The sequence below is a fragment of the Triplophysa dalaica genome, chromosome 6 (genome assembly GCF_015846415.1).
Source record: "Triplophysa dalaica isolate WHDGS20190420 chromosome 6, ASM1584641v1, whole genome shotgun sequence".
Taxonomy (NCBI): Eukaryota; Metazoa; Chordata; class Actinopteri; order Cypriniformes; family Nemacheilidae; genus Triplophysa; species Triplophysa dalaica.
In genome coordinates this window covers 13,672,262-13,905,505 of record NC_079547.1, presented here as the reverse complement: position 1 = coordinate 13,905,505, position 233,244 = coordinate 13,672,262, and the positions used below count along the sequence as shown (strand labels likewise).

The 233,244-nt window shown below is 38.0% G+C and overlaps 17 protein-coding genes across 29 annotated transcripts; 4 read left to right on the top strand and 13 right to left on the bottom strand.

Moving 5' to 3' along the window:
* Positions 1 to 3,785: 3,785 nt before the first annotated feature.
* On the bottom strand, positions 3,786 to 19,790 carry espl1 (extra spindle pole bodies like 1, separase). The gene is made up of 32 exons (XM_056751530.1): positions 19,640 to 19,790; positions 18,918 to 19,017; positions 17,929 to 18,234; positions 17,109 to 17,837; positions 16,887 to 16,976; positions 16,685 to 16,796; positions 16,172 to 16,299; positions 15,503 to 15,696; positions 15,188 to 15,430; positions 14,857 to 15,001; positions 14,559 to 14,724; positions 14,311 to 14,447; positions 14,089 to 14,223; positions 13,893 to 14,009; positions 13,459 to 13,627; positions 13,190 to 13,318; positions 12,339 to 12,495; positions 12,096 to 12,205; positions 10,800 to 12,010; positions 9,747 to 10,155; positions 9,531 to 9,671; positions 8,579 to 8,792; positions 8,263 to 8,456; positions 7,995 to 8,122; positions 6,330 to 6,452; positions 6,079 to 6,222; positions 5,448 to 5,612; positions 5,190 to 5,294; positions 4,967 to 5,082; positions 4,793 to 4,876; positions 4,539 to 4,703; positions 3,786 to 4,367 (listed from the first exon to the last, which is right to left on the bottom strand). Exons 2-32 carry the CDS (start codon positions 18,996 to 18,998, stop codon positions 4,166 to 4,168), a joined length of 6,549 nt encoding a protein of 2,182 aa, XP_056607508.1. The 5' UTR covers positions 18,999 to 19,017; positions 19,640 to 19,790; the 3' UTR covers positions 3,786 to 4,165.
* A 195-nt stretch (positions 19,791 to 19,985) lies between these two features.
* Positions 19,986 to 32,637, bottom strand: itgb7 (integrin, beta 7). Its single transcript, XM_056749978.1, has 16 exons — positions 31,906 to 32,637; positions 28,227 to 28,290; positions 28,056 to 28,135; positions 27,425 to 27,620; positions 26,876 to 27,046; positions 25,092 to 25,333; positions 23,655 to 23,810; positions 23,438 to 23,533; positions 23,261 to 23,350; positions 22,533 to 22,673; positions 22,256 to 22,446; positions 21,804 to 22,030; positions 21,218 to 21,425; positions 20,851 to 21,035; positions 20,534 to 20,694; positions 19,986 to 20,342 (listed from the first exon to the last, which is right to left on the bottom strand). The coding sequence occupies exons 1-16, from the start codon at positions 31,912 to 31,914 to the stop codon at positions 20,274 to 20,276; spliced, it is 2,286 nt and encodes a 761-aa protein (XP_056605956.1). The 5' UTR covers positions 31,915 to 32,637; the 3' UTR covers positions 19,986 to 20,273.
* Positions 32,638 to 32,784: 147 nt separating this feature from the next.
* Positions 32,785 to 77,327, bottom strand: pfkmb (phosphofructokinase, muscle b). Its single transcript, XM_056749977.1, has 24 exons — positions 77,199 to 77,327; positions 71,225 to 71,276; positions 54,207 to 54,305; positions 48,714 to 48,787; positions 48,523 to 48,600; positions 38,535 to 38,724; positions 38,092 to 38,257; positions 37,937 to 37,981; positions 37,491 to 37,599; positions 37,047 to 37,142; positions 36,875 to 36,967; positions 36,075 to 36,200; positions 35,899 to 35,963; positions 35,747 to 35,810; positions 35,522 to 35,668; positions 35,349 to 35,419; positions 35,110 to 35,197; positions 34,865 to 35,017; positions 34,405 to 34,569; positions 34,242 to 34,303; positions 33,959 to 34,070; positions 33,745 to 33,844; positions 33,480 to 33,585; positions 32,785 to 33,152 (listed from the first exon to the last, which is right to left on the bottom strand). The coding sequence occupies exons 2-24, from the start codon at positions 71,274 to 71,276 to the stop codon at positions 33,017 to 33,019; spliced, it is 2,397 nt and encodes a 798-aa protein (XP_056605955.1). The 5' UTR covers positions 77,199 to 77,327; the 3' UTR covers positions 32,785 to 33,016.
* c1ql4b (complement component 1, q subcomponent-like 4b) lies at positions 77,321 to 88,544 on the top strand. 2 transcript variants are annotated; one of them, XM_056749979.1, is made up of 3 exons: positions 77,321 to 77,455; positions 77,883 to 79,433; positions 87,458 to 88,544. In XM_056749979.1, the coding sequence occupies exons 2-3, from the start codon at positions 78,900 to 78,902 to the stop codon at positions 87,719 to 87,721; spliced, it is 798 nt and encodes a 265-aa protein (XP_056605957.1). In that variant the 5' UTR covers positions 77,321 to 77,455; positions 77,883 to 78,899; the 3' UTR covers positions 87,722 to 88,544. The 2 variants fall into 2 exon arrangements, with proteins under 2 accessions (XP_056605957.1, XP_056605958.1); XM_056749980.1 differs by having other exon boundaries at positions 87,382 to 87,667.
* A 2,015-nt stretch (positions 88,545 to 90,559) lies between these two features.
* On the top strand, positions 90,560 to 107,803 carry smarcc2 (SWI/SNF related, matrix associated, actin dependent regulator of chromatin, subfamily c, member 2). Its single transcript, XM_056750863.1, has 26 exons — positions 90,560 to 90,685; positions 92,282 to 92,401; positions 92,520 to 92,605; positions 93,711 to 93,792; positions 93,941 to 94,033; positions 94,835 to 94,904; positions 95,057 to 95,126; positions 95,260 to 95,335; positions 95,542 to 95,786; positions 96,169 to 96,293; positions 96,384 to 96,440; positions 96,876 to 96,913; positions 97,169 to 97,299; positions 97,812 to 97,883; positions 97,971 to 98,084; positions 98,193 to 98,346; positions 98,481 to 98,597; positions 98,714 to 98,776; positions 99,533 to 99,791; positions 103,202 to 103,363; positions 103,440 to 103,504; positions 103,621 to 103,741; positions 103,866 to 104,029; positions 104,111 to 104,245; positions 105,075 to 105,381; positions 105,719 to 107,803. Exons 1-26 carry the CDS (start codon positions 90,575 to 90,577, stop codon positions 105,781 to 105,783), a joined length of 3,102 nt encoding a protein of 1,033 aa, XP_056606841.1. The 5' UTR covers positions 90,560 to 90,574; the 3' UTR covers positions 105,784 to 107,803.
* A 1,003-nt stretch (positions 107,804 to 108,806) lies between these two features.
* On the bottom strand, positions 108,807 to 112,907 carry myl6 (myosin, light chain 6, alkali, smooth muscle and non-muscle). 2 transcript variants are annotated; one of them, XM_056750919.1, is made up of 7 exons: positions 112,777 to 112,907; positions 112,521 to 112,548; positions 111,331 to 111,474; positions 110,772 to 110,945; positions 110,402 to 110,479; positions 110,269 to 110,304; positions 108,807 to 109,241 (listed from the first exon to the last, which is right to left on the bottom strand). In XM_056750919.1, exons 1-6 carry the CDS (start codon positions 112,777 to 112,779, stop codon positions 110,276 to 110,278), a joined length of 456 nt encoding a protein of 151 aa, XP_056606897.1. In that variant the 5' UTR covers positions 112,780 to 112,907; the 3' UTR covers positions 108,807 to 109,241; positions 110,269 to 110,275. The 2 variants fall into 2 exon arrangements, with proteins under 2 accessions (XP_056606897.1, XP_056606896.1); XM_056750918.1 differs by lacking the exon at positions 110,269 to 110,304.
* Positions 112,908 to 113,373: 466 nt separating this feature from the next.
* tsfm (Ts translation elongation factor, mitochondrial) lies at positions 113,374 to 115,726 on the bottom strand. Its single transcript, XM_056750780.1, has 6 exons — positions 115,569 to 115,726; positions 115,176 to 115,325; positions 114,961 to 115,089; positions 114,753 to 114,869; positions 114,586 to 114,667; positions 113,374 to 114,282 (listed from the first exon to the last, which is right to left on the bottom strand). The coding sequence occupies exons 1-6, from the start codon at positions 115,614 to 115,616 to the stop codon at positions 113,891 to 113,893; spliced, it is 918 nt and encodes a 305-aa protein (XP_056606758.1). The 5' UTR covers positions 115,617 to 115,726; the 3' UTR covers positions 113,374 to 113,890.
* Positions 115,727 to 119,455: 3,729 nt separating this feature from the next.
* Positions 119,456 to 123,597, top strand: endou (endonuclease, polyU-specific). Its single transcript, XM_056751571.1, has 7 exons — positions 119,456 to 119,913; positions 121,883 to 122,039; positions 122,117 to 122,322; positions 122,456 to 122,569; positions 122,673 to 122,779; positions 122,922 to 123,064; positions 123,346 to 123,597. Exons 1-7 carry the CDS (start codon positions 119,853 to 119,855, stop codon positions 123,458 to 123,460), a joined length of 903 nt encoding a protein of 300 aa, XP_056607549.1. The 5' UTR covers positions 119,456 to 119,852; the 3' UTR covers positions 123,461 to 123,597.
* Positions 123,598 to 123,708: 111 nt separating this feature from the next.
* Positions 123,709 to 126,812, bottom strand: sumf1 (sulfatase modifying factor 1). Its single transcript, XM_056751570.1, has 9 exons — positions 126,475 to 126,812; positions 126,232 to 126,405; positions 126,080 to 126,154; positions 125,313 to 125,395; positions 124,873 to 124,995; positions 124,678 to 124,792; positions 124,291 to 124,404; positions 124,119 to 124,178; positions 123,709 to 124,020 (listed from the first exon to the last, which is right to left on the bottom strand). The coding sequence occupies exons 1-9, from the start codon at positions 126,793 to 126,795 to the stop codon at positions 123,919 to 123,921; spliced, it is 1,167 nt and encodes a 388-aa protein (XP_056607548.1). The 5' UTR covers positions 126,796 to 126,812; the 3' UTR covers positions 123,709 to 123,918.
* A 1,867-nt stretch (positions 126,813 to 128,679) lies between these two features.
* itpr1a (inositol 1,4,5-trisphosphate receptor, type 1a) lies at positions 128,680 to 168,426 on the top strand. 5 transcript variants are annotated; one of them, XM_056750965.1, is made up of 61 exons: positions 128,680 to 128,923; positions 130,018 to 130,126; positions 130,743 to 130,813; positions 133,455 to 133,570; positions 134,079 to 134,165; positions 134,302 to 134,460; positions 134,895 to 134,993; positions 136,274 to 136,357; positions 136,633 to 136,779; positions 136,914 to 137,009; positions 137,162 to 137,206; positions 137,569 to 137,729; positions 138,007 to 138,106; positions 138,184 to 138,344; positions 139,778 to 139,919; positions 140,012 to 140,170; positions 140,339 to 140,511; positions 141,341 to 141,460; positions 141,659 to 141,853; positions 142,108 to 142,359; positions 142,444 to 142,585; positions 143,362 to 143,509; positions 143,592 to 143,782; positions 143,919 to 144,045; positions 144,123 to 144,177; positions 144,256 to 144,421; positions 145,888 to 146,055; positions 146,142 to 146,219; positions 146,321 to 146,458; positions 147,721 to 147,846; positions 147,968 to 148,168; positions 148,280 to 148,395; positions 148,864 to 148,999; positions 149,150 to 149,275; positions 149,351 to 149,479; positions 149,577 to 149,697; positions 150,336 to 150,520; positions 150,694 to 150,842; positions 151,132 to 151,243; positions 152,434 to 152,469; positions 153,305 to 153,352; positions 153,832 to 153,958; positions 154,029 to 154,201; positions 154,381 to 154,564; positions 155,079 to 155,332; positions 155,590 to 155,790; positions 155,944 to 156,054; positions 156,439 to 156,534; positions 156,740 to 156,868; positions 156,975 to 157,070; positions 157,362 to 157,554; positions 158,712 to 158,834; positions 160,428 to 160,603; positions 160,704 to 160,868; positions 160,989 to 161,178; positions 161,285 to 161,356; positions 161,490 to 161,602; positions 166,056 to 166,221; positions 166,315 to 166,475; positions 167,326 to 167,487; positions 167,679 to 168,426. In XM_056750965.1, exons 2-61 carry the CDS (start codon positions 130,035 to 130,037, stop codon positions 167,763 to 167,765), a joined length of 8,136 nt encoding a protein of 2,711 aa, XP_056606943.1. In that variant the 5' UTR covers positions 128,680 to 128,923; positions 130,018 to 130,034; the 3' UTR covers positions 167,766 to 168,426. The 5 variants fall into 5 exon arrangements, with proteins under 5 accessions (XP_056606943.1, XP_056606945.1, XP_056606944.1 ...); XM_056750967.1 differs by lacking the exon at positions 137,162 to 137,206 and having other exon boundaries at positions 128,681 to 128,923; XM_056750966.1 differs by lacking the exon at positions 152,434 to 152,469 and having other exon boundaries at positions 128,681 to 128,923.
* An 83-nt stretch (positions 168,427 to 168,509) lies between these two features.
* pfkfb4b (6-phosphofructo-2-kinase/fructose-2,6-biphosphatase 4b) lies at positions 168,510 to 180,612 on the bottom strand. 5 transcript variants are annotated; one of them, XM_056750972.1, is made up of 15 exons: positions 180,595 to 180,612; positions 180,391 to 180,450; positions 172,621 to 172,737; positions 172,433 to 172,529; positions 172,288 to 172,354; positions 171,858 to 171,932; positions 171,676 to 171,732; positions 171,443 to 171,564; positions 171,071 to 171,278; positions 170,711 to 170,857; positions 170,515 to 170,619; positions 170,282 to 170,411; positions 170,138 to 170,200; positions 169,770 to 169,834; positions 168,510 to 169,677 (listed from the first exon to the last, which is right to left on the bottom strand). In XM_056750972.1, exons 2-15 carry the CDS (start codon positions 180,440 to 180,442, stop codon positions 169,618 to 169,620), a joined length of 1,365 nt encoding a protein of 454 aa, XP_056606950.1. In that variant the 5' UTR covers positions 180,443 to 180,450; positions 180,595 to 180,612; the 3' UTR covers positions 168,510 to 169,617. The 5 variants fall into 5 exon arrangements, with proteins under 5 accessions (XP_056606950.1, XP_056606949.1, XP_056606951.1 ...); XM_056750971.1 differs by lacking the exon at positions 180,595 to 180,612 and having other exon boundaries at positions 180,391 to 180,524; XM_056750973.1 differs by lacking the exons at positions 180,391 to 180,450; positions 180,595 to 180,612 and adding an exon at positions 175,982 to 176,145.
* Positions 180,613 to 182,718: 2,106 nt separating this feature from the next.
* Positions 182,719 to 186,451, bottom strand: si:dkey-197j19.6 (uncharacterized). Of its 3 annotated transcripts, XM_056751086.1 has the most exons (8): positions 186,321 to 186,451; positions 185,457 to 185,597; positions 185,117 to 185,203; positions 184,660 to 184,747; positions 184,234 to 184,333; positions 183,610 to 183,964; positions 183,451 to 183,505; positions 182,719 to 183,077 (listed from the first exon to the last, which is right to left on the bottom strand). In XM_056751086.1, the coding sequence occupies exons 1-8, from the start codon at positions 186,396 to 186,398 to the stop codon at positions 183,040 to 183,042; spliced, it is 942 nt and encodes a 313-aa protein (XP_056607064.1). In that variant the 5' UTR covers positions 186,399 to 186,451; the 3' UTR covers positions 182,719 to 183,039. The 3 variants fall into 3 exon arrangements, with proteins under 3 accessions (XP_056607064.1, XP_056607062.1, XP_056607063.1); XM_056751084.1 differs by lacking the exon at positions 183,451 to 183,505; XM_056751085.1 differs by lacking the exon at positions 183,451 to 183,505 and having other exon boundaries at positions 184,234 to 184,330.
* A 7,292-nt stretch (positions 186,452 to 193,743) lies between these two features.
* Positions 193,744 to 199,466, bottom strand: LOC130424243 (CAD protein-like). Its single transcript, XM_056749733.1, has 10 exons — positions 199,154 to 199,466; positions 198,484 to 198,561; positions 198,031 to 198,197; positions 197,735 to 197,899; positions 197,488 to 197,619; positions 197,151 to 197,352; positions 196,851 to 197,041; positions 194,833 to 194,973; positions 194,638 to 194,727; positions 193,744 to 194,267 (listed from the first exon to the last, which is right to left on the bottom strand). Exons 1-10 carry the CDS (start codon positions 199,218 to 199,220, stop codon positions 193,989 to 193,991), a joined length of 1,512 nt encoding a protein of 503 aa, XP_056605711.1. The 5' UTR covers positions 199,221 to 199,466; the 3' UTR covers positions 193,744 to 193,988.
* An 832-nt stretch (positions 199,467 to 200,298) lies between these two features.
* On the bottom strand, positions 200,299 to 203,767 carry si:dkey-197j19.5 (EF-hand calcium-binding domain-containing protein 12). The gene is made up of 7 exons (XM_056751388.1): positions 202,884 to 203,767; positions 202,490 to 202,636; positions 201,985 to 202,138; positions 201,780 to 201,856; positions 201,404 to 201,605; positions 201,090 to 201,255; positions 200,299 to 200,961 (listed from the first exon to the last, which is right to left on the bottom strand). The coding sequence occupies exons 1-7, from the start codon at positions 203,325 to 203,327 to the stop codon at positions 200,742 to 200,744; spliced, it is 1,410 nt and encodes a 469-aa protein (XP_056607366.1). The 5' UTR covers positions 203,328 to 203,767; the 3' UTR covers positions 200,299 to 200,741.
* A 151-nt stretch (positions 203,768 to 203,918) lies between these two features.
* uroc1 (urocanate hydratase 1) lies at positions 203,919 to 209,487 on the bottom strand. Its single transcript, XM_056751387.1, has 20 exons — positions 209,416 to 209,487; positions 209,195 to 209,327; positions 208,385 to 208,515; positions 208,155 to 208,248; positions 207,764 to 207,823; positions 207,539 to 207,667; positions 207,395 to 207,456; positions 207,204 to 207,270; positions 206,978 to 207,121; positions 206,444 to 206,532; positions 206,303 to 206,365; positions 206,047 to 206,226; positions 205,846 to 205,943; positions 205,499 to 205,571; positions 205,240 to 205,429; positions 204,762 to 204,860; positions 204,572 to 204,671; positions 204,392 to 204,473; positions 204,169 to 204,268; positions 203,919 to 204,103 (listed from the first exon to the last, which is right to left on the bottom strand). Exons 2-20 carry the CDS (start codon positions 209,318 to 209,320, stop codon positions 203,957 to 203,959), a joined length of 2,034 nt encoding a protein of 677 aa, XP_056607365.1. The 5' UTR covers positions 209,321 to 209,327; positions 209,416 to 209,487; the 3' UTR covers positions 203,919 to 203,956.
* Positions 209,488 to 211,731: 2,244 nt separating this feature from the next.
* sec61a1a (SEC61 translocon subunit alpha 1a) lies at positions 211,732 to 219,054 on the bottom strand. Its single transcript, XM_056750828.1, has 12 exons — positions 218,897 to 219,054; positions 218,051 to 218,118; positions 217,889 to 217,954; positions 217,677 to 217,755; positions 217,366 to 217,497; positions 217,152 to 217,261; positions 216,858 to 217,011; positions 216,608 to 216,768; positions 213,572 to 213,769; positions 213,258 to 213,449; positions 213,036 to 213,112; positions 211,732 to 212,956 (listed from the first exon to the last, which is right to left on the bottom strand). Exons 1-12 carry the CDS (start codon positions 218,901 to 218,903, stop codon positions 212,770 to 212,772), a joined length of 1,431 nt encoding a protein of 476 aa, XP_056606806.1. The 5' UTR covers positions 218,904 to 219,054; the 3' UTR covers positions 211,732 to 212,769.
* Positions 219,055 to 227,560: 8,506 nt separating this feature from the next.
* Positions 227,561 to 232,578, bottom strand: ip6k2b (inositol hexakisphosphate kinase 2b). Its single transcript, XM_056751186.1, has 5 exons — positions 232,097 to 232,578; positions 230,237 to 230,453; positions 229,963 to 230,111; positions 229,404 to 229,579; positions 227,561 to 228,996 (listed from the first exon to the last, which is right to left on the bottom strand). Exons 1-5 carry the CDS (start codon positions 232,317 to 232,319, stop codon positions 228,472 to 228,474), a joined length of 1,290 nt encoding a protein of 429 aa, XP_056607164.1. The 5' UTR covers positions 232,320 to 232,578; the 3' UTR covers positions 227,561 to 228,471.
* Between the last annotated feature and the right edge of the window lie 666 nt (positions 232,579 to 233,244).

Here is a 233,244-nt window from a genome sequence, read left to right as displayed (position 1 = left end):
CTATCATGTCATGTTTATTCTTATTCTTGCAGCGGAGTCATGACTAAGTCTAGGGTTTTGTGTGAGAAGGACATGGCATGGCTTAGATATTGGCTTTCATGCTCCTTCTCGTGTCTCGTCTATGGCCCCGCCCCTCTCGTCTCCTCGTAAGCTTCCCTTGAGTGTTTTATTACCCACACCTGCCTATTGTTAATTATCCTTTGTTCGTCTCCCTATTTATTGCCCTTGTATTCTCTGTCCTGTGCTCGTTTGTTCTTATACATACTTGTAACTTTGCTTGTCTGAACTGCTGTACCCAGGATTTATCCTTACGTTGTGTGCCAGCGTTTCTGCCCCAGAACTCTGTTCCTGAGAGTTTTTGTTACAGTTTGTTACCCTATGTGAGTTTTTTTTGTTCCTGTTTGGCTGTCTTTGTTTATCCCCTGTATTTTACCCCATTGTGGGTTTTTGTTTTGTGTTTTATAAAGACATTTTGTTACCCCGTACCGCTGCCTGCATTTGGGTTCTCCTCCATCTCATTACGTTCCGTGACAGAACAAACAAGCCAATAATGAACCCAGCAGGCAGTAACTCGTCCCAGACTTGGTGGCAGTCAAGCTACAATGAGGTCCAGAAAGGCAACGGCCCTTTTCCTCCCCAGGGTAATCGGACCCTGGATGAATATGCACGGGGATCGGTGGCTAGGCGGGGCTGTCTCCCAGAGGTCCTACTGAACTCTTATTTCCTCGCTGGCCTCGTCAGTCCTCCTCTGCCTGAGGAACGGGAGAGGATGATCCGGGGGTCTTTCCAGGATCTGGTAGAGGATCTCGCTTGCAGCAACCCGCAGGACTCCTCCCATTCCCACCTGGATTCTATCCCGGAGGACCGGGTTCTGACCACTGGGATGGTGAGGCTCTCTAGTCTCCCTATCGCTTCTCTACAGCCGTCCACATGCCCTGTGGTCCGTTCAAGGAAGCATAGGAGGGGGCCGCCGCCGTCAAGCCCGGCTGCCCAGCCGGTCCCGTCCGGCACTCCCGGGCCGGTCCCGTCCGGCACTCCCGGGCCTCTCCAGCCTCTCCAGCCGGTCCCGTCCGGCACTCCCGGGCCGGTCCCGTCCGGCACTCCCGGGCCTCTCCAGCCGGTCCCGTCCGGCACTCCCGGGCCTCTCCAGCCGGTCCCGTCCGGCACTCCCGGGCCTCTCCAGCCGGTCCCGTCTGGCACTCCCGGGCCTCTCCAGCCGGTCCCGTCCGGCACTCCCGGGCCTCTCCAGCCATGGTCCGTTCCGGCAGTCCAGCAGGGGACTAGGACAGTTCCTCCAAGGACTTCCCCTGTCAAGCCCTCTGGGGCTCCGCGCTCTGGCGTGCCCCCACGGGCTAGGACTTCCCCACCCAGCCCCTACCCTTTTGGACTGCCCCCTAGGTACTCTTGTTTGTCCCCACCCCCCCTCCCTTGTTTGTTATTTTTATTGTCTCACCCCAACCCGTTTGTTATTATTTCTTGTATGCCCCTAATCATGTTTTCAATGTTCTGTTGGTTTTTGTCTGTTACCCAGTCTGTCTTGTCTTGTTAGTTACCCCTTGGTGAACACCTGGAGGTGTTCATTTGAGGGGGGGCTTATGTCATGATTCCGCTATCATGTCATGTTTATTCTTATTCTTGCAGCGGAGTCATGACTAAGTCTAGGGTTTTGTGTGAGAAGGACATGGCATGGCTTAGATTTTGGCTTTCATGCTCCTTCTCGTGTCTCGTCTATGGCCCCGCCCCTCTCGTCTCCTCGTTAGCTTCCCTTGAGTGTTTTATTACCCACACCTGCCTATTGTTAATTATCCTTTGTTCGTCTCCCTATTTATTGCCCTTGTATTCTGTCATGTGCTCGTTTGTTCTTATACATACTTGTAACTTTGCTTGTCTGAACTGCTGTACCCAGGATTTATCCTTACGTTGTGTCCCAGCGTTTCTGCCCCAGCACTCTGTTCCTGAGAGTTTTTGTTACCCTACGTGAGTTTTTTTTTTTTTTATTTTTTTTTATTTTTTTTTTTTTTTTTTTTTTTTTTTTGTTCCTGTTTGGCTGTCTTTGTTTATCCCCTGTATTTTACCCCATTGTGGGTTTTTGTTGTGTTTTATAAAGATATTTTGTTACCCCGTACCGCTGCCTGCATTTGGGTTCTCCTCTATCACCACACGTTTCGTGACAAGATGTCTGCGTTTAATGTGAAAGGTCTTTGAGTGTAAAAACTGTTCCGTTGCTTTATGGTTTATTGAATACTGAAATAAAAAAATATTTTAAAAGGGGGAGAGAACGGCTTCCAATCAATTGGATATGCGGGTCCCAACATACACAGTGCCAAATACAGCTTCCCCCAGTTTGGGACCTTGTAAATATTGCAGTCTTTTAAGGAGACAACGTGTTAGAGTAAAATAAAAGCAATGATAAAAAACTAACTGAGCAACAGTCTCAATCTCATTTTCACTCACGACTAACATAGATTAGATATGTTAATAGACTCACAATTTATTTAATTTACCGTAAACCCAGTCTTACCTGCAGCGGCATGGAAGTCGCTCTGTTTCTCAGCGTTCTTCTCATGGGCCTGTACAGTGACTTGACGTTACCTCGCTTTTCATCGCCACTGATGTTAGATGCTGACACAGGTGAGGACTCCTGATCAGACTGGGTCAAATGACTTCTGGACTTGTAGCGTTTGCTCCCTTCATAAGGAGGTGTTTCACTCCGACAAAGGTATCGTGAGGCTGAAATAATAGCATTAGTTGAAAAACAAATAACTAAATTTGACCATGTTTGCAGTATAGTCAAATCATGAGGGGCAAATACAGGACACGTTACTGTGAGCATTTTTGTTATTAATAAAACTCGTATTAACAACTATGATGTTTGCCTTGTTGCCCAATTATTTTGTACTGAGGGGTCATCAAAAACAAATATTGCTCAAATAAACGATTCGGACATCGCCTTAAGCCTATGCTATGGAAGATTACTTGAATGGAAAAAAACACTTGCTGGTATGGTAACGTTAACAGCGCAAAAACATATGTCTCAACAAGAAAACTAACATTAGATTTGTTTTTGTGAGATTATATTAGAAATAAACCAATAAAGATAAACAATATAGAGATGCACATAACGTTACCCCAAAGTGACACATTTCTGTACAGAAAAAGGATTTAACACATATCTGGCTTAAACTTCAAAGAGGCTTTGAAGACTGTGAGAACAACCTTATTACCACCATATTACAAGACAATCATTTTGATCAACATTTTAGTGCATTTCCATTACTTCGAGAGAAAAATGTAAAATTGCAAAGAAATGTTAAAGGTGAAAAACAACAATGGTTATATAAAATACTATATAAAACTTTTTTTTTAATATTCAGATGTAATAAAAATATTGTTTTATCTCAGGGTGTACCTCTAGTAAATAATTTATGTCAAAGGGGTTCAGCTGACAAAAAAGTTTGAAAAACCCTGCCCTATGTTCTAAATACAGTATATATATATATATATATATATATATATATATATATATATATATATACACACAATATACTTTCTTTTGCCAATTGTGTACTATTTATAACTCAAATATATACATTTGTTCATAAATGATTTATTAGTACATCTACTACTTTCAATTGCGTTTAGATTAATATTCTGTTGCTGGAAATAGTTTTTAATGAGACCAGAATGCACACACCCTCTTTAGATCCTTACATTGTGAACTACATTAAGTCTTTATCATCACTGCCACACCATATGAAATCAAAATAATTGGAATAGTCAGGGAATCTGTCATGAAAGCATTTTATTTTAAAGCAGCATTCTATATAATTTAAAAACACAGGAAATAAAAATGTAATGTGATAAAAATACAAGCGTACTTGTACAAATGTCAATTAAACAATTTTGTAAAACAGTTATGAGAAAACCAAATCATAAGGCCATGAGAAAAACATAAATATGACAAAACTATCACCGTGACAAATTATGAGAACATTTAACAAAGTAAAACACTTTGATTGAACTCCTTGACAATTTGTTTGGTCCTATATTTCCCTCAATGAAATGTATTTTATACAACAGAGCTCAACTTTAAATAATAAGCGACCAAATATCATTCATTAAAATAAACTATACTTGTGCATAAAATTTGTAATTAAAACCAGAGTTAGTGAATGTACACAGGCAATCCATATGCAATCGGCGCGGCACCGATTATATGTTTGAGGTGTGTGGCGTTACGCGACTGGGCTAAATGCTGAAGAAGTGAGGATCCAGGGCCAGCAGACAGCCAGGACTGAAGAAGAGCTGACGTGAAGCGATCCAAATCACGATCCGTTACATCCCACAGGTTACCAAGTACTAATGGGCTAGAGTAGTCAAAAATCGAAGAAATATTGATTGATAACGCAATATATTTAAGGGAATGGTTCCACCCAAAATTTGGGTGGATTATTCCTTTAATAAAGAAAATTTATTTTGACAACTGACTCCACAATAGACTCTAAATAAATATTTTAGGACATTAATGTGTACATTACCATCCAGCAGTCAGGTAGCTGAGAATGATCCCTGTTCCCTCCTGGTTGCCAAGTATACTGAGAGCAGCACTGCTGCAGCCAAACAGCAGAGCCGCTGCCCGCACAGGCCCTTTCAAAACCCTCTGAGCATCCAGAAATCTAGCTCCTGCTCCATGACCTATGTATCTGCACAAATAAGGCACAAATACATATTGTCAAGCAAATTTTTCCTTATTTTGTATAAAGTTGATGATGTCTTTAACAGTATTACTCACATATAGAGATCTTTGGTGGCGACAGCCTCTTGTAGTTTATCTGGATCAGGAGCAATTCCACAAACACCTTGCCACCCCCGTTCACTAGCCAATCACAGACAGGACAGATGCCAAACTGTACGCTGGATCAGTAACGCAATTGTGACTGCCAGTTTGCATGCATTTGAAACTTACCCAGTAAACCAGTCTTTAAAGCGCGTCTCAGTGTCAGGCAGGTTCCCATCTGGGTTTAGCACATAATAAACTTGCTTAGGATTCACACCAGAAGACAAGGCACAGCTTGAATCCATCTGGTAAAAGATAACAAATCATTTGAAGGATTCGAGGGGAAAGTGGATTTGTTTATGCATATGTGATAAATATTCTGTGCGTGCTTGTATAGGTAACAGATTGATACCTCTTTAAGATGACTGTGACCAAGTACCGCATGTAAAGATGGCATGCGAGTGACACAGCGAGATTTCAGACAAGTGATGTTCTCCCATGGCAATTTTTGCATGTACTGAAGAAAACAATATTTTGATCGATGAAACCAACAAACAAGCCATAAACTCCTCTCAACATGAATAGCAACTTGCATGTAACACTGCGTAAATGCATTTCAAATGTAATACTAATCCAGTAAATATTACACAGAAGTGACTTGACAACCCACCTTGTCCAAGATAAGAACTGTATGTCCCTGTGGCTCCTCCCTCCCCCTCAGTTCAGCCACAACCCCCTGCAGAAGCCTCAGGAAGTCCTTGTCCTGCAGACCCGACCCGTCCACAAGAGACTGTAGGTCAGGCAGGGAGAGGAGTGGGGATGCTGAGAGAACCACCTTAAGAGAGATGATGAGAGTCATGAAGCACATGATATAAGACCACATATAAACCCTAAACAGATATCAGTGCTCTACAGATGGTTTGAAGAAACCACTTAAAGGGATAGTTCACCCAAAAATGAAAATTCTGTCATGAATTACTCACTCTCTAGTTGTTCCAAACTTGTATACATTTCTTTTTTTGGTTTAACACAGAGAAAGATATTTGGACGAATGTTGACCCAGAACGGTTTTCTGACCTACATTCTTCAAAATATTTTCCTACTATGGTAGTCATTGGGGTCCAAGAACCGTTTGGTTACAAGCATTCTTCAAATATATTTCTCTGTGTTCATCAGAACAAAGAAATGTATGTAGATTTGGATCAACTTAAAGGTAAGTAAATGATGACAGAAATTTATTTTTGGGTGAACTGTCCCTTTAAATTCACTGTGTCCATTTCTACAGAATTGTCACCACATACCTTGAGTATCTCCTGTGTGATCTTTGTTCCTTTCAGTGCCTGTTGGAAACGTTTAATCTGAATTTCAAGCTCAGGATCAGAGTTAAAAGGGAGGAGTAAAGTTCGCCACACCCCTAAAGCTTCTTCCATTTCCTCTAGCAATTTCTGATGAGGGAAAATTATCACATCTCAATATACATATCAATCCCATCAAATACCAACTTCAAAACATCCAACATTATTCTTGTTCATTCCAATAAATATAGACTTACCTCCACACGAGCATCCAAAGCCTTCCGTCCCTCCCACCACTGGGATTTTTCTGCCACCCCGCTCACTTCCTTTTGCCCTTTCAACACTCCATCCATCTCCATCAACAGCACGGCAACCGAACGCTAAAGAATGTATTTAAACATTTTAACGTAGTGCATTTAAAACTTTATTCAATGTTAATATTGTGATGCAGGATTGTCATACGTCCAAACAGTAAAGGCCATTGCAAATTATGTCTGAAATTTCCACACGTTAAAAAAAAAAAAATACGATCACATTTACACACTGCCTGATCTTTCGAATCTGTTTCAAGCATTTTGACTATTCAGAGACACTGGCGCCAATCAGGCCCTGTTCTTTTCAGGTGCAGAAGGGTGGGCTAGCAGGTATCCTGGGTGGGCATATACCCCAACCGGAAAAAGATGAAGAAACCATTTAAACCTTTTTTTATTTTTTTCTGATAAGATAAGAATGTGTTTTGGTAAAATTTTCGTTTTTGTTTATTTCTGTGAACGTCTGACAACATTTCCCCTCAAATTTCATAAAAAAATGTTATTTTTTTGTGGATTTATTTGCCGAAAAAGAACTGGAGAAAACTGAAATATTGCAAAAAAATAAACAACTTCCTATTTAGTTTTAAACAACACAAATCTACTGTTTGTAGGTCTACGTGTATTAGAAAAAGTAAAAAAGATCATTTATGAAATAACCCTGCTTTTTTAAATGAATTTATTATCATGCTCTGTCTTTCATATTGCTGTTCGGTGACAACACAATGTAATATATGACTTCAATACATGCAGGATTGAAATTATTTATGATGTTATAAATATGTAAAACAGACATTCATTACAGAAGACTGCAAGATTAAAACAAAAATAATTATTGGTGATTATAGCCCTTTAAATAAATTGTGTTTGTTTGATTTTTTTGATGTTTTACGCATTGATAAAGTGGTTATGTAAATAAATAGAAGCCTTTATAGAAAGCGGGCTAAGAACATTCCCCATCAGTGAAAAATCACTGACTTCTGTTTAATTTTTGCAAAAACCTCTGATTTCACTGCACAGTGAACTTTACATCATATCTTCTGTTGTTTATGAGGTCCGCGAGCGCGAAGTGCACCTAAACTGCACAATGTTTTGCTACAACCTTGAGGTGTTTGAGATGGTAGGAGATAGATTTATTGGAAAAGCTGGATCTTTCGTTCATTCCCGATGGTCGATAAGTAAAAATTTAGCCTAAATATTGCAAGCAAATAATAGCTGTTTGTCAATATTACCGCTTGCGTGACCCGTAATAATAAATTATTCGGATTTTACTGCATAATTCATTTTACATGCGGTTTATAATAAACTCAAAACCAGCATGCAGTGTGCCTAAAAATTATTTTGCTTTCACCAGCATCTCTGTTACAAACTAAAGCCACTCTGTGAGTGAAGAGTGACGTTGCTTTCAACCAATAGAAAATACTGCAATTTTTGGTGTTGTTTTTTTACTCTCATTGGGTGGGCAAGACAGATGTTTAGGTGGGCTCAGCCCAACCCTGCCCATGCCTGGAGCCGGCCCTGTCGCCAATACAAAAATCTGCATAAGATATTTTCGGACTGTATGTGCAAAGACCTTAAGCATAACAGAACACATGCTTGTGGTAACATGTATACCTCTCTGTCTGTAGTAGGGATTCTAACTGTTATTGGTGCGGAGTCTCGCTGCAGTCTGGTCAGAAGAATAGTGGTGCCAATCTCATCAGGATACACCCCCACAAGCGAGAGCATGCACACAGTTATTCCTATGACAACAATAACAAGTCTGTGTCATCTCTGTGGTATTCATAAATGCTTAGATGTAACCGATTCCAAAATGACATCTTTCGATAGAAGACTTTGTGGGGAAAAAATGTAAAGTTATATAAGCAGCTGAGTGTGTTACCTGCTGGCAGGTCTTTCAGTTGCTCTGTAAACTGTTGGCAGTGTGTTTGTGGAAACTCTGTTGGGTGTGATGAGCTGAAAGAAAAGATCTTCTCCAGTGTAGAGAGTTTCTGAGTCTGAGTCACTCCTGATGATTCCTCCAGTTTTAGAGCACTCAGACCTTCTGTTACATCATTACTTGATTTCTTAAGCTTCCTACAGAGAAAGTGAATAAACAAGGCATGTTATACAAAACTTGGTTGAGATATTTTCATTGAGAGGACAAAATTAGCTTAATTGTAACCATTCTTCACTCAGTGCAGGGGCCACTGACATACCTGAACTGGCTAACCACGTGACGGGTCATATGGTGCCGAGTGGACACCCCCAGCGACTGTGCATGTAGCATTGCTGTGGTGACAGGATCAGTCTGACCAAGTGATTGAGCGAGCAGTGAGCAGATGTGAGGATAAAGAGAAGGAGGGGGGAAGTGATGAAAGAGGAGCCATGAGAAGCGCAGGTACGACTGGATGGCCTCCACTGATAGGTCAGCTAAATACACACAAATGTACAAACGGATGTATATTTTATTAAGATGTTGATTAAAACATTGAACATACACGAGTCCAACCTCGAATTTGCACCCCAGTGATATCTGCAAAAGTAGATTTATAAGTTATGTGTTGCAGTATTGTATTGACAATAACTGTGATATTAAAGTGAAATTCTGTCATTTATTCACACTCTTGTCATTTTAAAACCGTATGACTTTCTTACACAGAACACAAAAGAAGATATTTTGAAGAATGTTGTTAACTCGCCCCCATTCACTTGCATTGGTTTTGGGCCCATACAATAGAAGTGAAGGGCTGTGCTGTTCGGTTACCAACATGCTTGAAAATATCTTCTTTTGTGTTCTGCAAAAGAAAGAAAGTCAAAGGTTTGAAATAACAAGAGTAAATGAGTGAATAAATGAGGACAGAATTTTCATTTTTAGGTGAATTATCACTTTAATAACTGTGATTATTGATTGCATATCTGAATTTTTTTTATTTTTTTAAAGCTTTGTACATATTTAACAATCGTGTTATTTTGCCACGATAATCATGTAGTAAAACTCTGACATTGTAACAGCCCTTATACAAGTATTTTTCGCTTATAAATCTAAAACATTTTAGTTCATTTCAGCTATCAGCAAGATTTAAGTACTCTCAGCTCTATTTAATACGTTTTACCATGTTTACCAAAATTCCTATTGTTCTTTAGATTTCTTGATGGACTGTGTGTTACCTAAGGCAGTATGTGCATGTGATAGGGGTGTGTGAGCTCCAGGGCCATTCTGTCCAGCCCTCCTGAGCTCACTGAAACCCTCCTGTCCTACATCGGTGGGCAGATCTCTCCTCAAGACCTCACAATCGGCATCTGGGCTGCCTAGAATCACATACACAAACAATTAGTCCAATCAGAATCCGAGCCATGCATTCACATCAATATTGGTTCACACACCTGTGTCTTTCATCTCTGTGTCAGAGTCTCTGAGCTCCTCCAGGCTGATATTCAAAAGAACCTCATCTTCATGCTCTTTAATCATCCTCATCCTTTCTGGCTCGTCTGTGACCTCTGAACTCTGACTCTTTTTCGCTCTGCCCCTGCGTGGACGTGTCTGTTGGGCTACAGTCGCATCTTCTTCAGAAGATAGGCAGCCAGAAGAGGGAAGGGCTGTGCTCTTCTTAGTCCCCCGTGTTCTTCGGGGAGTCTCTGGTTCTACAGGAACTTTGGTGTCACTGGGGTTGGAGTTTGCTGATGATTTAAGGGTACGAGTGGTTTTAGAGTTGGACGCGTTTCGCTTTTTCTCAGTCTTTTCCACTACGGCGGTAGGTGCAGTTTCAGTGTCACTCTCATCACTGAACTCAACCTGAGACAGAAAACAGCCAATTCCATTTATAAGCTCTTGAGGATGCATGACTCAAATTTGAACATCTCTGTTAAGCCTGAAGCCTTGAATTTAACTCCTATTTACATTTTATTAAAGAAATGCAACGGGTTTATTGTGTATTTAGTAAGGTCTTCATGCTGTGTGGTAGAAACTGTAAAAAGTTACCTTAAAGGGAGGGTTCACACAAAAATGAAGATTCTGATATCATTTACTCACCCTCATGTTATAGAAACCTATATATATATGACTGTTTTTAGTTTAACACAAAAGATGATATCAAGAAGAATGTTTATAACCAAACATTTCTAGGGCACCATTGACCGCCACAGCTAGGTAATGGTGCCCCATAACTGTAGTTTCCCAGATTCTCAAAATATTTTTGTGTACAACATATCAAAGAAATCGATACAGGTTTGAAACAAATTTAGGGTCAGTAAATCAAGACCGAATTTTCATTTTTAGGTGAACTATCCCTATCCCTACAAGCACCACTAGTAATAAGCACTTATTGTATAGTGAGAACAATTGCTTCCATTGTTTACTTCATTTGTAAGTCGCTTTGGATAAAAGTGTCTCCTAAATGACTAAATGTAAATGTATCAGTAGAAACTGAGGTATCAAACCTTAAAGCGTGAGCGTTTGGTCCGTTTAGGTGCTGCGGGTACAAGCAATGGTTTCACTTCTACAGGAGAAGAATCTTTGTAAACTTCGAATGATCCCTTTGGGGCGACTTTAGACTTTGTATTCCCGCGATTGCCTGCAGGAGTAAGTGAGGGTGTGAAGTTGACCGAAATCTCAGGCACCTCATTAGTAAAGTCAAATGCTCTCAGATCACCAACACCAGTGGTGGTGGACACAGACTTGGGTCGAGACGTCCTTGTCGGTTTGGGCGTTTTGAAAACCATGGAGGCTTTTGAGATGGTAATTTTGGGCACAGAGTCTTTAGGTTTCTTAGAAGCTAAAGAGGATTCTTTCGTTTTCCTGCTCTCTTGCTCCATTTTTTTGTCACTTTGGCTCTTAACGTTTCCCTCTGAGAGAGGTTTGTCAGAAGCTGGGCTTTTGGCTTTATGCCTTGATTCAGTTTTTTGGGGTTTTAATTGAGTTTTGGTCTTTGTTGGTTTCCAACCCCAGACAGAAGAGAAAAGTTCTTCTGGTGTGCACTGTTTCTTTATGGCTAATGCTAAACAACACGCCACAGCTTTAGCTCCCAGTAGAGCAGCCCTGATGGGCCCAAGTTCTGGTGTCATTGCTCCTTTCGGCTTCACTGCCTTCAATCCCGCTTCAATTTCCTCCCACAAGGCTGCAGACTTTCCTTTCTCTCCCGTTCTGAGTAGCTGAAGCACGGAGGCCAAATGCATCCTACCAAGTTCGGCCTGGAGCACTGACAGACATCGTTTAGTTGATATGTTAGGTGACACAAGATCCGCCAGACTGCTCTGGAGTTTAGTCATGACACTAAGGCAACGTTTCCTGGCACATTGGCGTAATCGGCAGGATAGCTCTTGGTCAGACTGGAGGTCCGCTTGTATCAGGGCCCAATGGATACTGACTCGAACCACACTGAGCTCAGTGCAGCAGGGACTGAAGCAAGTCTCAGCATGGGTCAGGCAGGAAAGCCATCGCTGGCGTTTGGGTTTTAGAGGAGGAGATGCTCCTTGACTTCCTAATCTAGACATGGTTTCGACAGGCTCCTTGAGAAGGGCACGAGAGCTGAGGAGTCCACTCAGATCCTCATCTTCCTCAAGAATGTCACCAGAAGAAGCAGGGGCAACTGGCCGACCTTTGCGTGGTTTTATTTTCACCTCGATCTTCGGTTGTTGGGCTTGACCAAAATCTACATGAAGACGAGGTAATGTTAATAGCAGTAGCAAATATATAAGTAGTAAAAAATGTTGTCTGAATGGTTCTGACTACATTACCTGTGCACAAATCCAACAAGTTTCTGACTTGCTCCAGATCTAAACCACTTGCTTCAGTAGCTCCTTTCATCAACTCCAGCTCTGCTTTCAATACCAACAGCTCGGCACAGCTATGTGATTTAAAACATCCCAGTTCACACAAACATCAGTCTAGTATATAATGTGCATATTGTGTGTATGGAGAGTGGACAAAAGTATCAGAAATGTCTGTAAATGTATACACCCTGCAGGGTTTATACTTACTGGCTGAGGGTCTGCAATTTGGTGGCCAGTTTGAGAGCCTCTAGACACTGAGCTTTAGCTTCATGAACGGCCCCACTGCTGCTCCTCACAGCCACCATCCTTTCAGAACAAACCAGAACCTCGCTCAACAACAGCCACTTAAACACAACGCTGTCTCCTACAGAGAAAAATCACACACATTCCGTCCACATTAATGTTTCGGACAATACATGGACTATAAAATATATAAATCAGGGGTTTTCAAACTTTTTGTTAGCTGAATGATATGCTCTATGATAGCACAGATGCATGTGGGATACATGTATTTGATGTCTGCATTTACATCTGGAATACGAGATGTTTCCTTACAAATGCCATAAAGACATCTAGAATGTTTCTGTAAGATGGTTATTATTTTAGATGCATCCATGCCCTTTCTAAGACGTTCAATTTTCAATTAAAAATCGCTTAATTTCATTTCAACTATTTAATTGTACATTTATCTTGAAAAACTCTTTTATATATATTAAAGTGGGGGTAACATGCTATTTCATGCATTATGACTTGCACACTGTTAAACATGCTGGCTTCTAAAGCTTAACATGGTTAACTTGTCAAAAAGTTGAACGTATGACGTAGTATTTCTGTGCTCGATTCACTCCACCAGGGTTTTGGAAAAAAAAATCTAACATGAATTCACGTTTGGTAACAAGGGTTCTTAGTCCATTATTGGATGATTTTTTTGACATTTTTGTTGTAAATCCCTCAGGGAACTTTTTTTGCCATATTTTGCAAGCAAAATCTCAAAATTGGCTTTTATTCTTCTTTTCAAACTGATGCGAAATGATTATCTGTTGTTAACAAATTTGTACCTTGATCTACAAAGCGAGTGTCCGTGTTTGGTCCAGGAGCTCCGTAAAACCCGTTGCCCAGCAACATCATCACTAAGCTGCACAACAGCTTGAGTCCTTCATACTGGGCTGTATCTGGAGTTTTTAAACCTAAAACAAAAACATTATCACACATAGATGTGTATATGTGAAATGTAACGCTTTTGTCTTTTTGCGACTAAGTAAGGTGGTTATATCTTTGCTTCAATGAAAAGATCTTCATTTAACACATGTATTGAGCGTAAACTGACCATGTTGAATGATGCTCTGGCGCAGCTGTGAGTCTAAAGTCTCGGAGTCCAGACTCAAGTATTCACTGGCGGTCTGCAGAGCCCGTGCTCTAAGTAGGTACCAGCTCTTAGAATGATGCCGAGCGGATTCCTTTATCACCTCCATCAGGCAACAAACCCCAGATTCAACCTGAGAGCAAGAGAAAGACAGAGGGATGATCTCTGTACTGTAACTGCTTTTTACAGCTGACCACTAAATTGAAACTAGACAGCACAAATTATTGTTTTAAATAGTTTCTCATTTGCAGTAAAGGGACAGACCCATGGTCTGTGAATGAGTACACAAATGCACTTATACAAATACACCTATTCTCTTTAACTGGCCTATCGACAAGCATTTTGCAATTTAAATGAAATAAATATGAGACTTCATCTACAAATTATCTCTGTGTTACCTGTCCTAAAGTATAGCAGATCTGTGCTCTCTGTAGCATTGCAGTCATGGATATAACAGACATTCCCTCTGAGCTTGGGTCAGAGGTCAGACTCTGTTCTGCTTTCCCCAACTCCACCTAAAACATCCACACATTAGATATTAATAAATCTTCTCAACATTGCTTTAATAAATTTCACGGCATAATATAAGGTCACCTGGGCGAGCTGAGGGGAACCTAAATACAACAGGATCCTGGCAGAGAGGCAACGGGCATTTGCACTGTTCTGAGAATCTCCGAGGATAAGAAATAGAGCAGCAGCGAGCTGATATCCCTCCAGAGCTTGCAGGTGCTAAAATAAGAAATGTTTAAATCTAAAAGACCAAGAGCTTTTGGAGAGCATTGATTTTGAGATGACATTGAGTGTGCGTGGACCTACTTTTCCCATGAGTGTGTTGAGGGCAGACATCAGTGTGATCGAGGACGCTGTAAGTTTAGGATCTCTAACAGCAGGTAAGGACCCCTTGAGTAGACTCCGCCACAGAGACAAACTTTTATCCAGAGGTTCGCTCAGCTCTTAACGCATAGACACAAATCAATAGCATGTCACAACTGTTTTTTAATACTAGATAAAGTAGAGAGTTCCCCGTGTCCAGGAAAGTGGTCCCAAATCAAAAAGTGACTTACTGCTATGGGCCAGTAGATTAAAGCGTAGTCCATCATAGACTAGCTGGCTCTCTTGGGATTTCTGTTTGTCCTCATACTCCAGATCATTAGTAGGAACGGGATCCACACACACTTCCATTTTACTCTCTGCCTGCACTGCACGCAGTCGCTTTTCCATGTCCACAGCCTGGAATAATTCAAGAAAATGTATGTGTTTTGGGGTACTAAACTCAAAGAGTAAACCTTTTAGATGTTTGAGATATACAATAAACCTGTGAAGCGCATTTAAACTGGTTGTGTACATTAACAAGGCACTCACCTCCTGCAGATTGGACTCAAGGGTGCAGATGTAGAGCCATAGGGAGGCATGTGCCTTCTCATCCTTCAGCCTATCAGCATTCTCTGCTGTCTCTGGCTCAGCCTCCAACAATCGCAAAGCCTCATGGGTAAAGTCAATTGCTGAGCTGATTGCCATAAACGAAAAAATCCAAGTCAGGCATCCTCATTCAAATAATACAAACGCATAAAAGCACAAAAACTAATGAATCAAATGAGTGTTAAAGGGATAGTTCACCCAAAAAAAAAAATCTGTAATCAGTGATGACAGAATTTTCATTTTTGGGTGAACTATCACTCAAATGTTAACCTACCACTCAGTCTGTTGGCTAAAGTCTTGGTAGCACACAACCTGTGACATTTCGCACAGGTAGGAAGCCCGTCTCAGTTTGTACGAGGTGTCTTCGTGACATATATCCAAGAGGTCGCAGAGCGTGTTGTAGCGCTCCTGAGCTGTGTCTCCTGTCTGCTCTTTATACAAACGTAACTCCTCCTCTAACAAACAAATCACCACCTCCTCATCCATCGACACTTCCGCCAATCCATCCCTCAAAGTTCTGCCAAGAAGACGGTTTTGTTCAGCATGAGTCTTTCGATCTACAACTTACTTTTTGCTAAGTGCGAGTTACCTTAGGCGTGTGTCATCCTCTCCTGCCCGGGCTGCATCACACTTAGTTTTGACCCATAGTGACACAGGTTCAGCGAGATGATCCAAAACTCGCTTTCCTAAAACTTGAATCCAGCGCGCGATCCAGTCTAAAGCCCGCTCCGGTTGACCCCCGCGCCGGCTGCACTGGACAGTCAGCATGAAGCAGCGATTGACCTGAACACATACACAAACACCCACAACATATCTAAAGTGTACAAGCTTATTGTGCCATTTATACATTCTCTTTGAATTTGACAGTACTGTATAAAAGTCAAAATATTCAACACTTGTACAACAGATAAGTAAAGTCAGAAATTAATTTTGTTGTTAAAAATCGTTCACCCAAATATAAAACTTCTGTCATCATTTATTAACAATGTTCAAAACATGTAATGATTTTCTATTGTGGCATACAAAATATTTTTCCGAAATCTCTGAAATAAAATATAATTCAATGGGGTCCAATGTTGTTTGGTAACCAACATTCTTCAAAATATCACCTTGTGTGTTAAGCAGAGGAATGAAAGCCATGTAGGTATGGAACGACATGAGGGTGAGAAAATTATGCAAGAATTTTCTTTTTAAGGGTAAATTATCCCTTTAAATTGATTATCTATAGTCTAATGTAACAAATTATTTGAATTCTTACCCTGTCCACAGGAAGAGAGGGTGGGCAGTCTTTACACAGCTCCTGACACACAATTACAGCCAAACCAAACGCTCCGTCATACAGCTTCGTGTTAAACAGCTCGTACACAACATTATTCACCGCGCACACTACAGGGGATGACACAAAAGCAAAAAAGAATTAATAATAAAGTCTTCATTAAAACACGCAAATCTAGTGTAAATCAAGGAAATAGAACAGACACCACACGGTGTTATCACATAAAACTTGTGGTAGGCATGATGCAAACAAGATCTTTTACGGTAGTGGAAAAATCATGAAATAGTCAGATAAAACAAATAAAAATAAATCAATTCTTCTATCAAGTAATAGCATTTATTAGTCTGTAATATATACTGTCGTACATTTACACTTTTTTCACAAAATTCACCTGATGTATGATAAGACTAACTATCTTGGTTTACGTAAATATGAAATCTAATCATATTTTAGAGCTATCCGTTACATCTGGTACATAACTGTGGGCAGCCATACCTCCTTTAAGTAAGAAGTTGTCATTGTTAAGTGTCCGCAATTCAGTCAGCATGCGTCCTGCTGTCGCCTGGCAGTACAAAAGCACTCTGTCCAGAGAATCCCCCGCAGACACCTGATGACACACACAGAATATGTACAAACCTTGAGCCGATGCATTTAAACATCATACACCTGGATGTCTCATTACAGTTCAGTGCATTACCTGAGATGCGTGAAGACTATCGTACGTGCTAATAAAGCCCTGGTAGAAACTGAAACAAAGAGAGTACTGCACCTTCTGTGAAAAAGAGCACTGGAACACAAAACATAAAAGTTATATATTTTAGAATGGTACTCCATCATGGGTTAAATTTCCAGGTAACAATTAGTATGCCATTAATGTAACACATATCAGTAGGTGTCAATTATGATGATATGGTTTAACCTTTTGCTGTCTGAGCAGAAGTTCCTGATATTCCTCCAGGAAAGAGAAAGAAGTCAGCAGAGTGGCTATGTTCATCCCTTTACTTTGGCCAGCCTCCACTGCCCAAATAACAAGCTGGCAAGCCTCAAACAGCGCATGACACTCAGAGCCAGACATCACACTAGGCAGCCCCCTTAAGATGCGTGCACATTCAGTGAAAGCTTTACCGCACTCTTTTCCTGAACCAAAACAAGACTGCAGCTGCACTGCCCGATCTGCAAGACTCAAGGCCGATCGCAGAACACCGTGACCTTTGACCCCCTCCACAGCACCTCGAATCAACCCACTAGCTTCTTCTGAAAAATTAATTGACTTACAAAGAAGCTTAGTGACCTTAAACAAGATCTCACACTTCACCGGAAGCATTGGTAACATTTGTGCAAAGACTTGTTCAGAGCACAAGTTTATTGTGGGGACGAGGGAAAGGTTTTGTAATTCTGTGATCAAAAATGTCACATTTTCGTGAGTCAAACTCTTTGATGACTCAAATTCCGCTACCACTTCCTCCACAAAGAGTGGCACTTTAGATGTTGAGTTGGACTCCTGTTCTAAGAGCCTGAACATCAAAGCTTGCAGCTGATATTGGAGTCTGTCCCTTGGAGAGAGGGCAGAGCCACTAGCGTTGTTAGACTGGAGATTGTTCCACAATACTGCGAAGCAGTTCCGCACCAGAACCTGGAAGTCATCGGTCTGTCAACAAAAAATATGCAAAGATATATTAGTAGCCTTCTGAAAAATTTCTATATTCGAAATGTGTCAATAATATAATGGCAAACTGTACCTCTGCAGACAAACGCTTCAGTCTTCTGTACATGAGTCGACCCAGTCGACTAGCAGGCCCATGAGCTCTCAGGGAGGCGACTTTCTGTAGGATGTGGAATACTATTTTTTCCAGATAACATGGGTTGTTCTGCATTCCAGACTCTTCTACCAATTCATACCCTTGGATAGCCAGTTCAACCAAGTCCACTAGTCTCTCCTGATGTGTAGAGTCCAGCGGGCCACTGCCCAGCTGCTGGTTACACGCCCGGATGATACGATCACACATTGTGCGTCCATATGGACCGAGGCCATCATCAACATGTTTCTAAACCCAAAAGAAAAAGCACAACAAGTATAAACTCCAGCAGTGTGCTTCATATTTAAAAACACAGATGTCTAGCCTACTTGAAGGGAAAGGTTTGCAAATTATTTACGAACTGAAATGCAGATTTTGTTAAAAATCTGTGTTTTGAGTTGTCTGGTTACAATCTAAATGAATATTGACTGCCTTTTCTAGCTTTCAAAAAAACAATGACCAACAGTTTTATAAAATGTGTCATAAAGGCATTTAAACAGGTTTCTTGAAAAATATATACACGTATATATAGTCCATAAATGTATAATTTGTAGATGAAGTTTTGACATGTGCCATATCTTATGCAGCGTTTATCTTGAAGTGTACCAGTTATTATGGCAACAACCATAACCATTTCTTTCACTCCCATCAAAGTGCATGCAGAACAATTGCACAGGTAAAAAGTCTACTAAATAATTACTTATATTTTCTTTTTTGTTCAAACCTGTTCATATGGATTCAGGATAATAGATTTTTTAATGCTTTTGTGTAACCAGAAAACTAAAAACACAATTTTTCAAAAAAAATCAGCACTCTGGTTCCGAAGTAAGTAAATAATGACAAATATATTTTTTGGTAGAACTTACTTTTTAAAACATGTGACTGTTTTCACTTTCACCTACATATTTACACATAAATAAAAAGTGATATACCTTCAGGCTTTCGTGAAGAACTATGATGTCCTTTCCAGAAGACAGCTGTTGGACGTACTCCTCTGTTCTCAAACACTTCATGTTGTTTTCACTGTGTTTGCTGACAAACAAAAGCTTGGGATGATTTCATATACTAAATGCTTTACTGGCATAGAAAAAGCTTTCATTTCAGATCATTCATAACAAATAAAGCCAAGCCTAGATGGGCCGAAATGTATAGCAGAAGCATTTTTTTCAAGACAGTATAAGCATACGTTTATAAGATTTGAAATGATAAAAAAACTAATTGTTTAAAAATAAAAACGTGCATTTTTACCATTCCTGCCTGTCAAACTTTTTTTATAGTTAATCTGATGAACTAACGTCAAACCTGGAATTATTATATACAGTCTAGGACCCATCTGAATTTGAAGTAAAGTAACGGAAAACTTTCATTAAAAATCCCCTGGTTTGATTTAAAAAATTGCATTAATGTATTGTCAATGGTCTAAGTTAGCCAGCACCATTTATTTGGAGATGTCACTTGTTTTATTTTTCCACGTTTAAGCCCAACTATATTCTGGAACCTCTGTGCACGAACGGTCGGTGTTATTTTGTATTTCAAAAATATTTCATGATCATTTGAACATACAGTACAATTACAAACTAGCATGCTAGCTGGCTAACTGAGCCCACTGTTAATCCAGAATCCACGTAAACAAATTTATTAGCGTGCCACTTACCATGCTCAGCAGAGGGTTAAAATGAAGGAATACTCTATTTGAATTGTATGTCTTGTCGCGCGAAGTTTAAATAAATGTCAACGTTAAGAAAGTTAAAATCTCCACTTTTTCGTCGGCGTAGTTTTGTTGACAGCAAGAGAACACGGTATGAAGTCGCGCACTTGTTTAAAATACCGCAAAGCCTATCGGGAAACTTCGTTGACGTAACGGCACGTCTCGGAAAGGAATTATGGTTACCGTAGTTTAAAGGGATGATTTGCTGAGAGATACATCAGTAGGCTACTTGATGCCTTTAGAAATAAAAAAATGACAAACAAATGAATAAAAAATAAAAGACAAATTACAATTGGTTTTCACTTGTTTAATATCTTATCAAATACAGAAAAATACGAAAATAAGCTTTTATTTCTATGATTACACAACAGATTGTTTTCTTAATAGGGTTATAATGAATATAAAATGTGCTATGTTATTGTTATTTTAATAGACATTGACTTCATTTCATTATGGAATATGCACATTGTAAGATAGAAATGAACATTAAAAGCTATGGAAAAATGACAATAATGAACTCCCAGAGATCCTCCGTTGCTTCAAGTTAAATAATTTTCTCAAAAGTTTATGTGACTTGATGTCACTCATCCTCCGAATGCAAAGGGTTGAGTACTGTTGTTGTGGCACCTTTGAAAAGAGGATTCATGACCTGAATAGAACAGAAACAGCTGACTGTTAAATGGAATCTGTCAATTATTGAATTACACATCATAACATATAAAGATCCATATGTATATCTTAATTAGCATAATAGGAACAGTATAATTTACTGAAGTAAACTGCACTTCAAAAATGTATGTTTAATGTGCTCCCATTTGTGTTCTTGTACAAGTTTGTCACCTCTTTCCATTCAGTCTGTTTCTGTGAATTGACAAAGTTTCGATATTCTCTAATGTCGTACAGCTCCAGTAGGGCACGGTATATAATGATTATTACAATGCCAATTATAATGATGCTCGTCACACTGCTCCAAATTATTATTGAGGTCTTATCAACGTGACCTAGACACAAACAAAAATAAATATTAATAATTCATCAGTCAAGTAGGATCTCAAAACTGACACACCATCTACAACCCACTTTAATTCTTTAAAGCTTTGACAAGGCACACAACAAATTAAAATCAAATTACATTACAAACAACTGTTGAGACATACTGGGGAGGTTCGCATAATGAAGAATAATTTTGCCACCGGGGCCGAGCTTCACTTCGTAGGAAATTGTGTCCTCATAGGGGCACTCCAGCTCATGAGAACCTTCAAGACGAGATATTTCACCATTCAAACACCTCTCAGCACACCCAGTGGTGTTACCATCAACCACGTGACATGCTACACATTCCCTACGGATGAATTAAGCATGGGTTAAAACATTGAGAGGCAAATAAAAGTATATAATGCAGATGTTTATGATCTTTAGTAATAGGTTTAAAACACAAACATGGAGATGCTAAAAACACTCAAATGAACACACAAAAAAATAATCAGGTCAAAAGAAGCGACACATTAAACTTATTATACTCACTTCAATAGTGAGCAGCGATTGATGAATTCAGAGCAATGATCTCCCATGAAACCACTGTTACATTTACAACCATTGCAAACGCATGTGCCTTGGCCATTGCATAACCCATTGGAATGATTACAGTTGTCTTGGTCAGGAGGGCACTCACATGCAGTGCCTGTATAGTTTTCTTTACAATCACACACCCCGCACTTACATACTCCTTTACCTATGAAAAACATGAAAAACATTGAACAGTGAGTTTCAAAGCAGTAACAATACAACTAAAAGAAACATATTTTATTTATTTGGTAAATGCTCTTAAGATGCAGTTAAAGAAACAGTTCACCCAAAAATGAAAACCCTCAAGTTGTTCCAAATCTATATAATTTCAGTGTTCTGGTGAGTAAATGATGAAAAACTTTTTAGTTTTTGGGTGAACTGTCCCTTTAATGCAAAAACGAAAACTATATTAGGTCAATTCTAAAGCAAAAATGTGGGGACAAATATGGTTATGTTCTGTTTTTAAAGTGTAAAAAGTTTGTCAGTCAGTTGGTGCCTGCAGAAGTGTGGTTTCACCTTTTTGCTGCAACTTATCAGCACTTACCATTACATTTCTTGCCTTGATAATGTTCACAATTTCTGTCTTCACAGCTGCAAAACTCTCCATTATAGCCACTGCTGCATACACACTTGCCACACTCGCAGTTGCCGTGCCCACTGCATATAAGTGAGCTGTTGTTAAGGGAACAGGATGCCAGCATGCTGTTGTTGGAGTGCATATTCTTCTGCTGCTCACACTCGCAGTACTGACCCAAAAAACCTTCGGGACATCTAACACACAAAATTGAAAAATGATACAATACAATGACCATTTAAACTATTTTTGTCAAAAGAAAAAGATTTTAGGTTTATTTTATTTATGTTAGCAAAATCAATTTGCCTCCTTATGGAATCATGGTAAATTAAAACCAGCACTTCCTCCTATTTACAATAAAATAAATAAAAGTATATTTTAGCAGTTTGTAGTTCCCTCCTAAGACCACCGGAGGGTTTTACCTGCACACGCCACACGTGAGATCTCCTTTACCACTGCAATGTTCAGAAAACTTTTCCTGAAGACCACAATTACAGTCACAGTTAGTTTCCACCGTGACCTTCACCTCCTCGCTGATCCCTTGGAGTTTGATTCGAAATGTTTTTGGCTCCTTTAGGCACTTGGACACTTCCAGTCGCACTTGGAACACAACCTTTAAAGGCAGAAAAGCGCATAAAAATGTCCTCTTCTAATCAGACGGTTTTCGTTAGTGTTAATACCACTGATGGTGTATCTCACATTTTCATGCTTGATGCCTTGACATTCTCCTCTCTCCTTCCATTCAGTCACTTCCTGACTCCCAATACAGTTAGACCTGAAGCGCACACTCAGCTCTTCTGGCGCTCCTTCTTCCTCCAACACCAGAGTGGATGACAAGTTCTGACCCACAAATAAAACACAGGCATTTATATACATGTCAGGATAGTGACAACTTCAATATCTGTGAGAGAAAGTTTGTAATAACGGTTTCTGTTTATATTTGTTTAACATTGCAATTAATAAAAAAGTAAATGAACTAATATGGGGCATGTGTTTAACATATATATTTCAACTCTTCACACAAATTCTTGTGCTGATAAGATCATTTTTTATACATTAATGGCATTAAATTATGAAAACTGCGAAATCAATATTTTGTATAAACATTTTTTCTGTCAGAGATGATTGGACTTTACTGTATGTTTTTCAATAAATATTTTGTAAATTGTCACAGCTTCACTGAAATTAACTATAATTTACTATCCATTAGAGTTGCGACATAATTTTAAATGGATAATATGAGACTATCAGAATCAGTTTGTCTTTTCGGATTTTTGTTATGTCGGCTTCATAATCCACACATATGGTTTCAGTTCAGTTCGATTATGATCTAACCATTCAGACTAGCTTCTAAGCAGGAATGCAAAAAATGTTTGCGTGACTTGAAAAACACATATTGTAAGAGGATTAAACAACTGGATACTCACTCCATAGGCTTCAGATATGAGATCAACAACGTTGCTGGAGTCATTTTTTAATACACCAACCACGGACTGAGGAATCATTGAACTCAGCGCCTGTTAATGTTTGTGTGTATAAAAGAAAGGTTGTTATTATTACTATAACTATTATTTATTACAATGATACAACTATTATGCTTTAACCTTATATGCTGGATAGATGTCCTCGGTTACAGCAAATATTATCTGAATATTGTTATCCTGCAGAACTCTTGACAGATGACCCACTGATGGGTAATCCTGTTATAAAATCACGTGTTTTATTCATGTACGTAGGTGACAATGTAAAGTTACTTGAAATGTCATGCTATAACAGTATGTATAAAGCATGTTCTATATAAAATGAGCTTTGCATACTCACATAAAGTTTTCCATCATAGTAACCGTTTTCATTAAGGTGACACTTTCCGTTATGTGGCTGAAATACACCACCCAGTCGTCCATCCCCTGCCATGTGAAAAGTGTCATCGGAAGTGTAAACCAGAATTTGTGTCACATTCCCCCACTTGATCTGATCCTGTGTGGAGAAATGGAAAATAAGCCCTATTTATTTTGCTAAACGTGTCACTCCCACGGACCATTTACAGATTGTCTACTGCATGTTGCACAAAAACGTCAAGAGTTTCTGGGATACTTGATGAAGTAAATTAGAAATCCTTAAGACCTTTTAAGTCAACATTTTGTTGATTTCAGATGTACATGGCCCTTAACAGCCTGGTAAAAATTTTGTTTGTGTCTCTGCAATTACTTTTGGAAGTTTTTTATGACAGCATCTTTAATGTCAACGAGATGATCTGCTAAATTCTGATATATTTGCAGGTTGTGAATTGACATTGTTTTAGAACCTTTCTTTGAGGTATAGCTTAGCCCAAAATAAAAATCATGATCACATGATTTACTTATCATCATGTTGACTCAAACCCAAAGATTTAAAGTAGAATATTAGCGACAGACTGTTTAAGTCACCTTTCACATGAAAAATTGAATGGTGTGAATGCTTAATGGCTGTCAACGCCTTACATTATTTTTTCCTTACATACATTTTGGAATAACATGTTGAGTAAAAAAATATTTATTTTGGATAAACTTTTCCTTTATTTAAAAAGGGGGAACTCTTTAAATGCAATTTAATTACATGATAGACTCTATGGAGGGGGCACGGTGGCTTAGTGGTTAGCACGTTCGCCTCACACCTCCAAGGTTGGGGGTTCGATTCCCGCTTCCGACTTGTGTGTGTGTGGAGTTTGCATGTTCTCCCCGTGCCTCGGGGGTTTCCTCCGGGTACTCCGGTTTCCTCCCCTGGTCCAAAGACATGCATGGTAGGTTGATTGGCATCTCTGGAAAAATTGTCCGTAGGGTGTGAGTGCGTGAGTGAATGAGTGAGTGTGTGTGCCCTGCGATGGGTTGGCACTCCATCCAGGGTGTATCCTGCCTTGATGCCCGAAGACTCCTGAGATAGGCGCAGGCTCCCCGTGACCCGAGGTAGTTCGGATAAGCGGTAGAAAATGGATGGATGGATGGATGGATAGACTCTATGCGTGATTGCTTCAACGTTTTGATTCAGCCAACTGAGTTACATCTGGCGCATGAGTGTATAGTGCAGATGTAACCAACTGAGTTACATCTGGCGCATGAGTGTATAGTGCAGTACTGTCAGTTTGCTGAAAGTTTTTTTAGGAAACATATCCTTATCCCTTAGTGAAAAATGACCTCAGCACAATGACACTGTAGTGGCTTAGCTGGCTGTGATTTTAGCAGACATACATCATCACCTTGTGTGCATTAAGTCTATTCTTACCTTACAGACCACAGCTTGCATTATAGCATCCAAGCCTGCTTCAGGGGAGTCCAGGTTGCCAGAAATTTTCTGATGCTGAACCTTCTCTTCAAACTCCTTGGCATTGCTGGTCAATGGCAGGAAGTTCTGAAAACTAAATGCTTTTTGGCACTTATCAATGCGATTGGGGCAGGGGTTGTCAAGCCTAGTTTTTACCATACTGACATATGGCAACATTACCTTATCCACAAATGACCCAAACCCTGAGAAATGACCATGAGGAGAAAACGAGGTTATAAGGAATGAACATTTTATTACACAAACCACGTATGTTAAATACATAGTTGTTACAGGTTTTATATTTTTATAAAATGTGACTCTGGGCAACAAAACCAGTTCCCTTTCTGTCGGTCTCTTGACGTTGTGTCGAACCGACAGATGGAGTTCGCCCTTGATCACCTCGACTAGCTTTGAAAGGTCATTGAAACTGGTGAATGAAATTTGCATTCTGGACTCCGCCCCCGGATATCTGGGTATAAAAGGGAAATGGCTTGCTGCATTCATTCACCTTTTGATCTTCGGAGTATTCACACATGATCGACTGATGGATTCTTACGATGTGATGCAGCAGACTGTCCCTTCCTGCGGTGACTTCCCCTGGGCATCTCGGCAGTTCCAGAAGCGTAATGTCCCGCTGTTTCATGGGCAGCCGTTGTGGATAAGTTCTGCCGGCACTGGCGGTTGACGATTCAGACGTTGCCTCACGGGCGGCTGTGTTGCCACGGGACTCAGCCACCACCTCGTCTACTTCCCGTTCCTTGACAGCAATGGCTACAGCCCTGCCCTCCGCTACGACGAGCAGCGAGGGTGATATGAGGATTACTGTGTGCGTTAAATCCGTCAGCCACTGGCTCGCGGACCGTTCGCACCTTGTTTCGTCTGACCGCTCCCCGTCTTGTTCCTCAACCACTTATTGGAAACTTTGCGTGATGATGATGAGTTGTCCCTTGCAGCATCATGGGATGACTTACCGGCATCTGACTCCGACGATTCCTTGTAGCTCCCTCCTCCGGGGGATCAAGCTCAGGAAGAAGCGGATGTCAGAATGTCAGCTATGCTTTCCCCAGGTGGAACGGGCTGTCTCGGTGCACCTCAGATGGCTGCCACCTGGGGGGCTCGACCTAGACTCCCGTCCAAAGCGTGTAGTGTTTTCGGCATTTCTGGTGTCGACCATGCGGGTGTCCCTACTAGAACTCCTCCCGATGGTAGGAAGTGGTCTCTGTAGTGCTTTTCTCCATTTGAGGAAGTGCACTTGCCCAGTGGCCTTAAGGCACCTGGCGGCTTTTCGCTGTTACAGAAACTAAGGCCGCTGCCCGTGAGGACCAAAGGTAGAGCCTCCCCACCTTTTCAAAAAGCTCTGGGACCCAGCTCCAGTCTTTTTATTTCTTTTGTTTATGTGTGGTTTGTTAGGATAGGACACTATCTGGTCGAGATACAACTTTTAAACTGTGAAATTTGTGTTTGCAAAAAATCTAAATATAAAGAAAATCACATTTGAAGTTAATCCTTTATTATTACAAATGTTCCCGGGCTACTTAAGACTGGTTTTGTGGTCCAGGGTCACATATATGAAACGCTGCGTTTCTTTAGAAATACAAAAAAATCACATTTTAGAATAGATTTCTTTATCTTTCAAAAACAACAATGCTAAGACAAATACTGGTTAATAAGTTATGTGTCACTCTGTGGCAAATGATTAGTTAACACAAATATATATATTTTAAGATTTGCTTGATTTGCCTTACCGATCCGTACGGTTTCTGTTTTGTCTTTCAGCATCTTGAGGATCTTCTGACCCAAGGTTTTAATTTGTTCTAGATCATCTTTCATTGAGTAGCTCAGATCCATCAGGTAATACAGGTCTATAGGATAACCCTGTGCTCTTTTAAACTCAATCGGGAACACATGTGGGATACCTGCACATTTAAAAGCAAACTGAAGTATCTCATCAAGAAATCATCTATAACACCAGCAGGGCTGAAATGTTATCTTATTAATGCCACAACGTGTGTTAAAGTGATATTTCACCCAAAAATAAAAATGTCATTATTTTGAAGAAAGTTGTATACGGGCACCCATTCACTTGAATAGTTTTTTTTGTACATACACTAGAAGTGAACGGGGGCCCCTGCTGTGTGGTTACCAACTTTCTTCAAAATATCTTCTCATGTGTTCTGCGCAAGAAAGTACGTCATAAAGGTTTGAAATGACAAGAGGGTGAGTAAATGATGACAGAATTTTCATTTGTGTGTATGAACTATCACTTTCACTGTATGTGTAAATCTTAAACTCACCAACTCTGAGTTTAATGTTGATATTCTGAGGTTTGAGCTGAACCACATTTTCAGGGTCATTGCTGAGGTCAGTGGCCTTTTTAAGGATAAAATCATTTTTGGGATTGATCACATGTTCGTTGTCACACTTCTGGTCCTTTAGAGAGTCAGGGGAATTACAGCGACGTTCATTGGCCTCTCCTGGTTTCAAGAAGTTCTGCAGCACAAGAACATTTCAATTTCATCATAAGTCTAGCAACAGCTTGTAATTCACGTGCATAGCTGACAATTTTAATAATATTAAATTGCAAATGCCTGTAAGAAAATGATGGGAAGTCAATGGAGAAGAGAAGCAGACAACCAAATATCAAGCTCTGTATTTGCATACTAGTATAAATTCAAAAAAGATAACTTCTCCTTACTTTGTGCATGGCTAAAGAAGCAGCAAAACAGTTTGCATAGTACAACATGATCAACCACAGCAGGAAAGGGCCACCACAAGTGCTCATAGTGAAGAGTTGTTTTTAAATGCTTTGTTACTCAACGATCTCTACACTGCATTTGCATTGTTTCTATTTAACCGCATTACACCTACCTCTTAAAGATATTTAAAATAAACATTTGTTTTCTTTGTTTACATTCTTTAACCTACCGCCTTTGTGCACCACGCACATCCAGGTCTTCTTATGCATTCAGAACATGAAGGCTGGGGTTGACACTGCGGTTCCTGGCCTAAACAATCAGATTCAGTCAATTTATAAAACTCAAAGAGAAAAGAATATGACTTATTTCATTCATGCAGAAAAGCACAGATATGCATTACCTAGTATATAGGTCTGTCCCACACAGTGAAGAAAAACTGTTACTATCACAACAGCCCTCATAACCTAAAGAGAGAAAGAGAGAGTACAAGCTCTATAAGGCCCTTCAGATCTTGGTTTAACTGGTTGATGAGAAAACACATTAACACTTTGTATGGACTAAAAACAAGTTTAGTTCTTTGGTCATTTCTTGGGGTTGTCATCACTAACAAGATGCAACTTCAGTAAGCAATTCTCAAAAGGGCAAGATAACCACTTGACAAGAATCTTTTACACTCAACACTTTAGAGCAAAAGTATGTTTTGCATTTGGGTCATTGATGTGACGCACAATTTTTGGTGTCCATGTGATTAAATTACATTTGAAAGGGTAAATGACTTGCATACACTCTCTTTTCTAAGGACCAAGACTGAAATTATGGTTTAAATTCATTTTGAGAGAATAATTGGAGAATGATTGCAGAAATGTCTTTGTGGTGTAACCGTAAAAAATTAATACCTAAAAAATGGTTCTGCCCCTTCTTGTCTTGCTTTTCATGATCTTGTGGCAGAATCATGATAGAACCTCTAGTTTTATGTGGAGAGAGACAATTTTGGCCCTTATGGGTCACCATACTCTCTCTACGGTCTCGTCTTTGTTCCTGCCCTCTTGTTTCCTATTAGTGCTCGTTATGATTTCATGCCCCACAGCTGTTCCCTTCTGATTTGTCCCATTACTAAATGTCCCTGTGTCTCCTGTCATGTGCTGGTTCATTATCAATTGTATGGTGAGTTTCTGTGCCTGGTCAAGTCTTGTCTAGATTAGTTGTTTGCAGTTCATGTCTATTGTTAACTTTAGTCTTGTTTAAGTCTAGTTAGTCTTAGTCCTATCTTGTCATATTATTATTCCCCTGTTTTGTTATGTTACCCCTTCAAGGGTTTTTGGTTTTTGTCCTTTTTTTATTATTAAATGTCATGTTTAAACCCCTTACTGCTGTCTGCACTTAGGTCCTCTGTCCTTGTCTCACCGAATCGCGATAGTGTGGCCAGGTATTCTTAGGTGTGCATGTCAAATGGTGTGACACATGAATAATAATTCATTAAGGAGTATTAACTTTTAAAATTTCATTTGAAATATTCCCGTCAATGCCGTATGTGTTTGTGTCCTTTTTATGCCTGTGAATTAATTCTAATAGAGTGACCGATTACACCATTTGACTTCTATCACAAATCTTATGGGCCAATTTAGTCAAATATCACTAGTTTATGAATCTTATCCACAACTTCAAGAGAAGTAATGATAAACAAGATAATTTGCTCAATGTTAAAGTATTTAGCTTTAATGCATATTTCTATTGCATTCATTTTAAAGTTTAAGCTATATATAATATTATAATGTTATATATACATACATGATTTAATAATGTAGGAGAATGAAGTGGGTGTATACATTTTAACATAAATTCGGTGATAATCGAAACGATCACAATTCTGATATTTTATCATTAATACAATACAACACTACACACACGCCCGGTCCTCTCATGGATGTGCGTCAGAGACTGATGCAGAAGTATGGAAATTGTTGAATAAAGTTATTGTTTGTGTTGCGCACAAACTATTGTTCTCACTTCTTAAATGAAGATTGGACCACTGTAGTCACATGGACTATTTTAATGATGTCTTTACACTTTTATGTGCTTTGAGTGTATGTTGAATTGCTGTGTGTTGAGTCCGAAATCTCTCTGATCTCATCAAATCCATATCTGAACAAAGGTTTTACGGTTGTGAATCTACTTATGGATTAGTAATTCATGACAGAATTTGTATTCTAACCCTGAACTAACCATTTAACTACAGTTACACTACAAGACATCATGATTTCTTTTTATCAGATGTTCTTTCAGCATTAAGAAAAATCTGAACTTGTTGACCATCATGCTTGACTTTCAGTGGTAATGTATTCAACAAACAATGGCCTTTGGCTGTAGAAGTAACATGGTCAAGTGGTGTAAGTAGTTAGTAAAAATTGGCCGAAGCATTTTTCTTAAAACAATAACTATATACAGGAAAATAAATGTGTAATAAAAGAGAAGCATTAAGTTTAGTGTATTGGATGGTTTTAGCCATTTTTAAATAATTTGTCGAAATTTTAGAAAGCACAAAGTGTTTTCAGCATACTGCAGGTCCCAATAAATGTTGCAAAAGCCCATTCAAATCTATATATTGAGATAACCTAAATAAAATCTATTTTCGTGTGATATTTCAAAATATATAATTTACATTGCATCTAGGTGGATAAAATATTGAATATTTCTCATTATTTGGCAGTAACGCCATATGACATTTTCAGGTACCTTCAGTCTTAAATGTTTTTTATAAAAAATGGTGCAAAAGTTATTTCTAATGACACAAAATCAACATAAATAACCTAAGTACATTTGAAAATATCCGATGCATGCTTTTAGAAACTAAAAACGATTTTTGATCTTGTCAACCCTGTTTTGTCATGGCCCATTTACATTTATGCATTTGGAAGATGCGTAAATTTTTTGTTTAAAATATCTTATTTAGCCTATTTTTTTGTTAATGTGATGTGTAACAAGATAAATGGTGTAAATTTGGATTCTTTGGGAACTTTATAGGTTTTCCATTGTTTTTCTTTTGTTTCTGCTGTTGTTAATTACGAAACGAAGAAGATTTCTACATAATGTCTGTTGTGCACAGTTATCATCACAAGTATGACAAACCGCATCATAGCCTACCACCTGACAGACACATGAATAAAGAACAGATCCTTTTAAACACACACACAGTTCCCATGCGTGAGAAAATAAAGCAGACACCCAACACTGCGTCATACTTCAACTTCACATAGCCTACGGATGTTTGCAATGAGGAAATAAACCCACAGTGGCAGACAGTCACACAAACCACAGCGTTTCACTGTTCCTGCTTATAAATGTCGCTGAGCATCACTCAGAAATACTGAGAGAATAAATCCAGTTTAAACTGAAAATATACGCGCTACGCTGGTGTTCATGGGTAAAATAATACCACGTTACATCTGCAGATTATGTTTAAGTTTTAGCTCTTAAAAATAACACAGATTTAACAGAGCAACTTAACTTTTTCCACTATGACTTGACCCAATTGCAGTAACGGAAACATTCAGAGAAGAAACATACAATGAGTTTTTATTGCACCTGCTAGTGTTTCACTGTAACGCAAGAAGTGTAACAAACTAACCGTAGAATTAAATAAAACGTTGAAATAAATAAAATGTTTATATTTTTTATATATCATTAAGTATAAACTAGCTTACTCTACAGCTAAAATGATAAAGAATGTAATAAGAGGCAGAACAAAAAAATGTTTATTACGTTGTGGATGTTTTAAAACACAGTTAAAACACACTTTTTGGTAAAACCAAACCAAAAAAGGCAACATGAGGAGACCCCATACATAGCATGGCATACATCAAACAAGAATAATAGCCCAGTTAGAGGTGAGAAATATAAATTAGGCTACCTTTTGAAGAACAGTTATTTGAACAATCTCAACACCACTACCACACACCTACATTATTTATGATAGCAACTATAAAACTTTGCAATCTTGTGATTCATATTCATGAAATTGTAAACAACTTATTATTAATTGTTAACACAGTAAAAACTATCTAATTAATTGAATATCTTACCAGTAACATAAGAAAATCGCGTGGATCGTGAAGATATGCGTTCAAAAAGTCAAAAGACTAGGGCGTCATCATTGTCGTTTTGGTCAAGGGTTGTGTCTCTAAATCTATTGCGCATACTTACTAGACAGCAGACATTGTGAACAATACAAACACGGGCAGCATTTAAATCATCACAGGTTACAGCGGGATGTGGTATATGATTTCGAAAATAGCACTGCGCGTCTGTTTCTACGCATGCTATGTGAGCAGCACACGTCTATGATGTCTATGTAGACAGCTCACTAGGTTATGAGACAGTCTATTATATCGCTGACGTTGTCACAGGCAAGTGTGATTACCTATATTTATCTCTTCCTCATCTAGAGTTTGTGTCCGTGTTTTGCATAATTTTTCTGTCCAAATATTGAAATGATAAGAATTAACATTTCACTATTTTGCTTAATTAAAGCTATGACATGTTAGAATAGATCGTGGTTATATGCATAAAATAGACATACTAGTGTATGCATACTGTAGCCTAACCAAACATGACACTATTATTATTCTAAACATAAATGCATGTGCTCAAAACGTTTAGGGTCATTTATGTTAAACATTAGTGTCATTTGTGATATATTTGAGTCTCTGTGTTCTTGGTAATCTGAAATCTTTGTTTTTAATAATTCTTTTAATTTGTATTTTTTATGTTTATAAAAGCAACCCTGTTTTAGAAAATTTCACCACTGTGCGAATCTGCTGAAAGGTGCTTGTTACTTGTGTTTCAAGAAATGACCAAGTAGAGAAATAATGAGTGGTTGCAAACCCGTGAAGTAAGAGAGAAGCATTCCATTCATGTTCATGTCACACTTTTTTCCAGAATTAAGCTCCTAGAATTGAATGTGCAGGTTCTGGTAAATCTGGCCATTTTATTTGTTTATTGAAACAGCAATAGGCTTTCAATTTAGACCAGACGAGGAGGAGTCTAGTGGTGAAACAGTAAAAATCCAGTTGAGAACGACAAACATTACCAAACACAAAAACAAGTGCCGTCAACTGAATGCTCTACAACTCTACGATAACAAGTGTCATAAATCTCCCAATTTCACTGTAATTTTGTGTGTTTGTGTAGAGGCTAGACTGCTCCGGTCTTATTGATAATATGCTCCAGTGTTGCTGTCTCTGATGTGTCCAGAGTGATATTGTATTTAGCCAGAATCTTGAGAATGGGCCTAAGCTTTAGCCACCATTGAGTTTTTGATAAACGATGCCTAGAAAAGAAAGAGAGGTAGAGATGATGCGGAGAAGCACACGATGATGCAAGGATAGAATTCAACCAGTGAATCTTGTAAGATAACATGGTCAAAAAAATATGAAAATGCATGATCACTCTTTTATTAATAAATAAATAAATCATATGTTACATTAGAATTGTAACATGGGTCCTTGAAGATTAAGCAAAATGTTTATGTCCAGACAAGGAACTAATAAGTATTCACATATCAGTAGTGTTTTTCATTGGTCATGTCTTACGTTGCCCGGGCCCAAGCCACATGTAATAATAATCAAACTGTAAAAAACTCAAAGGGATAACTTACTCAAAGTCAGTGTCTTGTTTAAGTCCAGAGAGAGGCTGGAATACCAAAGATCTCTTCTTCATTCCCAGAACGCATGCAGAGTCCGGTGTATTAGCAAAGATGCGACCTGCTCATACAAGAGTCAAAAAGATTTGTGGACAGACAGTGGAAGAAACGTTAATTTCACATTTAGAGTCAGATTTATGAAGATCCCCCCCCCAAAAAAATCCCAAGTCAATTAAGTAAAGTCACGTGGATCATTAACTAGAAAGTCGTTTTTATTCACCATGTCTGTAGCACTCCTTAAGTTTATCTGTCAACCACAACACTGATTTAGCGCCCATCTTTGTGCCAAAGTTCCTGTCGAATGGCGTTGGAGTTCCACCCTGATAAAGAAAAGACAGTGCATGATTTCATTTTTTATATTATCTATATCATTTTGATAGTCTACTGTAAATATCTATGAAACACAAAACAATGTCAATATTATACACACAGACCTGCTGCATGTGACCAAGCACATTCTTACGACAGTCGAAAACTCCTTTGCCTTCCTCCGAGTACAAATTGAAAATGAAATCTGTGGTGTAATTTGCATTACATTTCTCATTCCTGGGGGAACATAGTTTGATTTTATTATTTGACTGCTGCTATGAAAATCAAATAAGACCACAGTCATTCATCTACATTACTGCAGATGTTGACTGTATGTGTGAGGTGAAATTGTGAAGTTTACAGTTAAATGTCACAGAGAAACCAGATAAAGAGTGACAGGAAGTCTACCTGAGGATGAGGCCTCTTTTCACTGTTGTCTTCATCTTTTGCAAAAGGTGTTCCACGTTTGTCTGTATCCCAAAAAGAAATTCGTCAATTATAAATTACCTTTACCTAGCTGTTAACATATGTAGCTTTTCAGCCAGTCAGCCATGCACAAATCATGTCCCACCTCCAGGTCGCGGATGCCAAATGGCTCTTCGTATATATAGGTAGCATCTGCCCCTGCAGCCAGTCCTGCCATAGTTGCCAGATATCCACAATATCCCCCCATAGTTTCAATGATGAAGACCCTGCGCTTTGTTCCAGCAGCAGATTGCTTTATCCTATCACATGTCTTGAAAACACACAATAAAACAATTGTCCGATTATATGTGTGGTTTTCCTAATATATTTATTTACCAATCGAATTGTGAAAAAATTGCTGTAATTTTACAGGTTTTCAAATATTTCTAAAATGCTGCAAATTCTAGAGCACAATTTTATTGTAAAATTACATGAAAACATGTAACCCTAACCCTTTTTCTGGTACCCCAGCTGCCAGAATATTACCGTTTTTGTACAGTATGTTTTTACAGTGGTATATCATATTCACTATTTGTCAACATATGGTTCAGGTGCATGTCTCTTACTGTTGTAATTGTATTGAGGGCCGTATCAGTTCCGATACTGAAGTCGGATCCAGGAACATTATTAGACACAGTAGCTGGAATAACAACCAGAGGAATACACAACTCCTCATATTTTTCTCTGGCAGTCACTAATTCTAAGCCTCCAACAAAGGCCTAAGCAAGAAAGAAAGGTATCATGTTAGGAAATGAAAAGACTTTAAAGTCTTCGACTCTTGGTCGTGGTCCTGTATCTTTTATTTTCTCACCTCAAACCCTCCAATGATAACCAAGGCATGAATGTTAAACTTGGCTATATTCAGACTGATATCTTCAATCATACTAGCTGGCAGTTTCCTTTAATGAGAGAGGGAGTGAGCAAAAAAGGAAAACCACCAGCAGCACCAAACACATTTCCCAATTAAAATGTATTTTAAATGTATTACAGTAAAGCATCATTAATGATGTTGTACATCAATTAATATGAATTAAATGAGCTCTGTTGTACCTCTTGGTTCCTAAATTAGAACCACCTTTGCCTGTCCATCCTCCTACAAAGGACCATGTCATTGGTTCAATCTGGGAAGGGTGGGAAAACAGATACAGTATAAAGCACATAAATTGGACTTTTCTTCACGTGTACTCATGGATTTCTCATGCAGAGTGTGTGATATACATTACATTGCCCTGCCCAAGTCCCTCGAATCCATCATATACAGCCAACATGGTATGTCCTTGCAGGATTCCAATCCTGACTGCTGAACGAACTGCGGCGTTCATTCCTGCACACGGAGCTCCCACATTCAGTATAGCAATGTTAATATTACTCTAAAAAAAGAGATAACATGTAAATCCAACTGATCAAATTCTTACTCTAGGTTGTTGTAATGTGATGTTGTTACAAACCTTCACGTCGGGGGCTGTCACATGGGCCAAGAGTTTATATGTGTTCCAGTTATTCTCAAAACTCCTGTAGGAGTGCAATATTAAAAGTCTCAGTTTTCATCAACTATAATAAAGGCGAAGGGGATCAAGAAAGATGAGAATGAAGAACTCACTTTCCCCTGAGCTTAATAGCTTCATCAAACTTGCCTTCCGCCATAGCAGTTGTCACGTCTTTAGTCTAAAAACCGGAAAGGATGGCAATATTGTTTTTTTTTCTCAAATTGCTTGAGATTGTCAAACTACAGTATGGAGTATTAAGGGTTAGAGGAATGTGTCTATGCCACTTTACCACTTGCACACACTCCATGAGGGGCAGTCGAACAGCCTGGTTTCCAGACAGACTGACCACACAAGCAGGTGTTTCAGGTGTTGCCTCTAACAATGCCATCACAGCCTCCACCCCCGTCCTACTGCCCTGAGAACAAGTGAGAGAACAGTGTTACCTTTTGACAAATATTTTAAATTATGACACATAATTTTTTATTATGCTTTGGAAAAGGTTATAATAGTTATGGGTGGTCACCCCCTTAATGATAGGGGTCATATGAAAAGCTGTTGGAAAGTACCAGGGTCATAGCCAGTGTTGGGTAAGTTACTCTGAAAAAGTAATTAATTACTAGTTACTCATTACATATTCAATAGTGTAATTAGATTACTGTCCAAATTACTCTGTCCATAAAGTATTTAGTTACTCATTACTAATTACTCTCTATATGCTACATCGACCTTGATTAGTTAAGTGATTCAAGCATAGACATGAAACGGCTTATTTAATTCATTCAAATAATATTATTACCTGACCAAAGTATTACAAATGTGAGAATTATACATTAAAGCACAGATTTTGAAGTCAATTACGATATTGCACACGCATGTATTTAACAAAGTATTTAGTTTAATTACATCAAAAGTAACTGTATTTAAATTACAGAAAACGTATGAGTAATCCCTTACTTTACTTTTTCAAGGGAAAAGTAATTAAATTACAGTAACTAATTACTTATTAACTAGTTACACCCAACACTGGTCATAGCTAAATTTTATTGTTGCCCACCCAATAACATCGAGGATGTAAATTGAAGCATTTACCAGGATTCTGTCAAAGGCTGAAGGTGTTCCTCCTCTCTGCACGTGACCCAGAACAGTGGCTCGTGTGTCGAAGCCAAGCTTCTTAGTGACCAGCTACACATACACAAACAAGTATGTGTCAGGAACCAGCTAGAAGATTATAAACTGCGTACATATTTCGTGCTGCTCTTACGTTTTTGATCATATCGCAAGTGATGGGTTTGCCATGGAGATCTAAAGCTCCTTCTGCCACAATGATGATGTTCAAACGATTGCCAATGCTTCTTTGCTAGACAGTAAATCATAAAACGCGTAATGTAAGACTAAAAACTATGAACTTTGACGTTGAGAATGATTATGAGTAAATTCGAAATAGATCTGTTCAGTCATGATGTCAGTTTGTAACAAACCAGAAGGCTACTTGCCCTGGGGCTTTCTTAATAACAAGATCATTTTTCAAAATGTTTTGTTTTGCAACATTATTAGACACAGTCCTACCTCAAAAGCCCTACAGCACCTCTTTTTTTGTCAAGCAGGTAAACTCACATTAAACTTCCTAAAATATCTTTCCAGGGTTTGAGAGTGCAAACTGAACAGCTCTACAGAGTCAGTTAGATAGAATGTGTATAGATGGTACATAGGTAAGTCTTCTGCAGAGATGGTCTTCCCAGCCCTCATCAGGAGGCATCTCAGGAATAAAGACCCAGTCGGCACCGCATGACAGGGCAGTAACCAAAGCCAAATACCTACACATTCAAATCAAAACATACACACACATCTGCTAAACTGCACCATTTGTATTGTAATAACATTTGTATCGTAATCATTTTTTTAAAACATAATATAGAAATATATAATAAACATCTGCACTACCATTAACATGAACAAAGATAAATGCTGAAAACAAAATTGTTCATGTGAGCTAATAAATTTACAAATTTTCACAACTATAGCCTGTAAGGTGTTTAAAACTTTAATGGAAACCGAATAAAAATCTTGTTTTTTGCAGAACATACACAAACTGTGAAAATGTACCCTAAAAACAGCATGAGTATTAATGCATAGATGTATACTACTACATACCCACAATGCCTGCCCATCACTTCCAGAATGAAGGCTCTTTGATGACTGCAGAGATGGAATAAGAATACCCAAACCAAATCAATGTCTTTTCAGGCTAAAAAACAGACCTGTATGAAGAATTAAATACCTTGACCATATTTGTGTGCAGTGTGTACCTCTGAGCTGTGGTTGTGATGGCATCTACAACTTCCATGATCCTGTGTAGGGCTGAATCTGTGCCAATTGTCATGTCTGTGCCACAGAAATCATTGTCTATAGATCCAACCATCCCAACGATGTTCAGATGAGATGAACGCTTGGCCTCCTCTGCTGTGATCTTACCTGTAAGCACAAACAGACATTTGCTTCTCCATGTTATTCAGTAACACAGGTTACATAGTGTAGAATTCTTAAGAGTATCTTAGAATACCAAGGGTTGGGAAATTTCAGTACATGGTATGTACAGTATCATAGTACAGTGGCACTACAGTTTTTTTTTAAAGGAATAAAGACAAACGGATTTACAAATGACCTATTGTTACGGAATATAATAAGCTAACTGATTCACAGAAAGTGATTCTGGGTAATGTAGTTTGTGTGTTGGTTGGTGTAGTCTTACCTGCTTTCAGCAGGTTTTGGAGCTGCTCACTCCACTCATTGCGGAATTCATTGGCACCTGTCAGGCTGCCGTCTCCACCAATTACACACAAATTAGTGATGCCCAACTTAACAAGGTTGCACACTGCTTTAGCTCTGCCTTCCTTAGTGCGAAAGTCTTGACAGCGAGCACTGCCAATCACTGTGCCGCCCTGTGGACACGAGAAAGAAGAAAATCATTACAACTTCTAACTAAAGTATTACCATAAGTAAACTAGGAGGACAATGGCTCCACATAGTCTGCATAATGTTGACAAAAGAACAGTGCTTGAAGTGGGCCATGCGCCAGTAGACAGTACAGGCACTTCTCTATTTTAAACTTTAGTGTGTCTTCTCTTTTTTCAGCGTACCTGCACTTCTTACATCTTGCGGGCACTTTGCCACTCAAAACGTCATTATTTGGGTGATTAATAGTGATGACATTATGCTATAGGGATATGCAACGTTCCAGACAACTGGGATTTTGGATATTTACACCTTAAACCCAGATATAAACATCTTGAACGATACTCGAAGTCGGACATGGGATCTCCGAATTCTCAGATCAATCAAACCTGGCCAAAGTAGTGTTGCATACTTTGTATCTTCGAAGAGTATTTCGTTTGACCACATTTAGAAAAGATAGATACAGCTTTACGATTGTTTCCGATAACATACGGCGCGTGCGGGGGGGGGGTGGGGGAGGGCTTAGGCTGAACCAAAGCACATACGCACCCATTGTCAACAAAACACAGACATCAGTTTCGCTCACCGCATTCGGTTCATGTCCGGCATCTTTTAGTTTTGGGAAGTTCCATATATCAGTTTCAAACGATCTCCAAATCCAGCGTTATATCAAACAGTTTATATAACATTCATCACCCAATTGCAGTGAACAAACAAAAACCTGAACTTTGCGAACGTATGCTCTCTCTCTCTCTCCTCCTTACAAGTGAAAATGACGTCTGCACATGCTCCTTCCACTGCTCTCATTGCTGCCGTGTGGCCATGCCGCTTGCTTTTCTGGGAGAATTGTCCAATAAGGGACTAAGAAAAGTTGTTACAATACAGTTTTATATGTTCGAAAAAAAACTTTCTGAAATCTGTACGATCAATGGGGGAGTGTATCGAGCACAGAAATACTACGTAATATGCCCAACTCGTTTTTTGACAAGTTGACCATGTTAAGCATGAGAAGACAGCATGTTTAACATTGTAAAGAAGTCAGAATGCATGAAACACAGTTGCAGGGCCCAAGATGCTTCCAATGAGATTAGCGTGGACAGAGATACTCCTATTATAGGGAGATGGAAGGGTCTGTAATACTTCCAGTTGGTGAATGCATAATGGCTTACAACTCGTTTTAACAGCCCTTAAAAGCCTCCGGTCTCCTTACCTGCTTTTAGCTGGAGCCATGGCATTAGCATTAGCCACCACACTTTTTTGGCTTAAGATTGCAGCCTTCGCATCTAGTGTCTTTTGCAAAGAGCTACCCAATTTTAACAGATTGACCAATCAAACAGGGTTTACGGAATTCCAGCCAATCAAATTACAAGAGGCTATGGTGGAATTTCATGATATGTCTTTGATTTTTATCATTATTTCCAATGTATTGCTCTTCGTTTTAATGGTGGAATTTAATCATATGTCTTTATGTTTTGTATTGCTCTTCGTTTCAAACACATTTGAATGAGAATAAGTAAAGCACCCTCGACAGCTGTGTCTTTGATGTCTGGTTGTGTTTATGAAATCTAGGGACATTTTCAGGCCTCAACCCTACAGTATGACCAAATCTGGGCATGTTCCGCCCTGTTACTATGACTACAATCTACATTGAGCAAGGCCACAGTTTTGCCACAGATAAAGACAAGATAGCGAGGTGAAGAAGGGGAAATGATCAGAACATAATTTTGGTGGGCGAGGATTTATATAAAAATTTCTCGAAGATGCGAGATGTGAGAAGGCATAACAAACCCAACGGTTTTACAATAAAAATAATAAATTGTAAGACTTCAGAGTTCACTTCTTATCTTTTGAGAATTCTGCTGTTTTAATTGAAAACTAGACATGCCTAAAAACATTACCAGTGTTGGGAGTAATGCGTTACAAAAGTAGTGTACAGTATTACAATAACGTATAACTTTTTGCTGTAGCAGTAGTGTAAGGCATTAATAATACATTTCCGGTAGTATTTTACTCTGTACATGTTCAGTAACGCTTGCATTACAACAAACTTTTCACCCGCAAGACATTAAAGGGCCGTTATCCCAGAAATATGTTTATCTACCAGAAATTGAGTCGCCAGCATGTGTGCAGAAATACTCTGTAATTATACAAATCCATCTATTCTTATTTTTGTATTCTCCTTTAAACCACAACAGTGACACAAAACAGTCTGTTGGTGATCCCCTATTAATCTGATGTCACATTGTTTACACCCGCCCATGACCGCTCACAGACTTCGACTTATAAGTGCGTAGTTCCACCATCCGCCAGAGACACGCTGTCAGCCATTTTCATCATGCAAGAGCAGATCTAGCCACTAGCGACACAAAAGTCTAAGAAACAACAAACGATCGCTGCATTAGGTGTGTGGGCGTCCAGCACTGCGCACTGCGGGCAGATTGTCATTCAGAAATTGCGGTCACGGGTGGCTGTCTTCCTACGGGAACCAGCCACCATTTCGTCTGCTACCCGGGCTGTGACATCTGTGGCTACGGCCCCGATGACCACCCACGTTAGCAGCGTTGGTGATATGGGGAACTCTGCGAACGTAAACCCGCCAGCTAAGTGCTCACGGGCCGATCGCACCCCGATTCGCTTTTCTGAACGTTCCCCAACCGGCGGTGGCATACCGTCCGGATTCTCACGCACACACATCGGGAACGGTGTGTGAGTAGATGAGATGTCGCTCGCAGCATCGGAGGGAGACTGACATCCGGCTCCGACGAATCCGAGCTCCACCCCCAGCGGTCGAGTTAGGAGGAAGCAGAAATGTCATTCATGCTAACCCGGGTTCCGGAGGTGCATGAGGAGCTGTGTAAAACTTGGAGCGCTCCACTCACGGACCGCTCCAGTGAAAACCAGCTCCACCTCCCTTACTCCCCTCGATGGTGGGGCAGCCAAGGCTGCCTCCTCTCTTCGCCAGAAGGCGTTGAGAGAGCCCCACGAGGGTAAGGCCGACCTGGGTATAATGCAGGATTTCCGTGCCGCCACTGACAGCGCTCTACGGGCGACTAAGGAGGCTGCACGGGCCCTGGTCAGACGATGTCCACGGTAGATGCACTCATCTCGCAGGGTGGGTTGTTGGTATACATCGGCGAGGACTGTGCTCAGCAGTTTTCGACGGTGAAGCAGACAGTGGCAATTAACCACATTTTTCTCACCGCGACCTGGCCGCCAAAAGGCCTCCGAGATCCTGCGTGACGTCTGCTTCCCTGCAACCCAGGACCCCTTCGACATCGATTCCGGTTCCTGTGCCCCCACAGGCGGCACCCCGGTAGCAGATGTCGAGGGGGAAACCTCCACCCCGTCAGCAAACTTCTCACGAGAAGGGACACTGACGGGAAGACTCCTAGGAGAACAACATCGGGCCCGAACCTTCACAGCCACGGTTCTGATCGGTCGGTACGGGACGATTCCTGCCTCGTCACCAAAGCCGGGCCCTTTTCAGGGCCTGGCGCCCACTTACTCACAGAGTTTTTCCGTTCTCCCCGGGTGTACTTGCAGCCGATCGCACACTCCACTGGACTGTGCTCGGCGAACCGACCTCACACCCTGGCGAGGTGTGAGGTCGTATACATACGACAGCCGTCATCACTCTCAACCGACAGTGTGTGCCGTTGTCCCGCCAGGCAGGTAAAAAGGCGGAGCCAACCTTCCCTCCGGGGACCCCCCGTGACAGATGGTTAGCTCCGCCAGCCGACGAACCACCCCCGTGGGAATGAGGAAGCAGACCGTCCCCTTGGTCACCCTGTCACAGTCCCTGGGAGCTCGAGAGCTGCCCACACTGTCTCGCTGACCAATGCGGGCGGTCCGTCTTGGTTACTCGATCCAGTTCGCCAGAGACTCTCCCAAGTTTCAAGGCATCATCTCTCCCTCTGTCTGAGGCAGGGACGCCTCAGTACTTTGGGAAGAGGTCACCAAGCTTCTGGCGAAACAGGCATTGAGTTCGTCCCTAAAACCAAGATGTTCAGTGGGTCACGACCCGCACTTCATCATTCCCAAGAAAGACGGCGGGTTGCGCCCCACCGGTCTGCGTACCCTGAACAAGCACCTTCACAAGCTGCCACTCAGAGGTTCACGCAGAGGCGCATCCTGACATCTATCAGGTGTCAGGATTGGTTCGTGGCAATCGACCTGAAGGACGCTTACTCTAATGTCTCGATCCTCTCGACACTGCCCAGTTCCACGGTTCGCGTTCGAGGGGCGGGCATATCAGGACAGAGTCCTCCCTTTCGGTCTGTTCCTGCGGGTACTAAACTATCTCGACGACTGGCTTATCTTGGCACATTCGCGAGATCTGTTGTGTACACAGAGGGACTTGGTGCTCCGGCATCTAGATCGAATGGGATTTCAGGTCAACCGAGAAAAGAGCAAACTCTCCCCAGTGCCGAGCACCCTCTTTCTCGGTATGGAACCAAACTCTGTCACCATGACGGCGCAGCTTTCCGCAGCACGCGCCTAGTCAGTGTTGAAACTGGAGGCTCCTGGGACACATGGCATCCTCCGCAGGGGTAATACCCCTCGGGTTAATGCACATGAGACCGCTTCAACACTGGCTACAGAGTCGAGTTCCGAGGACAGCGTGGCACACCGACAGCAGGCGCATGGTGATGACACCCTGCTGTCGACGCACCCTAACCCCTGGTCTTCCATGACCTTCCTCCGGGCGGGGGTTCCCCTCGGGCAGGTTACGAGGCACGTCGTGGTGACGACGGACGCCTTGCTGCAGGGGTGGGGTGCAGTGTGCAACGGGCACGCAGAAGCGGGGCGCTGGACGAGCCCCCGTCTGCGCTGGATTGCCTAGAGTTGTGGGCTGTGCTGCTTGCACTGAGAAGGCTCCGGCCTCTAGTGCAGAGCCAGCACGTGTTGGTCCTCCGGGACAGCACGACAGCCGTGGTGTACATCGCCAGGGTGGCGTACGCTCACGGCAGCTAACACAACTTGCCTGACACCTCCTCCTGTGGAGTTAGCAGGTGATCCGCTCCCTGCGGGCCACACACATCCCAGGCAAACTGAACCAGACAGCCGACGCGCTCTCTCGTCAGTATACGCCTTGCGGAGAGTGGCGACTCCACCCCCAGTCCAGCCCATTTGGGTGGTGTTCGGACAGGCACAGATAGATCTTTGCCTCCCGCGACACCACCCATTGTCTGCTTTGGTACTCCCTGACCGAGGTCCCCCACGACACGGATGCCCTGGCGCACAGCTGACCACGGGACGGGCGGAAGCACACCTTCCCCCCCCCCAGAAGCCTCCTTGCACAGACACTGTGCAAGGTCAGGGAAGAGGAGCACCAAGTGTTATTGGTTACACCGCACTGGTTTAACCACACTTGGCTTCAGAGTTGATGCTCTGGACAGCAACTCCCCCTGAACCATTCCCCTGAGAGAGGACCTGCTCTCTCAGGGGAAGGACACGTTCTGGCATCCCAGATCAGACCTCTGGAACACCCAGGTCTGGTCTCTAGATGGGACGAGAAGATCCTGAGATGGCTACTCCCCCTATACGGCTGAGACCATCACCCAGGCTAGGGCCCCATCTACTTGGCGGTTAGCCCCTCGGAGGTTCCGATCTTCCTCACCTGGGTAAGACGGCCCTCCTGTAGGCGCTCGCTTCCGTCAAGAGGGTAGGGGACCTCCAAGCATTCTCTGTGTCCCCGGATTGCCTTAAATTCGGCCCTGGCTAACTCTCACGTTATCTTGAGACCCAGGCCCGGATGCGTGCCCAAAGTTCCCACTTTTCGCTTCGGGGACTAAGTGGTGAACTTGCAGGCGCTCCCCATCGGGGAGGAAGACCCAACCCCATCCGTGTTGTGTCCTGGACCGCACGCAGAGCTTTAGCTCTGACCAGCTCCTTGTTTGTGATGGAGGACAGCAGAAGGGGAAGGCTGTCTCCAAGCAGAGGCTGGCGCACTGGGTCGTGGATGCCGTTACGACGACATTCCGATCTCAGAATCTCCCATGCCCTTTGGCAGTGAGGGCTCACTCAACACGGAGTTTAGCCCCTCCTAGGCACTGGCAGAAGCGCCTCTCTAGCAGACATCTGTAGAGCTGTGGGTCTGGCTATGCCCAAACACCCTCGCAAGGGTTAACAACCTTCGCGTAAACCCGGTGTCAGCTCACGTCCTGCGTGGCGACATGTAGGACTGGCATCCGGGGGGGCGTATGCCTGCGAAAGCACCTTCCCACCCTCCAAGAGGTTGGGTCAGTGTGCTATCTACCCTTTTCTTCTTACCCAAACACATGGCTAAGAAAATTGGCACCTCACCAACCTTCCTTCTTACCCAGACACTGGTTAAGAACAGGCACTCCATCCATCACTAAGCAAGCACCTCCTGGGGGTTGGCTGGGCAGAGCAGCCTTCCTCCTTAGGCCGGGATACCTTTTGACCTATCACAGATAGTTCTAACCGGACCTGTGCTATCGGACGCAGTAACACCCCCACCGTGGGCTGTTCCGTCTGTTATACCCTCATGACTATGGTTCCCACACCTGGTAACCCATGAACTTCCCCAGGTGGACCTCCACCTCGCGGTTAACTATCCAGTCCGCACGTTCCATGCGTTCTCCTCCTAGGACGAGACCATATCATATCTCCACCATATTCCTCCCCACGGGTAGGAGGTGGCCTCTGCAGCGCTTCTCTGATTAAGAGTTGCCCTTTCCCGGTGTAAACAGAGTCGGACGGCCTCTCGCCTGTAGAGAGCTAAGGCCCCGTCCGTGATAGGTTACCGGTCAGGGCTGTACCCATCTTTCTCCAGAAAGCTCTGGAACCCCCCGACCATCACACTGGAAGGTTACAAGTTTCACGAAAGCTTCGAGCTGACACGCCCAGGCTTGTTACCGTCGCTTCGTTGAGATTGTGACGCGATACAGTGTTTGAGGCGTTTTCCATAGATAACCCCATCTGTCGTTCTCGACACAACGTCGAGAGACCGACAGAAAGGGCACGTCTTGGTTAAGTATGTAACCTCAGTTCCCTGATGGAGGGAACGAGACGTTGTGTCCCTTATGCCACAAACACGTATCGTATTCTGCTGCAGTCGTGAGAGGCTCTCAGGCTCTTCAGAACAAGAGGTAAATGAGGGGAACTGAGGTTACATACGTAACCAAGACGTTTTTAAATCAACTTTCTTAAATAACATGTTTAGGATGTTAGCGGCTGTTGTTTAAAATTCACGGCTCTACCTGAGACATGGTCCCAAGACAGGTGTTATGTCGTAACGCAAAGGGTAAAACGCATGGCACGTACAGTTCAGAAGACTTCTGACCAACATAAATTGTAAAGCTTATTCATCAAAACAGTGACAGTTTAGCTTATCCGCGTATCTCTATCGGGCAGTATGTTGTAGAGGAAATGCTGCCCTTAAACACGGTTGACTCGCTCTCGTTTCGTTGGTTTTACACTTGTTTTGTAAAACCACTCCTTGCTGCTCAAATGCTGTGAACAACAGGTTCAATGTTCATAAAACATGTTAAAAAGAAATTAATAGTTACATTTATGAATAATGCAGATTATAAATAGTATGTTTTGCCATTATTAAAGTATTAACAGTGAAATCAAGAAAATCAGTCTTTATATTATTTTTAATAAAAACATGTTTTTTTCAGGAAATAGTCTAAGTTCAATTTAAAATGTCAGGAGATACATTGACATTACTGTTAAAAATACACTTCCAATTAAGTGAGTGTTGGCAAAACCCATTGTCATTTTTATGTTGAGGCAGCGGGGGTGTTGGCGGCAGCTGCTGAGTGTAATTGATAAAGTAACGCGTAATCTAATTTAGTTACTTTTAAAATTCAGTAATCTGTACAGTAACTAAGTTACTTTTTAGAGGTATAATCAGTTATCAGTAATCAGATTACTAACATAACACAACAAGCACAGAAGACATGGTACTGTCATGACCTTGTCTACAGAACTACAAAACTCCTGACAAGAAGGACACGATCATGACGGGACGCCCCCTGGCGGCCCAAGGCAAAACCTAAGCGGGACAAGACAGACAGACACAGACAAACAACACTACAAAGGAGGGGGATAGTAGAGGAAACAATAAAGGGGTTGGGATTGGCAAACAAAAATAGCATTAATTGGAGTGGTTATGGGAGGCTAAAACTTGGATAAACTAGGCATGGGTGGAATTGGAAGGTGCGAGGGCTCCCTTTCTGGAGTTGTGAGGTGTAGGAGGGGCAGGACAGGAATGGTCTGACAAGGCTGGGATAGACTGGGGAAAGTGTCCTTGGGTGGCCACTGGTACAGGGCCGAATGCTGGCTAGTCCGGCGCATTCTTTAAGAAAGCCAGTGCATAGGAGAATGCCAGCTGGGCTGCCGGTGGGGCGAATGCCAGCTGGATCGGACTGGATGCAGGCGTGAGCAGCTCTGCAGGAGATGTAGGCTGGACTGGCACTGCAGGAAATGCCTCCTGGACAGGTGCTGGAGCTGATGCCAGCAGCAGAGGCAGTGATCCCCTCCTCTGCTTCTTCCTCCTGGAGTGGACCTCTGGGCGCGTGGCAGGCTGAGGAGTCACTGTGGGGGGTGTGGCTTGCTCTGAACTGGAGGAGTCAGACGCGGAGTCCCATGACTCCCTTCTCCCATGCCTTCCATGGAGGCTGGAGGAGGGCCAGGACCAGCAGAGCTTGAGGCGGGTGGGACCGAGTCCAAAAGGGTCATGGTGGACAGGACGCAGCTCCTGAAAGGACCCGCAGATCTTCCCCTCCTGTTCCTCCAGAGATGGAGGATTGACGAGGCCTGCAATGAAGTAAGCATTCAAGAGTGTCTCTGGTAGAAAGCCCCACCATACTCGGCCAGGGCCCTATCGCCCTAAGGAGGGAAAGGACCGTATCCCTTCTGGACCATGGCGGAAGTCAACTGCCACCAATGCTGGTTGTCAGCCAACTCCCGCCTCACCGTGGATGAGATGCTGCCTGCTGGGTTCGTGGTTGACCGGTTCGTTCTGTCAATTAAAGTAATCCAGATGCAGACAACCGAAGTAAACAGGTCTGCAGGTCCGCCTCTGCACCACGGCCTAATACTTGTTCCCCTACACAGGATTGGATCTCAGATTTGTGACAGATTTGATTGGATGTTTATAACAGGCCTTGCATTTGAAATGGAACTGGCAGCAGACCGAAAGTTGAAGGGGAGGAGTTAACTGATGCACCACCCAAGCCGTATAACATACGTCATTTAAGATGGATAGTTGGGGGGAAGTGCATTTTCAGATTTTAAAATTACTTACATTGATAAGCCATTTACAATAAACGCTGCAATATTTTGTGACGACATAGACATTGTAATTTTGATTTCACTGGGACTTTAAGTATGTTGACTTTTTACATTTGCAGATTTTTTAACATAAACAAACTGCTTTGTTACACTTGCTCTGTGTTAAAATACAAATAAGAATAATAGGTGTTCTTTAAACACAGCAATGCATTGTATTTTTGCTTGTACATGTTTGTGTAAACATGTGAGTAAGTACGTAAGTGAGTTATATTACCCTGTATGTCTCTGGTTGAACTCTGGCATTTTGTGCTAGACCATGGAGGCGACACTATGCAACATGATCAGTGGAGCCATACACGCAGCCTGTTGTACACATCCCCTCTTTGTTCACCACTTAGTATTGTTGTTATCATGTGTGTGCAAAATAGTAAAGAAGTCAATGAGAAAGTTTGTTAAACTGTGTTAAAAGTGAAGAGTGATAAGGCATGAGGTGTAGACGAGATTATTATCTTCAGTACCAACTGTAGCATCATTGACACGCTCTCCCAGGTTGCCAATCGGATGTTGTCTCCCCCATCAACCAGACCCTGATAACCCTAGACACAAGATGGGAAAAAAGTGCAAAACGTATTCATATTTAGCCCACAACAAGCAGTATTCTATTACCTACAGGCTAGTTTTGTTGTGTTTGTTTGGAGAGCATACAAACCTCATGCACAAAATAGACTTTAGCACCGGTGTAGATCCCAACTCTGACCGTAGCTCGGACAGCAGCATTCATACCTGACAGATCGCAAACAATGTGTCAAAATTATACAAATGTTATTATTTCATTTAATAGTCACAGTACAAAAATGTATACACCATATCTATGTTTCTATGTGTGATCTTTAGATTTGATGATTTATACTCCACTTATTTATGTATCGGAATGAATCACTTACATCTTTTGATCTAAGAAGTAACCTGTCGTGTTTACAACGGTTTCTATAAAAATTCATCACGATCGACTAAACGCTTTATTCTTAAAATTATGCAGGCCATAAACGGCATAAACTCATAATCATTTTGTTGCTGTTAACTTTCGACACGTTTGTGAATTTACACCGGTTTGTTACCGCAGGGACATTTCCACGCCTCTAAACATTAACGCAGCTCAAGACGAAACATGATTGATTGCTTTACCAATCAATCATATGGCGGGCCTTGCCAAAGAAAGCGGCGATAAGTTCCAGACCTTCAGTATGAAGTGGTATGAAGGTCTGGCTACGCGAGACTAGCTAACCGCTAATTAACTAGAAAGTGTGTGGGAAGAAACTGATTTTGGTCTTAATACAAACTGTTATCTTGTCTTCTCTCTCTCTCTCTCTCTCTCTCTCTATCTCTCCCCCTCTCACACACGCATACACACACACACACCTACACGCACACACTTTGTCCCACTGAAAAGGGCAATCTAAGTGGCTTGAGTTTCATTTAAGACTGAACCAGAGAAGAGAACAGGCAAGCCTCATTGCCCAGCTCTATAAAGCAGCCACATTTCGCCAAAGGTCACCGGCTAAATATATAACCCCCCAGACAGAGAGAATGAGCGAGAGAGAGTGTGAGAGGGAATGATAGTTATGTTTTTTCTAGGACTAGTTGACATTACACAGTTATTTGACTTGTTCTCCATCTGGTACTAGATAAGGTTAAAGGCGCGATCTCTTTCCAACAGCTAAAGGTTGGCTAAAAGGTCAGTGTAAAAGCTCTATGACCTCATATGACCTCACTGATATACGACTCCTTCAGCTTATTCAACATGACTGCTTTAGCAAATGAGTTGGCCAGAGTTCAATAACCTAATCAAGGATTCTACAGCCCATCCAACATGACCACTTAAAATCATCATCTATCATGGATGTTGTTCCAAAATCCAAAACAATCTCACTGGAATTTGTAACTATTTTACAAGGTAGCTAATTCGCATGAATTCTTAACATTTGCTTTCGTGTCAGGGACGTTAGGTTTAGGGGTGGTGTTAGGCCAGGGGAGGGGCTTCAGTATTGCTTACAGATTAGTCACCATGTAAAATAGTCACAAAATCCGAAGAGATGAGGTTGCAGAGTCTAGCATGCACATTTAACTTTATAGCTTGCACGAATAAAAATAAAATCCAACATCTTTTGATTGATGTGAACAGAACACACACAAAAAAAACAGTTTGAAAGAGAAAACTGCATTTCTCCCTCTTTTCTACTAGACATTCTTAATCAAAACATTGAAATTTCTCTACTCCACAAGCTCATAACCCCCTTTTAAAAGTAGGGTTTATATTGTACAGTGGAAAGTTATTTATACTGGCAAAATTGATGTTGTTTACACATTTTAATATTATGGAAACAGACTTCTTCGCATGTTTAATTTCAACATGCAAACATTTTTGTTTGCAAATCATTGAAAGCACTGCACATGCACAGCCATAAAAGAATGTGTGATATTTGTATCATTTATATGTTGAATGTGAAAAGACATGGACATTTTGCCTAACATTTGCTTTTACGTCTCTTAGAAAAAATAAATAAAAACATGTTTGGACATACAGTAAGGGTGCGTTAAGAAAGATTTTTTGTTTTGGGCAAACTACTCCTTTAATGTTGTGTGTAAAACATACTACATACCACAAGACCGATAGCGGATGATGCCTAAACATTGCACACAAAAACTGAGCGGTAAGAGCTAAAAATAGTTTACGAGTTGATAGATAAGGATATATTATGTTAGAAATGTAATTACAATCAATCATTTAAAGGTGTCATGAATTAATAAATCAATTTTAAACTGAGCTTTTCTTATACAAAAGTCCATCGTAGTCAAACGAACATCCTGAGTGTCAGAAAAGAAGTGGTCCTTGTAACTGAAATGACACCAGACCCAGCGAACACCAGGCGTGTGTTCAGCCCCGAAAAATGTTGCAAAACGTTTTTTAAACGGAAACGGTGATGCGGTTGAACACCCTGTTGTGATGACGTAAGAGTTGAACTATGGCAGCTGAGATGGCCATTCTTTGTGTTTTTTTGAAGAATTTTCGGAGCTTGATGAAATCAGTATAAATACGTGTTGTAAACTGCAAAATACATCTCTTTTTATATCTTCAATTGTTGCATATATCGAGATGCAGCAGACACATTTGAATGACTTTACTTGGACCCATTGTGCAAGCTGTCTCTTTAATACCGCGTGGGTTTTATACATGTTGCTGCTAATTGGGCTGACATTCTTGACACACCCACCAAACGAGAGAAGACGTATCTCAAACCCCGTTGCACACCATTGATAACCATTTCCAAAAAACATGTCGTTCAACCCGGAAACCGTAGCAGAACGTTGCGCACCGGTTTGAGCTTGAACATGCCCACATGCCCCAGCTCCAACCCTGCTTCAGCACATCTGTCTGTAATTATCAAGCAACCCTGAACATCTTGATTAGATGGTTGGAGCTGAAATCTCCAGGACAGTAGCTTACCAGGAGAAGGGTTGGAGATCCCTGGTCTATAGCAACTGTTCAGCTCTAATTTTTTGAAATATCTGATTGGGTTTCTATGGCAATGACATGGAGCGTTGAACTTCATGCGTCGCTGTGCAGACCGATCGGTGTAGGCACACTGCTCTGGGTGTCGTTCTCGCAGTATGGTTATGTGATATGCTGATTAATCTGAGCAGCGCTATATAGAGTCGAACATGGCTAATTTTTGTTACAATATGATGGTGTAACCGCTGCACTGTATTACCATGTCTAATGAGCCTGCTGTTGAAGTGTTTGAAGCTGATATGTGTTGCTTTTCTGAGTCCTCGCGTTTCCTCCAGCACACAGACAACAACATAGCAGCCTTATATCTGCAAAAACGCCTGACGTGTCTAGGTTTCAACATTGGTTTTATATGTTTAATTTTCATGTGATCGGCTAGGGAGAATAATTAGTCCCGTCACGTGACCCCGTCCAGGAGGACGAACGTGTGCGGCAGGCAGGGCGCGTATCAAACGGCGGTTTTAAGCACTTGAAAGTCACTGCGGGAAAGGGACACAATACGAAATCTCGTCCGAGATATGGAGAAATATTGAGTTCCTGTATCACTCCGTTCGCCAAGTTTCATCCAAACGGCTATATCATGAGATAAAATTGTCCATCTCTCAACAAAGTCTCTAAATAAAGTGCTCTGCCCTTATATGTGAGTAGGGAACATATGCGAGTGGAACGCATGCGAAGCAGTTTCACAATTTAAAATGTTGTAAATAACGTTCAGTTTCTTGGACAGTTCGATCGATCCGCTTAAATAAGACGCCATGAATACATCGAAAGAAGCCCAATGGATTTATTTCATGTTGCCTATGTCTGTATTTTGAACTTTTAAAGGCCTGAACCATGTGGACTTGAAAAACATGGACCACAACTCCAGGTAAAAATCTTTAATGTTCTACCTAAGAAATAATGTCACATACATCTTGGATGGATTGAGTAATTGATCAGCCAGCTCCTCCTCTACGGATATGACTGTTAATGCTAATCCAATGCAATTTAGGCAACAAAAGTTTTTGGATGCAGTATTTGGGGCTCGTATGTATTCATTTCTGCATTGTGTTGGAAGCGCATAAATGGTTCAAACTAGAAAACTGAGCTCATGATTGACAGAAAGACAACACATAGAATGGTTATTTTGTCTGAGTTGTATCCAGTTATATGCTTTATCAGTAAGGTAAAGATGTGTTTTGTTAAAAGTAGCTATTTTCTATATAAATCTCTCAATTTGATTATTAATAATTATTCTTAATTCATGAAATAACACAGCCTACAAAGTCACGAGTAACTAGTACTCGGAGTGGTTTTTGAGAAGAGTAATTTTTACTTTTACTCCATTACTTTTCTAACACCAGTACTTTTACTAATTGAGTACAATTTCAGCAATGTAACAGTACTTGTTCTTGTAGTATACATTTCCAGTACTCTTTTCGCCACTGCGTTTCAACGTGGCATTTCATGTGGCGCGAGAACGTAACGTAAGACAAAAGCTACTTAAATCCGAACAAATCCGATAAATCCGATCTGAGTGGTCAGAGACTGAAACGGATTTTCATTATATAATACATTAATAATGTTTGAACTTAGATCAAAAAGCCCCTGCTCTTAGGTCTTAATGAATGGTCAGTTGCAGATTTTGAGATTTTCTGGTCTTTTAAAATATATAAACAATTTGCATTTGCTTATTTGTTTCTGTGACGATCAGTGGTAGAGGTGCTCCGATTGATCTCTGATCATAATCGGCCGATAATCACTTTGGGAAGTATGATTGGCGGTCTCTATAAAGGCAGATCCAGAAAAACTGATCAGATGACGCAAAATTGGCGAGACATTTTTTTTAAGCGCTATGAAAATGGCTACGCGGTGTGATGAAGTGTCATTTTGTAATTACCTGGTTTCTGTTTGAATACATATACATGTATTATAAAACACTTTAAGTTGTACTACATACATCACACTTTATTTTATATTATTACTAAAGTGACATTATATTTTGTTTGTTTACATACTTGCACTAATTTTGCACATACGTGCAAATTGAAATGTGTGACACAAGGTTTAAACCAGCGACCTTTCGCACCCTAGACTTGCAATTTATCAGGCGGCCTTTCAATTTGCATGCTAGTCAAAGCATTGTTCAAGGGTAGTAAAAAATATATAAAAGAGTAATATCTCACGGACACTAGGTGGCACTGTCTTCTGAAACTTCAAGGGTACGTTTGGGACTACAAGCTTGTCCCAAACTTGTCCCGTAGCTTGTCAAACAGACACACTGTTGTACAGCAATGTACAGCTACATCACATGGCACACTGATGTCTTTTGGAACTGTTATCCAATCATAGCAGTGGGCGTTTACTTCCAAGTGTTCAATGCGTGTTTCTTGAGCTGGCCTCAAAACCAGGGTAGAAAATAGCCTATTGCTTATTGATTTTGATGTTTTTTAATGTAAAATCCATGTGAACGTCATAAGTAGACATCAGACAACAGTATGAAATAATAAAAAAGGTCAGTTCATTACACCTATAACAAAATTTACATTAAATTTGGCAGACGCTAACTGAGCAGACAGCTGAAAGGCCCATAAACACTCACTAACATACAACAATATTATACACTAACATAGAAATAAATACACACTTCCTCACCCTGTGCATCTCCTCCAGAGGTGAGGACAGCGATGGCCCTCCCGACCCCCATTTTTGTGGGGTCCACAGATTTTGCCTGCTGCATATTGACAAGATGGCCTGTGGACAACAAAGAAACAATGACTGTCTTTCTGTCCTAGTCTCTGTAGCTTTCTATCATACCAGCTCTACCACAGACTGTTTGGGTGAGTGAAAGGTCTGTGTGTGGTAGGTGCATAGAAGTCCTTCACCGTGGTATATAGTGTCATGCACACCCACACAAAGTGTGTCCACCCCCTTCATGACTAAATATAAAGAAAACTGGAGTGACACCACATGCTTGGGATTAGGAGACACGCACGCACACACACACACGCACACACTGTCCTTACTGTTATTTTAATCACAAATCGAGGTCTATGTAATCCCTGGGCTAAAACAACCAAACAATATTATGGAGAAACATAAAACACATATACAGACATACAAAGCAAAGAATACATGTATCAGTATACTGCAGCATGCATGACCTTCATGCTATCTATTCCCATAGGACATACCTTCGTAAATGTGTTGCAAAAAATAGGCACACGCACAGTCGCACACAGACTTACAGCCATTGTGCATGCAGGTGGAACTGCAGAGGTCACTGAATCTCCCATCAAAATACAGTTAAGAAGTAGGGTTTACATCTATAACACAAAGACATTCAAATGTTTCGTTTATGTTTTGTTCAAATGTTTAGTTTACCTCGAAATAACCATCTTAGGTTATTTAAAGCAAGCTCATAACAAAAATCATTTATTACAGTTTTTCTCGATTGCTAACACACAATTCATGAAAAATGTACATTTTTCGGACAAGTATAAACACATTCTCAGAACTACACACCAACTTGTACAAACCCCACACAAAAACGGCCTCATTTTGCAAAGGTTTAACTATGTGCTCATTCAGAAAACACAACACACAATATAATGAACTGAAGTGTCAAGATGTAAACTCAAAAGCACACATTTATCCAGCAGTACACATTCAGTGGTATAACTGATGACACACCAATCAGAATCTCAGGATAATATCAATGGGAGCACAGGTAAGTGTGCATACTAGAATCATCTACTGGGCTTTATACTACTTACTTTAAACATACAGTATAATTACAGTACAAACTTTATATCAGAGAGATTTCACTATTCTGCATCCAGTAAATTGTAGCACATTACATACTTTTACGAAATTGGGCCAAAGGTACAGAGGATGCAGCCGTTTTAACATTGCTTCCTATTGACAAATCGCTTCACTGTATTGTTTCCTTTATCTTCTCTATAAGTCACATTGGATAAAAGCATCTGGTTAATGCCTGAATGTAAATGTTATTTGTGCAGTTGTATACTGTATTGTGTTGCATGATCAGTTTACATTGCTCTTTTGTTTTTGAACTTTTCTTGTCTTGTAAGATCATCTTCATCTACTTTACATTAGTGTAACGTTAATTTTTTCCTAAAGCTCTTCCTTGCACTTTGCTCTATGCGCACTCTTATATGTTGTATATTCTAATAAACACTAAGCTGTCAAATCATGAGCTCATGAGCAGACCGGGGGAACCGGAACCGGTGTGTGGTCTGCCGCTCTTGGAGAAAATGTCCCTCATAGACATCTACTGTACTGTATGGTGTGTGTTTGCGGTTTTATAAAATAGTAATATTTTATGAAGTCATAATGCTGGTTTAAAACACAACAGACATCAGTTACATGCTATAATGGTAAAACTGTTACATTTCGCGTGAATCTATAAGAATGTTGACCATAAGCACTGTAACCTATGTCACTTTAACTGCGGTAAGCTGCACATCATAAGTAGACTGGGCGCCAAAATGACCGCAGCACTGCTGCTTCCACGTGCAGTGTCAATGTTCTAACAATAAGTTTCCTTTTCTATGATAACTGTTAGAGAAAAAGCAGACGCTGATAACACGCTGCTTACTCGTGCAATGAACAACAGACTTTTCTCTGTTCTCCATTGCTCATGTGACATACCTGTGAACATGATGTACAAGGAAATAGCCAATCAGAGAGCTTGTAACATCTCTCTCGCCATAGCTAATTTGCATTGTTTAACCTCGTTTTACCAATGCAATGTCCCAAAGTGTCAGGGAAATGCTAAATAAAGAGGCTCTAAGGAAAAGCTAAATGACTAAGCTAATCAAATTGCAAAGCCAGCGGGGAAATGGAAATGCAAATGGTAAAAGTAAAAATAGTATTTTAAATGACTGATTAAAACTCGTATTCCTATTTTAATTTGTAAATCAAATAATTTATTCCTCTTTTTAAATCGCATTTTCAAATAGATTTTGAAATTCCATTATTTATAAAGGAATTCATTAATGCACTTTAAAATGATGTAATTATTTCGTGTTTATGTTGTTTTTTGAATCCCTTTTTATTTTGAAGTATTTATTGATGGATTAATATATAATTTATAAATTATTTTACAATCACGCTTTTTACTGCCCATTAAAATAATAAATGACTTTATCATTTCACCTATTTATATTTGAGTAAAAAATATGTTAAAAACTAATGGATTAATGCCTATTTTTATTGTATAATTAGTAATTAAACAATGAAGTGCTTTTTTACTTTACACTAGACTCTTCTGGTCCTCCATAATCAGCCTCAGCCGGGCAAAGCTGCATTTAACAGCGTGATAGCCACAGTGACAGTGGTGTAAGTCTATAGAAAGAAAAGGCAGATCAGTGTTATCAGTGATTTTTGTGAGTGATAATGGCGTTTGTCTTCTCCTTTACTCACCAAGGCTGCGATGTCTGATCTCTTCCATAGAGCCTTAACATTCAACATACTGTGTAGACTTGAAATGGGTTAGATACGTTTTGTTTTATCAGCGGATTTGCGCATATGATCAGTTCTGTGATATCGTGTCTCTTAACCGGATCACACTCACGTGCAACTTCTCGCATGTCACTAACGCTAAATTAAGACTTTAATATAAATGTTTACACTGTCTGGATCATCCCCTATCTGCCATATAGCGCATTATGCATCACTCACCGTATAGGACATAATAAACGGGGCTGATATGAGGCGCCACTTCCGCGGCTTTGCTAGTAAGGGGGCAGGACTCTTCGGATTCTAAAGCAGTTATGATTGGACAAGAACTTTGACGAGAGAACTTTGGCGTGATGTCATGGAATTTATAGATTTTTTAAAGCGCATGTGCCAGACAGTCAGTTTTTAACGGTTATATCTCCCAAATGCTAATTTTGTAAGAGCTTAATACCATATCAGTTTATTGACGTCCTTAAGGCTCACTCATTTTAAATAAAAGGAAAAAAATAATCGTTTTGATATCACTGGGTCTTTAAATATACTGTAGTTTAGTCGCATTTAAAGAAACCGAATGGGACATTGACAACTAGCGGTTGAACTTGGTATCGCAGTCTAAATTCAAAATATTGGGTAGACGAGTTTTGCCAAGAAACGATTCTTCTGTTTCCTTTTGCTTGTTATCGGAAGTCATCTACAAGGCAGGCACTATATTATTTGCGAATGTGTACCGGTAGTTGATGGGTTGATGACTACAGCCTCGAACACATTATAAGTTATCTTTAATAAAACGAGTGGAGCTAAATCCACTGCAACATTACACTTCACGACTCATTCTAGATAACTGTATATAAATCTAGTTAAAATGTTGGAACTTGCTTATTCTCTAACAAAACAAATACTGTGTAGATATTGTTGTGATGTTGTCAGATGGAAAACCACGGTATTTTTGTATTTCTTCAAGGTACTCCAGACAAAAAATGAAAAATGAAACCTGCCCAAAAATACAATGGCACGTAGCCTAATTGTAAACGTTGCTTTAGAAAAAAAGAAAGAAAAAATACTCACATTAGCTTAATATATTTACATAATTTAACAACAACTTCAAACATCACTTTGATCACATGTTTGGGATGTATAATGTTCTGAAGGCCACTTCTTCAGAATAATGCTTGTTCATTGTGACATCAGGAAATTAAAATGCCGTGTCATCTGCTGTGTGTCTGCTTGACACAACTTGTTTTACGCATACACATCCCTTAATTTAAAATTAAGACTACACACACACATACTAAACACCTGAGATCACTACCACAATCATTACGAATCATGAACTCTACTAAGGAGCACATGTAAAAAAAACACACACACACACGCACATCTCATACCGTAGACATGATTAGCATCAAACTGAATCTTCCTGTGTGTGTACTGCCAGATTAACACAGCCAGTCCAGTATGAGGAATCCAGTGGAACAGCAGAACGATAGTTGGAGAAAACAAAAACATAACTCTAACAAACATTAACAAACCTGACACACACATACAAGCACATCCCAAAAGCATAGGTACACCTGTCACACAGTTTTCCAACAGTGCCTCCATTCCTCCCAATAAAATGAGGTGGTGTGGTGACCATGAAGAAGTCTTATGAGTATTATTAGAACTGACCTCACGCTCCTCACGTTTTCTGTCTCTCTTCCCTCACCTTGTCTTTCTTTCATTACATTGCCCTTATTTCTACTGCATTGTTTAGCAAATCTCTCCAACTACATCAGCATCTCTTGGACATCAGCGTCTTTACTGGTCTGTTTTCTTAAATAAATATTTAAGTGTTTAGTGCTGGCTCAGTACTCAGAAGTCAGCTTGAAAAGCAGTCTAATACTGTAATCGGATTACACGCGACATAGTTCACTTGCAGATTTTATTGGATCAACAGGTTGGTACAGGTAAATGCTATAAAGATGCCAAGGGGTTACTTGGTAAAATTTTGATTGGAAAAACTATTTAATAATAATGATTAGTATTAGTGTGAACTGTCAATAATTCCTTTTGTCAAATCATTTCAAGTTTAGCAGAACAAAGAAATGTATACAGGTCTGTAATCTTAGGGTGAGTAAATGATGACAGAATTTCCCTTTTTTGTTGAACCATCCCTTTAATCTTAATGTTGGGATTGTGACACACAAGAGGTTGGGAAACACTGTCACACTTATGCAAATGTATTTGTCCTAATATATGTAACCGTATACACAACTCTTTATTATGTATCTTGATTTATTATCTATTGTTGTCTTCATCCAGCATTCTCATGGGGCGCAGTTCCATTTCTTACCATCGGATGGAAACAGATATTCACATGCAATATCTTCAAAATCTCTAAAAGTGGTACATTGAGGGTACAAAATATACTGTAAAAGATTCCAAACCAAAATGTTTATGCTTATTTAATTTGCTAAATGAGTCATTTATTTGCCTGATATTTGTAAAGGGTGTTTGCTGCCGACATTTTTCTTAGACTGTTCTCTCTCAAATGTGGATACCTCTTTGTAATTCTGTCATTTCTTCACGGTCACGGTCCTGTCATTGGTGTAGATGTTTTTTTCTAGTCTTTGTGACATGATTGTGACAGTATTGTGACAGCCTGTGTCAGCGTGATGTCTGGATTCTGATTCTTACTGCTTGTATTGAGTTTCAGGATCTGGATCTTATGTTGGTGTCATATGTGTCTTCTTGTTGTGTTTTATGTTGGAGAACATGTTGTTAGTTTCTAGTGATTAGAGTTATTAGTTTCAGTGTGTTGTGCTTGGAAAATTGCCACCGCAACAGACAAAAATACATGTACAGTCATCGGTATTGTTTGTCAATGTGCAATGTGCTCTCTTGTCATCAGTTTCCATTTTAACCCATCTCCCTTTAACCCATCACCCTCATACATTCTATCCTATTTCATTCCAAAAGACTTGCCTAGCAGGGTCAAGTCAAGTGTTTAACAGATGGTTTTTGTGTGGCGTTTGTTTTACACCCTTGTGGGTTTTCACTTTACAGTTTATTCTGGTATTTTCTGAGCTTTTCTGTTTTAGCACTATTTTATATTCAACTTTTTTAAAATAAAGTTCTTTTTTTCTGGTTTCTAAATCTGCCATACTGTGGCATACTTAAAGCTCATTTCATTTTTTCATCATCTGTGCTCACTATACTGCTTCATCCCCTTCGTTAAATTTCTCTTTACCCTTTTCATCATCTCTCTTTTCTCCCATTTATCTTCTCGATAAACATTTCTGTTTGTCCTCCCCTTCACCCGCCTTCATTTTAGGGACTTGCCCTCTAACTTAACCTTTTTTTCTTGGTTTTTCTCTCATTCCCTCTTCCTGTTTTTAATTGTATGCTAAATTAAATGCTAAACCTACACACCCTTGACATTTAAAACACACACTTGAGACTGCACACACACTCTGTGTTGCATATCAAATAAATCCATATTTGTGTGCCCGTGTAGAAAAAAGAATGGAGGATATTTGTGTGTTTTTTTCAACTGAAACATTATGTTTATGAGTTATGTTTAACATTTGCAATATCAGCTAGTTCATGGTTTTGCAAAGGCAAGCTTTAATATTATCAGGGGTTTTCGGTCCAGGGCCCAAATATTACATTTTGTGTTTACCTAAGACCTTCCAAAATACTACAGTTACAAAACCTCTTTTAAATGAAAATGTCACTTTTGATGTTTTACACAAACATCTCAAATAAAAAATGTTAAAAGCTAAACAAAGATAATTAACTGATAAAATCAATAATGGCATTAACAATAACATGGTAACCATTGTTTTAATACTTTACTATTTATAATTTTTTACTATTTATTTGACTAAATGTGCTTTAAGCATTGTTTCCATATTTCCTTTCACAGACACATATCGAATCCATAGATATAAGCAAATATGTTATTTTTCCCATGTGGATATGTCCTGAGTTGAATAACACACACACATTGTTGATCTATTTATCTGTTTCACAGTTTGACACCTAACAACTGTGTGGTAACAAGCCAAATCTATTCAATTACAGCAACAATTCTCTGCACTGCTCCATTTTTCTCCTTTCCATCTTTTCATTCTTTTTATCTTGCCACTAACAAGCGTGCGTTTTGCCTATACACAAGAAAATGTCTGGAGTTTCATTGTGATGTTGGTGGCTGTTAAATTTTGTAAACTTCTTTTTGTGTTGGTTTGTACTTTTTGTTGCTTGTTTAAACTCAGATGACCGAATATACTAGCTGGTAACTCTACAATGTTTAATCTATACATGTATATACAGTGCAAGGTTAAAGACTAACAGAATACGTTTAAAAATGATGGCTTACTACTCTAGAAAGAGAAGAGAGATCATTTTGTTTTCAAATCATTTTGTTAACAAACATTAATGTTCGCTGCAAATGATGATGCTTTAAATGTTTTTCTTAGCATTAGAAAATACAATATCCAACTTGAAGAGGCATCCGTAGGTATAAACAATAAGATAAATGTTCAGCTATAAAGAGTATTTGGTAATGTTGTCCTGATGTCCTATGTTTTAACCTCTAATGTATCTCTAATCAAGTGTACATTGACTGCAACTGCAAGAATATTTAAAAAAACACTGCCTTTCTTTTTTTATATTTTTATAACATACAAATACTGTATTTATAATATACAAATAAGGCCTCATTAAAGAGTTCATATTTTGTAATTTTTAAGTTCCTACTTTGGTTTACGGAGTGTCCAACAAAAAGTTTACGTACCTACAAGGTGTAAAAATATTTCATTTTCTAATAATATTAATTATATTACCTTACTTCTTGACTTGTTCGGCGATTCATCTGTCTAGTCGCCTCCTTTAAGTCAGCCTACTCTGTATGGTCAGATGGTTTTGTCTGCTGTGATTGATCTACAGCGTAAAGCGTCGATGTGTCACAAATGGAACGTAGGTGTGCATTAAATAGAGTGACGCAAATCTGACCAGCAACTGAAATTAGAACAATAGACGACTCATTAACCTGATTCAGAGTCGACTCCTTTTTTCCAAGCCAATAACTTTGTTACTCGTTTACTTTCAGCTTTACAACTTTGCAGACTTCTTTCATTCACACATAGCAACATTACACACTGCATGGAATGTAATTTAGTTACTTTTTAAGTTATGTAACTTAGTGATAAGTCTATTGAGTAAGTCTACTGTATGTGTTTTTAGTGGCTCTTCTTATGGTATATAAAATTATTCTAACTTTTTTTGTTCTGTTAAACACAAAATTTGATACTTTGAAGAATTTAGGAAAACAAACAGTTCTAGGGCACCTTTGACAACCATTACATTTTGTTCTACTATGGTGGTCAATGATGTCCTAGAAATTTCAGTTGCTAGCATTTTTCTAAATATCTTTCTTTGTGTTTAACAGAACAAAGAAATGTATACAAGTTTGGAAAAACTTGAGGTTGAGTAAGTCATGACAGAATTTTCACTTTTTGGGTGAACTATCCCTTTTAGAGTTAATTATAATGTTACATTTACATTTACAAGAAGTCATTTAGCAGACGCTTTTATCCAAAACGACTTACAGGTGGGGTAAGCAATGGAAGCAATTGGGACAGCATAAGGACAACAAAAGCATAAGTGCAATCAAAAAAGAAGACTGGTCTCATACAACCTTACACAGTATACAGAGCTAAGTTAGATTTTTTATTGATTTATTTTTTATAAAGAGTAGAGAAGAAAAAGAAGTCCGAACTGAAGTCAGGTGTTGATGGAAGAAATGTGTTTTCAGACGTTTCTTAAAGATGGCTACAGAATCTGCAGATCTTGTAGCAGTTACTTTACATTATCACCATCAATCTTTTTAAGCAAGCAGAACTGGCACGGCTGGTCCGAAACTACTGTCAGTGGTTTTTCAGCTTTGCAAGTGCTAAAAAAGCATGATACCTCTAAGAATACATGTTAAAAGATCCTTGTGTGATTTTTTTTGCAGCATCCAGTGAGGTTGTGAATTGCAACCAACAGCTCCCCCTCCCTGTCGAAGTTCTACAGAGGCTGAGAGATGACTAAGATGTTGTCTCGTTTTCGCTTCTTTCCCGAATGAGATAACGTATTTAGAAATGCGTTCTGTAGAGCATTCTGTCTGTTAAGAGCTACTGTAGAAACAACATGGCAACATGTCAACAATTCATGCAAGGGGACCCTCGGTGTATGTAGATAGAAATAGCTCATTCTAAGGTAATAAAAACATAACGCTTCATTATGCAAGGTCTTTATACACATCTTAAGACATTATTATATACAGTACATTATATTCGTTTCTGATTATAGATCCTCCCAAAAATTACACACTGGACCTTTAACTTAAAATACACAGAAAGGTGCAAGAAAACTTTTCTACATATCCCAAACATTTCCAAAAAACGCATAGTGTCCTGGGCTCATTGTCATATTGGTCACAAGAGTGTATTTACCAAATTGTTTTAAATCTTAATGGAAAGCAAACGTTTTAATATGATTTTGTTCACATATACAAGCAGTTTGTGTGTACAAAAGTGTGTGTTACGTCGTTTATTCTGGTATTTGCTGTTGTCATTGATAAAATATGAAAAAAGATTATGTGCAAGAGAGTTATGGAAGGCGATTAACTTTTGAATTATCTGTTCGTCAGTTCAGTAACTGAACCATAAATTCTAACCATCCCTTTGAGTCTTATCGGCTCGCTCCCTCTACCTCTCTTTATTTGTTCTCCCTCCCCTGTAGACTATTTGTTTTCTTTTTACACTCAATTTATGTCTTAGACTTAAAGAGAAAGACAGTGTAGTTTAGTAGTTGCTTTGGGTTTTTGAATGGTATGACAATGGCGTTTACATTTACATTTATGGATTTGGCAAACGCTTTTATCCAAAGCGATGTACATAGCAATATCCTATACATTTATACTTAGGCATATGCAATCCCCTGGGATTGAACCCACAACTCATACCACTGAGCTACAGGAAAGCATTTACAAGGAATAGTGTGAAAACAAGTTTAATTTAATTTATTTGTTTTTTAATGATTGCAAGCAAATTCATATTTTTATTCACCTGTGCATTTTCTCTCCATGTATACTCCATTCATACACTTACAAGTTTGTTCTCAACATCAGGCTAGATCAATAGCACGTTTTTATTATTTTCTATATTTACATTCTGTGTTGGTATTTTCATCAACTTGGTATAACAGTATTAACTGCCAGTAGTCCTTAGCATTCCATCCATCCAAATGTGAGTTTAGATCCTTCTGAAGACCCCTTGTGTCTTCTAAATCAATAAAAGAAGTGCTGAAGTGTGAATATCTCTGTTTGTGTGCAAAAGGAAAAGAGAAAAAGGAAAAATATAAATATATTTAAATAATACATGAAACCCTGTGTGCGTGTGTGGCCCTGGGTCTGCTGGTTTAGCAAAGCTATGAATGATTAAGTATTTGTTATTAAAGTATGACTCGTGATTAACCCTGAGTCTTTATGATGTCACTGTGATGAGGGGGTCTGTAACCAACCATGTTTAAAATAACAATATTCTCTATAGGCGTTTATGCTAAAAGACATATAGAAAAGTTTTTTTAATTAAGTAATTATAGCCTATCATCATTTTTAGCATTTGTTGCTACAGTATACGAGTTACATGTTTACAGTACATGACGTAAATGCAGTATAATGACATTTTTTAAGTCAGCACATGATATATCCTGTGCTTATTTAGTCAATCTTTGATTTAAATGGACTGTATCACATAATATTAATGATTCTGTATTTAGCCTACATAACTTAACATGACAGCCTTTCATTTATAGGGGTAATGTGTACGGCATTGGGAATAGGTGTATTAGTGTCAATGTAAACAATGCGAATATGTGAGTGTTTGTGTGTGTGTGTGTAATTGCCGTGACGGGACAAGATGTTGGAAGTTCATTAGTGCGTGGCAGCCGAGCGCTTGAACGCACCACAGCAGGTCCACGGAGAGGGATCACACAGAGACAGACAAAGAGAAGAATAAAAAAAAAGCATCAAACAATACAAAAAATAACAGAGAAGTTGCACAATGTCTGATCTGTGTAATGAAATATTTTGCACTTTCTGTTTTTACTTTTGCTTCAGTGTGTTTACAATATTGTCTCCACGCTGTCAAAATTTTGCTTGATGGAATAGAGTATGCATTTTCATTTATTAAGTTGCAGCTTATTCATTTTTTAGGATGTGTGTAAGAGAATTCTGAGTTTGACGATGTAAGTTCATTACAGAAAGAACAGAGCATGTCTTTCTGTCCCCCCACACACAGTGTTGGATAGGACCCCCTTACAATTTAGGTGGCTGACTTTTCTGACAAATCCATTTTAGATGATGGAGCAGGGGCATGCACTGTAGGAATGGGCTGTAAACCGCTTTATATTTAATTTATTATTTTTCTGCAGATGAAGGAAAGTCATATGGGTTAGTGAATAATTAACTATCCCTTTAAAGGAGAAGTTCACTTTAGAATAAATTTTTTATAATTATTCACATGCCCTCATGTCATCCAAGACGTCCATGTCTTTATTTCTTCAGTAGAAACTAATCCAAGGTTGTTGAGGAAAACAAATTCAGATCTTCCTCCATATAATGGATTTAATGGGGGGGGCAACCTGATTTAAAGTCCAAATTTCAGTTTCATTGCAGCTTTAAATGGCAGAAGCGCACACACACCACATATGACACACAGACAAATGCACATTTGTGATGTTATATGGATTGACATGTTCTGATGGAATTCTTAAGGAACAAAGTTAATTTTTTGACAAGTTTCTGTCTTGTCCCCTCTATCTGTCTGATTCTATTCCTTTTCTTTTCACCCCTCATATTCCCTTTTTCTCCTCTTCGGACTCTATCTCTCTTTTTATGTTTTTTTTTTTCATTGGTGTTTTTGAAATGGCTGACAGAGGGCCAGAGAGAGAGGAAGGGGGTTGGGTTAGAGGTGGAAAGAGAAACAGAGAGAAAAAAGGAGAGAAATAGAGTGACAGTCAGTGACGGTGGGTACAAACCGTGACCTTAAGAGCAGAAGCAAGGGAGCATGACAGAGAAAGAGAGAGAGACTTTATAACTCTTTCTCTAAAGCACTCCTCAAAACAAACATTTTTCCTTGTGTTGGCAGCAAAGGCCACTTCCTACATGAAATCAGCAACATTGGAAGAGTTCAACCAGCTGCTGCCAAATTAACTGATGAAGATAAAGAGGATCCACCATCTTGTATTGACTTTGCAATTCTTGTTACTTGTCAATTAAAATGGCAAATGCAGATCAGCATTATTGATTGGGTATTTGTGTTAACTGTTAAATGCAGGGTTAGATTAACCCAGCATTGGGTTAACAGGGACAAACCCCGCAGCTGGGTTAGATTAACCCACAGTGGTTTAAATTGACCCAACAATGGGTCAAAACTTCCCAGAATTTGGGGTTGAAGCAACCCATCTTTGGTTATTTTACCCAATGGGTGTGTCTGTCTCTTTTGACTCAACACTGACCTGGAAATAACCCAGCATTATTTAGAATGGATTTTTTAGTTTACCAAACCGTAAAAGTTAGCATCTATAGTACTTTTAAAGCAAAAAGTAGTTATTATTATAATTTACAATCTAAAAAAGCTATGTTTAGCTCAACTGGTAGAAAATTGCACTAGCAACACAAAGGGTGTGGGTTCAAACCCAGGGAATATGTATAGACTGAAATGCATTGTAAATCAGTTTAAAAGAAGTGCCTGGAAACACTTAATGTATGATCTGTGTCGCATTGTGGCATCGCAGAAACAGACAAATTATGCCATTCTTTTGCCCAACTATCCTACAGCCATTAGTTATCAGCGGATCTACCAAATGAAATCTGCTCAAATTGGTCTCCTGAAAAACATGTGTAGTCCATTTTTGTTATTTATTGTCGGAATGCTTTATCTTCATTTTAATATTATATATTGCTTCATCATTTGAAATTCAAATTTAAAAAAAATTCTGGCAAACATGTCTCAAAAATGTGCAGGGACCTGATGTATAAATGAGCCATTCACATGGGCATAGACATGTGCGTACGCTGTTTTCCACGCATGTATCTAAAAATTTTAATATGTAAATATGTGCGCACCGTATCGATGCTTTTGACTGTGCATACCGACTCTTTTTCCAGGAGTGAAAAAAGTGATGAAGTAAACAAGGATTTTAAACTCTTAAACTGCTTTCATTTTGATATACACATTAACATTAAATATTCCATTCTTAAAGTAAACACTTAAATTACATCAAGACATAACGCAAAAGTTAGACAAAAATTATATAAATTAAGACATATTTATGATGAATGTGCTTGATCACTTTCATTGAAATGCTATGTTTTAATGACAGAACTGCATGTTAAATATTTTGCTAAATAATTATCAATGATGCGTACTTCTTTCAATATTATGGTGGCTAATACGGTGCGGTCGAAGGGTCCATTGTCCAGTTTGACAAGGTCTAATGATAATAGTTCTTTGTACAACCGCAGCTATGGTTGATGTTGTGTGAAGGCATTTCCTCAACATTATGAAAAATAACACTGTATTTGAAGGATACAATTTACTGAAAACGGTATGTGTTGCAAGCTTCCTTTTTAAAATACGCAGAGTCAGACAATTTTAGGTTAAATCGCAATATATCGGTCTTCACTAAAATATATATTCACTAAAAAATATTTGGGCAGTGGAAAAGAATGAGATCACTATTCTAAAATCTTTATCTGAGAACTATAAAACAGTTTTATGGATATTTTTATATATTTATTCTAAATCATAACAATGATACATGATAATTTTTAACAATGTAACGTGTGGCACAAATGGCATTTATAGGCATATAGTCTCATGGATTGGATAATGCATGTATATTATATGCTGATGAGGTTGTCTATAGTAAAACTAAGCATTGTAAACTCAATATATGGTTTTCAGGGAAGGGATGGGGTGGAAATGTACGTGAACACAATTTTCTGTGACTGGGATTTACAAAGGGATTTTTGCGCAGGTTCTGGCGTCCGCATGGGTTTCTAAATCTGAAAACTTTTGTGCGTAAATACACTTTTAGGATGAGATCTACAGGGAACTTTATACAAGAGGCCCCTTGTGTTTAAAGTAAGTGCCACTTGGTTTAATATTTTGAAATGTAATGGAAAAGCTTTCATACATTTTTAAGGGTTGAATAAATGTCCAAATACATTGTATACAATTTTGGGCTACTGTACAGCATAATACAAATGTTAGCAGTGTTAGCATTAACGTCAAAATAATTTACTGACTCACTCAAGAAGGCTGTAGAGCACTATTTAGAGAACTATTGTTTTTGTTATTGAAAAAAACATACATCTGTGTGAAAAATGAGGAGGTGGCTTTTATTTAATTTCAGATCTGCATCTATGGAATCAAATGTTGGTGATTTATTTATGAAAATTTGACACATGTTGAGTGTTGATTTCCGATTTATTCAACCTTGTTCTCATTATTTATGTTAATGTCTGCTTGGTGGAACTACTTATAATCAATGTCTTAATAAACTGTTCTCAAGGTATAGGCTGTCACACACACACATGCACATTCACAATAATGAAATGCAAGTGATGTTTTTTTCTTGTCATGTGGACAAGGGCAGGACCACGTGTTGAAATGTCCACTGTATTATTTTCAGGCGGTGATTTCCGTTAATACCATCAGGCTCTGTAAGATCTCCTGTCAAGCGCATCCCATTTCCATGCACACAAGCAGTATGACAGATCCTTCGGTTAAATAGAACGATCCTGAACACATTCGCATTCAAAGGGGTAAAGCTCTTTCTCTCTCTCGCCATCTTTCTCTTTTTACCCAGATCCTTCTTTTAGTCTGCAGAGACCTTCTATGCAACGGAGCGTTTTACCTCTCTTTCATTTCTCTGCAACGCTCCCAACCAGGACCACAGTTTACAATGAGAGGAAAGAGTGTACAGAATTATTGGATAACTTGGAAAGTTTTTTCAGACAAATCTATTTTGGAATATTCTGAACACTAACAAGACAGACAACAACCTTTAATTACACTGGGCGGGAGGTGACAGAAGGAAGGTGGGAGTAGGAAGAAGAGATAAAGCATGAGCAAGAGGCTTGGAGTTACCTGTCTTGGTAATCTCTAAATGACCTTAAATTGGGTGTATTAATTAGACACGTTTTAACACATTAGACACCCACATTGCACACTAACAACTTGTTTTTTAGAATTCAGAAATTATGGCTAAGCTACGTTGTGAAATGTCGTACCTGATCTCAGGGGAATTCGTAACTATTTTACGAGGTGGCTTATTTGTATGAATTCATACGTTCTGAATCGTACAAAAACATACAATTACTATGGCAAAAAACAATACTGACCATTGTACAAAATTTTATGAATGTGATTGTATGAATTCATACGAATTAGTCAAAATTAGCCACATTGAATAATAGTTATGTTTTTTTCCGTGAGATTGTATTGTGTCAGTAAATGATATGCCGAAAATGTTCGTTTATCAGGACAATACGTAACCTAACAACAGTAAAATTATTTTTGAAAGTGAAAAGAATATTTTATCGTATAATTTATGAAAAATACATATACTATAATTCTCATAATACCTGTAAACACAATAGGAAAAATATGTTTTTGTTTATTCATTTAGTTTTTTATTCATGTGTGTTTAGAGCATTACTTTAGTGTATTGCGTTGGTCGTTTTTTGTCTTTATATGTGTATCTCTATGTATTGTTATATATTGATCGATCACTAGAATAATTGGACTGGAATTTATATTTGGACAAATAAAATATTTTTTTATATACAATCGAGAAAAAAACGGTATTATTATAAAGCCTTTGAACATAACTAATATATTGTTATAAAAGGCTTGTGCATGGGTTGCAGTGTGTTTGAGGGTGAAGGAAGTTAACATCATAGAATCAATGTTTTGTTCTTCTCTCTCCTGCTGGACGTTCCCTCATTTTCTCTCCCCTCCTGCTGTCTTTCTATCCCTTGTCATGCTTTAGAGATTCCACTTTTATCTTTTTTATTTATATACAGTAGTGTTTTTCCTTCTGAAAAAGTTGTGCATGGTAAAAACATTTATTTATGAGTGTATATAGGACATACACATACAACATACACCCTGTAAAAAAGAAATGTTGGGTCAATTTAAAAAATAAGTTACCTGGCTCCCTTAAATTTTGATTTAATTCAACTTAAAAATATTAGTTAACACAAAGAGTTTGCATGAAATTCATAAGTTAACTAATATTTTTAAGTTAAACCGGAGAAGAGGTCAGTGAAACGGACATGATGCAGGAGATGGTGGTGGGGAAGAGAGCAAGATAGTCATAGGTTAGAGAAAGAAAGACTGAAAGGATAAGGAGGGAGAGAGAGGTGGAGAGCCGATGACAAATTGAGATGAATAGATGTAGTCCGGTGCAACAGTGGGAAGCTGTGGCTTATTAATAGAGAGAATTAGAAAAGCAGGCTGAGTCAATCTGCAGCATGTCACCATGTATCAGCAAGCAATCAGAGACACACAAACAGTCTTTCGCTCACACACACACAACAAATTCAGCCTCTCTTTGCCCTTTTCCCTCGTTCTCATTCAAACACCTATACATACACTGTATGTGCGTGTAGACATGCATGTAAGATAGTGTCTATCTGGTGTGACACTCAGAACGACTATGTAGAATTTAGTTTACAAAAGTGAGTTTGTATGTTGGTCTCAAAAATGTATGCCATATTGTTGAGTCAGCAAACCATTTTAGATAAAAACAGAATGTCATACAATAAAGGTTAGCGCGTTCAGAAAATCATGGGTTATTTCATTATAGGCAAAAATGACAGAAAGTTAAATCGCTTTTTGTAGTGAAGCGTTTTGGTTAAAATTACTTTAAAGAAATATTCATAGAGCAGTAGAATGACGCTACTGTAGACCTGGTCTATCTTATCCATATTAAAACATAAACATCATCTTCAGTGATTTATCTAAAGAGAGCTATAGACGGTTTCATCAGACGCACCCGCCTGGACCGAAGTTAACTTCCGGTCTTTTTGTTAATCGGTTAAGGTAGTGGCTAATATCATCAATGTATAGTTTAATAATGCTCCTTACCTAACTCCTGTGACATTCGATCTTTCTTCCCGTACCCCAGCTTCACCTTCATCTGTAAATAAAATCAGGGGGTTTGCTTAGAGGTTCTTTATCTCTATAATAACATTTGTGTAATATTATTATTATAGTTATGAATAAAATAACACTTTTTTAATGGCCACAGTACCTAAAAAACTAAAACATAGTTATCTTTTTAAAAGAACTATCTGCTTAATAAGTGAAGACTTATGTTATGATAATTTGACCGCAGACACAAGCAGTTGCCTCTGAAACATGTTGACAGGGTGAATGCTCTCACATGGGAGCTGCTCTATTGATCTATTGACCTTCCCCAATAAGTATTAAAGAGGAAAGAACATAGACAGGCATTCACAAAAATACAATCAGAAGCACACTTAAATAGGTCTGACAATAGAACCCTAGGCCTAGCCAAATCAATTATTAAAGTAAAAAGAGTATAAAAACTACAGAGAAAAAGTATATCCCTCTATGGTACACAAAGTGACACCACTCAGCAGAGGCCTCTTATTCTCCAAGGTTTTAGGGTGGCCTTCTATTTCTGTTCTCTCTGTACTTGAGGAAGACCATTATTCCAAATATAAGTGAATTGCATTTATCTCTAAAGACTCAAATGTGGGTTTATAAAGAAGCTACTAGAATTTTCCATTTACTGTCCCTCAGGTTTAATCAGCATTTTTTAACTATTTAGTTTTGACACAGTCAGTTACGCAGTATTCTTGCTTTCATGAACCAGAGAACCATGCTCCACTGTAACTTACTTTTCGTACTGAAAAACCTGTTAAGGAGTTGGTAGACACCGCAAATATATTTATGATCATTATATTATGTTTATGTCCTAATATGCCACAATTGAGCGTACTTTTGTGTACCAATGACTAAAGGTATTCCCTTTATACATATAACTATTCAAATATTTGCATCCACACAAGCGGACGATAGCAATAACATTAATTATAGTCACAAACTTTGTGACAGTGTTACAGTCACAAAAATGTATGTAGATGCCCTGCTGATGCTTTATGTTTTCTCTCTCTAAAGGTTTTATATTCTGCTGTAAAACCGTGTTTCCCTACCTATGCCGACCTATATGGATAATTCATCCAAAAATGACAATTCTTTATATGATTATGTCACGGCAATAGCTGGAGGCAAAACAAAAACTGATGGTGGCCAATACAAACATTAAAGTCAGCTACATAAAATATAAAAATATTTTCTTATTGTGTTGTTGAGTGCCAGAATCAATGTAATACTGGCTCCAATTGAAATTTTAACATACCTGCTGCCATTGACAGAGAAAAAAACAACAACGACAGCTGTAGTTAAAACCAATAAAACGAGCTGACTGGACAAAAAACAATCATCCAAAAATGTTTGAGGATGCAGGGCACACTTCATATGACTAAATCATAAGTCAATTGTATCATATGATTTTGTTCGTGTCTAAAACACGTTTTACCCACCTAATCAGAAACTGGGAAAGTTATTTTTCACGTCACGCTAACTTTTAAGCTCATATGCTATGTTAGCTAACTTTGTAAACTAGCAGTTAACTAGCAACCAGAGACTTTTCCTTCAGTTGCCATAAGTGCATTAATAGAATGGGAGAGGGAACAATGAAAACGCTCATGCTATGTGTCGGGTGTGTGTTCAAGTAGTTGTATTTGCTAAGGTTTGCCACTGTTACAGTAGTACATTCAGGTCCCTTTTTTAGCATCGGTACAGTGCTTTAAAGTTTTGTAGCACAGGCCAAACAGTTGTAGCACAAGTATATGTCTGTTATCATCTTTTTAATAAAACTAGTGCAGGACATCACATAAATAGACAGGTAACTAAAAAAAGGACATTAACGTTTTAATAAATGGATAAATTAGGGCCATGTAATTTTTAGTTTTCCCAAATTCGTCAATTTTTTTCCTTTTTCTGAGTACTCTATTTTCAATGGTTTACTGTACACTAGTAAAGACATGTGTCCGTAAAAATACTGTAGTATACGATAGTATTAACTACAATAAACGGGGTTAAAATTCTTGTGTACTATGGTATTTTTGAACATTACTAAAATTAAAGAAATATACTATAATGCTTCCTGCAGTTTATAAATTTACTATCATCTGGTTCAAATTAAGCTGACTTTTATTTTGGCAGGTCGTAACTAGGAGGCTTGAGTTTCAGTGTGTTCGACAGTAGCTTCACTCATACAGTGAAATGCTCATAAAATAAACTTAGAACCACTCTGTGGACGAAGTGCATGTGTTCATGTCATCATAGAGTAAGATACAGACAAATCCACGAGTGTCAGTCTTGTAACATGTTAAAGTGTGCAACTCATTCCACGCAGAGCAAGCAGGGGACATATTTAAATATAATTTGTCTTTTGTGATTCCTTAAATGTTTTCCCACATCGCGCAAATCAATGAAAAAAAAAATAGTGCCATAAGTAAACCTCACACCCGAACAAGCACAATGAAAACTTCACACAAACAGCGGTTCTGTGTTATCTATATAGAATGTAGATGTCCAACAATGTCTCACAGGAATTTTTGACATTCTGTGATTTTTTTCATGTCAATCAGTACAACCTTTTCGTGTAACCAAGCAAGACTTTCAATCTAACATATTTTAATACGCAATATCTTTCATATGTAGAAATATATATATATATATCAACGCAATCTGATGGAAATTATTTTACAAGGTGGTTCATTCATGTGGATATCATTTGTAGGTTTTGTCATTACATTTACATTTATCCATTTGGCATTAATTAATTTGTTATGAATTGACTTTTCCCCTGTGAAACAAATTAGCCTTAGCGGCTGTGATTTTAGGGTTTGGGGTGAGGTGGTCCTGAAATATGAATGACTTCTTTTGACACCAGGTTATAAATACTGTATATAAATGTACATACACATGCAGTCTGTGTATTGAAAGTCATACCGAGTGACACAAAAAAAGTTGTGCTGACTGTCACTGTAAAACCAGATTACAGTAATGCACTTTTAGGTGGTTGCCCTGCAGGCCTATTAAAAAAACTCCAACTGGTTCAAAACGCGGCAGCTCGAGTTCTTACAAGTACAAAATACAAAATAAAGTTGAGTTGACACGAAAAAAGGGGGAATTTCATTTTCATGAACAAAAATGCGATTCCAAATTTCATGTTTATGCTACAAACTGCCTTTGAGACAGACTGGGTTGAGATGTCAGGCCACTTAACTGAAGGTAATCCTGTCAGTTAGTTCATTCATTGAGTGACTGTGTACAAGTCGGCCAATCGGGTTCCTTATGTTTAGGTTAACTGTGACGATCCTGTCCTTCCTGTTCTAAGATTTCGTGCCTTGTGGACAGGGTTGTGACAGTACCATGTCTCGTGTGTGTGTTTTTTTTTGTGTGGAGACACGTGGCGGTATGCTTTAACATTTCGAGTCCGGGGGTCCCGAGTCCGGTGATCCCGAGTCCGGTGGTCCCGAGTCCGGTACCCAGTCGGGTGCAGCCGGCATCCCAGCCGGCGAAGCAACCGGCACCCACCCCGGCCCAGCAACCGGAAACCAGTTGGGTCCAGCAACCGCCGATCCAGCCGGCACCCCTACCGGTCTTTCAGCCGGCGTCAAGCCTTGTCCCTAGCCATGCCATCCCCAGCCATGTTCAGCCGGCAATCCAGCCGTATGTTTTGTTTTCTGTGGAGACACGTGGCGGTATGCTTTAACATTTCGCCGCTTGTCTTCCTGTTTTCCGTATAGCTCCGCCCCCTTGTTCTCCCGTTAGTGTTTTACATTCATCACCTGTCTCATCATCTGCCCGTATCATGTTAAGCCCTTGCACCTGCCCTTCCCAATCCTTTTGTAATCTCACCTCGTTAGTTTCCTCCTTTTTAATGTATCTGATTCCCTTGCTGTTCGGCGGTTCATTGTGTGTGCCGTTTCTTGTCTTGCCCTGCGTTACCCTTCCTGACGTTCTTGTGGATTACATGTTTCTGTGGACTTTCCCTTGTTCCCTTGCTTTGGATTTATCATTTGGATTACCATTTTTGCCTGGTGTGTTTTTGTTCCACTTGCGGGAAGCATTTCAGTTTGAAGCCTTATATTATTTATAGTGCTTTTCTCCCATCGAGGGTGTTTGTTTTTGTCTTTTGTAATAAAGTATTTTGTTTGACCATTCACCAGCCTGCACTGGGGTTCTGTCCACTGTTCCTGACATTAACTTTTTCAAATAGAATCGCGTTCCCTGACAGTGAGTGACCCTACTTACTAAAATTAAATCTGATTTTATCAAGTCATTATCAAAAAACAAACATAAATTCCCAGCTTGCGTTAGTTAAGCGATCAGGGGGATCTTTCTGCCTACAGCTAAGCTCTGACCAAAAAAACGTGTCACAGTGTTTACTCACAAAGGCCTCTATAAATTACTTTGTTAATGCTGAACACAAAGGAAGATGTTTTTTACAAGAATGTCAGTAACCATACAGATCTCACCCCCCATTGATTCCCATAGTATTTATTTTCCCTAATATGGCAGAAAAAGGGGGATGATTGGTTTTCTGTTTGGTTGCTAATATTCTTCCTAAATCTTCCTTTGTGTTCAGCAGAACAAAGAAATACAGGTTTGGAACAATCTTAGGGTGATTAAATGATGATAGAATTTTCATTTTTTTGTGAACAATCCCAATGCACAAGCTGCTCTTTTACCAAAGCTATTTCGTTGTCAACGTGTATACCCCACATCTTCAACAGTACAGATTAATGCTATAATAATCAGCAATCAATAGAAATAAGTGGTCATTTAACTTACATATACATTTAGTCATTTAGCAGTAGCTTTTATCCAAAGCGACTTACAGGTTACAACTTCACAACGATAAAGACATAGCAAAAATGGTGGTTGATGTACTAGCTGTGGGAACAACCCCTTCAAATACAGTGAATCTTTCGAGATAACAGCGTGAGCGATCAAACTAAAAAGTGTAAGTGCTTTAGTAAAATAGAAACTAATAGCGCAGGGAGATAGTAATAAAGATGATGGTGGAATGATAGGGAACGTGTAAGGTAAGAGCTAAAGTGTGTGGGGGAGGTTGTCAGTACCGATGTGTCTATCACTGCTAATGAGCTCTGAAGGCTAAAGAAACACAGACACTGACAACAGACTTGAAAACACAGCTAAACTGTCTTTCGCCCAACACACTGCATGTCTCCTCTCATCCTTTTTCTTAGCCTTTTCTCTTTTTACACTGTCATAGAAGAATGCAAAATAAAAGGCTAATAATTAACACATCCCAACATCTTTCAATGAGGAACTGTCTGTAAAGCAGCCTTACTTAACAGCCATACAGCTATCGGATAGTGTATTTTCACCAAGTTGCACACACATTGATTGCCTTGGGAGAAAGAAAATCAATTAGTAAATGCCTATGGGACATCTCCTTAACTAATCTCGACTATTTAATACTTGCTTACGTTTGTGCTAATAAAACCAATTATGTTGAATCTATAGGGCTATAGGGTGAAGCCATAATGCGGTAGATCTGTAATTAACATTTTTATACTTCATTGCTGCTTGTAATGACACCATAACAGTACAACCTGACTTTTTATAAGTACTAATTGGGTAGACAGCAAGCCTATTAGGATGCACATCTTCAGCAAGTCGCCTCCTCGGGAAATCGATTTCTTGATCTGCGGAGACTTGTGCGAGTGAGCGCGTGCGCGCGTAATCGTATACAGGGCGGGAGGAGCGCGAGACACACATCCCACCGGTGGAAGCGTCTTTTCCTCACAGAAATCGAACAAGTGAGAAACTGTTGCTTCTCGGCGATATCTTAACAAAGGGACGATTGTGTTGCCATATTTGAATTTCAAATTGAGGCTTTCCATCTCGTTTCGTAATTTAAATGAAAAGAGAGAAAGTGCTGATAATGCATTTGTAAGTAACACCTTGAAGAGTTTAATGATAACGTTACCTGGAGAATTGAACGATTAAAGTCGACGGCTCTGAAGAAAACTCTCTTGAAGGAGCGGGGAAGGTCGCAGCTGGAAAAGGAGAAGACGGACACACAGGAGAGCTAAAGCTGACAACACTGAGCAAAGTGACCGTTAAAATAAGAAGCCCGAGGTGCGAAAATTCGCTGACATATTCTGAGCTGTTCGCGCGCACGAGGGGAGCTGCGCTGTAGCGCGGAATCTGGCGTCAATCTTCTTTTCTCTTGGAATACATCAGGTAGGCTGAATTGTTTTTCTTTCACTTAACCGTGGATGTTTCCAGCAGAATATTTTGATGTTTTTTTTAAATGGTTTCATCCAAGTTAGAGAAAATATATCATGGTTTAGAAAAAGTTTTCCACAACTTATATAATAGTCAAATGCATATGTCGTTTTAATATTTAAATGAAAAAAGATTTCTGATTATACTAGATTTTGTAAGTATTCATGTAAGGTGTCCATGGAGCATGGTTAAATAATTAGATGAAATTGAATGAAATATGTTCCTTGAGATTGTGTAGGAAAACAATGATACATTTATTCTTAAAATGCTCACCATTAGGTAATAATAAACACTTTTCAATAAGCATCTATGTATCTAATAAACCTTGAAAATAATGTTAAAGGTTTTACAGTTAATCTTATTTGTATTTTCTTCTTTTTAGGAGAGAAACAGTGAGAGACGTGTCAACATGTCAAAGCAGAAGTTTAATAAAGACTAGCAAGCCTTGCTGTGAACCTGTTCGAAAAAGAAATCTCATCACACATTTACCATCGGACAAACAGGACATTTTTATCTGGAAAGCGTAATCCTGGTTACTTGGAGGTTTAAGAGATTTAAGAGTGTCATGAAAATACAAAATAATATATAACGTGGAACAATAGTGAATTTCCTTCTCAGTTTAAATCAGGAAAACCAAGCATAGCCACAGCTTCTATGAGAGGAGGGGTAGAGTTTGTTTAAGTGCTGCAGTGAATATGGACTCATCTGGGAATTCTACAGAAACACAACAGTTCATGAACTTCCCGTGGAAAAATAACACAGAGCCACACAGCTGTCAGTCCGCAAATCTATAAAGAGGAATTACCGCCGCCCGGCAACTCCCAAGACGCAAATACACTTCCACATCATCTGATAGAATCTCCATCCGAGGACCAAAATTTGGGGACACCAAATCCCCCATGTTGCTCATATCAGACAAGCTATATATATTTGTATGAGCATATAAACCCTCCGGATCACCAAGAATTGCAGATTTTATGGAGCGATAACACGGTCCAGTGTGTCACTCAGAAGTGAGGGTTATTCAGCTGTCTATACGGATTTTGCAGACGGAGGAACAAGCAGAAGTTGAAACATTAAATGGAAATGAGCACAATCGACATTTAAGCCCAAACAGACTGGAATAATTGTTCCACTTAGGATATTTGATTAGTTTTTTTGGAGGTGGATTTTTTTATATAGAAAAAAACTCATTCTGGGTGACTTATATCACAGATACAAGCACGTTTCATCATATTTTATTCTCCTTTTAACCTTAATCTCCTTTTAGTCCATTATCTTCCCAGAGTTCATTCTGGCCGGGCCTGTTTCTTCTAAAGGAGGGGAGGACTTCCTCTCTATTGCTGCCTCACGTCTCAATCGCAGGAAGCGGGTTATTGGGGCGGCAGTGGGTGTGGCAATGGTGTTAGTGCTACTGATCACTATACCACTATTGGTGCATAGCACCAAACTGGGTGGGTCAGGGGGCGGAGGCTCACAATATGAAATGCTTGGCAGCTGTAAAATGGTCTGTGACTCTCTGACACCAACCAATGAATTAACACCTGTTTCCCCTCCTCCTCATGATATACCAGGACGCAGAGGGGGCGGTAAGTCAGGATTTCGTGGTAGTCAAGGGCCACCAGGCCCACGTGGGCCCCCTGGAGAACCAGGAAAACCAGGCCCTCCTGGACCTCCAGGTCCTGGCCCTGGGGGATACATCCCATCATTCTACAGCCCCAAAATAGCCTTCTATGCAGGTCTGCGCAAGCAGCACGAGGGAAGTGAGACACTGAAGTTTGATGACGTGGTCACAAATGTTGGGAATTACTATGAACCGTCCACAGGAAAGTTTACCTGCCCTCTTCCTGGAATCTACTTCTTCACTTATCATGTGCTCATGAAAGGTGGAGATGGAACTAGCATGTGGGCCGACCTCAAGAAAAATGGACAGGTAGGATAATTGTGAGTTGGTTGGGTGTGTTATTGGAAAATCAGTCTTTTGAATCAGTTTCACAGATGAAAGACTCATTTACTGGTTCTGAATGACATCAGGGTGAATAAATCTTTGATTTTTGGGTAAACTATCCCTTCAACTAGAGTAAGCTAGGAGTTAATGAATTGCATTAAAAAGATATCTGATTTGATTAAAATGTTGCATAATATTTATATTTACTCAGGCAGGATTAAGAAAAGCATTTAACTTTTAAAAAGGGTCCTGTTAGGGAGCTCCTCAATAATTCAGCACTCATTTTCTCAACAAATCACTTGAGGACTTGCAGAAGCAACAGCAAAAAAAACGTTCAAAATATATAAAACTAATAAAATATGGTCATATACATAGACCAAGTAACAGTGTGTGTGTAGTTAACACTGGGGTATGAAGAAGAAAATCCGATCTATCCAAAAGGGCTTAAATGCATGTTAATTTATTAGAATAAACTTTTAGTTTAAGAGTCGGAAATAGGAGTAGGCTTAAATCTTCCAATTAACAGTTACACGTGTAACACAACAAAAACAAGCACAGACACACTTTTTTTTTCTTTGTCTCGCTTTCTCTCGAGTGGAACGAAATGCAACAGCTGGTTGCAGATCTCCCAGGACTTGTGAATGTAGAATAAATGAAAAGTAACGAGAGAAAAAACCTCTCCATCTGGTGAAACATGACATGGATTTGGGATTCAGGCGCTCTCAACTCAACCGCTCAGATTTGAGTTTTAGTAGTGGAACAGAAAGCAGGGATTATTCAAAGAGATATAAAAAATACCACCGGTAGTATGTTTTTAAATATACACTTTATCTCCATCTTTCTTACACACACACAGTTCCCTAGAGCTTTAGAGGTCTGACAGGAAATTATGAAAGGCCTTTAATCAGTCTGCAGTAACCTGTCAGCTTGCCTTCAATACTCTACCATTAATACAACCCTGTGTGTTCATTATATGGTGGATACACAGCTTTGTGATCTAAAGAGTGTTGTCCTATAAGGGAGAAATGTGTAAATGTAAAATTTGTGACTCAATACTAATTTGCGGATGCTAAAAATGAATTTGAATGTTAAAGTAAGTTTATCCTATGTGGACTATAATACATAATTTTGAATTGTGCCTATATAGTAATAAGTACATTATTTGGTATCACTCTGTCAATATGACCCGCTAAACCAAAATACGCTTGAATGATGAAATTCATGATCATATCTGTTAGAAATGGTACCTTGAAGTGATAGTTCATCTAAAACTTTAAATTCTGTCATTATTTACTCACCCTTTTGTCATATCAAACCTGTATTACTTTCATTATTCCGCAGAACACAAAAGAAGATATTATGAAAAACGTTTGAAATGAAAATTATTTGGTGAACTGTTGACAAACACACATTTTCTGTTTTACAACCTTAAGAGACAGTTCACCTCCCCCAAAATGTAAAAAATATTTCTGTCATTGTTTACTCACTGTCATATTGGTTAAATCTGTATAAATATCTTTGTTCTGCTGAAAACAAAGGAAGATATTTGTAAGAATGTCAGTAACCAAAGGACCTTATTACACATTTACTATGAGGTAAAAAAATACTATGGGAGTCAATGGGGGATGTGATCTGTTTGCTTACTGACATTCTTACAGGTATATTTCTCTGTGTTCAACAGAACAAAGATATTTATACAGAGTTGGAACAACTTAAGGATGAGTAATTCATGACATAATTTTCCTTTTTGAGTGGAGTATCCTTTTGAGGTGAATTTGGTTAAACACAAATGTCATAAAGTGTGCAGTGCAGTTCTGAACTGTATAAATGGTAAAAAAAATATTTTATAAATGATGATAAACAAATAAAACATTAGTCAGTCTATCCAAAAAGGAGTTAAAATTTTCTGCTGCTACTCATAAACAAAATGTTTTAGTGCTGATTATCCAAAAGCTCATGTGCTGTGGGCCAGAACTAGTCTGCTCGGATATTCAGCACAGCCTACATTAAGTGAAGGACGAGATACAGAGAGTAAGAAGATGAGGAGTGTAAGCTTAGCCAGTGTATGGCATGCTGTATTGCATATATTGTCATTCCAGTGATCTTCCATCTTGCTAAATCATTCATGTCTTTAAGATGAGATTCCCTCTTTTTCACCTGTGCCACACACACACATACACACACCGTGCCAAACTCTCCCAAATGTCTATCTCAACCCTCATTAATTATCTCTCCCCTTAGCTAAATTATTTAACCCATCTCAAGGTCTTCTCAGAGCATTCTCACAAACATACACTCAACAACATCAACCTCCGTTCAACATTTCAGGCAAAGGTATGAGATTTGATTTTGCGTACATTTGGGTCCTGTCGCTTTTCATGACATTAGAAAGACAACCATTCTTTGTAAATCCTGCTCTTGTCACTGATGTTTTACGTGAAAAATAATTTAGATTTTTAAGACAAAAGTGAGAATGGTGAGGGGAAAGATCTGAACATATGAGCCCACCCAGATGGGGAGTATATGGAATGGGAGGCAGTAAAATGGTGTAGGATGATAGAGAGATGAACGGAGGATAGGAAGATGGATGGCTAATCAGAGGAGAGCCGACAGAGAGGTCGGGAGAGAGTGTTACTGCGAGGCCAGACACAGACAGCATCAGATCAGTGTAAGTAAGATAGATGAGCAAAAAAGGAGAGAAAGTATGAGCGTATGTGTAAGTCAAAGAGAAAGAACCATTGACCTTATCGCAGGTCATAGATTTTCACAAGCTGAAACACACACAATATTATTATTTACCTTATGCATTCGGTAGACAACTAAAACAAATACAAGGTTTACATTTTAATAATTTATGTATTCCTTGGTGATTGAACCCATGACTTTGGTGTTGCTAGCATTAAGCTCTACTGGTTGAGCAGCTGGAACATTATCATTGGGGTGAACCTTGACAAAATGAAAAATTTAAGTTACCTGGTTGCCTTTTTGAGTTAATTCAACTTAAAAATATAATAACATAAACACAAGAGTTAGCATCAAATTCATTGAGTTCACTAATATTTTTAAGTTAATTTTTTTTAAAGTTCAATCTACAAAAAGCGACAAATAATTTTTTACAGTGTATTTGTGGATTTAAATAGACTTTAGCCATATTCGGATAGTAATTGTTTCTCACTGGGACGTAAGATCCCCTGTAAATGGTGATTTTATTGCCGTCTGAATCCGTAATGTCTGTGTTTTTCTCCCACCTCCCACGTAAAAATCCCCGGCCAAATTACGTACTGTTTTTTGACAAACACCAAGGTCGCACTGTAATTTAATTGCCATCTTTATAGCAGGTGTTAAATCCAAAATACGTTTTGTTAGTCCGTTCTGACCACTTAAAAGCACGGTATACTGTTGCTCTTTAGGAGGTTCAGGGATTCTAGTGTCTGATCCATTAAAATGTTATAAATGGCAGCATAAACAGCACAACATGACTCACAAAGCATCATATCACACACGCACCTGAAGCGCTTCTGCAAATGGAGAGAAACAGTTCACAGATGGCCGAATGTGCATCCTTTTGACTTTCTTTATTGTACAAAGCACAATGTTTTTTGGTTATCGTGGATCTACACATAAATATAAACCCTTTACAGCTTCGAATTATATCATAGATGTCTGTATGAACAGATGATAGGGAGTTTTATAAGCTATGGCTGTTAAAGTTATTGCGTAGATGCATCACGGGTGCACAAACAACATAAACACACACACACAAGTTCAAATAAATTCTAGGTAACTTGACTGATCAGGATCGCTGCTTCACTATAGAGTGGAAGATTACCAGAAAGAAGACAAGCAAAAAACATTAAAACATTCGATATTGACATTTCAAAATATCGATTTTATTCCATTATCATTATATACGTGTGAATTGTCATGTGACTGAGCACGTTAGAAGTGCATTTTCCGGGTTTGCAGGATTACAAACCTTAACCTGCACTGTAAATTTATATCTGTCTGAACACATGAGTTTTATCACAGATAAGACGTCCTCATGAGAAACAATTACCGTCCGAATAGGGCTTTTGTTTACGCAATATCTGCAAACTGTGTTGTGTAACTAGTGGGAAATGTTTTTTTTTTTATATATATATTAATTTGTGAAATGTCACTTATTAGTGCAGCTACAAGACGTTTTCTCATGGCAGGAATTATGCATGTGTCTAAATAAGAAATAAAAAGAGCATCATACATGGTCCAGGCAGAACCTCAACAGCCCACAAATTAATGTCACTCAAGCAGAATACCCAGCCAATTTGTTTTTCATTAAGAATTGAATAAATTAATTAAATCATTGATTCTTGGCTTGTAAACACGTGTCTTCCCATCCCAGTGACTACTGCTTTACTCTCTGTCCATCTTAAACTCACCAGCCCTCTTGAAAAAGCTCTCCCTCTCTGTGCTCCGTCATCTTGTCAGAGCAACACAACACTAATTATAGTGTGATACAGAGAACTTGTTAGTACATCCTGTCAACTATACCACAGCTAATGAGTTTACATCCTACAATTAATTCATTAATTTAGTTAATCATGAAATCTTACGGTACCCCGATAGGCTTTCGCATCTGCTGCAAAGGCTTTTTAACCCTGGATTCCAGAGTTGCACTTTCTCTGCCTTGGGTTTTCTTCAGTTGTCTCTGTAGCTTTAATTTCCTGCGCTTTTACTGCCCTTTGAATAGCCAAAAGGTCGATCTAATACAAACTCTGAAATTAACGTCAGGGTGGGTTTGTGAACGGCCTTATTCTGGTGAGGCAAACAAAATGCACAATATGAACCTGTTGCACAGAAGGCCTTTAGGTTCTCAAGTATAGCTCTTTTTTTAAACAAGGACACACACCGAGAAACACACTGGCCTTCAGCCTTAAGGTAGCACAAGAGAAAATGGAGACAAGAAGGCTTTATGAACTGCTGCATGTAAACTCAAATGATTACTTATTTGTGACCATTTTTTTGTGTAAATTGTTTAGGTGTTTACACTTTGTGTAGTTATGTGTTTCCCAATGAAGTGCAACTCTCCCCAGGTACATAAAATGACACCCCTGCAGCCTCACTTGGCATTTTGTAACACATATGTGTCATTTTTTGTTTTACTGAGCTTCAAATATGCATTACAACCCTATCAATATCTATTGGTTCTGCCATAAAACTGAAAAATTTCCGTTTAGTATTCTTTTCTGTCCCTTTTTACATATGGGGATGTACATATAAAGCAGTGTCTCTCCGTATTGTTCTGACTGTAGTCAAGCAAATCATATTGTTCAAACAGATATGTTGCATAATAACAGGGAGAAAAGAGATAAAACAAAGAGATAAAGAAAGTATTTCCTACCCACTTTTGATGATGTCAGAAAAAACAAGTCCTTTCAAATTCTTTATTAGTTTGTTTCTCATGTTTCTTATGCTGTTATTTAACATGGCTGATTTTATAAAATAAAAAGCCATTTTGATCAGATAAGTGCATGCAGGTGAATTTGAAAACAGTCATGAGAAGGAGCCCTGCAGTCATATAACCAATTAGCTCAAATGTGGCTCAGAGATAGTATATTTATATGAATACAAATCATAGAAGATTATTCATGAATTCATAAATCACAAAGTTAACCTTTAACGAAGAAGAATATTTTCTGTGGACAAGCTAAATATATTATGTGTATGATAGAGGATAATTGATAAAGATCATTGATAAAACTATGCTCCTCAACGAGAAGACTGAAATTCCTAAATGTTAAATTATTAGTATGATGATGATCATGATTCACATGTTTCCCAGGGCATACACAGAGACATTTAATACACCCACACACACACACACACACGCACACAGGTTTGTATTGACATTCAATAGACTTCCACTGATCTTATATCAGGTTTATGATATATTATATCCCCTAACCTACCCTAACACCCCTAACACCTAAACCTTATAATATACAAACATGTGCAAGACATTAGATTTAAAGAAAAGTTAGCTGTAATGATAATTCAATGTATTACTGAGGAGATTTGGCCCTCACAAATATACCTAAACCACCACACAGAATGCATGCAGAATTGATCTATCTATAGATATCTATCAGAAACACAAGCAGTGGCACTAACTAACCCAACATACAACATCATAACTGTGCAAGTATCAGACATAAATATTGCACATATTTAAGTCCACAGTTTTAAGACAAATTATTTACTTTAAATACACAGGAATGTTTTTTTGTTGCTTTTCTTGTGGTTTACTACATTTTGACAAATTGACAGACAAATAAGAGCCAAACAAAGCAACAATTTAAAATAAATAAATGCCCTCTTTTATAGGGGAAAGAAATGTAAATAATTGTACTCCTGTGCCAGTTTATTTTATTCGCTTTCATAAAATTCCAGTAAAATAAATTACAGTGGCAGTTCACACCCAGTATTTATGTGCCTGTATTATAATTTCATTTTCCAGTGATTTTGTTTACTTGTATTATGTCTTGCATTTGTTTAAAAATCATTTTTCATGTTTTTCTGTCAGTATTATTTTATCGGAATGTGTGCTGTTTAATCTGATAACGGCTCGTTCAAATCACCGAGGGAAACATACTGCACATTCAATAAAATACAACATCCATGTCCTCGTTTAGAGATTTGTGAGGATGTAGCCTAAATCTCTCTATTCCCCACACACACAGTTAATACTCGGTGACTCCATTTGACCGCTGGTCGTTTCGAGGCTTCGTTTATTGTGATACAGTGGAGTTATTGAGGAGTGGGCCCCATTAGGAGCACCAGCCGAGCCGCTGCGCTGGGCAATTACTGAGCAAGCGAGGACCCGACGCAGCCCTAGACCTCCCGCGGGAGCTGCCACCTCACGCCGTTAATCAATCTGATTTAGACTGGACAGGGACACGCGCCAACACGAGACGCGCGGTGGAGACACGCGCGTGACCTGCATTTTATTTCGATTCCGGGAGAAGTAGATGGATAGACGGTGCAAGGGATAAGGGAACAGATAGGGGGGAGAGGTGGTGGGAAAAGAAAGATGAGGGGAAGACAGAGATAATTAATGAGGAGATGTGAGAAGAATTAAGAACAGCACAACAAAGCAACAAAACGTCGATCACTTGGAGACGCGACTTACATTCATGGTTGCATATTTAGAAAATGACTTAAAGATGTTCTATGGATAAACAATAGGTAGCAAGCTGATATTGATAATAGCAGCTGGATTAAAAAGAGGTTTATTATTAAATAGGACGTTATTGCATTCATTATTAGCCTACTTAATTACTAAAAGCATTAATTATTCATTTTTAGTTTTTATTACTTATTACAAGATTGTGCATTAATTATCAGCACATGACAAATTAGGCTGTGGTCAAAGCTTCACAGTTGTAAGGGTTTTAACCTAAATCTACATCTACCAAACGTTTTGCTCAATACTGTATGTGTGCTTAGTGTTTATCTTCGGGTGTTATCATACAATTGTGTACACAAAAGTGATGTTAATAATTTGGTAGTATTTCTGCTTGGCTATATAGAAACTCTCAATGGAGATAGATGAGTCACAAAGTGTGTGTGTGTTTTTATATGTATGCATATAAGCAACGCACGTATAGCCTACATAGGTCAATGATGCTCACTCTCTTGATCCTTATCTGTCTCGGTCTTTCCTTCTTTTGTCTGTCCTATGTCTCCCACATGGGATTAAGCGAGAAGAAATGAAAACAAGAGCGAGGAACTGTTATTTTATCCTTGTGTACATCTGAGAAAGTAAATGGGGTATTTTTTTAATTAGCATATTTATTGTTTTGAAGGAGGCAACTACAGTAGTTGTGATGTTAGAATAGAACAACATTCAACATCATTATAACTAGTATTTTTTCTCTACTTTCTCCTCTCATAGGTAAGGGCAAGTGCAATCGCTCAGGATGCAGATCAGAACTATGACTACGCCTCTAACAGTGTGATTCTGCATTTAGACGTGGGAGATGAGGTCTGTGTGCAGCTGGATGGTGGAAAGGTGCACGGAGGAAACGCCAACAAATATAGCACATTCAGTGGCTTTCTTATCTACCCCGACTAACATACCAACACATACACGTCTTGCTAAAAAAACACAAGCACTTTCACATATTTGCAAACAATTACAGACGCTGTTTACCTGCCATGAGAGTAGTGATCTATCAACACAATTAACATTAGACTATTATACTATACGTGTTTATAGGAAACAGTGGATATAACAAGAAAATAACAAGAAGAAAAACTGTAGCTTTGATACTGAAAGTTTATTTTTTATTATAGTATTAAACATCAATGTGAAACAGTGTTTTTAGTCCATTTACATAATTTGATAATAAGTTGGTCACTTTAGAGAAAATATGTGATTTTTTTCTCCATCAGAAATTTATTTGATTGTGGAAAGTTTTGTGACGTCCACTGGACATTCAGACATTTCGAGTTAGAACAAGTATTTACATTTTGTGTAGTTCATTGGAGTGATCATTCTCCTAAGACCAAGAATGTGTATTATGGAAATCATTAGGGTACATTTTGATTTTCATATTGACTTCAATGAAATTGTACAAATTGTATGCATTGGACTCATTACTTAATATTGCATGGAATCAAGATTTATTTACTACTTTACAACTCAATATTAAGCAAGTGTTTCAATTCTGGTGTTTGAAAGGCCCAACATTGCTGCACAAAATGTTTATGATGTTGATATTGTTAACTAAAAAAACCTGAAACATGTTAGGCCTCCTTAGTAATAAAAAACTTTTGAAGATCACCCAGTTATCGTGTCACGTTGTACTAGATTGTAACATTCTCCCTATAGAAAATGTGTAGGTTTGTTTGCAATTTGCATAACAGAGACTTAATGAACAAAAGTGGAATGCATTTCATGGCATGGAAACGATATGTTTGTAACTTCTGTGTCTTAAGCTCGTAAAATATGTTTATAAGGATGAAATTACAATATGTCACTAAATTTGTTGTGGGATATGGCTAAATGTTTTACAATGAATTGATTGTATGATGGAAAGTTTCTGTGTATGTGTGTGTGTGTGTGTGTGTGTATCCATGTAATTGCAATGTGATTCATGTGTTCCCTAACAATATAAAATGTTACATTTTTGATTGATTACTGTTGTAAATCTTTGCAGTTGTGTAATTAATCATTATTATAGACTTTTGTTCTCGCATGTAAAAGAGTACATACTGTAAATAATAATAAAAAACACTGAAGTGTCTGTCTTTCTGAGAAAAGTTTAATGCCTTAAGTTTTATTAAAGAAATTGGTGTTAGAGTATAGAGTCATGTGGCTTGAAGGTAAAAAGACCAGGCAAACTTACTAAAATTCAATACATACACCCACATTTCAAAACTGATTTATATTGCTAAGAACAGAACTTGTAGCCTAAGGGTATAAAGAGATTGGTACCAAATTGAGATAACTCTGTTTTTAAAGATTTTCAAAAATCATGTTTTTTATTGTGCATTCCAATTAATATCAATCAAACTGCCGTTGGTTTCTTTTGATTTAAGCTATAATAACAAAAAATACAGTTTACTAACACAATAAAACACAATAAAAACATGATATGAGTTATCTCATTTTGGAACCCAGCTCTTCAAACACAGTTAACAAGATTTACATTAGCAACAAACAAAACATGTTAACAAAAGCACACTCTCTTTTCTCACACAAAATAAAGCACTAATTAGTCAGGAAACAATGGGCTGTGCTGATTATTCATTGTTCCTCACACATAGCCTACACACACAAACACGTATATTTCCTTGGTAATGAGGGAGATAGATGACAAGGCATCCTTTGAAGGACAATAGTAAAAAGGTCAAAGAGATGTTGGCTGGACAAGAACACAAACAGTCTCTGAAATTATGAAAACTCTGACAGAAACAAGTTGGAAAGTAAAAATGTTGACAGTGTCAATCTGCACTGACAACAACACATTTTTCAACTTGAATTTTGTGCGTGTGTGTGGTGCTGGTAACCCACAGCAAACATTCAGTACATAAATTAATATTTATTTAACATTTTAATAATGCAGAAAGGTTTATTTGTAAGTGTTTTGTTAAGGGGATAGAATACACAGTTTGTAAAATGTGTGTGCGTTTGTGTGCGTGCGTGCGTGCGTTCTTTTGTGTGTGTGTGTGTGTGTGTGTGCCTTATGTTTTATACATTTGACCTAAATGTAATTTTCCTTAAAGCCAATTGAACAAATGTATTTTTAATCAGCTATCATATTGAGCCATGAGGGTTCATGCCAATGCTTCAATGTTAATTGTGTTTTGTAATGGACCACGTGGTCTCATTGACAGACTAGGTACTACAAGCAGACGATTGCGTGCTCGTGCAAGATACTTCCAAACATGCACACAAAAGCGCCATCTTTTGGATACCAACAGGTATTGCAATTTGATGAACTTGGCTTTTAAAAGTTCGAAACCGTACGTGAAATCGTACCCGCCATCAAAACACCACGAATTGTACACTTTTACATATTTACTTCTCATCAACAGTCGTGACAAAATTGCTTACAGTTTGCAGAAGAGTGGCAGTGAGAAGACGATGCTGATCTTAACTTGTCCTAAAGAGCCACTTTGTTCTACGTGTAAGGACTAGTTTCAGCCTGATCCATTACGAAAACTGATCATGATTTATATAGTAACCTTTTTTATTTGTACTTACAGCCCCAGTAACCAAAATTCTATGGTCTAGCGAAAATAAACTGATAAACTTGTGGTAAAACAATACAAATACAAATGAAATCCATCCGTCAAAAACACGTTTACTACACTTTTACTACACTCCAATCGTGATTCAGGGATTCGGTCATGATATTATAGTTGGACAAAGGTTATATACAGAAAAGTTACTGCTCCTCTTTGACCGCCATTTTGGCTCTAGTTTTCCCAAACATAATACAAGCACAAGCTGACACATAGATCCAGAATGAAGAGGTTTCACATCACAGCCAACCAACTACTTCAATTCTTTCGATTTTCAAGCAACGCCAAATGAACACCAGGGGGCGATGAGTGGTCAAACTTTCGCGCAGACAAAGATGGCGGTACGGAAGAAAGACGGCGGCCCGAATGTAAAATATTTCGAAGCGTCTGATACCGTCTCGCAGTTCGACAATGTCCGGGTTTGGCTGGGCAAGAATTATAAAAAGGTACCATTCGTTTATTTGTAACCAGCATAAAGGCTCCTTTGGGTATTTGTGCAGAAAGGGCATGGGGCTTGAGGCGGGTTGGCAGAAAGGAGAGGTGAGGGCAGGAAAAGAGATGGAGAGAAATCCAGCTGTTTAAAAATCAGTCTGACGCGTCTCGAACAATAGAAGATGCTTGATGTGCGTCTTGAGAAAGCTCTTAAGAAACATCCAAGAATTGGAATTTTCTTCAATATCTGATACCGTTATGACGTCGTATTATAGCGTTTTACCGTTTGGTAGCTTTTTATGAATGGCCTTGGTGATCTGTTCTCTTTTATCAAGGGAAAGGCCACCTCACATAACGAGGCTGCGGCATTGGCAGCGCAAGTGCTCAAATCCAGATGTGCAGACCGATACGTCTCGCGCGCGTTGTATGTACACTAGCAATATGTTACTGAAGATGATCATTTCTCGAAGGATTTAGCAACATTTTAACATTCGAAATGCCTTCAGTAAATAATTTCACTGTTACGAGTGAAAGTCTAATTTCCCGCTAACACAACAGTGTACTACAGAAGTATAAATACATTTTTCATGGTATTTTATATTGATGATAAAATATAAATGTCATCCCCTGCCTGTGAAAAATCTCTTATTATGAAGCTCAAATAAAATCTACTTTTTAAGGGCTGTAAATGATCCGCAATTATGTGTAAATGCGTTGTTTTTTGTGTGTGTGTTTATTTACTCAAAATTGTAAGCGTTTATTAGCATTAGTTGATGTCTTTAAATGAGTTTGAGAATTAAAGTGTAGACACGAAAATGAACATGGTATAACTATAACGACTGTTTGTTTGTTTGATCTCTATTCTGGAAAAAGAAACACATTTTAAAGGTTTCCATTGCTAATATACTACAATAAGTAGATACAGCTGTTTATAATTAAAACCATTACAAAAATTCTTTAAACCTTATTCCAGTATTTGTGTCAAAACATCCTACCCATAGAACGCATTACACAACCAGAGACATACAAATTCCTGTTTTAGATAATTGTATCACTTAAAACTATTTTTTAAGCATTAAAATATCGTATGTAAAAGTTTTTCCAGTGATAATATTTTTTATGGAGAACATACTCTGCATTGGTTTAAAATGATGAAGGTTTGTCTTAAATCATAATAAAAACAACATATTTTTCTCAGGATATTAGATCTTAAATATTGCCCAAATAATAACGTTTCATTTAATAATGGTAAGATTTAAAACTCTTTGTATAGCAGCCAGTGATAATTTCCTTCAAAATATAATTGTCTTTTATATGAGTCAAAAGATGCAAATTGTGATAAAAGTAGCTGCTCTATGTTTATACTGTATGTATGTATGATCGACAATTTCTTGAAGAAAACCGACAGACAACTTGATAGAAAAGAAAGCATTTAGATTGTATTCGACAAGAGTCTGCATTTCTGTTTACTGGCCAAGCCAACTGGGTTAACATTTAATGTAGATCATAATAAGAAGGCTAAGTCTGCTTGACTACTCCTGCCTATATATACTTTATGTATGTCCCATTTAAGATGTCTTCATTACAATTTGATTTCGTTTTGTTTGCAGTATATTCAAGCAGAGCCTCCCACCAATAAATCTCTGTCGAGCCTGGTGGTTCAGCTACTTCAGTTTCAGGAGGAAGTGTTTGGCCGGCACGTCAGCAACCCACCCCTCACTAAACTACCGGTACTTACAAATAAAAACATTCTTTGATGAGTATGGAAAAATGTTATCCAAACAAAATACATAAATTGTCATCTTACCAAAGCACCATTGTACAAAAAGTATAATCTCTTAATCTTAGATGAAATGTTTTCTGGATTTCAAATCTGGAGGCTCTCTGTGTAATATTCTGGCTGCTGCCTACAAATTCAAGAGTGATCAAGGATGGTAATCTCTTCTTCCCTTTCTTTGTTTCTTTCACTACACATGTCTTCTCAAAGTATTCAGCCCCTCAGAATTGTCTGTTTTTCATTTATTCACCATCAGATTGTTCCTAACATGTATAAATTTCCTTGATCTGCTGAACACAGGAATATATTTGAAATAATGTCAGGAACCAAGCAGATCTCATCCCCCATTAACTGCCATAGTAGGGAAAATAAATACTATGGGAGTTAATGGGGGATGAGATCTGCTTGGTTACTGACATTCTTCCAAATATCTTCCTTGATGATGTTCATCAGAAAAAAGAACTTCACACAAGTCTGGAAAAATAGGAGGGTGTGTAAATGACCAAATTTTCTTTTTTGGATGAGCTATCCATTCAGCTTCTCTGACCATTTGCCTCTTTAAACTGTTTATAATTCATTGAATGCTTGATCGTAACAATGGCATGTTTTCCCTGTATATTTTTAGACACACCTTTTACCGATACACAGCATGTAATATTCTAAGCAGAAACTATATATTGCAACATAATGGGCTTTTTATTAATTTGTAACTAATATTACATCATGAATTATATTAATTAGATATAATGAGAGAATAAAACCGAATAGAAAACATTGAAAACAATCATTTGAATGAAAGAAAGGTCAGTCCTTCAGACAGGACAGAATTTTTTATATGTGGACAGAACAGTTTTACGAACATCTAAAATGAATACAGTATGTTCTCCCATGAGTGTTCCTAATGTGCCTTTATTAACTTCTGCCCCCAAAGATAACATGTAAATGTCAGATGGTATGGAGGAAGAGCTTGTGAATTTATTAGAGTTCTTTGACACTTGACACGCTGAGATGTCGTGAGTCGCCTTCATTGTGGTGTGAATAGGTCCATATGCTCATTTTACATGACTTTTTTCTTTCACTGTATCTGAACTTTCAGTCTGTGTATGAAACCTCCATTGTTAAAGTTCTTTAACATTTAAACACAAATTGTTATTTCTGCTAAATAATCATTATGGACTCTCTAATATATAACATTTTTACTTTTCGTGTGACATGTTTCACACGTCCTAACTGTAGTTGTGTTACACTCTGGTCTCTCTCAGGAGGAGATTTGACTTTCAGAACCCTTCAAGGATGGATCGCAATGTTGAAATGTTCATGACCATTGAAAAATCTCTGGTACAGGTGTGTACCAAATGCACAATTACAGACACAGCCACCCAGATGAATACTTTTAATAAGTCATTTACCCTCACCTTTGAATTTGTGAGTTTACTGTATTTATGAGTTATGAAACATTGAATGATGCCAGATGTGCTCTTTCCCTGTGTAGAATAACTGTTTGTCCCGCCCTGTGATTTACCTGAGTTCAGAGATAGAGGCCAAGCTACTGGGAAAACTAAAGGACATTATTAAACGACATCAGGTATTTCCACAACATGAAAACAAACTGATGCTTTAAATAATAACAGCGATTGGTTCTTGGTGCAAATTGCATTTGATCTTGGTTGCACAACATATGTGAGCCTGGACAGCAAAACCAGCCTTAAGTAGTGCAGGAACATTTTTAGTAATCGCCATAAATACAAGGAATGGTTAAAAATTACAGGTTTTTCTTTTATGCCCAATATCATTAGGATATTAAGGAATGATTATGTTTCATGGAGATATTTTATAAATTTCCTACAGTAAATGTATAAAACTTTATTTTTGTGAGTGGATGGCCTGCTACAGTGCTTCTGATTAAGAACTTCAAAGGCAATTTTCTCAATTATTTGCTCCCTCAGATTCCAGCTTTCTAAATATTTGTTGTTCGGCTATATATATTGTTCTATCCTTACAAACCATATATCAATGTAAAGCTGTTTTCTTCACCTTTAGATGATATAAAAAACGTACCCTTAAGACTGGTTTTGTCGGCCAGGGTCACATATGTCAAATATTTACTAAATTAAATTTAAGCTGATGTAATTGATGCAATTGAAGGAAACATAGAAACATGTAGGAAACATAGCTGACCAAATTAAAAGAATGTTGGAATAATCACAACTTTACACTTGGAGTTGAATTCGCCATAGATATTTTTTGACAAAATCATTGCAGGGCATCGCAAAAAAAATATTCAGTATATCGCCTCCCCCCTACATAAAATACTATTTAGTCTCTTAGTGAAAAAGGCTTTTAAGATATTAACTAGTATGATAAGATTTGTGCATTGTGTGTGTAGGGGTCTGTGACTGAGGATAAACTGTCCAGTTCTCATGTAGTGGTGCCTATTCCTGCTAGTCTGGAGGATGGTATGTTCTGTTGTTGAGTATTGATTGCACTGAACAAGAGTATTGACACATTCACACTATTGTTAAGTAAATATACAATAGTTTCTTTCTCAAATAGAAAATGGGATTTAGTAGTTTAGTCATGTTGTTATTGGTTTGTGATTATTTTTCAGAGGAGTGGGTCCGTCCTGTTATGAAAAGAGACAAACAGATGCTGCTGCACTGGGGTTACTGGCCAGACAGGTGAGCGCACACACACATACACACACACACACACAAAAACCTTTGTGCATTTTTACATTTTCAAAAATTACCAAATAATAACTATTCATTCTGGGGACTGCTGGCCACTTAATGTACTGCGTTTATGATGCAGTTATGACACATGGATCTCAGCCAATGAGGTGGAAGCTGCAGTGGAGGATCCGCCCACAGCTGAAAAACCCAGGAAGGTTAGGAACCCCCCTCCCTCACCTCTCTCCATCTGTCTCTTGTTCTTTACCTCTCTTTTGCTTTGTCTCTTTTGTTTGTCACGCACATGCTCCCTCATTCTTTATCATGTTTATGGACGACATCACCGCTCTACATGGTTTTGTTACATAGTTAACAGAAATTCGTAGTTCATGTCCTGATTGTAAGTACCTGCATGTGTTTGTAGGTTCATGCGAAGTGGATTCTCGACTTGGATCAGTTTAACGAGTGGATGAACGAGGAAGACTATGAGGTGGGAGAGGGGGGGCCGAGGAGAAAGAGGATTTCAGCGAAAACCCTCACGGACGAAGTGAGCGCACCAGATGAAAGGAGGGACAAAAAACCCAGCAGTGCCAAAAAGAGGAAACGCTCCCCCTCTCCATCACCAACACCTCCACCACAGGAGAGCAAGAAGAAAAACACTAAAAAAGGGTATTTCTATTACTGTCATTAATATTGAAATCAGGATTTTTGGTATTTTCAGAAAATGGTGTCATTTGTGGAGGAACATTTTTTGTAAAAGAAAACCCAATAATAATGATAAAATAACAATAAAAAAATTAAATATAAAATAACATGAAATAAAAGTTCATGTTTTATTTGAATTTATTTTGCATTGCGTATTAAACAGACTTTTAAACAATGGGAAAATGTTAAGTATTATGATCATTCTTTCAGTAGTAAATGATAGGAACTCTCATGCTGCACAAATAGCTAAAATTGATCCTCATATTTAATAAGTAACCTGGTAACAGATGCTGTTCATGCTGAAATTCTCTGTTTTTTACTGACCTTGTTTGTTTTTGTGTTCCAGGCCCACTACTCCCTACACTAAATCCAAACGAGGGCAAAGAGAGGAAGAACAGGAAGATCTGACAAAAGATCTAGATGAACCTTCACCTGTACCTGCAGTGGAGGAAGCCACACTACCTAAAACAGGTGCGTTCACGCACACCTGACATTTCTTTATTGAACAATGTAGCCTAGATTGTGTGTAATTGTGATATTTGTATGTGCATGTGTGTGTAGTGACTAAGAAGGACTCGGATTCAACTCCAGTGAAAGGAGGAACTATGACAGACTTGGGTATGTATCCGTGGGTTAGTTTGTGTCTCACACTCCTGACACTCAGACTAAATTTAGAGGTAAAGTTGGTTTATTCTGTGCTGCCTACCATCGGCACCAAGTGGAGTTGCAAAAGTAATGTTTTTGCTAAATCAGTTCTAGATTATAGGTAGCCCCTCCCCCAAAATTACAGCATTGGTTGAGCCAGAAATTCAACCTTTGCAATGTGATGAAACCAAGTTTTCGCTTAAGTCAACTAGTGTGTGCATGCAGTATGAGTTATGTCATTTTTGTCATCAGCAGGCCTGAGCAGGGTACTTAAGCTATGTTTGCATGCATAACCAATGGGACACTTACACTTTGTTTGCAACACTTTTTATCTCTGAATTGTGAACCCAAAAATGTGGATTAGCTCAAGCTAATTTCATTTTTCTTTTCTTTTGCATTCCTACCCAGATGAGCAAGAGGATGAATCAATGGAAACAGTAGGAAAGGTATGGGTGCTATTTAAAAAAAAAAGTTCACCTTTGTGTATCTTTTTGTTTAGGGGTCTGAAAGTTTAAAATCAATAGTAAGTAGTAAAGATGCTGCTTATTTGCTGATCTAGTTTTATAAACAATATTATAAAAGGATTAGTTTCCCTTAAAAAAAATCTTCTTCAGAGTGAGTAAATTATGTCATTTTGAGTGAACTATTGCCTGAACAACAATTTGAGTGAGAGGTTGCACAATCTGTGTTTGTGTTATTAGGAGGAAGAAGAGGGTTCCCCCAGTGTGAAAGGAGAACCGGTGAAGGGTTCGGACCTCCATGAGGATAATGTCACTGAACAGACCCATCACATTATTATTCCCAGCTATGCTGCTTGGTTTGATTATAACAGGTAGTGTAACTACACACTGCTCTCTTTGTGTCCTATTATAGATTAGATATATGTGACCACTATGGCATATTTTGGGGTATTGTTTAAAGATTGAATGTCATTAACTTGACAAACTTTGTCAAATCTTACATAAAAAGATTTTTTATATAAAAACTCTTTAGTTGAAGACTATAGACTAGTTAAAGCCCACGCTAGGATTCATAGCTAATGCAAAAGGGATAGATCACTCAAACATTTTTTTTTTCATTATTTACTTTCGTGTTATTTCAAACCTGTATGGCTGTCTTTTATTTCTGCTGAACACAAGACAAGTTATTTTGATGTTGGTAACCAAACAACATAGCTTCCATTGATTTCCTCTGCATTGACATAAACCGCTGAGATATAATGTATAGTAGAAAGAGTCATATACAGGTATTGAATGTTATGACGGAAAATTTATGATAATAGATTTGTTTTTTGGGTGAAGGGTCCCTTTAAATGTCATATTTCTAAGAATATCTCTTTTACAGTGTTCATGCTATAGAGCGCAGAGCACTGCCTGAGTTTTTTAATGGGAAGAACAAGTCCAAGACTCCTGAAATGTAAGTACACCATCTCTGTTGGTAAACATACACAAACTTCATCCTTCACTCACCCGGTCTATCTCTTCACTCTTTGCTGCGTTACAGTTATCTGGCTTACCGTAACTTCATGATTGACACGTATCGACTGAACCCGCAGGAGTATTTGACATCCACAGCTTGCCGTAGGAACCTGGCTGGAGATGTCTGTGCCATTATGAGGTCTGGAGAGAGAATTACTGACATGTTATTTTGTGGATACCGTATTTACAGTATGTTTTTGTTGCGTTTTGATGCACTCTGACTGTGACAACATGTTTCTGTGAACAGGGTTCATGCATTTTTGGAACAGTGGGGATTGATTAACTATCAGGTGGATTCAGAGAGCCGACCGACTCCTATGGGACCTCCACCCACCTCACACTTTCATGTGCTTGCAGACACTCCATCGAGTCTGGTACCACTACAACCTAAAACGTCTCAGGTAGGCAACTTACCAAGTTTAATGCACACTTACCACAGTGAAACACACTGATGCCAGTGCAATTCAAAAGAAAAACACTTTATTATGGACTTGACCGTTGGTCTAAACTATCATTTTTTCTTTGCTTCCTCTAGACTTCGACCTCACAGCAGATGCTCTCATTTCCAGACAAAGTGAAGGACAAACCGGCCGACCTGCAGAACTTTGGACTCAGAACAGATATGTACAGCAAGAAGTCCGGCCCGACTAAAGTAAGAGCCACCTGTCTGCAAGATTAATTAACCAAGAATATGAAGTTTATGGATGGTTTTAGGAGAGTTGAGCTGTTTGATAGAGAGATTGAGGATCTTTCTATATCACTCCACAGAATAAAAATGCTGCCAGTGCCACTCGGGAGTGGACGGACCAGGAAACACTACTACTCCTGGAGGTACGGTATATACGTACAGCTGAACAGTATTATACATGCTTCTACTTCACTTTTTTTTTATTTAATGGGCATTTTCAGCATTATGGATGTGACATTTTCAGTCAAACTTGAAATATAAATTCTCAGAGAATGTATTCATAATCAGTTTATTGAATCATCTGTTGATATTTCACTAAACCCGTGATGGGAAGAGTCCAGATATCAGAAAAGTTTTACCATTTTAAAAAGAGACAACATACTTTGTTGGATTTCAGTGAATTAAAATTTACGAATAGAGAAGGGATGGATAAGGGGAAATTATGATGGAAAATTACAAAGCTTTGAGACTTCACACAGGTATTTAAAACCCCAAATATTAAAATCTGACCTATCAGCATGGTGATACCTTTGGTAAAATCTTGTTTTTTTTTTAGCTTAAGTTTGACATTTGCATGGAATTTCCCTAATACAAAATATTTGATTAGCTGTTATATGATCAGTATCATATTGCTAATGCATAAAGTGACAAGTGGGATTTAAACTTTTTCTTTTTTTGCTTTAATACCATCATTGCATAAACTTGCAAAACCTGATGATCCTTGTTACCTCAGAATAATTTGACATATTTTTAAAGAATATATTAGGAAGAAAATGTGACATTTAATGTGTTTTTCTTTCCACCTCATAACATTTTGATGTTTAAATTGTATTTCTAGATTTCAACCAGATTTTCAGTGTCCTGCTCTTCAACACTCACACAATTGTTTTCCTCTTTAGGGTCTCGAGATGTACAAGGACGACTGGAATAAAGTATCAGAGCATGTAGGCAGCCGAACGCAGGATGAGTGCATCCTCCACTTTTTACGTCTACCCATTGAAGACCCCTACCTGGAGGATAGCTCCTCCTCCGTGGGCCCGCTTGCCCATCAACCAATCCCCTTCAGTCAAGCCGGTAACCCTGTCATGAGCACTGTGGCGTTCCTGGCCTCTGTGGTTGACCCTCGTGTGGCATCCGCCGCAGCTAAATCTGCACTTGGTAAGAAATTACACTATTCATGTCTGTGCCGATAGCCCTCTGGCTAGTGCTCCGTACCGTGCCAGTGCACCGATCCGAGTTCGATTCCTGTCTCAAGCATCATTTCCCAGTCCCTCTCAGGTCTTTATATTCAAACCTTTTCCTGTCTGCTCTCCCACTCCAATGGTATTAAAGTCAAAAAAATAATATTCATAATTTACATAAAAATATCATTTTTGTCATCTATTTAACCCATATGACTTTCGACTTAAAGAGGTCATATGGCGCGAATACATGTTATTTGTGTCTTTGGTGAGTTATACTGTAAGTTGCATGTATTAGACATGTAAAATTTCAAAATTCGAAGTGTCTGTCACGAGTGCTGACAGAACCCAAGGGCTGGCAATAACTAAAAACCCACAATGGGGAAAAACACAACTAACAAAACAAGAGTCAAAACAAAAACTTCCACTAGGGGAATAAAACAAGGTTCCAGGTAAATAATAAATTAAACACACGAAGGTAACACAGGAACAAGGTAATCCAAATAGTTTAAAAAGGTTAGCACATTGAATGGGTATGGGAAGGAATGAACCAACATGTGGCAAGGGAAACACTAAATAGGGGAACATAAACGATGGGAGATTGGACGGGGACGGAGACGGGCAGGTCACGAGGAAAACACTAATTGGGGAACTGGGGAGACAGGTGAGAGGGATGAAACACTAATGGGAAGTAGATGGAGAAACAAGGGGGCGGGGCTAGATGGTGTGACACCGGAGAGAGAGCATCGCATTACAAAACCAAAACAATGCCATGCCCTTTCTCCACATTAAACACATGGGTATGTGGACCATGACTATTTCGGTAAAAAGCGAATGCTCACCCAGACCTGCCTGAAACACCACTTTTAACCACACCCCCACAAATCTTGACAAAGACCGCCAAAATGTCCGCAAGTAAGGTTGGCGTACCTGTCAGCACAATTGCTTTGGAGCCTGAGGTTCCAAATATGGTAAGAGGCGTTACATTTCTGTCACACACTTGCAGTATTCAACCAATCATTATACACTGGTTAACTGTCCAATCATAGCACACCTCGCTTTTCAGAGCGATGAGATTTGTAAAGAAGTCTGCGTGTTTCAGAGAGGCGGGAAAAGAGAAGATACAAACATGCATGGTATGTGGAAAATACAGCGTTTTTTAACCTTAAATCTAAAACAAACGATCGTATGATCGTACATGATGTTCACAGTAAATTTTCTGTAAAGAATATATGGACAAACATGTCAATAGGTCAAATGAAAGAACAGAGTCTCAGCTTTCAAACAAAAGAAACCGTATTCTTCTATCTTCATATGTTCGTTTTTTTTCACTCCGTAGATGTGGGTAGGTTTCTTTAAAAATGCATCATTTTGATTAAACAGCTGAGATAATTAAAGATTTTTGTCAAAGATTCCACCCAGATTCCACTCATTAAAAACCGCTAAAACATATACGTTCTAGGTTCTGGGATTCTGTTCTTTTTCCCAGTGGTGTGTAATAGCGCCACCTGCTGTAAAACAGGACAAACACTGATTGCCATAATAAATCGTCTTTGGCAGGGAACCGTTTTTTTTTAAATGACGAGATAACTCGTCGGTGAAAGAGTTAACAATAAAATTGATCTATTATATAATGACCGATCATCCTCTTTAAGTTGAAAGAAAAAGTATGTGAACCCTTTGGGCTTACTTGGATTTCTTCATAAATTGGTCATAAAATGTGTTCTGATCTTCATCTAAGTCACAACAATAGAGAAACACAGTCTGCTTAAACTAATACCGCACAAACATTATACGTTTTCATGTTTTTATTGAACACAACATGTAAACATTCATAGTGCAGGGTGGAAAAAGTATGTGAACCTTTGGGTTTAATAACTGGTTGAACCTCCTTTGGCAGCAATAACCTCAACCAAACGTTTCCTATAGTTGCAGATCAGACCTGCACAACGGTCAGGAGGAATTTTGGACCATACCTCTTCACAAAAGTGTTTCAGTTCAGCAATATTCTTGGGATGTCTGGTGTGAATCACTCTCTTGAGGTCATGCCACAGCATCTCAATCGGGTTGAGGTCAGGACTCTGACTGGGCCACTCCAGAAGGCGTATTTTCTTCTGTTGAAGCCATTCTGTTGTTGATTTACTTCTATGCTTTGGGTCGTTGTCCTGTTGCATCGTCCATCCTCTGTTAAGCTTCAGTTGGCGGACAGATGGTCTTAAGTTTTCCTGCAAAATGTCTTGATAAACTTTGGAATTCATTTTTCCATCGATGACAGTAATCCGTCCAGGGCCTGAGGCAGCAAAGCAGCCCCAAACCATGATGCCCCCTCCACCATATTTCACAGTTGGGATGAGGTTTTGATGTTGGTGTGCTGTGCCTTTTGTTCTCCACACATAGCGTTGTGCGTTCTTTCCAAACAACTCAATTTAGGTTTCATCTGTCCACAGAATGTTTTGCCAGTAGTGCTGTGGAACATCCATGTGCTCCTTTGCAAGCTTCAAACGTGCTTCAATGTTTTTTGGACAGCAGTGGCTTCCTCCGTGGTCTCCTCCCATGAAGTCCATTCTTGTTTAATCTTTTCCTTATTGTAGATTTGTCAACAAAAATGTTAGCATGTGCCAGAGATTTCTGTAAGTGTTTAGCTGACACTCTAGGATTCTTCTTCACCTCATTGAGCATTCTGCGCTGTGCTCTTGCAGTCATCTTTACAGGACGACCACGCCTAGGGAGTGTAGCAACAGTGCTGAACTTTCTCCATTTGTAGACAATCTGTCTTACCGTGGACACATGGACATCAAGGCTTTTAGATATACTTTTGTAGCCCTTTCCAGCTTTATGTAAGTCAACAATTCTTGATCGTAGGTCTTCTGAGAGCTCTTTTGTGCGAGGCATGGTTCACATCAGACAACGCTTCTTCAGAACAGCAAACTCAAAACTGGTGTGTGTTTTTTATTGGACAGGCCAGCTTTAATCAACACATCCAATCTCATCACATTGATTGGACCCAAGGTTGGCTGACTCCTGGCTCCAATTAGCTCTTGGAGAAGTCATTAGCCTAGGGTTTCACATACTTTTTCCACCCTGCACTATGAATGTTTACATGTTGTGTTCAATAAAAACATGAAAACGTATAATGTTTGTGCGGTATTAGTTTAAACAGACTGTGTTTCTCTATTGTAGTGACTTAGATGAAGATCAGAACACATTTTATGACCAATTTATGAAGAAATCCAAGTAAGCCCAAAGGGTTCACATACTTTTTCTTTTAACTGTATATACTATATACTAGTTAGTAAGCGTGTATCAACAAAATGTTCCCATCTCTCTTCATTTCTGTAGCAGTTGTGTCTGCAGATACTGTGAACATGATGTTCTTCTCTTTTTCAGAGGAGTTCTCTCGCATGAAAGAGGAGGTGCCGGCTGCGTTGGTAGAGGCTCATGTGCGTCGGGTGGAGGATGCGGCTCGAAACAGCGGCAGATCAGACCCTCTCTTCGGCCTGGAGGGTAGTGGCATCGCTGGCACGGGTCTTGAGGATGCTGACAAACCCGGTAACATACCAAAATGCTTACTTTCATGAACACAGTCTAGTGAGAAAGAAACTAACTGTGTATGTTTGTTTTTAAGCTGAGGAGAACAGCGAGGAGACCAAGACCAGTGACGTCCAATCCAACCAGGATAAGAGGGACAAGGTAACTTTAAAGATAACTTCAAATCAAGAATTTCAGCTTGAAATAATAGACTAAAGAGGGATTTCTGACATATCCCTAACATCATGTGTGTTTTTCCCGCTATCATGAAATTTTAGGAGAGCAAAGATGGAGTCAGTGAGGAGGAGGAGAAACAAGGGGAGAACGGAAAGAAAGAGGAAGAGAGAGCAAGAGAAGCGGAGACAGAGAGAGAAACAGAGAAGACGGATACAGAAATGGGTGTGTATATGAAGCACTGAGACTCAACTTCCTACAAATATACCAAATGACTTGTTTTTAGAGATTGCAGTATGTGTGTTGTTTAATAAACAGTTGAGGAGGTTGCACGATTAATCTTTTTTAGCGGATGGCGAGAAGGAGAAAGAACAGAAAGAAGGAACAGAGGAGGGTCCGAGGGACAGAGAGAGCGAGGGAGAGAAGAAAGCCAAGGTGGAGAGGGATGTAGGAGAAGGAAACCTGGCCACCGCTGCCGCTTCTGCACTCGCTGCTGCTGCCGTGAAAGCCAAAGTGAGAGAGCGAGTGACATCACAGTGGGCAAACAAAGATACTACAGATGAAATGCTGAACACGGTTTTGATTTCTTTTCAGCACTTGGCTGCAGTGGAGGAGAGAAAGATCAAGTCTCTGGTGGCTCTGCTGGTGGAGACCCAGATGAAGAAACTGGAGATCAAACTTAGACATTTTGAGGAGTTAGAGACCATCATGGACAGAGAGAGAGAAGCGGTAAGGCATGATGGCTAATATAGTTTGGTTACCCAGTCGAGTGCTTACATATAGTAGCCTTAAGGGCTCAGCATACTACATTCGAAATCGAAAAAACAACCGTCTGTGAACTGATGACGAACAAAATCTGGTCCAAACAACAATTCGTTTCACTAGTTCGCCGCAGTGAAATATACAGAACTCTCCAGGAAAGTTTGTGTTGGCCCTTGAGGCACCATTGGTCCATGGCCATTACGGAATAGGTGGGTGTGTTATGTAGCACCACCCAGTCTGTGGGAAATAACGCGTCATTTTATTTAGGTGAGTTGAGGTCAGATAAGGTCTACATAAAAAAACGATAACATTTGAGCAGCATGAATGCTTTTGAATGTCGTGTTGCAAAGATCGTACCGATGTACCCACACACCTCTACGATCACTCTCGCAATGTGCTCAGAGGATCTTGCAGAAGCAAAGGGGTGTTGGAATGTTCGAAAACATTATGGCGCCTCACAACGTTTTCGAGCTTCATTTTACCCCAAAACGCAGAACGAAAGCGCAATTCGCCCGGACTATGCCGAGCCCTTAAAGGTTAGATGTTTTGTAGATCTATACCATAGATTATTCACTCTATAATGCCTTTTGAAACATATATGCTTGTTTGATTTGATTTCACTCATGGAACATGTGAAGCAAACGAAATGAAAGTGAACTAAGCAAAAATTAATCTCCAAAAATGAGTTTTGTTCAAAAAATGTCTTCAGATTAGTCAGACTAAAACTCAAATTCTTATTTATCCAAATCTTCGTACTGTTTAACCAGATATGCTTATGCATATATTTTGTTTGTAGTTGGAGTATCAGAGGCAGCAGCTTCTTGCTGATCGTCAGTCCTTTCATATGGAGCAGTTGAAGTACGCGGAGATGCGAGCCCGACAGCAGCACTTCCAGCAGATCCAACACCAGCATCACAGTAACCAGCCTGGCAGTCAGCCAGTGGCTCCATCTGTAGTGGGTCCATCTGCATCCCACCAGCCTGTCCCCAACGCCTCTGCCCCAACCCCAACACTGAGCTCCGCCAATGCCCACAATGATGCTCCGCCTCCACCGGCCTCCCACAGCTCCCCTCCCACCAATGCACAGGCCGGAGGAGCACATGGTAATGACAAACACACCATAAAGGCTTAATGGAACAAATTTACAATTGGTAACTGAAGGTCAGATTTGTATTTTCAGTCATATTTATGCATTGACCTGGACTCTTATTGGTAGATAAATATATAATCAAGTAATTTTGGGAGAACTATCTGCTGAAACTTCATAGAATTCCATAAGGCTGTTAATTGACTTGTAATAGGATATATATTACATTTGATCATTAACACAGTCATATTGAGTTTGTGATCAACACCTCATCACACATTCTCGTTGCTTTCAAAAATATGTACATTTATTTTGTTTTAATTTTCCCTCTGTTTAAATTTTCTTTCCTTTAGATTCCAGCACTCAACTACCCGGAGATTCTCTCTATCCAAATGCCCCCGTGGCCCCAACACAGTAAAGAGAGAGTGTCAACTATTAAAAGGAGATGAGATAGAAAACATGCGAGTGAGATAATGGAAGCGATGTCTTCTTAGTTTTTGTCACTTTCATCATTTTTGGGAGAAAATTATAAACGTGAATTTTGCCAGCATCTTGAACTTGACAGGATTTGGAAAAAAAAAATGCTAAAGCTAAACCCAAACCCAGATAAGCTTAAAACTGTCAAAAAAAGAATAAAAAAGGAAAGACGACCTTTGGTTTGGACATCAGGAAAAGTTCCAGTTAACAGCCAACAAAAGCACTCCTGACCCTCAAACAGCCTGCATTCAAGTACCATAAACAAAGTTCAGCCCTAAAAAGGCTATACATGTCAATTTCCAATAAGGTCATCAGACCTTCAGCCAAACTACAGGATCCAGGAACCTGTACCAGGATCCAGCAAAGGGTACCTGTGATCCTCAGCACCTTGATGTAGGTACTTTAGACTCAAACGAAAAAGAGAATGAGAAATTGCACTTTTCGAATGTTTCTCTAATCTTATTGGAGGGTTGAAGCATCAAGTCAAATTAGCCTTGACTTAATGGTTTGTTTTATCAGTGTTCTTTTATCACTAAATCTTTGTATTTGTTTTCATAGAAGCACTCGATTTGGAAAGTCCGAAGAGAAACTTGACTTTGTAATTGTTACTTTGTACGTGTGCGTGTGAATGTCGGTTTTTCTCATGGGAAAATGTGAAAGCTTCAGTGGTTTGGCCTGTTTTTGTACGTACAACTAGATTTTAGCATGAGGAAAAGAGAAGGAGTTAGTATTAAATCTATTTACTTTGTATGATGAGTCTTTGACAGCGTACTGTAAACCATGTCATCAATAATTGATGTTTGCATGTTATTTTTTGGGTATGGGTGCAGTTTGGATGCACAAAATATCATATAGTGTTGCTTTACATTTTGAACAGGTGAAGGTAGTGTTGTTCTCCATCTCATTGCTGTGCTTATGAGAATACTTCATTATGGGAGCGTATGATTATCCGATGGTACTGCTTACCAGGACAGCAGTAGCTTGGATAGGTGTGTCATTTTTAAAAAAAGAAAAAATGTCAAATAATTCACTTCAATATGGTTCTTTATTTTTTCAGGACGCATATCTCATTTTTCAGTATACAGTGTCCATTCTTTAATTCCATTGTTGTTTGAGTGTTTTAGTATCAGGCCAAACCCAGAGAATGAAGGAAAATCTTTTTTTTTTATAAGTTGCAACTACCTGATCAGTACTAAGAAGGGAGTTTAAAGTTACATTTGAGGCTGTGGTTAATGTGTCTCATGTCTCCATATTGTAACCGTCCTATTTTTGTATTTTTATATATTTCTTTACACTATTATGAATGCTGTTATCATATTATACATGTTTGTTTTCTCTTTCTGATTGTGGACGTTCTGATACGTTGATGTGAAAGTCAGCCGAGGCTGGACTTGTGCGCGTGCGTGTGCATGCCCTCTATAGTTTTCCACACATTCTTTGTATGCCTTTTGTTTATCCAGACTACAAATAATAGTAGTAATGGGTTTAAAAAAGTGAAGAAATCACGAAGCAAATATCAAAATTAACACTTACACTCCTGCTGTAATATTACCTGCTGTTTACATCATCACACATGTGAATGCACAAATATGCAGTAGTCCAACATGCAGTATTACTGACAGAAGATTCACATCAACCTCACAGATTTGCACGCATTATAACTAGTGTTGAAAATCCAACCAATCTGCTTAGCTCTACGGTCTGTCTTTTACATTGTAGCGGTATAGTAGCTGTCGTTTTTTATATTTTACATTTTGTTAATACTTTTTTTTTATTGGTGACTTTAGTCACTGGTAACCATTGTGTTAAAATGTGTGTGAATGTTAGACGACATTCGGTTCGTCGTTTGTGGAATTGTAGCAGGGGCAGACTGGCACCTGTTTACCTGTTTGACTAAGAATGGTTAAATTTTGGTTTAAAAAACACTGAAGGTTCTGCGCAATAAAAGACAATGTCAGTGATTCAAGATTTTTCTCAAGTGTTTTTAGAATATAAACTCATTTTCTTCAAACATATTAAGAGAATTGTATATAGAACACACATTAGACTATTGTAGAACTTTTATATCTTTTGATTACCTTTTTTATGGAGAACTATCCCTTTAAGGATCAATGTACAAGATGTAGAAGATCATTATCTACCCACTAGTTGGCAGTATATACACATTAAAGGTATAGTTAACCCCCCCAAAAAATTGTCATCATTTCTCACCTTCAAATTGTTCAAAATCTGTAAAAATGTATTTGTTCTGATGAACACAGAGAGAGATTTATAAGAATGCTTATAACCAAACAGTTCTTGAACCCCATTAACTACCATAGTAGGGAAAATTACATTATATTTTTTTCTGTAAAACACAAAATATATTTTGAAGAATGTAGGACGAAAACAGTTCTGCGAAACTTTGTAATTGTAATTATTCCTAGTCAATGGGGTCCAAGAACTGTTTTGGTTATAAGCATTTGTGCAAATATCTTTCTCTGTGTTCAACCAAACGACATTTATACAAAGTTTTGAACAACTTGAGAGTGAGTAAATGATGACAGCATGTTCATTTGTGGATGAACTATCCCTTTAACTGACAGCCTGGATATAGGGCTGTGATTCCTTTATCGAACTGTGAATTATTTAAAAAAAAATTACCTATTGCATTTAAAGATTCTACATATTATCTCCTCACTGACTTGAGATCGCCGGTGTAAAAGTATGTACATACTTCTGTACTTTCTGTTAATGTAAACACAGGACTATTAAATATGTTCCCCAGCCACTGCATTCACATACTAACACCTTCATGTGCTAATTTGGTGTTGTGGTGTAAGACATTTGGCGACAGAAACCAGTGATCCTTACATCAACAAAAATAAAAAAGTGGCCCATCCAACAATGCCCTACAAGGCAATCCATCCTACACATATTCACACACCCACAACTCTATCTAAGATATAAGAGAGACCACCAAAATAGATATTTCTGAATATTTATTATGTTAATGATCTGCAAATATCAAACGATTTACAAACACATTCTGGGCGTTTTGACAACAGCGTAACCAAAAAATAACAATGATCCCTAATAAGAGCTGATCACAATGTCTCTCACAGTTTTAAGACACAGATGGGGTGGGATACTGACACTGGAAATACATCTGGAGGAATGGAAACAGTGAATGGAAAGTATTTGAGCAATTTGGACATCAATGGAAGTTTCTGGAATGAAATGAGCAACACTTCTCCTGAAACATGATAAAAGGCACTTAAGGAAAACAAATGACGAACCATTTAATAAAAAGCTAATGTGGGAATGTAGAATTACATAAATGGGAGGCTGACTGACGAAATAAAAGAAAATAGACGTGTTTTTGAAATCTTCAACCGCTCATGACCATCCTCACGAGTTCTGCAGAAGAAAAAAACAAATAGAATGTTAGAAAAGCTAATAGAATTTAAAAACACCCAGCAGATAGAAAGCTGTTGCCATGGTAACCAAACATGAAGTCCAAGATTGTCTAGACCCGTAAACAGTCAAAGGGTGCCCATATCAGCAGTAAATCAGCTCATTGTAGCTGTCTGCAAACTACATCACTGCAAATACTCAATTACAAACTGTGGAAGAAACAGAGCAGACTGACAGAGGGGGAGGAAGAGAGATCATTCAGGCCTAGAAGTTATGAAGTGAGCTCCTTATAAAGACATTGAGAAAAGACATACACAAGCACAGATATATACAGAGAGATAGAGTGAGAGAGAGATTTATATCACACAGAAGTTTTTTAAAAGTCAAAGAATGTTGACCACAATAAAGATGGAGGAAAACAAATTTATACAAACTCAGTTTTAGGCTTCTATGTAATTTACATAGACCATCACAGCTGCTTTGTCATTTTTATGACGCAACTCTTTTCTGTTAACTGTACATGAGAGGCAGCACATAGTAAACCGGCTCTAGTTTTGCCTTGCAATGTAAGAGAGCATTTATAAATGGTTAAATAGATAAAGAAATGACCAATCACATTTTAATATGCAAATAAATACACAAATAAGGACCAACCACAATTTATAAATGTAGATACACATACCTTAAAAAGTGTTCCAGATTAAGTCTTAAGGTAGTTAAAGCTAAATTAATTTGTAGTAAAATAAAAATAAAGTTTTTATAAAGTCTTTGCAGCACTGTGATAAAGGGTTATAACTTGTCTCTAGGTGGGCAAAACGGTGACTAGCAAACTGTTTTATCATTACTGTGTTAGCATTAGCCCCGCACAGCATCACCATGGCAACAGTGGGATTCGGGGATGCCTATGCACATGCAAAGAGATGCTACATGCTAGGCTACAGCCAGGGGTCGCAGTAAAGAGGAAGCTGTTGGAGAAAAGATTCAATGAGTAAAAAACAACAGAGAGATAGCTTTGTAGGGCTGACCGTACCCTCTCCTCAACCAGCCATAATGTGACGCACAAGTGCTGTCGAAAGGAAAGGCAAATGGATTAAATACAAAATACAACAACTGAATCGCTCATATAGAGACTTGTGATTCAAAGGATTCCTATTTGATTGTACCTTCATAATTGATGCAGCCGTTAGCATCCTCATGTCCGGCCAAAAGAGTTTCCACCTCTTCCTCTGTCATCTTCTCACCTATAATCAGATACAGGTACCCAGTTGTATCATATGTTTTACCTACACAAGCCCATTCTGAACAGCTGCAAGGTAATGCTAGAGCTTTCTTAGTACATTCAAAAACAACATGGAGAAATATAAAGACAGCCACAAAAACTGCCACGGAAAATATTAAGAGACCATCAAAAAAAAGACAATTAAAATATGCGCAGACATTTGTTCAGGGATGCATTAAATTCAATTTAAGGAAAGTAAGTCCATCTACACCTATTTACTTGAATGTAAAAAGAATAACATTAAGACTCTTTACCAAGTGTTGTAAGGACGTGTCTTAGCTCAGCGCCCATCACAGTTCCATTTCCCTCTTTGTCAAACACCCTCAGTCCCTCCACGAAATCCTCAAAGGAACCCTGGTCCTTGTTCTTAGCGATTGCCTGCAGCATGGGCAGGAACTGCTCAAAGTCCAGCATCTTCATATTCATATCTGAGAACAAGTGCCAGACAATATATTTCACACCAACATCACACACTTTGAAATCAGCAATAATAAAGAACTCAAATTAGCTTTATCTTAAGTAGAGATAATTCATTTCGGAATAGAGTGTTTCTGAGTGCATTTAAATTGATTAAAGAGATCGCTGGTGTAGCAGCTTCATTGATCACTATTACCAAACATCCATCAATCACCCTTATATTCATAATATAGCACTTCCTCCATTCAACCTTCAATAGAGATGAGGAGACAGACAGTTAAAGTAGGGGAACATGGTACACTCTTGAGTATAACCAATACAAATTTTATGGAAGATAAATTTCAGACTGAATGATAAATCGTTAAGTGATAATATAACATCACACTAGAGGTTTACCGTCACTACTGGGGTTGCCAAGTACTTTGAGGACCTCTGCATTGACAGGGTTCTGGCCAAGGGCACGCATCACATCCCCACACTGATTGTACATGATCTTTCCATCTCCTGTTCGGTCGAACAGGAGGAAGGCCTCTTTAAACTCTGTATGTGAGAAAAAGCAATACAAATTCTAATGGTTTCCATTATGAGCATCAGGTGTTAACCATTACAACTATTACAAAATTCCTCTTCATGCTTATATGTGTGAACTATATAAACCATGTTTTTTAAATAGAATAACAATGGATACAACTTAGTTTTGCTTTAAAAGGCCAAAAGATGTATAGAGGCCGTTTCAGATCACTATCATTGCGAACTGCTGACGCTTGGCAGAGCAGCTAACAGGAATGCGGCGCTTCCCGAGTCAAACTTCACTCATGTATACACACACACACACACACACACACACACAGCTATTAACCATATATGGACAGAAGAAAGACAACCCCGCACTTCACCACCCAGAACAGTTTTCCTAATAAACAAAGGAGGACATTTCACAATGAGCAAACACAGGATTGGAAACAGTGAACTGCGTGTCTATGAGCAGGTTTTGAGCATCAGGCTCACTGTACATGCTCTATGCGATCACTAAACGACTAAAGTAGGGCTCGCAGCAGCCATCAGAGAAATATATATCTTAGCATTATCACACTTCTGAACAGGATACAGGATCACACTTCGGATACAAATAATCTTTAAAACAAACTAACAACAGACGACAATGTTGCTATTCATTTCTTTAATAACAATCTATCATACTTCTACAATCTACTCTACACATTCCAGAGCTGCGGCTTCCGGGGGTCCTTTAAACGCGACGCATCTGTAAATGTTCTGCAATTCACCAGCACCAGATATGATCAATTCAACGCTATTCTGTAAGATGTGTGACACCATAACACATCACGTGTGTCCATCTAACTGAGTGCTGCTAATCTTATATTACATATGAATAGCATAGCTGTCAGTTTCGTGCAGGCCGTTTGTACCAGCAGCACAAAGCACCTACATAATCTATGACTCTAACTTGCATCAAGACACATAGATACAGTATACTGATTATAATACATATATACAGAGACAGGCCAGAATAAATGGTATGGTGATGTTTAATTCAGATTTCACTGAAGAATCATCAAACTTACCACATATCTGGTCCTCTGTGAAGTCAGACTGTCAGGATGCGGAGGGCAACGGAGAACACAAAGCACAGATTAATCGGTTTCTCTCGTGAATTTAATATTTTGTCAAACCAAGATACACACGAGATATAAATGCGTGATAATATAGCGAATGTTCACCTGTATTATCGTTAACTCATTGACTGTATGATTAATTCGTATTTCCTGTATTGCTGTGAATATAAGCGATGGTTGGGTATAGCAACGTTACATTACTCACCATGACTGCAGTGGTTGAGGATGAAACAGAGCGACTGTCTGCACGACCACTGTGTGAATTACAGTATGGGCACGCACACTATAACGGTGCTACATTTACAATTACGTCATGACATGTCGATTCAAGCAAAATTGGCCAATCAAAAAGAGCGGGCGCTGGTTTCGCTCTGGTGTCGTTACCGGTGTAATAGTATTATATGCGCAATACAAACGCTTTCAAAACCGTAATGTATCGTCGATCCTTCCCTCGCAAACAACGACATCTTGTGGCCAACTTAAAAACTTCTTGTATACGCAATATAAGAAGCTTATTAAATTATTAGTAGGATGAACATTACCAAGCTAATAAATCACCTCCAAATGACTGGTTGTAAGTCAATTGTACGTTTGGACTCGAGTTTAGTTGTTGTTTGCTGTAATTTTAAAAAAAGACGAGATTGAGTGCTCACCTAGACTCCACCAGGTGGCAGTATAAAGACACGTTCATGTTGGGCAATTGCAACTTATAAAAGAGAGGCAAATATTTTTGATATTGTGAATACGATCAAATTTTGAAAGAAATTGAAAGAACAACATGGTTAAACAGCTCAACAACAACTGGCAGATTTAACATTTAATGAGCTCAGAGTATTACTTTAACATTACAGAGATATATGTTGGATTGCAAGGTATTTTAAGACAATATTTTATAGAAAATGCATGCATTTTATGGTGGTGATGTAATACACATGTGGTCAAATTAACTGCAATTACCATCCAGTATTTCAAATTATACATTTTTTTATTTTGTGGTTGTGGCACAAACGTTTAACAGGTTTGAGAGATTTGTTGTTTATCAGTAACATTTCTTCATGTATCAGTTTTGTTGCCACTTTCAGAATCTTTGCTGATCAAATCATATTTTTAAGGGCCGGGACTGGATAGATATATTATAAATGTCAAAAAATAACAAAACTATTCAAATGTCAAACAATGACTGCATCTTTAGATAATTTATCAGTTTAAACATGTTCATAAAAAGCAAGTGGTTGGGAAACAAATTTCATAGAGGTTCTTTATTCTGCAAGGAGCATTTCATGTTTCAGATCATTCTACAACACAACAAAAAAGTCTTCTCACATCTCCTGACTGGTTTTTTCTCCACGCTGGAAGCGTATAAAGTCCAGCACATGTGCATCATGAAGAGTCAGGTACTGTCCCACTGTATAGTTGGGATCTAGGAGGAAACTTTGTGGCAAGAGTCTCGTCTCCAGGTCACCACATGGTATATCATCCATGTTGCCAAGAGTAACCGGTGCTTCGCCAACTATATGTTGCCCGAGCTTCCTACCTAGAGTTTCCATCCCCTCCTTCGATCCACCTTTGAACACAACAAGCGCTCCATAGTGTCCCATCTCCACGCCGACCTGACCAGGAACCGACCCATGAACATATGCACCAATTTGCCAGTCGGAGGGAACACCAAGTGACACAGCTCGCCTCATGCCGATGTTCTCACCCAGTCGCCCTGAAGAAGGAAAAAAAATATTGTCATCATATAAAAAAGAGGAATTAGTTGATGATGATGAGTTGCCGAGTAAACAAAAGAGAATGTGTGTTGGAAAAGTTCCTGTGTTGTGAATTAATGATGAAAAAACATTATGTATATATAATTTGTAGGGAAAATAATACAGGAAAAATACCCTGTTTCACCTGACCATCTTCTGAAAGTTGTGATGTTATTGGTATCATGTTTTACGCAAGTACATTTCAAGTATCTGGGGTTTTAATAGCACATATACAAACAGTACAAGCTTTGGTTTATTCTCACCTATCGTCAAAGCTAGTTGATCTGCCAGTGAAGGTCCCTCAGGCAAGTGAAGCTTAGCAATATCATCAGACCACACCAAACTCTGAATCAGAGATCAGCAAAGGATTCGTTACAGAGGTGTGGAAGAAACACACATATTCCTGACTACGCAAATAAGGACTATTAACCTTAATATAGCCTGTGTGTCTTTGGCTTTTGTGATGTGCCATTACAGACAAAGCAACATCCTTCACCAACTGCTGAAACTTCTCATTCCTTGCGACAAAATCTGTCTCACAGTTCACCTTAAACACATCCCAAGTACATTTAGTTCAAATTGCATGGTTTATTGTGGGTTATTAAACTGAAAAATTTCAAGCCGATATGACAATGTACCTCAACCATGACAGCAGAACTCTCACCCATCACAACGCCAATCAATCCCTCCTTGGCTTTCCGTCCCTCCAGCTTACTCGCCTTGCTCCATCCCTCTTTTTGTGCTTGCTCATGTAGCCAGCTTTCTGCCTGCAAACCAAAATCATGTTTTACAAGTAATAATTAACTTAAATCTGTGGATGTACACCCTATTTAATGTTAACACTTAATCGCACCTGTGTAATGTCACCGTTAAACTTCTCCAGTGCTTTTTTACAGTTGATGAAGGTGTAGCCGGTGGATTTGCGTAATTTCAGAAGAAGAGCTTTATCTGCCCCTAAACTGGGACAGCTGGTGTAGATAGAATGATGCTGCGCGAAACATACCTGTGAATGACATTGCAACACGTGATTTATTAACGCCATAGGAGATCACGCAACGTCAAAACAATCGTATTGCTAGTCATCTTTTGCTAATTTTATCAAATTTGTATTTGGATAAAGAAGAATCTCGATCAATCACTATAACGTTACATCAGCATTCCATAACATCGAAACGTCTGATGCCACTTTACAGAAAAACATTAGAAGCACTTAAGTTGCATTGTATAAAAACGACTTATTGCCCACCTTGCCCAGCTCACTTCTGACAGAGCGAAATAAAGAATATAAAGTCATTTCTGTATCGTCCACTGGACAAACGTGGGGTTTCTCTTATGACAGTATCTGGTATGTCATTGAAACACGATTTCCACACAGAGTGAGAAAGGTCACGCGAAAAAGAATTCCCCCATCGCGTGTACTGCCATCTACTGCTCAGGAGTCCCAACGATAACTCTTTTCAAGCACGTTTGAGATCTGGGCGAAACTATAAAGATCCATATTTATTGTAATCATAAGCTGGGAAGCTTATTTTAAATTTCAATCCCTGTTTTATCTTATTTTATGTTATATTAAGTCATCTTAATGCCCCCTTTGGAAGTGTTGAAGCCCCAACCCAGTTAAACATTTTTGGTTCCCATAACGTTAGTTTTTGGTTTCCAGAATGTTATCTTCTGAGGTTCGTTTTTGGTTCTCCAGGAAAAGTTAATAGAACGTTAGTTTCTGGTTCCCATAACATTACCCTAACGTTATAGAAACCATGAAACTAACGTTTTATTTTCGTAAAGATAACCAAAAACAAAACTCAAAAAACTTTCTGGGAACCAGAAACTAACGTTAGGGGAACGTTACCAGAACTTCAGCCTAAAATAATTTTCTCGGGTCCGTTTGGCCTCACTAAATTACACGTCAGTAATGAATACATCCATGCTGTGTTTTTATCCATCGCTTGTCTAATCTAACTTAATTAAAATAAGTAAAATACATCATCCCACACAATATGGAGGATGAAATCAATGCATAATTCTATTTCAATACTGAAGTTAACCTAATTTTCTAATTAAACAGCACAGTAACGTTAACAGTTTTATAATTTCTAATAAAACCACACTATATGTTAGGCCGACCTCAACATTAGACATTATAGATATCGAAATAAAATAACCAATGGCTTAAACACAATATTTAAAGTAGATTTTTATTGACAGAAGACAGTGTTGGGTAAGGTACTCTAAAAAAGTAATTAATTACTAGTTACTCATTACATATTCAATAGTGTAATTAGATTACTGTCCAAATTACTCTGTCCAAAAAGTATTTAGTTACTCATTACTAATTACTTTCTATATCCTACATCGACCTTGATTAGTTAAGTGATTCAAGGATAGACATGAAACGGCTTATTTAATTCATTCGAATAAATAATATCATTAACTGACCAAAGTATTACAAATGTGAGCACATATTTTAAAGTAAGACTTTGAATTTTGATGTCACTTACACCTGCACACGCATATATTTCACAAAGTATTTAGTTTAAGTACATCAAAAGTAACTGTAATTAAATTACAGAAAACATATGAGTAATCCCTTACTTTACTTTTTCAAGGGAAAAGTAATTAAAATACAGTAACTAATTACTTAGTAACTAGTTACACCCAACACTGACAGAAGAATAAACGTTTAATTATCTTCAGGCTGACAATATTCTTGTCTCACCGCAGATGTATAGCGCGGCTCCGTCTTTAGATTGAACGATCAAAAGCCCTTAATTTCAGTCCGTACTTCATGGTCTGTTGATTTAAATGTGTCAAATCAATCGAAAACCACGAAAATATAAGTTTATACACGTTTTTAAATAAAATAAATAAACAGCTAAACTAATGTGTTGGTGGGTGAGGTAAAACGAAATGACCGTCGATTTTTAAATGACGGGAGTGCGCGGCAGAGCGGAGAATGCACGTGCTCGAGCAAACACACATGCAGTAACAGACAACCACACTAAAGAAATTCACATGGTTATATATTATTGTATTTTAATTTAGTTTAACTAGTTTCCCTGCAAACAAATGCAAGTCCGAAAGACGACTTTTCAACGTCGTTGATGACGTTGCATAGACGTCCCCTGCGTAGCCAGAATGCAAGTTTTTACAACGTCTTTTTATGACGACTTCTGAACGTGTGCTATTGTTGTCCAGGTGATCTCCATAATTGTATTGGACTGAAATCACTTTTGCACCTGCAATACATTTTGAAATTGAATTAATCCACCATTATTGTGATCAGTGATTGCTTTAGTTGGGCTCTTGAATCTAATTTATAACAGAAAATCTGGGTGTACTTTGCCATTGTAAATGTATTTTAATACAATGTTTTAGTGGCCAAAGATTAATAAGTTATATTGTTATCATTTTCACATTTTCTTTGCATGAATATTCTCACTGATATGAGTGTGTTGTTGTGCAAGTGTTGGCTGATCTATTTACTTTTGCATAATATGAGTTTTAAGCCTTTTGTTTGACAGTCATTTCTTAACTATTTTCTAAAATATATCTTCAAATGATTGAAAAAAAAGCAAATAAACACACAAAGACATGATAAATTAGTGTATGGAACTCAACAATGGTGACAACCAACAGAAGAATACTTATTTTGCTTCAATGCATGCTGGGTGACATCATATTACAAAATGCATTCATGATTTCCAGCATGCATTGCAATTGATCTAATTATCTCAAGTGTTTGTTCATTTTCACCATAGTTGAGGTTTCTATGATGAGTGTTGATGTCAAAGTGTGTCAATGAAGGTAATCTCAATTCAATGCTTGTAACATCAGTCATGTATGATCTAGTTTTATCTAACTGTCTTCAACATTTTAGTATGATTTTGTTTATATTACAATAACTTCCTGTCACCATCTCTTTCTTTGATGACAAACAAGTGTTATTGCTAAAACACTATTGTCTGAAAGAGGTTTCATGGAATTAAGGTCAAGTATTAAGAGCCCAACTAATTCAAAAAACTGATCACAAAAATTATGGATTAATTCAATTTCAATATAAATTGCAGGTGCAAAAGTGATATCAGTCTAATACAATTATGGAGATCACCTGGACAACAATAGCACACGTTCAGAAGACGTCATAAAAAGATGTTGCAAAAACTTACATTCTGGCTCCACAGGGGACGTCTATGCAACGTCATCAACAACGTTGAAAAGATGTCTTTTGGACTTGCCTTTGTTTGCAGGGTTATTACTTTCAGCCATTAAAGGGCACATTTATTTATTTAATTTGGTCAGTATAACATATGTTAATGTGATTTTATAATTTCTGTATTGCACATGTCACTGACGTTTACCTGTTTTGAATATTTGTAACATTAAAAAGAACCAAAAAAGAACCATCAGGGAACGTTACTTTCTGGTTATTCTCTAGTTGCAAAAAAATACCTAAAAATAACCATCAGGGAACTTTATTTTCTGGATATTTGTTCTTTTTTTAAAAACAGCCTGCAAAGTTCAGGGAACGTTACTTCCTGGTTGCAGAAAAAGAAAACCTGAAAAGAACGTTATTAGAACATTATTTTTTGGTTCCCAAAAATAAATAACCAAAACGGAACCAAAATCTAACGTTAGGGGAACGTTCTGTGTTTGCTGGGAACCCCTGGTTAAGAAACCCTGTCTTAGGTGTTAATAGGTTTTTTATCCTACTGTAATATTGACAGTTATAATGTTTTATTTTGATCTGTAGCAATCCAAGAACATTTCCATTAGGGTTGCACAATGGGGTAACACTAGCAGCTACAACAATTACACTTTACAGAGAATAATTGCAATTTTTATGTAATATATTATTTTACTATTTTATAATAGGCTACTGGTATTCAATATGATCCCTCACCCTATGAACGGTTAGCTTGCACGGCCCAAGTGGAAAAAAAGCTGACAAAATGAAGAAATGTGCGCCTCTGATCATGTGACAGCTTCGTACAAGCCAGAAGATGAAAAAAGTAACTGATGTGTGAAAGTTACCACCTGGACTATGGGACTATTTTTTCATTCACCACATGTCATGGAAATATACTAGGCGCTCTCTCTTGCCAAGATCACATTCTTGCCAAATGGAGGACTTTAAGAAGTTAAAGAGAAATATTGGATTACTATATTCTTTAGGCTATATTCTGAAAATGTATTGAACCTTTAGTTCAGTGGACATCTACAGTTCCTGAAACTTGAAACTTTTTATTTTTGAAGAACTTTACAAGAAACTGTGACAAATAAGAGGAACAGAGTAATTTTCGTATTTTTTCACTATCTCTTCACTTACACACCCTGTATTACCTTATTGCTCCCAGCAAACCTTTTAAAATGACTCATTCCGGACTTTAAACCTAAATATTAGGAGTAATTATTGTAACTTTATGTTTTGTTGTATGGGAGGAGGTCTTAAGGACTAATTGCTCTGAGGAGGTATAAAAACGTTGCAGGGGTTTATTCGAAAACTTCTGTGCTTGGATCATCTATAACGTCAATGATGAAAGCCATCCTGGTCCTTTCTCTCACCATCACCCTGATCTCTCAGGGCTACAGTGGTATGGTCAACTTTTTTTATAATTCTACATTCATAAAAGTAGTACAACAAGTACATGCATGTTTTTATTTAAAATTATATTTATTTAAATGCATGCTTATTCTCAATCTCGCTCTCTGAATCTCTTGTCACTTTGGTTATAAATGTGAATAATTAATTTTATTTTCATTGCCTAAAATGCTCAGAAATCACTTAAATCCACAATGAAATGATGTGCCTTATGTCGAATTGTTCTATAACCTATTCAGATGAAAATTTCACAAATACGACGAAATCTAACATATGTCTTATTTTGTTCTACATCCTATTTAGTTAACAATAATACCAATGCTCTTAAAAAGAAATGCTTACGTACAAGAATTCTCTGATTCGTTCCTTTTAGTCTTGACGTTAGAGAAACCCTTTCAGTGATTTTAGCTGTTTTTAGCATTTGTAATGTCTCACCTTCTTCAAGACTCATGTAAAAGAAGATGTGGAGAGCCCTTCAGTCCTTTGAATGACTGCAATTGTGATTCAAAATGCCAGCAGCATGAAAATTGCTGTGATGACTATAAAAAGCATTGTGGTCAGCGAGGTGAGCTTCAACATTCATGACTCTATTCAACTTCAACTTCTTTTAGCAAAACATATATGCAGTGTTGAAGTGAATACTATTCAGAATAAACACATCTGAGATGAAAAAGTTTTTTGAATTTGACTGAAGAAAAAGGGTACTAGAATAAGCGAGGGATTGGTTGTATTTTAAAGTTTTGCTGATGTATTTTAGATATTATGTGCTGTCTTGATAAATTGGACTGAATTACAATTATCTATTATTTAATAGATATGGTTTGCATCTCGAATGATGTTAGGCAAAAGACACAAAAAAATAACATCTAAACAAAACAAAGCAAACTAATTAAAAATGGCAAACCAATATTTATGTCATTTAATCATATGTTGATTATTAAAGCAATAAGCCCCGAAAAAGCAGTGGGTTACAGTGCATTTTATTAAAGATAAGGGAATTGTGGCACGATGCTTTGAGCGTATATATACTCAGACATAGGGGATCCTCATCCTCAGGCACGTGGGCCAAATCAGCTTTTATATCAAACTTATGATTGCTAGGCAATCTGTCCCTGAGTCCTGTTTATTTTTGATATCAAAGTGTTAAGGAGTATTTACAACACCTGTATAATTTCACACACCCACTTTTTTAACTAATAGTCTATGTGTCATACAAAAAGATATGTCACTATCCATTATCTAATTATTTCTACTGTTATGCTTAAGGCTGTAAACAGGATAAATCTGCACTACACCCTGCACGGCAAAAACATAACAGAAACAATACATACATCTAAAAAACTCAAATTCAATTCCACTTCCAGTTATGGACAGTAGCCTAATTGCAAACCTTTTCAGACAAGAAATTGCCGTTGCATGCTGAGTCACAATGAGACGTTTTCGAAAAAAAAAAACATGTGAAAGTGACACCTAAGTTTGAGCGGTTGTATTAGTCACTGCTATGTCACTAATAACTAACCCTTAAGTATGAAACTTTGACACATGTTCATGCTTTTGTGGCACGAACAAGAGTGATGCATAAAATTTTGGGACTTCTTGAGAGGAGATGTGCCTTTAAATGATAAAACTTATGATTTCACTGTGAGTGACCATGTGTTGAAATACTTCAGGGGGGCCTCTTTGACTTGGATTAGCAATCACCTAGTGACCATAGCAACATCTTCACAACAACAGTTGTATAGGTTCCTCATCAGAAAATGTACCAATTTTGTTACTTACATATACTTGCACTAATTGCTCTGATAATTTGCTTTCCATTACAATTCACTTTTTAATTCGAGTGTGCTCTTCCTCTCTTCTTTGCTACAGTCTCCTTTCCTTTCTGTCAGTCTGTTTATGCTCTCAATGCCCCGTTTAATTCTCATTTGTGCTCTATGCATCCATTTCTCTTACATCAACAGCGTTAACCAGCGTCACTGATGCTGAGATTAAATCTCTGTCTGAGACGCTGTACAGGTTGGACTCTAACAGGGCCACGGACTCACAGCTGGTTATTGACCCGCAGGAAGAGATCCCCGACTCTGAAACCAGCTCTCAGAATGACCTTGCATCACGCCCGTAAGACACACATTCCAAAAACATATACATTCTATATATTTATATGTTATGCATTACAATGCTTTCATTCTCTCTAGATTATTTAAGTATGTGAACGAGGGTACATTGTTCTCCAAGCCCACATACAAAGCTCTCCTAAATCTGCTGGATAACTATAAAAGGGTGACAGGAGATGCTGAGGATGTCCCCTCTCTGGAGACGCAAGAGCAGGACACATTTCTTAGAGAGACAATGTTGAACACTGAACTGGGCCGAGAGCTCTATAATTTCCTTCAATCTAAAGGTATAAAGTAGAAAATGTAAAGATTTACATTTACATTCATACGTTTAGCAAATGATAGATGGATTAGGTTATAGTTCATATAGATAATACAAAACGTATTTCTGACAAATAAACACTTGTTGTTGTGTGACAGGCGCATACGCATCACAGAATGAGTTTATCCAGGATCTAAAGATGATGTGGTTCGGTCTTTACACTCGTTCTAACGGCAAGCTTGATTCGAGTGGATTTGAGCACATCTTTGTTGGTGAGTCCATGCACATGATCACATGCAATAGGCTGCTTTATCCCCCTGTTTGGATGACATGCATTGTGTGTGATGTCATCTGAAACGCATTTCTCTGCAACAGGGGAAATTAAGGGTGGTAAGGTATCTGGTTTTCACAACTGGCTGCAGTTCTATCGGAATGAGAAACAGGGACTCTTGAATTACTACAGCTACAGTTTTGATGGCCCTGTGAGTGTTGAGAATCAGTGGATCAAAGCTGATATTTTATGTGTATTTAAAAACATAAGTTAATTGCACACAATGCTATGTGTATATAACCAAATGTAGTAAGTTTTAGTCCAAAACATTTAATACTGCGTTTATTTCTCAGTGGACCGCATATCCTGATGTGTTGGGAATGCAGTTTAAATGGGACGGATATTTTAAGCAGGTTGGATCTGCTTTTATTGGGTCTAGTCCTGAATTTGATCTGGCTGTCTACACTCTCTGCTACATCACTCGTCCTGGCAGATTGTGAGTTTTAAACATTTTCTCTTTGTTGCATCTATTGATCCATCATTGGTAAAATTGTGGTAATGTATGAGTTCATATATCCATTCATACATAATCTGTACATTATGCATGATCCATAAAACTATTTATCCTACAGTGACAATTTCTTTGCTATTAATATCCGCATATATAACTTATTTAAATCTATAATACATGTTTATCATTTGTAACAATATAATAATGTTATAATAATTTGATAGCTCTCTGTCTTAACCATCTTAAATCTTTGACTGCATTCTCAGATGTCATTTGAGTCTTGGAGGGAACCCCCAAGCCATTCAGACCTACACATGGGACAATAGCAGTTATGGGGATGGAAAAAAGTATATTGGCTCTGCCTACCCTGCAACACCCTGAATCTCCTGAATATGAATCAATGTGTCAATGCCAACACACCTCATCTATCAATAATTTTCCTTCAGTCATATTGATGTTATTTGAGGTTGACATTGGACTAAATAAAAAAAGTAACAGAAAAGCACCCCTTGCCGCCTATACTTTTTTATTGCTAGCTGTATAATACAAACTTAATTATTCTTATTAACATACCTGTTGTCAGAACTGTTTCACCTTTTCTTGCACCTTGTTAAGCAATGACTTCAAGATCACAATGAAGAGTTTTTATTCACAAATATTAAACAGTAGGTTAAAAAACGAAATTAAATGTCGATACAATATAACATAGAACCAATAAAACAACAAAATGAATAACAAAACTCTTTTTTTTTTTACAAAACATACATTTTCTACTATTAGAAGAGTGTAATAGCATTCCAAAGTACCTTCTCAATGTTTGACAATGAAAAATTTGAAAGTTATGGATCAGGGTCCCAGACACAGCGGAAGCCCAGGTTAGAGGCAGAGCTGTCAGGTGTGTTCTGACTTCGGGCTGCACACCTGTATCTGTAGCAGTACGACTAAAAAAAAGATACAATTCATTATTATACTTTGGAATCATATGTGTGCTTGGTTAAAAGTGTGCAGACCAACTTTCCTTTGTTTCCTATGTTATTACCTTGTGGCACATATAAGACCCTCCTTTCTTGACTCTGTCTGTTCCCGATTCTGGTCCTTTCTGTAGGTTAAATTAGGAAATGTTAAATAAAGGCCAAACCATGAGAAAATCTTTACTTGCCTTATATAAAAGAAAGTAAATATTTATGCTCATAGACCCTAGCGAGGCTTACAGGGTTGTTCTTTTCTTCTGTATTGTGATGGATATTCCACCAGTCTGCTGTCCACTCCCACGCATTCCCCACCATGTCATACAGACCAAAGCCATTGGCAGGAAATGACATCACCTGCCCAAAAAACAAAACAATATTTTATACACTGAATTAAAAATACAATCTGCTTTAAAAATGAAAAAAAATACAGTTATGGTGGGGTTAAACAATCCACGATCGGTTCTATTTTAAATTTTCTATTGCTATATCATTAGCATATCTAAAATGAACATGCATTTCAATGTTCATATTCAAAACTCAAATTGTCAATGACATGGTCTGGGTCCACATTTTACTTTTCAGTCTTATTTGTTCTCCTTCGATTTTTTTATTCTAGTTTTCAGTTACCGGTGATGTGTTAGCATAGCCATCCTCTGCTGTGTTGTGAGTAGGAAAATCTCCCTGCCACAAGTTAGCATAGTGCTGTCCTCTGGGCATTAAATTATTGCCCCACGGGTAGAGCCTGGGAAGAAATACAGAGATAATACAATATAACAATATAAAAATAAAGGCAAAATATGAACTTAATTTCAAAGCACACACCTATCCTCCAGTCCTCCTCTACAAGCAAACTCCCACTCGGCTTCAGTGGGGAGTCTCCGCTCGGCCCACCGACAGTAGGACTGAGCGTCAGCCCATGACGCATGCAGCACAGGGTGATTCATTCTAATTACAAAGACATGATTTTATTTAATAATATGACATGCAGTGTGCTACATCAGTTTTGTGACTAATGTGGACACAAGAGTCATCTGATTGTATCGGAGCTGTATTGCATTCATTCAGTGCATTGCATTTAAAACAGAAAGTTAACTAGCATTCAATACAGTGACTTCTGTTCATCTAAATATGGGTGTTTGCCAAACCAAAGGCTTGGAGATAAGGCAAAGGGCAAAAAAAAACATGTAGTGGCAGGTTTGAATTTCCCAACCTGATAACAGCTCCAATCAACATTTCACACATTGTGGTACACTTATTTGTACCTGTGCTTTGTGGTTGAATCTGGCCCTTCTGGATGGCTCCAGTCTGCACCTTTAACTGGTGACCACCAAGGAGCAGCAGCTACCTAATGACAATGAATATACATTAACATTGTGCTAAAGTGCAAATTACAAACTATAGACCTCTCTCCTAAAACACAGTGCAGTCCATGAATGCAGAAACACACAGGCTTTTTTTGTTGTACTATATTTGTTTTCTAATCTGATCTCAATGTTCCACTCTTTCCAGGACACTCTGTTCTTTTCAGCCCTACACAACACAATTTGTATTTGTTGGTATACATTTTTACACTGAATTACTATTTGGTACAGAGACAAATAATAAGGACACAAACATTTTTGACTATCAAGATTTTTAGCTGATATTTGAAATAATTTAATGTAACTTTTGATTAAAGTATGCATTTTTATAAGTATGAATCAACTTTAGATTTTTTCTATACTTTCATTCTATTCCTATAATAGTCAGTAAAATGTAGTGTGACAATAGACATTTTGTAATCTATTGATTAAAATCAAAAATTTTAAAATCTATTCTACATGTATAATCATAGTAACATGAAGATTGTTTAAAATGTGTGGTGATCGATTGACACATCATGTCGATTACCAATTACTTCATCACTAAAAAAGGAAGAAAGTAAGAAAAAAGTAAATGGTTTATGGACACTATAAGGTGTCGTGAACAGCACACTTTGGTTAATCATTTTAATAAAAGCATAACATGGACATTCAAAAGTGTCTCTTACCGTATGTGACAGGGTGCTCTTCACCTTCTCACTCAGTAATCCCTCAAAAACAAAGGAGTCACCAAAACGTTCGGCCTACAGATACAAACAGTAAGTCTGAATGTGTTCATTATTTAGACCTTTTATATGTCCCTGTGGTGGTTATTACGAACCTCTGTGATGTAGCCTGTCTGTTTAGTGAAGTCTTGGAACTGCTGGTTTGTAACCTCATGTTCCTCTATGTAAAAGGGGTCCACCCACACTCTCCTCTGAGGTCCCTCTCCATCCTGTGGTATTCCTGGATCATCAGTACCCATCATAAACCAACCTCCCTGCAGGTGCACCAACTACACACGGAATAAAATTTGATTAGTCATAAACTTTATTCAGAGTCATGAACTTGACACTTGACTTACCTTGCTGCGGACATCATGTTCTGATGCGTGGGGTGTTTCGTTTGCTTTTTCGGAGTATACATTTGCGCTATTGTGATGTTTTAGGTTGTTTTCGTCACTTATGTCAACAGCCCCATCCCTTTTCAGTCCCTGACAGCCACAGCCTTTACCCTGTGACTCCGAGGACGGCGTACACTGTTCCAACAAAAGCTCACCTATATCACAACATGCTGCAAAAATGCATAGAAACAAAACTCCAGAACTGTTTAATAATACTGATGGCATAGCCAATACTAACTCTGCTTGCAACCCGATCCGTCCCGGAAACACGATTTTTCGCATGCGCGCAAGTGCGTCTACTTCCGGCCGAAACAATTTACGGCACATAATAAAAATGTAGTTTGACAAAACTTGTTCCATCCGGAAATATTTTTTTATAAACTCTTTATTGAAAATTGTACTTAACATCAATAGATATTAAACAAATTACAATTTGTAATGGTTTGGAGAAATGTACTGAACGAGGGACAGGCTACACTACCCTTTTAAGAGCGGAAATAGTATTTTTTTTATTTTATTTTATTTTATTTTTTAATACCAATGAAAATAGGTAATTCAATTAATACCAATGAAAATAAATTTATAAAATCTTTTTTATATATAGAACATGTAGAATTTGTTGTTACTTATTCCGTGGAGAGCTGACAGAGCCTGTATTTTTGCGGATGCACGGGGACGATCAAAAAAAAGTTCTCTGAAAGGTCCTGAGGGATCATTTTTCCAAGGCGAATGATGACTTTTTGTTGGTAATTCAGTATCAAGAAGAATAGGCATACTGATTAAGGAATTTTTTCTGGGCATACTGTTTTGAACAAGGCCTAAAGGTCCATGCCATTCTGATCAATCAGGAATTTAAGTATGTGAATAAATGAGTGAGTGAGTGACTAAGGGAGGCAGGGATGGAGGGACGTAGTGAGTGAATGACTAAAGAAGAGAAGGAGCAAATGTATAAAATAAATAAATTGAATGAATTCAGAAAATTCTGTGTGTTTCTTAAATACATACATTTGTTAAAGTACACTAAAATATGTACAGCATAACTTAAAAATAAAACACACACTTTACTACATGGTGTCTAACAAATGTTAAGTATTAAGTTAGATTTTTCAGTTATTCAATTGGGGTAACAATTTGTGCCACATATGAACCGTGACATATTTTGCCAAAAAAGAGAATCACTAATAAAAACTATTATAAATTAGTTTTTGTATATATAAAAGACATTTTTTAAAAAGACAAATTATTTCTCACTCCTGACAAATATAATATAATATATTTTCATGGGTATTAAAAAATAAAAAACTAACAAAATTAATAAAAAAAATACTATTTTCCGCTCTTAAAAGGGTAGTGTAGCCTATCCCTCGTTCAGTACATTTCTCCAAACCATAACAAATCGTAATTTGTTAAATGTCTTTTGATGTAATGTGCAATTTTCAATAAAGAGTTATTAAAAAATTATAACTGCCGTAAATTGTTTCGGCCGGAAGTAAACGCGCATTCGCGGAACAAATCGTTTTTCCGGGACGCATCGGGTAGCGACACTGCTCATTGTGCACCACACTACCTAATACGATGAAGTCATGTGATCAGTCAGCTGACACGTAACCTATGAAACTTCAGCGTTCAGTTCAACGAGTGTTGTTTGATATTTTCTAACGGGTTCTTTATGGTGTTCTGTGTTTGTTGGCTGTATGAAGACATGTTAATGCCTGGACATGTTAAATTCATGGGAACACCATGTGTAAATGTCACTAATAGGATATTTTAGCGGTAGCAAATAGTGTATTACGTATTTATAAATAAACTGGAAAGTGTGCCCAAGGATTTTAAACAGCCGTTAGTTTCCATTATAGTGTAACTGCGGTATCTACCAGCAGGGGGCAACTAACCAGATTGTCAAGAATCATAATTTGTAGCATCTTACTAGTGGTGGGTTTATTAGTTTTCTTTAGTAAACCTTTAAGAACACCTTAGCTGCGCCAACAGCAAGACTATCAGGCCATACAAGTATTTCTAAAGACTTTGTCAAAACAAATATTCAGTAAAACAAAATACAAGCACTGTTAAACGGTCAAATAATAAATACACCATAACGTTATCAGAAAAAAAACGATTTGATGTCTGGTTTAAAAGGCAATATTCTAGTCAAATGCAGCCCGTATTCTGGGTCTTGTAGTTCTTGACCGCAGCAGAATGGAGTTGTGTTGCACCCTTAAAACACAATTTCCCATAAGCCCTTCGTAGCCTTCTCTTTTACGGAGTCATTCGGCAAGCCGAAAAGAGACGAACATAGGGGCGATGGACCGCTTCTGGACTCTATGAGGAGTCGAATCATAACTTTCTCATACAGAAGACGCAAAACGTGAAGATACAGCGGGCAATTTTGCTCCAACTACATTCGGGAGAGGTGAGATCTACACCCGTATAAATGGACCACTAGGACTTTTTAACTTCTGTATTGTTAAATATTTATATTATCTTCGGGAGAGCATCGTGCGTGCGCTCTATATCCAGAACCCGCCCCTGTAAGAAAAACTGCTATCAGAAATGTAACGTTAGATATCGTAAAATAAAAAATGCCACAACCTAACGAAAGAAACATTATGACAACCGTCTTGATGTATTGTTTATACTATTTAACGCGATTAAATATTGCCTTTTAACGCGATTTTTCAAAATGATAATCTTAAGTAAAGAACGGGTCCGTTAGTTTTAGCGCATTTATAGCGCACACTTAATAAAGTTTTGCTGCTTTGATTTTATTTATTTAATCACGCTTGCGTCATGTCTGTCTCGACGCTTTCTCCCATCTTTTGTTAGTTTCTGTTTTTCGAGAAACTTTTCAGTTCAGTTTTCTTTTCGACTGACCGCATTACTACAGAAAACGACGATGATGCACCAACAGCGCAACACATTTCTTATGCCATTAGTTTTTCTCAGGACAATTTAGTTCGTGCTATCTTGTAAAACAGAAGGTTTGTATTCTTTAAATGTGCAGGTAGTTTGGTAGATAAATATTAACATGCAAATCCCTCCTCCGCACTGCCCTCTATTTCTCTCCCTCTCGGCATACTTACGGTTAGGCTGGCTAATCATTTGTTAATCAAATCTAGTTAACAGGAAGAATCTGTGGTGGTGGTGATGACGAGACCGTAAAAAGTGTTGAGCGGATTATATGGAACTGTTACTAAGAGACACGTTTACTTCTGTTCTTTTGCACAGTATTTTTTCTACAGTACTTTGAAGGGTCTACTCTTTGGTTTTTAATAATCAGTTCTGTTTATTACATTTCATTACTGTAAAATATATCATTTCATATTGCATATTTATAATTAAAATAAATTAGATTTTTATTTTAATCCACTTTTGGTCATCTCCAGACATGTTATGTTTGAGACTAAAAAAGGCTAACTTTTACAGTTTTACATTTAAGAAATACCTTTTATTGTGCTAAATGATAAACCTGCTCCCAGATCCTTATCTGACCTCTGACGTCTGCAGGTGGTGGAGTGGTTGCCATGGTGGATAAAATGTCAAGTTTCCTTCACATTGGGGACGTGTGCTCCCTTTACGCAGAAGGCTCTACCAGTGGCTTCATAAGCACACTGGGGTGAGTTTTTATCGACACCGCCGGTTATAAACTTTTAAAATCACATGTTGAAATGTTTCCCAGTTTCATTAAATGCGGTTTTATGGCTATTATGTGTAGCAAAGCTGACACTAGAATGCATGGGGCCGGCGACAACATTTTAATGGTGACTTGCAGCAAAGGTTTATGCATTAGTTAAGGAGTAATTGTTACAGCTAATAAATATTTAAGAAGGTTGGCTTATTTCTTAGATCAAAGGTCTAAAGCTTTTATGAATGACTAAGAACATTCATATGTTACCTTGTTCTGTTTTCTGCTGACTAACCTTTTAAAAAGTTTCATGATGCTGAATCATTATCTTTGATGTGTAGATACGAGTTTAATCCTTCTACCCAGCTGTCAGCAGTTTAACCCGTTGTATGTGTGTGTGTATGTGTGTGTCTATGTGTATGTGTATGTGGCTGACTGGTCGTGGAATTTAGATTATGTCCAGTTAGTTGCTGCTAGGGGCAAAAAAAGGCTAAATTTGGATGCACACATACAAATGCACAAATGATGCACTCAAAGACACACACAAAGCTAAAGTACACGTATGCATGCAGGCAGGCAAAGTTATACTCTTGTTTGTTTCAATCAGGTTGGTTGATGACCGATGTGTCGTCCAGCCAGACACAGGGGACCTGAACAACCCACCCAAGAAATTCAGGGGTGAGAATTCTGTCTTTGTGTGTCTTACGGTGGTTTATTTTTAGTTAAAACAGGAAGTATAGTGACTTATGCAATACTTTCGAAGCCAAAGGTCATATAGTATGTACCCTGGAGAAAAGTTGTGTAATTTCCATGGCAGTCACTTCATTTATCAACTCATTTCTCAAGCATAAAATGTATTTATTTTCAAAGCTGGATGCTCTTGCTATCGAACAAATATTTGAAAGGTCTGATCTCATTTCTGTTGAGGTGCTGGAAATTGTAACCAGTACAGATCCACTTGGGAGACTTGATAAAGATCACACTTCAAACATAAGGTTGTGTGCGGTTGAGGTTAACTGGCCCCCAAACACCCAACATCACTCAGAATGCATCTGCCGGTGACAGAATTTATGTCAAGTGTAGTAGTGTGCATGTCCGTTATGTATGTGAGTGTTTTCATACATCAAGCGCAGCTTTCGTCACTATATTACTTGTCTTAGGCACTGAAATGAAATTCTCCTATTTACTCACACTCATGTTATTGTGCTGTTAAAAAAATATTTGTCCTACAAACTGCAAACAAATTTAGTTGATCTCCAAATATGACAACAATGAGAACACAAAAATATAAATGTAGCATTAAAGGTCCAGTCAGTGAAATCTAGCGGCAATGTTGCGAATTCCAACCAACCGTTCACTCCACCCCTCTCTAAAACACAATGACGGCTGACAGAACATGGCGAATTACATGCGAAGGGACCCGCTGTGTATGTAGATAGAAAAAGGTAATAAAAGCATAACGCTTCACTGTGTAAGCTCTTTATACACCTCGGAAGGCAAAGCTTTGTTTATTATATTGCATTCTACCTTCTACTGTAGCCACATGTCAAAATGTGTCATGTGAGGTTTGACACATTGTTGACACCAAACAGGGTTGATTCTTTGATATATGTAACATGTAGTATATAGATTCCTTTTGTTATTCTCTAATGATGCTCTTTTCAAAGATTGACAAAGATTGACTTTCATTGTTGGAAAAAATCAACATAAACATTTAGCAAAATAAAAATCTCCTTTGGAATAATATTATTGTATTCCCAGGACGAAAGTCATATGGGTTTGGAGCGACATTGATGTGATTAATTTGGTACTAAATATATCCTTAAATAAATGTATTTCTGATTGTGTCTATCAGGTGCATTCATTACTGCAATTTGATTCTGCTATAAATAAATTCTGTCTAGTGTGTTTGTGTGAGTGATAAATAGAAGGAGAGAAAGAGAGATAATTGTCTGATGTTCAGTGGGCCCACTAGAGAGGAATGCATGCTATTTCCCTCAAATATAAACAAACTCCAAAACAAAATCGGTGCATGTGATTGTCTGTTTTCTTTTTCTATTATTATTATCTATAAATATATCTATAAAAATTGCATGTGTGTATCATCTGGGAAACATGGATATTTTTTTTATAAAGGTTTCCAAATATTGCTAATCATTTCTGCATAAAATGCGCATTAAAAAGACAAATATTTTTATTAGCTGTGCAAGCATCAATGACACAGTTGCTATTTTGAGCTTGTCAGATCATCTAGAAAAGAGTGTATGGACAAAAGAATTCCATGGGTTTAAGGAGTAACCCGTGAATGACGATAAACCAGGCTCTTTTGACTTGAGCCAGTGAGCAACCACCTCGTCGTCCTAACAACTATCCAGAACACCTTAGCCAACGAATGCAACAGGCAAACTTTGACCTCAGAAATGTAAAACTCAAGATTCTTTCTAATCAGAAAAAACACTGTCCCTCCTTAAATTTCTGCCCCTCCGATGCATCGTGATCTAGCCATCCGGTGATCAAATGACAAACCTGTTTATGTGTGTATGTGTGTCCTACATTCCTCCATTGACCCCAAAAGCTTTTTGGTGTTTTATCAGCTCAATCTCCAGAAAGTAGAAACAGAGAACAGACTCACCCACCCACCCTCTCTCTATCTCTCTCTCTCTCTCTCTCTCTCTCTCTCTGACTCCCCCTCTCTCCTTATTTGGTCAGACTGGAGTGCATTTTTACTTTTCTCTCTCTGGCTCTTTTCTGATCAGTTTTGTAGAGTCTGTATGTGTATGTGATATGTTGTCTATAATTTTGGGTGCCTTTTAAGTCATAAATCAAAGTTTGTTTTTAGGATCTGATATGAGATAATCTTTTGTACATGTACACAAACCACACAAGTTTTAAAATTCTGCATTTGTAGTTTTTTTTTTTTGTGTTTAGAGTCGATTTTCAGGGGTCAGTTCTACATTTAAGATGGCAAGTTTGTTTATTGATGAAAAACTACCGCTTTTCTACTTTACCAATTTTTCTACTTCTACCCAAATTATGTTGGCCCATGTGGCACTAACATCCGCAAGAGGTCATGGGTCCATTGATACAAACCCTGCATATTTCTAACCCTGCCACACACAAGTTTACTTACTCATTTCCATACTGATTTTCCTGCAATAAATGATCATCTTCTCATCCTCATCATCAAAGTAGGTCTTGAGTAGGTCTAAAACACTATTTGTTTTTTTACGCCTGCAAGAGTATAATTAGAGATACTTATGTGCTGCTTATTTGTGCTTGGTTGAAATGTATGTTTCTCCCTCCATTTCTCCCTCTCTAGACTGTCTGTTCAGACTCTGTCCCATGAACAGATACTCAGCACAGAAACAGTTCTGGAAAGCTGCCAAACCTGGTGGAACCAGCACCACAGAAACAGTTCTGCTCAACAAACTCCATGTGAGTAAGGTTTATGTGTGTGTGTGTGTGGATGACAACATAAAATCTGGTTGAAGCCAGGAGTTGACAGTCAGGCTGGACACAAACAAATGCCTTATATATACACAAAATAAAGAAGAATTACCGATGAATCAAAGACAGAAAGATGTGCTCGTAATTCAGTAGACTCTGCTGAATGCTCTGCGGATCTGGACCATAATATGTGTCATGGAGGAGGACACCATTTTAAATTTACTCCACAGCTGCAAATAACGCTTTTGATAGTTCAAAGTTTCAAGAGAGCTCTGGACATTCTGGAGACTAAAAATGGTCACACCAATTCATGATGAAGATTTTACCATTGGATTATTACTGTAAAAGTGAACTGATAAACTTTTATCATGAATGTTAAATTGTTCTTTTAGGGAAGCACCCCATTTAGACCAAACATGTTGTTGAGACAAAATACTTTTTCCACACTATATTTTTTGTTATTTCTTATATTTATTTCGCTTATTGTTTTTTTTAGCATGCTGCTGATTTAGAGAAGAAACAAAATGAATCCGAGAACAAAAAGCTTTTAGGCACAGTTATTCAGTATGGCAATGTCATCCAGGTAAAACTCTCGCAAACATATACACATTAGGAATTATTTCTGTCTATTGATAATCAGTTATATACACTTCAAAGTTGAATGTTTAGCATACTTACGTAAATGGAATTAAAATTGTGTATGTGGTTGATCTCTGCAGCTCCTCCATCTTAAGAGTAATAAGTATCTAACAGTGAATAAGCGTTTGCCGGCTCTCCTTGAGAAGAATGCCATGCGTGTGACTCTGGATGCTGCTGGAAACGAAGGCTCCTGGTTCTACATCCAGCCCTTCTACAAGCTCCGCTCCATAGGAGACAATGTGAGTACATCTGACACCGGCAGAATAGATAGATACAGTAGTTTGATACAGTTCCTCCTTGCAGCTTCTGATTCCAGGTGTGAATGTAAACAGATAATGCAAGATAATGTGAGTTTATACTGTTTTGCTAAAGAACTATTGAGTCTATTCGTCATCGTATTTTTGAGTACCTATTTCTGCAAATGTATGCTTTGGTATGACCGGTAATATGACCCAAAGTAATGACCACTATCATATTGGCAAGTGAAACATAACATTTTTTAGAACACTGTGCTCTATATGGAGACAGGATTTGCCAGGCTGTCTTCATGAAGCCAGTAGGGTAGAGTTTTTTCTGTGTCATAAGAAGTCTTGCAGCTTACAGTCTTGTTTCCTTAAGTTTTATTTATGGCCTATACGTCTAACCAGGAGGTGCAATGTCTGGTGTGTTTTAGGTGGTCATTGGAGATAAGGTTGTGTTAAACCCTGTCAATGCTGGACAACCACTTCATGCCAGTAGCCATCAGCTTGTAGACAATCCAGGATGCAATGAGGTTAGAAGACTACACACACGTCATTTTTTTGGAAAATGGCCCATCCCATTTAGATCTATTTTTATGACTTATTACTGATGATGCTGATGATATATGTAAATATTCAAATTCCAAATAATATCAATCAAACTGCAGTTGGTTTGTTTTGATTTGAGCCATAATAACTAAAAAAATAAAGCTAACACAATAACACACAATGAAAACATGATAACATAATAATAAACATGATTTTAGAATTTTTAAACTGAGTTATCTCATTATGTAGCCAAACTCTTCATATATAAGTTTGTTTATTCATGTACATTTAATATTATTTTTGCATTCCAAGTTTATTAATCCTATAATGTGTGATTAGCACACACACTGCCACTACTCAAGTTACTCATGTGTGAATTAATAACATATAATTTAGTAAAGCAACAGTGTCTGAGGCTACACTGAAAATCTGAGATTAATATAACTCTTGAATAAGGATGGAAAAAGAATCATGTAAAATGAAGAAATAAATTGTAAAATATTCTTGACTATTTAAAGAAAACGGGGGACAAATCGAATGCGGTCTGGAAATTGATTTAAAATAATCATTTCCAAGGCATTGGGAATTGAGAGTGGGTTCCAGATGGTATGGGTTAGGGCAGGATCAGGGGTTTTAGATTTTTTTTCCCCAGTACTCTTATATACACAAATATTCACTATTTGAGAGGACATACATTTTTGTGGTGTATGAATTCAAAGTGTAAATTATTGAGTGTTCTCATTCAATCCCATGATGCATCGCAATAATGAGTGTTCAATGCTCTCTCACGGCTAACTGCCGTCCATCATAAGGTTGCCAATTAAATTCCACATCTCTGCAGATGACACTTTTTGCTCATTTGTTTTTATTTGCTTCTTCACAAGGACTGTATTATTAAACTAATGTAGAGGATATTGAATGAATGAGTGTATAGGGGGCGATATTGGAAGCAGCCATTGTAAAAAAAAAGTATTTTTTCTTGAATTTGACTTTGTCAATTACAGAACCAGGAATTACGGGATCAAACGGCCGCTACCAAGTGCCAAATCATTTTTTTCAGATGACACAAATTGTTATAATAAATATTATAATTGTTATTATAACCATTATATGAAATGATAAAATAAATAAAGTTTCACTTTTGAAATTATTAGAGATGTTACCTCATGTACCTCACTTTAATGACTTGTTTTCTGTTCTGGCTTGCTTGTTATGATACTTTCATCCTCTCTCTCTCTTTCCATCTCTGCCTGTATTTTAACAGGTAAATTCAGTGAACTGCACCACCAGTTGGAAAATAGTTCTCTTCATGAAATGGAGTGACAACCAGGAGGTTGTCTTGAAAGGTGTAAGTTTTGCACATGATACACAACAAGAAATGTCTAATCTTTGTAGTGACTGTTCCCATCCCGGTCTGTTATCTTTGGTTAAAGGCATTTCTGTTTTTTATACATGCATAATTACAATGTTTTACAGTAGTGTCATTTCCACGGGTCCCTGATCAGACAATGTTTCATAGGGCCTTTCACAAAGGATGCAGTCTTGTGTTCAAAAACAGCTGAACCAGTTGACCATTCTGACCCATCCCTACCCTAAACCAGACAACTGTATGTTTGTCAACAGGGTGACGTGGTGAGGCTGTTTCATGCCGAGCAGGAGAAATTTCTAACATGCGATGAACACAGAAAAAAACAGTATGTCTTCCTGCGCACAACCGGGCGGCAGTCCGCCACCTCTGCCACAAGCAGCAAAGCACTCTGGGAGGTGGAGGTGAGTTCAGGACTGCTGTTTTATAATTTTGTGAAGTATACCAGCTGTTTGTTTGTTATGGAAAGAGAGGTTGATCATTTAAACATGTGATTTATCGCTTTGGGAAATTCAGCAGATGTTTGTGGGTATTTCAGGTTGTTCAGCATGATCCCTGCAGAGGGGGGGCAGGCTACTGGAACAGCCTCTTCAGGTTCAAGCACCTGGCGACCGGCCATTACCTTGCTGCAGAGGTTAGACTCACATGCCGCCCCAAACTGACTTCATGCACTGACATAAAGACACGCACATTAATGAAACAGTTATATTCATAGAGCGTGATGTTAGCAACCTCGGAGAACATGATTTGTGACGTTTACCACATTTTCTTACTTATTGTGATCAGGTAAATCCAGACTATGAGGAAGAATGCCTGGAGTCCCGTTCCTCTGTGAGTGTGGGCTTGAAAGTGTGTTAGGGCTGCACAATAAATGATAACAAGATTTAAAACTAGTTATGAAAATAATCCTACAACTGTACTCAGTTTAGTTTTTATGTACAGCATGCTTTCTAAACAGCCAAAGCATGCTTTAAAAAAGTGTGATTTGGATCCAGAGTGATATGGATGTTGTCATAATTGTGTAGCCTTAGTGCGTGTCTGTGTTTTTCCTCTATCATCTCAACACCTTCACCTGTTCTCCTTTGATCACACATTAGTTAAGCCCAAACATGATATTATTTCATTTTGAATGAGAGAGCCAAGCAATATGTGATGTCATCTATTGATCTATTGTTTCTCTTGTGTCCTCACAGCTGGACTCCGAGCAGGAAGTGATGCGGGCACGGGCACGTGCACGTAACCCGCAGGATAAGGTCATGTACACATTGGTGTCTGTTCCTGATGGCAATGACATCTCATCCATCTTTGAGCTCGACCCCACCACATTGCGAGGGGGAGACTCACTTGTGCCGAGGTACAGCAAGAGGAATAGTTCCCCCAAAAAGGAGAATGATGTCGTAATTTACACATTTACATGTTTAAAACATTTACAATGTTTTAAACTTACATTTCTTAGTTAATTTGCATACAATAGAAGATATTAAAAAAATTGGTTCAATTCATTACCATAGTAGTTTTCTTTCCTACTGTTGTAGCCAATAGTGCCCCAGAACAACGAAATGTATACAGTTTTGGAACAACTTGAGGAGATCTTTTAAATAACTTGTATTAAGCATGTTATATTTCTTCAGAAACTCATACGTGAGGCTCAGACATCTCTGCACCAATACATGGGTCCACAGCACTAACCAGCCAATAGATAAAGACGAAGAGAAGCCAGTCATGCTAAGAGTGAGTTTTGGTCTTAGTGTGACTGTGATTGTTTGGAGGTTAAAGAACTAACGGAAGCTTGTCAATGTGTGTCTCAGATAGGAACTTCTCCTTTGAAAGAAGATAAAGAGGCCTTTGCTATAGTGCCAGTTTCTCCAGCAGAGGTCAGAGATCTGGATTTTGCCAATGATGCCAGTAAAGTGTTGGCTTCCATTGCAGCTAAACTTGAGAAGGGGACCATCACCCAGAATGAGAGGAGGTAGTTTATCCACCTGTCCACCTATTATTCTTTTTTTTCTTTTTTACATCCACTTTCTTTGCATCTATCTTTTTTCATGTATACACATCCACAAACACACTGGGCCTCATTTATGAAACGAGCACACGACCGAAAACTGGCCGTACTGTCGTTGCCACGCAAAACTTGGCATTTATCAATATGGACATGAGCGCTTGCTACGATCAAATCTCACAACAGGTCTCAGTTTGTGTACGGAAGTTTTTTTTTTATTTTCATTACATTAATAAAGTATTTTATTATTATTTATTATTTTAATTTAATTATATTATCTTTTAATTGTTTGAAATTACAAGGTGAACGGGTGCTTTATAAAATGATTATGAGCTTGTAAGATAATTTACCACAATTAAAACGCACAATTAAAAGTAAAACATTTAAAATCCTACAATAATGAATTATAATGGGTAGGTTTACCTAATTGCAAGATGGTAGCTCTTTGTTTGACAAATATGCATTTTAATGAAAACAGAAAACACACATGCTTTGATGTTTTTTTATTTGTGCGATCGGTGATGTTCGATGGGGTGAAAGACGCGCACTGGTCACAGGTTGAGGTTGCCTGGCTTTGTGTGGCAGGTTCCAGGCCGGTTTGTTCGGGCTGAAGAACGCTGGTCCTGCCTCTGACAGAACTGAAAAGACAAAATAAATGAAAATAACATAAAACTGTCTGTGCTTGATTTAAGCAGCCTGAAATGCAAGGTTAGCATCATTAAAATTTTAACCTTTATCCTTAGAAACATGCATCTTTCTCCTCTTCCACAAACCATTTTCTCTTCACCCAAATGAAGGGATCTGTTTTAAAGCATTTACTTATAAAAAAATAAGTAATTTATACCTACATTCGTTTTTATGATAACACATTAATGTAACTTAAACAAACTTTTTCAATACTAAAGTCAAGTGTAAAAATAATAGTGTAACACTAATATAAAAAAATATTTGCGACTTACAACTTAAAACTTACAAAACATAAATATCCAATAAGAAATACAAACCGCCGCTGGAGTTCGGTTTACTACACCAACGTTGTTGACCACAGTGATCTCTTTCCAAACTGTTTTTTACTTCCTTCGATTCCGCATTTCAAGGTTATACTTTAATTTCAAAATCGGAAAAGTTCCTCCTATTGGCCGTATCACGTTTCTCCATGTCGCAAAATCTAGAGGCGAGGCGTCTACACCCTGAATTTATAAGGGCTTGATATGTTAATTACGACCCGCCACATTTATCAAGGTACGATCATTCGCACGATGAGATTGGCGGCATACATGTCTGATGAATCCCACCTGAACCCTGTCGTATGACGATTTCTGCTCACCGATCTGCGCCTTGTTTCTAAGTTAGATTGATAAATGAGGCCTTCTGTGTTCTCTTCCCTTTTTTAAACAAAGGTCAGTGACGAAGTTGCTGGAGGATCTTGTGTATTTTGTGGTGGACATTCCCAGCAGTGCTCAAGATGTGCTGGAGATCACAGTCAACAAACCCAACAGAGAGCGACAAAAACTTATGAGAGAGCAGAACATACTAAAACAGGTATCTATCATTTCCCCCATTTGACATGAATAAACTCTAGTTTTAAAACTCAATTAAAAAGTTGTTTTTTCTCCATTGTTGTGTTTCCTCAGATATTCAAGCTGTTGCAGGCCCCTTTCACAGATAGTGGCGATGGTCCTATGCTGCGATTGGACGAGCTTGCGGATCAACGCCATGCCCCCTTTCGTCACATCTGTCGCCTTTGCTACCGAGTCCTGCGTCATTCACAGCAGGACTATCGCAAAAATCAGGTTACAAAATCACAATGAGATATATGAATGCAAACTAAATACACAAATGGATGTCAAAATACAGTGATGATGACCCCCATAAGGCTGAATTACGCTGCTTGACTATAAAAATCTGAGATTTCAGAATAGCAGAAAAAAAATAGCATCTTTCTGTGTCTCTTATTATAGGAGTACATAGCAAAGCAGTTCCGCTTTATGCAGAAGCAGATTGGATATGATGTGCTTGCTGAAGACACCATCACAGCCCTGCTGCACAACAACAGAAAGCTACTGGAGAAGCACATCACAGCAGCTGAGATAGACACATTTGTGAGCCTGGTTCGAAAGAACAGAGAGCCAAGGTCTGTGTGTACAGCATATGTGTGCGCTTTATTACAATAGATACCAGAAAAATGTACAGAAAAAGAACATTGAAACATTCATATAAACTTTTAATAAAAGTAAATCTAAAATCTACCCAGCAAAAACTGACATTCGTACTACTCTCTTGACAAGAAACATTTACGTAAGATATTTAGTCTTGTTTTATCAAATAAGGGGAATTTATGTTTAAAACAAGCAAAAGAAATCTGCTAATGGAGTGAGAAAAATAGACTTGAATTAAGTTTGACTTTTTTCCTAAGTACCTAATTTAAGTTTATTTTGTCACGTCATTGGCAGAATTTTTTGCTGGTTTTAAACATAAATTTTCCAGATTCTGATATTTTATTTCATAAAAAAGACTAAATATCTTAGGTCACTTTTCTGGTCAAGAAAATCTTGATTTAAGAATGTTTAGATATTTGTACTATAAAACAATACAAAAAGGCTTTGTAAGAGTGTCATTTTTGCATTGTATCAAAACAGACACAGTACTAATAAACATTAATGGAGTATAGTATTGTGTAAACAACATAAACAAATATTACTTTGCCCAAAATAACTTCTGGGAACCCTCCGCAACGTATCAATAACTGTTAAGTAGTTTTAATGTAATTTAGTGCAATTAATATACAATCAAATAAATAAAGGAAGTTAACTTCAGACCAGGCATTGGCGTCCAATAAAACCTTCTATAGACATTTTCTAGGTTGATCAATAAGACTGCATTCTTACAGTAACTGCATTCAGCATATTTTTGTGTTTTGTTCTTTGAATGATGGACTGGTCACGTTTTCTTTGCTTCTTTAGATTTCTGGACTACTTGTCTGATCTTTGTGTGTCCATGAATAAGTCCATCCCTGTTACTCAAGAGCTCATCTGTAATGCTGTGCTGGATCAAGCCAATGCAGACATCCTCATTGACACCAAGTACACCCCAATTCCCTGTTATTCTTTACACATGTATTGTGTATAACACTAACATTTTAAACACTTGATTCAGAATAAACAGTGTTAAAAAGGTTTTTATTCAGTTATATTATGAACTAGATTTATACCAGAGAATGTGAGATTTCACATGTTATTAGTTCTGTAATCAAAGGAATGGGAACGTGTTTGTTTGTTCAGGCTTGTGCTGTCACGGTTTGAAGTGGCAGGGGCAGTCCTCGGAGAGAACGCTGAAGAAGAGGAGGAAGATGAAGAGGAGGTTTGGTTGTTCTGGAAAGACAGCAGAGGAGAGGTGAAGAGCAAGAGTATTAGAGAACTTGCACAGGATGCCAAAGATGGACTTAAGGAAGACCACGAAGTTATCAATTATTATAGGTACACACACACATAACCACCAAGTTTACACCACCAAGTTTAGGGTGACTGAAATATTTATCAGATATCTTAAAAATCTTTGATATGGAGGCATATGTCTCAATGTTTGAAATAAGTTATATGGAGGAAAATATTATTTTCATTACAAAAATTACTTGTTGCTTTGAATAATGAAAAACATTGCACGAAAGTGTACATATAGAATATAACAAACAAAATATTGATTTAATAAAATACTAATGTTTCTCTTTCAGGTATCAACTCAATTTATTTGCTCGGATGTGTCTGGATCGACAGTATCTGGCCATCAACAAGATTTCAGCACAGCTGGATGTGGACTTAATCCTGCGCTGCATGTCAGATGAGGATTTGCCCTTTGACCTCAGGGCATCTTTTTGTCGCTTGATGTTACACATGCATGTAGACCGTGATCCTCAGGAGCAGGTGACACCTGTGAAATACGCTCGACTGTGGTCTGAAATCCCTTCACAAATTGCCATTGATGAGTAAGTGATTCGCTTCAGTGGCTTCATTAAACTGATTTACAAGTGACATGTTCTTTAGTCGAATGGATTTCTGTATTTCACCAGTTATGATAATGACGGGACGTCACGTGATGAGGTAAAGGAGCGGTTCTCTCAGACGATGGAGTTTGTGGAGAATTACCTACGGGATGTTGTCTGCCAGAGTTTCCCGTTCTTAGACAAAGAGAAAAACAAGCTTACTTTTGAGGTGCGTCAATTTAATCATGTTCTACACTGTGAGCTTTTAAATAGGCATTGTTTGTCACACTGAACAAACATGATCCGAGCTTAAATCCATGTAACACTGCGGGATCTTGTCATTGATGACTTTTTTAAAAATGAGCACACACAAGAAGACTTTTTAATTTGAATTTACAAAGTAAAAGACACACTGTCACAAATTTCCATGAAAATGCCAAAACTTGATCTCAGTGGGCTTTAATCGACTGTTGGCAAACATCTCATACCAATGATCAAAGAATAAAGATTTTAGCCTAGGATCATGAATTCTCAAAATTTGTTTTAGACATCCAGATTATTGCCAGAAATGTGCATCTGGCTTTACACTGCCAACAAAACAATAATTTAATAATGTAGTTTATTAAATATTTTTTCTTTTCTGTGTTTTCTGTAAATTTACATAAGAAACAAAATTGCATATAATATAAAAAAACGTGGAGAATATATCTTATATAATGTAAGCTTATCCTGTTTGGTTATTTTTTTTTACTGGTTTTAATCATAAGTCTTATTCAATGCTGTTTATGCTTAAAACAAAAACAAAACTGTGAAGTGAATAAAATATATAAATATGTTTTAAATAAAAAAATGTAGAATGCAATTTTAAGGAATCAATATAAAAAAAGGTGTTTATTCATTATTTATTTGATATTTATTAAGCATTTTTGGTATTAACACAAAATTCTGAATAATAAAATCATTTTTGCAGTCAATTTATGACACATTTTTCTGTCTATGCTATAGGTGGTAAATCTGGCAAGAAACCTGATTTATTTTGGTTTCTATAACTTCAGTGATCTACTGAGGTTGACAAAAATCCTGCTAGCCATCCTGGATTGTGTCCATATCAGCACTCCATTTCCCATCAAGCTGGACAGAGAACCTGGCAAAGGTCTTACTCCAAGTTCGAAACCAACCCCACCAAATCCTTGTTATCAGATGATCTTCTTCTTAACTTCTTTATGCATCTGTAGGGAGTAATGTGATGAGATCTATCCACGGGGTGGGAGAGCTGATGACTCAGGTGGTGTTGAGGGGCGGAGGGTTTCTTCCGGCTACAAATCACAACCCTCCTGGCAGAGGTGAAGCTAAGAGCCAAACTGAACCTCAGAAACAAGACATACTGGTGATGGACACAAAACTCAAGATCATCGAAATACTGCAGGTGTTAAAACATAGTGTAGTCTATAATTCGTATGCAGTGTATATACAGTATTATAGTATTTTTTAAGTATTTGAGTAGTTCTTGTTCTGTTCTTTGGTATTTTACACTAATATTTGTTCTCTTGTCCTGGATATAGTTTATTTTGAATGTACGCTTGGACTACAGGATCTCCTGTCTGTTGTGCATCTTTAAGACAGAGTTTGATGAGAGCACATCTCAAACAGAGCCATGTATAAACCAAGACTCTCCTGCCAGTGTTCAAGGTAGTGTGAGTGGCTATATACAGTATTTTGGTTAAACTCATGTACAGCGTTGTGTGAATGACACCTGTCTCTGTTAGGGGCGCTGGACTTTGAGCATATCGAGGAGCAGGCAGAGGGGATTTTCGGAGGAAGGTAAGAACATTACGTAGAGTATTGAACGTCTAATGTTGGTGTATGTGGGTACATGTTTACTTGTGTTTGTATATGTAGTGAGGAGAACACTCCGTTAGATCTTGATGATCACGGTGGCCGTACGTTTTTGAGAGTCCTGCTTCACCTCACCATGCACGATTATCCACCGCTGGTGTCACGAGCTCTACATCTCCTGTTCCGACACTTCAGCCAACGCCAGGAGGTCTTACAGGCCTTCAAGCAGGTATTTATACCTTTGTGTATTCTATCATAAGCAAGCACAAACTGCTATACAGTTTTTCAAATAAAAATCATGATGTGTTTATAGACATTTTCAAAGCAACAACATAAATCAACGTACATATTCGCAAATAATAGAGTGCCCATAGATTATTCTGAAAACAGGCAAAAGAAACCGAGAAGAACCGCTACTCTAAACTTGCCTCTCCAATATTTTGATATAGCTCAACCACTATACTTTAGTGTCAATTCTTCAAATGCGACAAAGATACGACACATTCAACAAATTGTATATTTAATACAAAACATACAACAAAAATAGTTTGTTAAATACAATTATTAAACTATAAAATAATAATATAAATTAATATTTAAATGGAATGAAATGAAATTAAATATAAATAGTTGTCAGACACTACACAGACCGATAAACAAACACAGACCGGAAGTTAAATGCAGGCCACACACACGCATCCAATGAAACCATCTAGTACATGATGAAAGTATGTGAGAAGTATACAGTGTATAAACAGTATAACTAGCAAACATTTATTAGATAAGATAAATTTCATTGGGCTTTGATGATGATCAAAGGTGTCAGGGTTCTTTCTCATCATGTCTTATATTTCTTGGTCTTGTGGCAGAACCAGGACGGGATCCCTTGTTTCTTGTAGAGAGAGAGGTTTTTGCACCTCTTTGAATGCCATACTCTCTCTCTGAGTCTCGTCTGTGTTTGTAAGTTTAGTCTTCTGTAGTATGTAAAGTGTTTTTAGTCTAGTCCTGTTACTTTAGTTAGTCTTCGTTCCTGTTGCTGTTAGTGCCCTTTATGTTATGTTGTTTTACCCCCTCGTGGGCTTTCGTTTCCTGTTTGTATTTATTATTAAATGTCTTCCCTTACCCGCTGTCTGCATCTGGATCCTCTTTCCTCACCTCACCCTGAACCCTGACAGAATGAACCAGCCAGAGAGAGAGGTTTTTTCTGTCAGGGTTCTGCCTCATCATGTCTTATATTTCTTGGTCTTGTGACAAACACAGACAAGACTTAGAGAGAGAGTATGGCGTTCAAAGAGGCCCCAAAACCTCTCTCTCTACAAGAAACAAGGGATCCCGTCCTGGTTCTGCCACAAGACCAAGAAATATAAGACATGATGAGGCAGAACCCTGACAAAAGGTTTACCATTACGGGAGCTGTATTAACTACTATATTTTATAATTTATTATATTTATATTTTATAATTTACTACCATTCAAAACCTTTGAGACACTTATTCTTTATATTTTTTTCCTCTTTAATAACAACACTAAACCCTTTAAAGAGATGAAATAACACAAATATATCTAGCCACTCTCTGTCTAAAGTTGTAAAATGTACTTCTTATGGTTTTACCATGGAGTTCCCATCTGTTATGGGCTTTTATTGGCAGTTATTTAATTTTTTTAAATACAATTCTACAAATTTGATGTGCTCAGGTTCAACTGTTGGTGACAAGTCAAGATGTGGAGAACTATAAGCAGATCAAATCAGATCTGGACCAGCTGAGGTCTATAGTAGAGAAGTCAGAGCTGTGGGTGTATAAAAGACAGGGCTCAGATTCAGGAATGGACGCCGGGAACGTCACCAATGAATCTCACCACAAGGTCAGGACATGCTCCTTAAGGAACTATATTAATAGCTAACAAAATGAATCGTGATGATCTGTAAAGAAGCTTTTCTGCTTTAACAGGGGGAAAGGAACTCCAGTAAATCAGACAAACCCAAAGTAGAGAGCACCAGCAGCACAAACTACAGAGTTGTGAAAGAGGTTGGAGTGTGTTTAGATTTCATAGAGTTTTGACAAGCAATGTGATATAAAGCCAACAGTTTATTTGTGTGTTAAATGTGTGTGTGTGGTTTTGTGTGTAGATCTTGCTGAGGCTCAGTAAATTGTGTGTCTTGGAGGGAATCTCGGGAAAGAAGAACAAGAAACAACAGCAGCGGCTTCTTAGAAACATGGGAGCTCACAGTGTCGTTCTGGAACTTCTCCAGATCCCTTATGAGAAGGTGCGTGTGAGCTTTTGTAACAGTATTGTACTAAATGTGGGATCAACACCATTGTTCATCCCAGAACATTTTTGTCAACCAGATTGCAACAGGGTCAGATTTAGGGTAAGGACTGAGTAAGGGGCTTGGCTGGTATTCTTCTCAACCTATTATTGTCCTCTGATTTGAGGGGTAGGTTATGTTTAGGCTGTGGCTATGGTTAAGGTTTAGTTATTTTCACAGAAATGTTGTCTCCACTTCCTAGAAAACATATTAATCTGTTTCTTACATTGCAAAATCTCCTCCATCAAAACCTTTCTTTAGAAAATAACATTATAATATTTGTTTGTACCTCAATGTACAAATTTCAGTTTAGTTTTAGTTCGTTTTATTCTTGATTTTTTGTTTTAATTTAGCTTTTAATATGTAAACAATTTTCTATTTAGCTTTTATATATTTAAGTTTTAGTTTTATTCAAAGTTGTTGTTCAACCTTGGATCTTTGAAACATGATGACAGAGTCTGCTGCTTCTCACACCGGGTCTGCGAGCTGCTAGCAACATCATAAGCGTCATAGTTTTTATTACTTCTCCTTTCCAAATCTTTTATCATGAAGTTTTTGTACTCCACGCGATGATTCGATTGCAAATGTGCTTTCAGGTTTGTCCGATTTTCCCCCTTTATTTCAACCCCACAAATCTTATCTTGCACCAAGATAATACATTTGCTTTTTCCAGTTTCAGACGAAAACTCAAAATAGTCCCAAACAAGGCTTTGCCGATTTCAACCAGCCATCTATTATGTCTGTCTTCTTCGTCCAGTTTTACGCGAAAACCTGAAACTTTTCAAAATGATGCTCTGTCATCTTCGACTGGGCAGGCATCCTACTGTCTTCTTCTTCACGCAAATGACGTAACGTGTTATCTGTAGTATAGAACAGCTGCTGCTACAGTCAAGACAGAATTAGCTACGATGGGAAAATACCTCATTATTTATGAAGACTATTATTTATTTTTGAAAATAACAATTTGTTTTTTGTTAGTTTTTAAACAAATGTCGTTAGTTTCATTTTATTTTTTTATTAATATTATTTTTAATTTCAGTTTAAGAAAATAAAATGTCATCAATTGTTTTTATCTTAGTTTGTTTTAGTTTACGAAGATAACACTAGTTACTAACATAAGTCATTTCTAAGGTTTGTATGTGTTTGTATACGATTGTTTATACAAGGTGATTTAAAGTGTATTCAAGGTATACATTGTTTGTGTTTGTGTAAATTGAAAGGGGGAAGATGTTCAGATGCAGGAGATAATGACTTTAGCCCATCAGTTCCTCCAGAACTTCTGTGCTGGAAACCAGCAGAACCAAGCGCTGCTACACAAACACATTAACCTGTTCCTCAACCCTGGGGTAAGACGGTGCAACACACTTAAAAACACAAAACACCATATTCACCCCTGCATTTTAGGAGTTAAATGCAACTCAGCTCAGTATATCCCTTTTTCAAACCGCATCTTTTCTCTGTTTTTAGATTCTGGAGGCAGTCACCATGCAGCACATCTTCATGAATAATTTCCAGCTGTGCAGTGAGATTAATGAACGTGTGGTGCAGCATTTTGTGCACTGCATCGAAACGCATGGCCGCAGCGTCCACTACCTCAAGTTCCTGCAAACCATCGTGAAGGCTGAAAACAAATTCATCAAGAAATGCCAAGACATTGTCATGGCTGAGGTCTGTGTGCCAGTCACATATTCTTACAACTTTGATCTTAAATGCTTTGCAGTGGTGGAGTATTTGACAAGACAGATGTGATGTAAGTGAAATGTTTGTGTATTTGTGCAGCTGGTGACGGCAGGTGAGGATGTGCTAGTCTTCTATAATGATCGAGCGTCTTTTCAGTCATTGGTTCAAATGATGAGGCTTGAAAGGGAGCGGCTTGATGAAAACAGTGCGCTCAGGTATGCAGATGTTTTTGTGTTAGCCCTCCTGTATTTTACTTTAACGGTAACTTTTTTTCATTACTTTCTTTTACTTTTATATTTTTTAATTGTCGGTATCAACATAACGATTGTATCGCTATATTTTGAACAAAATTGAATTGACAACATTTGAATTTTGTTTGAACCTTGTGTATGTAAATGAAAACAATTGAAGTAGAATTGAATATAATTTTTTTTAAGGAAGATTGAATATACATTATACCCTAAGAGACATCTTTTTTTAAGCAGAAAAAGTCATTAAAACATTTGTAGTTCAACCAACAGGATTAAACAGACTTCATATTATAATAACTCTAGAATAATAAAGTCTTATATATATATATATATATATGTATATATAAAGTCTGTATACTTATACCATGTCATAGTCATAACTCTATGTGTGATTGAGCAGTATATGTGTTTGTGAAAATCTGATTCTTGCAGGTATCATATCCACTTAGTGGAGCTGCTGGCTGTTTGCACTGAAGGAAAAAACGTCTACACTGAGATCAAGTGTAACTCACTGCTCCCCCTTGATGATATTGTACGTGTTGTCACACATGAGGACTGCATTCCTGAGGTGTGTGCTTATGAGCAGGCCATGGAAATCAGTGTTTGGATGTATTCAATTAATTGTGAATGTGTTGTATAAGCTCATCATATCATTCCATAACTCAGAATAGTCAAGATTTCACTTCATAGCGGTGTATGTGTCTCTGTGTGTGCTCAGGTGAAGGTGGCCTATGTGAACTTCCTGAACCACTGTTATGTGGATACAGAGGTAGAAATGAAGGAAATCTACACCAGCAATCACATGTGGAAACTCTTTGATGATTTCCTGGTGGACATCTGCAGAGTAAGAAATAAAGACATTCTCGTAACACACATTCATGAACTTATTGTGAATAACAGCCCCTTCCATTTCCTCTAGGTTTGCAATAGCACGAGTGACCGTAAGCACGCAGACACGGTTTTGGAGCGTTATGTAACAGAAACCATCATGAGCATTGTCACAACCTTCTTCAGCTCACCGTTCTCAGACCAGAGCACAAGCTTGCAGGTGACCCACAATACCTGTCAGTACAGCTCTATAGCATCGCCTGGAGTGTATGTGAGATCTCTCTCTCTCTCTCTCTCTCTCTCTCTCTCTCTCTCAGACTCGGCAGCCCGTGTTTGTGCAGCTGCTGCAGGGAGTGTTTCGTGTGTATCACTGCAACTGGCTGCTCCCGAGTCAGAAAGGAAACGTGGAGGCCTGCATCAAAGTGCTGAGTGACGTCGGTAAGATTCCTCCACTAAGACCTGCAGTCTGCAGATAATAGCGTGGATTTAATTAGCTGTTTATTGAGATTATGATCACATGAAAGTAGTTATTATTATAGTGAATAATGGTTGTTATGCTTCAAACTCACGCGGATGGCTGAGCCGATGTTGCATCAGTATGTCACTACGTAGAAAGTCAAAATCAAACTTGGAAATTAAACTTGAACAGCAATTATTATCACAGTTTTTCCGAAGTGTCTAAACACATTTTTTGAGTAAACAAGTTTTGAGAATGTGGGCAACAACTGCGAGAAACGTTTTGACCAATTTAGTCATTTACATATATATTTATGCATTCGGCAGACGCTTTTATCCAAAGCGACATTTCATTATCCTATACATTTATACATAGGTATGTGCAATTCCCTGGGATCGAAGACACAACCTTGCGTTGTTAACGCAATGCTCTTACCACTGAGCTACAGGAAAGCTGTTTTAAAGCATTTTTTAATGTTACAGTCATAGAAGAACTGTAACATTAAAACAACGATGTACTTATTTAGCCATAAAGCAATGTCATGTTTGCTATAGATATACCATCAATTAAATGTCCATGTCTATCTGTGTGTGTGTTTGTTTTTTATTCTGTTGGATAGCTAAAGGAAGGGCAATAGCCATTCCGGTGGATCTGGACTGTCAGGTGAATAATCTGTTCATGAAGTCCAACAACATAGTGCAAAAAACAGCCCTCAGTTGGAGACAGTCCGTCCGCAATGCGACACAACGAGATTCTGTCCTGACCACCTCCAGAGACTACCGCAACATCATCGAAAGACTTCAGGTGAGCGAGGGAGATTTTCTGAACAAAACTATTGAGGTACAGTTGCTTGACGTGTTGTCTTGTCAATAACTCACGTTTTTCCTGTAATTCAGATTTGTAATTTGTTCTTAATCGTTTTACCTCAATGCCTTTGTGTGGGTCTGTGTTTGTGTATTTGTGCATGTGTGATGTAGGATATTGTGTCTGCTCTGGAGGAACGGTTGAGGCCTCTGGTTCAGGCTGAGCTGTCTGTGCTGGTGGATGTTCTTCATCGTCCAGAACTGCTGTTCCCTGAGCACACTGAAGCTCACCGCAAGTGTGAGAGTGGAGGATTTATCTGCAAGTATGATGAATACCCGCAATATCTTGTCAATGCATTTCTTTATTACTACGGTTTTGCTTATATTCTATTATTTGGGACTTTTTCCATGATTTCTTTCTAAAAGTCTGTTACTGTATGTACAGTTCTCCTTTATTTGTTCAATTTGTGCTGTAAAAACAAAAAGGTTGTCAAGACTTGTCAACTTTCATTACATTAACTTCAGCAATGATGCATCACAGTTATGTCTCAGATGTGCATACCATTTTTTATTTGAATTATTATTCAGCACACACTTATCTTCTCTGCACAGGTTGATAAAACACACCAAGCAACTACTGGAGGAGAATGAAGAAAGGCTTTGTATCAAAGTCCTACAGACACTGAGAGAGATGATGACCAAAGACAGAGGATACGGGGAGAAGGTATTTACAACCACGATAAAACTATAGCATCTCTGTTTCAATAACAACACAATGGTATTTTAATAAGTGAGGCAGTCAGATGTGATGTAGTCTGTCTAAAATCTTGCAGTATTTGTTGTGCCATTAGTCATACATTCCATAAACTGTCTTCTGCTGTGTCTGCATGTGTGATTTTAATTGTAATTGACTTATCGCTAAGCCCCGCCCCCCTTAGATACTGTCGCTAACTCGGACCAACATACAGAGTTCACTAATGTCTTACAATTGAGAGCTGTCAGTGTGAAAGCCTTGTCCCAAGAGTTTATTCCACACATTTTGCACACACTCTTGTTGGAGAGCATTTTAGTGGCACTTGAATGTGTCATGGAGGGATATATAAAAGACAATAAATATGGTAGATAACAAGATTAATTTGGAAGCAAGAGTTTACAGATCACAATGCAAGTGGGAGAAGCCGGTCATCACGATCGCAAAGAACAACACTGTTCAAGTACCGCAGGGTAAGATAAAATGAATTTACATTTAACCAGTTTAATATGGAAAGGGACTGGCATGTAGACCTTTGTTTACGTGTTTTTGACCTGCAATGAACATGACGTGAGAGCAGTTAGCTATTTAGGTTTGAATGTTAGCATGGACTCGCTATCTTAACCATTTTTAGCCAGTGATACCTTGCTGAGGCACATGATGACATTAACGTCCGGGTTAAGCACATGAAAATTGTAAATACGGAGAGTATGACAACCGCTTTCTTTGGGATTGGGGTTGAACCAGGTTACTGCACCAACATTTTAGTATCTTGTTTAGGTTTAGCACATGGAATAAAGTAATTTCTGTTCCCAATCCTCTCAGGATACCTGGAATCAGTGTAGAAGAACCCCAGGCACATCGTTTTACAATTTTTGTAGCATAAACGCCATAAAAACGATGAGAGCTTCGGATTTTACAATGATTCTCTATGGCGCTGAAACCTCCAGTTGCCCGAGTTCAGGTCCCCGTGCGACTGATACTCAGCTGCCATTGGCTCATCTGCGTTTTAGGGGAGGGGCTTAGCGACATATCAAGTCCACAAAAGCATGTTTTTCAGTTGAGTTGAGCTTTCTGTTAACGCTGATGTCACTAATGCTCACTGGCTTCATTTGATAAGTGTTGGCTGTTATTAACCTCACCCCTTCACTCCTCTTTTTCAGCTCATGGGATTTGATGATGAGATGGATGTCACGGAGGTTGTCCTCTTTTTGTCATTCATCCCATTTATCCCTTGTTCATTGCTCTTCTCCATTTCTATCTCCTTTATTTATAATGTACATCCTTGAGTGCCTCAGTTAAACATTTGTTCCAATTACACATTTGTTAATTACATAACTTATGTGGTAAGGATTTGATCTTAGGGGTATTGTAGAATTACGGAATAAACAGAGTTTTGTGCTTTAGTAAGGCATTACTCTAACTGTGGATATCTGTAAAATACTAATCTCTATTCTGTTTAAATGTTTGCTTACAAAGATGAAATGAGTACGTTAGGGCAATCTTGACAAGTGAATTAACAAATGCACAAATTTTGGCAGATTATACACAAAGGGTCTTAGAAATAGGAAACTTTTGATTTATTAAGTTATTTGTTACCACTGTTTAAACCCGATTTCAATTTATATTATTCCATAGTTTTATGACTTCACTGTTGTTTTAAAAAGTGGAAAAACAAAAATAAAGAATAAGTAAATTATCTTTAACCTTTGACAGGTAGTGTACTAGCAGTAGCAAGATGCAAATGATCAGTGACCAGGATGATGTGAACAAAAGGCTATTCTGTACATAGTATGCCCACTGCCATTTCTGTTGTTCTTATCTTTTCTTATTCATTTTAAGAAGTTATAATCTGCTTGCACTGAGTAATGCATGCATGCCATTAAAAACAGAAAAAAAGTCACAATTAAAATCAATGAAATTAATCACAGAAGTTGTGAGCTTGCAGTTAGGATAGTGTGTGAGATTGCTGCATGATGACTCTTTACTAACTTTGAGTTAGTGTTCTGTTGTCCACTCTGCTCACTCACTCAGGTGGTGGATGACAGTCTGCCACCCAAACAGCTGGAAGAACGGAGGAGGGTAGGTCACTCTGATTCCACTTCACTAACATCACGCAACTCTCAAATGATGCTCCTCTAATTTGCCACCTTGGTTTTCTGCACAAGCATCTACAGTATGCAGTATGGATGTATGCTCATGAACACAAAATAACAATTCTCCCGCAATTTTTTTGAAAGATAAACATTTCTCAGTGAAAAGCATTTGATCTTTGACTGTACAGCTGGATAATATACATAGAGCAATAGTTTTACCCTGTGCAATATAATTTAATCTTAAAAGTAAAGTTTACCCCCCACAAAAAATCTGCAGTGTATTCACCCTTGTGTCATTTAAAACCTGTATCTGACTCTTTCTTCTGTGACACACAAAAAAGGTCTCCAAAGCATCTCTTTATCTCTGCCTTATACTCTCTGATGATGATGCCTAAAAAAAAGCAATAGGATTTAATATTACTGCGAAATAAAGACACGCACTAAACAATCTCACAATCATCACAGGGCGAAGCATTGCGGCAGCTGCTTGTCAATCGTTACTATGGCTTCAAAAGTGGTGGCCGTAGGGAGAGTCTGACTTCCTTCTGTAACCCGGCCCTCACCCCTGTAGGACCAATCAAGAACCAGCCTGGTAGGTTCACTTTCCTAGTTTTCCTCCTGATGTCATGTTTGTAACTTAACATCTGTTCATATGACTTTAGGGGGTTTGAGCAGGGCTGAGATGTCATTGATGGAGGTGCAGTGTCATCTGGACCGTGAGGGGGCGTCTGACCTGGTCATTGATCTCATAATGAATGCAACCAGTGACCGTGTCTTTCACGAGAGCATCCTATTGGCCATAGCACTGCTGGAGGGTGGGAACACGACCATACAGGTCAGTCACTCAGAATGAATCTGCTTAAATTGAATAAATAAAAAATCGGACTATATTGGGATATTAAAAAGCTTCATGTATGTATCTTCATATTTGATGGTAGATTATAAACGAGTGAAAAAATCTCCAAGTTGTGCTTTATAATTCATAAACATTGAAATCATTGTATGTCATTGCAGCATTCCTTCTTCAAACGTTTAACAGAAGACAAAAATTCAGAAAAGTTTTTTCGAGTTTTTTATGATCGAATGAAAGCTGCTCAGGTGGAGATCAAAGCCACGGTTACAGTCAACACCAGTGACCTTGGCAACAAACGTTGTGATGACAATGCTCCAGATAAAGATACCCCACAACGCCGAAGAGGTCCCGCTTGTGATATTTGTCTTTAATCTATATTAGTCATGTGGGTCAATGACAAACAAAAATATTCAAGATGAAGAAAAGTTAACATGTAGAAAGTTCTTACTATGCGATCTTTGTATTCATTTTTGTTAGACATATAAAGATGAATATACATCCCAAGTATGTACGTAGCAGTATAGTATGGGGTCCTGGGCTTAGGCTAAATCATTTTTTTGTTTGCTTCACGGATGTCAAGTAGTGTAACCATGACACCCTTCCCATTAAAATGCTCAAATCTAATATTTTCTAAATAAATCCAGGGATACCCAAGAAAATAAGCATTACATCATTGACCCATATGATGTTATGAACTTGTGTACTAGTAATATATGATTATATTTAGAAATTTACAAATGTAAAGTATAAAGCAATGCAAGTCGCTTTGGATAAAAGCATCTGCCAAATGCATAAATGTAAATTATTAAAAAAAAAAAACATGTCAAGATGGTACAACTGAAATCTTTATCCTCTTCAGTAAAAGATTCAGGTATCGTGGTGACGGACGATGCCTGTGAGCAGCTCTTGGAGGCATCTGCTGTGACTAAAAAGGCCTTTAGTTCATATCGGCGAGATGCTGATCCTGAAGAGGCTTTTGCCACTACTGATGGAGACAAAGGGGGCGGAGATAAAGGAACAGAGCAGGGGGAGATGAGCCCTGTCATTCTCATCATGCAACCAATCCTGCGCTTCTTACAGCTACTGTGTGAGAACCACAACCAAAATCTGCAGGTGGGTCTTGTATAAATATCAGCTGCAATTTACGGGGACAGTTCACCCAAAGATATAATCCTGTCATTATTTATTCACTCTACTTTTGTTCCAAAGGAGATGTAAGAGCTTTAGGCACCACTTTTGTAGAAAAAAAGATGCAATTAAAGTGAATGATGACTGAGGTTGTCAATCACTAACATTCTGCATCTCATGTGTGAACTATCACTTGAGTGACCTGTATGACTGGTCTACCCAAATCCTTTTCTTCCTGGCAGAACTTTCTTCGTTGTCAGAACAATAAGAACAACTATAACCTGGTGTGTGAGACCTTGCAGTTTCTGGACTGTATCTGTGGGAGCACAACAGGAGGTCTTGGGCTGTTAGGTCTCTATATAAACCAGCACAATGTGGCTCTTATTAATCAAACTGTAGAGAGTCTCACTGAATACTGTCAAGGACCCTGTCATGATAACCAGGTACGTAACAAATAACTGAATGTGACATCTCACATTGTGTTTACAATCATCAAAACCATATAATACCCCTTTATTCTGTTTTGCATGCATTGAAAGTAATACAAATCATTGAATGATGATTGAAAGTTACTGTGTTTTTGTGTCACTCTGCAGAATTGCATCGCCACTCATGAGTCAAATGGCATAGACATCATTATTGCCTTGATTTTGAATGATATTAACCCCCTGGGCAGAAAACGAATGGACCTTGTTCTGGAACTAAAGGTGATTGACTTTTTTCTCTCTCCAATAACAAGACAAAATGCGATTGTTTCAATGAAACTACTCCGTTATGACATTACATTTGAAATTGAAAAATCATACATAGACCACCTTGCAAGATGTAAACACAGATGCACGTCCGGTTTCCTAACCTTATTATAATTATATAAAAAATAATCCAATCTATATCATTATTATGCTAAATATTTGTTTAACATTTTGATTTGGTTATAAACGTTCTGTTGGTTGTATTTTGTTCAAGCATTGTAGTGCATTTTGGGTGAGAGTTGTGTATATTGTTGCTTTAGTGGTTCTAAGATCCTCATAAGCCCGGTGTGTTAGTATATATGTACATTTTATATAACATTATTTCTATTTTTCCTTCAGAATAATGCATCTAAGCTGCTACTGGCCATCATGGAGAGTCGCCATGACAGCGAGAACGCTGAAAGAATCCTGTACAACATGAGACCCAAAGAACTGGTAAGACCTGTAAAGGGATAGCGCACCTTACCATTCTGCCACCAATCATTCACCTTTGTGTTTTGTCGAAGAAAGAAAAAGTCATACATGTTTGAAGTCACCTGGTATTTACGAATTTCTTGAGGCTCTATTTTGTCAGTTTTTCTTTTTTTAGGCCACCTAGTCAAACAATAAGTAACTGCAAGTGCGTGTGTTCATAAACTAGGTGGAGGTGATGAAAATGGCCTACCAGCAGGGGGAGACTGAGTTTGAGGAGGAAGAACAGGAGAATGGAGAAGACCATGCTGCCTCACCCCGCAACGTTGGACATAACATTTATATCCTTGCACATCAGGTCTATATGTCCACCTATTAAACATGTTACATCATAAATATCTCTTTTTTATATAAAAATGCTCTGTTATTGCTTAAATGACATGATTTACTAACTTCATCTATAGCTGTCCCGTCACAATAAGGAGTTGCAATTACTACTGAAACCAAGCGGAGAGGACCAGGCCCTGGAATATTACACTAAACACACAGCACAAATAGAGGTAAAACATGCACAAATTGTTAACATTTCTCATAAATTCATTGTGTTTCTTAGCTTTTTGTTTAAATATCAAACCACTACTTAATACATTCCCTGTACAATAGCCCTCCCCCAATATATTAATAATAATTAAATAAACACTTAACTACCCAATCAATATTATAAATGAAAAAGTTTGGAATAAACACAACTTGAAAATCCTGAATCATGCATGTTTATTATACTTAACTTGCATCTGTCTTTGCATATGTCCCTTTGTGGATGTTTGTGGATGTGTTTACTGTACATACAGATAGTCCGCCAGGATCGCACTATGGAGCAGATAGTGTTTCCTGTTCCAAACATCTGCTCATTTCTGACCAACGAGTCTAAGCTGCGTGTGTATTACGGCACAGAGAGAGACGAGCAGGGTAGCAAAATCAATGATTTCTTCTTGCATGCGGACGATCTCTTCAATGAGATGAGATGGCAAAAGAAACTGAGAGGTATGGGTGTGTCTGTCTGCTTTTGTTAGTCTGGTTCTTCTTGTGGATCATGTCATTGCTGTCAAAATAAGAACAAATGTTTATATTCAAATATAAGAAATAAAACTCAAACATAAATGAATATAATGCTTAACAGTATTTATGAATATAATGATGAGCACTTTCGTAGTTCACCCAAAAATGAAAATTCTGTCATCATTTACTCACCCTCTTGTCATTTCAAACAAGGGCTGTCACGGTTATGAAATTTGGCTTTTATTAATGGCTTTTATGGACGATTAATTGTCTGTTTAGGGCTTTGACGATTATGATGACAAATTGTCTGTTTTAGTGCGTTTTTATACATTTTTGATTCAGCTTTGAAACGACCATATTGTTCTGATTATAAGACTGTTTTGTTCTTCGAAATACTACGCCACATACTTGTAAATTAAGTAAGTGAATTGAAGCCAGCATTAAAATGCTATCAGTCATAGAAATGCTTCTTGTCGGTTTTTTGTCACTTGCAAGACTACAATAAAAATGTACTTCTATCTTATTAAATAATATTAAATTGTACTGCAGGTTATTTTTATGGTATATACTTTAGTTTTTTTTAAAGTGATTGTGTTGTGATGGTACATTTGACAAGTATTACCATGCTCTAGTTACAATATATACACTTAAATAGGAAAAATGCAGCCACTATGTAAGTGATGACAGAATTTTTGGGTGAACTATCCCTTTAACTGTGTTCTTTATTTGAAGAGTTTCTTTCCAAAATGAGATAACTCCATTAATAAAATAAAACATGTTTTTTTTAATGTTCTCATGTTTTTATTGTGTTTTATTGTGTTAGTTAGCTGTATTTTTTGAGTTATGACTCAAAACAAACCAAGTGCAGTTTTATTGATGATAATTGCAATGCACAATAAAAAAATATGATCTTTCAAATATTGAAAAAACGGAGTTAAATCATTTTGGAACCAAACTTTTCATTTGATAGTTGTGCTTTTTATGTTTTCTCACAATGTGCAAAAGTATTTTTGGAATCGAAACATTGTATTTTATGAGCATTTTTATTATACATTTGATGTTTTTTGTACTTAAGGTGGTATTGTATCTATTTTTTGAACTGTATCATTTTTTAAAACATTTTCAATGCCTCCTGTTTTTAGCTCAGCCAGTTCTGTACTGGTGCAGCCGGAACATGTCATTCTGGAGTAATGTTTCTTTTAACCTGGCTGTTCTCATTAATCTGTTGGTGGCATTCTTTTACCCTCTGGATGGCATGAACGACAGTAAGTTGCTCTCTAATACCTAACTGTTCAGACCTCCTTATCCAAATATCACTAACCCATATACTTATAAATAAATATATATATATATATATATATTAACAGTATCTCACATTTTAGTAAAATTGTATTATATATTTTCATGTGACAACACTGAAGAAATGACAATTGAAATTGAAATATAGTCAATATTTTGTTGTGGCCACCAATATTTTCCAGCACTGCCTTAACACTCTTAGGTATGGAGTTCACCAGAGCTTCACAGGTTGCCAATGGAGTCCTCTTCCACCCATCCATGACGACATCACAGAGCTGGGGGATGTTAGAGACCTTGCACTCCTCCACCTTCCGTTTGAGGATGGTCCACAGATGCTCAATAGGGTTTAGGTCTTCACCTTTACCCTCAGCTTCTCTAGCAAGGCAGTGGTCGTCTTGGAGGTTTGTTTGGGGTAGTTATCATGTTCCTGAGCCTACACAAAGTAGGCTTAGGAATACTTCCCTGCGGCCCAGTCTCAAAAGGAGTATGTCACTGTACATGTTGGTTCCCTCATAGAACTGTAGCTCCCCCATGCCGGCAGCATTCATGCAGCACCAAACCATGACACTCCCACCACAATGCTTGACTGTAGGCAATTCACACTTGTCTTTGTACTCCTCACCTGGTTGCAGCAACACATGCTTGACACCATCTGAGCCAAATACGTTTATCTTGGTCTCATCAGACCACAGGACATGGTTCCAGTACTCCATGCCCTTAGTCTGCTTGTCTTCAGCAAACTGTTTGCGGGCTTTCTTGTGCATCATCTTGAGCTTCCTTCTGGGAAGACAGCCATGCAAATCAATTAGATGCAGTTTGCGGCGTATGGTCTGAGCACTGACAGGTTGACCCCCCACCCCTTCAAGCTCTGCAGCAATGCTGGCAACACTCATACATCTATTTCCAAAAGACAACCTCTGGATATGACGCTGAGCAAATGCACTCAACTTCTTTGGTCGACTGTGGCGAGGCCTCTTCTGAGTGGAACCTGTCCTGTTAACCCGCTGTATGGTCTTGGCCACCGTGCTGCAGCTCAGTTTCAGGGTCATGACAATCTTCTCATAGCCTATGCCATCTTTATGTGGAGCAACAATTCTTTTTCAGATCCTCAGAGAGTTCTTTGCCAAGAGGTGCCATGTTGAACTTCCAATGACCAGTATGAGAGAGTGAGAGCGATAACACCAAATTTAGCACACCTGCTCCCCATTCACACCTGAGACCTTGTAACTCTAACAAATCACATAACATCAGGGAAGGAAATGGCTTATTGGGCCCTATTTGGACATATTCACTTAGGGGTGTACTCACTTTTGTTGCCATCGGCTTAGGCATTAATAGCTGTGTGTTGAGATATATAGAGGGGACAGCAAATTTACACTGTTATACAAGCTGTACACTCACTAGTTTACATTGTAGCAAAGTGTAATTTCTTCAGTGTTGTCACATAAAAATATTACTAAAATGTGAGGCGTGTACTCACTTCTATGAGATACTGTATGTATATATATATATATATATATATATACACTCATACATACTTCACCTCTGGTGTGTTTCAGGTCCACTGGATCCCTCTCTTTCTCTCCTGCTGTGGGTGTGTTTGTTGGGGTCATTGGGTTTCGTTCTGATGTCACCGAGGCCAAACGCAGTGAGAGTTCTGGTCATCTCCATCGTTCTGCAGCTCGGGTTCTCTGTGGGACTGCAGCATATGCTCACGCTTCTGGGAACTTTTAATGTAGGAATACAAACACATATGTTTGCACAAATATGTATTTGATGCTGTTGACACACATTAACGTTTTGTGAAACTCTGTACATGTTTTTGTTCTGTTTAGGTGTGTAATAAGATAGTGTTCATGGTGAGCTTCGTGGGTAACCGTGGGACATTTACACGTGGTTACCGGGTAATGGTGATGGACAGAGAGTTCCTGTTTCATCTGCTGTATCTTCTCATCTGTACACTTGGACTTTTTGGACACGTCTTCTTTTATAGTCTACTGGTCTGTCTGAACACTTTTTGATGAATTTTTAACAATGTTGCACTAATATATTTCAAAACAGAACATACTAGTTATTAAAATGCTACAATGTTACATTACCATTTGAATGTGTGTGTGTAGTTGTTTGACCTGGTGAACAGGGAGGAGACTCTGTTGAACGTCATCAAGAGTGTCACTCGAAATGGCCGTTCCATCGTGCTGACAGCTGTCCTGGGCCTGATCCTGGTCTACCTCTTCTCTATTGTGGGATATATGTTCTTTAAAGATGACTTTATTCTGGAAGTAAATCGCATCCCAAACAACACCCTGGGTAACACACATGAACACATAAATATACACATATCACAAAGCATAACACAAAGTAGGCTTTAAACTAATTTGATTGTTTTCTCTTCTGTTTGTATGTGTGGTTAAAGAGGGGGTTCATTTAGCTGAGGGGTTCTGCAGTGGAAAAAATGGATCATGTCTATCTGTGGATGATGATGAAGGTACTAATTTAATTACATAATTAATTTGTTGATAGTTACACACTGTCTAACAGTAGTTGTTAGATATTATGAACTCAGCAGTGGCTTTATTTAACTGTGTTAACAATTACATTGTTTCCATGTGTGTGTTTAGATGATGCAGAGCGTGCGTGTGATTCTCTATGGATGTGTATGATTACTGTATTGAGTCATGGTCTCAGAAGTGGTGGTGGAGTTGGAGATGTTCTGCGCAAACCATCCAAAGAGGTACAGACATTTTTTTTATCATTTACTAGTGTTGTTTATCATGTCAAGTTTCCTTTTACTTTTTACAATTAGAAATGTAAGTATTACAGTTGAACTTTATGAGTGTTAAACTTGGATTATACAGAGTGCTTTCTGAGGAGGGATGTCCTTTACTTAGACTTGAAATTGTTTAAACCCATGTGTTTGTAGTGAACTTTTTCTCCCTTAGATCTGTTTGTTTGGGCATATATGAACTCGGCAATCATTTAAGGATCTGCACATAAATCATTTTGTTTTCATAGAGCTTGCCATAAAATATAAGTGTGCTGTTCATTAGAACTCTTAATCCCCTAAATAAACTTATTTGAAAGGAATTGTTTTGAAAGCACAGTGGAAATTATTCAAGATACAGTGAGGGAAATATTTATTTGATCCACGGCTGATTTTGTAAGTTTGCCTGCTAACAAAGAAATGAAGGGTCTATAATTTTGATTGTAGGTTTATTTTAACTGATAGACACAGAATATAAAAAATCTGGGAAAAAAATGATTATATAGAGGTTATAAATAGATTTTTTCATTCAGTGAAATAAGGATTTGATCCCCAAGCAAAACATAACTTGGTACTTGGTGGAGAAACCCTTGTTGGAAAGCTCAGAGGTAAAACATTTCTGATAGTTGGTCACCAGGTTTGCACATGTGTCAAGATACATTTAGTCCACTCCTCTGTAAATCTTTAAGGTTTCTTGGCTGTCGCTCAGAAAATTTGACTTTTAGCCTCCTTCACAGATTTTCTATAGGACTAGGGTCTAGAAACTTAACTCCTTAAAGGCTAAGTAGGCAATCCTGTCCAGACATTTTTTTTCTCATGCTGGTTGGAAGTCTCTTAACATCCTGATAGCAACCAATAAGTAAAGCAAACATTGGTATATTTATAATTGTATAGGGTCAAAAAACGTTGGGCCAACTACTGCCCTCGGTCCGAGGGCGATGATACGTCATGTGTACATTTTCAGTCAGCATATTTTACATCCCACTGTGCACCCTGTTTACACAGACATCATATGTCATCAGCGCGCTCATGTGCAATGTACAGTCTGTGGGACAATGGTGGACGGAGAGCAGGTACCTGGAGATGTTCGTTATAGGAGAAATGTAGTCCACTTTGCACTGTATTGTTTTCTCATCGGTGAATGTGACATGACTTCACTGGAACTGATCCAACAGCTTCTGGTCTGTGCGCACGCTCATGTGTTTTGGAGGAGGTGTGGCTTTGGATGGTTATTCAAGAGAGGGAGGGATTGTATGATTGTACTGCTAGCAGGCAAACGTTAGCATTTTCCAAATTATCTACTCTGCCTTAAAGCCACTGTTTGGTTGTCCTGGCAATATGTTTTTTTCATGTAAAGGCACATCCACGACAACTATGCATCTTCAGTTATCTAGTAAAGGGGAGGAGGTTCTCGTCCAAGATTTTGCGGTATGTGGGCCCGTCCCTCAGGCCCTCAATGCGGTTAAGTCATCCCGTACCCGTAGCAGAGAAAAAGCCCTAAAGCATAATGTTTCCAACACTGTGCTTCTCAGTATGGATGTTCTTGGATAAATAGTCAGCATTTCTCTCCCTCCAAAAACAGGAGTCAATTTTGGTCTCATGGCACTTTCTCCAAAGCCTTTTCTGAATCATTTTGATGTTCATTGTCATCTTCAGACGAGCCAGAAGGGCCTTCTTGGGCAGGTGGACCTTGCAGGTGCTTCAATATTTCAACTATTGTGGAATAGCGTGTTACCAATGGTTTGCTTGCTAACTGTGGTCCCAACTGTCTTGAAATCATTAAAAGGCTTCTTCCGTGTAGTTCTGTGCTGATCTTTAAGCTTTCTCATGATCATCTTTACTCCATTGGGGAAATCTTGCAGGGAGCTCCAGAACAAGGGCAATTGATAGTTATGTTGTATTTCTTCTATTTCCAAATAATCGCACCAACAGTTGTCTCCTTCTCACAAAGCTTCTGTCTGTAGCCTATTTAAGGTTTGTGCAGGTCTACAATCTTGTCCCTGACATCCTTTAAAACCTATTTGGTCTTGATCATGGTGGTGGAGAGATTGAAATGAAAGATACAGATTCTGTTGGCAGGCATATTTTATATACAAAACAAGCTGATTTAGGAGTACTTTCTTAAAGTGACAGGACTAATCTTTGGTCCATATAGGCATATAACAATCTGTGGAGGCAGAATTATTTCTGGTTGGTACCCCCTGATTTTTTTGGTTGATATTCTGTTTCTATCAGTTAAAATAAACCTACCCTAAAATAAAACGATACTGTGGTGAGGAAGACGTGAGGAGAGCCGTGAGGCGGGGCCGGTGGTGTGATTGATAGTTTGAAGCAGCTGTGCGCACACCGGTCCCGCATATCTCACGGAGGAGATTGGGAGCATACAGTCAGGTCCGTAAGTATTGGGACATCGACACAATTCTAACCTTTTTGGCTCTATACACCACCACAATGGATTTCAAATGAAATGAACAAGATGTGCTTTAACTGCAGACTGTCAGCTTTAATTTGAGGGTATTTACACCCAAATCAGGTGAACAGTGTAGGAATTACAACAGTTTGCATATGTGCCTCCCACTTGTTAAGGGACCAAAAGTAATGGGACAATTGGCTTCTCAGCTGTTCCATGGCCAGGTGTATGTTATTCCCTCACTATCCCAATTACAATGAGCAGATAAAAGGTCCAGAGTTCATTAAAAGTGTGCTATTTGCATTTGGAATCTAAAAGAGCTGTCACTATCAGTGAAGCAAGCCATCATTAGGCTGAAAAAACAAAACAAACCCATCAGAGAGATAGTGAAAACATTAGGCGTGGCCAAAACAACTGTTTGGAACATTCTTAAAAAGAAGGAACGCACCGGTGAGCTCAACAACACCAAAAGACCCGGAAGACCACGAAAAACAACTGGTGGATTAGCGAAGAATTCTTTCCCTGGTGAAGAAAACACCCTTCACAACAGTTGGCCAGATCAAGAACACTCTCCAGGAGGTAGGTGTATGTGTGTCAAAGTCAACCATCAAGAGAAGACTTCACAAGAGACAAGAGTGAATACAGAGGGTTCACCACAAGATGTAAACCATTGGTGAGCCTCAAAAACAGGAAGGCCAGACTACAGTTTAACAAACGACATTTAAAAAAACTTCACAGTTCTGGAACAACATCCTATGGACAGATGAGACCAAGATCAACTTGTTCCAGAGTGATGGGAAGAGAAGAGTATGGAGAAGGAAAGGAACTGCTCATGATCCTAAGCATACCACCTCATCAGTGAAGCATGGTGGTGGTAGTGTCATGGCGTGAGCAAGATGGCTACCAGTGGAATTGGTTCTCTTGTATTTATTGATGATGTGACTGCTGACAAAAGCAGCAGGATGAATTTCGAAGTGTTTCGGGCAATATTATCTGCTCATATTCAGCCAAATGCTTCAGAACTCATTGGACGGCGCTTCACAGTGCAGATGGACAATGACCCAAAGGATACTGCAAAAGCAACCAAAGAGTTTTTGAAGGGAAAGAAGTGGACTGTTATGCAATTTCCAAGTCAATCACCTGACCTGAATCCGATTGAGCATGCATTTCACTTGCTGAAGACAAAACTGAAGGGAAAATGCCCCAAAAACAAGCAGGAACTGAAGACGGTTGCAGTAGGCCTGGCAGAGCATCACCAGGGATGAAACCCAGCCTCTGGTGATGTCTATGCGTTCCAGACTTCAGACTGTAATTGACTCCAAAGGATTTGCAACCAAGTATTCAAAAGTGAAAGTTTGATTTACACATATGCAACCTGTTGTAATTCCTACACCATTCACCTGATTTGGATGTAAATACCCTCAAATTAACGCTGACAGTCTGCAGTTAAAACACATCTTGTTCGTTTCATTTGAAATCCATTGTGGTGGTGTATAAGAGACAAAAATTTAAGAATTGTGTCAATGTACCAATATTTATGGACCTGACTGTAAGAGGACAAACGACGGGAGTGCTGACAAGAGAGAACCAGGCCTGGATTTTAGTTGTGTTTTGTTTTATTCGCTGGCAGTCGTCCGTGAGGGGCTACCGGCTGTCTTTTCACTTTGTTATTATTTTGATTAAATGTTTAAATGTTTGCCGGTTCCCCCCTCCTTCCTTGCTTTTTAATTGAACCTCATTACAGATACATCTTTCATTACTTTGTAAGCAGGCGAACTTACAAAATCTGCACGGGATCAAATAATTATTTCCCTCACTGTATATATACTGTATATATATATATATATATATATATTATCACCATGAAACGCGTCTGAAGTATTTAGTTTGGGGAAAAAAACAATACACAATTAGAGTACCAAATGTGGTAAACATAATAACTGATTCTCAACTTTAAGAAAAACTTTGAGAAGCCCTGCTTTAAACAAAGTCCATGATGTCCAATGTGTACAGGAGCATCTGTTTGCCGCGCGGGTCGTGTACGACCTGCTGTTCTTCTTCCTGGTGATCATCATCGTGTTAAATCTGATCTTTGGTGTCATCATTGACACGTTCGCTGACCTCAGAAGTGAAAAGCAGAGAAAAGAGGAAGTCCTGAAGACAACATGCTTTATCTGCGGTGAGAAACCCTTTTACAGTACATAAATGTATTTGGCAGGTGCTTTAATGAGCCAAATGGTGCATTTTAAATCACTCATTTGTGTTTCTTTAGGTCTGGAGAGAGATAAGTTTGATAACAAAACAGTGACATTTGAGGAGCACATCAAGGAAGAGCACAACCTGTGGCACTATCTGTTCTTCATCGTTCTGGTGCGGGTCAAGGACTCCACGGAATACACAGGCCCCGAGAGCTACGTTGCTCAGATGATCAAGGTGAGAACATACATGGCGAATATAGAAACTACCGTTTCTGAATTGAGAACTTGCAGCAACTCAACTCTCAAAATGTAAACATTATATGATCTCACTATGTAAATTTGACAAATTACTGCTCGATTTTGATTGAAAATAAAATAGAGAGCATTTTATGCCTCGTTTCCACTGAGCGGTACGGTTCAGTACAGTACAATACGGTTCGATGCGGTAAACCCTGATCCGGCTTGCGTTTCAAGCGACATTCAGTACCCTTACTTGATAGGCATAGTGTATGCCGGAAAGTAGCGATCAAAGTCATTTTCGCACGAAGGAGAAAGACGTATTTAAAAATGGCGCCTTTTGTGTTATCATTCCCCTTGTAGCACGCGCAAGTGACAATTCTCTCTCATCCAATCAGCGTTCTGCAGTGAGTATAGTTCCACCCTTAAGGTTCCGGTACTATTGATACTACTGTTCTAGATGCCCTTACGAAAGGGTCCCAAAACCTAGCGCTCAGTTGAAACAAGGCATTATAGTCACTATTATAGTGCATTGATTAAATGTAACATTTGTTGTTATTTTTCAAAGCATGTTCTTGGAGGCTTCTTGTAGATATTTACACCTATGCATTTGGCAGACGCTTTTATCCAAAGCGATTTACAATGGATTATATTATACATTTGTATTAGAGTACATGCAATCCCTGGGAGCGAACCCATGAACTTGGCATTGCAAGCGCCATGCTCTTACCAATGAGCTACAGTATATATATATATATATATATATATATATATATATATATACCTGTATATAATAGTTGTTTTATTTTTGTACTTAAACCTTGTCTGGCCACTTTCTTTCACCTAAGGAGCACAATCTGGACTGGTTTCCACGTATGAGAGCCATGTCACTGGTCAGCAGTGATGGCGAGGGTGAACAGAACGAACTGCGCAGTCTGCAGGAGAAACTGGAGTCCACAATGAGACTGGTGTCCAATCTGACCAATCAGCTCACTGAACTCAAAGAGCAGGTGCCTATTTATAAACCTATTAGATTAACCCTTGCAAAATGTTTGCTCTCTGGTTTGAATAATTGCATTGTTATACATTTTCTCAGATAAAGGATAAATACATCATTAACTGGATGCTTGGAATTTAAAGGGTTGTCTTTAAAGAAAGCTATTGTAGACTTTGTTTTTAAGTACCATCTCTTGTTCACTAGATGACTGAACAGAGGAAACACAAGCAGCGGATTGGTCTGCTGGGAAACCCAGCCCACCTCAACATCAATCCACAACAGCCAGCATGAGAGGCGACCTCTTAGAACAGACTGAAATAATTGAGCATCAAGCTTGTGTGTGCAGATTTACAATGCAAGCTCATACCAACGCAGCTGTATAAACGGTGTGCTTATCATGAAAGGTAATACACAGCATTTGAAGGTTGACTCCCATGAGAAGTGTAAACAACAGAGTAAGGGTTCTTACTTGGCAATGTTGGCTGAAGTTTGAAGTATGACCAGCTGTCGTATATCCAGTGCCACATGGGGGAGTGTTTTGTTTGGTGATGCTAGAGGCACAGAAATGACACACACTACCTTAAATTTGTCATAAGTGTGCACATAGGTCACTTAAAGACATTTGAGCTTTATTGCTGGCATGGGTGCTATACTATCATTTTATTTTTAGACACTGACGTTACACTTCACATAAATGTTGCACTGTGTTCGAGTATTATAGGATCGTTTCACATCGTCATACTATCAAGGGTTTGTCAGAATTGTCCTTTCAGTTTTCTTCCACCTTTTTATAACTAATAATGGACTGTTTTGAGTTTTTTATATCATGTGTGAAATTTCAATATTGTTGCGTGTATATTTATTTGGACTTGCAGATGTGACTATTTTAATAGATTTTATTACCAGGATTGGCATCCGTGCATAAGAATAAAACCTACATATTGAAACTTTAGTTTAAATTCATATTGTTTATGCCTGAAAATCGATGTGAACATGCTCACCATAATCACCCATTATGTATTAAAGACACCAAGATTACATTTAGAATAAGGTTTATTGATGGTACTTGGTGGTAAACTTTTTACATGGTGCGTCTAACTGAGAGCTGAGCCTCAAACATTAGCATAACTCTATTATTCACAGGGAAGACGTATAGAAATGATTCATAGAGCTCCTTCCACTCTGTTCAAAAGTGCAGTTCAAATCACAATCCCCAAAAATCCCATTGCCTAAACAGTAACAAAAATAGAGATGAAAACATTCACTCTTAAATTAGTATACAATATTTGAAAAAGTAAACATGCTAAAAATGAAGTAAATTTAAACAAGTCAATTTCAAAAATATGATTTAGGAAAGTATGTTTAATAATGATTAATGTGCAAATAAAGCCTGCTATTTTAACAAGGCTTAAACAAGACTTGTAAACATTAGTTTGTTGTCTGCAAAAGCCAAATACTGAGGCAAAATATTTTACAAATATTTGTATCATTCAGAATTGACAGCCTCTTTTATTAAGTACCTGTCTGAATTGGGATTAGAGCCAACAAATGATTAGCAATGAAATCGTTTCTCCATTAAGTCACATGCTTTACATTGATTGTACAGTTTTATTGGATAGATATAATTAGATATTGCAGATATTGCAATATCTAGATATTGCAGAGTACAATGAAAATTCTGCTGTTATTTTTCAAACCTGTAACATGATTTTCAACAGGTAACATTTAGTGTTTAATGACAGCCAAACTATAAACAACTCCCTGTGTGAACGAGATGTAACATTTTGCCAATGTTTATAACACTGACCAATTGGCGGAAGGCCACAATTATTCAACCCCACCGGAAAAAATAAATTTTCAGCATAAAACAAAAGAAAATACAAAAAGATAACTATTCAGGAAATTGTATCTCTTTCAGATCTGCTTTTTGCAAACCTCAATCGCAAACACAAACCGACACACCCCAAAATTAGGGTTAGTATACAATAATAACTGGATTCCAGTTACCTATCTGACAATAGAGAGAGAACATACAAATATGCATATTCTGCCCAATGTTCCTGAAAACACAGAAACTGTTGAGAGGAGTGGATGGAACAGACTGCTGGGTGTGTTGCTGAAGTACAGGATCTGATTTCATAGATCAGTAGTGAGTAGGCACAGTGAGAAGTGCCTCTTCTGCCAAACGGGAGATGTCCACATTCTATAAAGAGTCAAGGATGACATTTATGCTCATAACAAAAAGAAAAGTTTTATTATATAAAATAACTGCTTTTGTATTGATTGGTTGGGTACCTCAGGTTTGTCCCTGTGAGTGTTTACTGCCTCCACGTTAAGACTGATTGACTCCACTTTACAGCCTAAAACAAGAGAGAAGAGAATTTTGTTACACTGTTAAACTAAGAAACATTTTCTGTTTATTTTGAATGAGAATAAGCACTCCCTTCTCTGTTTCATTTCATGTTAGAAGATAAGCCAAGTAGATTTTAAACTAAATTACTTTTGTTTCATTCTGAGCAGGAACATCTACCGTCGCATGCAGGGCCACAAGCTTATCTTAAAGGAACATTTTACTCAATAATGAAATAGAGCTATAGCTTTGTGTCTAAAATGGACATGCTCATTTTAAGGTGAAGCAGGTTTTGTATGAATAATATTCTCACCATAGGCCACAGGGGTAAGCTTCAGGACTGTGTGTAGGGGACATTTCAGGTACGGCAGCTCCTCTAAAATATAATAAAGGGTCTAAGGTATAAAAATATACTTCATTATTTAATTGATAAATAAGTTGTCTCTATCTTACACACCTGCACTCTTGTCCAGGAAGTAAGCAAGCAGACAGCGCATAACAGCTTGGTGACAAATAACCAAAACGTTCTCCTGTCGCTCCAGCTCCATAATGACAGGCTCCAATCTCTGGACCAGATCCTCATAAGACTACAATGAAAGAGATTTTATAGATATTACATTTTCTGTGGATGTAATGAGATGTGGCTCTGTTCCGCCCCATGATGAATACTGCATGAGCATCTCAACACACCTCTCCCTTAGGGTAACGGTAGCGATATTTATCCTGGTCCCTCAAGGCAAACTCCAAAGGAAAATGCTCTTGGATCTCTTTATACATCATCTCTTCACAAACGCCCTGCACACACAAGACTAAGAGTCTCACTCATTGGCCACTTAATAAAAACACATGCAATGCATTAACACAAAGTACATCAGCACATACTTACAGCATCAATCTCATTAAGTGCTTTCCATTGTTCATAGGGGACACTCAACGCCTCGGCGGTTTGAATGGTTCTTTTCATTTGACTGGTCCAAACTTTGAGGTCATTTATGTTCTGATCCTGAATAAACTTGCCCAGACACTCAGAATACTGCGAGAGAGGGAAGGAGAGGAAAGTGTTAGTACGTTCCTGTGACCAACCATAAAGAAATTATTTGGGATAAAGGCTGTGAAGGATTGGCTATTGACAATGCCTTAAATCAAACCATCTTGAGGCACATATGGTGACTGACAAATAACTAGTTATTATTATTATAATAACTATATAAGAATAAATTCTTAAATTTGCACACACAACACACACCTCTTTTCCATGAGGCGACAGGCCCGAGTCTCCTCCGATGCGACCATTGACGTTCAAATCACTCTCTCCGTGGCGAGTGAGGTAGATGGAGCGTGGGGTGATGTGAATGTTCATCAGATAATATACGATTCGGCTCTGAATGTGGTCAAGCACACGATTGACCAAATATCGCTGGCCCACCTCCATTATTTTAATATATGACAATTCTCTGTAAGACAAAATAGACAACGTTAAAGAACCCAGACACAAAATAAAGAAATAACACACTTAAATATTTACTTTGGGTAAAAATTTATGTTTTCCCAGAGGCTTTTGCATTTAGATTACAAAGATTTAAAATACTTCAGGGTCGAGTGGAAATGGATTTCTGACCTGTCTAGGTTTTCATCCAGCGGCTGGTAACTGTTCTCATAGCATTTGATCCTCTTCATAAAGTCTTGGATGGCTTCTTCAGTGTTACAGTCAATGTAATCTGGACTACCCAACTTCACCTGCTGCTCTCGGACATACAGAAAAAGAGAAAAGAAAAAAACTATCAACATTTTGAGGTCACCTTGCATTTACACACGTAGTCTGATAAAAGCAACCTAATTCCAATAACTTACCACAATGTTTTCAGCAATAATCGTGGGGTCTTCACACACAGACTCCACAAAAAAAACCTAAAACATGGTGATAAACCATATTACAGTGAGACTCTGCACATCACTGTTTAACACATATTGCGTCAATCCCAAAATAACACCAGAGGCTTATACAGGCCACATGACTGCAGTATGGGTTTTACCTTATAGCCATTTTGTTCGCCAAATCTCATGATTGTGTTCCTCCTTTCTCTTGTTGTGTTTGTGGCATCAAACACCTAACAAATCAACACAATCATTATAAACACTGTTCAATACAAATGCTTTAGTGTTTCTCTAGCTTAACTGGTACAGTATGAGCACACTAGTAATGCCAAATCATAGGAATGACTCCCAGGATACAAATCTATAGAATAATGCAATGCAAGTCGCTTTGGAACAATCTTTTTATCCGAAGAAACAAACCAAGGGAAAAGCATATTGTATAAATGCAATTATAACATGCATTCTGTATAATTACATCTCTTCACCTCTTTTACTATATATGAATGCTGCTTTGCAACAAGCAAAAATTAAAATTGAAATAAGTGCAAAAAAATAATACTAACAGAAACTTTGCAAAACCACACTTACGGCAACATGACCTCCCTCAACAGTGAGGTACTGCCTGACATCATTGAGTGCCGCCAAAGCACACTGCCTAAAATACAAAAAAAACACCATTAGAAAAACAGCACCAAAAACTATTTAAAAACAAGATGTTCAAACAGAAACGCACTTTCTTATCTTCAGCCCTTCTTCATTATCTGGCCGAAAGAACTCAAAGTTCTTGTAGATTTTTATACATTCCCTCCGATACTGTCCCACGTTAAATTCTGTCAAGATATACACATTTTTAGTTGTTCATGTTTATTTATGTGATGCAAGTGTTAAGTACATGTGTATTTGTATGCATTGTTACCACACCTTTTGTTGAAACACCAATCCAGTTGAGGTAGCGTGTGAGTTTTTTAGAGATGTATGTCTTTCCTCTGGCTGGCAAGCCCACAGTCACAATGAGGGTGGGACAGTTTGTCATGCACACTGCAAAGAGACACAAAGAGAGAAAAAGAATGAGAAAGTCATTATAAAATGTGCCGTTCTGTGTTCACAGCATAAAATATAAAAAGAGAGGCACACAGTAAATATTACACTACATTTTATTTTTAGCCAGTCTGGAAAACCTGAAAGAGCTACCAATCGAGATGTATCAGCTACGGAAATTTATATTCAATTTATCAAACCATCAGAATACTGACTATAGGATGAAAAAGGCTAATATTATAAACTGATGACCTTGAGTTGTAGGTCTATTGCATAATCCAGCATTTTTCTAAAATAGATTAATCATACAATGAAATGCTTGCCAAAACGGTATAATACATGTATGAAACTTATGTCTGACATGTGTCAAAAAATAGTGGTGAATCATGTGAATGATCACACAATACTCACGTGAACCATGCACAGATATGAGAATTCTGTGAACAACAAAAATGTCTGTGGTCTGTGACAAATGCTGGTTTCCGCCAATAGTTGTTAGTGAAAATTGGTTTGGTACATCCCAAAGTAAGACCACTGTTTGGCATGGTATTAGTTTAAAGTGGTATTGGTTTGCCGACTCTTAGGAAATATTAATTTGTTGATGATTTGAATGTGGTAGAGGAGTAGTTCACCCAGAAATGCAAACACATTGCTTTGTCGGTCCAAAAGAAATGGCTTTTTAGTGACAAACAAAACTGTTGACACGACAATCAGTTTATGGTGAAGAATCTTCGTATCAAAGTTCTTAAACAGTATATTTTTACACCCCTGAGAGTAAGATCTGTGTTTATTTGTGTGCTCAATGTCTGCTATTTCCTAATGAAGGTCCCACTGTGGGCTGTGGCACAGATATTTGGACAACGGTTGAAAAAATATCTTGTGCATGGAGCACACGGCGCAGTCGATTCTCTGCTGACTAATGAAGTGGTGTCCTGCTGAGACTGTTCAGCACCAGTTTCTCCTTCACATAAAACAGTACAGTACAGTACAGTCAGTGTTGGGTTAGTTACTCTGAAAAAGTAATTAATTACTAGTTACTCATTACATGTTCAATAGTGTAATTAGATTACTGTCCAAATTACTCAGTCCAAAAAGTATTTAGTTACTCATTACTAATTACTTTCTATATCCTACATCAACCTTGATTAGTTAAGTGATTCAAGGATAGACATGAAACGGCTTATTTAATTCATTCGAATAAATAATATCATTAACTGACCAAAGTATTACAAATGTGAGAATTATACATTAAAGCACAGATTTTAAAGTTAGACTTTGAATTTTGATGTCACTTACACCATTGCACACGCATATATTTCACAAAGTATTTAGTTTAATTACATCAAAAGTAGCTGTAATTAAATTACAGAACAAATATGAGTAATCCCTTACTTTACTTTTTCAAGGGAAAAGTAATTAAATTACAGTAACTAATTACTTAGTAACTAGTTACACCCAACACTGAGTACAGTACATTCAGCCTGGTTCATGCTTCTTATTAAATTAAATCAGGGCGAAAACAGTCACAGAAGATTATAAAAAATGTTTAGGAATGTTGTTTGAAAGCTTTTTGTATTTTGCAATTTTGGATCAACTGTTGTACAGTTACCTTTTGCTTACTTATAGCAACCCCCTAAGGAATTTCATAGGCTAACCCTTAACTCATACTAGAGCACTACCATAATAACCAGCTACACTTTTCACCTTTAAAGAGAACAACCATTATCCATGCATAAATATATATATATATAGTATAAGTTAATATACAATAAATCTGCACAAGAACTTGTATGTAATCCAGTATGGGTTATGATCTTTATTACCCATGGCGCTGATATGATGTTCATAAACCGATCTGCAGATGTTCACTCGCAACACGCATGGGCCGCGAATGTTGATGCAGCACGGACCAATCAGAAAATCCCTGGACTTCAGTTGTCCACCAATAGAATATCAGCGATGCAACCCAGCGCATGCATCACTGCTGTACCGGTGTTAGAAACATTCTCGGAAATGTGCTTGCAGTTCAAACTACAAGACAGTATGCGAATATCAAAATGTTCATGGACATATGCTGCAAGAGAGAAGGTTTGAGGGTTGACAGCGATAGTGTTTAGCGTACTGTGATCCACACTCACTGTTAGCCTCGCCGGTGTTAGCTTAGGAATCTCTGCCTCAACCTCATAAACACATATTGAATGACATCCATCTGTTTTTTGTCCGATGTCTTCCTGAATACTACATATCTTACAGAGGCTTCAGGGCAGTTCATCGCGCTATGTCTAACGTTAACCGGTGTGTTTGATTAGGTTTACGAAGCATATTGGATCAGTCAAAGACATCGACTATTGCCTTATGCCGCGCAGGTAATTCATCGTCCAAAACATTTAAAACGCGTTCTAGTTAGATGCCAAGCCTTGAAAATACAATTAGATCATAAAACCTCAATAAGTATCAACTGATAAGATACGACAACATCACATATTGTCCACCTACCACGATGTATCGCACTTCCGCACTCGAATATAATTGAACGTATTTTCCAACCCTCCTGTAACAGCCACCTCGTCCTTAACGTTACGCGCCAAACAAGTAAATATGAATAAGGCCTAGAAAAGAGCACTTTAACTTTATCAAGTCCTAAAGTCAAACATATAAACACGCCATATGATATTTGGTTTATAACGCCAAAAAGGCAAACGTTGTAGACCAACCTCTCTTTTGAGATATATGTTTTTCCGGTAGCCCGTTCTTATATGGCATCCATATTTTACGCAGTGGGTTTTGTGTGAGCTCACGTGGAACCGCCATTATAACATCTTCTTTAGAACTCATCCTGGCTGTGTTATCATGACCCGATTCTTAGAGATGAACACCTGCGACCACAAAACGCACTGAACTGGTGGGCTCTGTCTGTGCTGGATGTCATATCGCCTGAGCCATATGAAAGACCGACCTTACCGTGTTACCATTAAACATTGCGCACCAAAAACAAATACCTCTCCCTTCAAAAATGTTTGACACTGCGGTTAAGTTAGTTTTACGCAATAATTAACAAGGTCTATGACTAAAACTCTCCCAATATATATATATATGTGTGTTACGTGTTTTCATGTGTATGCTGTCCTATTTAAATTCTCCGGAGTTTAAAAATAATTTTGAAATAATTTTACAATTTCTTTGTTTGGTTTTTACTGTTAATTGATAAACAACATGCCTGCTTTCCATACATAAGACTACTTACTATGTATGCTCCTTAAAAAAAATTGTTCCATCGCTAAAGCCTAATAATCCAGAGTCGTTTGAAATCTACCGTAAATCTACTGAACGATGTGCCTAAATTCGGAAAAAAAAGCAAAGAGGTAAACGAAGAAAACAGAGTTTGAGAAAAACAGTGTTCCGCTGTTGTTCACATGAAGCGCACATGGATCGCGAGTGTTGAGGTGTCTTTGTCCAATCAAAACCCCTCGACTGTAAGAGGCAACCAATAGAATGGTAGATTCACTGCAGGCGGAGGCATGTGCTGCGAGGGACATAGCCATGTAATTATCTTTAGGGATTCGGACGTTCAGTTCTTTTGCATCAAACCTGTAAATATCATAAATTACTTACAATAACACGCAAAACGTGTAAACGTCCAGGTTTACCGTCAGGTGCAGGATGGCAAGGTTCCAACAAAGAAATACTTTTATGTGTTCTTAAAAATAGTAAAATGGAAATATTCCATATTGGTAATACAACCTAGTATATTGGTAATACAACATATAGTGCTAGTTTTCACTATAAACGATGCTTTTTAGTAGACGGCTTGTACAGACATCTAACTTTATAAATTAATGATATATAATAGGCTATAGCAATTGTGTTAAGCATTATAATCTAAAATACAGTATGTAGCACACAATTAAACCTAATAAAGGTTTATATCGACAAACTCATTCTTCATTCTCACAATTTTCTTCGTTTTAGAATAAATCTCATTATGTGTTCAACAGAACAAAAAAATATAAAAAAGTCCTACAATGTAGTGGATGATGTCATAGAACTGAAAATGGCTTAAATTCTTCCAAATATCTTGCTCTGTGTTAATTGGAACAAAGAAATGTATGCAGGTTTGAAATAACCTGAGGGTGATTAAAAGATCATAGATGTCTTTAAGTTGTCAAACATTCACAACATGTCACTGACAACACCTATGCATTTCCATTGCATTTATTTTGGAAGCTATTCCTTTACTATTTAGAATTTTATTTTACATTCTTTTAGATAAGCAACTTTACGTGTATCTTATCTCAATGGGTGTTTTTTGCAAATGCTTGGAGGACAGGGGGTGTTCTGCTTGGAAGAGATAATATCAGCAAAACAGTAGGAAAATAGTGCCATCTTGTGGCTTAATAGTGTATAATTTCTGAGTATTAATCCTTTTTAAAGACATAAACAACAGGAACACTTTCTTTTTCAGAATTTAACACCACATGGACGTTAGAATAAAATACAACAATCACAAACCTCTTCAAGGTTTATATCTAAAAAAGAAGAGCTTCTTTACCAGCATTGTTTTCAATACCAGTATGTTCTTGTTCCTTAAAAGACTACAATAATTCTTTACATTTAAAATTGAAGAGTTCCGATAAAAAAGCCACCTCTGTTAAAAATGAGATTATGGTGTTGAGTGAATGATCTCTACACACACATATATATGCCTATACATTACTCAAATAATTTTGCTGCAAAACCTGCAAAATACCATACTCTGCCCAGTCTGAAATATCCTGATAAAAATGCTAATTTAAACAAAAAGTTGTCTCACGGATTTAGAGGGTTTTGCACCTGAACTTCAATTCTACTTTGAAAAAGGCTCAGTCCTTTTAATAACAATAGGTGAGAAAGTCACAAAATAAGTGATGGAGAGAGGGGGTGGACAATGTTAGTCCAGTCAGCAGGTCAGTAGGACTAATCTTCTTAGCCTGGTAAGACAACATGCTGCTCAGCCAAACACCCAGTATTAGACTTTCCACCTGAGAACTTGGGTGTTATTATCCTTGAGTATTTCTTAGAATTACACTGAAAACACACCTCCACTGCATGCCTACGCAAACAAGACAAACAAAGAGTATGAAAGAAAGAATAAGACATAACCAGACACCCAACTGGCAGACTCTGTGGTAAAAACAAACATACAAATAAACTAGATAAGTTTAGCTAAAAAAGAAATAACTTTGGAAAACTCAAGTCTGATACAGCAATACAATACGTCTGATGGCTTATCCAGGAAAATGTTTCTTAATAACTAGACTTGTGTTATTTCCTCTCATTTTTATACTAATTTGCGAAATAAAATCGTTTGAATTCAAATGCATGTTTTACGTTTATATAGTAGCCAAAGAAGCCTTATGCATTGGCGTCGTGATAACCCTGTCTAGATTTATTTTGCAATAATGACAATCTGGCTGCACATTATCCTTTATCTTTGTGTTTACAAAACTATTATATTATACAATGTATATATCTATCCAAAGTGCATCCTTTCAATAGTAAAACGCATTGGAGAGGTCAAGTGTCTTCAACTGAATTTAAACTCTGAATTTGAAAAAAGTTGTTTGTAAGGTTATGAATTCCTTATTCTGTATATAAACTTTTATTAAAACATATAGCCGCTGAAAAAAAAAGGAGACCATTCCAATTTTTAATTTATTCTGCATTACATGTATTGTGGCCATTCCAAAGCTCAGGAGTGATAGAAAGTCCTTCAACAGCAATGTGAAAGACAGACAGCATGACAAGTGTGATTAAAAATCGAGGTTATCACAAAAGAATTGTTGAACTTTTACTATAAACACATGTTTTATATTTCGGTTATATTTCAATTGTATTGCTTCAAAGTGAATATGCACCTGTTATCTTTGCAGTATAACAGTATTCTATTATTTTGAGCTTGAAAAAAATACAAATAGAAACCATATTTTTATTTGAAATTTCAGAGTAATATTGTATGAAGTTAACAGAATTAAACAAAAATGATCAATTTACCTAAACACATTTAAATACAAAGTTTCAAAAAAATTGAAATGGTCTCTTAATTTCTCTGTAGGTGTATATAATGGCCTCGGTTCAGTCTTTATTTTTAGTTCAGAGTAAAATAATGTTAACATAACTTGGAAATAATGACAGAAAATGTAAGTTACATTATGAGGTCATTTGAAAGTTCTGAAATTGTGTTTTTGTCTATTGTCCCTCCAGTTTGATTATTTTATTTTGTTTGTACATTTTTAAGCTTGTTTCAATTACAAAAATCACTATCAGTTTAAATTGTTTTCACTAAATTTTGTTGTATTTGTAATACACATGTTTTATTTGGGAACATTTGGTCTATTAAAGTTGTTTAAGACAATGACCTTTCTAAATGGCCTAATTTAACATCACATTGCAATTAGTGACTCAAATTCATTTAAACTATGCTAAAACGAGTATTTCAAACAGTACAGGTGTTTTTATTCTATTCCTGTATTGTTCTTCTTTTCAACTACGAACAAAACACTCTGTGACATCAGAGCTCATCTAACACAGTTAATACACATGACACCATTAGCCTATGAATGTGTTGCCTTGGAATCTTTAAATAAAAGATATAAAAACAAAAGACACAGCACAAAAACATACGCGCTTTTCTATATAAACCCTTATGCTTAAAGGCAGACACAAAACAGAGTATGACAGAGCTGGATCTGGTTCCTTAAATTTGATTGGAGGAATGAATCTGAACTTTCACACAGATAACCAGGGAAGGGAGGCAGAAATAGAGAGATGGAGAGTGTGCCGCACATGCGCAAGAAATAAGCAGTGTAAGGCAGAGGAAGATGTGAAAAAACAGGAAGATCAACTCACTTTGTGTATAAACAAAACAGTATAGAATAAAAACATAAAGAACAGGATGAAGATGTCAAATTAGACTAATGCAGGAGTGAATTGTCAGAAAGGCCAATGTAAGAGCAGATAAATAGACAAAGGGATAAGGACTGAATAAGAGAACCAGCTCAAGGAAGCGTCATTTTCTTCGACAGAAATTATTTGCCATGGTGTGTCATCATAGTAACCCCCCCAAATAATGCTCATCGCTGACACTACATAATCAGATCTTCACTTAAATGTATTTCCTTCTCTTTCCCTGCATACTAAACACAATCTTTTAGCAGGATTGTGATTATTATGTCATACAGTTGTGACAATATAAGTAAAATCTTTCTTATGTGATTTTTGTTATTGATGGTGTAGACCAGCAACAGACCGACACCACGTGTTTCACCAAATACACCTATTCTAAGAATAAAAATAATTTAAGTTTAATAGCCTACATAGATTTACAACCCTGGATCTAGATAGATGGATAGATATAGATAAAGGTCAAGTTCACAATAGTCTGAGCGAAACTAAAAAGGCTAAGAACATCTGGGTGCAACCCACCAATAGTTCATGTAATAGTTTCATTTTCATCATTGTGTGATGGAAAAAATGCATTTTGGGTACATAATATGCAAGCAAGGGCTTTTACTCACACATTTATTGCGCACACGTTCACCGCTCCAACAGTTAATACAATCGTGATAAGAAGGACAAGAGACCTAACAGAAATACCCTATCAGGTTCAAAGCTTACCTGTCCCGTTGTGATTTCGTCCGTCTCGAGAGCTGCAAGAATTCCTCATCATATGCGTTATGAGTACGGGCAGATCGCCGTTGACGTGCTCAGGCACGGTCTGTGCTGAAGAGTGTGTAGCCTACTTTCCCCAGTGAAGTCGCTACCACATTGTTAAGAAGCGTATTGTGCTTTTATACCGCATACAGGATTTCAGTTGGCTGAGCTTTTAAATTACAGGCGCGCGTCTGTAAACAGTCCAGAGGTGGGTAGAGTTGCCCAAAATTGTACTCAAGTAAAAGTACTGTTACTTCAGAATAATTTGACTCAAGTAAAAGTAAAAAGTAGTCATCCAAATAATTACTTGAGTAAGAGTAAAAAAGTGCTTGGTTAAAAAACTACTCAAGTACTGAGTAACTGTTGAGTAACGTCTGATTTATTTTTTAACAAGCATTCAATCAGACAGACACAAATACAGTGTGTGTGTGTGTGTGTGTGTGTGAGAGAGAGAGAGAGAGAGAGAGAGAGAGAGTGTGTGTGTGTGTTTGTGACAAAAAATGCAGAAACAAACAACTTCACAAAAGAATTACTCAGTGATGTCACTATTAAGCTTCAACAGTAGTTGGTTCTCAAGGTTCTTGCTGTGAAGCTGTGATCGTTTTTCAGTGAACAGGAGTCCTTAATGACTGAAAAGTCTAAATTAAATTAAAATAACAATTAATTTGAAAGTTAATTTGCTACATTTCAGATTAATATATTTGTTTTCCTTAAAATTTTATTTAACAGTAACTTCAACACTTTGCAGTTTGAATGATGTCCTGCATAAACAAAATGATGGAAAATGTTTATGTTTCCACTGTTCGATCTTGCCCACGCCTCATACACACACACTCACTCACACACACACACACACAGATATAAGTAAACACTTTGTGACTTTTCGATAGCGCCCACGTCATTCTCTCTCTCTCTCACACAACATACTAAAGCATTGCAATGCAAACGCAGCCCGCTTCAGAGCTAAAGCGGGACTACAGATTAAGTGTCCCTAAAGAACCCACGTATCTAACAGTAGTTCTGCATTATATTAATTAATTTGCACGCGAGTTTTATTTATTTTTATACCGTGTAAGTTATTTTCTGTGTAAGTTAAATGTATGCACCGAACCGTGACGCCCATACCATTTCGGTTCAATGCAAATACATGTACCGTTCCACACATAATATATATAGGAAATGTTTAAAACATATGTTACCTAAAAGACAAACATTCGTCGATCCACAGCAAAAAAAAAAACGATTTTAGAACACAAACCGCTACATGTTTCCTCAAGTTAGATGTTGAGTTTTTGAATGCTTAAATGTCCGTTTGTTTTGGGAGACACAGAAGACACCGCATAATGTAGCTGCTGTTTCGCACTTTTATTAAAGTAAACATGCTTTCAATATGAGGACAGGGGTGTTCCTCCTCGGCTGTGTCTGCATTGCCGATGGTTGATTGTGACATTTTAGTTTTGCTACGACTGTAAACTAACCCGTCCCGCCGAACACCGCTGAGATTGAGTATGGTCACGTGACGAGACTGCGCAACTACGTTTGATTGGTGAAACAAAGTCACATGGTAGAGCCTTTGGCAGAAGTCTCACTCTCTGTCAAAATAAAACAATGACGCGTAGAATTTTAAAGAGGTCAAGAGGAAAGTAACGAGCTTATTGTAGCCTAATGTAGCGGAGTAAGAGTACAGTTTCTTCTTCACAAATCTACTCAAGTAAAAGTAAAAAGTATAGTGATTTAAAACTACTCCTAGAAGTATAATTTTTTCAAAAACTTACTCAAGTAAATGTAACGGAGTAAATGTAACTCGTTACTACCCACCTCTGAAACAGTCACATATGGTCCTCCACCTTTAGAGAAAGATTGAGGACGGAGTACCGCCTATGATGACTCAATTTTCTTATATAATGCTCGATATGTTTCTCAAGGGTAGATACCTTAAAATAACTTGTGGATATGGAAAGAATGTAATGACGGTTGTCTCCGTTTATCAGACCGACGCGCTTACAAAGACAGTGTGTCTTATCAAACGCCCATAACAGCACATGCTGTACAGTAGGCTTACGCATTCATTAGCAACCACGCACAAATGGATTCTAAGCAATTAATTGCTATAACAACATCTGTGATTCATGTCATGAACTGTTTGTATGCATGGGTGATAACAGTGATTCATGTTATCATTATTGGGTGTAGAATTTTGTAAACAGCTAAAAGCAAAGCGTGATGTGCTGTCATCAAATAAACACGTCACCAATCTCTAACGAACATTTTATTATACTCATGTAAGTGAAACAAAAATGCATCGATTTGCACTGGTAAACTATTTAAAGAAGCCGTTTTAAAATCAAATCAAAATATCATTATTTAACTGATAATATTTACAGCTTGTCTTTCTAGTTTTTTGTTTAGACATGCTGTATTTCATCAAAATAAGCATAGGGTATAAATATGTTACTAGTCAATAATACAAAGACAAAAAAAAAACTTCAAGTGCTGCAGACAATCCATGTGAAGTGAAAAGTTAGGAAAATTATATATTTTTAGGTTGCTTGTGAGGTTTCTTGACCAAACTCGTCTGTTGTTGTGCCACTGAGATGAAGAGGAAAGTGATTTTTACTGATTTCCATAACCAGATTCACCCTGCATGTCAGCTGCAAAACCGAAAAATGTGGATGAGGATGAATATTCTAAAAGGAATAGTTCAACCAAAAATTAAACTGTCATCATTTTTTTACCCTTATGTTCCAAACCTGTTTAAATTTCTTTCCTCCATGCACATTAGACGATAATAATTTACTTTCAGTGGAAAAAATAACATCTTGTTTTCCATAGAACTAAAAGTCATACAGGTTTCAAATGACATGAGGGTTAGTAAATTAAGACAATAAAACATTTTTGGGTGAACTATCCAGAACGAATTCAGAAAAATGTAATAGTAAATATCTAGTAATTATATGGTAATATATATATAATATCTGAATTAACAATTTGGATATGTTCATGTGTGTAGTTGGCCTGAGTTACCGTTAACATGAAAACTTTGAAAGCGTTTTACAGCAGTCAAAGGGGAATCTTTAACCTGCAGTAAAGACATTTATGTGATATCATTACATACATTTCTGTTTGAATTTAAACCATATAGGCCTACCAACACATACTAAAGGTAAATACAATGCTACTCACAGGCGCAAAGCTGGCACTTTTCTTCAATACAGCTGAGCTCAATGGGACACTGGGTGCAGTGTAAGCTGGAGGAGGTGGTGCCCATGATAACATGTGAATAGGGGAGTCAGAGGTTTGCACGCTTCCACTCTGTTGTAACTTCATGCCTGCTCTTGCATGAGGAGGCAGAGGTGGGAGGGGCCCCTTCCTCTTAGCAAGTGAGAGGATAGAATCTACTTCAGTACTGAAATGAGCCTGTGGTGAGCCATAGATCTGACTGGACATTGTACAAGAAACTGCAGGATTGCTCTCTGGATGTGTTGCTGGTGAATCAACATTGTGTGAACGTCCAGATCCCCTGACGGGAGAAGGCTGCCTTTGAAAGCAAGGATGAACACACAATCAGCACAGTTCTTTTCCAACTAAAATAAATCTAGAGATTCATAATTAAGTCCTGGATGTAAATATTTCTAAAAAAAACGGAGTATCATGCAATAACAAATAAACACCATAGTTAAAAAGTTACATACAACAATATACACCTGTATTTGCACAGGCTTATATTCTGGGACCACTGGTGTATGCATATGAGCTTGAGTGTATTAGTATAAATATCCCTAGTTGTTTTTCTGTATGTCTTCTCACCTCTTAAAAACTTTAGAGTCACTAAGACAGTTTTCAAGCTTCTCTTTCCATTCAGCAACTGAGCCCACACTGTAACTGCGAGTAAGCATCGAGTGAGCTGCTGGAAAAGTAAGCAGGTGTTATTGTGGCCTATTTTTAAATGTGAATTGCAATAAGTGTTTAGTAAGGAAGCCTATAGGTGTCGCACTGCACATGCAAACAGAAAAACCATCAAATTCACAAATCCTCTTCATTAGTTTGGTGACACATGCCCTGCAAATACTCGCAACACAAACACAAAAACGCGTTGCAAACCCACGCAACACAAACAAATACAATATTGTGCTGCAAATTCTCGCAAAACAAAAACAGAAATGGTGTTTGCATGTGTATTCTTCCTTTGCAGCGCGGCGACACCTATCGGCTTCATCATATGTGCATGCGGACCTTTGTTGTCAATGATCTGCTTCTGCACAGCCAAGTAAAACTGCCTGGCCTCCTCCTCATCGGCAAAGTTCAGCCCTGCCTGACACTCCTTACCACACGCACGCACGCACACAAACACACACACACACACGCGCACACACAAATAGGCGCAATCGCGCGCGCACACACACACACACACACACACACACACACACACAAAAGTTACTGACTTTTAAAAGTCTGACTTCCCATTGACCTACATACATTTTTCTACTAAACTAATAATATCACTAACTAACCCCATGACAATCGTTTGCATTTGTGTGGGGGTTCTTCTATACATTATTAAAGTTTAAGCTTAAACATAGAGCCAAACCTGCATACATGCACTTCCAGAATCTTTAGCAGATTAATAATGTTATATAAAGAGATGATTGCGTTGCAATTGGAGTTAAAATGCAACAAGTGTATCACTCACATCCCCAGAGAAAGTGTGGAAATAAGGACAGGCCTCTGAGTACTCAAATGGTGTATAAAGCTCTTGTTCCCACAGCAGCTTGGCTTTCTGTAACGGGAGGGAGAGACATACATACAGTGTGTACAGGGATATTAACGTGAAACATTATCTATCAATTTTGATTCCAAAATCATACATGGCCACAAAAATAGTGTATAGAAATTTTTATATTGTGACCACACTATACTCACAGAGACAACTAACAGAGATTTTGCAAAAGTGCACAAAACAAATAAAAAATCAAAATGTAATATCCAGTAAAAAAATACAACATAAACAAATTAAGATCTGGTTGTCCCACCTTAAGACAGTATAGTCTTAAGAATGTTGAATGTTTGGTTTTATCCTGCACCAGACACACAACTCCAAAATTATGACTTTTCCACTCTTTATCCTGTGGAGGGGCTGCAATTACCAGCTGAACAACACTGCATGCTAATACCTGTAACACACACCCACCCACGCACGCACAAACAAACACATCATTTATCAAGAGCTTATTCACAGAGCTCACACTCATATGAACAGAAATACAAATGCTTAAGCACAATAGCACTGAAGACAGAACCGTGTGCTTGTAGCTATCTCATGTGGCACATATTTTGCATGTAAAAGCACCCAAGCGGAAGAGAGCATAATTCATTCATTATGTAACAAATCATTTCCCACAAACAAATACTGAGCGCTGACAAAGCACTCATTTTACTATCGCAACTTTTTTACTGACTTTAAAACCCTTAAATTCAATAAAAATGGGATGAACCTTCATGTTGGGTGTCATCACAAGCAGGTTACCACTACTTTCTAACTACGTTCAATCTTTTGTTAGAAAGTAGTTGTAAAATACAGCACAGAAGTTTGGAAAATAAATATGCCTTATACATTTTTATTTTACCTGTGACATTAAAATAACATGTTCTGACTTAAAAAAATAAAAATCAGGTGGAATCCAACAAAAGTATAATACTTCTGATAGTATATCATTGCCATTGTGCCCACAGTGCAGGTACACATATGTATTATTAATATTAATAATACTTTTGTAAAGTGTATGTACTTATCAATGCAAATAGCATGTGAGAACCATCATACTTTAAATATTACTACTTTAAAACCAATAAAAAGTTAGAGATACGAAAAAAGCAAAATGAAAAAGTATTCTTACATTACAGTCCTGACTTAATAAACTGAAGAGAAGGCCGTTCTCACGAGTCGACAGGAGTGGACTTAGAATTAGAGACATCTCTTGTCCTCTGTCTTTGGCAGTCTGCTGTTTCTGTCTTAATATTTCACAAGTTTTCGATCTACATAATGATATAAAACTGACATGCTAACGCCCATCACACAAGCGTAACCAAATTACACAGTACTTGACACTTCCTAATGCAAATAAGGTGATATCTAGAACAACTACTGACCTCTTTTGTACCAACAAACACTAACAATTTACAAAGTTCAACGTTTGTAATTTATACAAAAGGAAAAATAAACAGTAAATAGAGAAAACGTGTATTTTATTAGATCAAACATGGTTGTAGTTTTCATATCTTTGAAAAGATAAAGAGTTAAAATTTAGTACAGATCTGAGATCTGTGTCCTGATAGCTCCAGTATTATGTGACTAGTGTTGGGAAAGGAAGACATGCAAGAAGCTATGCAGATCAACTGAAATGCAGTCAATGCTATGCTGAAAATGGAGTTAGCTACACTACAATAACATTTAAGCTGCAATAAAAAGGTTATGTGCCCCACTTACAGTGTGTTATGGCATAAAAATAGGGATGTTAATTAGAGAGCACTCAATGTAGCATATAAACATACATTTAATAAACAAATACAATTATCAACACCCTAATTAAATTAATTTAAAACACAGATAAACTGCAGTATAAACTCAATACTACACATTTACACCAAATTATGGACAGTGACAAAGAACTGTCACAAAAATACATTTTTTTTACATTTATACATTTTTAGATCATAAACAAAATGATGGTGGCGGGAAAGGATAAAAAAAGATTAATGATCATTTTAAACCAAATCTTTTATCTACTGTACATTTATAGACCACTTCGGATGTGGTAAACATTGCTTGTTTAACGCCTGTCCATAAAATTTCCTACGCCAACGTTTGAAGTACAATCAACAGAATATTTATAACCGAATCAAATGTGAAACTAGTATTTAAATTTATCTCGGAGATGATAGGTTCTCAAGACACCTAAAAAGATAAAAAGATAAAATCAATGAATGTCCCATTTAACATTAGTTAACCCATTTACATTATTAACCATTCAATATCCTGAATATTCAAATATATGTAAATTTTTCCTTTTTTAGATTTAGCCTGAAAGCTGAAAAGTTAATTGTTAATGTACTGCCACAGTATGCTTTCACCTTACTCTTTCAATTTTCTTCACCTGGTGCAGATTTCTGGCAAGCAACACGTGCATATCAGAGTGCTGTGACGAGAGCCTTGAAGTAGCCTACTGTAAATGCAGCCTGATGCACAGCACACAGCATATAGGCAAAGATATTTCCTTGCAAGCCTTGACAGAATTGGCAAGCTGTCCTCATGTGCACTCCACCAGTTGAGCAGGTTGTCTGCTTTGTTTATTTCTTGTATTTTGTGGTATATTGCCAATTCTTTCTTCTGCTTTTGCTTCGAATGTAAAACATCATCATCATTGTATTTCATAGCCATTATTTTGCATATTTTATAACAATTCTCTCGTAGACCACTAGTAATGCAGGCATCTATTATGAAATGAGTGTACTATAATCCTACCTGTAGACCTGCAGAGAGAGTAATATCCTCCACAGTTGTGTGTAATGTCTCTGCTAAAACGTCCCTTACGTCTGACCTGTAGTTGCTGGAATTTATGCTGTTTGAATGTGACATCCATGACAAGTTTCCAACTTGCTGCTGCAACTGGTCTTCCACCTATTATACTTTAGACATAAAGGTAATTTTAAACCTTGGAAATCCAAAATGTGGCACATTTCAAAGTTGCCTGCATAACTTCTCAATTGTATTGGCTTCGTAATTCACATCTCACACTGGCTCTGGCTGTCAGAGTCACTCGCTGCTAAAACAGATTTAGCCTGGCAAAGCAGTGGAAGGACCGAGGATATCCCGAGATTCGGCTCTCCACTAACACTGCACAAACAGCTACTTGCTGTTGTAAAAAGCAATCCACCATGCAATACAAAATATGGTTCTTAAAAGGATCTTTAATGATGGTAAAGGTTCTATGTAGAACCATGTCTTCAGAAGAACCCCCTTTCTGCTGAAATGGTGTTTTGTATTGGGAAAGGGTTCTTCTGTCCTGAATCAAAGTCTTGATTTAACAGTCTTGCTGGGGTGCCTGCAGACTGACACACACACAGGTAAGCTTCAGACTGTTTTTTATCATATATATATATATATATATATATATAAAAGTAATCAAAATTTTGAATTAATCTTTACCCAAACATTATCTTTATTTCCAAAATTATGTTTATAATGCAGGATTCAGCTCAATTAAACTTCTGCAATAACATAATTTTTACATACGAGAGTGACCTCTATACTAAAATCAGCTTATTTTGTCTCCATATCTCATCTTCAGGCTCCTGAAAACACCCGATACTGACATTAATCTTAATACTGATATTAAACTAAAATGTATTTCTTTACTTTTCCTATGTCTCTGTTTAGGGCTAATATGTTTTTTCTGTAAAGCTGCTTTGCAACAATGCAAAATTGTGAAAAGTATTAAAACGTTCAAATATATTGTATGTTGCATGACATTTAATGATGTGACCAGAAGGAAATAAAAGTATAACTTTCTTTACATGTCTTGCTTATTGTTTTTATACGGTAAAACGGAAACAGACAATTATAAAATCCATAAAAAACTAAATGAATTAATTAATAAAAATACCTAAATTAAAACCCCTCCTGTTTTCTGATAAAGCAAGGGTTCTTTATATCACCGCTGAGGTTTTAAAGAGCACTTTTCAAGGCAGGGTTCTTCATAAAAACCTTATAAAAAGGTTTCTATATAGCACCAAAATGTGTTCTGCTATTGTTACAAGCTGAAGAACCCTTTTTGGTACTATTTAGAACCATTTTTCATAGACCTTCATAAACTGCCAAGTCAAAATTATGTCAAAAGCAAGGAATACAGTTATATTCAAAGAAGGCCTTTGAGTAATTTGTAGTGTATTTATTTGTGATTCCTGCCATGTGGTGACTACCGAGGCCCCACTGATCTTCCAACATCTCACTGAATGCCTCCTTCGTGCCTTCTGCTGTGTGGTCACTAAAAGTTCTGCACATCTCAGGAACCACGACCGAATCTGCCAAGTTATGAACTGAATGCTTACCGTCAGGGATGGACTGCAGTGTTCTGTTTGTCTTGGTGTTTGCGGTACAGTATAATATCCAGTCCATTCAAGTTCTGCTTTAATAGTCTCTATAGTTTCTATGAACAGTTTTATTAATTCAGTATTCGTAAAAAAACTGCGCTGGGGAGCTATCGTTGAGTTTCTTTAGCATTTGCATTAATCCAGATCTTTCCACTCTATGTATTGGCATGTGGTTGATGCAGATAAAATCAGCAAATGCCCTGTTTATATTCTGTGTCTCTTCGGAAATTATTTCAGCTGCCTTGACCAGGGCCGGCTCGTGCGGTTGTGGGGCCTAATGGGCGAGACCATGAAAATGGGCTTCAATGGTATTAAATTAAAAGTGTGGAAATGTTTATTAAAGGGGTGCTGCAACGATGCATTCCCCCAGTGATCGTAAAAGTTTCGTTTTTTTTCCAGAACATATAAAACTGTTTTGTAACAATTTTCTTTGTCCATTATTGGAAAATTCTCACCCACGTGGCAGCATGGAGAGCAGGAAAAGGAGTCTGCTATAAGACGTCACTTTCACTTGTGTGCAGGAGAGAGTGAGAGAGCATATGTTTGCGAAGTTCAGGTGTTTATCTGTTCACTGCATTGTGGTGATGAATGTTATATGAACGGTGGATATAACGCTGGATTTGGAGATCATTTGAAACTGATGTATGGAGCCGTCCCAGTGCTAAGAGATGCCGGACATGAACCGCATGTGGTGAGTGAAAATGATGTCTGTGTTTGGTTGACAATGTGCTTTAGTTCAGCTAACCCCTCCCCCGGCATGCGCCGTAGGATTTCAGAAGTAATCGTAAAGGTGTATCTATCTTTTAAAAATGTGATCAAACTAAAAACTATGTGAAAATACGACGTATGCAATACTACTCTATAGGTACTCAAGATTAATATGAGATTGGCAGAAACCCTGTGTTTCAAGGGCCGCTTTAAGTGCAACATATTCATCACAATTTTGTTATAATGCAACAACTGCAACTGTAATTGATCAAGAAGACAAAAAAGAAGATCAAATATAAATAAAATATAATAAATAATAACAAAACTAAACACAAAAAATAGAAAGTGTTTATAAGTGCAACACCAATATATTCAACATAATGTTGTTATTAGTGCAACATGGCGCTGCACTCGGTGCTCACACATCTGGATAATAAGGACACTTATGCACGCATGCTGTTTGTAGACTTCAGCTCTGCATTCAATACCGTCATCCCTTCCAAGCTAATCATCAAACTTGGAAACCTAGGCATTAACAATTCAACCTGCAACTGGATTATGGACTTCCTGACGAACAGGCCTCAGCTTGTTAGGTTAGGCCACATCTGCTCCACCACCATCACCCTCAACACTGGTGTACCAGAGGGCTGCATACTGAGCCCCTTTCTCTACTCCCTTTTCACACTCGACTGCAGACCTGTGAATGGACCTAACTCCTTCATCAAGTTCGCAGACGATACAACAGTGATTGGTCTCATCAGCAACAACGATGAGACTGCTTACAGGGAGGAAGTACGGCACCTGGCCACATGGTGCTCAAACAACAACCTGCTCCTTAACACCTCCAAGACAAAGGAGATCATTGTGGACTTCAGGAAGGCGAAAGGAGGCACACACGACCCCATCCACATTAACGGGACGGCTGTTGAACGTGTTTCCAGTTTTAAGTTCCTGGGGACCCATATTTCGGAGGACCTGTCCTGGACCACCAACACCTCATGCCTGGTCAAGAAGGCTCACCAGCGTCTCTTCTTTCTGAGGACACTGAAGAAGAACCAAATGTCTTCAACTATCCTGGTGAACTTCTATCGCTGCACGATAGAGAGCATCCTGACCAACTGTGTCACAGTCTGGTACGGGAACTGTTCTGTTGCTGAGCGCAAGGCACTGCAGCGGGTGGTGAAAACAGCCCTGCGCATCACAGGAACTACACTCCCTTCCATTGAGGACATCCAAAAGAAACGCTGTCTGCGTAGAGCTCGCAGCATTCTCAAGGACTCCTCTCACCCCGCTCATAGACTATTTACTCTCCGGCCTTCCGGCAGGCGCTTCAGGTGCCTCCGGACAAGAACCAGCAGACTAGGAAACAGCTTTTTTCCCAGAGCTGTTTCATTATTGAACTCTGTCCCCCACTGATTCCACTACCCCTCATAACTTTAACTGTAATGCTGCTATTACATTGCTTACATTGCACTACAGGGCTGCCATGCATGACTGAACTGTACACACCAGTACTTCATGTATCTGCTCTATCGGACTGTTTACACACACATAGCATCATTTGCACTCTATACTGCTCACTTGCACACCAGGAATATTACACTGAATGCTCATTTGCACTAATGGACTACTCTTATAACTGCATTACCTCATCTACTGCACTGTAACTTTCTACTGCACTGTAACTTTCATAACTGCATTACCTCATCTACTGCACTGTAACTTCAATAACTGCGACAACTTCTCTACTGCACTGTAACTCATCTATTGCATTACTGCATCTATTGCATAACTAACTGTATCTACTCATCTATTGCACTATAACTTCAATAACTGCATCTACTCATCTATTGCACTATAACTTCAATAACTGCATTAACTCATCAATGTAAAGCAGAACATACTTTTACTTTGAGCTTGCTTTTTTCTTCTGCATTTCTCTTTTTTCTCTTTCCAGCTCCTGAAAGGTACCGTTTTGATGCCATAGTTTGCTAATTCGTCGTAGTTTGCTAAAGTCTAATTCGTTCTTTATCTCTTAATTAGGACGTGCTGCTCTTGATGGAACGTGAACATTAAATTGTTATGAGATGCTACATTACCCATAATCCTGAAAATTTCAAGCATACGCAATGAGACGTATATGACGTCACCTACGTAATCGCGTCATAAAAATTATGCAGGTTAGCTCACTCTGCTCCTATTTTTTATGTGTTCTATCTTTATTTATTTTGATGTTTTGTATTTATTGTAATTTTACTCTCGATTGTAGTGAAGAGAGTGGAATTTTTAATTGACAGTTTCTGTGATTTGAACGTTAAACAATAACATCACAACGCATGTTGTGCTTTCTAAAGAATGTTTGCGTCTGCGTGGTTGATGAATTAGCAAATTAAAGATTTACTTTTGGAGGCCCTGTGTTTGTCATGGTATTGCCTGCTGGACGGGCCAGCACTGTCCTTGGCACTTGTCTGACTGTGAGCACCAAACAGAAAAAAAACAGGTTTAAAGGTTAAAAAGTAGCATTCATTCCTTGGATTTTTTAAGTTTTCGCTAACTAATTACATTTTATATTAGGGACAATTGATTAACTTAATCTTTAACTTTGCATCATGAGCTTGTCAGAAAACAAATCTGTTTATTTTTACAAATGTTGAGCTAAAAGGTTTAGTTTTCTCTTTATATCAAGGTGCACTTGTTACAATTTAATCATACATTTAATACTGTAAATAATAATTAACTCTAATAAAAGATAATTCAGCTGCTTTGTAAATAATAATAAACACCAACATTAACTTAATAAAATTTGTAAATGTACCTTAAGTGATGTTTTTAGTTGGATATACCAAAACAAATGTGTTGCACACCGTTTCAAAACAGGAAGTGACATGCGCGACATGATAATATATATATGCTTGTTCTTATAGGGTTTTGCGCTGCGCCGCTACGGACAACATTTAAAGTTATATTGGGTTCTAATGCGTTTCTAATGTCTTTTGTTGAGTCGCTTCGCGGCGGTCACGTTCGGCTTAGACTCGGTGGTAAAACCAACAGTTAATTTTGTGTTTTATTAAACAATAATAACATTAATAGTAACATCTACCAGACATTTAGATTATACATACTTAATTTGTTTTAGAGTTTTTGACTCAGAATTTTTATTACATTTACTAATTTTATTTGTCCTTTAAGGTTAAGGGTTAGTTACTTGTAATTATGCATAATAATTATGCATATTTAATACATGTAACATGTGTAACATAGGCACCTTAACCTCCTAATACCAGAGCTTTGGTTTGGCTTGGATTTTAAATTTCTTCTAGCTATTTGGGGTTAAGAAGAACCAATAATTATAATGACCAGATATTAACTTTGAACATTACGCTCTTTTTGAAAAATATGTGTCCACATATGGGGACACTCGTTCTGTATCCACAAAAAACAATCAAGATGCAATTGTGTAACAAAGTGCAAATCTCTTTTATTTAAAGCCTGAGCACTGTACCTGAACATTTTTCATTGTTACTGTTGCATATATGTAACAGTTTCAACTTCTGTACATGAAAATGGAAAAACTAAATTAAGAAAAAACAAGCTATCGTATCCAAAAAACCTTGACAGTTTGCTTATGTTTTGTTTTTCAGTGTTTGTAACACTCCAAAACTACTATTAAGAATGTTAATTTTGTCTGTGGGAACAGTTTATCGCACTTAACTGGTGTGAAAGACTGTATAACAGTTGCGTGCAGCTTGCAAGCACAAGAACACCTTGCATGTTGTACATCGGACTCGAGTTTTCCCAGAACAGCCTTTTGCTATGCAGCATGCTGCATTCTTTAGGTCGACCACCTCTGGAAGATGTGCATTAGCCCTTCTGCGGACTGAGATGTGGGGCACTTCCTCCACAGGGTGCTTTTTCTCTGGCTTTGATTGGTCTGTGTTGTCTTCCTGTTCTGGGAGGTCTGAGCTGTCTTCCTGTGAATTGTTATGCTTTAGGAATAGATAAAAATTGTTGAAAAAAGTGTAAGTTTCACATAATACACAACAGCAGTTACAGTTACTATGGTTTGGTACTATGGCAAAGACAGTAATTTAAAGTAAAAATATTCTGGGTTATTTTCAACTCGGTTGGGTTTGTCCCATTTTGACCCTAGACTATTGCGTTAAATTAAGCCATGAAATGTTTATATTTGACCCAACAATGGGTTAAAAGGACCTAGAATTTTGTGTTGAAACAACAAAAAATAGGATAATATACAACCCTAGTCTGGGTTCACCCATTTTTAACCTAACGCTGAATTGAAAATAACCCAACATTTTTGAGTGTATCAGTATATTATGCAACGGCAGTCTACATTACCTCAGATGCATTCTTTATTGGTTCAGGTGCTACAGCAGAGACTGCTGACCACAACTTGACATCCTGACCATAACCTGGAGGTACCAACACCTTCAAAGAAAAATATAATAAAGAACAGGGAATTTGATGTTGCAGTTATGACTACGTGGCTAGCAAAATACCTGCATATATATTTTTTATATATAATTAGCAAACCTTTCCATCACTATAGGCCACCTCTCCTCTGAGCACCACCATCATGACTTTGCCCTTCACATTCATGCCTTCAAATGGAGTCCACTTAGACTTTGTAAATTGCATGTGCTTAGGAATTGTCCACTCTTGATCCAAATCCACCTAAAAAAAAAAAGCACATTGCTTTCCAATTCAAATGTTTTTCAAGTGCATAGATTGCACATACTGTAACAGCAATGACAAGTTACATGGTCAAGTCATGTAACTTTATCAATAAAATTGTTTCTATACAAGTCTCGCCTAAAATTAACAGCCCAAAAACGTGCACTGATAGAGGATGCAAAAACAAGACAATACGAGAAATAAATCATTTTTAAAACAAATTCGACATTGAATTCTGGTTGAATGAGCGGTCAAAGTTTTCTACTTTAAAATTTTTTATCGTAGACACAGTGAACATTTTATACAGCCATTTTTTACATTTCTATCAAGACATGTTAATATTAAGAAACAGTGCACCCGGAAAGTATTCACAGCGCTTCACATTTTGTGGCGTTACAGCCTCATTCCAAAATGGATTAAAATCATTATTTTCCTTAATTCTACAAACAATACCCTATAATGACAACATGAAAGACGTTTGTTTGAAATCTTTGCAAATTTATTAAAAAAAAAAAAAAGCACATGTACATCAGTATTCACAGCCTTTGCTCAATACATGGTTTAAGCACCTTTGGCACCGAAGACAGCCTGAAGTATGATGCTACAAGGTTGTCATAACTATTTTTGGGCAGTTTCTCCTATTCTTCCTCACAGGATCAGTCAAGCTCCATCAGGTTGGATGGAGAGCATCGGTGCACAGCCATTTTCAGATCTCTCCAGAGATGTTCAATCGGGTTCAAGTTTGGGTTCTGGCTGGGCCCCTCCAGGACATTCACAGGGTTGTCCTGTAGCCAGTCCTTTTTTATCTTGGCTGTGTGCTTAGGGTCAATGTCCTGTTGGAAGATGAACCTTCACACCACTCTGAGGTCCAGAGCGCTCTGGAGCAGGATTTCATCGAAGATGTCTCTGTACATTGCTGCATTGAGCTTTCCCTTGATCCCGACTAGTCTCCCAGTTCCTGTCGCTGAAAAACATCCCCACAGCATGATGCTGCTACCACCATGCTTCACTGTAGGGATGGTATTGGCCAGGTGATGAGCGGTGCCTGGTTTCCTCCAGACAAAGAGTCCAATCTTTGTTTCATCGGAACAGAGAATTTTGTTTCTCACAGTCTGAGAGTCCTTCAGGAACCTTTTGGCAAACTCCAGGCAGGTTGTCATGTGACTTTTACTGAAGAGCGGCATCCGTCTGGCCACTCTGCCATACAGGCCTGATTTGTAGAGTGCTGCAGAGATGGTTGTTCTTCTGGAAGGTTCTTATCTCTCCACAGGGACATGCTGGAGCTCTGTCAGAGTGACCATCGGGTTCTTGGTCACCTCCCTGACTAAAGCCCTTCTCCCCCAATTGCTCAGTTTGGTGGGGCGGCCAGCTCTATGAAGAGTCCAGTGGGTTCCAAACTTCTTTCATGTACAGATGATGTAGGCCACTGTGGTCATTGAGACCTTCAACGCTGCATTGTTTTTTTTCTGTATCCTTCCCCAGATCTGTGCCTTGATACAATCCGGTCTCAGAGGTCTACAGACAATTCCTTGGACTTCATGGCTTTGTTTGTGCTCTGAAATGCACTGTTAACTGTGGGAACTTATATAGACAGGTATGTGCCTTTCCAAATCATGTCCAATCAACAAAATTTACCACAGGTGGACTCCAATCAAGTTGTAGAAAAATCTCAAGGAAGATCAGTGGAAACAGGATGCACCTGAGCTCAATTTTGAGTGTCATGGCAAAGGCTGTGAATACTTATGTACAGTGAGGGATATAATTATCTGATCCTCAGCTGAATTTGTAAGTGTGCCTGCTTACAAAGAAATGAAAGGTCTATACTTTTTTTTGTTGTTTTTTTTAAGTGCTGTGAATACTTTTCAGATGCACTGTACCTCCACGTAAGTGTCCTCTTGAGCAGGAAGAGCGAATATTTTTCTAGGGTTCTCATAAAGCCTCCTGATGATGTCATCAATGGTGAGACGTCCTTCATTGACTGCGTTGAGCAAGAGAGGCAACATGGTTTCCAGGCCTGGGTAACCTGGGGGTGGCTTCTCTGAGTTCTTCTCCTCGACTGAATGAGGTGCTACAAATCCACAACAACAACAGAAATAGCATAAGGCCTCCAAAAAGGGCTCTAGAGAGGTCTGGATCAAAGGAAGTAGAAAGGTAGAGGAAATTGAACATATTATTACCATGGTCTGTAGCAAAACAATCAATGATATCCAGATTTTCCCACAATGCCTCCATATCCTCTCTTGTTCCTAGCATTGGGCGTACTTGTGCTCTGCCACTTCCAATGGAAGCCACGTTATCTTCACACAGGAAGAGATGATGAGGAGCCACTTCACATGTCACCTGGACCCCCTTTTCTTTGGCAGCTCGGATGACCAAAATCTGATAAACAAACCCATGACCTATCAGTTACACAAATACTTTTGTACAGTTTACTAATTATTTTACATGCAATACTATGACAGCTAGTTATAGTTATTATTAATAAGTAACATATGCCATGCATTCCTACTGTACCTCTTCTTTTCTGGCAACATGGCAGATATGAACAGGTCTATGATACAGCTGTGCTACCATTAAGATGGCTGCCACCGTCTGTTTCTCAGCATGTGCAACAATGGGCAAGTGTTTTGGCCACTTCTCAAAGTGCTGTATTATGGACAAATATGGTTTTGTGGTAACTGTCCCTTCCATAATTCATGTGATAATATTAATTTTTAATTAAATCAAGGAACATACAGTGAAATCATACTGTTATATTTACCTCCATCCAAAGACTAGTGTTGTCTATTTTCAAAGTGGAGTACGTGTCATTTAAGTACATCTTCAGGCCAGCTGTTGAGCTTGCGATAGAGGGAAGAATTGAAGCGTTGTATGATGACGCCCCCACGTAGAGAGCATAATCACAGCGGCACCCAGCCTTGGCAAGCTAGACCAGTTTACGATGACAGCAGAAAAGAAAATCGCAGTCATTATAGTAGAAAACAGCTTAAAGGAAGCAACATCTGCCCGTTTATTATTCCAATGATCAGACAGAACTGTACTTTGTGTGCATGTTACCTTCTGTGCCAAAGCAAGAGTGTTTGGGTCAGTAATGGCAGGGTTGGTATTGGGCATGGCACACACCATGGTGATTCCTCCAGCCAGGGCAGCAGCTGTGCCAGAGGAGAAGTCTTCTTTATGGGTGCCACCAGGCTCCCGTAAGTGCACGTGGACATCGATCAGTCCTTTAAGTTGAGAAAATGTCAAATATTTGTACATTTTACAAATACGTTTTCTTTCATATTTTTATATAGCACTGGATGTAACAGGAAGACCGAACGAGCTGGAGCTTTCTTTATGTAAAGGCTGGACAAGGCTGATTGTATCATTTGGATTAAACATCAGTTTTTTCATGTATTTTGTGTTCAGTACCAAACAACAGGTTGGATTTAGAATATAATGTTTTAGGGAAGAACTTTTCAAAAGACATTCCTTCGCCAGCATATTTAGAACTGATAGGATGGTACTCACCAGGCAAGCGTATTTTACTACTTGATGTCATGCTGTCTACATGCATCTTTACTGGAGGAGCACGATCTGACTCAGCACCTGCCAACCAAATATAAACTTTTTAATTCATTAAGTTATTAATTTAAACAAAGCTAGAAGATTTATAAACCTATAATGTTATAGCAACAGAGTTGTAGTCTCTGTAGTCTTTAGCTCCACTGCAGATAGAAATCAATAAGACACTCACAAATCATGTTCATGGATGACATTAGGTTTTATAACCATTTATAATGTAAGACCACAGAATAACTTGATAGAAACAACAACAGTGTGACAAAGTATCACACAAGCAAAAATCATACATATTGTGACTTTAACAAGGCTGTTACACTGTTCTTTTAGAAAAGTATATTCCTAAATGTTGTACACTTAGTATTTGGACACAATGTAATTTGCATGTATGATTATTTACCATTTGTCATTATGTATAATGTTTATCACACATAATATTACTTTATATTCTTGCTGTAACACATTTCTCTGTACAGTTGGGCTATCTAATTGTGTAGCATTCCAAAATACCTTCTTTTTGCACACCCATTGACTCTGCACACATGTCTAAGTACCTTACCATTAAAGTGAAATCTATTATATGAATGCCCTAGGCTTCAAGTGAAGCAATTTAACTTACCAATTTCACCAGACACTGCAGCTCCCAAACAGACGGCCTTGGTCCCGTCTTCCAATACTGTTGCCATTATTGCCCTGACACGTCGAAGGGTAGTATTTCTAAACAAGTCAATTAAAATATTTACAGGTCTTAGCTATCAATATATAGACCAGAGATTGATGGAAAGTGAAAACCCACTTGCCAAATAACGATCTTAAAATGGTTCAGGAGATTTTTTTCTCTAGTTAAAGCACCTAAATATGCAGCCATGCAGCCTAACCTCAGTGTATTTAACAAAAATGAAAGACGGTCCTTCAGCCAGGTCGTTGCTTGCTTTCAGCGCGGTCACATGACAAGGGATGTCCAATCCCTAATGTATGAAGAAGACGCGTTTTTTCCACATTTGTATGGTTTCACTTTCATTTTCGTTTTCAGTGCCATTTAATGTCGTGCACGTGGACAAACGAACATTATTTCATACATCGCATACTATTCAAAAGTTTTAACCATTTGATTTGAGTTTAATTAATAGCCTAAAGTAAATCATGCCAATTTGAGAAAATGTCGTCTAAAAGCGCGTGCGTTGCCCTTCGTTAACCCTAGCGTGAGACAGTTTTACAAATACGTAAAATAGGTTTTAAAAGACATATTGTAGTTTTTTTATTTTAGGTGTTATCACACATCTACTCATATTAAACCCCCATCTAAATTTACTTTTAAAGACTTTGACGCAGATTTGTACGTCCATGCCATTTAGAAAATTAGCCTAGTTTTATTATGCACTGTAGTAGTATAATCATGTTCTTTTTTTGGCAAATTGACTAAAATTCACATTACCTACACATATCATGGTTATAAACAGTGAGACCATTGTAATTGTGGCTGCTGTGGTTTAAATACAAAACTTCAAATTCAGTTACTGTAGTAAAACCTTCAGTTACATTGCATAAGGGCTGTGCGCTATACACATTTAATATATATATGATATGCTGCATTTTTTTTAGAGTGATCCTGTCAGGATTACTGCCAGAGAGGACCACTCCTAGTAAGGTAAAAATTACCTCAAAATATAATTATCAAAGCTGCATTTAAAAACAAAAGAAATTCCTTTAAAACCAATTTTTGTTTTTCATAATGTACTTTATTATATTTAACAAATTGTGCTTCTAGCTTTATCAAGTCAGAGGCAATCAGGTTACAAACTTCTTGCATATTCTGACCACCAATGATGATTCATTGGATGCCAAACTCTTCTATGTTTCCCTGTTCACCAGTGGTTTAACTTCACAGCACAACAAGGCTACCAATATGACACTACTATATTGATGACTTGAAGTGGACAAAGAAATGATGTTCAACATACAATTATTCTAGACTTAACACAGAGGACATCGAATGCCAACATGCTTAAAGGGATACTTCACTCAAAAAGACGTACCCCCCCATCGATAACTCAGACCTATGTAAACGCCTACGCTCTCCAGACAAACAACGTCTTATAGTGCCATCCTAAAAAAATGACAGAATTTTCATTTTTGGGTGAACTATCCCTTTAACACTGTGACAAATGTCTTTCTAGAATGATCAAGTGCATAAACATCAAAAAGTTCTAGAGGGTATATATCTTGCATGCTTCTATATCTCCAGAAGTAGAGTATCCTAAATGATTTATAGGCCAGTTTCCAGGACTTGGTGCAGCAGAATGTTCTATGTGCTGAAACAAAACCATTGCAGGGGACCGAGTCATCACAGGCAGCAACAAGCGCACATGATCTTCCTTTCCAGGCCAGAAAGCATTAGGGTCTGCCCAGCGAACTGACTGCTTATTTCTACCATATATATATATATACAAACAAATACAAATACATTCTTATTTAGCAAAATGAAATATGAAAAGACAGCAAACACATAAATGTAAACATATATAAATAAACACATCTCTAATAGAATGACTTACAGCTTCTTATAGCCCTTATGTGGTACACCATCCTTACGATCCAAACTAAATGCTTTGGGTGTACTGAGGGAGGCCAGGACCTGTTCTCGTCCATTATGTCCTGGGAAGTGACCTTTACCTTCCAGTTTGGGGCTGCTACACATCATGTCACTAGGGTGTACCAAGGCTTAAATAAACGAACACTTTTTATTACAATGTTTTCTCATATTTTCTGAAAATGTGTGTAGGTTTGATACTGTTTTTCTATGTGTTAATTGTATACGTCTTTTGTATCGGTGGGTCACATTGGTCCACAGACAGAATACAGAAGATACCTTTTCTTAGAGTTGCTTGGTTAACATTAAGTCCCCGTTGTTGACATAGTTCCACTGATTTCAAGTATTCTCTATAACAATGTCCTCTGAAATGGTCAACGTTTCTGCCCATTAGTCCACCAAGAGAAGAAGGGCAAGAGATTTTGGTTGCTGCCAGAACTCTTCGCATGATCGCTAACACCTCCACATCCTGTATGTCCTCCTATTGAACACATTTAAAGAGCACAGCTGCAGACGTAGAACTTGTCAGAATTTGGTACTGTAATTAATGATTAAAGTACTTTTTTACATATTTGTTTTATTTACTTGTTAATAATCAACAACATCTATTTCCAATCATAGCCTTTGTGTTTTCTGTATGTACATGATGCTGTACCTGGTCCTGAGCTTTTCTCTCAGGTGTGATTCCACGTGTTTCCAAATTATGTCTTGAATCATCCACATTCTGACTATCTACATTTTTATGAAGCAAAATAAATATACAGAAAAAATATTCAATGATGTTACACTAATGTCACATTAATAAATACCACTGCACAACTCATTTTTGGACTTTCTCTTTAGCCCGAAACATACTGTACCAAAGTTTAATGTTTGTTCTTCCATTTCCTGATGCTTTCTGCTCCAGGCCTGAATAGCAGCAGCCAGGCCATCTACAGCTACTGAGTTTCCATCCTGACTCTTTAACGAGATCATCAGTGCATTCATCCTCTCAATTGGTATTAAGAAGCCTTCCTACAAACCAAGGGACTTGATGAAGGCATAAACACACGCTATAGGCATATTGCTGCTGTCCTTCTGAAAATTATATCTCAATGTTTCATTACTGTTATTTTTTTACATATATCATTAATTATCACCCTTCATGTTTGTCACTGGGTTTTGCAAATATCTTACAAATAAAAAGTATAAAAAGTGTATTGTCAACTTGACAACACAGTATTTTAGTCATATAAAAGTACAGTGATTTTCCATTTCCTGAAAAACAGCCACTTCGGAAATCCGAGGTTTTGGAATAACCAATTTTATGCTGAATCTAAGAAATAGAAAAGTTAAATGGAATAATAAATTGATTACCATAGTTACCTTCTCAAACAACATACGAAGGTCTGCACGCTTTATTTGACCAGTCCCGTACCAGTCTAAAAGTTTGGCGAGTTTGCGTGCACTTAGCGTGTGCGTGCACAGATACCGTTTTACTTCTTCAATCTCGAGTTTGAGCATGCGCGGTGACTGTAATGAAAAGCAATGACTATCTGATCCAGGGCGTTTAACAACAACAAAAACATTGGCACCCAAAAATAAGAAATGCAAATGTTATATATGATACGTTTTTAACCTTTAGCTACAAAATTAAGACAAAAGCATACATTATTTTAATTAAAGTTTAGGGTTACTTTTTAAGGTAATAAACATGTTATGCAATTTTTAGAATGATCAAAACGTTCTGAACTTTTGCGCAGAACGTTTTTATTCGTACATTGCCCGCGTCTGGTGAAATATATGTTTCGGGATAAGATTTCTTCTTAGCTCGTCTCTCCGTTACGAGAACCTCCAGGTCAGTGAGAATATTTTTATTATGGAGCCATCTGCGCAGATCACCCATCCCGTCAAGAGCTTCTCGAAATGCCTTTCGATCGCTGATCCACTCTGGATGTTCGACGGGCTTATTTCCAGGATAACGTGGGAACACAGTGGAGTTTCTGCCCGCTGCGGGTTTATCAGGTAAAACGCCGAAGTGTCTCGGTTGTGCACGAGCGGTATTCAATTTATCCACAATATGCTTCCTGATGTCACTGTTTTTACATTTCTGTGGCCCCAATGAACCGCATGACATTTGAAATAAGTAGGTATCTGATAGATCTCGCTTTCTTAAGCGGCTGAATTCCTCTTCCAGCGTTGGGTCTCCCAATAAGCACTCCATTATATATATAAAAATCCACCTGCTGGTGCCCTTGACACACAGTTTACGAATAAAATTGAACTACTCTTTATAACACCAAGCATATCTGTAGATCACTGTAGCTGTGTGTATATGAGGCATGTTTACGCATGTATCCATGACACCCTTCATAGTGTAAAGGTCAGTCTCTTTCTTACCGCTCTCATAGTCTGAAGTGTCCTCAGTTTTATTTAGCTCTTCATGTAATAGCGCATGTAACAAATTGAAGATTATCAGAGCACCCAAATAAACCAAAACGTTTTTTAGAAACCTTTATATAACCTATATACAGCATATTCCCTCTTTATATAACTTCTGTATTACTCTTGACAAAATACACTAATATTACTAACATGTTAAACCATTGTATGAGCATCGTGTGACCAGGTATGTGTATTTTTCCATTTTATAGATTACGATTATGTCTGATTATGAGTTGTTTGTTTGTGCTACTTTTCAATGTTTTTCTAGGCTGTGTACAACTAGATAAATGCATCACTATAATTAATTTACTCTATGCATCACTATAATTAATTTACTCTATGCATCATTATAATTCATTTACTCTTTGCATCTCTTTAATACATAGTCTTTAATATAATATTTCAGAGTTAAGTCTCGCCCTGCAGTGCACGGTCCAGAATGTGTTCATCCATCACTGTGTAGGGCATGGTGACTCTCAGCTGACCCTGGTCCTCCATGGTACGCTGAATCGTCTCATAAGCATTAGAGTTGCCGGACCAACATCTCCTTGCCACCTGGGCAAATACACATATCAGTATATAGAATAAAAGGACACCATACTTATTGCACACACCCTCACCCCATTAGAGACATCCCAGTTCAGCATTAGTCTAGCTCTCTGGCCTGCTTCTTCAGAACCATCCAGAACCAATCCAAAACCTCCATTTGTCACTTCCCCCCTATGAAAAATACACACTGACTCCATATTTAATCCACATTTGATAATTACTTTTTTTACTTTTAACAATGGACTGATTTAGAATTAATTAGTTTTCTTTAATAACCAGTCAATCCATCCTCACCATCCAACTCCTCCTCCGTTGTGCAAAGCAACCCACGTTGCACCACGGAACGCATCACCAATACAGTTCTGAACAGCCATGTCTACGTCACAGGACCATATAAATAAACTACACGTATTTGGGTTTATAATGTGTGTAGGTAGAGTTGTGTAAGCTTGTATTGTGTGTGTCTTTGTGTACCAGCACAAAATGCGGAGCCATCATAAACATTAGAGGTCTCTCTGAATGGGCTGTCTGTTCCACTGACATCATGGTGATCTCTGCTGATCACTACTGGGGCCTGAGGGGTGAAGCAGACCGTTAAACGTATATGTTGCGAAATCTGTACGAATTAAATAAGAGTACACTTAAGTGTACTGAATAGCTTTACCGAGACTCTCCCCTTGGCAATGGCTTGGTTTATCGCCAAGGCGATGGATACTCTTCCTTTCTGGTCCGAATAGAGAATGCGGGCCTGAGAACCCACAACCTGAACACAAAACTCAACTTACTAATGCACAAGAAATTCAACAACAAGTACAGACTGACAATCACAGTAGATTTTATTGATGCAAAACAAAAGGGCTTTTCAATAGATTTTGATGTCACGCTCCATGGTTTATTTTGGGAAGAAATAACAGAAGAAAATCGTTAAATTTTAAAACACTCAAATTATCTAATTTAGTTTTTCAGTGACACACACAGATCAGAGTTCACCTTGTATGTAAAATTATATGCATTTTGCAAACATTTACCCAGAGATGAAGAAATCTATAGGCAAGTGAATAGAACACAAAATCTAGTGTGACAACCCTCTCATGAAGTAATAAGCATGAATTTATATTTATTTACATGTCTATGTTCCATACCATCTCATGCTTCCCAGCCTCACGGATCCAGTGGATGTTGTCATTGTATTGCTGTCGAACGTTTTCGGTTACCGTAATGCTTATCTCTTCTAGTACAGCGGCAGCTATTGCGTCAGTCTCAGACAGGTCAGCAGGGTCACCAGAGGTGCACACCCAGCGGAACGGCCCAAAACCCAGTGAAAAAATATCTCTATAGAAAAAGGCAAACATCAGTCACAGTTTGTGTGCTTATGCATGTGCCCGGCAGGTTGTCACTTACCCCATTATGTGTTGGATGTATGAGGGATATCTAAATACAGTGGCTCCTCCCCCTTTCTTCTCCACATCCGCACCTTACAGAAAACCAACTCATTTTATTGGCTGCTTTTTGAAATCCTACATTATGATTTTCTTATCATTTTTGTAAATTATGTATAATTGGCCGTGGTCCTCCTCCTGAGACAGTTTCACGTCTCTTGTATTACTCAATTGTCTTCTTAAACAATTACGTTAATAATTCTAAAGCAAATCAATATTTAAATCAATATTTAATTTAAATTTGTTTAATTTGCACATTACCAATACATGTTACTATGAGTACACTGTGGGTGTGAGGTTTCTACTTGCCTGCTCGCTGTGCCTCTAACAGAAAAGCATTGCCATAGTCCCAGAAGAACATCCCCACACATGAAAGTTTATTGATTGCTTCAACCTGCCTACGAAGACTACATAAGAGAGATCAGAGCACTTGTACTGTAGTTTTAAATGCAATGGACAATTGGCACCTTTAGTTGTGATACATTTTCATAAATGTGTTTTGGCATGTACCTCTCATGTACTAAGGTTTTGAAGCGTTGGGGATCTGTGTTCATAAGTTCATTGGCTTGTCTGAAGGTGAGTTGCACTGGGCAGTATCCTCCACTGAATGGATTATGTAGTGATGTCTGATCGGAACCCAAATCAACTAACAACTCTCCTGTCTGCTTATACTCCTGGTACAGCCGCTCCCTGAAACATTCCACTGACAATAAACAAAACACATCTCACAAGCAATAACAACTACAATGTGTAGTTTAGGACTTACCAAAGATCCACAATGTTGCCATGGTAACCTAAACTCAAAGTCATCTTTGCTTTTCTGGCCTCCCTTTAACACAGAGCATAAAACTGATTTGTCCGTATCTCACTTTCTACCTCGCTGTGTCATATTTTTAGGGTGTTATACCTGATGCGTTGAATGCAGTGGTTCAGTTCACTAGTAACCTCCATCAGCCAGCCCTGCTCATGTCTTTTTTTAAGTGGAGCTTCATCAACCTACAAAGACAAGAATTGTTCTTACTTTTATTCTCTTAGGATCTCTGTTACTACTTTTTCATTTAAACGAGAGACCATTTATTTGCATTGATTTTTTTCATTATGATGAATGTGAATCTCATTTGGTGAAGAAAATACTGAGATATGTAATGTTGAGCATTAAATGTCTTTTAAAAAATAATATTCTCACCCTCCTGTCATTCCATACCTGTATGACTTACTTTCGTCTGCAGAACACAAAGAAGATATTTTGAAGAATGTTGGTAACCCAACAACATTGGCCCTCAATTACTTTAATTATATGGACACAAAACCATTTCTCAAAATACCTTATTTTGTGTTCCACAGAAGCAAGACGTACAGGTTTCGAATGTCAGTGTAAAAAAACAATAGCAGGATTTCTGTTTTGGGTAAACTATCTCTTTAAGCTATATAATCATCTCACCTCGGCAATGACCCCGATGCAGCCAGCAATGACTGCGGCCTTTGCCTGTGCTCCACTCATGCCACCCAGACCAGAGGTCACATAGACACGCCCCCTTAAGTCACTGGAACCCAAGTATCTCCTACCTGCATTTAGCACTGTCAACTACAAGATTTATAATTATTTTATACGTTATCATTGAGGAAAACAATATCTTCAACAGTTCATTTTATAAACATTTTTTTACCATGGTGCCATGGACGATGCCCTGAGGGCCAATGTAACAGTAACTTCCGGCTGTCATCTGGCCATACCTGACCATACAAACAGAAAACAACATTTTTTTTATGCAGACCTCATTTAAATGTGCAGCAAAACACTAGCAAAGTAATAAAAAAATAACGTCATAAGTATAGAGGTTTCATTGTGAAATCTTACATGGTATTCCCCATAGCAAACATCTTATCGTATTTCTCCCTTGAAGAATAGTTTGGAATAACCTGAAGCAAAATAAGATGTAATGAAATTAATTGTGGAATGAAAATACATGCATGTGCCATGTGAATATGATGATGTGTGTACCATGCCATTAGTGATTACACAGCGTGGGGAAGAAGGAAGGCTTGGAAAGAGACCTAATGGGTGGCCGCTGTACATCACAAGCGTCTGGTCTTCAGTCATGGTGCTCAGATAGTGAAACACCAGCCAGAACTACGTAAACACATTCATGTAGTGTACATAAATGTGTACAGAATAAGTATATATAATTGTACCACAAATAAAATGATATAAATACACACGTTTTACCTGAGCCCAGTTGCTGAACACCTGTCCATTCCCTCCATACGTCACAAGCTCTTGTGGGAACTGAGAACAGAAAACATTCACTTTGAAAAAGCTCAATTGATTCTAGCAGTGGAGAGTGAAAAGACATTTTCCTGGGCCTTGACTATAAGCTTGGCACACGTTTGTGTCATTTTTGCCAAGACTCCATAAAATCTTCTCAAAGCTGAGCTTCAGTTTACACTCCTGAATAAAAGTAAACGACACATTTTCCAAATGCGGACTTCAGTCTATAGTGTACATGCACCACAAAGCACTCAAGTTCAGCCTTATAAGTAAAAAATGAGTCAAGGCACCTATTTGAATATCTCGTTTACTAACATTAAAGTAAATTAAATGTAAACACATACTGTACCTGTGCCACTGCAGGATCCAGGTTGTTCATGATCATAAGCATTATGGCACCCGCTTGTTTTGTTCCACATGGGTACTGATCAATTGGATAGGCTCTAAAACACACAGTCATATGCCATAGTCACACGTCAAAGAATACAGTTGGTATTGTAATGTTTGCTTTTCATGCATATTATAAAATTTCTTTATACATGGTGCTTCTGTAAGTATGTGTGATTGTTTATATAATACCTCATGCGAAGGGCAGGACAGAAGCGGTACATGTATATGTGCCCATACTGTCTGAGCTCCTGTGCAAACTCTGCAGCCAGAATCGGGTGCAGAGCAGGGGGAAAGTATCTCAAAGCATTCCCCAAAGCCAGCTAGAGAGACAAAGATTCAGAAAATAACTTAAATAAAATAAGGGGAACAAAAAGACTGACAAGATTGGACATTGAGTGATCATGATGCAATCAGGTTACAAAACGTTCAGGTTTCTGTCCCTCAACCCCTTTCACTGAAGACTCCTGGCTATATCTAAAGTCTCTTATCTTCTATAATAATTGACAGGACTCATTGTGTTGAAAGCTTTGAGAGAATTTGGGGATTTTTTTAAAGAAAAACCTGCGAGAATCGTAAGCATATGTATACGTAAACAAAAACTAGTGCACTATAATGTTTTTAAAGGAATTACTGATCCAAAAATTTAAATTCTTTCATCGTTTAATCAACCTCATGTCATTCAAAACTTGGATGACTTTCTGTATTCTAAGTGTATTCTGAAGAACGTAAGAAACCAAACAACATTTGACTACCATTAGAAAGACAAAAAAACACTGAGACGTTTCTCAAAATGTCTTCTTCTGTGTTCCACACAGGTTTTGAACGACATATGGGTCAGTCAAATTTTAATTTTGGGGGACCTATCCCCTTAAGAATTTTATATTTTAGGGTGTATGGCCTAGGGTGTGTGCCCTTTTTATAGAGATGAAGATCTGGACGTTCCATTAGAATTATTGTGATGATTCACCACACAAGTTTGAGAGACATTTTGTAACTCACCCGTTCTTCTGCCGCAGTGAGGTTTGGAGTACGCACTGGTGCGTGAGGTACACTGGGGTCCCTGCCATGATTTTGGGGAAGAGGATCAAGGGGTAATCCCGCACAGATCTCCTTAAGACTGGACATGACACTTCTGCGTTCAGATTGGACAAAATGAAAGCAGGAGAAATGTAGGTAAAATATTTTTTAGACAAAAGCCAGAAGCTATTCAAGATACTTACAGTTTCTCCCTGAAAGAATTGTAGTGGGTGCCTGTGTTTAGCTGCTATCACGATAAGTTTGTTTTGTGTGACTGCTGGTCTAGTGACCCTCTCTTACCTCCTCCCCATCACCTCATTGGTCAGTCCCCTTTTTTCTCCGCCATATCTTATCCAGTAAAACAACACAAATATTTTTGTCAGCTAATCATTGAGCAAGCAACCCCCCCAAAAGCATAACAACACAACTAATTCTTTGTATTTTACTTATCATATTATTTGTCTGAAGAAACAAAGCATTACATTCGTGACCTACATGGGCAAAATATAACTATGTGTCTATTACGGCTCATAATCAAAGTTTTTACAGAGGAAAACTTCCACATTTTATTCATTAACACAATTCATTGTATCATTGTTGTGTCAAGTTTAGCACACTGGCTTAAGACACTTAAAAAAGCATATAGTTTTTAACAAACAAATGCCATAGAATTGTCAAAAGGCATTCTTTAGGAAATCATATAACTACTACAACAAGTTTTGGGGAACTGTAAGGGCATCTCACTGGTTTCTGTGGACAATGGATCAGACTGGTTCAGAAATAGAGGCAGATGTTTTATGGGCATCAGGATTGGGAGTTTAAAGATCAGGTATTTCATAACACTAAAACAGGTTAAGAGATGGGTCTGTGAACCTTTGCAAAAACACAAGATTCATTACTTTCCATTTACATTGCAGTGTAATTGGAATGACAATCGACGTTGACTTAGAATGAGGAAGTATTGAAATGTTAAGGTGAAGTCTTAGGTTTTTCATACTGCTACAATCATGTTTTAACGACAAAACGCAGCATTAAAGCTTTATTCAATGTTGAAATTCCAAACCCATTTAAAAAATCTACTGTCAGAGATTTACCTTCCTTGATTAATCATTTATTTTTACATAAATTCAAAAGACAATTAGCAGGAGATCATTTTTGACGAAAGAACAGATTTTCTAAGACATTTATTAGTTTATGGAACAGACAACTCCATTTACTAATAAATATTCCCTGTGATCATCTTTGCCCTACTCCCTCTGAAGAGTAAAGCTCTTGATGTGTTTACTGCAAAAATGCTATTGTATCTCTTAATGTGTCAGTTTAACATTCCCTCGCAAAAGGAGTGATAAAACAACGTAATTTTCTATTTATTTGAAGTGACGTTTTGTACTCGTTTAGTACACACCTATTAACTTAACTTAACTCAATATGACATTTTAAGCATGACAAATATGCATAAAACAGGAAGTGGGCAAATACTTTTCCACACCACTGTGTATATGCCTTTCAAATACACATACATTTGGTTTGTTTCCTTTGACTTTGTTTCCTAAAAGGCCATGGCTTTGTAAATGACCTATCCTGAAAGCCAAATTGTTATTTGTAGAAAGGCCGTTCAATACTAAAGTGTAGGAGGAGTGGAATTTGTAAGGTGTGTATATTTATCCAGTGATATTTAGAGATGTTTTAATAAACCTAATTCAAGGTAAATACAGTTTAAATATATATACGTACATTCTAACAGTAACAGCTTTAATTAATTTTACAGCATTATTTTTTTAAAGATTAATTCATTTAAAATGATAAAGTAAATAATAAAATTAATTGTAAATGCTAAATTGCCATGCGTGGGATTGGAAACGAAATTGTAATATTGGTGTAAAATTATAATATATACATAATCTGTGCCTTCACACCCACTCGACGCTCATCAAAAATGCACACATGCGCAGACAATCCCTTAAATTAAGTAATTTCCTTCAAATGAACTAACCTTGCAACATAACCTGTTCCGGAGCAGGTTATCTTCATAGAGTGAGTTGCTATTCATACTCGCATACCCTGAAAAATATCGTTTTTGGAACCGAAAATTTGGTTTATCAGCTAACTACCCCTTAAATTTACCCGTGTATGTTACATAACCAGCTTTCTGATATACCTCCTGAAGAGTTGACACTCTTTTAGATTTACTTGTTTCCTTACAGATTGCCTAGTAGAAAAAACAAACTAAACTTTTGGGTGAGGATTTATGCCTTCAAAAAGAGCCTGGAGATGGCCTAAAAATTATTTAAATTCTGAACTACAAAAGAACCATCAGAATATCTTAAATCACAGAACCCATGAGCACTTCCAATGTGCAAGTTTCCAAACAAATAAAACATACTAAATACATTTTACTCTTAAAATTTGTTACTGTTCATTTGAAACAGTCTCCAAGTGATGTCATACTCCTTCAATTAACAATTTTGTTTATACTCTGGAACTTGTAACAGCGACAATTCAATGTTTACAACAACCTCTTCTCCCAAAAATGAGCTTTTATTGAGAATGATCAGTCTCAGCTGAATATATTTGTTCGGAACATTTCTTTTTACATAATAAAAAAAAAAAGATAATTTACATGGTTGCGCACTGCATTTAATGTCATACATACAGACACCCAATGACATAGTAAGAGCTGAAATTTGAGTAAACCAATTGGGCTGTTGGTGAAACCAATTCATATATTATGGACTTTCACTAAAGAGCAAGCAGTTTCACATACAGAAATGTCTTGCTGCTTATGCTGTTAGATGTGTATTGTACAAATTCTATGTTTAAATGCAAACACATCAAAATTAAACTCACCAAAAGACTTACGGCACACTGTGCATTGCATTTCATCCATTGAAATTCACCTTGTTAAGAGGCTATTGTGCTGACTTAAAACTCCTTCGTTTCTCAGATCTTCAGAGATAACTTAAACACAACAACTTTTATGATGAAATACAGTATAAGGAGTTTAAAGAAGCCTTATACTACCATCAACCATAATGGATGAAAAATGTCAGATTTACATACTGTCTGAACTGACTGACAAACTTTACAGTATAGACAGTTTTGAGTTTGTAGAGATTTAATTGACAGTGTTGAGTCCTCAATTACCCAACATTAGCAATACTTTCCGAAAATTCCTTTAACCAGGCTCAACTAGAAAGAGACAGGAAAAAGTAATAAAAGTAAATGAGGCGCTTCAGCGACACAGAGACAGAAAAAGGACAGACCAAGCTGAACAGAGTTCCAGAAAATTCCTAGTCAGAGCTCACAGAGTCTATCATTACTGTCCCATTACTGAAGTTCAGCTTTGTCACTGACTTAGAAACGTTTTGCCACTTTGACAATTGGGAGAACATACCCAACATAAACCAGCTACAAAGAACCCTGTCCTCCCAAGACTGTTGACAGACCATTTTGAATGCCTAAATTGAACCTAAATAAAAATAAGTCAACGACAATCATAAAAATAATAAAAGTGTTTTATAAGTTGTGTCCGCAAATACGTCTGTGAATGTCCATGATTAGAAGAGCAGCGCTCCCATGCTGCCAATTTCACTCTGTTCCTTTACAAATATCTCAAAGTACTGGTAGATGATGGTAACAGCCAATAGGATTCCTGTTCCAGAGCCGATGGCACCCAGGAAATCAGCCATGACTGAAAGGCCTCCAATACACAGGCCACCAAATGCAGCCGCTGTGGGGATATACCTAAAAAACATAACCATTTGGTTAAATAAAGTATTTAAAAGTATTAAGAAGCTACAATTATAGTGCAGGACTGTTTTACCTGTTGAGTTCATGAACCATTGAGGTCTCTCTGTGACCCCTCATCACCATCTGTTGTTCTTTCAGCTGCTTTGCCACCTGAAAACACACACGCCCATTACAACTTTATGATGCATGCTTAAACAGTATATACAAATCTTCACAAACTTATGAATACAAGAATGAGAACTACTCTGCTCAAGCTCTTTTAGAGTTAATCTAGTAATGAAGCCACCAAACGTACATCTTTGGCAGATGATCCAGAAACTTCAATCCAGGTCTTGGAAAAGAAGGCACAGGATCCCAGCATGAAGCCAATGTAGATAACTGCATGGACTGGGTCATCAAGCACAGAACCAAAAGACTCTGGAGGAGAAAGAAAGTAACACAGACCACCTACAGGGTAGGCACGGGCTGGGCCACCAGATGAGGTGTCCTACAAAAAAAGCTTCAATTAGGTTGGATTTCTCACCCCCTAATTTTCAGTTTCTCTACAGTCTCGCATGAATTTCAAAATAGTGACATGCTACAGTAACAAATGCACTGGGTGTCACTTACCGACCAAGTCCCCAGCAGGTTGACCAGAAAGTTCCCGCTAAAGCGGGTGGAGAGCATTTGGGAGATGACATAAAGGTTGGAAACCAGTGCGGACTGCAGGATGATGGGAATATTGGAGGTGTAAAACAGCTTGATGGGGTATGTGTTATACTGTCCACGGTAGCGTGCAGACTTGATTGGCAGGTCAACTCTGAAGCCCTGTTATTAGGACAGCAAAAAAGAAACATTAAAACAACATTTTAACAATTCTATTTTTTTTTAGTAAAATAGCTTTTCTTTTGTCTGGGTCAGGGGCATATCAGAGGCATAAAAATAAAGCTTTAAATTTTTAGTCACATTTATAATAATATTGAATTGCCCAAAAATTTAAGTAAAGCCAACATTGAAAAAAAAATCTTTAAAGGGGTCATATTGAGGTCACAATGGGAGGGATTTTATTTTCTGTGTCTTTGGTGTGTTATAAGCTGCCCATGCATGAATTAGACACTTAAAATTGGTCGGAACAAAAGACGCATTTTATCTAAAAGCGAATACGAACTCATTCCTGCCGGAAACGCCTCGTGCAATCACACCCTGGCGAATGTATGTCTCTTCGTAACATGATTTGACTTAAGACTAGGGATGCTCCGATCCGATATTTGTATCGGACATCGGCGTCGATACTGAATAAAATTCTAGATCGGGTATCGGTGACAAATTGCACCGATACCCGATCTAGCTGACATAAAATTTCTGCTAGGCGATGTAAAAGTTCCTGGAGACACCGGCGCTTAAACACTCTCGTGGCTGTGCTTTGCGAAGCGTGTGACATCATACGCTAGCAACGTGCTCTGTACGTAGTACGCGTGAACAAGCGAACATAGCTTACATTGAGCAGCGAACAGCATGGAGCGACAAAAAATATCTGCCATTTAGATTTATTTTAGAACAGCTACGCCAACAAGTTACACCGCTGTTTGCAATACACGCGAAGTAAATGTTCCGAGGGGTGGTGATAAAGCTGTTCATTATAATACTACTAATTTAAGCACGCCGAGTTCAATAAGCTGAAGAAACTAAAACGAGACGGTACGAAGCAGCTAACTTTGGAGGAGACAGCGGAAAGAATTCAGAAATTTCCATCTAGTAGTGTGAAAGCAGCGAAAATCACTGAAAGCATACTGAATTTCATTGTTATGGATTTGCAACCGCTGTCCGTCGTTGCGAACAATGGCTTCAGACTCCTTATTACGCTGTGAAGCGTAAATATTTTACAGAGACCTGAACTGTACCAAAAAGTCTGCAAACACGTATACGGAAAAAAATAAAGATGTCAATGCGCTGAGTTTTGTGGATAATTTGATTTTGAATTTCTATTTGCACCGACTAAACTATTATATCTTTTTCCGTTTATTTTTACATGTGCAGTTTTACCAAGCTAGGGAAGCTAGTGTTTTATTTATCTTTCGGTGTTGGATGTTAAATTTGATTTCCACTAAACTTTAGCTTAGTTTAGTGGACTTTGCTTTAATGACTAAAGCATTAAAAAGAGCTGATTCCTGTTTGAATATCTAAAGCAGTGAAGCTATTGCTTTTTTGCTCAATTTCAGCTGCTTTATTGTTTATTGTGCATTGATTTTTAAATTATATTTGCACATAACAGTTATTAAGAGATTTTGTTTCCATTAATTTATACCTGTTTATCAAGCTAGTGAAGCTGTTGTTTTATTCAGCTGCTTAATTTGCACTTTAATTTTGAATTTCAAGTTTAAGATAGTGAACATTTTGTTTTATTTTGCTGGTTTAATAAATAATTCACTAAATTTGTGAATCATTTTTTTGTTATTTTGTTTTACGGGTCAGGAAATGAATGTTAAGTGGAGCATGATGTCTTGAACAGCAATGCACACAGTTTATTAAGTAATTGTGCACTTTAAAAATGTTACCTTAGTATCGGATCGGTACTCAGTATCGGCCAATACTGAATCTCAGGTATCGAAATCGGTATCGGAAGCAAAAAAGGTGGATCGGAGCATCCCTACTTAAGACCGCCCAAATCTAAACGCAAGTGAGGTGGGCGTACTTGTATATCTCATTGTATCGTGAAAGATTAAGGCCGGCTATGCATGAAAGCTTTGGTTAAAAAGTGGGTCCATTCCAACCATAAAAACTTTGCTGACGCTTCAGATTCGCAGCCAGTAAGTATATTTTACATATACATGTTACAGAATAATGCGAGTTGAGTTTGTCGTGTGTTTGTGATCTGCAAAAGCAGACACACGCGAGATGTGAAAAAAGACAACCTAAGTCCTAATAATCAGTAATAATGTTCCATCTAGAGGTAACAAATGTCGTGTTTATAATGTCTTTTTATTTAGTATTTCTTTTTGGGTTTATTGACTTCATTTATTAGCTTATGTTACCATTCCCTGCGAACTTGTTTCTATATCACATAAACTCTGTATGATGTATATAGTTGTTTGTTTATAGTCTTTATAACGTCGTATATAAAAGGTGATACAGTAAGCTATATTTTGTAACTACTTAACATTTTTTTATAAAACCTTATTAATCCTTTAAATCCTGCTGAAGTCGCGCTGGCAAAGTTGATGTATCGGCTTGATCGTCTTCATTTTCCATATCAGAATTGGGCTTGAATTGATATAAGAAAGTACCGATGCCATTTTATCACCTGTCAGTACAATTGCTTGAGAACCTGATGTTCCGAACATGGTAAGAGGCGTTACATCTCCCTGCGTTACATTCCTGCAGCATTCGACCAATCACTACACACTGGTTAACTGGCCAATCGTAGCACACCTTGCTTTTCAGAGCGATGAGCATTGTAAAAAATCGGCTCGTTTCAGAGAGGCAAGGCAAAGAGGAGATACAAACATGCACGGTATGTGGCAACTACAGCTTTTTTTAACCTTAAATAGTGTATACACATTACATCTAAAACGAACTATATACTTTGTTTTAGCCATGTCATTTGACCCCTTTAAAGGGTTTTTAGGCTTACAGCTTTGCAACAAAAGTTCATCTTAGAAAACAAACCTGGAAATATATGACCACAGCAAAGACGAAGACAGTAGAAATTAGGTTCATGAGGTTGGGCAGGTTCTGTCTGTAGAAGGCCTCTCTGAGGGCTCGCACTTTATCTGTACGAGTTGCCAGCAGGTGGAAGAGAGCAATAATGGCTCCCTCAAACTCAGTACCTGAATGAACAGAGACAAAAAGATCAACCAGTGTTTTTAAACGGATTTAAGCAATGGATTCAAACGGGATTGCTGCCCTGAACACATACCTCTTCCTGTGTTGACTGTTGTTGGGCTGAACGCCTTCCATACGATGGTCTCACAAATGTTGGTGGCAATGAAGAGAGAGATACCAGAGCCCAACCCATAACCCTTCTGAAGCAACTCATCGAGCAGCAACACAATCAGACCAGCCACAAACAACTACAGGACAAGTACAAACAGATTCAGTCCTATTGAATCTCATCCAGTAGACTCGGTACAAAAGACCAACATCCTTAATGCAAGATATGAAACATCAGCTCCACAAAACCCACTTATTATCACCAATTTCACTATCTTACCTGAATGATGATAAGCAGACAGATGCCAGCACCCATCTCTGAAGGGTCTCCATACATTCCGGTCATGACATACACAATAGCCTGACCAATGGTGATGATCATTCCAAACACTGCAAACATAAAATAATACTTTTATCATAAATACAGCCATTACGTCATTTGTGTGCAATGTAGTAGTATTCATATTTGACAAACACATCATCTAGAGACGTACACTTTTGAGCTCCATTAAAGAGTGCTCGGTCTTTAGGTGTGTCGCCAACCTCGATGATTTTAGCTCCAGCCAGTAGCTGCATAATGAGACCAGAGGTCACAATGGGAGAGATACCTAACTCCATCAGAGTACCTGAAATTCACAAACAAAATATTAAGCAACAGTTCTTGCAATACAAAAATTCATTAAAATATCAGGAACCTCAGTATGTTTAACTAAATGTAATCCTAAATTACAGGTAAACCACGGAGTAAACAAATAAAAAATTCACTAAGTTCATAGTAGAAGAAAAATGGTTTTGCATGGTTTACCTCTGTTGGAGGCCAGGATGACTCTCATCCAGTAAAATGGATCTGCAGAGTCTGATGACATGATTCCGAAAAGAGGGATCTGAAAAAGGTAGATTAATACAGTTAAACACTGAATTAGACACTCAAAGCCAAAGTTTCAATTTGTAACAATAAACTGCAGCACTAAGAATACCAATACATCAACAACAACAAAAATATCACAATAAACTAACCTGACAGCAAACAAGAAAGATGAACAACGTGATCGCCGTCCATAGTACCTTTTCCCTAAACTGGATCTGTAAAACACATAGGATTGGTTAAAAAACATACTTTCACATGAGTGTAATTCAATTAGAAACAGGCTATTTGAAATGCTGTCTGCAGGATTGTACCTTTCTTTCAGGTTTTTGAATTTCCGGCAAAACCGCACAAAACGGTTTTATAACCTCCAAGAACTTAACTGGAAGTTGAAGAACAGAAAAGATAGAGTATCAGTAATACAACACATGCATGTTTATTTGCAGAGGCTGCATAATACGTAGTTACCCCAAATGAACAAACAACAATTAACCCTTGCTGATTCAAATAACGCTTTTTAAGTTTAATTACTTTAATTGGGTATGTAAGAACTCGGTGATAAGAGCTTGAGACGGAAATAAACGACTACTCTTTATTTCCAAATCCAATGTTGTGGTATTGGGACAACAGCAGGATGATGCTGTCCTTACTAAAGCGTCGTCATCATTAAAGCACCCAACTGATTCAGATTTTACATTTCTTATACACCAACAGATCAAAATCACATCAAACAGGACAAACAACCCAATACATAATGATTTCTCTGAGGTCATATCACGGGTATTTAAAAAAGACCATTTTATTAAGTAACGTTACTGTACAAATTTAGCTTCAAACAACTAACGCTAGCCGGCTTGCTTGCTGCTAGCAATTGTTAGCAATTTGAAATGCTTTCAAACGTCATTTCACGCAAACAACAATTGACATATCAAGCATCAAATTTAAAAATATGTTTTAACCGCCAATAAAAATACATTTAAAATCAATCTAAACGTACAGACATTTAATAGTCTCGGATCTAACGTGTGATCAAAGGACACTGTCCGGCTAGCGTGCTAACAATGCTAACTGGACTCTAGTGTAGTAAAACTGGAATTTCAAACGGATTAAGTTAAATGTAATAAACAGTTAAAAGACAAAGCTTAAAACGCTCCACTCACTAGCCATGGTGACAGTCCCCCAAAATCACGGTCACTATCTGATGTCCCAGTGAGCTGTAAACGGACGGTCCAGCTCCACCGCCCGTGAGAGAGAAAGAGAGAGAGAGGGAGGAGAAGCGCTTTAGAGACACGTCAACACTACACAAACTCTACTACACGTCAGAACAGAGAGCCCCCGACCGTTGATCTTCTGTTTCATGTATTGTGATTTAATCATGTGGTCGGTGTCTGTCTCATGAATCTGTCCTCAACATTTTTCTAGAATCCAGACATGTCACGGGGATTACTTTTTTATATACTGTTCTGTAGGCCTATAAAGTAAAGACGGCTATTTATCCGTTATAATAGTTCACTTAGCGAATTTCAATTTCGAGTACTTATTCTCATTCAGATTGCATAACATTAATGTGGGCTGAAATTATTATTCTAGATACATTGTAACAGCGGTTCAAAGTAAGTTTACTAAATAAAACTGAAAAGGGAAAATATATATATCGGGGACACTAAACAATAAATGAAGCTAATGTACTTCCGGTTAAGTAGGCCTGCGCATGTTTCTAGAGCAAGTGGAGTGAGCCACTTGTGACATTTTATTGATTTTTAATATATAGAAATAATATATTGTGTAATTTACAGCGTATTGCGGATAACTCAAATAAATCTAACATTTATTAATGCGTTATTGCACATTTGGCGGCATTAAAAAACACAGCGTGTTAATTTTTAACATCTCAATGAAACCTGGCTGCAACCATTCTGGTGTTTGACTGATGAATTCATTCATTAATTAATTCATTCATTCACCAGTAGTGAAATAATTCGTTGTAGTTCTCACAGTGTATATCTGTAACCACCAGATGGCCCTGTGTACCGATTCTAAATAACAGTAAATATTATTATGACATTCAGAGATTTCAGTGGGCAATTCCAGCCTCATGGATGTGACACTTTGAGTCAAAACTTGAAATACACATTCGAAAATGTAGGCCTATTTATTACTAATATAGCTATTGAATAATATTGTTTTAATCCCCCGATGACGAGTCCAGACCAAAATATTAGTCTACACACAAGCTTTTTATTTGATGAGAGGGAACTATACATGTGACAAAAAGGATGCAGATTTTCACAACCTGCTTTTGTAGGAATTATGTAAAATAAAATGTACATACTCAATAAATGGACAAGGGATGGCTCTGAGATTATAACATTTACTTTAATTTATATGTGCACATTTATGAGGAATATGGATTGTTATGGATGTAACAATTCACTTAGTATGGACAATCCTGCTATAAAAACCTTTACAAACCTTCGCATGAGCATTTAAACCACCAAATATTAAAAACCTTGCATGGAATTGCCCAGTGCTGTTTACAGTACCTTCATGTCCATTCAATAAACATCACAATAGGAGCTAGCTTATTTATTGTTGTGTCGTTTTATAACCAGGGAATGTTAGATACCTTCAGTGACATAGTGATGTTTTTTTAATGTGTCATTAATCCTAAAAGGATACATGTGTTCAGGGCAGTGTTGACTTGCTCACCAGGAGACTGCATTTATTTATTTATTTATTAGATAGTATTTATTTGAATGATCTTGCTTGGTCTATAAACACAATGCACTGTGCTGGGTTTTACCTTTGTGGGTTTTTCTGTTTTTCTTATTTGCTGCTGTAAAGCTGCTTTGAAACAAGGCACATTGTGAAAAGCGTAATATAAATAAATTGAATTGAACATGTTTCTTGCCATACAGTATATTTATTTTGCAAAGAGATTTCACTGTTTTGCTCAAGCATAGGGGAGACTGTGAACAGTAGCAACACTTTTTGTATTTCCTTCAATTTCTCAGAGACTGTTTTTAGTAGAAAGCCAAAATTTTAATATGTTAAACCCACATTTGTCAGCTACCCACCTACACTGCTGTTACATGCGTATGTATGATATTATACGTACAATTTATACTTGAATAGACAAAGTCAAATGTTGTAATTGACCCCATAACTGGGGACAGTGGCAACACTCAACATGGACAGTTGCGACATTGATTCAAATTCTTCTTTACTCTATTTGTGAACAAACAGAGTTTTAAAAAAGTTAAATTGGCAAAATATTTGAAATAAGCAAACAAGATACTGAAAATGTATCCAACTGAAATACTTGTACACACTTCTTTGAACTGAACTGTTTGTTTGTGTGTGTGAACAGTTAAATTGGTTGTATAAAGACAGTTGGAACAACATGTCAGCCATGAAAGAAATGCTTTTGACACTTGCTAGCAATGCCTTTTGCTATGAAAACACTGATTTAAATTATATAAATGTATAATGGTGCACACAAACAGTTTAGACAGTGAGAGGAAAAATCTGAGCATTCATTTTTTTATCTTGAAATTTGGTTTTGCTTGAAGGACTGGTCACATATGTCTGATTTTTTCCAGAAGGGAGAAGGGGCTAACTGGGTATGTGCATTATGAGCATCATCAATCTAGCTCATTCCTGTCTGGAGGAATAAGCCATGTTGCAACTGTCCCATGTTGCAACCATCCCACCTCAGTCTCTCTACCTTTGTTTTGTATTGGGTTTTCCTTATTTTGTCAAGCAGATGTTGGGAAATCTTCAACTGTGGTGTTTATGGCTGCATTTTAAAATAATGCGATGCTGCTGTCAATCTGCACACATATTGACTGAAATAAGGAATGTGTTTGTCTATTGTACCTAAGTAAGTATATTTTCCCCTAGAGGAGAACACCAGAACATCTCCTATTTGTGTTATCTTGCACAGAAAAAGACTGTTTCACAATCAGATTATGATCCTCAAGACATTGCCAACAATGCCACCTGCCAGACAATATCAGATCTTATTTTGTCAGCCCTTTTATTAGTTTTTAAAACTATTTTTAACAAATTATGAAATGTCTAAACAGGAACATATGCAATATAGACAAAACACATGAATAACAAACCAGGGGAGCGGTAGTAGGAAAATATTAACTGCCTCTTGAAAGAAAGTTTGTGGGTTGTTGGGGGCAAAAATTTCTGGTTTTGATTTCAACGTAGGCCTACTTCAGGCCAAGAGTAGCTATAAATAAAACTGAAGGATTTGATGTCATTACAGTTGTGATTTCATGAAAGTATGAGCAATCTATGACATCTGTGTCATGTGAGAATAACACAAAAGGGTCAGTAATAGGATACTACTCCCACACACATATAAAGTACATGTAAATGAATAACTACTAGCTAAAAACCAAGACTGGTTGTGAAAACACTCATGTGTAGTAAGTTGAGAGCTTTCTTCAAAATGATGGTGTTAGTTATTGAATTATAAATCATTTATACATTAATTATATTATATGTTGCTGTTCTAGCTGAACTGTTTAAGATTCAGAATGTTACAGACAGCAATTTAAGACATTTGAACAATTACAACAATATTAATGTCATTGCAAACATATGTGTATTTGTGTCTAACAATTGTTTTACACTATTGAAAGAATTCTTCCAGACACAAATAAAACAATAACACTGAATATTGATATAGCACTGGATTAACGTGTTCTCTCCATCTAGCCTCATTAGGTTGTTCTATTGTGATGTGATGTGCTATACTTTGCCCCTCTTATCTGTCAGCAATTTAGTGAACTTTGTTCGGTGGAACTGAATGTTCATCATCACAGGTACAGTAGGTTGAATAGTTCATCCATCCTATACAAACCCTGGCCCATAAAGCAGCCTTGACTTAACATTATCATTCCATCTTTATGTCCTTTAATTCTTAATTGAGCTTTTACATTAGTGGAATTAATGTAGGCAATCGCTGTCTGCTGTTACCTGTTCTGTTTAATCATTGACACTGCATACCACAATCACATCAAGAGTGTGTTCATGTGTGTGTGTCCCACCAAACCAAATATATAGTTGAATTGATATATATAACAAACTGAACACTTACATTTACATTTACATTTAGTCATTTAGCAGACGCTTTTATCCAAAGCGACTTACAAGTGGGGTAGGTAATGGAAGCAATTAGGACAGCATAAGTACAACAAAAGCATAAGTGCAATTAAAATGAAGACTAGTCTCATATAGCCTAACACAGTATACGTAACCATTCACTCATTCATACATTTTTTTTTTTTTTTTTTTTTTTTTTTTTTTTTTTTTTTTTTTTTTTTTTAGTTGAGTAGAGAAGAAAAAGAGTAAGAGAAGAAAAGAGTCAGAACAGATCAGTCAGATGTTGGCGGAAGAGATGTGTTTTCAGGCGTTTCTTAAAGATGGCTACAGAATCTGCAGATCTTGTAGCAGCGGGCAGATCATTCCACATAGGTGGAACAGATCCGGAGAAGGTGCGCGAGAGAGATTTTTTACCTTTATGGGATGGCACCACAAGACGTCGTTCGTTTGCAGAGCGTAGGGATCTGGTGGGTACATATGTCTGCATTAGCGATTTAAGATAAGGTGGTGCCGAACCAGTAGTGGTCTTGTAGGCCAGGAGCAGAGTCTTGAATTTGATGCGAGCGACTACGGGAACTTAGATTCCTACACCTATATAATAAGGAAGTTAAAAATAAAATCCCATCCCTGACCCAAATTATTTGATTAGTTTGGTCATAAGCGTGTATAGCTAACTATGGCTGTGCCCCTGTTCAGCAGGGGAACATTCTGGACCATGTTCTAAAATTATATAAGATAAGGAAGCTATTGTGTAAGCATTGTGATAAACCTATAACATGGTCCTCCAAGTATGATCCGTCTACATGTCTGACTCCACGTACATCAACGGGTTTATGCAGTGGTGTAGTCTAGTTTTTTGTTAACTAGTATCTAACTCAACCAGTTAGGAGTTACAATTAGCCTTAGATGGCATATGTTTACAACCTGCAAAGCACAGCTTTTATCAGCTGGCAATTTTCAGTGCACATGTTATCTGTGTGAAAACCCAGCTATAAAGTCATTTATTTGTGATATACTTTTTCTACATAAACCCACCCAGCTAAAAAACTATATTACATAAATTCTATTGGATTACTATTATATTAGGATCCACACATATTTTAATAGAAAAATCCTGGGCATTAATGTGTGTTCTATTGATCCCCATCTGCATCTTTTGTGATTTGATCAGGATTCTATTCTTTTTTTCAGCAGGGCAACCAACATAATGTAAAGAATATCCTGTGGAAGTATAATCTTAACATTTTGATATAGTTTGACTGACTAAGGCAATGTCTAAGACTTAAAGTAAGTCATATTGAAATAAATGGTTAACTCAAACTCTGATGCTCGAATTTTTGCCTAGTTTTCACATATGGTAACAATTATGAGTGTAAGTTGTGCCTATTATTGACATTGAAAGTTAACTATAATAATTACCAATGAAAATGTGTGCAGTTTTATCAAGCATCCTTGGCACTTATGGATTGCTGGCAGTGTCTCTAGCCGGACTTTCACAAGGCTTGCCAGGAGTTCTCATCTCTTATCATCTAAAACAATTATATAGCCTACATTGTAAGCCTACAGATTCTCCCTCATTTATTGATTGACCACACAAACTAATATTTTTAGAGTTGGCTAGTTAGATACAATTTAATATGCCAACAATCCCCTTAAAGTTATGTTAATGATAACAAATCGCAATGGAGGTTTACCCCACCTACAGTGTAATATGAGCCTCGTTAGGTATGGCAAGCGAATTAGCTTTGCCTTATTTTTCACTAGTGAGAATTGCATTTCTGATATCTGAAATAAGATTTTTAACATGTAAGAAATGAATTATTGATGTCTGAATGGGATATGTCAATGATATTTAACTAAAATGGAATTACAGATATCAAGAATTAATCTTTTTACTAGTTGATATTCAATCCTTGATATCAAGAATTCATATTTTTACTAGTGAAATGTAGTTACTGATATCTAAAACAGTTATTGATACAAGTAGAAATTATATTCCTAATGTAAAGAATTATAATTTTACTAGTAAAAAATGAATTGTTTGGTATCAAAAATTCATATCCTGAGAATGATTAAAAGCTAATTCTTCTCACCATAGAAAAGGTAATTATTGATATAAAAAAAACCAATTGTGACTTTTTATTCTTGAATAAAAAAATTATTATTCTTGATATCAAGGATATAATTTCTAATAGTAAAAATGTAATTGTTCATATAAAAATGCATATCCTGAGAATGATTAAAAGCTAATTCGTCTTGCCATAGTCGGGCTAATCTTCTGAAACATATTTTTTCCTATAAAATTTCTGGGGGAGCCCTTGCAACCTTCTGTAAAACCCCTGACATAGACTAAACCACTGGGTTTATGTAATTTTACAGTAAAACTGTACAGATAAAAATTATAATATCATTATTTACTCACCCTCATATCCTTCCAAACTTTTATGATCTGATGTTTTTAATAGAAAACAAAGGTAGAAAATAATAGTTACATATTACATTTATAATGCACTGTGATGGACTTGCCATCTCTCCAGATTGTTGTCATGCTTTGGGCTGAGGTAGCTGGGATAAGCTCCAGCCCTCTCTGATCCCAATAGGGACAAGCAGTATAGAAAATGAATAAATATTAAGTGTATCAAGGTTATATATTGTACAGAATAAATAACATAATATGTGGCTTTGAATGTTTATTTGCATACATTTAAGAACATTATAGTATATTCTAATGTATACATATTGGTTAGTAGATTTGGATTTGATGAAATAACAGAGAGAAAATATGTCTTCTATCTTCCAGTCGTTTTTGCTTGTTTCAGCGTATGGACCACTTTCTGGGTTTTTGGGCCAACTAATCTAATAATGTCTAATAATACAACCATTATTACATAATCTATCCGTTAAGTCACACCAAACACAACATGATATGTTTGGCAAAACACCTTAATTTCAGATACTGGGATAGATTATAACTTTTTGAATGAGCATAAATATATTTATGAGAAATATAAATTATACTGAAGATATTGTAATGGGCATGCATGTTTACATGATTTTTTTATCAGGCCTGATTTTTATTCAGCAAAGCCAGATCAAAGGTTGGAGCTGAATGTGAAACATTAATTTTGGCATATTGGCCAATTTCTTTTATTTTTGCAATTATATTAGTAAATAAGTATTAGTATTTATTAGGGATGCACCAATATATTGGATTATAATCTGTATTGGTCGATAAAATCAATTATTCACACTATTGGCTAGCTATCAACAATTGCTAAAGGCCGATATATCCTGTCAATCAAAAGAGGGCAGGAAAATGCAATGAATATGTGCTCTGTATATAGAAAATGTTAAGAAACATCCCCAGTTTCATTTGCAATATTAAATAAGAGAGTTAAGAAATATTCATTTAATCTTCAGAATAGGTATGGACAGATTTCACTCTAATTAATCGGATATCAGTATTGCTGGAGGAATTTAGTAGCTGTGCATATCTAGTATTTATTAGTAGTATATATTTATTAGTATTGAGGTGTATTTATGGGAAAACTACTATTTAAAGCATTCATAAGTCAGATATTCCCCGTTAAAATGGCATTACAAATATTTAATTTCCATATTTAGTTTGAATGAGTGTCTCGTTTAAAATTCCATGCATTTTCTTCACAAGGGTTTCTTTAACCTGACAACAGTTCCACATTTCAAACCAAATGAACTCTCAAAACTAAATACCTGACCTGATTCGACAATGGCGTTTCCCATTTCCGAGTTGAATTTCAGGATTTGGAATGTAATCCAGACCTTTATTTGAGAATGTAAGTCTTAGAACAGCTAAGACTGTCACAGACTGCACAAACATTATATTGAACAATTTGATATGCAATATCTATTAACACTAACACAACAATGCTCATATATTTACACAACAACATAAGATCCTTACTTAAGAAGAGAGGTCACGCTAGGAAACACACACTGTGTGCTGGCATACAAAGCATCACAGTACACATGTATACAGACTTCAAACACAAAATCCAATCCAAATCCCCCCACACCCTCCTACACAAATACACCCACAAAGAAAGGCTTAGAGAGTGCTCATAGATAGCTTTTAGATAGGTTTTGCAAATCCTTAATATGTCTGCTGGGGCTTTGCCAAAACCGCTGTAAATGACAGGGGTCGTACAGCTTTATGAAAACTCTAGCAAGGTTTATTGTAGCACATCTACACCAGAATTATATCTGGTAACAATTATTTTGTACGTAATGTTTACTGTATAGTTTCATTTGTTAATTAAGTGACACATCAGTTATATAATTTATTAATGCAGTGGAGCACCACAAAACTGTGCCTGCTCGTGGCGAGTTGGGGGTAATATCAGCCGTTAATAGTGTGCATCAAGTAGTAAACCGTCTGAAAATCTTTGTAATACTATTTTCAACATACTCCGATTTGGGACATACTAATTTTACTTTAGAATTCTTATAGGAAGGATAGTATGCTGATTGGAACACAGGGTGAACTTAGTCTGCCTTCAGAATTTGTTTCAAGTGAACCATCATTTACACTGGCCAGAGAACTAAAACCAGTTAGCATTGGTAGTGTGTAACTGTATTATTGAAGTAGCTCATGCTGTACTGCTGCTTTAATCTAATTCTCTTTCTGTACAACACGCACACAGAAATAACAGGCCACCAAAATGTATCACAACAAAACAGAATTATCTTTATTTTGTTTTATATTGTCAAAAACAGGGAATATCATAACATAAAAATGTTCATCGCTTATATCATAACGCAGAAGTGAAGGTTGGAATGTCACTTTCCATTTCACACTATTTCACATTTGATAGAAATACTCTTATAAATAAATAGGGCTCTATTTAAAGTCTCCGGAGTGACGATTTCAGACAGATGGCTATGGAATGAAGAAGATCCAAGACAATGAAAAATATTTGGATATCCAGATGACATTGTCAGCTGTCCCCACTAAATGTCCTAGACTCTTATATAGTAAGGAATGTGGAGAGGAGCTATGCGAATTTCCTCTTCCACATACTCCACAAAAACCGCTCTTCCCGTGTATCCTGCTCACGGAGGATCCTGCTTAGTGTTTATTAAGCACCATAATATTCGTTGCCTAGTTGTGAAGTATCAACTTTGTCTTATTGATTTATCTTTGTGCTACCAAACTTTATCTTAAAACGACAAAATAACAGAGTTCCTTGCTACAAACCCTAAAAAGGTGTGTAAGAGAAACCATCTCTTTTGTCCACATTATTCTCTTTTTTTGCTGAAATAAGTCTTTAATGAAGGCTTATTTAACGCAAATATCATCTTAATTTCCAAATTTCCCTCAGTCATTCGGAACGAGCAGAAACAGCAGGCAGAGAGAGGGTCCGCACTCTTGCCCGTGAGTGAGTTCAAAACCAACGTCTCCTTAGGTACTCTGGGAATTCAGGATTGACCTTTGACCCCCGTTTACGTGACCGCTTCTGCTTTGAGGAAGCACAACAGGGTGATCTTAGCGTGAACTTTAATCCAGCTGACATGGTCAGGGTGCCCACGATAAGCCTGGCATGGCAATTGCGTTGAAAAAGCGGTGCACAAGCATTCAATCGTTGCTGTGCTCCTCAAGCTGTGACAGAATACTGATGAGATTCTGTAGGCCAAAGATGTAACCACTGTCTCCACCCTCGTGAACAATACCATCCTCTCCGTAATCACGGCATGTTGTGTGCGCAAAATCAATCATTCGCACATCCACCGTTGGTGAAACCAAACCAGGGCCGCTGGTGTGATCGCGGCGCCCTCCATACGCTCCGTCCTCATCATCATCTTCGTCGTCTTCATCTCCCTCCTCTCCTCCACGAGAGGGCCGGGATCTAGCTGGGGTGGGAGGTGGAGCGCTATCGTAGATGATAAGAAGGGAGGAGGAGAAGAAACGATAGCTTTCGCAAGACTCCAGAACAGCTCTCATCTCTCTCAGTCTTTGAAGCACCGGGGTCAGAAGTTCCCTGCGCAGGACATGTCCATCACTGAAGAACTGGCACAGAGCCTCTTTAAAGCCAGCAAGACTCAATTTGCGGCCGTGATACTTATTCATAAATATCAGCTGCCCTGTAGAATTGTGATAAACCTATAAAGAGAAATACAAAAACGCGGAGAGGTTTCAATATTGGGATTACTATTTATCAGCCAAATTGATTCAGAACAACAAAATTATGTTTTTGGGTAAACCATGTCCTTTATATACACATGTCCTTTAATGGACATATATATAAATGTTTTAAATTATTGTTTTAAATTTAACTGAATGGGTCAAATAAGTAAGGTATTATGTACTGTACAGCCAGCCAAGCTATGTATCGACCTGAAAGGGTTTATTTGCCAATAAATCAACAACTGACTGTACATTATCCCACTTAATAACTTAATGATTGATTCTAAAATATTAAAAAAACGAAATACAAATGTCACAATATAGTGCTACAAATTACCAATCAGAATCAAGACACAATTGGTGTAGACTTAAAAAGGCAATACCTGCATGCCACAGAGGCGAACCCCAATAGAAGAGGAAGTGCTTTGTTGGCATTTGCGTATCTGATTAGCTTTCTTCTCCTCAGAGGCGTCGTCCCCATGCTGGCGTGTTCCCATTTTCAGATCGAGAACGCATGGAACCCGGTACCGCCATGTTAAGTTTTCCAGTAGAATGAATTCTAAGAAAGGTCAGGGGTCAAGGAAGAAATACTACATGGTTGAACATCTATAAATGTGTCTTATAAACGCGTAGAAGCATTTATAGGCTAAATACCTAAATATGACAATTGTGTCATCATTCTTTTATCTTTATGCCTTTTTAGAACCTGTACGACTTCATTTTTAGGTGGAACACTAAAGTAGATATTTTTAGGCAAATGCCATCAGATTAGATGCCTGTTGACTTTCAATATGAGACATATCTTTGTGTTCAGTCATACATGTTGGAAACATGAATGTGAGTAAATAATGACAGAATTTTCATCTTAGGGTGAACGGGCCATTTAATGACCATCACACAGTAGTTATTTGCGTGCATGACTAAATCATTACAAAAGGATACTGTGCTGGTTTCTGTGTTTAGAGTTCTCTTTCATTCTCTGTAGATGTTGCTGGTGACACTGTAGACTCCAAGGGTTGTGCTTGATTTGAGGAACCACATTTCCTTTCTCCAGACTGTAGTACAAAACTTCAGCTTTATCATCCCGATTACTGGAAAGATCAACAGATAGAAATACTCAAAAAATAAAACACTCATTGGATCCACTTTTCAGTATGTGTGTAAACAAATCATCACAATAAGGTTGTATATTGTGGAGACCTGCATAATTTCTTACCTTTTGCCCTTCTCCTCTTTGCGGCTCAGCCGTGTTCTCTCATTCTCTGAGAGTAGGACTGATTGCTTCTTTTTTCCCCACTTAACAAGCTTGTTCTTAGACTCCCCGTCAGCAGAGGGCTCCTTGTTCTCCAAATCGTCTGGATCGCTGTGGAGCGGGTATGCAATCAAACACAGATTCCCTTCCTCGTCTTCTTCAAAGCTTACCGACACCACACCTGAAGACCGCACGAGACATAGGAGAGCAACAATGAGTACAGATGACATTGTATTGACATATAAACAACGTATGATTCAACAAATGATGAATCATATGATGAATGAAGAAAAAAAACATGTGAATCTTACCCATTCTGACATAAAACACACACAAACAGACAATAGAAATGGAGGGGGAGACCGGAAATAATATGTATATATGGCAAACATTCACCACTGTCATGTAAATGTATGAGTGTGGAAGAGTGCGAGACATGTATACGTGTGTTTTGCATGCCTTCTAGTGCCAAGCAGAAAAAGACACACAAAAAACTTAGGAGGCAAGAAAGTGCAATTCAATTAACTCTTTTATTGCTGCTCATTGCACAAACATTAGATATCATTCACGAATTAGGGCATATGACAACTTCAAACACAGAGATCTGAGCTTTACATAAACGGTGTAATTGAAATCATTTTACAGACACCAACTGTTTAGACAAACTGCTTTTGTACATGTGTAATACAGATCATAATATACAGAACATAACAGATTTTTTAAAACATTCACATGTAGCCTGTGACCAAAGACATATAGCGTTAAGGATAACCATAGATGGAACTAAGCACCACAGAGGGATCAGGGGTATCGGTAGAATAAAACAGTACATTGAAAACCAACACTTTTTTAAAGCACAGTAAACAATCAAACGAAACATTCACAAAATAAACTAATAATACCCGTCTATGTTATTTGAGAGTACGTGTGACTGGTCTGTACGGCACTAGGACCCTGCAGTACCTCACTCTCTGCAATTATGGTGGACTGATGACATCAATAGCAGTGATGTCATTTCTCTGCAACATATCTCATACATTTACATTTTTTCATTTGGCAGACGCTTTTGTCCAAAGAGACTTACAAGAAGGAGAGCATATAAACATTTTGTCAACACGCTAGACAGTACCGTTAGTTTTCATACACACATTTCAACGGAGTAAGAAAACATGCGTGTGTTATGTATGAAAAACATCATTCCGTCTTGTATGTCTTAAAATACGTGCGTGTTATATGTTTTAAGCATGAAAATTATGAACGATCATGTGAGTGTTCGCACATTCTTTCCTATTGGTCTCATCCTTTTCCAGCCTGACAGCCTTTTTTTAGTCCTACGGCGCTGTCATTTGAAGTGCCAGTGTGTGAGGAAATTTAAATATATCCGAGACAGGGAACCATCACGACCAGCAAAAATAATTCAGCATGTTTTAGCTTTCTGAGTAATGATGCAGTTGGTAATGTAACAAGCTTCCACGTGGTCTTACTTAATTGTATGTTGGTATTTAGATTTTTAGTAGAGTCATTTTACGTCATTTAGTAAACGCAAGTATCATCCAATCTAGTCAACCTATTACGGTTTTGTTTGTGTGTGTGTGTGTGGCCTGTTGTCAAGCTGCACTAAAAGAAATCAGTGTTACTTCACACATTCGTGTACATTCTTAAAACAAGCAAAACATTCATTTTTCATTTAGTACTCAGAAACACAGAAGAGAGAGAGCTTGAGAGCAAGTGAGAACCATGAAAGAAGAACATGGTGGACGTAACGCATAAACATGCACAAATATGTTTTTACTAATAAAAACAACAACATTTCACTCCACTAACCTTTGTACTGAGGCGTGAATTTGCGGATCTCGGGTGGCAGGCTTTTGTAAAACTGGTGTTCTCGGGGTATTAGTGGCTTGCAGATGGTCTGTTCCCCAAAGCGCAATACACAAGAGTGACCACCTACTTGATGAACAAATGGTTCCAACATCACACCACCCTTCATTTCTCCTTTACCCGGGTATCTACACCCCTCCATCAGCGCTTCTAAAGCGGGACTCATCCTCCGCGCACATCCGTGTAACGTTACCTCGCGCTGATGTGTCAGTCTGTCTGTTTTTCTTTCACCGCCTGCTCTGCTGTTCCCTGGTGACAGTTCAGGCACAAAGATTGACAAAAGCGAATATTTTCAAATATAGTTCCGTGTAAATTGAAATAGGCCTAGTAATCCAGACGGATATCTGTTATACTACGTTTTCTTTTAAAGCATTTCGATTTTGTTTGACACTACGGACAAACTACGCATGTGTTCCATCACGAGTCGCTGCTATAACTGAACGGTTTGTTCAGAGCAGGCAGGCAAGATATCACAACAGGTCACATGTTTCCTCCCCCTCCTGAAAGTCAGCCAATCAGAGCGTGGCAGCTGTTGTCGGGTGGGTAGCGAGAAAGGGAAACTGAGCAAACAAAGAGAAAGGAAAGAGTGTGTGAGAGATTTAGGTGGGGAGTGGGATGTTGATGTAAAGACCAAAACAAAGAGATATGAGAAAGAAAAGGAGAAATTTCAGTGTTGTTCTCGCTTATGGTATGCAGGGATATTGAGTGATTTAAATAAAAAAGCTTGTTCTCCCTAAATCCTGATAAATTGGCAATATACTTTGAAAATCAACATATTTTAAAGTGCATCATTTTTGTCTTACGAACATTATAAAAGAGAATAAATAATATTTTTTAAATTTGGTCATGTTTAGTTGGTCAAACAGATGCAATTAATGCCATTTTTGTACCAATATCACTGTGTCCGGCGGGTTGTGATTCTCAAATAGAGACACTGTGTTTACATTTTCTAAGGAACGCTAGACCTAGACATGTCTAAATATTAAACTAGAACAGGATAGACTGATTCCACATGAAACAAGTGACAAGTGTCAGCTGGCACTATTTGGGAACATACATACATTTAATACAATCATCCAATAACAAACCAA

What these genes read in the sequence shown, in the direction of transcription:
- smarcc2 (XM_056750863.1), top strand. Translation starts at nt 90,575, where the DNA reads ATGGCGGTACGGAAGAAAGACGGCGGCCCGAATGTAAAATATTTCGAA. An exon ending in AGCCACACTACCTAAAACAG is followed by an intron (nt 96,294 to 96,383) that starts GTGCGTTCACGC and finishes ATGTGTGTGTAG; the next exon opens with TGACTAAGAAGGACTCGGAT. An exon ending in GAAGACGGATACAGAAATGG is followed by an intron (nt 103,742 to 103,865) that starts GTGTGTATATGA and finishes AATCTTTTTTAG; the next exon opens with CGGATGGCGAGAAGGAGAAA.
- endou (XM_056751571.1), top strand. Translation starts at nt 119,853, where the DNA reads ATGATGAAAGCCATCCTGGTCCTTTCTCTCACCATCACCCTGATCTCT. An exon ending in AATGACCTTGCATCACGCCC is followed by an intron (nt 122,040 to 122,116) that starts GTAAGACACACA and finishes CATTCTCTCTAG; the next exon opens with ATTATTTAAGTATGTGAACG. An exon ending in ATCACTCGTCCTGGCAGATT is followed by an intron (nt 123,065 to 123,345) that starts GTGAGTTTTAAA and finishes CTGCATTCTCAG; the next exon opens with ATGTCATTTGAGTCTTGGAG.
- si:dkey-197j19.6 (XM_056751084.1), bottom strand. Translation starts at nt 186,398, where the DNA reads ATGTCTCTAATTCTAAGTCCACTCCTGTCGACTCGTGAGAACGGCCTT. An exon ending in GCAGATCATTGACAACAAAG is followed by an intron (nt 184,334 to 184,659) that starts GTCCGCATGCAC and finishes TTACTTTTCCAG; the next exon opens with CAGCTCACTCGATGCTTACT. An exon ending in AAAGTGCCAGCTTTGCGCCT is followed by an intron (nt 183,078 to 183,609) that starts GTGAGTAGCATT and finishes TCGGTTTTGCAG; the next exon opens with CTGACATGCAGGGTGAATCT.
- LOC130424243 (XM_056749733.1), bottom strand. Translation starts at nt 199,220, where the DNA reads ATGGCAACAGTATTGGAAGACGGGACCAAGGCCGTCTGTTTGGGAGCT. An exon ending in ACACTAGTCTTTGGATGGAG is followed by an intron (nt 197,620 to 197,734) that starts GTAAATATAACA and finishes TCCATAATACAG; the next exon opens with CACTTTGAGAAGTGGCCAAA. An exon ending in AAGAGGACACTTACGTGGAG is followed by an intron (nt 194,974 to 196,850) that starts GTACAGTGCATC and finishes TTTTTTTTTTAG; the next exon opens with GTGGATTTGGATCAAGAGTG.
- myl6 (XM_056750919.1), bottom strand. An exon ending in CACAGAGGACCAGATATGTG is followed by an intron (nt 111,475 to 112,520) that starts GTAAGTTTGATG and finishes TCTCACATACAG; the next exon opens with AGTTTAAAGAGGCCTTCCTC. An exon ending in CGGCTGCATCAATTATGAAG is followed by an intron (nt 110,305 to 110,401) that starts GTACAATCAAAT and finishes TCCTTTCGACAG; the next exon opens with CACTTGTGCGTCACATTATG.
- espl1 (XM_056751530.1), bottom strand. Translation starts at nt 18,998, where the DNA reads ATGAAGTGTTTGAGAACAGAGGAGTACGTCCAACAGCTGTCTTCTGGA. An exon ending in ATAGTCTTCACGCATCTCAG is followed by an intron (nt 16,797 to 16,886) that starts GTAATGCACTGA and finishes GTGTGTCATCAG; the next exon opens with GTGTCTGCGGGGGATTCTCT. An exon ending in ACTGAAAGACCTGCCAGCAG is followed by an intron (nt 8,123 to 8,262) that starts GTAACACACTCA and finishes TTGTTGTCATAG; the next exon opens with GAATAACTGTGTGCATGCTC.
- si:dkey-197j19.5 (XM_056751388.1), bottom strand. Translation starts at nt 203,327, where the DNA reads ATGGAGTGCTTATTGGGAGACCCAACGCTGGAAGAGGAATTCAGCCGC. An exon ending in TTTCACCAGACGCGGGCAAT is followed by an intron (nt 202,637 to 202,883) that starts GTACGAATAAAA and finishes TTTTCATTACAG; the next exon opens with TCACCGCGCATGCTCAAACT. An exon ending in TTCGTATGTTGTTTGAGAAG is followed by an intron (nt 202,139 to 202,489) that starts GTAACTATGGTA and finishes CTTGGTTTGTAG; the next exon opens with GAAGGCTTCTTAATACCAAT.
- c1ql4b (XM_056749979.1), top strand. Translation starts at nt 78,900, where the DNA reads ATGGTGTTAGTGCTACTGATCACTATACCACTATTGGTGCATAGCACC. An exon ending in ACCTCAAGAAAAATGGACAG is followed by an intron (nt 79,434 to 87,457) that starts GTAGGATAATTG and finishes TTCTGCATTTAG; the next exon opens with ACGTGGGAGATGAGGTCTGT.
- uroc1 (XM_056751387.1), bottom strand. Translation starts at nt 209,320, where the DNA reads ATGTCCAGTCTTAAGGAGATCTGTGCGGGATTACCCCTTGATCCTCTT. An exon ending in TTTGCTATGGGGAATACCAT is followed by an intron (nt 207,271 to 207,394) that starts GTAAGATTTCAC and finishes TTGTATGGTCAG; the next exon opens with GTATGGCCAGATGACAGCCG. An exon ending in AACGGAGGAGGAGTTGGATG is followed by an intron (nt 204,269 to 204,391) that starts GTGAGGATGGAT and finishes TATTTTTCATAG; the next exon opens with GGGGGAAGTGACAAATGGAG.
- sec61a1a (XM_056750828.1), bottom strand. An exon ending in ACCTGCTGGGGACTTGGTCG is followed by an intron (nt 213,450 to 213,571) that starts GTAAGTGACACC and finishes CTTTTTTTGTAG; the next exon opens with GACACCTCATCTGGTGGCCC. An exon ending in ATGGTTCATGAACTCAACAG is followed by an intron (nt 212,957 to 213,035) that starts GTAAAACAGTCC and finishes TATGTTTTTTAG; the next exon opens with GTATATCCCCACAGCGGCTG.
- ip6k2b (XM_056751186.1), bottom strand. Translation starts at nt 232,319, where the DNA reads ATGAGTCCCGCTTTAGAAGCGCTGATGGAGGGGTGTAGATACCCGGGT. An exon ending in AAAGAGGAGAAGGGCAAAAG is followed by an intron (nt 230,112 to 230,236) that starts GTAAGAAATTAT and finishes TGATCTTTCCAG; the next exon opens with TAATCGGGATGATAAAGCTG. An exon ending in TAAACACAGAAACCAGCACA is followed by an intron (nt 229,580 to 229,962) that starts GTATCCTTTTGT and finishes GACCTTTCTTAG; the next exon opens with AATTCATTCTACTGGAAAAC.
- tsfm (XM_056750780.1), bottom strand. Translation starts at nt 115,616, where the DNA reads ATGACTTTATATTCTTTATTTCGCTCTGTCAGAAGTGAGCTGGGCAAG. An exon ending in GACACACAGGCTATATTAAG is followed by an intron (nt 114,668 to 114,752) that starts GTTAATAGTCCT and finishes TCTCTGATTCAG; the next exon opens with AGTTTGGTGTGGTCTGATGA. An exon ending in TCAACTAGCTTTGACGATAG is followed by an intron (nt 114,283 to 114,585) that starts GTGAGAATAAAC and finishes TTCCTTCTTCAG; the next exon opens with GGCGACTGGGTGAGAACATC.
- itpr1a (XM_056750965.1), top strand. Translation starts at nt 130,035, where the DNA reads ATGGTGGATAAAATGTCAAGTTTCCTTCACATTGGGGACGTGTGCTCC. An exon ending in TCCAGATCCCTTATGAGAAG is followed by an intron (nt 146,459 to 147,720) that starts GTGCGTGTGAGC and finishes GTAAATTGAAAG; the next exon opens with GGGGAAGATGTTCAGATGCA. An exon ending in TTTATATCCTTGCACATCAG is followed by an intron (nt 156,869 to 156,974) that starts GTCTATATGTCC and finishes CTTCATCTATAG; the next exon opens with CTGTCCCGTCACAATAAGGA.
- sumf1 (XM_056751570.1), bottom strand. Translation starts at nt 126,795, where the DNA reads ATGCGAAAAATCGTGTTTCCGGGACGGATCGGGTTGCAAGCAGAGTTA. An exon ending in AGAGCACCCTGTCACATACG is followed by an intron (nt 125,396 to 126,079) that starts GTAAGAGACACT and finishes CATTGTCATTAG; the next exon opens with GTAGCTGCTGCTCCTTGGTG. An exon ending in CAGAAGAAAAGAACAACCCT is followed by an intron (nt 124,179 to 124,290) that starts GTAAGCCTCGCT and finishes TTTAACCTACAG; the next exon opens with AAAGGACCAGAATCGGGAAC.
- itgb7 (XM_056749978.1), bottom strand. An exon ending in GTGCGTGGTGCACAAAGGCG is followed by an intron (nt 27,621 to 28,055) that starts GTAGGTTAAAGA and finishes CTTGTGCTGCAG; the next exon opens with AACTTCTTGAAACCAGGAGA. An exon ending in CAACATTAAACTCAGAGTTG is followed by an intron (nt 27,047 to 27,424) that starts GTGAGTTTAAGA and finishes TTAAATGTGCAG; the next exon opens with GTATCCCACATGTGTTCCCG.
- pfkmb (XM_056749977.1), bottom strand. Translation starts at nt 71,276, where the DNA reads ATGAAGGTGAAGCTGGGGTACGGGAAGAAAGATCGAATGTCACAGGAG. An exon ending in CAGCCTTTGACAGAATCCTG is followed by an intron (nt 36,201 to 36,874) that starts GTAAATGCTTCA and finishes ACTTGTTCTCAG; the next exon opens with GGCAGTAGGACGGGGGTGGA. An exon ending in TTGGCATCCGCGACCTGGAG is followed by an intron (nt 34,304 to 34,404) that starts GTGGGACATGAT and finishes TTTGGGATACAG; the next exon opens with ACAAACGTGGAACACCTTTT.
- pfkfb4b (XM_056750970.1), bottom strand. Translation starts at nt 175,572, where the DNA reads ATGAGTTCTAAAGAAGATGTTATAATGGCGGTTCCACGTGAGCTCACA. An exon ending in GATTGGTGTTTCAACAAAAG is followed by an intron (nt 172,530 to 172,620) that starts GTGTGGTAACAA and finishes ATATCTTGACAG; the next exon opens with AATTTAACGTGGGACAGTAT. An exon ending in TTATTGCTGAAAACATTGTG is followed by an intron (nt 171,565 to 171,675) that starts GTAAGTTATTGG and finishes GTCCGAGAGCAG; the next exon opens with CAGGTGAAGTTGGGTAGTCC.